At 40.6% G+C, this 280,563-nt stretch overlaps 5 protein-coding genes across 22 annotated transcripts; all 5 read left to right on the forward strand.

Annotated features, from left to right (window-relative positions):
* Positions 1-5,992: 5,992 nt before the first annotated feature.
* TRIM2 (tripartite motif containing 2) lies at positions 5,993-93,405 on the forward strand. 15 transcript variants are annotated; one of them, XM_036381500.2, is made up of 13 exons: positions 6,000-6,284; positions 54,520-54,577; positions 55,383-55,564; positions 57,447-57,684; positions 63,920-64,071; positions 64,752-64,932; positions 67,960-68,683; positions 75,388-75,491; positions 76,641-76,808; positions 83,516-83,696; positions 85,354-85,424; positions 87,836-87,976; positions 88,991-93,405. In XM_036381500.2, exons 3-13 carry the CDS (start codon positions 55,431-55,433, stop codon positions 89,141-89,143), a joined length of 2,247 nt encoding a protein of 748 aa, XP_036237393.1. In that variant the 5' UTR covers positions 6,000-6,284; positions 54,520-54,577; positions 55,383-55,430; the 3' UTR covers positions 89,144-93,405. The 15 variants fall into 15 exon arrangements, with proteins under 15 accessions (XP_054370494.1, XP_054370493.1, XP_036237393.1 ...); XM_036381502.2 differs by having other exon boundaries at positions 55,386-55,564; XM_036381503.2 differs by lacking the exon at positions 6,000-6,284 and adding an exon at positions 50,485-50,841.
* Positions 93,406-99,383: 5,978 nt separating this feature from the next.
* On the forward strand, positions 99,384-140,668 carry MND1 (meiotic nuclear divisions 1). The gene is made up of 8 exons (XM_036382468.1): positions 99,384-99,436; positions 101,544-101,609; positions 102,414-102,471; positions 104,082-104,230; positions 121,423-121,497; positions 123,323-123,437; positions 138,765-138,809; positions 140,424-140,668. The coding sequence occupies exons 1-8, from the start codon at positions 99,434-99,436 to the stop codon at positions 140,528-140,530; spliced, it is 618 nt and encodes a 205-aa protein (XP_036238361.1). The 5' UTR covers positions 99,384-99,433; the 3' UTR covers positions 140,531-140,668.
* Positions 140,669-161,750: 21,082 nt separating this feature from the next.
* Positions 161,751-242,467, forward strand: TMEM131L (transmembrane 131 like). 4 transcript variants are annotated; one of them, XM_036381860.2, is made up of 35 exons: positions 161,751-161,878; positions 162,189-162,259; positions 169,368-169,411; positions 197,121-197,192; positions 198,112-198,235; positions 199,280-199,396; positions 201,414-201,524; positions 207,321-207,398; positions 209,259-209,412; positions 211,252-211,310; positions 211,665-211,773; positions 212,731-212,836; positions 213,499-213,652; positions 214,271-214,441; positions 214,738-214,807; positions 216,746-216,863; positions 217,445-217,586; positions 218,588-218,697; positions 220,324-220,396; positions 222,443-222,585; positions 223,204-223,346; positions 223,672-223,858; positions 224,920-225,105; positions 226,010-226,159; positions 226,701-227,314; positions 229,454-229,608; positions 230,881-231,005; positions 232,549-232,706; positions 233,523-233,708; positions 234,762-234,840; positions 235,870-235,955; positions 237,300-237,420; positions 239,501-239,589; positions 240,412-240,554; positions 242,055-242,467. In XM_036381860.2, exons 1-35 carry the CDS (start codon positions 161,755-161,757, stop codon positions 242,331-242,333), a joined length of 4,851 nt encoding a protein of 1,616 aa, XP_036237753.1. In that variant the 5' UTR covers positions 161,751-161,754; the 3' UTR covers positions 242,334-242,467. The 4 variants fall into 4 exon arrangements, with proteins under 4 accessions (XP_036237753.1, XP_036237752.1, XP_036237751.1 ...); XM_036381859.1 differs by having other exon boundaries at positions 235,873-235,955; XM_036381858.1 differs by having other exon boundaries at positions 217,448-217,586.
* A 15,145-nt stretch (positions 242,468-257,612) lies between these two features.
* On the forward strand, positions 257,613-265,265 carry LOC118686661 (toll-like receptor 2 type-1). The gene is given in 4 exon segments (XM_054514771.1): positions 257,613-257,958; positions 260,650-260,719; positions 262,493-264,254; positions 264,256-265,265. Coding segments are annotated over 3 exon segments (2,400 nt in total). The 5' UTR covers positions 257,613-257,958; positions 260,650-260,705; the 3' UTR covers positions 264,880-265,265.
* A 4,868-nt stretch (positions 265,266-270,133) lies between these two features.
* LOC118686662 (toll-like receptor 2 type-2) lies at positions 270,134-272,485 on the forward strand. Its single transcript, XM_036382974.1, has one exon. It carries the CDS (start codon positions 270,134-270,136, stop codon positions 272,483-272,485), a length of 2,352 nt encoding a protein of 783 aa, XP_036238867.1.
* The last annotated feature ends 8,078 nt before the right edge of the window (positions 272,486-280,563 follow it).

Genomic DNA, 280,563 nt, shown 5'->3' on the forward strand with positions numbered 1-280,563 from the left:
AGCTGGGGGAGCTGAGGGTGTTTAGCCTGGAGAAAAGGAGACTTAAGGGGAAATATTATCAGTCTCTATAACTGCTTGAAAGGAGGCTGTAGAGAGGTGGGTGTTGGTCTCTCAGGCAACCAGTGACAGGAAAAGAGGAAATAGCCTCAAGTTTTGCCATGAGAGGTTTGGCTGGGTATTAGAAAAAATTTCTTCACTGAAAGGGTTTAAGCATTGGAACAGGCTCCCCAGGGAAGTGGTGGAGTCACTATCTCTAGAAATACTTAAAAAACAGGTAGACTTAGTGCTATTGGTGTAGTGGTCGTGGTGCTATTTGGTCAAAGGTTGGACTCGGGGCCTTGAAGATCTTTTCCAGCCTTTATGGTTCTATGATTTCTATACTGCTAGAATTCTAATTTCAGATGCTCAGTGACAAATTTGACTCTTCTGTATATCATTATCTTAATGCAGCCTCCTGTCCTGTGTATAGAACCAGTAAAGCTTATTTCTACTCTACCTACTCTGAACCTACAAAGAAAGATTGATGGATAACATGATTTTGATGTTAAGTGGTAACTTTTCTAGTAGGAACAATTTATTTGGTGATGCAAAAAAAAAAAAATCTGAAAGTGTTTGGAATATTATAGATTGAAAAGGGAAATGCAGTCATGCAATGTTTTCATTAGAAACTTCCAAACCCACCATCCTGGTAGAGCAAGAAAAATCATGACGTTAGTAGAAGACAGTAGAACTAGGAGACCATGTTAGATTCAAGACAACCTTGCCGTAACCACAGACAACTCAGAGACTTCTTGACATTCTGATATAATAATTTTTGATCCAGTAAATGAGGGATCATTCTCAAATATTTCTGGAAAAAATTAAAATCTTAAATTATGAGAGCTGTGGCCTTTGCATAGGAAAAAAGGCAAGATATCCTGACGGGGATAGACTGTTAAATTCCTGTGTTGGCCTTTTGCAGGTCTGTTGATTCTTTTTCTACATTACTTAGCCATCTTTGCAATAGACAGGCTTTTATTTAGCTAGTCACAAGGTTTACTTGAGGTGAAGCACCTTGTTCAGAGATGGTGCTTTGTATCTTACACTGTTGTACCATGTAATTTCACAGAGTAGTCTCTGTTCCTCTCTCCAGGCAGTTGAACATCATCTCTGCTTCTCACCCTAGGGAGTGACTAGTTCATTGGCCATGTCATGCAATCATATCACAAAAACCTTGGGGACTGTCAATGTTTAATCTGCCCTTAATGAAGCCTGCCAGATCAGCTTACACTATTTGTCACTATTTTCTGGCCTGGCTGCCAAAGCCTTGGCAATGATTTGTGCTCCTAAAACAAGGAAAGAAATAGGAAGGCTTGCAGTTGTAAGCGTTAACTAAAATTGAAATCCATGAGAAACCCAGGCAGAAATCCACCTTTGATGTGTTTCCTGAATGTTCTAGGCTAGATGAAATCAGTTTGGTTTTAATCCCCATAATGACTATTCCTTGGCTGAACTCAGGCAAGATTCATGCAGGGACTGAGGCCAGATGTAGGGACTGAGGCCAGATGTAGGGCCTGCTTACTCTCTGGGGTAGACTAGAGTTCAGGAACCCTCAATCTGGAACAGTTACAATGGAGTGCAGGCTTGTGCACAGCACAAAGGCTTGTTAGCGGCCATGCACAGAGCCAGATTGTGTGTTTGTGCACTGAGCTCCCTGGCATTTCTGTTTTATGAGTCACTATGCAGATCCCTGCCAGCTCAGGTGGCCCTGCACCCACATTTATAGACATGGCCTTAAATGCCTAATGGCCGCCTTAAATACTTCAGGCAGGAATGTCAGCCTTCAAAACCTGCCAGGTAACCCAGGTGTCTGGAGATGCTAAGCAGCAGCAAGGGCTGAGCAGCTGGGCATCTCCATCATACTTAGGCACAGAAGACACTGTGCCTGTCCTCTCTGAAGCATTTAATCTGACAGAGCTCAGAAAGCACCTGTTGAACCCCAGCAAAACAGCTGCTGCCGTCGGGGACAGAGAAACCTGATTCTACGCCTAATGAACAGCCAATTACCGAGGCAGAGATTGGACTTTCAAGGTTAGTGCCTTAAACAATAGCCTGACTACAGGCTACGAAGTGGTCTTGTTCCCTCCCGCATTCCCTTTGCTATTTGCTAATAGCAAGACAGCAGCTTCAGGAGGAATCCAAAGTTACAATAACCTAAAAAGATACAATTAAATAAGGGAATGTTGGTTATGCTTTTATCTGGCTGCTACGAGATTTGAGCCCAAATCTGTCATCTCCTGAGTACAGTAACTGGCTCTCATCACTTCCCCAGTCAGCTTTTTTAAGAAAGGAAACTTAAGAGAATGAGAATGAATGTATGAATCCCAGTTGGAGATGGGCATTTTCCTGCAGTCCAGATGAGGATACCAAGTTCATGGACAGATTTTAATATCTTACTATTCACAGTAGCTAAGTTAGACAGCTCTGTGCTAATGTGCTGGCTTTTGTGGGTGTCATTCCTGTGGATTGCTTAAGCACAGAAATCTTGGCAGAAGGATCTGCAGACTGCAAGGCACCTTGTGGTTAGGAGCTGACACCCCTGCCTGTGCCTCTTTGTGAATCTGTCTCTTCCTTTGTTTACTGCTAAGATTTCTTTTCTTCATCCAAAGCATGTCAATTTAAGTAGATGGGGAGTGGGACTTTTTCACTATAATAGGACCATGAGAGAGAAGAGACTGTAGCAATGCAGAAGAGACTGAAAAGCAATGCAAATTTGATGAGCAGTCAGTGCCCTAGAAATATAAGTAACCTGCCTGTGTAAAAGCCTGGGATGGAGTTAACTGAGGTGGTGTGACAACACGAGATTTCCTTTGGAATGAGTGATACAATGTTGTACAAAGGGTTTCTATTGACATTTCTATCTCTGACCAAAGTCATATATAATATTGTGTTGTTAATATATTTTTTCATAAACCTGATGTAATGGTGTGGGAAAAAGATATGAAAAACATAATAAATACTGATGGAATGGGTGAAAGACATTTAAAATAACATTTTAAATAACCACTGAAAGTCTGCCTTTCTCAGCTGTCTGTAGACTGTAGTGCTGCTATCATGTTCCATGAGATGTGCTAAACAATGTGCAGATCATAACAGCTCAATTTTTTTTTTTCTGAATCAATTTGCTGAGAGGCCATTTTTGCAGATCTTAGGCTGTCAAGAGAAGCTTGAACTCCTAGAGTTCCTTCCAACTCCCTGTTGGAAGGAAACTAACAGCAAGTTCACAGGTTACAGCTGCATCTTTGTGTGCCTGAGTCCTGCTATGAATGCAGATCTTTCTTTTTTTTAGTCTAACTGCCTTCTCAGCAGTATCTCAGCCAGATCCCTTACAACATGATTGGAGTTTGTGCTAACAAGTGTAAGTGCTGTATGTTAACTTACTGGAAGCGCAGTGGCACTAATAAAATGTCCACTTCTGAGCTGTGTGCCCTGTCCTTTGCCTGAGGAAGCCACAGGTGTCCACAAGTTGGATACTCACAGACTGTCTACATAGATAAAGGAGAGGATTCCAAGTTCATGTTGCTTCCACACTGTAAGCTGGGTAGATGTTATTTAGCTCAGTCCAGAAGTCATGTAACCATGTTGGCACTGTGCTGTATTTTTCTGTGTTGGAAGATTTGGCACAACTATAAAAAATAGTTGAGGCTTCTCATTCTATGTCAGATGTTTCCTGCTTTTTAAAAAATAAGCTATTAGGTTCATTTCTTTACCTTGTTGTAATATTCATTTCTCAATTTGTCCCTGTTGCTGTCTTTGTGCAATGTACTCTTTGAAGTTCAAGGTTTTACATAGCAAAATGTCATACCTACATGAGTTTAAGTGACAGCTTAGCTCTTTCTAATCTGCTTAGATCTTTCATTTTATTTCTGAATAGATTGACTTTCCTAGAGCCACTAAATATATGTTTCACTAGACATTGTCTAATTATTCTTTAATTTTGTATATAAGATTAATTCAGAAATTGATGCAGATGTTTTGTTGAAAATATTTTCCTTTTTTTATTGTTTTTAAAAAGGAAGAGATTGATTATAATGCTTTGTGGTTGTATGTCCTGTGGATAGGACATGAGAGCCCTGGGGTTTAAAAGTGAAATGCCAGAGAGGCCTGACTCCTGTGTAATGTTTGTCTAGGAATGTGATACTTGATAAATCATAAAATTTTCAGTCATGTAGGTTTTAGACTGTATCCTGCTGATGCTGAACTTCCTCAAACCCAATTGAACACAATGCATCAAATCTTCATTTTTCTGTGTAAAGGAGAGAGGATGTTTAATGCTTTCACATCTTCATACAACCCTTGAGTTTCACAGGCGGAAATCTGTGTTTGTGTGCACAGCCTCTGGTAAAATACTGCTCTGTGTGATTGTCAGAGTAAATCTCCTGTATAGGTCAGTTTGGGTGTTAAATGCAATTTTTGGAACAGTTTTCTTCTTTAATTTAAAAGTCCAGGGACTTTTGCCCATTGCAGTGAAACCTCTTTGAGGGATTTTGTATTACAATATGTCTGATCACTTGTGGCACCAGCAAGTTTTTTGTGAAACCCTGGCCTTGAACACCTGTTTGGAGAAGCCACATCCCAAACAACACTTCACCTTCAGGCAGTATGAGTCTCTTTTGTAAAAGTATGTCCACCACACAAGAAAGATAAAGGCTGTGGACTTTGAAGCAATGCTTCATGCCTGCTTTGTCCCACCTGGAGAGCCTCCGTTGCACTGCAGAATGTAGGAAGGAGGGCCTTGCATAATTTTTGGGAAAATGTTCTGTAGGCCAGGTGCTCTCTCTTGTTCATCTTCTGAATAGAAGGAGAGAAGAAAAATCAATCTTCTGTCTATATTAATGTGGTTCATGCTAATAACAGTTGCTAGGCTGACAGGTCAGGAGAGATACCAATCCACTGAGTCACTACACAGATATTGCCAAGGTAGTATTCTAGCAAAGTTTCCCCAACAGTGTTGTTCAAACTGAAATCACTAGTTTTATATCAAATTGAACTGGTAGCTTTGCCTTCTTAACCATTTGACTTTTGATTAGTATAACCAGGATAAGGTTATCTGCAGGGGTTGCTGCAGGTAGAGGAGGGATGGGAGACATCTACCTACCTGTTTCACCAGGATCACAAAACATTGATGTCCTCCCCAACTAGGCAGATCTTCACTTGCTGACTTAGAAGGCTCACCCTGCCCAGCCCCATTGCTGGGGCCCTAACATCCCCCTGTCCCTGATATCATCTGACAGACCTGCCCTGCCCTCCCCACCACGACTGTGCGTCTCTGAGCTGAGAAGAAAGTCATATAAACAGCAGTGTGCCTTCTCTTTTTCTGCTGTACTGCTCGCTACGCCTCACTGACTCACACAGTTCCTTTCAGGCACTTCCTCGAGTTTTGACGTAGTATGATTTCATAGTGTAGGGTAAGTGACTTTGAAGCTGATATTTCAGTTTTGAGTGGGGTGGATGTAAGCAGTATTTGGGCTTACATCATTAAATGAGGTCCTGGTTGCTGGAAGAATAAACATAGAGAGAAAATTTCGAGTCTGCAAGATGCAATATTGATTGCTGCAGTGAGCTGTGACGTCAAGTATATGCTTCCCTTCCTCCTTGCTTCCCACAAGTGCTAAATAATAGACTTGTTTACTGGCATTTGCAAATTATTTTGCCTTTGTGAAGGATGCAATGACATGCCCCCTATACTCTCATTTAATTTGTAACATCATTTGGATTTTTTATCCTACATTTCTAATGCAATTTTTAAATAACTGTATTTCCTGCCCCCCAGACAAATCAGCTCTAATTTTATAATGAGAATTTCAGGGTTAGAATATTTTTAAAAAGAATCTAGGCCATATACATTATGTAAGGTTACCATAGTAACAGTTTCTCCGAGGGGAAAACCGACTGTCCATAGTTTCCACAGAAACCACTCCCTGCTGAGAAGGTGCCTCCAAGGGAAGTGAAAGGAATATAAATGAGAGAGAGAAAAAGACACGCACAGATGTCATATGACCTCTGCGGCATCCCTGCACTGTTGCAGATCCAACCGAGCGTTTCTGGGTTTGTTTTCAGTTTGTTGTTTTTGACTGCATGAGTGGCACCTTCTCTTGTCATGTAAAGTCTGGCTGCCCTTCCCTGGCGTGGAACTGGTTTTACAGCTGGAGGTACGGCGATGCTCCACCTTGGCAGTGAACTGACCACAGCAGATACTAAAGTCCAGTGCTCTAGGAACCACTGTGCATGGGAGAATTTAAATGGTAAAAGAGAATTTCCCCTCTTTTTTATTAACTTTTTTTTTGCCTGAAAGAAGTCAGCAAAGACAAACAGGTATGGAAATGCTTCCTTCCAGAGAGAAACAGGAGAGAAGGGAAGCTCAACTAATTTGTCAGTTAATGGTTTTGTTCTTTTGGGGTACAAGCATACACTGCTAGGAAAAATGTATTCTGAAAGGAATAAAAAACCCTCAAGTCGTAGGATTTGTTAACCGATAGGGAAAAAATGGTGAAATGTCTTTAATGTACTTTAATATCACTGGGGCAAGTATGGATTAACATTTCTGAAATCCTTTTGTCTTATTTTTTTTCACGAACAGTGTTGATTTGTTTTGGTTTTTTTTCTTCAAAGGCAATAAAACTGTGACATTCATTCAAGGCTTAGTGCAGCCATAACTACAGATTAACGCTCTGGCTACTTCATCCTGTCATCTCTCTGCTGCTTTCTGGGGAAAGCAGGCTGACATGGTTATTAAATCTGGCAGCTGTGTTGTATGCACATGGGAAGCAAGTAGAGCACAGCATATAGAAAATGAGTAGCTTTCAGATAGCAGCCTTCATTTCACTGCTGCAAGACTTGAAAGGCAGCCTAAAAAGCTCTTTCTCTTCTTTGTAATCACCAGTCGCTGGATCAGTGCGCAAATATCACAAATACAGTTGCAAATGTAAGTATTCCTTGCCTGTGTGGTGCTTTCAGATTGCTAATTAAGGTTTCTACCTTAGTCTTCTGCTTGAAAAAGCAGAGAGATGAAAGCTGAAAACATCCTGACAGGGGAAGCGTCTCTGCAGTATTGTTCTGGCTTTCAGTGGAAGAGCTGCTGAGGGAAAGGGATGCTTGAAAGCTTTCCAGAACAAATAGTTTGCAGTTGCGTTTGTTGATTTTGGGGATGTCTGCTTGCTATTTTTCTCTGTGAGGGGAGAAGTCCAGCAAATGCTGGTACTTATAGAGAGATGTTTTTCTGCTTAGATTAGATATACAGCAAGAAAGATACTTCAGCAGGAATAGATAGTTTGTGAGTATATAGAAGAAAAATTTTCCATGGTATTTTTCACCTGGAATCTTTTTAAAAAAATCCATAAATGCAGACCTGGACTTCTCATTAAGGAACTCTACAGTACCTTATTTTCAGAAGCACAAACAAATAATCATCATAAGGGCACCAGTAAGTCTGCATCTGACCTGATAAGAACAATGAACATAGCACGGTGAGCAATGCATGTTTTTCACCCATCTCATTCTGTCTGCACATGAAACGATCTTTATCTGCCACAGTGGCATCAAGACAGGATAGTAAGGTGGTTGGGAAGCAGTGGAGCTGAAGGTTTGTCAGTGTTGTGGTGATATTGTAAGGAAGAAAATTGATACTTGTGAGTTTATTTTTGGTCTCATAGCACTGAAGAAGTAGTATGTTGGTTTTTATTCTCCTTTCTAATTCAAAGCTTCTGTATTGCCATTGTCCTATCGAGTTTATGGCTAATGAATTCTTACTGTGCTGTGCACGGAATCTGCTTCTTGAAAACAGCCTGTGATCATTACTAAGTATAAATAGTAGTCAGATAACTACACAAGAAATGCAGGCTGTAGCCAGTTTGTTTCAATTGCTATGTCATGTTTCTTGCTTTATTTACAGTTTTTGTTATTTCCTGGGGACCAGTGGTACTGTCAGTTTTTCATGAGCCATGTGAGAATGCCACTTGCACAGTTAACAGGTGACTGCCATTAAGTGAATAGGGAGAGAATATGTGTGTAGTTTGCTGCAATAGAGGACTAAACATATTCATGGTATAACCCATAATGATGCTGTAACACAGGTATTTGGTGACTGTTGTGTTTATAAGCTGCTTTTGAAATATTTCAGCCTCATCTTATAGATGTATATGTATAAATGCCTGTCTTCACTGTATCAAGTAAAAGCTGATTTTGAAGCTTCCTTTTCCTTCCTCTTGTCTCCTTTTTCCCCTCATAGACATAAATTCATAGCTTCCCTGAAACTTAGTTGTGAAGATGGTCATTTTTAATGACAGCTGCAGAGCTCAGCTTCCCAAGCCTCAGTGGCAGCCAGCCAGCTGCTGAGACAAGTGGTGACCTTTCAGGACAATGTCTCTCACAAAAATGTCAAAATATTAAAATGGCAGGCATCAAATGCCATGTGTGTGGAGAAGGGTAGTCATCTGGCAGGCTTTCAGCTGAAGACAGTTAATCCACTGCTTGTTTGGATTATACATTGAAAGCCCCTGCCTAAGTATCTCAAATACAGAGAAATTATTCATATGTGTCCTGAATAATTTCAGAAGTTCTTCTGGGAAGATTTGGGACATGGATGGAAAATTTCAGAGCTGTTTTATTTAAAATCTACTCAGACATCTTCCTGACAGATATCCTGAAAAGAAGGTTTTGGCCTTTAATTTTGCTCTTTATATCATATGCCAGTTTTGCTCCCAAATCTCTTATCCAGAATGTAAATGGATCCTGATGAAGCTTAAGCAAAGTTCATTGATGTGCACAGGATGCTGAAATTCTGATAGCATGTGCACTGACTTTTTAGGCATATGCTCACTGAATATTAAGCAATCCCCTGCAGTTTTTGGTGCTGCAGCCCTGAGCTGAAATCTCATTTGCTACTACATGCATCAATGCTTTGTAACTTTCTCTGAAGGCACTGAGGTGTGAGCGTTCTTGTGCTCGCTGGTGTGTCAGATTCTCAGATACCTTTACCCCTGGTAATAGATCAGTGACACTGATAGGGTACCTCATTGGTGTCAGCCCTGCTGCATAAATATTTCTGGGAGGTGTGAAACCTTGGCCTGTAGGAAAGGCAGGCAGAGTGCATGGCTGATCAGGGAACAAACCTGTTCACCTTGTGGTTGACCTATCTTGGAGAGTAGGAAGGGGAACACCAGTAAATGCACCAGACCAGTCTTGTCCAGCTGGTTTGCAACTGGCCACAGTTCAAGAGAATTTTCAATATTCTCCTCGCAAAGCACAGGGTGAGCTGCCAACATGGATAACCCCTGCAAAGCATTAAATATTTACATTTAATAGTGCCAAATCCATTGCTACTTACCAAGACACCGAAAAGGAAAATAGTTTTTTCCAGTATTTCTTTCCTTTTTTCCTCCTGTTTCAAGGTAGGAGTTCTATGTCACTCCAAGTTTTTTGTCTTACTACAAGCAAGCAGCTGTTTTAAATTTTGTTTTAGTGTTCTTCCCTTCTATTCATAGAGGAAGTGTTTCCTCCCCCCTCTGCTCTTGAAAACTGGGAACACTGCATTCCATGATCACCTTCTCTCTACTGTAGTATAGGAAAGGCTGTGTATCTGTGTTGGTCTTTTCTTTCCAGTCAGTATTCTGCGATCCCTTCTTTCTCCTAATTCCCTACAAGAAGAATTCTGAGGCAAATGAACTAGGTAAGGACAAATTCCCATAAACATACAGTAGTTAACCTCTCCTTCCCTTTCTTTCTCCTTTCCTTGTCTTCCAAATTTTACCTGCTTTCACACAAACATTTCTGTTATTTAAGAATTACTAAGATATAAAAATCTGTTAGGAAGAACAACATTATGCTCATTTAATTGAGGAATAAAAAGGTAGCTAAGGCGTCAGTTAATGTAACTTAACATAGCTCAAGTACCTAGGCTGAGTTTTGGATTTTGATTTTCAAATGAGAAGCCACATGTAAGCCCAATCTATTTAATCATCTCATAATGTTAAAGGAAAACATAAATAGGGATGCTGCTGTTTTCTGTGAGCTTTGCTTGAAGAAAGAAATCTGAGAAAAATAACTGCAGCAGTGGAAATTTCTTTAAAATCAAATTATACAGGACTTGGTTTTTTCCCAAGAACTGTGCAGTGTCAGATTGATTCAGTGCAGTTCATTAAACATCTGTCAGTATACCTCATATGAAATTCTGACTTTCATCAATGGTATTATCATTTTATTCTGCATTTATATTATTATTATTCTTTGCTATTTCTGCAGCATCTAGGGATACCAGTTTTTGTTACTGAGCTAGGTATTGTACAGAAACAGAAGGTAATCCTTGCCCTCAGACTGCTTACAAGCTCTATTACAAATAAATTAAAACCTTCTTTGCACTCACTACCTTTCTTGTTTGGCTCTTTATCTGCATTCAGAACACTGATGCTGGTACTGTGTTATCTGAACTGGTCTTTAGGATACCAGAATTTGTTTAGGCATAGGCTTGAAATTGCATGTAATTAAAATTAAGGAATGACATACACTTACTGTGACCTTTTATTAAAGCTGTCATACTGGTTCACTTAAAATATCTCCCTTAGGCCATTAGTATTTAGGTATTAAGTTAATGAATGATATTAATTGAAATTAACTCAACTGACCAAAACATGGCTATAATTACAAAATATTTCTGGACCACCAACGAAGATTTTCCTTAAAATTAAGACGCTATTGCCAATTACTAAGTTAATAAGATTAATGATAAACTTAATTACCAAGGTAATAATATTCATTATTATGTTTATTGAAGTATGTTTACTTTTGATTATTTACAGAATCTAAATTTCAATGTTGGTTATTCACATGAAATAGCAGCAGCATGACACATGACCATCACACACTAATTGACTCATGGATGATGTACTGTGATTTGAGGTGGACAGTGAGGTTCACAATAGGGGTGAGATGAGAATCTCACAGATGACAATCTTCATCTGCATTTTCTGTAAAACCAATTCTCCCCATCATTCTGCTCCTTATCCATCTTACAAGTAGATTTCAGGAGCAGGCGCACATCTGTTAACATCACCTGTTCTACTACCTTTTGTTTGAATGATATGGTGTAAGGTACACAGTAGTTTTTATACTCAAAAAATAGGACTAAACTGCCATCTGAAATCAGTCAGGACAACGCTGTAGTTCACAAAGCCCCATTAAAACACACTATTTCATGCTGAAGGTATTTTATGTGTTCAATTTGTACACTCTTCAGATCATCTTTCACAAAGCAAGGCTGTAGCATGTGAATACGAGCTGTAACTTAACTGAGTAATGTAATCAACATATCTGAGCCCAAAGGCAAATTTATTCTTTCTGGAAATGCGTATCACATAAACCACTATGATTTCTAAGAGACATTTTTATTTTGAGGTGATAAACCTAGTTGTATATGCAGGAATCAAAAATCTGAAGGATCCCAGAGGGCCAAATCGCAGGCCTCAGAAAAGATATTCTACTTTGAATTTCCTAGGATTTTTGTATTTCATTTTGAAGTTATAATTTGTGATATCTCTTTTTGCACTGACACCACACTTTAGTGACATATTAAAAATGAAATTTAAATTTATTCTGACAGTGTCACTGTTGTTCCTTCCATAAAGCAGTTGAAAGGATCTACACAAATGCAAGCTAACAAACATGAAGGGATATTTTACTCCTCAAGTTTGAAAGATTATTTGCAAGCATGCAATTAATCATAAATCCAGCTTGATCTGGATGGATAAAACAGTAGTATTTCAATCTGGTAGTATTTTAAAAGGATTTTGCAGAAATCATTAGCTAGGAATATTAAGATGGGTACCTCTTTTCTTATGAGACAATAATTTGATTCCCAAAGGGATAAACTAGAAGGTCAAAGACAAAACAGTTTATCCCCAGGAATGGTATGGATTGCTGTTAAGAGCATTCTGAAATCCTCTCCTGTCATTCATTTATTTCAAAGCATTCCTAAAAGTAATGACCTAATTTTAAAGATAGTAAATCAGAAATAACCAAATCACTAAAGCCTGTTTGTCTTTTTGAAACATGGATTGTCTTAATTTAAAGGCTTCAGTACTTTTGAGTCTCCTTTACCTATCTAGAGGAGCAATTGAAAAATTTTTTTTTCTGTTTTTTGCTATTCTATTTCCCCCCCACTCTTCAATTCAGTGGGAATTGAAAGGCCCTTTTTAGGAAAGCAGAGAGTTTGCAGACTGATCTTGAGCTACTTCTGTTGAATACTTTGTAATCAACCAGCTTCTGTTGTTATTTGGAAATAGGTTCACTGAAATAAGTGGTTTTAGCAGAATGCAGGGTAGATCCGGCTGGATGTCATGGCTAGGTTTCTGAAAGAGGAAGTTGACGTCAACTCCCTTGGCATTCTGAGTGTTGCCCTACTGACATACCTGAAATCCATAGGTTGCCATAGCTTTCTTACAGTATGTGTGGCCCTCAGATTTGTAATTAGTCAGTAGTAATTTGCTATGTAAAAGTCAGGGTAATTGCTATGTAAAAGTAAAGCAATGAGGCTGAAAATTGATTAAAGAATTAGATAACTAACAGCCAAATTATTTTAGTATGTTTGGAGTTCCCGGGACAATATACTTACTAACCTTGGGCCAAGATATAGCCATCCTAAAAGTGAATGCAACTCATACTGCATATTCCCATGGCAAAATTTTACCCCAAATGGGCTTCCAACCATCAGTGTCCCTACTAGGTGGATTGGCCAAAGTACTCTTTTTCTCTATGAAATTAATAGTGTATGCTTTAAAATGAGAAATTGAGAATTTGTTCAGCTTTTGTTTTCGAGAACATGTTGAGAGTAAACATAGTGAAACTTGTAACATGGATGCCATTGTATAATGCTTATAATGAATAACATGCTATGACATCAGAGGCCTTCTAGGAATCAATAATTATTGATGAGGAAATAAGTAATTATTTTCAGTGTAATTATCAGGAGACACGTGATGATTTGCTTTGGTTCTGACCTTGATTGTTCATGCACTGAAATCATATTTGCAGTTAATTACTTCTTTTCCAGAAATGTTCATAGCTTGTTCAGCATCAGAGAGTGTACGTAGGGGAGGACCACCATGTAAAACACTTCTGTTTTTTGGGAAGTGTGAGTTTGTCCTTTTGGGGAAACAAAAGGCCTCACCATTGGCTTACAGTAATGCTTTTTAAAATGGTTCTGTGCTTGAAATGGTTTCTGAAAGGTTTTTCTTTGCTTTATTCTTGAAGATGTGAGGGCAGATAGACACATCTGAGTACAAGTGCTATGGAGAGCGGAAAGCAAAAAACTCTTTTTGATGTTCCTTCATGCTCAGCCAGCTAACTCTAGGAGAAACCAGAGCTGATGTTATGATTTATGGAGCTGGGAAAAAATAGCTTAGATCCTTGAGCAGCAGAGACCCCACACTACTCTGATCCTATCATATAGAAAGCATTTTCCTGTAAAAATTCTTCCCCTCTGTCACTGAGGAAAGTTTGAGTGTTGTCAGAGCAACAAGTGGTACAACATCACTATGTCATCTGGGCTTCTGATGAACTATCTAAATAAAGGTGTTAATACAGTGTCTTTAAAAAGAGATCCCTTCAGCTGATTGCTTTTATCAGATATGGGGATTAAAAGTAGGTATAGGGCTGCCTGTCACTGTCAGGGCAATTCCCTAGGCCAGTGGGTCACTGTCTCTTCACAGGACTCTTTGTCAATGGATATGTGTACATACCATAGTCCATAGCACTTTGTTTATCTGAGTCAGAACAGATGCTCAAATCACACAACTTCCATGAAGGAGGAATTGACAAAGAGTGCAGCTGGGGTGAGGATGGTACAAGAAACTCCATCCATCATTCTCCAAGAGGCACAATGAATGGCTTAATTGTTACTGCTAACAATTGTTGGCCATTTTTATTTGCTATAGCCAAAGTATGATCCCACTAAGAGCCAGCTTGGGGAAATACAGTGACAGGGCAGTCTCTTTGTTCTGTTCACTTGGCATCATTCACTGAATAGATTCCACTGGCTTTATCTGGACCAAGACCTTCTACTATTGCTCACCTGCAAAGCATGCTGCCTGACCACAGTGAGGTCTTGAGCTGGCTACCATAGTTGAAATTAGGAAGGAACAGTGAGGAAATAGTACAGTATGCAATAAAACCAGCAGTATTTCATACTGGGGAGTTTCTGTAAGACAGTATGTCTTCTGAGAATGCTGCCCATGGGAATACTTCTCCTCCTACCAGAGTTCCCTTCAGTGCCTTGTGAATTTAGTCTTTCATTGAAGTGGATTGGATGTATGTGGTTTAATATCTTCCTCTATTGCAAGGTTTGTATTTAAGAGATGCTACACAAGCACTAGGAAAGGACAGAAAGCAGGCTGCCTGTATCACCAAAAAATTCATCTCCCAAGTGAGTATGCATTGGGTCACAGTGAGGTTAATGTGCATATTCATGTGATGTTAAAAAAATCATTGTCTGGGTTAAAGCCTCTCCCTATTGTTTAGTATCCTACTGAAAAGCTGAGGATTTTTGTAGTTCTCAAATAAAGACACCTGAATTTTTGTCACGCAAAGCGACCTGATTTTTCTTAATCTTGTTCTCAGAAACAATTATTTTGGCTGATTTTTTTTGTTTTTTAATGAGGCAAACATCTAGCAGGAAAAATTTCATGCTGGACAGTAAAGGCTGTCAGTCTCTTAAAAGCTGAAATAGGGTCACTTAATGGAGAAATATAAAATTACCATGTTTATAGATTATAGTATTAAAATGCACAATCAACAAAAAATTCTGCTCTGGGCAATCATCATGGTATTCAGTACCTCTGTGTATCAAGGAAGTTCCTAAGTATAGCTATAACAAGACTTCTTAGAAAAACACCCCAAATGGTAATTTATTCTGTTGAGGATGATATTTAATATCTCTGTGGGTTCTTCCCCTTCTCAAAAGTGACATTGGAACTTATTGTGGAGTCTGAAATTTCTGTAGAGGAGGAAAGAAGGGAAAGGAAAAAAGACTGGACCATCTTCAGTTGAAATGCTGCTGAGAAGGTTTAACTTTTTTCCTCATTCACAAGTTAAACAGATTTTTGAGACTGCAGAATATTTGCTTTTTAGAATGCATGTGACCTGTATTGTAGACACCAGTGTTCTTGAATCCTCTGGAATATCAAGGGGTTTTAGATGTCATCATATCTATGGATGCCAGTGGGATGAATTCAAGATAAGATTCTTTTCTGGCTGACTTGTATTTTTTTATGTCTTTGACCTGACCTTAAAAGGACCAAGAAATATAGCTTTAAAATAACTGCATGAATCTGAGCAATTACTGAATTTTAGCAATTACAATGCAATAATCATTGCCTCCTTCTGTGAGGTCTCTTTCAGCTTGAGCTTGAGTCGGAAAGCAACCAAGAGCAAACAAAATCCTTTCAATGCAAGAAGCCTCCTTTAAATGTGCCATGTTGCTGACCTTGACAAGCAGGCAGAAAAGCACGAGTGAATGCACACATAGTTTCAAGGCCTGCTGTTCATCCAGACCCTGGGTACTGTGCAGTATTACCTCACACAGATTTTGTTCCTTGCATGCAAAATAGAATCACAGTGTGTGAGCTATAATTTAATCCATGTTGTAGCCCGGGTCGGCACAAAGGCCCTGGTGGAGCACTGTGTTGAAGTTGGGCAGCTCTGGCTGTTTTAACCGAATCAGGGGATCCTTGCTCAAGGAACGAGGCAGAATAGAGCAATAAGAAGAATACATGCTGGAGGAAGTGGCACTTTTTTTTTTTTCCATAAAAAGCTCTGTTAAATAGGAAAAAAAACCCAGACTGACATGGAACTGATTTCATAATACTAAAAAAATACCATAGTGATGCTGGATGCAGGTTATAGAAATTATAAGTTAATTTCATGCTACATATCTTCAGGAAACCCTTACTAATTTGGGTAGCGTTGGCATTGCTTTTGCATATACACTTTTATTTATTTGCTTGAGCTAGAATATACAATATCTCCTAGCTTCTTTGCTGGCTAGGTAGTATTTCAAAAGACTTTCTTCTCCCCAGTTAACATTTGCAAGTAATGTATCTAGAATGTTTTGTTTTCAATTTAAAAATTATGTATTTTGGTTGATTTTATACTCATATTGTATACTCATAATAATAAATAATTAAATTATATGTCCTTTATACTTTCATATTAATTAAAAGCATGTTCTTATGTAGATTTCTCCCTGTAATTTACAGTTGCTATATAAACATACAATCTCATATAAATACTTTCTTATGGAAAATATGTTTTAAATACGTGTAGAACTCATACAAAAATACATATTTCTGAAGAGTTTTAGAATTCCATTAATTCCATTTCTTTTCAAATCAGTGACCAGATATTGACCAGAGCTCCATCCTTTCAGTATGCACTAGTTTTGTAGGTTTGCTTGAATTTTGTAGACCATACAGAAATTTTTTTGGTAGATGCTATCACTCTGAAGTGAGCCATTTGTCTATGGACTTTTTTGTTGTTGTTCTTACCTTTAATTAGAATCTTTGTATGCTCAGTCTGCTGATGTTGTCTGTTATCCATTCTTACCCAGGTTCTTATATATGTGTGACTGACTGAAGAATTATTCTAGGATTATTTGACCTCCAGTTCCATCTTAGGCTGCTGTAAAATGGCACGGCATAATTAAATCCAGACGTGGGTGTGGTTTGGTTCTGATTACATGACAGGTTTAGCCTTTTTGCTGCTTGGATCAAGGGGACTTTTATCTTTTAATTGAGTTCTCCTGCATGGCTGAGGTTTGTAGTATCTTTAATATTAAGGTTTTCTTTTCCTCTCCTGCTGCTCAGAATACCTTTATAACAGAGCTTTGCTTGAGAACTAGTATGTCCCTGTTTTTTGGGGGGATAGGTTGTCACAAGGAACTTGACTTGAGAGCACCTGGAATTCATTAAGATTTCTCTTACTCGCCTGTTATATGAGAGTACTGAAAACTTGGCCTGTTGTGTTTGTTTGCAGGCTTATATAGGACACACCACCTTCTCTTTGGATTTCTGTGTCCAAATGAATGATTCTGACCTTTGTTGTGCCTCTGCAGTTTCAAGCAGTTAAATTATTTCAGTGTTTCCACCTGCTTGGTAGCTGACACACTTTGTCTAGGCTTGCTGGGTAGAAAGGGGAAATAGAAGTAAGTTGGGTACAGCAGTTTTTTGGTACCCCACTCACTCTTATTCAGCAAGAAGGCATAAAATGCATCAGTAGTGTCATTCAAGGAGAGGTAAACTCCTGATCCACACTGGGAGAGGGGAGGGACAAGTCACATCTGCACCATTGGACACAGACCACTCTGGCCATTATTCAGGGGGTGTGTATGTGTGAAGGGAGTTAATTCCTTTTAGTTCCTGAATAAATCCGTGGCTGACCTCATTGATGTGACAGTGAAATCAGCAGGAGTTCTCATATGCTTGACAGAAAGGCATGTATTAAAGAGCTTTCTTTGAACCAAGGTCACTGCATCGCTAATCTGAACATTTTTCCTGTGATGGGCAAATCCCTCTTGGTCTCTGAGCATCCTTTGCTCTAGTTGATGCAGGAATTTGGTGCTGTGCCAAAGAAACAAGTGGAATATTTACTACTGAGTTCACAATGAATAGGGCTTCTTATGGGAGCAGGAACCATAGCTGTCCTGAAGGCAGTCTTCTAATTAATGCTGTCTGTTTGTTGTATAACAGCAAGGTCTTCACAAAAGAGTTCTTTTGGAAATTTCCCTTGGGTTCTTCTGTGTGAGCAAGAACACAGCCCACAGAGGGGTGAGAAACTGGAGAGGCGATATTTTTCTTGTGACAAAGGCCATACATAATAAGGAATTTGTCAGTTCCAAAAATACCACTGGAAATGTTTATACTGTTATATAGGAAAGCATTCCTTGGAGACGAGTTTTCTTTAATTTGAAATTAGGATGGATGTGTGTGCTGTTGGGCCTGTGGCTCTTTTTTGGCTCTTTTTCAGCATACCTGACACTGTGAACATAGATCTACTCCAAAGCCGAAGCATCTGTCCTTCTGAAATATTATTTTGGACTCTAAACCTAATCAAACATAAGGGATGTTTCAGCATGACTTGCAAAACCCTTCTACAAGTGCATGAATCACCCCATAACAACAGTGGAATTTAAATGTTGAGTCTAGATTAATTCACAGAATTTAACTGAGAAATGCCTGCAGTGTAGTGTAGCAAGGCTTAAGGTAGCTTATAGCCAGCTTGAATATATAAGCCAGTTATGGCAGCATGATGCCCAAGACAGGCTAATTTGCTTTGCTTCTTGACTGAGTTTTCTCCTGCTTTACCAGCATGTACATTAGACATATATTTCAGATGTAGCTTTGATACTTCTTGCTACCTTGCTGTCACAGGTCTATAAAAACCTTAAGGGTCAAAAACTCTGACTACCCAAATTCCAGGTGAGATGAGAACTGAGGCCATTGGTCTGCAAATAAGGTAGAGCACAACTGAATGGGAAATGAAGGGCATGTGCAAAGAGTAGTTTTCACTTGAAAGGCCTCCTCTGAACTCTGTGACAATTGAGGCCTGTGAAACATCTCTCACCAGGAAATGGGACACAAAGAAGCTAGGGAGAAAACTTGCTTAGATGGACTTTAAACTTGTAGGTTTACTGTGCTCTACAGTGTCAAAGTTAATCTTTACCCACAGTGCATGTATTTTTGGAGGTACATCTCCTTTTATTAGTGCATTTGTGTTGTGTTTTGAATGAGTGACCTTTGAGGTGGTAGGAAATTTTAAAAAACGCTTATCTTGCCAAAGTAGTTATCCTGTTTATTTGCTTTCAAAGGATATATTTCTTAAGTCAGTAGTGAAAATAACAAGTTTGTATGTCTGAAATGTCTTCAGTGAGAGCCTCAAAGAACTGTAAATGTATGCACACAGAACTTCTGTGAAATAGGTAAGACATGCTATTACCACATTACAAGGGGATATAAAAAAATGAAATCACTGGTGCAGATCTAACTAGAACACCAGTGATAATCATGACAGCTGTTGATGTACATCAGCTGTATAACCTTAGTTTCTTTCCACACAGCTCCTGATGCTAGAATTGTATTTTTAGTTACAGTTACTCTGCTGCTTTTCCACTCCTGTTAAGCAGAGAAGAGGTTTCTTGGTTCAGTGTGGTGTTATTTACACTATTAAGTTGCTGCAGGTATCTCTGTTTGATCTGATCCTTGGTGTGGCATTACTGATGAGGTTGAAGGAACTATTCTGTCTTGAAGACAGGCAGATTCTGGATGGAAAGCTGGCACATTAGGGGGAGATTCCAGCAGTCATTCAGCAGCACAGGAAGGAGTAGTTGTAAGCCTGACCTTTCTGTGTAGGGAGCCATGAAAAGAGACGCTGACAGCAGTTGTTTCACTTAGTCTATTTGGAGCATAGGGATAGATCCTGTAGTCTTTGTGGCTTCCAGGGGTTAGACACATCCCCAGAGTCTCTTCTGGCATTTGCTACACCTCAGGAGGCACTACCAAAGGGTTAAATCTTTCCACAGTGTGTCACTTGCTCTCTAATTAGGAAGTGGTCCAAGAGCTCAAAGTTCAAAATGCCATGGTCTGAACTGCGACTAAACCCAAGTTCCCACTGACTGCAGATTCATATGTTAGTGTGGTGCATCTGGGCATGATCTCTTCCCCTTCCCATTTCTGCCTTTTGCTTTCCTTTTTAACGGGAAAGAGACATTTCAGCTACACAGTTTCACTTCTTTTGTCACTATCTGAAGTCTTCCATTACTTGAGCTGGTGTGTTTTCTGGGAATAACTTGTAACCCCCTTTATAACTGAAAGCAGGCCAGTAAAACATGACAAAAACCTCACTCCATTCTGCAGCATCTGTGGCTTCAGCAGGAGAATCAGGGCAGGTCTCCTCCCAGCAGCAATGTAGACACAAACTGGACAGCCTGAGCCTCAGGGGGCCTGAGGTTCCTTGTTGGCCCCAAAGGGAGATGCAAAGAACAGACAAAATAGCATCCAGCTGAGCTTGTTTTGAGAAGAAAGGGCAGAGTGAGGGTGGGCTGAGGCCACAAAATAGTAAAAATACCCCAGTTTTGGAAAGCAAACAATAAATAATAGGAGCCAGATGCATGGATGGTAAAATGAAAGGGACAGAATCAAAATGTCACCCATGGAGGCTGCAGCTGAGGGAGTGGGAAAAGTTCTGCTGAATCATATCATAGAATCATAGAATATGCTGAGCTGGAAGGAACTCATCAGCTTTTGAGATCTTGTGTTTAAAAATGGTGTGGGTTTGGGGGTCATGGTTTTAAGTTTCATCCCAGGATAGATGGTAGCTTCTTGGGGATGACAGCCATCTTTTGCATATGAAAAAAAAGATGGTGATTCTGGTTTCCACTCTATCTAAAACATGTTTACTGTTTCCCTCCACTGGTGCTTCAGGTGCTTAACATGGCAGGGATATTGAGTCAGATCATTAACCTGTCTGAAAGACATATCCAGCAAGACAAATTTGGGCTGTGAGCTTTCACACTGTTCCTGCAACACGTGTGAGAGAGATACAGGCCTGTGCAACTGGGAATGGTAGTCAAGAGAGAGGGATAACCTTTTTGATAGAAGTAAATTATTAAATCGGCTTGGCCATCACTATTAGCTGGTGCTGGGTCAGTATTGTTGGCAGTGCTGGTAACACTTTTCCTGTGTCATGCCAGGCTTAAGGACAAAGAGGCAGCTTCATCCTTGCCATAACGCTATGAGTGAATTCACAGGAGTTGTACCCAGGGTGACTTTGTCTAAAGTGTGCCTTTTCAACAAAGTTCACTGAATCAGCTCATTCTTGCTCTTTCTGTTTCTTTATTTGTGGCTACACTGAATTAGCATCTTAAATAAATTTCCATGGGAATCAGAGATGCAATAGCTAGCTTGCTTTCTCTTGTGCATCTACAAACAGTCTTTTCATAGCAGCCTTTCACAATCTCATGTACAGTGTTTGGGCACTTGATCCATATCCATCAAGGGCTTTTCATGCCTATTGTGTTCCATAAAAAAATCTAACAGTGTAAGGTGCAGTAACATGCAGTATCTAGTTGATGGTAGGAGATTTGTAGCACATATATTTTATATACTCTGATGAAACATCTCTCTTTCTGGAGTGACTTTTCACCTACTCTCACTCTGATACATTATTTTTATATTTTGTGATATGTAGATTGTAGAAGAGAAAGAAAAGTAGGTAATTTGATTTGATGAAGCAAGGCATTCTCTGCATAGAAGAAAAGGTAAGAAAAGAGAGCTTTGTAAGGAAGAGAGAAAGCTGAAAAGCCAGGCTTTGTGATGAAGAGAGATGTGGGAGTGGATCAGTAAGAAAGAAGAAATACTGAAAAGGCCTTGAAGCTCAGAACATGAAAGCGTGTCTTTCATGGAGGTGCAGGCAATGTGGCTGTGGTATGAAACAAAAGATTACCTCAGTTGCTGAATTTTTTGTGGAAAGCAATGCAGGTGCATTGAGAATAAGGTCTAGGCTCCATAATCAAAATAATTAAAGTAATAATATACTGTGATCACATGGTGGACCTGGGCAGAGATTTACAGGTTAAAAATACTGGAAAAGAGCTCTGGTAGAATAATGGTATTGGTGTGGATAGGACAGACTGAGTAAGAAATCCGGGCAAAAGTAGAGGCAATGTATGTTATGTCCCTGGGTGGCAGCTGATGGAGCTGTGCAATTGTGTCAGAATCTGAGATGTCATTGAAGAACGTGTCTAGTATGTCTCACTGTGAAGAAAAACTTGCAAACGTGACCTGAGCACAATGTGATGCAGTGCTTTGTGCCAGAACTCTCGTGCAGCCTGTCAGCAGAAGCCAGAGAGCTTCGATAGGATACCTCGCCTGTCTGAACGAGGTGCTAACTCCAGCATCTGCTTCTGCAGCGAGTTCAGCTCCTTTAGCAAAGCAGAGAGGGAGAGAAATGACTTGTGCCAAGACTACACGGAATGTAGTGTGATTGCACTGCTTTAATTTGATCCCAGAAAAAGGATCTTAAAATTAAAAGCTGTCAGGGCATTTAGTATAATATGCCTAAAACACAGGGTGAAATACAGGACTGGAGAAAAGCATAAAGCTAAAAAATACAAATGGATGCTTGTACATCACCGACAAGAGTCAGTGGTACAGGAGCCTGCACAAGCAAATAGTAAAAGCTGGATAGAATATAAGAAGTAGGGTGCCTTTGGGAGTGTGAGAGAGGGAGGAGTAGATGCTGAGAGAAGAATTAATCAGAAAAGTCTGAGAAAAACCAGTGAAAGCCAAAAAGATGGCATGGTTTTTGAGGAGGATAGCAAAAAAGAGCTCAAAGAGCCTCAGGCTTGAAGCACAAAGCATGATATTTATGCAGGGAGTTATTATAGAACACTTAATGAGACAGATTTTGGTGGCAGACAGGCCTCACAGCCAAACTAGAGGCATAAGAAAGTAGGACAGAGCTGGGATGAAATGGGATCAGCAGCTGTAAGGAGGGTATTCAATTAACTAGGAACAATTCAATTCAAACAACAAAGGGAGAGAGGAACCTGGGCAGACAGGTGGGAACATAGATGACTCAGGCAAGATCAGAAGGAGCTTATATTTCAGGGAGTATTTACTCCATGCAATGCCTCTTTTGTCTCTGTGTTAAGATTAATAAACTGACTGAGAAGCATTTGCTTCTGTGCCACCTGCCTTTCTTGAATGATGGGGGGACAGACAAGAAGGGCTCAGTGTGGTGCTGAAGAGAAGGGAGACATAACACCTCCCCTTTTGACAGCAATAATTTGCTAGATCAATTTGGTTGTCTCACAGAACCTTACTGTAAGGTGCCTCTGTTTTGACTCTGCTCTTTCCGGGAGATCAGGACCCAAAGAACAAGCAGTTAAGATGGAGGTGAAGAGAAGCAATCATAGGAGGATCAATAAAGGTTGGGGGGTCAGGTCAAGAAGGTCAGGGTAAGACATTTGTGACAGAGAAGTGAGAAATGCCACTGTCAGCAAATAAAGCAGATAAAGCATGTTAGGAAGGATGAGAAAAAGAAAAAGGATGGAGAGAATTAAAATTAGAGACTTTGCAAGTGAAACTTCTATACAGTGAGTATGAACTAAATTTAATTTAGAGGTCTTTTGTTTGCTTGTATGTTTGATTGACCTGAAAGAAACTGTGCCTTGGAGATGCCTGTGGGCTCCCCAGAAGTGTTTGTATGAATACACAGCAAATACGTGCTTTTCCCGAAGTGATCTATTGATTTTTGTTTTTCCTTCTACCTTAAGCATTTTAATGCCTAGCAGTAAACCGTCAAGCCTTAGCCCTTCCCAGTCAGTCCCTCTTGTTCCCCTGCTTAAGAATGAAACTCAATATCTTGAACACCCAGAATGCGAAGAAGGAGCTAATCATTGGCTCGCATTGTGGCTGGCAGGGCAGGCCCGCCTCTTTGGCTTGTGCTGACAAGCTGTTTATGTTTGTGCACGGCCACCCTTTAACTCAGCCGCCCGATGGCCCTAATGGGACCAACTGTCTGAATGCTGCAGGGAGCTAAATCTTCTCATCTGAGGCACAGTGAATTTCAGCCTCCGATTCTCCCGCCTGGACTCTATGGAACATTAGTAAGTAGCCTTCTGTCTTGTTGTGGCTTTTCTCGTAAGACTAAGGGCATGCTTTAGCAAGGCAGGTAGGTGCTGTCATTCAGAGAGGCAGCTATTAAAGCATTTTCCTCTGTCTGAAGTAAAACAGCAGCTACTTTGTATGCAGTGTCGTGACTGCAAGGACCACACGATTTCAATGCCAAATGAGACCTTCCTGGAAGACAAAAGGGAAGAAGTTAATAAGGACATAATCCATTTAAACTTACTAAGTTGTTGAGGTTTTTTATATACACACACACACACACACACGCACGCACATATATGTATACACACACAACTTAAATTAATCTGCATCTGGTTCTTATTTTTAGATGCATTTACAGTATTTGATGATCCAGTCTCACTTTAAATGGCAGCAATTTTTGCAAGGTCATGAGTAGTGTGGTTTGGAAAAGTGTGAAATGGCTGGAAATGAGATACTATAAAATGAATGCTTCCCAAAATGCTGATAGGTGCTGTCATGTTTGAAGATATATACCTAGCAGTAGAAAAAGAAAGTCATGGTCAGAGATTTCAGTCCTCTTTGTTTACTGGGAATTGTTACTGGGAATTGTTCACAGCTCCACAGAGCAAAAGATTGTAGAGATGGAATGAGCATGACTTCTTGCATATTTAGCATACGCTTTCTAATTTTCAGAATTTGAACTCAAATATTGCCTTTTTGGGCAGTATTCTTCAACTTACACCTGCACTGCATATATTTATGGACTTTTTAGACTTTCTCTTTTACCATTTACACCAGCAAAGAAAGTCTTAATGTCTGTGTCAGAGCTGGCCACCATGCAGAATCTCAGAAGTAGTCTGCTGCTGAAGTTTAGGCAAGTCTGTGTGTAGGTTTCATGTGATAACTGGGGCTCAGGCTGTGAGTTCAAGATACCTGAGGGGGAGAAAGGTGTCAGTCATTGTAAATAAGCATGTTCATTATTCCTCTATTTAAAATCACAGGAAAGTAAGTTGCAATCAGATCTTCATTAGCTTTGACTCATGCAAAAAAAAAATTAAAAGCAAATCCAAAGCAAGGCCTGATGCCATGTTCCTTTCAGCTTGTTTAGCTTGCTCCCTGTCGATGTACTCAGTAGGGGAATACCCTGGGGGCTCTGCCTTTGTCTCTGCCGTGTTGCTTGTGTTTTGGGGCAGTGCACAGCTTCCACAGACAGCCCTGGTGCAGCCTGGAAACTTTTGGCTCAACAATCCTACTCACCTATAGGATCTTAGTGATTGCATCATTCAATGAGCTGTGGATTGCAGAGTGCCACTCAAGCAATATTATGTTTAGGAAACAGTGGCTAAGAGGTGGACAGAAACTTTCTAATAACACAGATCAAATTATAGGCAGCTGTTGTACTTAGTGCATTTAGGTGGGTCTTGATGCTGATGGTTGTTCAGCTCTGAGTCTGAGCCTTCTCTACAGCAGTACAGTGCATGTGTGGTAGTGTATGAATTAAAGCTAATTACTGCAATAAGCTGCTTCTGTGCCAGGCTGTGAATACAAGCCAGAGTGTTTCAGTCAGTTGCACTAAGCAGCAGATAGATACTAAGCCTTGGTTAGTAAAGATGGTTTTTGTCTAAGATTAAGAAAGCAGGATCTCAGGACTTAAATGAAAGCCATGAGATACATCACACACCTAGGAATTGTTGCTGTGCCCTCGCAGTACATGGTTAGGAGGAATCAATATGCTCACCACATTGTCTGTCTCTTGACTAGAGAAAGAAATCCCTTGTGCATCACAATCTCAGCACATGGCTGGCTCTGAAGGGGCAGACTGTGCCTGTTTGATTTGCATTGGGGTAAACAGGCAGAAAATTAAAATTGATTTTTTTTTCTTCCCAGAGAGATAATTTTGAAGATGTATTTACAGGGCTTGCTAAAAGGTGCTGAATCAACATCCTTCATAAAAGAACTGCTCTGAACTGAATAAGCTATAATTGCACTTTTTGATTCTGAGCTAGTAGGCAGTTTGTGAAAACAGAGTTATTTACTAATACTCATTAACAAAGCTTTCAGATGGCCTGGCAAGCAGAGAAGCATATCATGCTCAATCTACAAAAGGAGATAAAATCTGCAAGGAAGCTGGAAATAGAACTGCTTACTGTTGCTCATTTTCTTCCTCTGGTTCTGTAGGTGCATTTGCCAGCAATTTCCTGTGGCTGAGTATTTGGTCTGCAGGCACACTTGTAATATAGCTATTGTTCAATTGTTCAGAACTTAATGAAAGGTATTCATTTGGGGTTGACTGAAACCCTGACTTCTTACCAGTATTTCCCAAATATACTCATGGTAATCAGATTATTAGATCCACTGTATTTCCCCTACACTGCCCTTGGGAATGTCAGACCAGCTCCCAAAATGGATCAATATCTTGGGCAGGAACAATTCTCTAAATTACTAAGGATTTTGAGTAATTGGAACTCTAATTCATGACACTGGGCATTTGAATTTTTAGTGAAAACAGAAGGGTTTAAGGGTACTTTTTGCCTCAGGGTTTATTATTAGTAGGTGCTCTGCTAATATGTCTTATATGCTTGACGCACATCAATTAAGGTTATGATAAGGAACAGCCTCTGAGTGAAATATTGTATGTCTCCCTCCCATCAGCTCTTTGAGTCTGACCAGGAAACTGAACTGTCAGGTAACAGGAAAAAGTCTGAGGGTCTGAAAGAAGCAATGGCAGCCTTCTGTCAGGTTTGGATAGATTTCCTTGTAAAATCACTTGCTATCAGGACTCAGGTCTCCATGGGGATAAAGGCTGAAATTTGCCTCCTCAGCCTCCTTGCGTAAGTTGTCTTCTCTCTTAAATCTGAACCCTCTGACTAATATCCTCAGATTTTACCTACGCCTATAAAAGCTTTTGAAATCTTTCAGTGTGGCCTTTTTTTTTTTTCCTTAGATCCCTTTTGCTAGGTATTAGATGCTAGGTAAGGGATGTTGTTGCCACTAAAGTGGAACATACTGGTTGGTTCTGAAAAAATGAAAAACTCTAAGCATGTAGCCTTTTCTATTACAAAAGCAGCAGGGCTGTAGTACCCAGATCTCACTCATGCATTAGGAGCAGAGGATCTTCCTCTAATGTGTGCATTTTAATTTGGTGGTGTTACCTGGAGAAGTTACCTGCTCTTAGGAAAGAAAAGGATTGCTAGGCAAGTTATATGTTCAAAATTCACACCAGGAGAATAGAGGGAGTCTCTCAGCCAGGTATTTGCCACAGATCTCATTTTGTAGGGTGGCCTGCCTGAAATATAATGGAAAATTTGGGTCAAGACAGAAAAAAGGGATTAGTTCCTACCTTCTTTGCCTCTGACAGAGAGTGAATGGCAGTGAAAGGCTGTGCTGCCTTTAAATCATCAGTATCTACCAGTTTCCACTGGTTCCTTTGACTCATCTCCCTCCTGTCTGACATATCTGGCCTCTGTGCTAACCAGCAATGCTGAAAGAAACAACCTTCAGTGGCATTCCAGCACTTGCACTGGCTATGCTCTGCTCTCGTGCTGGGAAGATGTTTCCTTGGACTCCATTGGCAAGCCCTAAACTTTCTTCTTACTGGAATTACTGGCTTACAGAACAAGCTCTCTGCATTGCTGCTTTGCTTTGATAGTGTGTAAAAGGCACATTTGTGCAAAATACCTTCTTTTAGGGTACATACAGGACTGGTATATTAATTGTAGCCTCCAGATGGCTCATTTCTCTCTCTAGCTCACCTCTCTCTGGCCCAGAAAGCAAATTGTATCCCTGTATGTGCTCAAGTAGGCAGGAAATATAATAGATGCCATGGTTTCTTCTACCATGAAGAAGCTTTTAAGTATTTCAGTTTCCTTCTTTCAGCCTGTGGTTTGTAGCATAAAATGTTCCTAATTAAGAGGGTAGCTTGCTGTGTTCTTCTTCCTTGCTTCTGTCTAAAGAAATTATCACGGCTGTCATCAGCCTTTTCCTCTTATCACGGCTCGTTCACAGCATGTGAAACTGAGAAGCATTGTATCCGTTAAAATTCAAGGAGTGCACTGCAGTTTCTCTCACTAAATGAAATCATACTGTGGCTTGTTTTCTTCTTGACATCTTTCATCTTATGCAGCATCTTCAGTTGACACTTTACCTAATGCTCCCTAATGTAATCCCTTAATGTACAGTCAAAAGTTAATGTTTTTTGTACTGATATCCTGGCATGGAATTCTGCAAATCTTATTCTGGCAAAACTCTTGCTGAAGGTGATAGAGAGGCTGGTTACTTAAAGCCTGAAATGGGACTGTGAGAGTTACAATCTTTTCCCATATGTGTGATTTAATTTCTGTTTCTGACTGGGATGTTTAACTTTAGCATGATACCTTTGGCCTTCTTTTCAATTAGTTTTCGAATGTGTAAGAGCAAGCTGATAAGTATTTGATGAGGTTAATGTCAACTCCAGCACTGCAGTGACTGAACCTTCAGCACTTTTCAGACATTGCCTTCTTGAGACCATCTGTCTGAAGAAATGTCTCCTCCTCTCTATTTTCCCTGTAATTTTCTCCTGATTCTCATTCTTCTCTTTCACTTTGAAATCTATGCTTAACACTCATATACAGCTTGGGATTCAGAGCTACAGCAAAACATTTCCTTGGATCATACTGGTTATAGAAAATGTTACACTGTCACACTCCAATACATAGATGGAAAAATGTGAGCCAGGGCTGATGTGGCTCTGGCTGCAAAAGAGAGGATGCAGGAGTGGGAAGAGGTGTTCATGTGGATGGAGCAGGGACAGCATCTTTTATATGCATGCAGGTATGTAGATAAGGGTAGTTTCAGTAGAGAAAGTCTTGTTCCCTACCTGCCCCAAAGCTCTGCTCAGCTTCAAGCCTGTCAGCCTTTCACTCTGGCTTGTAGTGTCTTCTGGCCTCTCATCCTTAGTCCAAGTCTCCAGCTCATGCCTGTGTAGGGAGGGCATGTAGCTTTTCCCTGTCATCTGTGCCCCTTGCCTCACTCACAAAATTCACAGGCTCATCATATTTCTGCCACAACTCTTTTCCTATCCTAGAGGCACCTTTTTTCCTGGCCTCCCATGTCCCATCCTCCTGAACCTCTGTGTTCCATGCCATTTAAGATGCTTGCTCTCCCTGCCTCTCAGTCCTTAAGAGCTTCCCCAGAGCTCTTTGCTCCTGCTGTATTCTCTTCCTACTCTCTGTCTTTCTCACTACAGCCCAGTGTTTGCTGTCTGAGAGACAGGGGGCTCTTTGTTCTCCCCTGGAGTCTCAGGTTCTTCAGTGCAAAGGTCTCAACATGCTTTCTTTTTTCTCTTTATTGTACTTGAAGGCAGGAAAGTAGGACAGGTCCAGGGTGAACCAGACACATACTGGTTTTTGTGTGCTGTAAAGGGAGATAGCTCCAGGCAGGCAAGAGAAAGACTAAGCCAAGAAATATATAAGCATGGGGGGTTTTTAGAAAATATAGCCTTTCCTATTTTTCTTGGCAAACAAAGTGTCCAGTGTTCAGCAAATATCTTGTGAACCAACTTCAGGCCCAGAGCTGCTTTTGAGCTGTTTGCTGTGATTCTTCATGTGCTCATTCTTTGTGTTACCAGTCACATGGTAACATTTCTGATTCTTGGATGAATGATGTTTTCAAACAAAAAGAGGGATTTGGACACATTACTTTTGGTTCAGAACTTTTCATGAATGCAGACATATGAAAATGTTTTACATCAGTGTTTCCAGGATACTTGCTTTTGAAAAAAAGTTTATATGAATGGAAGTTTGTGAAAAACAGTAATACTGAGACAGTACAATTTTACAGGAGCCAGGGCTCATGGTTAATTTCTCAGAGTAGCAAACTATGATTCAGAGCAGTGCAGAGCAGAAGCGTGAGCTGGGCACAAAGTGAGTGTGTGCCCATATTTAAGGGATGTGATTGCCCCAAAAGTGTGACTGAAGACCATGAAGGAGGACTACAGTCAGGAGGAGCATGGGACTTACCTGCTCTTCACATGGTGTATTTTTATAAGAAGCTTGAGCATTTGGTTGCAGTTGTCTTTCTTCCCCTGCTCCACTCCATAATGTCTGCAGCACTCAGTGGACACCAAGGAGTTAATTCACCTCTCTCAGGCTGCAGAACATAGATGCATTTTTTCACAGGGCAGTTTTGTGTCAGGCAATGAACTGTATCTGTTCACTGGGAGTTCAGCAAGTGCCTCAGTGTGAGGTAAAAAGTGTGAGGGTGCACTCAGAGGCAAACAGGGGCCTTTGAAAACAGTCTAATGTTTGTCTTTTGAAATTATGTTCTTCTAATAATTGATTGAAACAACTGATGAAAACGACTGGGGCATATACACTGCATAGTTGTTCAAAGAATATGAAGTATCCAGCCATTAACTCCTGTTCTGTGGATTTCCAGGTGGGAAAAAGGAATCATCATTTCATCCCACTTAGAAAGGAATGGGCTGTGTATGTCTCCATAACCAATGTGCTCTGAAAAAGTTCATGTGTCCCAGGCAAGCCCAGATCCCTGCAGTCACAGATGTGAGACTTGATGGGAAAAGTGGCTTAGTTGTGCTTATTCTCCCTTTTTTTTTCCTGGGGACAGTCAGGGGCTACTGCAGGCAGTAGTGAAAACAGAAGCAGCCATGAGGCTTCTCCAATGATGACATCAAGGTTATAATGCATTGTGGTTTTGTCTGAGCTACATTTTTTCTTTCTGTGGAAGAGAAGTGATGCATTATAAAGCAAAACACATACATCATGAAAAAATACCAAAAGCACTGAAACAGCCCCATTCTCATCTAAGAGTTGGAGCAGGCAGCAAAGGATTATCACATGATATCTGTTTGGAAGACCAGCTAACAATTGTGTGTCTTTCTGGAGGGGGACAGGCTTTGCCAAACTCAAGTCACTGGGCACCAAGCTGAAGTGCTATGATAAAATACGTGAGGCCAGACCTACTGAATAGAAGTTTAGCATTTGAACCCAGACCCAAGGCAGCTGTTCCATGCTGGCTTTAAAATGCTGGTGATAAATGATTTATAATGTCACAGCTAATTTTTCTTTTAAAAATTAGTTACTGTCAGTGCCAAAATCTATGTTATTTTATTTCATTAAGTGAACTGAAACTTCACCTTGAACTCTTCCAGGGATAGTTTTGTTTCAGTTTATCAGACCTGTGGTTTTTCAGTCAGTACAATGCCTGCCAGCTTGTTTGCATCAGAAGACTCATCTAGAACTTCAGTTGTGACTGACTAGAAATCTGAATAAACATATTAGAAGTCCTACACCAAGTGGTCTAGTGTTAAAACCAGAGGTGAACATATACCTTTGGTGAGACCCAGGCTTGTTAATCTACCATTCTGAGCTTCTATCATTTAGATAATTTCACAGATTCAAATTAAATGGAAAGTGCATCCTCTACCAAACCAAGACCTTTCACTTGTCACTTTCTCAGTATTTAAGCTGGAAAAAACTAGTTGAAAACCAGATTGGCTTCAACTATACCTTTGCAATGCAGTGTTTCCAATACAACCACACTAGACTAGATGGGAGCAGAGTTCAGACCAAGAGAGATACATATTCTGCCATCTCCTGTGTGTCACAACCTGTCTGTCACTGACTTAGGAGGGACACTTTTCCCTTGCTTTAAGGAACATGTAATGGTGTTTGAAAAAACCTTTCAAGCATCTACATATAAAGATACATAATCTGTAATAAGTATCTAAGCTGCATCCTATTCCACTCTTGTCCTACTAATATTGCTAACATAGTTGATCTTGGTGAAAAATTAATATGGAAAATAACAGGGTAGTTTTGTATAGGCATTTGAAAATATCCTAAATGGAAGCTGCCATTTTTCTGAGAAGACAAATTGCTCCTAGAAAGTTGTTTTTCCTATCTGATCTGTTCTTTGTTGCAGTCTTTCCTAGATGAAGCTTTCTAGAATAAATTTTCTCACCATCAAAGTGATGAATATTTCCATCTCCATTTCTCCAGAAAGCCAAGATCCCTGTGCTCAATAGGAACATGGCGCTTGACTGCCCCAAAATTCACAGAGACAAAGTGTGAGAATGTGAGCATCAAACAATGCCTTAGATCCAGGCAATAGTTAGGGGACACACAGCTGGCCTGCCTGGAGACAGGAGCTGTGTATGGACAGTAGGATACTGGTACCTCATAATGATGAGATAAAAGACAAAATGAAAAATGCAAAAAAAAAAGGAGATAAAGTTAGTGAGTAAGGATGATCCTCAGAGCCTGAAAATGAAGGGTCATTTAAAATTGGTCTACTGTTTTTGAATCTTGAATTTTCTTGAGGTTTTCTTGAGGAATTGCTATTTGTGAAAGCTACCTTTGATGTAAATGGACTGTTTTTTTGAGAGAACAAATATTTTGAAGACCACCTGAGAGATCAGTGTGAATTAATACATTTGCTCCTTTGGGAGAAAAAACATTCAGTCAGCAAAAGCACCACAAACTGAAAGAGGTTATTTCCACTTACTCTTCTTTTTATTACCATGTCTCACCAGAAAAAATGTTCTTACTCCAAAGATAACAGTCATTCAGCTTGTCCTTGTACAGTGGGGAGAGACTTACGTGCTCAGAAAACCACACAAGGACTACTCTGCTGTGGCCCATGAAATAATTTCTGTCCCCAAACTTGTAAGTCTGCTCTACAAGGATCAGGTTCTTTGGTATCATGGAAAATATCAGTAAGAACATGAGGTAGTCAGTTCACCCCACTTGTTTATTATTAAATGGGAGAATAACTCAACTGTTACCAAACCCTGCTTATTGCTGTTTCAAAAAATACTATTTTTTGCTTCAGCTGACATCTGTGCATTTTGTGTGTTTTGCTGCTTTCTACCTTGACAAGAGAACAGAAGAGAGGAAAAATGCTAGAATATAGGCAAAGTTGTCCAACTTTGGTAGCAGCTGAGCCTTAGGGCACATGAAATCTATTCTCATAGGCTTCTTGTTTGTGTGGGGTGCCCTGGTGACTAATAATACAGCTAAGTTCATGTGTGGCCTCTTACATTGGATCACTGGATTGTATTTCACTCATCTGGACAGCTGCCTTTTTTTCACAAAAGCTGTAGGAATATAACACCTTTGGGATCTCTACCTGATGTGACTGAAATTATTCAATGAGTTACACAACTACTGGAAGGAATTGTGATGGCACAGGCAAAACTAAACACAAAAAGTTAATTCATAATTTCCTCCTTTGCTTCTACTGATTAGACAGCCTTGTTTTTTGGGTTTGGTGTTGTTTTGTTGTTGTTGTTTGGGGGATTTTTTTTTAATAATTCACCTGCTTTTGGCTTTAACAGTCTAGTTGTGTCAGTCCTGGACCCAGGTACAAATGAGTAGACAATCAGCACAATCCTGATTGTGCTAAGATGAAAAACTGAGCAAGTGACAAGGCTCAGGACTTTTAGTCAGAGTGTTTACAATGGTGTTTTTATTTTGTTAATGACTCACTGTACTGATTCACCGATGCTTGAAAGCTGCCTTGTTCAGAGTCTCATTGTTCAAGCAGAGTAAATTGTTCCCAGTAGAAAAGCTTGAAAAAATCCTCTGCTTAGACTAACAACTAAATAAAACTTGTTATTTTAAAGAACATACGGACAAAACTTTAATTTTAAGCAATAGCAAAACTTTTTTTATCCACCATTTTTTTTCTTGATTTTTTATTGGGAAAAGAATCTTATTCTGTCCTGACACAAAAGCCATGAAGTATCCAAAAATATAGGTGACTCCTCAAGCCTTTGGTACTTGAATGTAATCAGGGCACTAGACCTTTAAATAGATGAAAATAGGGGCTGAAGGTGACTTGGGGGCTTTGAGACATGGACTTTCATGGGGTGCATATCAAAACTTTGCTTCTGTGACTGTCTTTTGGTAAAATGTTCATTCTGGTAAGGAATGGCTTGAACCACCCTAGAAGGTCTCTGATCAGCAGCTGTCCATTGGCTCTGAGTTACCTCAGTAGGAAAAAAAAATACACAAAAAAACCCCTAAAACAAACAAACAAACAAAGAACCAAAACAAAACTTTGCAACACATTAGATTTGCTTCCCACCTGGAAGCATTTCGAGGATGTAAGGGGATCAGCCTTCGCGTATCTGCTATAAAAACCAGGTTGCTGTAAATGACTTGCTAAACTGTTGCCGGTTTCACCCAACGCACTGGATTTCCCTGCCCCTTTCCAGAGAGGCTGTTTGCGCTGGGAGCCAGGGAGGGCTGCAAGGTCGCTTTGTTTCCACAGCGGGGAGTGCGGGGACCCGGCTGCCGCTTCCCCGAGTGGTGGGTGGTGCTCCGGGCCGCTGGGCGCTGCCCGGGGGAGCCGTCAGGCATCTGCAGACGGGACACCATCCCGGCATGGGGCCAGCTGTTTATTTTCAAAGCCTTTGTACCTCAGGTTACTCGTAAGGCCGATGCTTGGGGAGTTCTGCTAAAGCTGGACCGTGTACGTTCCCTGGTTTGCCTGTAATTTGCAGTTTATGAAAACCAGATGGATGACTGAGCGCTCCGCGAATTAGGGTAGGAATGGGATCTTCTGACATAAGAGCAGCTTTTACAGAAAACATTGAGTTAAGAAGATTCAGGCTCAAGCTAGATTGCTTCTTCCCTCCCCCCCACTTTTGTCTATTTTTACTGCATCATTGGTATGTGTCCAAGGAAAGTCGGCCATATCATTCGGAAATACAAGGGGATAAACTTTTGACTGTCGGATCTCTTCAGGCTGAGGGACTCCAGAGTAAATGAACTGGGAGAGAGAGAATTAAAAGGAGGGATTTCTTTAGATGAACTTTTTCGGTTGTCGGCTCTGCCGAGAGCAGTGTAAAATAACGAAGAAACTGCAGCAGTCCTTTCCCACTGTCTTTCTAAATAATGTAAGTTACCCTTTCACACTCGTCTCTAAATGTTTGTGTGCTGTTTCTGCTTTCGAGTATTTTGTGAGAGCAGTGGTTTTATAGCCAGTGAGCTCTTGCCAGCAGCTCTGCTGTGTGAGTGAGTGAATTGTTTTGTCTTTCTTTTTCTTTCTTGAGTCAGGGTGGTAGCGGGGAAGCCGAGCAGTTTGACACCGCCTTTCTTTGACAGTCGTGTTAACTCGGCTTTAGCTTGGCTGTCGGAACCTTTAAACCTTTTCAGTGTTTGTGCAGAAATTTGTTTGTAGCTGGCAAAAGACAATAGCAAATGTTTTGATTGAACTGTGCATGTCAGGCTTGCCGTAAGAGCAGGAGCTTCAAAGGGCACTGTGTGATGCTATGTAAAGAAGACAGGATGTGACAAGGGAAAACAAATGTTTCCTGTTCTTTAATATTTAAAAGAAATAATTGAAACAGAGCCAAGGAGTTTGCCTAGGAAAGAAATAGTGATGTTTATTCAAAGCAAAATAATGACTCTGTAAATCTGAGAGGACAATGCCAAGGTCTAATTAGGAGAGACAGTTTACTTTTCCCAGTGGTTCATTTTTTGAAGCTGGAAGTTGGCATTAATGTTGCCATATTCTGTGGTGCTTTTGTGAAGTGTAACTTGAGCCATTACCTGATTCATACCTCTCCATAGGTTAGTGGTGTAGGTTGATTACTCTCCCCTTACTTCATTTTGCTATTTTCAAAATGCAGTCTAGGCAGACTGTCAGGCAGATTGATAGGTTTAAGTAAAAAAAAAAGGGGTATAATTATAGATAATATACCAGGTATTATACTAAGAATGAAGCAAGAAACAGACCAAGAAAATCATCCTGAACTCAAACATTTATCAGGCCAAAGCAATGACATAAATGTTAATTTATAGGGGGAAAATTGTTGTGAAAGTACAATGACTAAATAAATATTTCTTAGGTAAGGATGTAGCTTAAGAAAAGTTGCTTTCTGTTCCAGCCTTGGATTTTTTTTGTTTTTGTGGGTAAGGAATTTATTATCTAGATAATAGTCTATGGCCAACTATTGTGATCTAATAATCAGAAGTTTTTTTCTCAAAATTCCAAATCTGTATAAACGTGTTTATTTTCAAGTTAGTCCCATAATTTTATGGATGATATCTAAAGCATGGTTCTAGAGTGAAGGTATTGGAAAGCTGCTGTACCTGGTCTTGGGATTGTATCATCCTGCTCAAAAACACAGGCAGCAGAAAGAGGAGGTTGTTCCCTGTTTCCAGAGAGTTTGGGGGAGGAATCAGTCTGTTAGCTGCTAACAAAATGAAATAAGGCTTCTGTGCTTTGGCCCTCATCCAGAACTGCTTACCATAAACCAAAGGTTTCCTCAAACATCTCAGCAAAGCATTTTACAAACTTGAGTGGTGAAGACACTCCCATGTCTGACCTGGACCTGCAGTGCCCACAATTTAGTTATAAAGAACAGGTTTGTGTTTTCTTCATGGAGGGTTCATTTCAGTTCTTGAGATTCATCCTTTTTCATGAGAAATGGCTTTGATAGGCCTTTAATAATGACATCTTTCTTCAGGGAGAAGGCTAAACAGAACTTTGGTTCAAGGAGCATCTGTAACACTGCTTGAGGGCCAGAAGGAAACTTTAATTGGGTTTTATGACAGAACCAATTCTAGATTTGATTACAGGGTTTCTGGGAAGACGGAAGGATTAAAATCATGCAAACAATTATTTCAGTCAAGGTATTTCAGGGAAATATCTTTTGATTTCTTTATGTAATTTGCTAAGGGAGACAGGGAATGCATCCTTCTCGACACAGAATAAAAAATAGAAGTATGTATACATTTAAGACTTTGGAGAAGTGGTGGAGGTATGTGTTTCTTAAAAGTCCATCCTTTTCATGGCATTGATATTTGATGAAATATTGTGTTTGAGGCTAGATTTGAGACAAGCAGTGTCCATGGTCTGGTGGCACGTGCAAGTGCTGTCTGAATTCTGCTATGTCCAGCAGCATGCACAATGTTTGGAACATTAGACCTTACCTGGACAAAGATGGTAATTCTGCTGGGGGATTTCCCCAGCCCATGGTACTATTCTTTCTCTGACAGTCCTGGTTTTAGCTTGAAGCTCAAGTTGTTTGCTGGAAAATCCCAGATAATTGGTGCTTGAAGCAATCATGAAAGCATGCTGGGCCTGTCTTTGCCTGATAATGGAATTTCATTAATTCATAACAAAACTAGAATTTGGACAGCTTATGCAAACACAGTGATGCTCCTGATTCCTTTGAGGAAAACTGAGGAATTCAATTAACTGGAAAGGTACTGGATGTTCTAATCCAGAGAACAAAGTGTTGTACATTACTATACTGAAGCTGAAATTTAATCGTCTGCATAAAGTATTAAACATACACAGTTTTGCAGAAACATGAAGTACTGTGTCTAGACATATGAACTATTTTTATAAAAACAAAGGCACAATGTATAGTAGGTTAGGATAAATCCTTGATAGTAGGTTAGGATAAATCCTTGAGACACATGTAAAAGCATTTGATTTGATCTGGTGGCAAGCACATTGTCTCATCAGAATTAAATGTGTCTGAGGATACAAGTGTAGCTAGTTTGTACTATTTTTTTATACACAGCAGCAAGCATATATTACTTCAAATAATAAGTTCAGTTTATAAAGAATGTTCTTTAACACAATGGCATTATATAAGGGAATAACACTTTAGATTTAATCAGTTGTTTACAGACAATGCAGTATTCTCTATTATAAAATGCCACTAATTCCAAAGCCCTAAAAAATTTCTCCTGGAATTCTGCCCATCCATATTTTGCAGGGTAACATATATAAACGCATCTTTTTCAGTTATTAAAGAAATCTAGTGACTGCCAGATTGCAATCCACTGTAGCAAATGCTACACTTGGCTGACACCTTCAACCAAAATTATAATTCTCAGTAATTATATGCTATTTCCAGAGACTTGCAGGTTGTTCTTTTGTTTTCTGTAATGTTTCCTGGTAAAAATAACAAAGGTGGGGAGAGCTAACCATGTGAAATGCATGGCATGGGCTGTTAAAAAAACTAGACTGAAAACAAGAATCAATATTTGTTGGAAGAAATCAATATAGGAAAGAAAATAATGAATATTTAGAGGTTTTTAGAATACCGAAGGGACACGAGCAGGGCTTAGCAGTCACATAAATGCACTTCACCTCTCTATATCTCAATTTTTGATAAGTTACTTTTCAAGACATGATCCTTCTGTTAGAGTTGGACTTGCTCTTCTATTTGTTATGTGACATGAATGGATTGCAGGCAGTCCCTTGGTGTGCTGTAAGGTTTGTGTTAATATGTCTGTAAAGGAAAGAGCTGCTTGGTTGCAAACACTTAACAAATGAAATTTGGAAGAATTCCTGTTTTGTGCACTAGATTTTTTTCCTTCCTTTTTATTTTTGATCAACTGAAATAAAGAATGCCTTCCACTGAACAAAGCTCAGGCTGACCTTTGGAGAAATGAAAATGGCATTTCATGTCAAACTTTCTGAATGGTTTTATTTTTGTCAAGACCATGTTTTATTTCTGTGGTTTAAATAGATAAATATTTATTGTATGAATTGTAACGTTAAAGGTATTTGCCTTGGTTTTCTACCACAGGCTGTCTAAACATTTTCTGTCCATAATCTGTAGACATATTGCATGTCACTCCTTCTAATAATTGGGGTGCCTGGTTATATTTGGATTGGGCATCACTTATTTTGAAAGGTAATTTTAGCTGGAAGTCAGTAATTTAGCTTGATAACAGTTTATAACTGGAATACCATACTGTGAAACAAATTATGTAACGTGTCACTAATGTTCTATGTGGGGACAGCCAAGGATCTAGTCAGCTGAGAAGTCTACTGGCAACCAGGCAGCCTTCCTAGTTGCTAGCTGGACTTTAGGGCAAAAACTCAGAAGCAAATCTCATTCAAAAGGAAGAATTGAAATTGGAAATGCAAATGACATATAGTTCTTGAGGTACTGAACAGGTAGATGTAGCAGGTAGATGTTGGCTGGCTCTATCCATCTGTCTAGTTGCAGTAGGGTTAAAAGAGGCACAGCTAAATTAAGAAGAGACTAATCATAGACACGTGAAAAATGTTAGCAGCTTGTATTCTGGCACTTCTTACATTACATGGTGACCTTGCTAACACAAGCATCAAAAGAAACTCATGCTGAAATGGCTGTGATGGTTTATTGCTAAACAGTAAACCTAGGTGGTAATAACATAAGAATATGCCCTGCACCTAGGAGAAGAGAAATGACTTAAAAAATTTACTGTAATCACGTATATACTTAATATTCCCCTGGAAGAACTCCAAACAGCTCTGCTTTTTGTGGTCAGTACTTTTGCTCATGTGTAAAATTATTATTCATTCTGTCTCACTTTAAAACCATCTGAATATTATCCACTTTAGATACATTGTAGGAGTGGTTAATTACATGGATGGTGATTTTCAGTCCTTATGCCAAGGTGGATGCTCTTTGTGGAAGAGACATAAGGATTGAAGTAGATGCAATTACATTTGATCAGATTTTAAATGCTTGAAATGACTGTTCAGCAATTTGCTTGCTCCTAATCCAGTATGGATTTATTTGTCTAAGTGTTATTAGTCTGCCTAAACATGTGTATGATCAGTTTATTTATGGGTGACTTTCTGTTCTTTTGTCATGGAAAGCTATTTGTTTTGTGCTGCCATGAGCTTCTGCTCTTGATTTTTTTTCTTGTAGTTCTCGAAACAAAGAATGACAATCCCTCTTCTTTTTTTCTTTTTTTTTCTTTTTTTTTTTTTTTTTTCTTTTTTTCTTTTTTTCTTTTATATATAATGGGTTTGGAATGCTAGTTTTGAGGATACTTCTTCAGCAAATGTGTAATTTGGAAATTTGTCATGCCTGGACTGATGGCTTAAAAAGAGCATTAGTCCCTCTGATGATCTATACTGTGCTTGCCTCATTCTACATCAAAGTTCAGCAGAACCTGGTTATTTGTGAGCCTGAAGGTGTGTGATATCTACCAGTGTGTTTTGTGAAGTGCTCAGGAGTTGATTTAGCAAGGAAAGAACAGTGCCCATATTATTTTGAACTACATAACTCTGAATAGTATGAAAACATGAAAGTGCAAAATGCTCCTGCACCTTTTGCAGAACAAAAGCCCTCTGAAGTAGTGATGGAATCTTGAGAAAATACACTTGAAACAATACTTACAGAACAACAACAGATTGCACTTAAAAGATTGAGCTGAACTTGGAAATGTTCTTGAAAAGATCCCAACAATTACGGATTTTGTGTGCCTCTGAATGCGTTAATCTCTGTAGTGGTCCTTGGAGAGACAGTAAGTGGCCCATATTTAGCCCCAACCGTATTTGGCCCATGATCTGTACTATTTGAGAACTTGCATATTTTGTGAGAAATGGGACTTCCAAAAGAGCAGGTGTCAGCAGTTTCAATGATGTCTTCGGGGCTCTCTGGTTCTTCTGCGAACAGCTGTAAGTTGCAAATATTGTAAATCCCTCTACTTAAAAATTCTTCAGGAACTAAAATGACCCCCAGGAATGAAAATGCAGGACTGAGGAGCAAGCCATTTACAACATACATAAACTCATGAAAAGGAAAAGCTGCCATGTTTCTCTGCATTCACACAGGTTTTTTGATTTGGTTTTGCTTTTTCTGTTCCTTTTCCAGTAAGGAAACAGTATTAATGAAATTCCCTTCTACAACTTTCTCTCCTGTAATCCCTCTATTGGTGGAAGCGGTAATGTAAACCTTCAGGGACTAACTCCCACAATATAAATCTCTGCAGGTGCTGGTTTGTATTGTTTCTAGGTTATTTTGGTGGGGGGCTTTTTGTTTCTTTTTGTTGTTGTTGTTGTTTTTGTTGTTGTTGTTGTTTTGGTTTTTTTTATCATGAAAGCAGATTTAATTTGATATCTAGAACTCAAGTAATTGCACTGTGCTGAAGTTAGGAAACCCAGGGCCAACATGTCAAGTAGAGCCACAGATTATTTCATAGCATCTGATGGTGTTTTTTTCTCCTGAGTGTTACTCTGACACAGTACTACAATATGGGTTAATATGTGGTCTTTCTAAAGTGCTTCTAAGCTTTACTGGATCCTCTTCAAAGAACTGGTTCTTCTCTTATTACATAATTCTTAGTCAGCTCTGAGTAGTTTTGTGAGCAGCAGATCTTTGTGCATCTCAGCTCAGAAAATATAAGAAAGATAAAATTAAGTGTTGCACCATGAATATTTCATTCTCTTTATCCAATAAGCAGTGATAACTTTTTTGTCTTGCATCTAAAACAGTTGGAAATAAATTTTGATTGTAAAATACAGACATGTTCTGAGATACTTAGTTCCTGATTAAAGACAAATAACTCTTCATTAGTTTACAGAAATAATCGTTTACTTAAAATGCAACCCTTTATTACACAGAAAAGGAAGACATTAAGTATTGGAGGATCGTTCTATAAGAATTGCACTATATGTTCTGTGTAGGCAGAGAATCCCCTCCTCCCTTAGCTTCCTCATTTTAATTAGGTTTTACTATTCCATCCTATAAAACTTAGTAAAAACCAGATTAGAGCATGCAAAAACATTTGTATAGTAAGGTGGATTTGCGAAAAAAAAAAAAAAAAAAAGAGTAGTTCCATTTCCTCTGTTGGCACAATTTAAAATTTTTGTTTGTCTTATCAGAAGCTGACATATTACACAGTCTTGAATACAGTTAATTGTAAAAGCAGGAAGATTTCTTCCCATATTTAACTTTTGGGATGGGTTTTTATCTGTGCTCCTGAATGGTGGCCTTTATCTCTGAACAGCCTGCTCTGAAGATGGCACAGTCTGAAGGGACCTCTGATGATGAAGGTATGCAGCTTTTAAATAAGAAGAACCAGGACAGTGATCAAGGCATAATTTCCCCAAGCTCTATGACATTGCTTAATATATTAATAATACAGAGTACCTATGCAGAGAAACCAGAAAAAGGAAATATCACTGGAAGTCTCTTTTTTTTTTCTTAAGCATAAAGTAAATTTGTAAAGGTAAGAGGAAGAGGGAAAAGAAGTTCTAGGTTATTATTATATTCACTATAAAAGGTTCTCTGCTTGGGGTGATGCTTAGTCATTCACCATTATTGGGAGTCTTGTTTGTGTGACTTGTAATGGGTAAACTAAATGCTAAAGGCCCTGAGTGGCATTTCTCAAGCAACAGTGGTGTAATAAGGCAGATGTCTGAGGGATTCTTTTCACCTGACATCCCTAAATGGCCCAGCTTTGCAAAGTGGCCCTTTTTTTGCAAAGAAGCAGCCCTGTAAAGCCATTCATGGCAATTAACTATGCCAAAAGGGAGTGGCTACTATGAGGCTCCTGTGATGTCTGCTCTGAGTAATTTGAAGGTTTGTCTGGGTCAAATCAAAAGTAAATCTAGCCTAGCCTTATAATTTGGATGGTTGCTGACAGTAGATGCCTACAGAAGAGCACAAGAATGGATCAGAGATATTGTGGTACTCTTCAAAATGATCTTCTCTATTCAATAATTTGTGCTTCCAGTTCTGCTCCTGGTAGAGGTGGTGTCTTTAATAAATTTATTCACCAGGAATTTGTCCCACTCTCCTGGAATGCCTGTAAAATATTAACAACTGTAGCACCCTGGACAATGGCTTTTATAGCTCACAGGGTGAAGAATTATCCAGCACATTACTGGTATCTGCAAAAGAGGCTTCTCCTCTGTGGCCTGTAAAAAGGAATAGTAAGAAGCAATAGATACAAATAGTGAAAAAACAATACATTGTGAATAAAATTTAACTCAATTGGACTCCACCTGCCAAAAACCTAATGACTACTGTTTCATCAACCTTCCAAAAGCATTTAAGTTATTTGGAATAAGTCCTAAGAGCCGCACACTGTGGAATCTGAGTTAGAGAAGTTATGTACCTGAGGCAGGGCTGTCTCCATGTCCTGTTTGTAACTGGCTTTCCACTAGGATTTCTCAATTCCTTGTAATATCAGTGCTTACATCTGGTTACTCTGCATACACCTCTCATGGGTTTTATCACTTAGGTGTATAATCTGTTTCAGTAACAACATGGTGCATCTTGTCACAGTTATGACAAGGGCTATTCCTAAAATCTCAGGCAGGTCTTATATCCACTTACAGAGTTTGCAAAGGAAAGAGGATGCTAAGATCTGCCCCTATTCCTGACTGCAAGAGTTTCATACTATATGAGCCACTGTCTTGCACCTCTTTCTGTACAAAGACAGTCCTTATCTAAATTGATGGCTGGCTATGCAAACTTACTTCGTAGTGTAGAAAGTGCTTAGTGTCACAGATACAGTTACATAGCAACAGTCTGACTGTGTTTGGCCTTAAGATGCGGGTTACCTATGTTTGCAAGGGAGCTTGTATGCTGTGTAGCAGGTGCCTATCACAGCAGGATTCTGGTACTTGAAAGAGATCTCCAGGGGCTATCACAATCCAAGTGATAATGTGGTTGATTTAAGACAATATTGTTCTTATCTCTCCTGATGCCAGATTTTTTTTCCAAGTACCTTTTTTTTGTTCAACAGACAGATGCATTCACATGGTTATTATATTATAGTTTCTGATACTGTCTCCTAATTTGCTTTTCATGTACACAAAAATGTAGTTGGTTTCCTGTAACGTAAAATGGATGTGTTTTCGTGTAGAAATGAATGTCCTGTATATCCCAGTTCAGCTTGGGAGAGTCTTAAAATTGTGCATATGAGTGGCTCTGCTTTATTCCTCTTTCATTAGCTGTTGCTTCTTAAGTTGTGATGCCAGTTGAAAAGACTGACATTCATGCAGGAGTGTATGTACAAGGTCTCCTGAGAATGTAATTTTTGCAGAAATCTAACCTACATCAGAGCTGAGCATTTGCTCATGAGCAGCCTGGCAATACCCCATAAGGGCCTTTGGGCATCTGGCCTGAACCTGCAAGAGATGTCTAAGAGGAAGCTTAGGAGAGTTGTTTTTGGAGATGAAGGGTAAAGGTAGACAGCTTTGTGTCATGTATAAAACCCTGTACTTCAGGGAGGAGGCTTGGGGAAAGCCTGGGCTGAGCCAGAGTGGCCACTTGGTAGGACTGTCTGGGGATCCTGCCCACCCAGGGGTTTGATGGACTCTGCAGGCAGATAACACATGTTACTGTGGCTGTGGTAAAACTCTGCTGTGGAAGCACATGCTGGGAATGATGCATTCCTGCAGGCAAGGCACAAGGTGCAGGGAGCACTTAATCCCTGCTGTGGAAAGGTTTCAGCTATTTCCAATAACAACAGTTCTTTAAATAGGAGCGCTGGCGGGCAATCAGCAAATGAGTGTCCTTGTTGAAGACTGGAAGGACATGTTTACTGGGTGAAGTTCAGCCATTGGGTGTTTCCAGGTTTTGAACTGCTGGAACTGACTGCTGGAAAGTCAAATAGAGTGTCCCTGTGAGTGTGGAGGTGGAGGACACAGCGTCACAGCTGGCACGCTCGAGCCCTGAGCACTTTGAGCTCCCACCGAGAGCTGTAGATGGCTTTTTGCTACAGTTGTTTGAGCTGTTCGGCTCCTGTGCCCACAACCATTGTTAAAACCCACAGAGCTCCTTTTGCCAAGGTTGTCCTGACATTGTTTCTCACTACTGCTGGTGCTGCCAGACTACCTGCTGCACATAGCTATGTGTTTACCTACTTGCTGTGAAAGCTCAGCATTGCACTTTTGCCAACATAAAGAGCCTGCCTGGGTAAACTTCTGCCTGCCCCTTAACGCTTGAGCAAGGTTTTCTCTGAACCCAACAACCACATACATGTTTAGACTTATTGCTGTGTTTTTGAAAGATATTTTGGTTCAGAAGAAGACTTGGCAGATATAAAAGTTAACATCGTTGCTGGGCTGTGGACAAGAAAATGAGGTGGGTACTGCTCAACAGCTAAGGTAAATATGGAGGTGCAGCAACCAATATTTTGTGTTTAAACAATATAAATGTTTCAGAGGATGTGAACCTGATTTCAGGCTGCTCACATGCAGGAGCGGAGCTCTTTCTTCTCCCTCCTTCTTAGTCCTTATTCCAATATGTGTTTTTGTGCTAAGATGATAATTCCTTCCCTTTCTGCCTCCATTTTTGCTTTTTTTAATACTTAGAATCTATCTCCTGTTTCTTGCTGTGAGACACCTAAGGTGGTTTGGGTTTCTTTACCTCCTAGGTTGTGTTTCATGTGTTATATTTGATGGGAAGTGGGAGTTTTGAAGGCTGCAAAAAAACAATCTAAAGGGTTGGCACTCTCTTAAGTTAATTTTGTGAAGAGGTTACGTGGCTTGTAATGATTGCTGAGTGCAGCCTTCTCCCTTGCTGATTTGAACTTCATGCTAGTTCACCAAAATCCTACTGAATTAAATGGAAACAACAGAGTAATTTTTGGTGGTCATCAGAGAATATGTGACTAAACTCTAGCACCTGAAGTGTGTTATCTCCCCTAAAGTGAGAGCTGCAGTGGACATGCAGCGTGGGGCAGATCCAATCTCAGGAGGGAGTGGAGGGGATGGTCTCTACAATTTTCACCATACAGCTCAGTACCAAAAGCATTGAACATTTTCTGCTTGCATTTATTGTTTTTTTCCTGTTGCTCAGCAACTCTGAAGAAAATGCCTAGAGCATTTTTCAACATATCTTATATCTAATAGTACATAGAAAAGACCAAGGACTTCTTTCCGAATGGATTCCTGATCAGCTCCCTTCTTTTTGCTCTATTGCCTGTTTTCCTGCTCCTGTTAACAGTAATTAGTGTGGAGCCTTCATGGAGCACTTGTATGTCAAGTAACATTTCCCAGCAGATGTTTATGGAAGCAGCAGTGTTTTCATGTGCAGTTTTAATTATTTGTCTTGGTTTTATTTGTGCCTGTGTACCTATAAAGGCTGAACAGAGACCTGTCAGTGTTCACAAAATAGGTGGACCTAGAGAGTCAAAAATGTGTAAATGTAAAGGTGATGGTAATAGTAATGGTAGTCAGGGAAGGGTTTTTTTCAGTAGAGATGCTCTTACTGCTTTGGATGCCAAGTATAAAATTTAAAATTCTTTTACTTATGACTGCATAACATCTAGTTCCTGAAATAATTACTTTGACATACCTTACTGCAGATTTTTTTAGGAGCTCCCCTGAGAATATGACATTCTATTAAACATGGAAAGGGCCCTAAGTTACAATTCTGATGCTGTAATTTAATCTGATACTTTTATCCTTTTCTTTCCCTTGATGTGTCCTTCCTATTAATTTCCTACCCCTTCTCTTTGAAATCTCCTTTTTGAAAATTTGGGGTATTTGGTTTAGATTCATGGATGCCCATCCATGCATTGTTGTCTCATGTGCAGTAAATTTAGTGTGTTCCGGCTGTTTTGGAATTTATTGTGCAAGACCCTGAACTCAAAAAGAGGTACTGAACACCTCAGACAAATAACCTCTCAGTTGGTGATGACTGTGTGATCACACAAGCTCTAACCTGCCAAACTTGTCCCTTGGTGTGTGCTGGGCAGCCACCAGTAGGTCCCCTCTCCATCCAAAGACAGGACAGCTGGGAGATAGGGTCTCTGGGGATAGAAGCAGGACTATTCACCTCCAAAGCGGGGTGGAGAAGGCTACTGCAGAGGCACAAGTTGTGGGGATGAGGAGAGAATAAATGCGGGTATTAGATGCCAGCCCTAACCTTCCCTCCACAAACTGGAGTGTAAAGCATTAGTATGGTGATGTCTTAAGAGGTCCACCCACGTTTCAGGAGCTCACTCTTTTGTGAGCTTTGATTACAGGATGGGGAAAGGAGGAAGAAAAAAGAATAAAACATTAAACATGTAACACTATTAAGCAAGGCTTTAATTTGTAGCAGTGGCTTCTATTCCTGTTATTCCTTCGCCTTCAGCAGCTAAAAACTATTTTAAAAAAATCTAATTCATGACATCTGCATCTGACAGTGATACTGAAGGTCAGCCCATTGCTGTGCAGGAGGAATGCCAGAATACAGAGATTGTTTCTGGTGACTGCAGTGCCACTTCAATGGCAATAGGGGGAAAAGAAAGAATAACACGGAGGGGAGAAAAGCAGATTTTGTCTGGTGCTTCCTGACTTGCAACTTGAGTGGTGGAGAGAGGCAGGAAGTGCAGTCCTGCCAGAAAGGCTCAGGCTGGCTGAGCAGGGAGGCCAGGCTGTCCCAGCCGTGCTGCAGTTGTGCTGCAAAAGCCGCAACCTTGGCAAGCTAAACCAGGCATAAGCAGAAGGTAGAAGGAAATAAAAGAAGGTGGCAAAGTCATAGGAGGATGGGTGCTGGGCTGCTGGGAAAGTTTCCAGCCTTACATCCCAGGCAAACCTTTCAAGTTGTTTGCCTCCCAGGCTTTGACAAATCCCTTGTGTTGGATCACAAGCTTTGGGAAAAAGCATCTGCTCTGCTGGATCACAAGATGAGGGAATGACCATGGCTCATGGCTGTGGCTGGTGGGGGGGAACCAGGACCTAGCAGAGCTTCTTTTGGGGCAGACATGCTCTCTGGCTACAAATCCCCAGTGGGAGGAAGCTGTTGCTGTTCTCCGAGGGTGTGAGCTACAGCCTGGACTGCTGGAGGACGTGGAGTGAGGGCTGGAAGTTGCACTTGCTCTCTGGAAGCTGCTGGGTCTGCATGGGTTCACAACTGCAGCAGTGAAAGGTAGAGGCCGCCGGCTCATAAGGAAGACTTAGGCCCCTTGATTCCTGGTTGTGGGCATGGCTCCACAATGACAAAACTTTGCTGTTTCACCCCATTTGCTCTCCTGGCACCAGGGTCAAATTAGGGATGTGTGGAGCTGTGTGATGGCTGTAACAGCCCATCCTATGCTATTTGTGTTCCTAATCTAATCCTCATTTCCAGTATGTTGGCTTTGGGTAACTGATTTCTGGTCTCTCACATCTCTTACTTTTCAGTCAGCCTTAATTGCCAGGACTGTATTAGCTGGTCATTTAGTTTGAACTAACCCAATATTTTTTTTTCTGCTGACATTAAAATCTCTTGTACAGCAGGGTGAGCTAGACTACTCTCATTCAGTCAGTTTATAGTATAGGCTTCAGTGCAGACCATAGGTCTTAACTTGGAGTGTTTGGATGACTTATTTAATATTATCAATATCTACATATGACCCGTAAGTTAACTTTGAGTTTTTTTGGTAGCTTAATAATCATGACTTCCCTAAGAATATGAATTCAGGTTGTGTTTGTAACAGGGGAAACAATAAGTTATTCAAAACCCAGGACATTTACAAGGGATGACAAGAGAAGCTTGATCACTCTTCCATGGCACAACGAAGATGGCATGTACTATGTATTTTCTTCGCCAGAACTTTCTTCAGTAGTCAGCAGTGACACAGATAAGTCAACAGCAACAATGAAATGCAGCAATTTTCTGAGGAAAAGTAGCCTATTCTTTTTAAAATAAAACCAGAAAAACAACAAACAAAACAAAGCATATAATTACCACCCCCACCCCCATCTCCCAGCACAAAAGACATACACATACAATAAACCTATTTGAATAAGTCTGGTTGTAACTGCTATGGGGGTAAAGTGCAAGATTGAATCAATTTCCTCTTCACTAAGGAGAAGGAACCCACGTATCAACACATAACAAGAAAAATCTCAGAGAAATGCTTTGCCTTTTGTCTTGATTTCCTTGCCACAGTAGCACGTTTTTGTTCTGTTGAAGAAGCAGGATAATTTGTGGAGTATCAGCTCATTGTCAGCAGGCAACTTTTCAGAGTTAATTTTAAGAGAACAGCACTTTGAAGGAATCTCTCTTTTGGAGGTGTATTTCCCTGTCAGAGTGGCTGCAGCTGGGGCTCCAGCAGTGTCCTTTGGCCATGAGGTATGTTATGGGATCAGTTCAGAGGGGTATGTGGTCTTACCACTGACCATAAATGGAGATAATAATTTGAGTGATATTGGTCATTCTGTTTTAGTGTATGTAAATGCAGTGTTAGAAATGAGCAAGCAACTAAATTATACCTGCACGCTTCTGTCCGACAGTCTTCAGTTCTGGGGGTGCCGCTCCTGAACTTTATCACTTGATTTTTGTTATAAGTGTCTTGTTCCACTGGCAGAAATAAAAGGCCTTGGATCCTCTTGTTGTGGGAGTGAAACTTTTTGCTTGTTCTTTGCAATACGGATTCCTCAGACAGTTTAAAAAGAAAACCAAAAACCTCCTGAAACAAAGATAAAAAAACTATGTCTCCAAAAACATGCCTGAAATCTCTGGCCTTCTTTTAAACTGAATCCTGCTGTCCAGATGCCTGCTACTCTTAAATTTTGGAGCTAAAATGAAACATACCTTGTGCTCTCTCTTTGATTGAGTCCAGCACATGTTAAGGGAGTTAGAGGGGCAGTATTTTGGCACAGGCAGCCTCAAATCCTGATACATGCACACACACTGCCTGATGTTTCATTATAAACTGGATTACAACATGCCTTCACCCTGTGGGCATATTGTCCAGGGAAACCAGGCTGGATCTGCCTGATGCATAAAATGATCTGGCTAAATGATCATTAAGTGGAAAGTAAAGGATGTGTGCAGAATTTGTATTTTCAACAGGAATTTAGATTACATTTCAGTCACACTAAATGATTTTTAATACTACTTAACTCATCAATTCAAGAGTGGAATAAAATGGAAACCGTGCTTAAAGAGCTTGGGACAACATTTTAAACTTCTAAAATAGCTGTATCTGTCCTAATTAAGTCGGGGTGGCAAAGAGAGTATTTAAGCCCCACGTGTTTTCTTATTGATGCAAATGGTGCTTTGTGTTCTTTTATTTGTGGGAAGCTTTGTTAGTCTCAGTTAGCTGAAATACTTGCATATGATTTGGTTTTTTCAAAAGAAAAGATACACTGTATTTAGAGATGCAAATACTACCTTGTCTGCAAAACCCACCAGCTGTTATACTGGAAGACAAAGCTAATTCTATGTTGCTTTACTTCAGTAGTGTGTGCATATTCACAAGCAGCTTTCTAACAACCTTCTCTGCTTAGCTGAAAAATGGCAGGCACTAATTTTTTTTTGTTTTTATTTCTTTGGTAACAGCCGAGTAAAATCAGAGTTGATCTGTGAAATAAAAAAAAAAAGTAAGCAAGTAAATAGATTAACTATGATAATAATAATAATATACCTTTTCATTAATGTTTATAGAAAAGTTGAACAGTCTGTTAGCTTTGATTCTCAAATTCCTTGAATAATAGTTTACTACTTGCTGCCTTGAATATTTGACTTAAGACTGAGTCAGGTCAAATATATGGCTCTGTAGTAGAAGCTGCTGCTGGTTTGTGTGTCAGTCGCACAGTTTTCAGGAGAGGCTCTTTGCTTCTGTTTTAAACATCTGGAGAGTGAATAAGAGCATTTGTGGGGTCTTTTGTTGCTTCTTAAAGTTGGAGTAGGGAAGAATTACGTTCCAAGAAATACCCAGAATCCTGGAAAAATCCGAGTGGAATCATTAAGTGTTAAACTTTATCTTCTTTATAAACGAAAGTGCTTTCGTTTTATCTCTGGCAGCTGTCCTGGTAATGGGTGTTATGTAATACTTACTCTCTCCTTCGGAGTTAAATCCTTTTTCCGATTTGTGAGTAGTATTTGCATATGTATTTCTTAGCTGCATTGACATGCCAGATGCACAGTGGTAGCTGTCTCCGCCTGCTAATCCTGTAATAACATTCTGGTGACCAAATTCAATGGCCGTGCGTGGAGCCTCGGAACAGCTGATTGCTGAGTAGGGAGGAAAAAAAAAGAGCCCAGCGAATCTGGTTGCAGCTCTCTGCTGCATCCCCATCCCACAATCCCTTGCACCATTTGCTGCAGTCTTTCTACACAGGCTGAGTGAGAAAAAGATGTGCTAAATAAAGATTGATTGGTTTGAATCCTGAAGGGGTCTCCCACTTGTAAATGACCCAGGGAGAAAAAAAAAAATTCATGACGACTTCACTGGGCCTCCTCTTATTCTTCCATTTTTCTTTCCACCTGTCCTCTTCATGGAATGGAGCGTCATTCCTTAGAGCACAAAATCTCTTGTGCATCTGATAATGATTGTGCTGTGATAGGGATTCCTTAGCAGTCTTATGCGTGAGGCTTGAAATATGATGGTTTGTTCGTTTGGATTACTGCGGAACTGCAGCTCCGTCCCTGCAAGGATTTTATCCTCAGCACTGCACTGATTAAGCTATTTTTCTACAAAGATGGGTAGGTCTGAAATGCTCAAGTTTGCTCAGTGTTATTCCTGGTGGCTGCTGCTGGGTTGCTCCTGTTTTGGCCCCTGATTGTTCATTACATTTCTGCATGCTGTAAGAATGAAGAGGGTTGCTGTGTTTTAAACAAGGCACTAAGCTGATTGCAAGAGTGGGAGAGAAAGGAATGCAAATTTAGCTTATCAAGCCTTTTACACAAGTGGACTGTGTGGCGGTTCTAATTATTAATTTGCTCACTGTGTTCTGTAATGGCTAATCTGGGGGCTGCTGCTAGAAATGGCTTGAATCTGTTCTTTATTCCTACAGACTGTGGACAGGTGATCTATCTGTTTTAAGGACTTTAAAGCCTTCGCTCTCCCAGTCCTTGAAGCAACATTATTGAGGTTCCCCACCCTTTCTTATGGCTCTGGAGGCCTAACTGGTCCTTTGGAAACGTTGCCATTGGAAACCTATTCATTCATTGTACATGAATAGACCCTGTAGGTTGTGAATACCATTGATAAGAAGAGGATGAATAAGCTGTAAGCAATTTGTTCTCCTCAGGCTGTACTTTCAAGCTAGTTGCAGCTCTGACTGGGTGGATTTCAGAGGCAGCAGTGTATTGTAACACAGAATTCTGCTCTTTTAGGAATAAAATCCTGTGAAGTGAACAGTTACTTGATTCCCCAATATCTTTTCTCGGCTGGGAAACTAATAGAGAATTTTCAGGAGTTCCAGAGCTCATTTGAGGATACCTGTAGAAAGGGTGCATTTTTCTATTACATGTCTCTATTTACCTGAAACAACTCTTCTGGAACTGTTATTTGCTATACCGAACGTGATTTTTTTTTCTTTTCCTCCTTTTCCAGTGCTATAGGAAGTTCCTTTCATATGGGTGGGGCCACACCCTGGCTTTCCTGAAGGCATGTATGCATAGCGGGGCAAAGCTTTCCACTAGCTTAGAGAGCCATTGTTTCCTCCTTTTTTTGCTGTCCAGTATATTTTAAATGAAAATCGTATCTCCAAGCAGAAGGAAAAAGAGTAATGCTGTTTCTGGGGTGGCTGGGACGATAGCGATCCTTGAGCCTCAAAAGGGTGACAAAGGGAGTAAATTTCAGAACCCTTTACTGCACTTGGTTTAGCGAACCTGAATTTGGTTTTGAGTGTGTGTGTGTGTGTGACAGATAAATGAGTGGGGGCTTATGTCTTGTTTGGTGCAATGTTTCCTAATCCTTTAGCTTTGCATATTTAAATTACAAAGTGTAACTGCATGGAGAAGTGATAGCCCTGGTTTCGAAGCTCATGCTTTGGCTGCTCTATTTTGATTGTGAAACATAACGAACCTCTGAAAAGCACTCTGGCAGTTTTTGAGCTCACAAGATGCTACCAAAAGAAAAAAAAAGATTTTTCTTGTAAAAGTAGTGTTACTTTGCAAAATCTCCCACTGCTAATACACTTAAAACTTACACTGCTGCAAGCATAGCAGTAAATCAAAAAATACTGTCTGATGAAATTAAAAACGTTGTCTAAAATCTTCAGATTTTCTTCAAAGACTCTTTGATTGTACAGTTGCTTTCATTGAGTAAATGAGCAAAATCATCCTTCTCATAGCTACATCACATTCATCAAGATTACATCAAAGGTGGAATTAGAGAAGCTGCAGAATCCTGAAAATCCCATACTCAAAAGATTTTTTTAAAGGGACTATTTGTGTGAGAAGTTGTACCAGGTAGTGGCCAAAGCTTGAAATGTAGAGATGAAATTCTATTTCCAGGTGCATGTTTTAAATCTGGTTTATGTGTACACAGGGGATAAATGACAGTCATGGCATGCTGCATTTCAGACAAAATACAGAGTATTAATAGCACTTATTTCTGAACCATTAATGGTCTCTTTTGTTGACAAAGTTTAAAGGACGAGCATTTGAAAAATAAAGTAACTGGCATGAGATTTGTGTATGAAATGCTAAGAATTACTTGATTTTGTGGTGACACTGGAGGAATGTGAAAAACAACTATGAAAACCAGGTTAAATCAATATTATTTTTTTCAGCCAGCAGCAGATTTTCTTGTGTAAGCACTATTTGCTGTTATAGCTTTACTTGATAAGGGAAAGATGAAATACAGAAAATACCTGGTTGCTAGAGAACTTTCTTCTGTTAAACAACAGGCAGCATTCACTGGAGACCTATTCTTTCATATCTTAAGTACAGCTTTTTCCAGTAGCTTATGTTCAGTCTATAACAAAAAAATTATACTGTTGGTGTGTCCAATTTGGAAACCATGCTTTTGATAAGAAATCCTCCTGCTTCTGATTATCTTCCCTGTTTTATTTGAGTCCCTGCCTCTAACATTTGGGGAGGGAGAGTGGGAGGCAAACACAGCTGTGTAAGTGGTAAAATGAATTTTCCTTTTGAAACACATCACTGATGTTCTGCATGTTATGCTGCCAAATATATGAATACATTAATGGGTATTTGATTGTCTGGTCTTTCTACTCTGTTTTGTAAAAGCCAGATATTTTGGTTCCACTTCTTGTAAAGCCACCTTTAACTCAAGCTTTTCAAAAGTAATGTGGTTTGCTAATTGATCTCCTAAGGTTAATTCTGTGTGATTTCTGGCATTTACATAGGAAAAAATAATTTGTGTTTACATAATACATTTTATCTTACTATGGGGAAAGCATTTTTTTTAATATTAAGAAATATGAAAAAGACATGCAAATATTATCAATCCTGAAATCATGCATTTTTGGGTCATGAACAAACATGGTATTTTATGAGTACTAGAGCAATTTTTATAATTGCAGTTTCCCCTTCCTCGGTAAAAAAGGAAACAAAAGGAGCTGCCATAAGTGTTTTCCATTGAATGAAATGTCAGTTACTGCTGTTGGGTATTTGAACTGTGAATAACTTTCTGCTGCTGAATTTGCTAACACCGAGGCGATGCCCCAGGAACCTGTTATCAGGGAAGCCAGCAGAGCTGACTTATGATCCATAATCACTGTCATTATCCTAGAAATAGCCCCTTGCTCAGTTTAGTAAGTAAAACATACCAGTATGGCTAAGTACACAGCTCAGGAAGAGCAGCATGGGTTCAACTCAGGCAGTGTAGTGTGCCGTTCATTCAAGCACAGGAAGAAGACCTAATGTAACACTAACAGTAAAATGCTACACAGGTCATGCAAAGCAGAATGCTTTGCATGACCTTTGAGCATGATCAGCAGAAGGCTTGTTGTTTCTGTTTTGGAAAGCCTGAACTGCCCTCAAGCTAGATCTCAAATTGTCTGAAATGGGTGAGTAAAAAGGGGTAGGAATTGTTTAGGAAGAAGTTAGACCCCTCAGGAGTGTACCTGCAGAGAAGAAGGCCAGCTGGGCTTGCAGCTCAGAGAGAAGAGAAGCCAGTTCCGCTGTGGGTGCGGGAGGTCTGGCAGAACTCGGTGCTGCGGCAGTCGCGCCTGTGTCTCCTGGCACTTCAGCCTGCTAGAAATGCTGATGGACAGGAGTTCCTGCTGGGCCACCCTGCCAGGGACTCTGCTTGCCAGGTTTCCCTAAACTATTTTAGCAGGCAGTTTACTTTTTTTCTGTGGTTGCTTCCATCCTTTTCCTCCTGTCTTCTCTTTTCTATTATTGGCTATAATCTGTATCTTCAGCTGAAAAGAACATACGTTTTTCTCTCCCTGTGCCTTGTTCCAGGACAGGAGGCGTTCCAAGCCTGCTGCCATCTCTTTAACCTGCGATTTTAATTCTAACAGTTAGTAGACTTTTTTCTTAGCCTTTTATTTCATGCTTTGTGTGCCAGATTATGAAGAATCCTCAGTCCTAGAAACATGATTCTTACTACTAGTTCTGCCTAGAATGACATTTTTATTGCATTTTTTATTTGGATGTGCTTCACATATCCTTCACCCTGCCATTGCTGATTCTCAGTGGCTATCAGTTGCCTCTTCTTTGCTCTGTTTCTTTTATCATGAGGATTTTCATTGTGTCTACCTCATCCCTACTGGTGATGCAGAATTTGAGCATTCCTTCCCAGGGGCTGTCTGGTTTGGGGGATTCCTGAAGTCAAAATCTACAATATTTTTGGCAATACCAGCACCGACAAGGGAAAAAAATTGTTAGGTGAACAATTTTCAAACTCTGTCTGTGATGCAGCCATTTGACTGGCTGGTGCAGTTCCAGTTTGAGCATTTTGCCAGCAGTACTGTAGATGTAAGAAATCCGATGTTTGTTAGCACTGGCTGAACCTATTGGCACAAGAATGTTTTCATCATGGGTTTTCTTTAAAACCAGACAGCCCCGTAACTCTTTCAGTCCAGAGGCAGCATGCCTTTCCAGAATGCTGAGGCAGAGGTGTTGTAGATGTTGCTGACTGTTTCCCTGGCTGTCATCAGTGATAAACCATTTTAGAAGTTTAATTCTTTCTTGTTTTGGTTTTATATGGAAGTATGAATTCCTGCATAAGGATAAAACATGAGTGGAATTGTCAATGATTTTGTTATTTCATTGAGTTTATAAGCCATTTTTCTTCTTTTCTTCTTTTTCCCACCCTCCTCCAGCAGCGCGCAGGGTAGAAGGGAACAGGACCCATATGTCAGTGGTCTAGGATGGCCAGTGAAGGCTCCAACATCCCAAGTCCTGTGGTCCGTCAGATTGACAAGCAGTTTCTGATTTGCAGCATATGCCTGGACCGTTACAAGAACCCCAAAGTACTTCCCTGCCTGCACACTTTCTGTGAGAGGTAAGTCCTTTCCTCATGCTGGTAACTCAGGATTTGTGTCGTGCTGCAAGCACAGGACAAGGCATCCATTAGTGGAACAGGACTTTCCCCTTTACTTGTAAATGTCCTGTGAAGGCATGATAAAGTCTGAGAAGGCTGGAGAGGCAGAGATGTAGAAAAACATATTTGTGTCATGCAGGAAGAAGAGACAGCAGTGGCATATTTGGAATACATTCCCTTTATGCAAGAGTAAACAAAAAATAAATCCAATTAAACTAATGAATATGGTTACTACAGTGTGAAAGGTGATGATAGCCAGAATTTGGACCTCAAGTTAATGGTCTCAAATTTATTCTGATTATCGTGTAATTAGAAGCAAGAAAAAAAATATTTGTTGATTTACTAATTCAATAAGTAATTATCCCATCCTTTTAATGTCCAAGAGTTAGACATGATATATACATTATTAATAACCTGAGATTAAATGTCTTCATTATTCTGCAGTTTGGTTGACTGAAGTGGGAAAACTCTCTGGAAAGAGATGTGATAAACCAACCTGCCTTTTACTGTCTTTGGCTGAATGAACTGCATGTGCATAATGGCACTTTAGTGTTGCATTATCCATCAAATTGTGGAAAATATGGCACCTGCAGAAAAGTTAGGTGAAGAATTAGTGGTTAGTTCTTAATCTGATGATGAGATGCAACTCTGGATTGTATATTGAATGGCAGTAGGATGTTTATAAATGGTATATGGTGTGAACACATTTAATTTAGGAGATTTCCACCTTTTAGGAAGAATTGTGGTGTGTATCTTTAATTTTGCACAGGGTGAAAGAAAAATTGTGGATCTCTGCCTCTGCCAGTGTCAGATGAAATGGTCTTTTGCAGAACAATGGGAAATCCCAGCATTAAAAAAGGTAGCACTGAAACTCTTACTGAAGTCAGTGAGACAAGATTTTCACCATCATGTGTTAAGTTTCCTGACTTCTGTTCATGCGTAAAACCTAAGGTTAGCTTCTGGTTTTCACTGTAATCCTCTTACAGGACCATACTGAATATAGGATAGTGCATGCAACTGTATATTGCATGCCCAGGCAGGTGTTAACTTCATTTCCAAGGCCAAAAGTGGCCTTAAGTCTCACCTGGGCCAGCCTGGTGCATATTGTACATATTGTTGATTGCTGAACTTTTGTGTCAGGTTTATACTCTGTGAAATTTATTTTTTCTGAAAAACACCAACACTGCCCTCCCAATCAAACACAAACAAAAATTTCCTCCAAAACTCCCCTTAACATAAACTGTGATAACATAGCAGGTAGTTCCCCATGTCATAAAGAAAGCTCTGTTGATTTTGGGTAGCTGCCAAATAACTTTCCAAATTGAAATAGATGAAAAAATTTCCTTTGATTTTATTGGGACCATGTTTTACATCTGAAACACTAAACCCACAAACAAGTTATTAAAGGAGATTCTGTTGGAAAGACAAGGGTCAAGCACCAGTTAGTCAGTTAAAGGCACAAGCTCAAATACTTGATGCAACTTCATGTCTGTCAGACTTTATCAGATAAATTCAAAATTTTTACTGCCTAAAACATCCTGTGAGCAGCATGCAGTAGGCATCTTGAAAGCATGATCAACTGCATGAATATCCCAAAAAAGGCATGTAACTCTTTTAATGATGTCTGCTTATTGAACCTTTTTTTTTCATGTGGCAGAGTAAAAAAAGGTTTAAATGAAAAATTATTCCCCATAACCACTTTTGCTTCAGAAGCCTGTTTGATGTACTTATATAAGTAGGGGTAGCACTATTTCAAACTAGCTCTTTAACTGATGGAAGGGTTTTTTTCCCCTCTTTGATGATACTTTCCCTTTCTTTCTCCTTCCACCTTCCTTCCCCACAGGTGTTTACAGAATTACATTCCAGCCCATAGCTTAACCCTTTCTTGCCCTGTGTGCCGCCAGACCTCCATTCTGCCAGAGAAAGGGGTTTCTGCACTCCAGAACAACTTCTTTATCACCAACCTGATGGATGTCCTGCAGCGAACGCCAGACAGCAGCATTGAGGAGTCCTCCATCTTGGAGACTGTCACTGCTGTTGCTGCAGGCAAACCACTCTCCTGCCCCAATCATGATGGAAATGTAAGTGAGACAGCCTCCTGTGCTGTGTGCAGGTATTGATATGTGCTGACTTGTCTGGATTTCATGGATGTCTTTTTCTAAAGAGAAAGCAGGGGAAGTGGAATCATACTATTCCTTTGATTTTATAATATATCAACAAAACACAATTGATTCTTCAAATTAACTCAGATGCTTTTAGTGGAGCATCTTGAAGTAGTCAGGATGTTATTTTATCTTACCAGTCATCTGGGATGATGATGTCTTTTGGCACATTTGGTCAGAATTATTGTCCTGCAAGTACTGAACCTTGTGCCTTTACTTCTTTGGTTCCTTAGCCCTGTGTGTTCCTTAACCTGTGTGTTTGTCTGGCAATATGTGACAAGGAGCTTATGAGTTTTACTGACCTGCACACTAGGGCAGTACCAAAAGGTATGTGAACATATTAACATAGAACCAAATAAAAGTCAGTCCTAGCTTAGGATGCTTTGGATCAGCACAGGCTAGAAACAGAGCACTTCTGTTTATCTGCAGTGTTTTGTGGATCTCTCATATCAGTTCTTGGAGGCTGCTTTGTTTTTTCCCTTCACCTACTCTTTTTACCTAGCATATCCTCACACATATCCTCAAATCATATCAGTATATTCATTGGCAAGTACCCCCAACTGAGTTAATATTCACAGATTACTGCAAGGACAGCTCTAACTCTGCTTACTTCACAAATTTCAGTGTTAACCTGTGTAACTTCATGATAGGCATATGAGCTCCTGACTCATAGCTAAGCTTATGCAAATATGTAAATAGAGACTGCAAAACTCAGCAATGCTGTATTGTAAACTGAATGTTGTGCTTCTATGCAAGCCAAGAAACACATGTCAGTAGTTTAAAACAACTTGCTGGGGACTGTTTTATTTGATACTCAGTGTAGGTACATTGGTTGTGTAGGAGTAATTCAGCTGATAGGTAATGATTACTGTAAGAGAGGAATAGCTCAGTTCCTTCTCTCTCGGAATTAGGTGGACATGTAGAACTGATGTTGGACTCTCTGATTAATGAATAACTGGTGTAACTTTTTAAAATGTGTACTATACTAATGTGTGTGTAGTGGTTACTGATTAATGCATTCCTAGTTTTTGTTTGCATTTTATTTGCCCTCTTTAGAGTGAATCATAGCTGTTTTCTGACATAGCCGTTTTGATAGGAGCCATTTGATTGAGAAATGCAGAAAAAGGTAAAAAATAAGGTGTTATTTGTTTTGTATTTTAAATTATCAGCTGATTATTCTTTGGGTATGTTTAAAAAAAACCTGGCTTGTCTACAATCAAAAACATGCCACCTTATACCTCTCTGAGAACTCCTTTATAGGGAAAGGTGCATTTTTAAGTCCTCTAAACCAACTTGGCTTGCCTTGAAACACAGCAAGCCATTTAGGATGCTGAGTAGTGTGTGATGGGAACATCCTCTTGCTTCAGTAGATATCTGAGAGGGTTGGGGATAGCCTGAGGGTGACTCCAATTTAAAGCTTTGTGAAGCTAAGAAATGAAAAGCTAAGTGCACACATTAGTCCTTGTGATGGGAGGAGCTGAGGTAAGAACTGGGGAGAGCTGCTTGAGGCTGGACATGAGGGTCTGTGTGCAAGGGTGCACAGGGCAAGGTGCTGGGCACCTTAAGCTTCACTGAGGAGATGGGATTCTGCTGGCTTTACAGGTTCAGGACACAAGAGCACTGTGTGGCAAATAGGTTAGATATTAGGAAATACCTAAAACATCTTCATCCAGAATGTCTTCCCTGGAATGTGATTCCCAGGGCAGTGGTCACAGCACCAAGCCTGCCAGAGTTCAAGAAGCATTTGGACAATGCTTTTAGGCACATAGTGTGACTCTTGGGGTGGTCCTTGGCAGGGCCAGGAGCTTGATTTCGATGATCCTTGTAGGTCCCTTCCAGCTCAGGGTATTCTATGATTCTAAGTGCCTGGCTGCTAGTAACTTTACTGGGGGCTTCAGGAAATGAAAAAGGATTGAGCTAGCACCTGGAGGAGAATGCCTTTACAGAACCAGCAGTCATTCTGCACTAAATCCACCCACCATTAATTTTTACATATTGCTTTGGGTAGGGTCAGACCCATTGTATTTTTACTATTTGCATCAAATATATTTCTTTTAAATATTACCAGTTTTTCTTTATATTAGCTTGGAAATAAGTTTCTGATTAAACAAGTTTTTTTCAATCATTTCAGCCATCCTGGACTTAAACCTCTCTGATTAAGATAGAAACTGGTGCAGAGATACTTTCTCATTTGCTTGCCTGTCTGCTTGAACTTAGCCTTCCTCAGGCCGTGTAGATTAGATACTTTCCCTTCCCAGTTGGTCCCCTATTCTTATCACTCATATTTTCCATATGTGTGAATGTTTACTTTATTCCTTCTGTGCACATCTTCCCATCCTCTCTTGTGGCATCTTTGTTCTGTGTGTTCTTATGAAGAATGAAAGTTAGTTTGTTGTATCTTTATACAGAAGATGGTTACCTGTGCCTGAACTATAAAAAAATGCTTTCTCATTTTGACCCAACATGGAGCACAAGTGTATGTTCCTGTGAAATCAGGGTTATAGGGCACATATAGAACTTTTGAACCTACTAGAAGATTCTTATCTTCTGCCTACACATTAAAATAAGATTGGCTTTATTCTCAGGTGTGAAACACCTGCAGCTCTTGTGTATGAAAGCATTCTGGATTTGAAACATTGATCTACAATCATTTAGGGGCAGGTACAGAAGCCAGGGCAGGGGAGGCTATGAAATGCTAACTTCAGTGTATGTAATGAGTGGTGTAGCCTCTAAAATGTCTATATTTGAGTTTTGTTTGAATTTGAACTGAAAACCACCTCAGAGTAGAGGATACATGTTTTTACAATGTAGAAGGTGGGGCAATGTATTTTCTGCCTCTAGAGTGTAACAAGAGGGGAACAACAGTATTAAATTAAACACTTTTAACAAGAAAGAATGCCTTATCTCTGACTAGCTTTTTCTCATCAGATCATAGCACAGCTTGGCAACTTGACAGGCATAAGATCATGCTTACAAAAACACTTTCTGAACTTGTGGAGCTGTTGCCTACTGCCTGTATGCTTCTCTTAGAAAAATTTAAAAATCACCTATCCTTGATATTCTGATGATATTACTTCATATCTTACCTTTTAAACCCTTGCTTTTTCTCCTCACCTCTGTACTTCCCACCATGTCACTTACTCATGTATCCCATTAAAGTGTAATCTGTGGGTAGGGCAAAAGCTGTGACTAGGGAGGGAGAGAAACACACATTCTAAATTTTATCAGGTAGCTCAGAGGTGCCCTCAGGTAATTCAAACTTACATTCTTCAGAAAGCCAAAGCATACAAAGTTAAGGTGCACTCTAGCCCTGGGACAGAGGAATTAAGTGTGTGTGTGTGACATGAGGAAGGTGGGTGGCAAAGAGCTGACCTCATCCTTTTTCTGTTGACTGCTCTTTTAATTCAAACAAATAGAAAGCAGAGGATGAGCAATGTGATTTTTCAAATGTGATTTTAGAGAAGAGGGGCTTGTGATTGATGAGAGCTTTTTCCTCAAGACCTGAACTTTGAAGGGCTGGAATTAGTGTGTCTTGGCTTTGTGAAATCTAGTTCAGAAGTACTTGGATCCTTGATTATGCAATTTTAAAAGCTTCTGTAAATTCAGTTGAATTACAGTAGTGAAGATGCATATGGGTCTCTAGTTACATCACTGTGCTGAAATATGCTGGTCTGGTTTAAGGTAGGAATTACTGGATGGGATTTCAGAACCGGTGGGTATTAATTCACATTTCATTACAGCTGATGGGAATGTTCTCATTGAATTTGGTGGAAATAACAGCTGAAGCCAGTGCTGGGTGCTACAGTATGTCCTGCCCAAGAGCTCTCTTCTATTTGGAAAGTAGAGGCATATGTCCGTTTCTGAGATATTTTGTAAGGCAAACCTGTCATAATGAAAAATTTTCTGGGAGTATCACGAAATGTGATGCCCACATTGGGCATGGAGGGGAGAGATGAAAAGCCAGTGATACTTGTCTGTCTGTAGTTAGAAATCAGTCTTGCTTGATCAAGAGATGCTAGAAAAAAAAACTTAGGAAATCAGCCTATCTAGACAGTTGAAGTCTGAATTGTATTATTATTAGGTTTTCCTTCTCCTTCTCCTCCTATATATGCACAATACAAAAAATATATTGGGAAATGAAAGCTTCTTCTCACAAAACATTTTGAATTTGAGTCAAAGACAACTGTTTCTATATGGAGATACGCATTAGGTCTTTGTGATGTGTTTGCTGTTATCATTTGAACTTGTGTTTCCCTGATGCTTGAATAAAGAGGAAGAAAGTTGTTTAGGCTGAACAACCTTAATGCCAATGAGATGCTTCCTTTCTTATATTTGTGGCTGCAAATGATGTTTATTATGGGGTGGTTAATGGAAAACAACATAACTAAATTATTCTAATCACTGTATTCAAAGATAAAAATACCAAATAAATAAAGGCTTGTTGAAATATCTTGAACCTAAGCATTAAATTATTAAGAGGCAGAAAGATGAATTTTGGACACTCATGCAAAATAAATGAATTTTTTTTTTGGCCATATAAGAGTTTCCTATTAAAATATTCTTCCTTTTGGCTGCTTCTGATTGCAGACTTTTGAAGCCTTTGAAAAATACTGAAATCCTAAACTCAGTTTAACTGATTTCCTCTATGCACTGTAAGAATGCATCACATCACAGTGCCTACCAAAGTAACCATCAGGCCTCGGAGATCTACTACAATGAGACTGCTAAATTCACAGTGACTGGAGTAGTGTTCATGAGGGTTGACATTGTTTTGAAGGTCTACTTTTTTTTTCTGTTGCTGATCTAGTTGATGTTACACAGGTTATTTGGATCAACTTTTAAATTTTCTGAGCTTACATGAGTGGCTGACAAATGACTAAACCCTCACTGCATGTGAATCCCATATCTTGTGAATTGAGATAAGAGGGAAGAATTGGGAATAAGACAGAAAGGAGCTTATCAGAGGAAAATCCCTGTTAATGCTAACAGCCACGTGCAAAACATGGTCATTGCATACCCCTCCTTAATTCTCAAGATGCCTTGGAGCAGCCTGATATTTTGCACGGTGCTGCTACAAATCCCTCTGCTCACCTGAAAACAGCTGGTTCTACACAACCATCTCATCAACCAACAAATCCAGCACAACCATTTTTGTGCAAGATGTCTGAGTGCCAGAAGCATCAGCTGAATTATTCAAGATTCTGATGCTATGCTCTGAATGCAAAGGAGCTGCCAATGTTTTGCTTTGAAGCATATACTACAAACTTCCTTATATACTTTTTAATAAGCCTAAAAGGTTTTGTGCCCGAGGACTTACTAGCTGTGAAAGAAAGTCTCATGCCAAATTTGCATATATGTGCATTATTTTGACTAACATGTGATTTTGGGCACAGGACTTCTCTGTTTCTTTCCCTTCATGAATATATTCGGAATTTGGGTTATCTATTACATGTAAAGATCTATTTTTATCTCTAAAGAGCATCTTGCTGGGTGCTTAAGAGGTTGAAACAATCTCCTTCTCTTTCAAGTGTAGATCTGCATTCCAATTACAATCTCAGATATAAGGTTTTAATGATTTTAAGGGATTAGTAATGGCATATGGAGATTTTTCCTTGCAGCATGTAGATTCATTTAGGGTGCTTTCCTCCAGCAAATAAACTTGTTGTTTGGTGATTTCCACTGAGTTTGTGTTTCAAGAGTGACCCTGTTCCCTGTTATGAAAAACATAACAGGGTGTTCACTAAAGAAAGTTTACACTTTCCTTAGCAGACCCTATGGGAAGACTAAGGATTGAGTTAGTGAGGGTAGTTGAACGCCTGTTTTTTTTGAGTTGTTTCATGGAGTCCATAAGAGAAACCCCAAAACTTCCTATTACACAGTACAAAGATGATGTTAGGACCAGCAATGATGTCCAGTGTTGTTCACAGGCTGCTGTTCTGACACTTTATGATAGAATAAAATGCTTTTAAATGAGCATTTTCATACAAAATATGTAAGACTAACAGCCATCTTTTAGGCAGTAAATTATTTGTGCATAAGAAAACAGAAGCTTTGTCTCAGAGCTTGGCTAATAAACGACTTCAAGACTCAGTAAGATGTGCTTTGAGTTATGTTCCTGCTGCCATGTTTGAGTGCAGAGTTGTGCATTTTCCAGGTGATGGAGTTTTACTGCCAGTCCTGTGAGACAGCCATGTGCCGGGAGTGCACTGAGGGAGAACATGCAGAGCATCCCACAGTACCACTCAAGGATGTGGTGGAGCAACACAAGGCTTCCCTCCAAGTCCAATTGGATGCTGTCAACAAAAGGTATGGAGACTCCACTGACTGTTTTCCATTTTCAGTTTTATCACTGGCTTCCTGTGCTAACTGGGGTAGATGTTTTAATGTGCTGGTTCCATGGGTATTTACCTAGGAAATGGGGATAGTGAGGCTAGCATAAGGACAAAAATTCCATTGAGTGGGATGTACTGAGGGGTTAGCAAAAGGAGCAAAATATTCCTGTCTGTCTTTTACGAAACAGAGGCCATTAGAAATGCAAGTGTCGTGCAAAGAAGGAGCACAAAATTAAAATGCTAAGGAGGAAACTGCTGTCCAGTCATGAATTTGATGATAGCTAACTAAATAATGCTGGTTGTTAAAAAGACAGGTACAAACACTATGGTGGCAAAATGGCTTAAAAAAAAAAAAAAAAAAAGTGGGATAAATCTTCTCGAGTAGATATACAGCATAAAGGACAGGATCCAAGGCCTCATTGTTGGCAATGCTTAAAGTCTAATGGATTTGCACAGGGGAGGACTGTGGCTTAGCCTTATTTTATCAGACCAGACCCACTGTGTGGTTATAAAAGGAATGAACTTACTTCTGGGAAAGGACCAAATTTAAAGACAGCCTGCTGATGAGAGGGTTTAATCAAAAGATACCAGGGCAAGGGCCAATGTTTAATGACTTTTGAAACAGCAATCTTTGTAATTTAATTCCTCCCTCAGGCTTCCAGAGATTGACTCAGCACTTCATTTTATATCTGAAATCATACACCAGTTAACCAACCAAAAGGCTAGCATCGTAGATGACATTCATTCCACTTTTGATGAACTCCAGAAGACTTTAAATGTGCGAAAGAGTGTGCTGCTCATGGAGCTGGAAGTGAATTATGGCCTTAAACACAAAGTAAGAGGTATTTTTTGTTTCAGTGAAAAGCTGTTAATTTAATCAGCCAGTTTTTACAAATGATGCAGGACGCCAGCTTGACAAATCATGTCTGAGATCCAGAGAACTTTGTTTTCCTGAAATCAGGTGCTGCAGAGCCTTGCTTGTGGGTGCTCAGCCTTATAAGATGACCATGAAGATACAGGCCAAACAATTTATTCTGAAGAACTGAGTAAGGCTGCCTGTTTTGCTTCAAAGCACTGTTTTGCTTTCCAGTGCTTGGTAACCTATTTCATGTCAGATGTCACCTGTTGGAATACAAAAAGATTAGAGGGACATCTCACTTTCTTAGGGGAATGAGGAGAGTAACAGATTGCAGAGCTGTATTCATTCTTTTACTTCCTATCTGGATGATTGATTCTGGGGGTTTTCCCCCTATATTGTCAACCAAGCTTCAGAGGAAGAAAACAGAAAACTGTACTTTTACAAAGCAAAGCCTGTAACATGGTGGGTAGAGATTTTGTTGAGGATTATTAGGTCTGAATCAGGATAATTAAAGAATTTAGTCCTTATTTTCCTGTGCATCAGTTCTCTGCTTTATAAAGAAAGATTTCTCCCTGAAAATTACCGTTAAGAGAAAATATCATCAATAACTGGAATTTCAAGAGTGTCATTAATGAGCAGCTTGAGCATCTCCAGATGTCTGAAGTGGAGGAATGCTGTGTTTCTGGATGTAGAATAGGCTTGAAAACATCATTAGAAAGGTGCCAAACTGCTGAGCCTGTGGAAATGGAGGAATTCTAACATATGCACAAGATACATACTTTTAGGAACATAGGGAGCCCAAAACCATTGGGGCACAGACTCTAGTCATCTCCAGAGCTAAGTAGCAGCTTACAGAAGTTTGAGCATCAATAATGTCAACTTAGATCCCAGGTTCATCTAAATGTATTCAAGATGTCACACTTCCATAGCAAGCAAATATATTCTGTATGTGTACAGAATCTACACAAAATAGAATATGATCTTAAATTATCTTATTATTGTTCAGAGATTTAAAATAATTTAATAACTGTGAACATTAGATAATCAAATTTTTATGAAATTGTACATAAGCAGTAAAAGAGGCATCTACCCCGTTTGTATAAAAAAAACCCAACTGAAATTGGATTTTACTTTTGAATGACTAGTAGTCCTGCAAAATACAACCATTCTGATCATATACTTTTAAAAAATGAAAAAAATGAAATGGCTACATTTTACAAAGAAAAAGTTGGCAGTTCAGTTTGTTGTCCAATGGACTGAAAGAGTGTAAAATGTAAAATACTCTATGTGCATTTAAAATAGTATTTATGTAAGGATTTAATATTTTTCATTTTTGTAATGAAAGAAAACTGTCTTAAGAAAGTATTGATTTTAAAAAATAGCTGGAAATTGTCTTTCTTTTAGCTTGTGGCCTATTAGCTGAAGCATATGGGGTTTCGTCATCCTGGGACCTTGTTGGCTATGCTCTCTTCTAACTTCTTATGTCTTTGAATGAAGACCAAACAGATTAGAAATGCCTTGTATTGCATCCTGAGAAGTTTCTATGTGCCTAGAAAAGCAGATGACTTGAAATTTCAGAGTATTCTTGAAATTTGTTTATTTGAAAAGATTTTGTGTTGCTATGACTTTCCTATATCAGTAACACATGAGTCTGGATTTTCTCCAGTGGGTGAAAAGTTCAAAGCTTTGGAAAATTCAGAAAAAAATACCTTTAGAATTCAGTGTCATTACATAGAGTGTCTCAGCAAGGGAAGAATATTTTGTAGCAATAAATACATCCAGTCTTAAAGTTTACTTTACATCAATTGAACTGTTTCAAAAATATTTACTTTACAATGATGGTCAACAAAATAACTTCTCTAATCCACAGTCATATCTGTGCCATAGTTCTTCTATGTAGGAAAAACATAGCAACTGTGTGACTGGATACTTTCATTTAGGGATTTTATCAGTGGAGATTGTGAGGGGCAGCCGCAATGTTATCTTGACTATCATGAATGTCTCTGCTAGGTTGTCATAATTCAGGGATCTATTTCCAATTCATTGCAAAATTGTGTTTGTTTTTTTTTTTAATGTTAGCCCTATTCCCAGCCCACACCTAGCAATTTTGAGGCCAATACTGTTTTAAGGATTTTAGGCTGAGGGCCAGAACTGACCCTATAATAGAAGCTCTTTCATAGTCTTAAATATTGAGTGGCCACTTGCTGCCCACCAACATTTCTGGCTACTCAATCCAACTCTTTCCACTATCCGCAACCCATTCTGTATATTTTGCTTTCCTGCCTGCTGAAAGTGAGGAATCAATTTACCTTCTGCTAGGGAGATTTTTCCTTTCTTCACTTATTTAGTTCAGGAATCCCACTTTTCCTCAGGATGGATGTGCATCCAGGACTTGAGGCCTTCTTGTCCATCTCCATAGAGGATTAACCCCCAGATTCCCTTGGCTCTGAAGAAACAGTATCAAGAAGTTTCTTGCAGCCTCTCTTATTAATGGACCTCATGACTCCAAAATATCTCTGCTTCTGTGAACATAACTCAGTTCCAGTAATTATCTCATTAACTGTGACTGCTGAGAGTTAGATGGGGCAGGTTCAAATTTCTACATTTGTTGCTGGGTTTTTGCTCAAAAAATACCAAAACTGAACAACAACAACATCAAAAACCCAAAACAAAACAGAAAAAAAAACAAAACAAAACCAAAAAACCCAAAACCAAACAAGACAAGACAGGTAGGGCAATAATTCAATCTAGTGTGACAGTGGGTCTGTAAAGTCTTGAATCCCCAAACCAGGGTATTTTTTTGTGTTGCAGCATTGTGTTCCAAATACTGGTTGGCGATCAGTGTGCTACTTCTTCTAAAATGAATGTTTAAATTAAACTGTAAAATAAGACAACATAAATTTGGTGTCTACAAAGACCTTTAGATGCTACATCTTCCTGGGATAGCTCTTCCTGGGATAGCTAGTAACATGATGCTAATCTGGTGTTTGGTAATGCACACAGGTCCTCCAGACACAGCTGGATACCTTACTAGAAGGACAGGAAAGCATTAAAAGCTGCAGCAACTTTACAGCCCAAGCCCTCAACCATGGCACTGAAACCGAAGTGCTGCTGGTGAAGAAGCAGATGAGTGACAAGCTGAACGAACTGGCCGAGAGGGACTTCCCGCTGCAGCCCCGAGAAAACGATCAGTTGGACTTCATAGTGGAAACAGAAGGCCTGAAGAAGTCCATTCACAACCTGGGCACTATTTTAACCACCAACGCTGTTGCCTCTGAAACAGTTGCCACCGGTGAGGGACTGAGGCAGACGGTGATCGGACAGCCCATGTCCGTTACTATCACAACCAAGGATAAGGATGGGGAGCTCTGTAAATCTGGGAATGCTTACCTCACTGCTGAACTGAGCACGCCTGATGGGAGCGTAGCAGATGGAGAAATACTTGACAACAAAAATGGCACTTACGAATTTTTGTATACTGTTCAGAAAGAAGGGGACTTCACTTTGTCACTGAGACTTTATGATCAACATATCAAGGGCAGCCCGTTCAAACTTAAAGTGGTCAGGTCAGCAGATGTGTCTCCTACCACTGAAGGGGTTAAGAGACGTGTTAAATCTCCAGGCAGTGGTCATGTGAAGCAGAAAGCTGTGAAAAGACCTGCGAGCATGTACAGCACTGGCAAAAGAAAAGAGAATCCCATTGAAGATGATTTGATCTTCAGAATAGGTAGGTGACTCGGCTGCCTGTTGACATACTTAAAAATAGTTCAGGGAAACTGAATGAAAAAGTTTAGTTATTATAAAGCTAAAGCTGTGAGTAGAGCAACCTGATAATACTGCTAGGCCTCCTGACTTTTGTTTATATGTACAAATTCTGAAGTACACACTTCCAAAAATAGTTTGCAGCAAATATTTAATTGGGATATCAGTTGAGAAATGCATACATTTGATTTGGGATATTTTAAAAATTGTTAATATTCATATTGCAAAGCTTTTGGTATGGATTAAAGTAATTTCAGCTTGTAATTTCAGCTTCTGTATCCCTTGCTTCTTGTGAGCATTTCTGGCTTGACTACCAAATAGTGGTATAGTTTTTTTGGTAGTGGTGCTGTTTGTTAGGTGTTTTTTGGTTTTTGTTAAACTACTCTCTCTAACACACCATAAACTCTAGAAGTCTTAAATGTTTTCCCAGAAGTGCAGAGCCTTTTAGTTCTGTTGTGATGCAACCATGACCATGTGCTTTCTTTTTGAGTTCTACCTTCTCCCCTTCTTCACCACTCAAAACAGAAAGATGTATTTCATTAGAACAAGACCTATGCATGGCTCAGAGCTTTTTCTCCATGAAATGTCTTGGAATGTCCACATTTGGGATATATGGATCACTATAAAATAGAAAAAACAGAGCTGAGAGTAATATTTTGTGTTCAGTTTTCAGCCACTCATTTCACAGAATGACCCTACGTAGAGATATTCCTCTAGGCTTCTGTGGGCTTATGCATGCAGTGTCTAAAACGTCACAGGTGTAATGCTCTAGGGTTTTACATTCTTCCAAAATGTGCAAAATTATTGAGACAGGTAAAACTTCTGATGTTTTCACAAGGATTGCTTTCATGGAGTTCATTTACTTCCAGTTTCAGCTCACTTAAAAAAGTTAAGGTTTGGTTCATTTGTTGATGAGGTAATGTAAAGAGCTTATCACTGTTCTCCAACACTACTGTGTATCTCTGTTTTGAACCCATTGTTGAATTCTTCCAATGGCTCTTGCCAAATCTGGATCTGTGTTTCTAGCTAGCTAAGATAAATCTTCTGTTTGGCCTGCCAGAAGCTCGTACAGCTGTGTTGGAGAATCACACTGTAATATTCCTCTGGGCATCCAAGTCTGTGGAGTGTGCTGTTGTATGTATGCTGATGTATGGGCTTTTATGCACAAGTAAATTGATCAGCTGCTAGCAGGGGATTGTTCTCCTGCTAGTACTAACAAGAGATAGCATTAATGCAACATTAGTGCATTTTGTTCATGGGGATGTGTGCATTGTATCTTCTGCCAATGCTGTGTTATTTGTGGCTTATAAAATGGCATGTGGATCTCTTCAGACATTCCAAGGTCAAATTACTGACTACACATTCATACATTCATTCATGTAATTTATTATTTACAAGAGCAGAGTATTTTCTGCATTCTCTTTTTCTCTCTCAATAATTTATATCCTGAACTTATTATTCTTTTTAAACAGGTGTAATCTCTAAGAGTGTGTCCATGCAGATCTGCATAGGATGTCCTTAGTCTATACAAATGCAAACAAGAATGATGTTCTTATGATAATCTAGAAAATAATTGTTGCCCAATGGTTTTGCTACCTCTACAACTACAACTGGTAGGAAGCACTAAAGTGAGAGGGGAAGTCTTTCTTTCATTACCCTGCTTTTGTGCCTTAGACTCATGCTGAGCAGAGGTGAGGGATGTTCACAGTGCCATTCCCCCAGTGCCACTTCCACCTCCCCTGGTAAATCTCTTCCATGTCCTTCAAAGAAGGGTTGAGAGGCATGGTTGTCATCAGCTGGTCTGTCCAGGACCCCATCTTGTGTTCTAGCTCTGCCATGCTGTGCTGTGTGCCTTAGTATTTTTTCCCTTCTGGCACTTTTCATGACTGGGTTCTTTGACACCATTTAGCAGTAGTGGTGCTATTTCCCACTTTAACTGCTTTTTCCTCTTCATTTACTTATATTTGGAATTGGCATCAGATGCAGCCAGATGGAGAGTTGGCCGTCTGCTAGAAAGTTCAATTTTCCAATTTTCCTTTTCCTCAGACTGTTTAGTTGTCTGTTCAGTCATGTAACTGCGCATCTAAGTTTAGCTGGTATGTTAGCATGTAAAAAATTTCCTTTAACAGAACTTCTGTCAGCCTCCTTACTAGGTGTGAACGGCATCTTCTGGTCTGTTATAAATGCTGAAAGCAAATATAAGTCTTACTGTGAATTTATTCCACATTAAAAATAAACTCACAAACAAGGTCTGTGTAATCATAGCTTTAGTGCAGTTTAAAAGCAGGCTTAGAGGGAGCAAAGGGATTCTTGATTGGGCGTTTCACAGAATCACAAAAGAAATAAGGTTGGAAGGGCCCACATTTGGGTCACCTGGTCCAGCCTTCCTGCTGTAGAAATAGGAATGCCTAGTAATGGGAAAATAGACTTTACTTTTCCCATTTATTAGCTTCAATCCCTCTGATGCTCATTGTGAGCTCTATGGGGATGTGGTGGTCAGTGTGGAATTTTGCCAGGCCTCCATTGCATTGCATTGCAGTCATACCTGTACTGGACAGGGAGGGCAGAGCTCTCGATACCGCATTGCTGGCAAAGCTCCCAGTGTTGTTCTGATGTGCTAACAACAGACACCTGGCCTGGATTTGGCTCTTGTTATTTGAGGTTTGGCTGCTGTGGCAGCAAAGAATTTCTGATTTGTGCTTACCCCTAGGTTTGTGCACACCTGTCTGTGGTGACAGAGTCTCTGAGCAGGGCTTAGAGGTGGTCTTGGCCAAGCTTTTAGGGCAGATGCTGTGTAAAGCAAATTAACACAAACCAGTCCATCTTCACTACCAACAGTGTGTGGGCATATCTGACAGAGTTCCTACTGAATTACTCATTCCTCTTTAAAGGTTATAAACAATGTGCCTTCAACAACAGACTGATTTTAAAACTTAAGGTTATTTGGGAACTTGAATTAGAAAGACTGACATTCATTGTACAGCAAACACATAGGGTTAACAATTCAGTGCAGTTTTACTACAGAGACTTTTGTGCTTCAGCTGCATCTATTATGAGAAGAGACATCACAGCCTCATAATGTGTAAGATTTGACTAAATATCTTTCGGCACTCTGGGGAAAAAAAGAAAGGAAGCTGGGAAAAAAGAAAGCTCCTTGATGCCTATGTCTATGCAGTATGTATGTAGACCTTTCCATGCTGTTTATTTTTGCCCTTTTTTTTTTCTGTACCACATAGGAAGGAGTTCAAGAAGAATTACTTGAAGTGCTGTAGGCAGGAAAGAAATGGTACCTACATGACAGGTTATGGCCCCTCACAACCTCTTAAGTCTTCCCAATAATTTGTAATATTTCTGCAGTTTGATTTTGTCTCTCTGAATCTATTCCCTTCCTGCTGGAGGCACTGACGTGTTTTTCTTTGTGTTTTAGGAAGCTGGGGAATCTAGGTTAGCAAGCAGGGGGGTTGTTATTCATATTGGTAAAACTTGGAAAGCAAAAAACACTCCTTCTCTTAGTATGAGCACCAAAAATATACAATATACAAGTTTGTTCAGATTCCCAGGACTTAAAGAGCATATTCTTATTACAGTTATGTGATGTTATTTTAACATCTCCTGTCAGTGTTAATGGGCTTTTAGATTATTTTTTTTCTTCTTTTTGGTGAGACTCAGTGTAACATCTATTGCTCAAGAGTAAAAGATTGGAATTATGAAGCATTTTATGTGTGCTAGAATCATCTTGAGCAGAAAATGCACACTTTCTTTGTTGAAAGCTAAACTAATTCCTTTGTGCAGCCTATGCTCAGTAATTCCAGAAGGAATTAGATAGGGTTAAAACAAATCTGATCATTACCTGTATACAAAAATGGTATAAAAGGAGATATTCCACAGGCCACAGATCTGCTTCCCAATTACTGGGTTCAGTCTTCTCCTTTTGAAATCTCTCCTGTTTTTCCCAGTCCCCAGCAGCTTGCAGTAAAATCTCTGTCTTTTCGTCTTTTGTGCCCTGCAGTAGCTCAGAACAGCAGGGAGATAAAGCTGGGAAACGATGGGCACAAAAGATGCAGCCTCTCATCTATTAACCAGGCTGCTTGGGAAACTCTGGAATGAGGCTCCTACTGGTTCCAGCCTTGTGCAATTGAAATGTTGATGCCTCTCTAAGCTAAGGAGAGATGGGTGACTGCCCATGATGGAGAGAAGACAAAATATGAAATGCCTTGATACAGAAGGGTGGTATCTTGCAGTAAAAGATTTGCTGAAGACTCTCTCTAGGCAGGTATGTTCATAAGGAAGGAATTTCTGCTTACAGAGGGGAGCTATCATCCTTTGGTACTGCAGAGTCAGTAGCAAAAGCCTGCTATTCCAGAGGCTGACATGCTTTCCTACAGGCTTTCCTCTTATCATCTGAAATGCTTGTGCTTGGCTTCAGATCTCTGCTGGCATAGTGAATTATTCAAAATGGAAAGTTCAAAGTTATCTGATTTCCTCTTGAACATACATAAGGAAGTAAGCTTTCTTCTGCAGAGGAATTTCTGCCATTGCAGAGGGGACTGTCTAAGGGCCTGTATGCAGATAAGGAGCTAGGTAATAGGTTTAATAGCTGCAAAGTGCTAGTTACAAGGACATTGCATGGAGCTGAATTTCATCTACACACTGCGCTAATGTATTGCTATTTCTTATACTTACTGTGAAATGTGACTATGGCGTTCCTGGGTAATTTCTTCAGTTTTTCCTTTGATGTATATTTACAAGGTTCCACTGAAGAATGCTCTGAGTAACTTTTTATACAGGTGTCTCTTATCTTTAAAAACAAAATTCCTTGACTTTCAAGAACATTTTTCTAAGGCTAAAGAGCATACATTCTATAAAGTTTGTGTTAGTTAGTTCCAGATGCTCTAGCTTATGTCTCCTCTTTTCTAACAAATGTTTTCCCTTTACTCTCAGTAGTAAAAGGAATGTTTCTCTCTTTTCATCCATTCTCTTTGGCTAAGAAGCAAGAAGGAAATTTATCATTAGCATATGGTGGAAAAAAATTGCTGCATGCATCCCTCAGGCACTGCTTATTAAAAGAATAAACAGAAATGGCTCAAGTGTGGGTAATGTAATTGGTATGTAACTCACTATTCCCTGAATATGTACTTTTCCCTTGCAGTACAAAAACTAGAAGCATTTGCCTTGTTTAGAGGATGAAGCGGGTGGAGTTGACGAAAATAAGTCTTGAAACAAAGGAACATTCCTGCAGCACTGAGTGCAGAGAAATTAAATGTTACTTGTTAGCTAGTGACAGGAAATATGCATCCCACAGCCATCACCACAGAAGAAAGAAGGGTTGTTACAAGCGTTCACATCCCTGATGAAAGCTAAATACAAATTAGATAGAGCTGATATATATGTCTTAAATTAAGCATCACAGTCAGAACAGTTTAATCACTGCGCTCCACAATATTTTGGACTGACTAAAATGAAATACAAGTTTTTCAGTTAAAACCATATATTGGAACCAATTACTGGCAGATACACAGCCAGTGAATGCCTGTAAAAATATTTCACCAGGAAAAACAGCACTGTATCCATGTCTTGGAAAGGACAGCTTGTAGAGTTGGTGGTTGTTTGCTAAGCTTTTTTTGTGTTGCTTCATTTATTATGAATAACCTTGGAGTCCAAGATCATAGCTGGAGTATTTTCTAAGGACCCCTGAGCCTCCTTTACAAACAAATCAGGAATTTGGTTCCTGTTCCTGTGTTCCAGGTGTAATTTGGACCAGCCACTTTGGAGCTGATCTTTTAAGGATACCAGTTTGCTCTGTGATTCCCCTTGGAATGTCTCAGAACAAACATCTAATGAACCATCTAAACTTAATGAACTTTTGTGGAAAAATTGACATTTTACAACTCCTTATCACCTTAAGCCACTGGACAAAAGACTTACAGTTTTATGTAACACACAAGTGCATTTATGGGTTAAAATGAGACTTGTGTGTGTGGGAACACTGCTTTATTAAAACAATCCAAGGTCTCTCCAGAAGCATTCAGTCTCCAGGTGTTGGTCTTCATTAGCTCACAAGTCCAATCCATTCAAAGCTAGTTCTTCATCTGAATCTCCCTACCAAAGGAATCTTTGAAGCCTATGACTACAAACTGTATATAAGGGAATAGGAAACTTCCCTGTCTTGAAACAGCTCCATCCAAATTGATGTGTTCTATCCAACCTTTGTGATTTCACTGAGGAGACTTAGCTAAAACCGTGTCATCTGTCCAGGTTCTTATCTTAGCCCCTCTCTGTATGTTCCCATGTACTCACCCTTTCAGTAGAATAAAAATCTGCAGTTTAAAAAAGTCCATTACTTATGTTAAAACCTTTTACTGCTTCCCTCATGCAAGAGGCAATTTGTGAGCACTGATTTAGGAAGGCTGAAGAGGCAATTAATGTTGATGGGGGCTTGGGTGACACATGATGAAGAGTGAGAACAGTCCCTTAAACAAAATCCTGTCTTGTCAGTAGAATTGTCTATCTGTTACTGAGAGGGTTCTTTGAAGTTGTAGCAGTGAGAAGAACTCTTCAAAATAGAAATCCTTTGATCAGAAATGTAATAATTGCATGTGCTGGCATTTGGGTCCTAACTGATTAGTCCTGTCTAACCTGATTTCTTATGTGCTTTGTGTTCAATTTTAGGCACCAAAGGAAGAAATAAAGGGGAATTTACAAATCTTCAAGGTGTAGCTGCATCTACAAATGGAAAAATATTAATAGCAGACAGTAACAACCAGTGTGTGCAGGTATGAGAATATTTCAGTGTTTTTCTCCTTGCCCCCACACCTCTCCCTTTTTTGTAGACTCAGAAAGACACATTTTGTACAATTCAGTTGATGTAGAAAATACAAAGGAAAAGTAATTTATTATCCATTTACTTTCCATCTTCTTGACCTGCAGCTATCTTTTTCAGATCTATACTATATCTAGTATATCATCAGAGTTTAGTTCGCTTCCTTATGATGTTTGGCAATGAATGAAAAAAAAAGTTGTGCAATAATCTGGAAAAATGCCCTTCTGTAAATATAATTCTACATTGTAAATTTTATCACTCTCATGTTTTCAAATGTAAATCTAGAGCATGGTGCCACAAGTATAATTTTTTAGGAAGTACAAATAGAAAAAAAAGCATATAGATATCATTTTCAAGTGGCTTTTAGTCTATTTAACTGACTTCTCTTTCTGATATCATAATCAAATCTTTCCTGTGGTAGCACCCTGACACCCATAATTTCTTGGCTTCTGTAAAGAATTGTGAAAATCAAGTTATATTTTTTCTTTTGCTTGCCATCTATCCTTTTTACCATTACCAATTCGTCATCACTCTCCAGGCTGCTCATGTGGTAGCAATGAACACGGCACCAGCAGCGTGTCGCTTGTTCTTGTATGGGAGAACCAGCAAGCCACATGCCATGAGAACTCATTTCCAGGCTTTTGCAAAGAGACAGAATCAAATATTCATCAGCACCCTCATGCTTTGTAATATGCAGCCTCTTCAGAGGAACTTCAGTGTCTAGTTACCTGGCTTGGGGACACAAGGACATATTCTTATGTTTTCTACAGTCTTAGCACTCGGTGCCTCAGTTTCCTCATTTCTAGTAAGGAAATAATGCCATTCCTTCCCCACTGAGAGAGATATTGTGAAGCTAATTAATGTTTGTGAAGTACTTTGAGTTCACTGAAAAAACAGTGCAATGAGGTTTTCTTTTTTTTGAAATTAGGGTCTTCTAAAATTAGATATATTACTTTCAAATATGGACTGTGTAAAAGTGGTTCATGTTCCCAGCTCTCTTCCTGATTACAGTGTTGATTAGTGACTTGCTAAATCTAAGCTCCAAGAAATAGGTGATGGTCATATGTGGACATAATTTTAAAATCCCTGTTTTCTATTACAGATATTTTCCAATGATGGTCAGTTCAAAAGCCGTTTTGGCATACGAGGAAGGTCTCCTGGCCAGCTGCAGCGGCCAACAGGAGTGGCTGTGCATCCCAGTGGTGACATCATTATTGCAGACTATGATAACAAATGGGTTAGCATATTCTCATCAGATGGAAAATTTAAGGTACGAGTTACTATGTGAACTCTCCTGAGCTTTCTCTGTCTTACAAAGGAATGCAAAGTAACATTATTTTTCAAGAAACTACATCGTTTGGCTGTAGCTTAGTCTAAATTCCATTGTTGTGATGTGACCCGACCCAGCCACATGGTATAATTAATAGGAGGAGATCACAGCAGTAATGCTAATGTTACACCAAGCAGAGACAACATGTTCCATACTGCTTGCTTAGATGTCTTTCTGTTACTTATGGTCGAGCACAGCAAGTGCCAGCAAGGCTAGTTGGACTAGCTCAACAACCTTCATATCATTAGTACTCTGATTGTGCAGAAGGGTGTGTGCAGATACGCGTATGCACACAGACAAACACAAAATCTTACAAGGAGTACATGAAGCTCTTCAGTGACATATGGAGGAGAAAAAGAAGGTAGCAGACTGATGATGACTTCCTCTTTTATTCCATACTTCTCAGCAAATATAGTGTATAATTTCTGTATGATCCTGTTGGTAATATAAGCAAGGAAGAGTAACCCAGTTTCAGTGCTACAGCATAAACAGAAGTGTTCTACCTGGTGTGTTGTGCACTGAAAAAACTGAAAGACAATAATGATGTTGTAGGTTTCAGAAATCAAAAATTCTAAGGAAACAACTTCATATTTTCATAGCAACTCTGATCCCTTTAATGGGAATAAAATAAGACAGCAGCTACTACACTACATTGATGATTTCCAACCTGCAACATTTATTTCACTTGGGTTCAGGTGTGGTTCTAGAGAGAATTAAAGATTTCCCTGATTTGGTGCTCGTCTCTGAATGCATGATACCAAGTCTGGTGATGCACATTAGAGAGAGCCACCTCTGGCAGAGGTTAGCTGTACTCACTGGTGATACGGTTAATAGACCTGGAGGGAAATTTCTACCGTAGTTACTTAGTTCTGGAGTCCTGCATTGGGCAGATATGGCCTGTTTGGCTAATCTTCTGGCAGCCTAGTAGCCAAAAAGCTCAGGTTCTGAGCTGCTCATGTGTGCAGCAAGAAATGGCCTTTCTCCAAATAGTCTTTGCAAAGAGACAATTGCAAATAGGTAACTGTACTTGCGTAGTCCTCAGTGACCTCCATCTGAGAAACCAGTGTGTACGCTTCTAGAAATATCCAGATCATGTATAGACTTCAAGCTAAAGTAAAGCAATACTAAAATGTAATGCAAGTGTTAAAAAAAATACAAATTGTTTGCATTTGCAGAGAGGATGTGATTTTAGTTGTCAAGTAATTTTGAAAATGTATAGCTACACAGGAAAACCTTGGTTTTGGCTGAAGTTCTTAAATTAAATGAAAACACCAAAACAAACCCAAAGAAATATGTAATTTAGTTAAGAATCCAAATATTCTGATTATCCTAGGTATGTTTTAAATATTTATTAACATCCTTAATGTGAACTGGACACAGAACATGGAGGGCTTGTTTTCCTGCCTTCTTAAGATATGCTGTTAGTCCAGCATTTTGGATGGTGCCAGCTCTGGAGAAGCCAGAATGCTGTATGTGATATACTACCAGCAGGGAGACAGGTATTGGAAAAAAAAAAAATTATTAATGTAGTTCCTCTGATGCGAAGCCGAGATTTGTTTTCAGTCAATGTTTTCATTGGATTGCAAAAAATGCAAAAGCTGTGTGATGTTGGCATTGTTTGCGTGGTTAATACAAATTAATGCATCAGACTTCATAGCTCTTGGGACTAGAATGATTAAATGAGAGACGGAACATCAATTGTTTAAAATACTATTTTTAGATTGAATGCAATAAGCCATATTTATGAGAGGAAAAATAAATGTTTGTAGAAGTATTTTTTTATACAGAGGTTAGGCATAAGCACATAAGTGCAGGAGCTGGGTGGAGGGCAGGTGGCAGAGCATGTGCATGGGGACAGCAGGAGCGAGGCAGTGGGAACACTGGGATGGAGACACGGACAGGCACTGGGCACAGGGCCACACTGAGGAGCTCTAATGGGAGTAGGGGTCCTGTATTGGTGCAGCACTGGTTCAGGGGATCCTGTACTGCACAGTGTAGCTGGAGAGCTGGGCTGGGGAGGAGGGGTGCAGGTGGAGTGAGCATAGGGCCTGGGGGAACTGTGGGGGGACACACACAGGGTTGGGAGGTCATGCCCACCGAGGGTGAGGCTGTGATATGGGGACAGTCAGTGCCGTGAAGGGATGGGACTTGTATTGGGCATGATGGTGTAGGACTGGGAATTGGACTCGATGATCCTTGTGGGTCCCTTCCAACTCAGGATATTATTCTGTGATGGGATTAAATAAAATATAATGGAAGCACAGAACAAATAAAATATAATGGAAGCACAGAACATAGATGTAACAGATCTAGCCTGTGGGAATCTGGGCAAAGCCTTGTAATTTTTTGTGTGTTGGCAGTGGTAATTCTTACGGGGGCCTGGTCAGATTAAATTGGGCAGCACTTGCTAAAATAACAGAGAGAGAGAAAGGGATAATGGCATTTGCCTTCAAAGGACTGTGCCTGCAAGTCATTGTGTAATTCCTCTGATGCAGGTGGCCTGCTAATTGTTAACTCAGCAATATCAGGGGGCTGTTTTGAGCTTAATCTAACTATTTTTGATGTTGTCCCCTTCCTTCTGTATTTACTTACACTTACTCTCCCTTAGTGGAATTTTAATAGTCATGTGAGCCATAAGGCAAATTTCCCTGGAGCCAGGCCCAGGCATGTCCCTGATTACACCACTGGACTGACTCCCCTTGGCAACCTCCACTGCCAGGCAGAAACGTGTCACCTTCCTTAGTTCTGGCAGCAACAGAGTTCTGTTTTCTCAAGGCTGTAATTTACATAAATGCAGAGGTGGGCAAACTCTAATCTAAGGTTGCACCAAAACATGAGCTTCTTCACATGAACAGCTGTACTATCCTGGATATGATAAAGACTCAGACTGGGTCTTAGGATTTGGGGCTTCTATTTCTGGCTATGCCACAGATCTCATGGGTGACTAGTGATCTTCCATTTCACTTCCCAGTGCTTTATTTTCTTCATCTGTAACAGGCAGATAACAGTGCTGGCTTCCTCTGTCAAATATTCTGAAATTGCTAAGAAAGCTGTTGCAGTTGCTAGCTGTAGCTAGCAATTTCTTTGATACAGCACTAGGCTAAGGAGAGAAAGCATGGTGAAGCAGCTGTACCAGCTCCTCACCAAGTGGTGTTCAAACCTGATGAAGGAACTGGACAACAGAGCCAAGAGAATGATTTGTATTCCTCTGAGGATTGTTTTCTTTCTAGACTCAAAGAGCTGTATATAAGATGACAAGCTTGTTGTCAACCAAACAGGGCTCTGCAAGTCAAGATCAAATTTAGATAAGTGGGAAAAGAGGAAATATTTTATATGTCAGACTTCTTCCTTGTCTCACTAGTAGAATTAAGGAAAGAGCTGTCTGAAGCTGGTTCCATGTACTGATGGGAATGGGTAGTATGGTTACATGGTTACAGTTGAATTTTGACAGTCAGATGAATGATAAATCCACTTATTGTGTGATATTGCAAAGTGTGACAAAGTTGTATCTCCTTAATAGAGAAGTTCTCAAACAGGAAAAGATGGTTTGTTGAAAGTTTTTAATTAATCCCTGACAATCTTGAACATTTCAGACAGCAACAAGCATGGTAAAGTTAAACTTAGCCCTAACATGCTTTCTTCTACATTGGAAAAGTATTCATAAATTTTTATGTAGGCTAATTCGGATCTTTGGTTTTTTTTTTTTTTTTTTTTTTGGTTTTTTTACCTCTAGGAATATCCCCCAGTAGAATATTTTCCAGCCTGGTAGGGTGACTTTATAAACACATGTTTGAAAACCAGTATAAATTCCTAAGAGCCTATAAAATAAGGGACATAATGTCCCCGACTGAATTAAATTAAACACATTATTTGTATTAAGGGTTTACATGATTCATTATACTGAATTCATTTCTAATGGAAAAAAAGCCTGAAAATACTTCCATTCATACACTTAATGGGAGTGACTGAGTTTCATAATGTTCTGTTCTAAATAATCAAACCTATAATTCTAAGAAATATTCTGAAATAAAAATATACAAAGAATATGTTCAGCCAGATCCAGTAATGTGTCATCAGCATATTTTGATCTAAACTGGGAACAGATTTTTAGTAAAAAGCATTGCAAACTCTAGCTGGGCATACTTTATTGCTGCTTGCAAATTATATTTTAAACCTGGCCCAAGAGTAGTGATTTTTATTACTTTTCTCAGCACTGAGTGCCCATTAATGTATATGTGATTTATTTGTTATATTTTTCCATATGTGTTTATATGGGCATTAAGACACTGTACTCATGAGTCTGAGTCATTTTCTATAGGAATCCTGGAAAGATGGTAAGGAGGTAGTGCAATGCTCAAGCAGACAACCACATGGCCATCCCAAAGGAAGGAGGGGAATATGCCCAAAGCAAATACATCTACAGATTTGCATTTGATTTATGGTTTTGCTGCTTTGTTGTTATGCAAACTGAATACATTTTGTAGGTCTGCTGATATCTTTCCCCTGGTGAACACAAAATAAATTTTAATAGTTTTTCCTGGGGATATTTTAGCACGATTCAATTAGGTAGATTTTGCGTAAATATTTTGCAGTTTATAACAGCATATGTATATGAACATAAAACTGACACAAGATCATTGCATGTTGGCCAAGCATGGTCTTGCAGCTGCAAGATTTGCTCCCTGGAATTTTCTTCACTGGAGACTGAAAAAGGTTGTGTAGTGGCTTAGTAGCAGCCATCCTCAGGGTCCCCAGGTAGCTTTATTTTAGGATCATTCCTATTTTTTACCTGCAACCCCACCTACAAGAATGTACCATGCAATAGGAGCATGGGACTACTAAGGATAGGAGAGCTCCTTCTGTTTGCTTTGAAAACATCAGGGACATGAGAAAAATGAGTTAGGCAATGGATTTTCTCAATGCCTTGTAATCTGTCCCACTGCTACTCACCAATTGCAGGAGGGAGGGGAGAGGGGCAGAGAAGTCAGAAGTAGATGTGGTAATTGTGAACATGGTTTAATGGTAAATATGACAGTGTTAGGTTAATGCTTGGACTCAGGTCTAGAGGTCTTTTCCAACCAAAATGATTCTATGACTCCCAGCATTGCTTGCTCTAGGGGGTGATCTGTCTCACTCTGCAAAGGCAGTGAGGTGAAAGATGGCCTTGTTTCATAAATAAGATGAATATCTTAGTATATATTTCATCTAAATTCCAATGCAAACAGAAAAGTATCTTCTTCACCAAGATTTGAATTTCAGTTTGTAGGATGTGTCTGCCACAAATTACTATAGAATCTGAAAGTTCTGGGACTCATAATTTCAACAAAGCCTCGCTGGTAGACTGTCTGTCCAGTACAGACTTTTAAAACCAGCCTGAATAAGTGCTTTCAAATCTGTCCATCAATTAAAAGAAAGGTCTATAAGCAGGATGCAAGTTGCTCCATTCCAATGCAAACAATTGGGTATTTACAACCTTTTTAAACTGAAAGGTCAAAACCCAACGGATTTTATGTAGATTAAAACAGTTTCTAGAATCCCAGCCTAAAAAAAAGCTGAATGGTGAAGAATGCAGAATGGATTGTGAGGTAATCCTAAGTCTTCTTGTATATGCCCAGGTAGCTCATGGATTCTTTGAAGGCTTGGTCTCAATTTCTGCTTGCTCTGTTTCTTAGATCCTCTTTTAAGAATCCCTTCTTTTTAAACCTACTAAAGCATGCTTCTGGCATTTTTGGATTTGACAGCTCTCTAGCCTTTCCAAGTAATTTACTGTTATGAGATCCATCTCATCTCCACTGAACGTTTTTCCAGTGAAATATTGTATACAATTCCCCTCCTGTTGCTGATTATACCGGCAGATGGTTTTGGTAGTCACAAGGCCTATTTAAAATGATGGAAATAATTTTATTTACCTAAGACAGGAACAAGCTTTGATTTGTTTAGTGTTTCAAAGATTACTTTATTTGCTGTTTGGCAACATGATCCTCTCCCCTTTGCAGTTTTCAGCTGACACTTCATGTGTCTAAGCAGCAAGTGAAGCAATCTCATGTGGAATCTGGTGGAAGATAGGTTAGCCTGAGCTTTAGCTCTGCTCAAATTCTTTCTGAGAGCACTCAGAAGGTGCTGTTGTCTTACTAACCCAAGAAAGGCAACAGAGGACATCTTAGCCTACATCCCATGCAGCCCTGATGCTCCAAGAACTCTGACTTCTTTGATGCAGGCAGTGATAAAGATGTCTCCTCTCCATCAAGGGGGTTGTTGGACTCAGGAACAGCACACAATAGGAGACAAAAGTCCTTTCTGCTTGTCTGCCTATCCTGCTGCTACCCTAATGCTGGATATACAGACATTTCTGACAGGTTTATCAAGTCACACAAATCTGATGACTGTATTTCTTATGAGTTATATATTTGGACTCAGTTGCTGAGGTGGCAAATTTTTCAGTCTAGAAAAGACATACAGAAAGCACACTATTTTCAGCTGAAGAAAAAAAATATGAAGTACATGGTAAGAGCTGATAAAAACTATTGCTTCCAACTTCTGATGAAGAAAAGCGTCTCTGTTCTGCTCTGTGCCTGTAATACAATCTTTAAACAGTACTAATTTCTATCATGCCAACATATTTTCCTGTTTTGTGTTTTCCCATTTAGGCCAAAATTGGGTCTGGAAAGCTCATGGGCCCAAAAGGTGTTTCTGTGGATCGTAATGGACACATCATTGTAGTGGACAATAAAGCATGCTGTGTCTTCATCTTCCAGCCAAATGGGAAAATAGTCACCAGGTTCGGAAGTCGAGGAAATGGTGACAAGCAGTTTGCAGGTACACTTGATGGTAATATGTAAATCCCCTTTTCTTGCCTCTTCTGCTCACATTTGCATGATGTTTGAGCATGTTGAAGATGCGGTATCCTACCCCTTTATCCTCCAGGGGAGAGGTTCTGCTAGACATACATCTCCTATTTGCTTGATTGGTCAGACAGACTGCAACATCTGTTCTGCAAATGTAATTGTAACCAGATGGTTTCATCTACCTCCCTATGCCTGGAAACATTTCAGATCAGTGACCCAAGAAAGACTGATCTTAACTAGCATTTTATAAGTGCTTTGTAATTGCCACACTAAGCTGTTCGGCACAATCAACTCAGATGCTGTCCTTTGTGTTTCCAGTCATCAGACACACAAACCCCAATGCCCTAAGTGGTATCTCTTAGAAAATGAGTGTAATGGGGTAGTGTTGAGATTGAGATCAGGAAGGCAGAGTTATGGAACAGCCAGTGTAAGTTTGGGGAAATTGCCATTTATACTCAACTGACTGCTTGCACATGCTGTCTTTCAAGTAGAACATGCATTTAAGTTTAAAAAACAGAACAACCCCTATTTATATATTTTAAGTGAATAGCTGTTCTTTCAAAATTTGAAATGAAGGTGCCAAATTAGATATGCAGGTCGTTTTACAGGTGTTGGATCATTTTTAGTATGTAGTTTCATTGGTTCATTGGTCTGATGTTTTGACTGGTTCACAGTGAAAAGGAGGAATAGCATCAATGTGTTTTTATCCAAAGATCTCTTGCAATGTGTTATGGCATAATATATATAATTTATGAGAGCTTGGGCTCTAACACAGCTAAATTTTCTGGGTATCTCAATTTCTTTTTATTCAAAAATTTGCAAAAACATGTCCTGAAGATAAGTAGGCAAATACTTTCTAACAGTGCATTTGAGAAATATATCACCTCTTCTTGCTGATAGGCTACAGAAAACAGGGAAATTGTCAATACTTGAATGTTTTCATTGCAAAATTTTTCATTTTTGTTATAGTTTACCCTGATATACTGTGAAAACTGAAACTGAGTTTTGTTCTGTTTAATAACTCAAAATAGCGCCAAGTGTTTTAATTTGGGTACTTGCCTGTTTTCAAACTACCATTTGTTTTTTACTCAAATTTGCACGCATATTTCAATACACAATGTAAAGCAAAAAATGCCCTTTTTTCCCTGACAGTTGTCTTCTAAGTAACTTTTTTATTTATCCTAAAACTTGTTGGCTCAAATGCTTGTAAGATGTGAGCACACAGAGCATAAAATACTTCAATTAAGAATTTACAGGAACATTTATGATAACAATTTTCAGTGTATACATAACTTTATGCTTAAGCACTTCATGTTTTGTCTTGTTAATAAGCCCATAAATCTCTGCATAGTCATATGTGTACAAAAGAGGGAGAAATCAACAATGCTTATTGGGAACAATAACAACTGACAACTGGTTGAAAAAGAAATTATTTGTGTTTACAAAAAGCACGCTGAGCTTTTAAAGAAACCATGAAGTAAAATTACTCTCAATTTGAAATTGGTATTCCCACTTGGACTACTATTGCTCAGAAGCCAAACATAATATGCCAGCAGGCTGATTTTTTTTTTAATTTAACCATACTTTTTATTTTAATGGTATTACTATTTTTTTCTTCTTCTTCTTTTTCTGCATTGCAGGTCCTCATTTTGCAGCTGTAAACAGCAACAATGAAATTATCATTACAGATTTTCATAACCATTCTGTCAAGGTACTGTCAATGGCAACTTGGAAAGTTGCCACTTTAATTTTATTATGATATTTTTTGGGGGAAAGAACGTATTGTTAAAACCAAAGAGATCACACTCCATATAGGAGTGTGATATAGCTCTGCTATAGAGACAGCACTTTCAGAGAACTCTGCATGCAGTGCATCACTTAGTGAAGATATAGTCCATTGCCTTTGGTGTCACTATAATGGTGTCTAATACAATTGCTTAAACATAGGTTGTATCTGAAATAAATAATTTCAACTCTACTTAATTTTAGTAGCCCTCTGCCAAACCTGTTAATGACCCTGTGTTCTGTCTTTTAAAAGTCTGGCTTTTGAATTTCCCAGTAAAAGCTTTCCACGGTTCTAGTTGTAAAATTATAGCAAAGTAAAGATACATTACAGTCTTTAAATTCCATACCTATAAGCTTTAAGATTACTGGACCCATTTTACAACCTGATTCTCTTAAAACCCATGTTACTATTGATTTTCATTCAGTGCCTCCTGCACTGGGCAAAACTGGCCACTAGTCCTTACACCCATGGAAATTCCTGACTCTCAGCCTGTTCAAGTCATGGTATGATAGGAAGTTTGTTTGTCCCAGTAATAAACCAGACCAAGGAAACATGCTGAGATGTGTTGGCAAATGTCTATGAAGGAGACACAGGCCACTTCAGAAATGCCTCACCTGTGTGTGTTTGTTTTCAGGCATTCCCTTTCCTACACTTCCTGTGTGTGCTCTTGTGCCCTCCCTCTACAGGAGAGAGCAGCAGGAGGACAGAGGCAGGATGCTGTTCTACCTGGGTTCTCAGGACATGTGTGTCAGTCCCACACACCAACAAAATAAAGTCCCTGGCATTTCATCTAATGCCTGTTTTGACTGAACATAAAGTTGAACCCTCAGTCTAGTTCTTTACTATTTCTAATTGAAAAAAAAAATTTTATGTATTCACCTGAAATTGGAGGTTGCTGCCTGAGCATAGACACCTTTGTGTCCTGAGCAGTGCTGAATCACTGAGGTCTGGAATAGCAGCCTTGCTTGCGCATCCTTTTGGAATTGGTGAGGAAGTAGCAGCTTGTGGTTTGGATTACAACACAAAAGCCAAGACTGCTGCAGGAGCCCTAAAGCAGCAGGAAGCCTGTGACTCCATAAATTACCTCTCCACAAGCAAGGTTTGCCTGGTAACAAGAATGCCTGGAGAGGCTTAACAGCAAGGGGCAAACTGAAATGAAAAAAAGAAAGTGAAGAAATGTAAGAAGTGTGGCATCCTAGAGGATTTATAATTATTACATTTCTAATGAGAACAGAGTGTCCCATCTGTCTCTGGTGTGACTCAATGGGATACAAATGTTACTTGTTACAATTTGGTACTAACCAGAAAATATTCTTATTTCTGTAGTGTTCTCTAAATTGGTACATATAACTGTTGACTCTCTGGAGAGTTTATTCGCTGAGAGCAGAGAGTACATCTTCTTTTAAATAATAAATTATAAATAACTAAATAAATTAATTTCACTCTTATTAGTCCCAAAGCTGCTTCCTGCCACCAGTGTCTTGAATTAAACAAGCTCACTCAGCAACATTTTTCTCTTGTCCCCATTAACTTTCAAGGATGTTCCTTCCCTCAGGCATCTTTTATGGAAAATCCTGTGCAATGTAGGCTTCTCTCTCATTTGGTCACTTTAGCCCAGGGAGAGAGCAATATATCTTTGTCTATTTTTTCATTAGGTGGCTTTTTTTTATTATTATTTTCTTTAATCCTCTGAGGCACTAACTTGGTACTTCATTAATTTCCTCCCCCAAAATGTTTTTTTCTCTGTTCACTGGGGGTGTTTGAGAACACAGTAATTCCCTGACATCTTCCACCTTGTCAGCGCTTCAGTGTGCACTTGGCACTTGTTAGGTCTTTGCATTTTGTTGTGCAAGCCCCAGTCAGTCTCTAAGAACTCTGTTGGACCTTGTGCTATAGCTGGCCCTGGATCCAAAATGGATGAAAATATTTTAGAGATGGCTGTGGACTGTGTAAATGACACATTTTGTATCTTGTTTGGTCCCATTGGTGCATCCAGGTCACTGACAGAATAGTCATTGATCGGCTCCATCTTTCTGCTGTCTAAACCTGTTACCATCACAGAGAATTCAGTTGCTGACCTGTCTGCAGAGAGCAGCATGCCATGATTTGCAATGTGTGTTAGATTATGGAAGCAGAGAAGAGAGCATCTGCTCCATTGTGTTTTAGTTCCAAAGAAACAAAGCACCCAGTGCTGCATCTGCATTCAGCTCTTTGCAGTTCAAGATGCACAAGCTGCAGAAGAATTCTGGGGCGCTTTGCCTCCAAGTCTGAGATTAATCAGATCATATAGTTCTTGATACCATGCCATATTTAGGTTGTTGTTTTAACCCATACAGGTCTTTAACCAGGAGGGAGAGTTCATGCTGAAGTTTGGATCAAATGGAGAAGGAAATGGGCAATTTAATGCACCAACTGGAGTAGCAGTAGATTCTAATGGAAATATTATTGTAGCAGATTGGGGAAACAGCCGAATACAGGTAAAAATTTCTGTATTTCAAAGGTGCTTGATTAAAAAAAATAATGGGTTGCTAACTCTGGCCTTCAGACTGCCCAAGAAACACCATTAGAAGTGATGTGGTTTCTCACACCATCCTTTATATGCCTCATTGTCCACTTTCAGACCTGGTGGTGTTACATTGTGAGCTTTTCAGTGTGGCTGCTGGCAGCTCTGATGGCCATGGTGACCAAGGATTTTGCTGCCAAGTAGTTCCCCAAAAGCTTCTTGATGACTTATGAGATTTGCAAGCATTGCTGAGATTATAGTAATTTATAATCACCATAACAGAAGATCAGAGACATAGTGGAAAATGTGAAAAAGCAAATGACCTGAGCTGAATGCAGCAGATCTTTATCATCTTTTTTAAATGTTGAGAAATTATTCTGCTTTCAAGTTATGAGAGTTGCAGTCTTTTTATCTTTTAAGTGCTAATCACAAGGTCTTCCCGTTTGCCAAAGAATACCTAATAAATAAGTGTATGTATTATTTCCACTGAATATAAAACTGAGGAAGCTGCTTATGAGTTGTTCTCAGGAAGCACTCTCAACAGGGTAAACAAATTGCTAGTTTTCTCTGTGTGGGGACCTAAGAATCAGGCTAGCCACAACAGTGATATTTGTTAGGAAAACAAGGTGTTGGTTGAGTTCCCAATTAAGTTTGATTTATTGTAGTTGACTATTTTTAGAACAGGAACAACTGAGTTTCTTGTTTTTTATTATTATTATTTTATTGTGTGTTAATTCTTGCCAAATATCCTGGTGGCTATAATTAGTTCTTTTTAATAAGAACATACATTTGTATATAAACTTGCATATTATGAGATAACAGAACAGATTTTGCCCTTGTTTATTCTTTTATTCTATTGTATGCCCACTGTTTCAGAAATTAGAAGTATAACAGTATAAGAGAGACTTGTAAGAGAGCAGACTACTTTGTATCCGCTACTTTCCTTTTTTATTCATAACATTTATTCTGTGCTTTCTCACCCTCAAAGGTTTTTGATGGAAGTGGATCATTTTTATCCTACATTAACACCTCTGCTGACCCCCTTTATGGTCCCCAAGGTCTGGCTCTTACTTCAGATGGCCATGTTGTAGTCGCAGACTCTGGAAATCACTGCTTCAAGGTCTATCGATACTTACAGTAGCAATGAGCTCTGGAGCTGGATAATCACCCACTCTTAAGAAAAGACTCGTCCTAGAGATCCAGTGCCGGATATCTCCTACTTTGTGTTTATTTTTAATAACAAAGGAGTCTCTTATGGACTTCTTGTGATTATTTCCAAACTTACCTTGTTTACATAGGACTTGCACCTCTTATGTTTCTCACTGAACTTTTTGTTGTAAGTGTTAATAAAATAATCCTCTGTAACTGAATTCATAAAGACAATGTGAAATTAAACACAAACTGCATCCTATGAAACTGGAATTAACTAATAAGGCAAAAATGAGAAAAGTTTGGGAAAAGTCCCCAAAGCTTTTTGATGACTGCGAAGGATAGCTCCTGCTCAGAGCTTCCAAATTTAAAGAAGTATCATTCTTACATGTTATTTAACCCAGGGGTGACTCTGGGAATCTTCTAGATCTCATTATCATGGTAGGTATTACACTTCTAACATTCTTCAGTCTTACTGTGTATAACAAGTAGGTCCTTTTAGTATAAGGTTAAGTCTCACAAAATCCATCTAGCTCTAACCGTCAACACAGCTCAGTGTTTAGCACTATGAGAATCAATGCAAATTCCCTACTCATGTGGAATTAATGAAGGATTGTTTCGTGCGGCTGTTGTTCACTCTTCCTCTTGCTCAATGTGCAGGAAGGACTTTGCAGAGACCTGACATTTCTAAAGCTCTGGAAAACCTTAATTGTAGCGATACATTAGAGGGAGAGGAATTTTCTGTATAACCACAGACCTTCTGACACCAAACTAGTTCATTAGGATCAGGGTTATTACAATGTCAAGTCAATTAACCTAATGTGTGCCACTCCTTCGTACGTGTTCATTGCCATGTTTCCTTACGGCAACTCATTGTATTAACCTCTAAAATAAGATGCAGCTTCACACAGGACAGAAAGCCAGAGAAGTACCCTGTGGAGGACCTACATTATACAACCAAAGGAACTGTGGTAAACAGAGGTTGTATAGGAAAGCCAAGGGTTACCAAAGCTATTTGTTTTTATGTGAGAAAAAATATGTTACAAATAAAAATGAATTTGAACCAATTCCTGAAGTCCTTCATCAAAGGGAATTTTGTTAGAGGACAAAACAAGGACTGTGAGATTTGTTCCAATTTGTTTGTATGTATGTATGTATGTATGACTGATTGACATAAAAATAAAAAAAAAGTAAATGTGGGTTATTTCAGCGAACTGGAACGTATGTATGATATTTGACAATGGCAGTACTCCGAAAAATGACCTTTCTTCCTCTGCCAGATCTCTCTACTGTGTTCTTTGTTGAAGTATTAATTTAACTGGAAATGCTTACAGGCATGGTTCTGTTTTTAATGTTTGGTTTGTTGGGGGTTTTTAAAGTATGACCTTGTCCTTTCTAAAGTAGCATTGGCTTTATTCTTATTTCTATATCCAGTGGTCAAAGGTTGAATTGCTACTGTAGCCTGATATAGATAGAATGGTGCTCCCTTTTAAGTATTGCCTGAGGAGCTGTGAGCTTGCTGCCAATGCCTACAATAGGCTGGGAAGTGCTGTCTTTCCTTTCTCATTTTTAGCGCCTTGAAACAAAAGGGCATTGGGTCAGAAACAAGGGAGTACTTTAAGCATGTTTGCAAAATGGAAAGAAATCTTTGATAAAATTTCTTGTTATAAGTATTTGTCTTATTTCTAAAACGTAAGGTGGTTGTTTCGATAAATTTGAGAAAAACGAATGGTTTTTTTCTAGAGTTGCATTTGACTTGTAAAAATGCAGACCCCAAGGTTCTTAAATGGGGGGTTTGTCTGGTTTTTAATTACTGTTTCCTGAAGATATTTCCTCTTCTTTCCTTTGTTTATTTTTTGCACATAGAATCAATTTAAAATTTCTTGTGCAAATACAAGTTTCCTTATTTCATTGGAATAAATATTTTGTGCATGAAGCTTAAGGACTGTATAACGAAGCTAAGAAACTGGTGGTAACATTTATGAATATTAAAACTCACGTTTGTTATTCCTAAGAGAACAAAATATCCTCTGCTTGAACTGAGTTTGTCCTAAAATTCTGAAGATGGTATCTCGGTCATTACAAATAAACTGTCCTATCAAAATTTAACAAAGCTGTAGATCAAAATTTCATTCTAAGTGTCCTTATAACACTTTCTGACATTGGAAGACCCTTAAATAGCACATCAGTGAAGAAAAGGCATTTGAACTGTATTTAGTAATAAAGAGAAGGGGTTGTGATAAAGGGATTGAGATAAAAACTTTTAAAAATGTGCTGTGGCTGTCAGTTATCACATTTAGTTCTGAATATGGATTTTTAGAATACAATTTTACTAAGCTTACATGTTTACCCCTCAGAAAACATTGCCAAATCCTCTGTTGTCAGGTACTTCGAGAAGCATGAAAATCAGATCCTAACCCATAGAGCAAAATAGATACTTAAGACTGTGCTATTCCATGTATACACTTTTCTTCAAAAGCTTTTCAGTCCTTTGGTCCAGCATTGCTTAGCAGGATTTTAGATAATCCTTGTTAACCCAGTGCATCCTGATGAAATTAGTGAATTCTACACATAACCCTCCTCACAACTCAGCTCAAAGCTATTAGGAGTTTTGTGGATTTTTTCTTAAAATTGAGTAGTTTTTTTGATTTTCAGACATTATCGGCAGAGCAGCACCTAAAGAATGTCATGAATTTGAAGTTATTTCTGATAGCAAATGCTGTCAACTTCAAATTTAGTGGCATAGGACATTCCCTTCCATGGTCTGACCTTATCTGCCTGGCACCGGGAAACTGAGAAACACATTGCTTTTACGGTGCTTCTAAGCCAATTTCGCTAAAATGCTTGGCTTACAAACCTTGCAAAGACCAACCAAAGCAGAAATTCTGCACTTAAAAGCTGGCAGACTTTTTTTCTCATCCAATTAAGGGAAGGTCAGAATTGTACTACGTGATTTGCTGAGTTGTTAGCATTTATTAAAGTCTTTACAGGCATGCTGCTGCCAGATTTCAGGTATAACCAAATGTCCCCTTGACTTCTCTGGAATGCTAATTGAGTAGCAGCACAGCATGAATGGTGAAAGTATGTGCTTCATTTAACTAAGCTTCAACTCAAAAGTAATCTCAAAAGGTTATTAGATCTTGTGTCATATGGAACATTTTAGGACAAACTAGCCAACTGTATTTTCATTGTTCAGTAAATAGAATAAAAAGATCTGTTCAGATAAATCCAACATAAACAATAGGAGAGTTTTGCATAGGATAAACCAGCACCAATGTACTGAAAAAGAAAAGGAAAATGGTTTAGGCAAGCAATTGCCTCATGAAGATGGAGTGCTATTTACTAGTAAATGCTCATCTGTTCTGTAAAAGCTAGAGGGCTTTTGATTTTATGTCAATATTTTTTATAATAAGGATCTAGTGTTGCCATAATGAGAACTATAAGTGCCCAATAAGTTGTGTTTGTTATAAAGAAATGACCTTCAGTTGGGGGAGACAACTGTTTGAAAGCTTGTTATAAAATCATGATGTAAAGTCAAACTTTTCTTCAAGAATTCAAGCAGTGATTGTCTGACCTGTTTGTAGAAAGTGTACAAAAGGTATTTGTACTATGGAGTGGCAAGGTTCCTAACAGGTCATTTTATTTCTGACGAATGTACAGCACTTCAGTCGATGTTTGTGAGCAACACAGCCTTAACCCTGACACTTTTTCTTTGGCTTTATGACACAGGAATGTTCCCTAAGTTGTGTAGTGTATGGCAGCAACCCCTGATAGAAATCTCTACCAGCTGATATGCTGCAGCTTTCCAGTTCTAGGAGTGTTTCCAGTTCTTTTTTCCATGTTTTTTTAAAACGTTTTTGTACATTCCATCTTTGTAATATATGTTTTGTGTATATGTAAGCCTTGCACTCTCTTGACACTCATAATGAAATATTCTTCTCACATGTTTTTTTGTTGTCAATGATGATGTTTTTGTTTGTGTTTTTTTTTAATCCCTATGATGCTAAATACAGACTTTTTCTCCTCAAGGTCAAGGATGAAAGATGCACATCAAAGTGTTTGTGTGTGTGTGCGTGTGTGTGTGTGTGTGTGTGTGTGTAGTTTTAGCTTCCTGTGTGCCATGGTATTCATAATGCTTTAGCTGACAAAAAAAATTACTCTGTCTTGGAAATGTAGGAAAACCGGAGTCAAATGTGTACCTTTACCACGCACAAAAATTTCAAATAATAAAAATAAAGCTTGTTTCCTCTGGTATTTTCATGGTTGAGGATTTATTTTTCATATGTCTCATACTCACTTGTCCCTAGAAGTGACCCCATAATGCAGGAAGATGGTAATTTTTTTCTTTCCTGACACCACAGTTTTCTTTCCTGACACCACAGGTCACAAGCTAAGGAAACTCTGATTTTTTCATGGGTGTTAAATTTTTTATGTTGACACAGAGGAAAGACAGACTTGAGTTGTTCTTGGGAAGAAGGTGCAGAGTTGGAGCTTCCTTGTTCCTCTCTTCCTTCTTCAGTACAGGAATCAAAATTAAGATTTTCATTGGTGGCAGTAAGATTAAGAGCTGTAAGCTTTTCTGCTTGCATCACAGAAGTACACAGTACCTTGTAGCTGAGGTGTGATATAATCTTTCAAGAGTCTGTTGCAGAAAACCAAATTAAATTATTGTGGAGAACAAAAAATTTACCTTAGGAGTTCAGTCTGACTCTGTTCCTGTAAGAACAAATTTCCAGCTTGTATTAACTTCAATTTCACATAGTACCGATGTCTTCTTGGTCACTGGTGAACTCTCCAAACTGGAATAATTTGAGAACTCAGTGTGACTGGGAACTTGCTCACGAAGTAAGACAGAATCTTCAGAGGCATCATTCTGGCTTGGATACAGCCTCAATGAAGGGATCTAGCAGGGTCAGGGAAACCCCCAGTGATGAGTGTTTGCTCAGTGGCAGGACAGTCAGAAATGAGACAGCTGAAATATTGAGCAGCTGTCCATTTTTGTGGCTCTTTCCCCCAAACCCTCTAGAAGAATATGTGTTTTATTCTTTCTTGCAAGTCACAGGGAGTGTCAGCAGCCATATTTCGAGGCCTCATTTTTCTCCCAAAGACAAACTTAGTACAATGTAATGGATCAGTTTTGGTTTTCTGTCAGTTTCCAGATGAATACACGCTCATAGACTCTTGGTGCTGAATGTACTTGTCTATCTGCCCTGAAATTCAGATGATTACAAAAGGCTTTATTTGTCTGCCAGCTAAAAGAACACCACATCTTGAAGCCGAGCAGTGTTGAATTGACATTTAGACTTGCAGAGCACTTGTTCCTTCCCATGTAAAAAAGATCATAAAGAAGAGAAGCAATAGCACAGGATTTCCTGAAACCACTGGGCTTAGTAGGTAAGATGCTTGTTACATTCCAAATCTTTTCTTATTGATAGGCTAGAAATGTTTTCTGTTCCCTGGATTACTACAGCAGAGGCTCTTCAACCGCTGAACACTAATACCAGAGAACACTTTTGTTTACCAGAAAATATCTGCAGTAAATGACCAACTTCCTCTTTGACCCTCTTGTGGTACTTATTAAAATACCTAAAAGAGACAGGAGAATCTTTTAGGAGTTCTGTAAATAGGACTACAGAATCCAGTCTCACCAATGAGTAACAATGTCAGGGAGAATAGGGCCAAAGTAGCTAAAGGAGCAGGGACTTCGGGCAGCCACCCTTAGCCAGGCTTTCTCTCTTTAGAGTGGTACTCCTTAACATACCACTGCACATTCAAAAACATTTCCTTGTTCCTTAGCCTGACATTCTCTCACATCCAGCTGTGCTGCTCTGCAGTTAACTCTCCCCACAGTTTTACTGACAGTTCATGTGAATGCTCCCTAATTTGGACCAGACTGAACTATCTCAGTGGAGTGGAACAGTCAATGTCATTTCTGTGGACAGATGTTCTCCCTAGGCAGACCCCAGCTGTGCTGGTAGAGGAGATACCCAGCACTTGCTGCTCATTGCTACATGCAGTTTAAGGCTTCTGCCCTCAGGTTTGTTCTGAGCTAGGCACATGAATGCCTTGTTCCTTCAGAGAAATGCCTTGTGACCAAAATCCTATTGTTTGAGCTACTCACCTTGAGGATAACCGTAATGCTTACTTCTGTCTAGCAAAGCTGTGGGAGCAGTAACTTTTGGGGGAGGGCCAGCTAGCATTTCTCACCAAGGGTTTTTCACTCAAGGGTTAAATGTTTGTAGGGAGGACATCTGCTTACAGTCCAAAAGCTCATTCAAGGATGAAATGAGGCAGCAGATGCTGCAGACTGGCCTGTATGGGATACTCATGGATCATATTGCTTCCTGATGTGTGGCCACAGCCCATGACAGACTGCTTGGACCCCAGAGAAGTTGGTACCACCCCCCAGGGGTGAGCATCTCCTTGTCCTCCATGCTCTACTGCTGTCAGTCATACAGGTGCTGCGGGAGGCAGCCACAGGACTCAAAAGGCTTGGTCTTACCCTGCTAGAAATAAACGGATCTGCTGTTGGAAAGGAATGAGAAGAAGGTGTCTTGACAAACAAACTGTGGGCCTGATACATAGATAAGGCCAGATACAGCAAGGTGAAAGAACCAATGGGAGAAACCATAAATTCCATAGGAATTCCACTAATTGACACAGACTGTTACTCACTCAAGACTACGCTAAATCTCTGGATTTAGAGAAAAAAAAAACAGAGACAAAAAGAAAAAGAAAAATGGGAGGAGAGGTTATACATTAGAAGGGGTATTACGTATTAGGTGTTTCAGGGAGTCTGTACCTCTCAAGTAATTCAGCCAGAGGGGAAAGAGAGAGGGAAACATGTCTGGGAAATCAGGATAAAAAGAAGGCTGCATCCCCTAAAAATTTGAGAGAACCCATGAGAAATGCCCCATGGCCTCTCCCTTTATTTGAATTAAGTTGCAGGACTCCTCTGTCTCCTTTTTGGTCATAAACCTCTGGTGTTTGTGGATTAATTTTCCTGACATATTATACTTGAGCTCTTCCCTTCTGAAAAAATAGCTCATGTAATTAAGACTGTGCTATGGCACATATGTATGAAAGGAACAAAATTAAACCAAGACAATTTTCATTCTCTACTGGCTGAGCTTTCTGCCATCGTCGCTTTATTGTCCTTTCAAAACAGAATTTCTGATTGTAATTCAGCTACAATCAATTGTAAGAGCAAAATTAAGGAGAGTAGAAATTTTGTCTTATCCAAGCATAATTACAGTGACAAAGCACTGTATTTCTCTAACTCAGGAACAGGGGAAAACTGTTTTGACCAGTACTTAAAGATCGCAGTCAGACTCCTAGAATAGAAAATGTAGCCCAAATTGTTAAAGCTTAAGAAAATCACAGGAAAATGAGAACAATATTCTAGCAGAAAGACACAGTTATAAGCCTCCATTACACTGTATTTCCATCCATTGCCTTGTTTCTAGAATCATAACATAAGACTAGCAGTTAGTCTAGAAGCATAACATAAGACTAGTTTTGTGAAATACCACCTTTAGACATTCTGAAGCCCATTAAAAATGCCAGGCCTTTATGTATTTTAGGAGTCATTCATTCCACTTCTTGCAGTATAGGAAAACCACCCCTCAAATGACAAAGCATTGAGATACACCCTTTTGTTTGGGACCTCTTTCACCCAGTGCTCTTTCAACTAATTAGTTTTGACCAGGTGCTACAAAATGTGGGAGGTTTTAGGGAACCTCCTATTACAGAGCAAATTGAACCTCAATGTGGCCATTGAGAGGAAAGCTCATGTCTTTACAACAAATTTGCTGGGTGAAGGTATGGGGTTAAGGTGTTTGAAATGGGTCTTAATGTCTGTACTAACTTTGGGCAGCAGGTTTGTTGCAGAGCCCAGACAGTTTGGCTCCTGAAACAAACAAGTGGGTGTGTGCAAGCCAGAGTTTCTGAGCTTTGGGGTAAAACAGTAGGTACCAGGGGGGATATGTGGTAGGCAGTTCAGGAAGGCTGTACCTTCCAAGTACCTCAGCCAATGGGGAAAGGAAGAGGCAACATGAGGCCAGGAGTTTAGGATAAAGGGAGGCTGTGCCCTCTGAAACCTCCAGAGAGAAAACCCTGCAGGTGTATGCCCCAGTGGACTCTCTCCCTTTATTTGAATGAAGTTGCAGGATTTCCCTGTCTCCTTTTTGGACATAAACCTCTGGTGTTTGTGGATTTTCCTGACACTGTAAAAGGGCTTGAGGGCTGCCAAGGCACTTGGGGCAGCTGAGCCTGGCTGTCCACATGATGCCTAAAGAGGCTACCTAGAACAGAGGCTAGACAGTGTTAAAGGAATAAAGTAGGTATTTACTAAAAGGCTTTCAAAGGATACACCTTGGGCACTACAAGAGCCCGGCCATGGCTCCTCCCAAGATGGACACCAAGTCATGAGTTTTCACACTTTTATAATTTTTGGTCCATTCACATATTGGGTTTAATTGTCCAATTACAGCTTCAGGTTATGAAGTCCCATCCTCCCAGACTGCTCTCCTCAATTCGCTGCAGTTTATACCTTCTGGGCCCGAAGCTGCAGCAGTGTCCTTGGTTCTCAGGCCGGAAAAGGATTGTTCTGTCTAACTAACTTGTGAAGAGAACTTTCTAACACTTGATATGAAGTTCAGAATTATCTACTAATGCAGTACAGAATCTGGAAAATATGAAAGCTAAATCTTAAGGCATCACCCAGGGGCCATGGGCAGAGAAAACCTGCAGAGCCACTTGCCCCAATATCACTCAAGAGCATGTTTTGGAGGTGGATGGGCTCTCTGAGTCGCTGTGACCACATTCAACCTCTGAAACAAGGAATGCATTCCAGCTGTAGTTCCAGGTGTGTGCTCCAGCCGTGTGCTGGCTTGGTCTGGGGGTGACGCCTGGGTGTTTGCTGGCAGTCTACTTTCACAAGTAATGGGGAGATGGGAGCACTGCTGCCTTATGAGTATTGAACAGAAGACACGAGGTACTTGCTTCAGGCCCACATCAAGAGTGAATGCCTGTTAATTCCAATAAATGCCCCTCTGAAAACCCTTCCTTCCTCTACTGCAGGCAGCGTGTTCAGCTCTGACACCCACCCTGACACTCATATGTGTTGCTCAGAGAAAACCTACACTGCAATGGGGACTTTGCAAATGTTGCAGCAACCGTTTCCTTGGCAGCAGCAGAAAAAACAGCGGAGCTCGGTTTTGTTTCAAGCTGTGAAGGAGCAAGAAGGGGCCCAGACCCTCGGACTGCAGTGGTGAGGGTGACAGGAGGAAAAGAACTGTCACAGGGAGTGTGGGGATATAGTAACTTTAAGGGCTGGCCATAGGAAATGAAAGGCAGGGAGACAGAATACGAGCCCTCAATAGCAGATGAGGGAGTGTACCAACAGATTTCAGCCTGAGTTAGCAAGCTGAAAATGTGATGCACATGAGAAAGAACAAAAAGCTTTGTATCAAAAATGTCTTTTCTAATTTGCTTTTCATTTTTAGTAGTACACTGGTGCACACAATGAGGTATGGGATCATTGGAAAAGAATGTCAGGTTTCAGAGAAGGGGTCACCTTGCAAAAGGCACTGAAAATATTCACAGGAACTGCCTTAACATCTCAGCTTGCACATTTTCATTTGCTTGCATTTAAACTCTTGACTTAGTATGGCAGATATGAAGCCACTGCTGTTGCAAAGCAATTTCCCACAACTTGCTGCAGCTGAAGGAAAGTGATTTACAACACGAATAATAATTAAAGCAAGCCGTCAGTAATTAAAGTTGCTAAAACAGTCATCACAATGAACAACTGCTTCATGTGGCCGGGCCCTTCCTTTCCACGGGCAGTGAGGGCTTTATTTTTCCACATCCCGTGGCTCCTGTGACAGGCCTTTCGTACAGTGCAATACGCGTGGCGCTAGACCACGGTTATCATGTTTTTTTTGGGCCCTCAGTTTTATTCTACAATATAAAAAAACAAAACCAAAAAAAAACCAATCCACAAAAACCCAACAAATAAAAACCCAAACCAAACGAATAAATAATAAAAAAAAAAAAAAAAAAAAAAAGCCACGCACACAGTGGCCGAAACCACGGTACCGTGCCCTACCACCCCGTTCCCGCCGTGAGGGCGGTGAGGGCCGCGGGCCGGGCCGGGCGGGGCGGGCGGCAGGCGGCGCTGCGCACGCGGCCTCGCGGCCTCCCTCTCTCCCTCCTTTCCTCCCGCCGGCCTCTTCCCGCCCGGTGGCGCCGGAATCAAACCGCGCCGCCCGCCCGCGACATGGTAAGCGGGACCGCCCGCCCTCCGCCTCGCCCCGCTTTCCTTCCCGGGCGCCCGCAAAGGCTGCGGGGGGCGCCGCCACCGCGGTGATGGCAGGGTGACGGTGCCCGCGCCTCGCTGTCCCCCCGCCCCGGTGGCTCTGAGGGGAGCGGGGCTCCCGCTCCGGGGAGGCCCCACGGTGCCGGTTCTGGGGGTGCAGGTCAGCACGGCGTTTGCCGTGCCTTTGGGTTGTTGGAGAGCGATGTACACGAGCCGGCACCCGGAGGAGCGGCCATAGCCCCGTGGCCGTGGCTCGGGGTGGGCACGGTGCCCGCTGCTTCCCCCCGGGACACGGCAGCCCAGGTGTGGCCAGGCTGAGCCTCTGGCTGCGGGGAGGTGGGAGCGGGCAGAGCGGATCCCAGGTGCGCTCACAGCACCGCATTCCTCCGTCTGCCTGCGGGAGCGGCAGCGAAAGGGATGCTCGTGGTATGGTTAATATTTGTGGTGGGGAACGCATGCCAGTGAGGTAGGAATTAATGTGAAAGTCAATAACCTCCACGGAGAGCGCTCTTGGCTTCGTTGTTTTGCTCTGTTTGCCGGAGTGGCCGTGTGAAGCTTGACGCCCGAGGGGCGTAGCTACAAGCACATGGTTCCAGAAGCGCCGCTTCCATTCCACGTCGTGCACTTAACGCGTTTTGTTCCTGCTGCTGCTCCTGGCGTCTTCAGGGCTCTTGGAGAAGCAGGAGGTGGAAGTTAAATCCGTCTGCTTTCTCTTCATGCTCCTGCTTAAATGTTCACGGCAGCTCCAGGTTCTCATCCTGCAATATACTGACATCGCAGGAGGCAGCAGTGCTGACCTAGGGTATCAGTGGCTGAAAGAGGAGAGAGGTGACCTAAAAAAATGATAATGCTGCTCTTTGTGACATATAATAGTGAATTGCTTCTGCTCCTGTCTATGTATTACTGCAGCTGCATAAGCTAGCTTTTACGTTTGTTTTTTAAAAGTGAATCAATCTGGCCATTTTGCTTTTGGTGTATGTTTTTAAGTGTTATGTGCTGCCTGATCGTGTTCTTTTTAAAAAAGAAGCTGCTATTAAAAAGTAAAAATAGTGTTGACTCCTTTCTGTTGGAAACTTGGAAACATAACCATGTCTTTCTCACAGTATCTTGTTATTAGACTACTCACTTCCACTGATTTATAGGTGACAATATGCCTTTTGTTTGTTTGTTTGTTTTTTAAAATGAGACCTTTTTCTGCCAACATCCTATTTGGCCCTTTCCATCCTCCTTTCCCTTTTTTGTAGCTGCACACGGTGTGTGAATCAGAGTGGGGCAAGGGGAAACTTCAGATTCCAATTGTGGCTGCTGCTTTTGGGTTGTTGAGGATTATGGTAAATGCTATTAATAAAACTCCCAATTCTCTGAGAAATATTTTATATCCTAATTTTGTAAGAGGCATATCAAAATAGCACCTCTGAAAGTGACCAGAGGAGATTGTTTCTCAGTTTTGTGTTGTTGATAGCAGTTTGTGAATAGCTATTTCTGCCTTTTGCTTGTAGCTCAACCCAAGTTACTTAATGCTTGGTCACACAACCAGAGAGAAAAGAAATAAAAGCAGCATGGTTTCTAAAATGTGACCTTGAAGTTATGAAGTTGGTTTGGACCTTTGAAGAAGGGCATACCTTAAAATGTTCTTTAGCACCTTAAAAAAAAACCAAATGGCCTACAGCTCACACTACTGTCTGCATATCACAAGATAGAAAGCAATTAAAAAACCCTAAACCAAACAGAAGGTACTCTTTATCTTTGTAAGAGTTATTAAAATTTGTGTGAGTTTGGTATAAATACATCTTTTGGGATTGGTATGTGTCAAGGAGCATTGAGGCTGGAGTGGGGTTGGGTTATGTGAATGGCTGGCTCCAAACTTAAAGGTAGGTCCCTCCATTTAATAGATGAGCTTAGTGTAGAGATTATTTGCAAAGGAGTTTATCTGAAAGTCTGGGTTTGGTGGTCAGGTATTTTAAAGGATGTCAAATATAACTTACAGGTAAATAGATTTGAATTCTGAGCACATACTAATTCTGATGACTGAATGTCTTTGTTAGTTTTTTTCTTTTTTTCCCTGTTCTAGTCCAAGAAAAAAGGTCTGAGTTTTGAAGAGAAGAGGGCCCGTATGATGGAGATTTTTTTTGAAACAGTAAGTAACTTGCAATTGTCATGCATTTACATTGGTGGGAAAACAGGTCCTAAAAGGAGCTTAACTGTGGATGTAGCTGAACTCTCTATCCTGGCAGGCATTTCACTGATGCCCTGTGACATCAGGGTGAAAATTACAGGGGCAAAACTTCATTCGTTTAACTTCTGATGAGGTGGCCCATCCCCATGGGGAGACAAGGAATAAAGATGCACAGGTGATGTTAAATTCTTCATGTGCTGCTTATGGACGTCTTCTCATTTTGAGTCTGTTACCATAAGAAGGGACAGCAGGAAATTAGGAAGTATCTCACTGCATTTTATGGGAGGAGAAAGAAATCTGAGCTTTAGTAAGACTGAGAGCAGAGTTGGAAAGGGTCCCTGGAGAGAGGAAACCTGGAGATCCAAAAGCTGAGCTACAATTGTATTGGTGGCACATGTAATGCACCATGTTTTACTTTTTAGAAAAAATACTGTGACACTTGAGTACTGGAGCAATGTGGTGTCTCTGTGCTGACAGTCTAATCTGGGATTTAAGGGCTTTCTAGTCTAATTTGAAATGAAATATGATGGCTTCAGATCACCAAAGGAAAGAGAAGGGCTTGTTACAATAATAGGTTTTTTTTTATTATTTAATTCTCAGAATGTTCCAGTTCTATTGAGGGATATGCAGGCTATTTCCCAAGCAAAACCAAAACATACAATGTATTTCGTACTTGCTTTTGTTGGCATTGATTTACTGTAAAAAACACTCAGGCTTAGATGATGCTGTCATTTGGAACTGAAATGTCTTTTATATTTTGCACAGAAAGATGTCTTCCAGTTGAAGGATCTAGAGAAGATTGCTCCAAAAGAAAAAGGGATTAGTAAGTGTTTATAGAAGTTATTTCTCTTGAGCAAGAAATCATTTTTGAGACGGGTCCTGCAGTGTAAATTTTCCTGGCTACAATCTTAGGTTTGTGATTTTAATAATGGAAAATATAGCTAGAATGGGAGACTGGTCAGTGGCAGGACTGTAGTGTTAAAAATGACATGGGATGGGGGCTTGCTTAGGCTCTGGGCTGTCTGACTTGCAGTGACTTTCAGTGTATGCAATCATTGTTTGCACTCAGGTATTAAATATATCTGCCTGTAATATCACAAATGTTTAAAATGCTAGTCCAAATATACATGGGCAGTGTGCTCTTGAGCTTTTCTCCTCCAAAAATGGCTGGACAGCTATAGATGGAAGGGGCTTGTCTTTTCTAGAAAAGCCTTCCTGATGAGATCCATTGGTTTAGGATTAGGTCCAAGAGGATTTATCTATGCTCTTGGATTGTTTTGTATGTTCCTTATTAGTTTTCCTTCTATGCTCATTGACAAAAGGGAGGCAAAGCATAATGTTTGTGTAGTTACCACTGTCCTTCTCCAGCTTATCTTGGTGGCACTGCAAGAGTAAATGAACTTGCTGAGAGAACTGCAGATGTGAATATCACAAAGCAGAGTTTTTCAGTTGTGTCAGCAGCTAACAGAGGCATTCATGGGCTTCTGAAGAGATGTGGTGCTCTCCTGGTTGGTATGTCAATGCATGTGTTTAGTTGTAATTTGCAGTAAAATTGAGTTTAGAGTTTCTAAAGCCATTAACACCTTTGAGTAGTCCAAATTCATCCTGTCTCTGCATATGAAGGCATTTAGCCACACAATCCAAGCCCCAGTTACTCTGAAAAGAAAAATTACTAACCTGCTCCCATCCTGACATCCAGCCTATAGCTTCCAAAAGATGTGGGACCCCCTGTAATCTTGAAATTGAACATCAGGTACCAAAACCTGTAATTGAGCTCAAAAGTCTTTATATCTGCAACACCTGAGGAGAACATAACTACTTAGCTTTGTTGAACAGGTACCATTTTTTTAAAATGGTGATTTATACCACAGGTTTGAAAGGAAATGATCAGTTGTGTTCAGAAATGTTGATGCTTGTGAGTATAAATGATGTTTTATATTGGAAGTGACTATAATTAAAATCAGGATCTGTCCTTCCTGAGTCTGTAGACAGATAGCTTTAGTGCTTCTGCTGCTGTGACGTGTATGCTGCTACATACATTCCATTACAAAGTGAAACGTAATTACACTCCCAGTCAAGAAACTTAAATTAATCCAAGTTAGAATTAAGATTGCAGGACAACTTCTCAGGTGCCTCTCATGGGTTTATTATGTTATTGTAGTGTAACATGCATGTATTTTGTGCAATATTTCTGAGCAGTGTTTTGCAAACATCTGGTAGCAGGTGTGCAGAGTAGCAGCATTTAGGAGCAAACTGCTGGTTTCAGAGAGATTCATCCCTTCAAGTGAAGCTTTGAGCATGTTGTCCTTGAGAAATCTTCCAGCTAGCTGACACTGGAGGACAATGCAGACAATGCAGATGATTTGTGGTATTCATAATTCTCCATAGTCCAGCTGCTATGCAGTTCTGATTTTACATTTTTGCTTTTATTAGCCTCGATGTCAGTGAAAGAGATTCTGCAGAGCCTTGTTGATGATGGCATGGTGGACACTGATAGAATTGGAACTTCCAATTATTTCTGGGCTTTCCCAAGTAAAGCTCTTCATGCCAGGAAGCGTAAATTGGAGGAGTTAGAGTCTCAGGTAAATCTGTTTTATGAAAAATACTTGTTTATCTGAATAGGTTTGCTTTTTCTTATACCCCCTTGTAATTTTTGTTTATATCTCTCATGTGTACAAATGTACATGTCACACACACAGATTTTACTGTAGGAATTATCTGTCACTCATAGTAGGGCATTGTCATTATCTTACTGTTACCTCAGGAAAACTGGAGGTTCTTATTGGAGCTTGAGAAAACTTCTTGTCTACTTGCTGCTGAAAGCATGCTAGTCATGATGCAAAGCATCATTTAAGGACTCAAAGGTAGCATGCTTTTGTGTCTTTTATATAAGGTATTATCATGAGGTAATAAAAGTGATGACAGCTGGAATGCATAACCTGAGTAGATGAGGCAGTGGTTTCTACTTAGGCCATTGTGTTTTCATCTGCTTTTATTGGTGGCTTAATTTGTGAGCACTTCTGTAATCCCATACTGCACTTTTAGCAGGAGGAAAGAGCAAATTGGTGATGAATCACAGAATCAGGGAATGGTTGGGGTTAGAAGGGACCTCTGGAGATCTAGTCCAATTCCCTGCTAAAGCAGGTTCACCTGGAGCAGGTTGCACATGATAACGTGCAGGTGGATCTGGAGTATCTCCAGAGAAGGAAAGTCAATGACCTCCCTGGGCACTGTTGCAGTGCTCTGTCACCCTCAAAGGAAAGAAGTTTTTTCTCTTACTTATATAAAACTTGGTGTTTGTGCTGGTTACCCCTTGTCTTTTTGCTGGCCCTCACTGTAAAGAGTCTGGCTCCATCCTCTGGACACCTGCCCTTAAGGTATTTGTATTGATAAGGTCCCCTGTCTTCTGTGAAGTCGTCTCTTCAGGCTGCACTGGTCCAGCTCCCTCAGCCTTTCCTCATAAGAGAGATATTCCAGTCCCCTCCTTATCTCCACAGCCCTCTGCTGGACCCTCTCCAGTAGCTGCTTGTCTTTCTTCAGCTGAGGAGCCCAGAACAGGGCAGAGCACTCCTGAGGAGGCCTCTCCAGTGCAGAGGACAGGGGGAGGAGAGGCTCCTCTTCAGAAGAGCAGGGCATCTTTCATTGCAACATTGCTGTTCTGTGCATCTGGTTCCTTCCTACTTTTTGGGAACTGTCTTTCTTTCTGCTTCTAATGGGAGTGGGAAAGCATCTATTTATCAGTTTATTTGCAATGGGAGTACATGGTAACAAGATGAACAAATGAGCTTTTTGAGATTATGTGGTGTGATTGTACTGCAGCACTGCCAACTCTTCCCGTGATTATTCAGCATTATGTTCTTTCTTCAAAGAATCATTTGAATTAATGCAGATTTACTGGTAGCATCTGAACATTTTTACAGCCATTATTTTCTTCAGGCATAGCTCTGAATGAATCTCAGGCATTGCTGTCTTATGTACAATGTTGTCAGCTTCAGCTATTTCTTTGTATTTATACAGTTACATCAAAATAATCAAAAGAAAAATGCTTTTTTCCCCTGTCTTGAATTGAAAAGGGAGTTTGACTTAGCTGAATATGGTTTTACTGTTTTCAGGCATGGACTTAACCTGGCACAACTGGACTTAAATTAATTTTTATAGACTGGTAGTAACAATGCACTGGCTCTTATTCCAGTGGAGTTTCATTTGTCTGAAACAGATTAGTTTAACTCTGCACTGAGTTGGAACTGAACTTCCTTGTAAAATTACTCAACTTATTAGTACATTCACACAAGTTTTAGACAAGGCTGCTTACTCTGCCAGCACATAAATTGCCAACTGAAAAACTGAACAAATACATTCCAAAACTCCTGCTTTGTTCACCACACTCCCTGGTGCCACTGTTTTGTCAAATGCAAATGATTTGCTCTTGGATCCTTTTTGTTGTTGCTCATGCTCCATATTATAGCCAAGCAGCTGAAAGAAGGAATTGTATTTGTTGTCCTTGCCCTTGGGCCTAGTCCCATTGTGAATTTTGAACATAATTGGTCAAGCAGGTCTCTGGCATACCCTGATGAATATCTTCTTGGAATGTCTTGCAGAATACGCTCCATGGTAAATATCCAGGAATTGCCTACAATGGCTTAATGTGCTCCATGGTAAATATCCAGGAATTGCCTACAAAAATATGCTGAACTTCTTTAAATGTACTTTCACTTAAACAAACACATCTACACATCTATTTTTATGAAAGTGTAATAGGCATGTAGTTACTGATTTGTGATGCTATTTCTATGTAGAAATATACTATTCTGATATGAACAATTCTGCAATATAAAACTGTTCCAGAAACAGTTTTGTTACCAGAACCTTACTTGCAAACCAAGCCCTGCCCCTGTCATTTGGGCTTGTTGGTATGAGGGCTCTCTTTAGATGATGGTATGAGTCTACAAAAGTACTTCTCTTCATTACCTTGCTTTTCTGATGAGACTGGAAATGTCTCAGCATTTCAGGGAAAAGCATTTTCACTAGCTGAAAATAACTTCTCTGTTGACACAGTGGAAAGGTGACATTTTCAATGACAAGCTCTCTGAACGTATTTACAAGATGATAACAGGTTCTGTCTGTGAGTTCAAATTAGCTCTTTTGGTGTTTGTACTCTTCTTGATGTGCACACATACAGATTTTCTTAAGGACTTCTAAATCTAGTCACTGACTATCACAAAACCTCTTGTCAGAACATACAAAGCAGAGGAAAAGAGTCAGCTATTGTACCATTTCTGTTGCATGTTGCTTGTCTTTGATCATTCCCATATAGAGCTCATGGCATGCTGAGAGATGTGTTTTCTCTCTGTGTCTTGTCCACATTGATTGTTAACTACATGAGTGGGTCTCTGTGTAGCAGTTAAAAGCCAGAATCAGGCTGCCTTACTTAAAGCATGTTTAAAAATCCAGCAGTTCAGTTCATGCTGCAATTAAGGCTTTTTCCCAGGAGGCATTATCTTTGTTTCCTGAGGGCATGGGTAAATAGTCAAGGGAAAGAGGGATCCCAAGTGCTAAATTGTCAATTGGAAATAATGTGGAGGAACAGAACAGGCTTCTTCATGATGTAAATTCCTCTACTAATTCACAGCACTGAGGCTTATGTTTGACGAGTTGGGCGTGCTACAGGACCTTTTGCCTGCATATGTTGGTACTTCAGAATGTTACAGCCAGGTTGCTCATAGCATTCTGCATTTTACAGAACTTGAGATTGTGGTAGGCTGTTTAAGGAGCTGTTCTTGAAACTTTTTTTTTGTTTCAGATTTTTTAGTGATTATTAAGCCACATCCCATCTTGGAGATGCAGAAGCAAAGAAGTCTGGCTTGATATTCATAATGAAGATCAAGCCAGTTTTGTCTGGATGTTTTAAGCTGCACTTCACAGGGGTTCTGTATACACCAGACTTTTTCCAGGAAGGATTTATTACATGATCAGTGTGCAGAGATACCACAGTTAAAAACAATGCTAAAGTTTCTTTGGACAGCTTCCCTGCCTGACCCCATCTTTTGGCTCGCTTTTGTGGAGGCAGGTGTTTGGAGAGGGGCACTAATCCCTGAGGCAGATCTTGTGCAGATCTAATTAGTATCTTGGTGGTGCCCTCTAACCCCAAGTTAGAGGCCTGCTTGGGCCTCTTCCTGTTTTTCTGAAAAGCAAGGATAGCAAATGTCTTTAGTTTGTGTAGCATCTGCTAGAACTATTTCCTCCGATAGCTCCCACAGTGAGAATTGCTCAGTAGGTCCCTTTGGATTTTGTATTGATTTGTTTTGCAGTGGCATGGCTGCTCCTAAAGGTTTGTGCCTTCTGTCAGGTGCTTATTCTTCACCTCTTGGTTATGCTTATGCATCTGTGAAGAGGACCACTGGAAATATGTTGGAAGCTGCATTTTGTGGAGGTGGGTTTATACACACATTTGTTTTGTTAGCATGTGGAAGTTGCATTTGCTTAAGTTGGGTACAGGTGTGAGATGGTGAAAGAAGAGCAAGGGTGTGGACTGAGAAATAATGTTTTAACAATGTTTATAAATGGAGAAAATTTTAATGCAGCCTTGCTTGTAAAGAGAACTTTTGAAGCTTTACTGGGGGGTTTGTCTTCCTTCCCTAAGAAAAGGTGAAATAATGTGATCTTCTTCTAATATTTTTCTGTCTGTTGGATTTAGAAGCCTGGAGTTACCTAGGATCAGTTATAGTTTGACAAAACAAGATGTTTATTCTTGGTGTAACAGTTGTGAGTGAGGAAAAGAGAAATCTTTCTGATGTAGCCTTAGTATAAACAGATTCAGCTTAGATTTTCTTTCATTTTTTTCATCTGTGTCTTGGGCAAAACACTTGAATCTGTGCTGAGAGGGACCTGAAATATCAAGCACTTCAAAGATGTTGTAGTTGTTAGTGTAACTATTGACAGTACTATTGGCAGTGTAGTCCAGTAGCTTGGGAAAACAATTAGTTAGTTTCTTTCCTCAGTGTGGTGGTGTTCATTTCACTGTTCCATTTAAAACTGTTCATTTTACTGTGTTGTTATTTGTCTCATTTCTCATGGTGTTGCTCTCTTGCGGGTTAATCTTTTTGTATTCTGAGGGTTTTACAAGGGAAAGTTTAACAGCCAAAATTGTTAGAGCTGCTCTTCCAGCTAAGAGCAAAATGGTGTCACCTTGAACTGCAACGGAGATGTAACAGAATCTTTTTAGAGCAGGATACAGGATGGATATTTTGTGCTGTTCCCTGTGCTTGCTTCAACATACTCATGACCAAGAGACTTGAGAATTGCTGGCAATGTTTTTCTCCCACTAAGCGTTGCATTGGGCCACTGTTAGTTAAGGTAGAAAAGATTAGTTGATGTTTCATTCCTTAAATCCCTGCCCTAGGGCTGGTAAAAGGAGGGATTTTCGCTTCCCATGACTCATATATTGAACCAAGCAGAGAATTTGTACTGGGTACATCCTGACTCACATTTGCCAGCTAGTTTGGATAAAAAGAAAAAAAAAACAACAAACCCCACCCCCCAGGCAGGAATGAACTTGTTGAAATCAAGTGACTTCATGTGTATTAAATTGTTTGTACTAATGAGCATTGAAATATGAAAACTGAAAGAATTTATTTTAGTAAAAAAAAATGAAGGGAATGTTGTATTAGGAAATGCTTATGTTAGGAAAGCACATTGTTTGAAAATAGTTAATGGAAAAAAATATTGTGAGTAATCTGGCTTGAAGCCTCCTGAAGATATCTGACAACATAAGTAAAAGAACAGAACCTTGTTTATTTAGAATGCACACAAAAAAATTTTGAGTTTCAACCATCAGAAAGTTCTTTCAAGATGCAGCTTGGTTTATTTCTATCCTTTTACATATATTTTTCCTCCTTAAATACTGTGTCTGGAAAGTTGCTGAATAAGTCTGCTTGAGACCACTGACTGAAGCTCAGGAAACTTCTGCTGTCCTCATTGTTCCAGTGTGAGCAGCCTCCTCCTTCATCCCATTGACTCAATTGTTGGGGTATTTCCACGTGATTTGGAGGTTGATCCTGGACTGCAGTTAAATACAAGTGCTCAGCAGTGGCTGGCTAAAAGTAACCAATCCTGAACTGAGGTACAAATCCCTGGAGATGACAGATGTGCAGTGAGGAGTAGCAGGCCTGATGGTGCTTGAAGTCGGGTGATGCTGCTGTAGATACTGGACAAGTTTTGTGTCCCAGATGGAGCTTTGCATCAGCAGGGAGAGCCTGTGGGACCTAGTTCTGTGGAGCAAGCTTTTGGCATTGCTTTGTAGAAATGTCCTCAGCAGATGGTACGTGGCATCATCTCTTAGCAGAGCTCCTCACACACCTCGGGTCACTATTGCAGTTTTCAGCCTTTGATAGTTCTGAATGCAGGGTCTCACTGTTTTCGTGTTTCGGTTTTTTTGCCTCTCAGCAGTGATGAGCTATTCCTAGAGGTACATGGGCAACACCTTTGGAATCCATGGCTTAATGCTTTCAGTAGAACAGTTTATTTTTGCAGTGTAATATTTTTACATTATCCATTGAAAAGCTGTATTCAGTGTGTTTTTAAAAATTCTTTGTCTGTTTATTGAAAAACAAGGACTTGTGGGCATAAAATGTCTTAAGGTTTATCATGATCTGAAGCTTTGCTGTAATACATTCAGAAAGCTTAGCACTATCTTTTTCATATATATTTTATTAATTTTAGGTAGTAGATAGTATGGTTAAAGAATTGTCCTCTAAACCAGAGAAGTACATTTGCAGAACCAGAAGTCAGAACTAATGTGTGTGACTTATGCTAGGAATTACTTATTTAGACATTTTTCTCATTCAGTAATTTAGACATATGTGTGCTTACAATTTAATTTTATTAGGTGGCAGAAAATGCAATAAATTGTTCCTTTCCAGGAAAAGTAAAATTCTGATGGCTGAAGAGGTCTTTCTTTTAATGCCATTATAAGGCCTTGAGCAGTGTGGTCTAGTGGAATGTGTCCCTGCCCATGGCAGAGGTAGTTGGGACTGGATGGTCTTTATGATCCCTTCCAACCCTTACCATTCTATTATTCTGTAATATGTAGTCAGGATCCCAGTGTGCTGACTAAGCTGTTAGAGTAGTCTTCCCATATGCATGCTAGGCCTCCTTTTTTCCCCTCTTATTTGAGGATGTGTCATTTAGCTTTCTACTTACTTATTTAGTTAGTTAGTAAGTTATTCCTTGGATTTTCCTGACCATTTGGATAGTCTGCAGCCCCAGTGAGCTGGGTGATTCCATTCTGTGCTGGCTCACTTTTTTTATTTCTCTTGCATAGTAATTGCTCTCCCAACAGAGGCAATTTGTGACCCTTCCCATGTTCAGCCTTCTGTCTTTCACTGACCTGTACGTTTTATTTGAGCTGAAGGACTAGACTCATAAAGACATGACCTATTGCAGAGCTGGTATGGTGTGACTAACTCGCTTCAAACCATCCAGGGGGAGCTGTAGCAATGAGGGCAAGAGGCTGCGAATTTGCATGATTTAAACATTGTCAATATGTTGATTACATCTATGCCCATTTGTTCATTGATCCTGTAAGGCTTATTCCCTCTATTAGTACCCTGGAAAATGCTAATAAAATTTTATTAGAATAGTCCACAATTTTTGTTACTTCTGCATCTTGCACTTGAAAAATGGTGATATCTTAAAATGATTGTGCATTTACTATGTCCTAAAATGTCCATCAGAGAACTCTTCTAATGCTGTAGCTTATTAGAGCCTCCTGGAATTATGTTTTATGGCATTCTACAAGGCCCTGGAGGGTATGCTTACTTACTGCTGTCATGGCAGATTTCTAAAAATACAGTGCTCTGGAGGCTTCTGTTGGAATTAAGCAACTTCATAATTTGGTGTTCATTAGTTGAATTTCATGCTTTTCCTTTTACTGTTAATATATAACTAACTTGATGGCAACTGTGAAGTGTAGGTTTTCCTTTCCTTCCTTCTTGATGAGCATAAGGTAAAATTGGCATGATTTAAGAGCAATTTTTTTTAAAACTGTCTCTGTAATAACTCTAAAAATTTTTATGTAGGTTTGAAGGAAGATTCCTACTACATTAAAAAGGATATATAGATATTTATTCTGATGCAGGAAAACCACTAGGTTTTTCAAACAGGTTTGTGTGTGACACAGAATTTTTTAAGTAATATCATTACACAGTTTACCTTTTTGAAGAGGTTTGCACTGTGGCTGCTAGCTCCATTCCTGGCACTGCAGTGAAATGATTAATCTGAAATGAAAAGAAACTGGAAGTAAAAACAGGGCTCTCACTGTAGAAGCCCAGTCAGGTCTGGCAGAGACACAGCCCTGCACATCTCCATGTGCCCCATGGTCAGCATGGCAGGTGGGAATTACCATTCAGCAGATCAGCAGATAACCAGCATCCCAAGAAACTTTAAAGGCTTAAATGGTTTGTGCTGTCTGGAAATTTGCCTGTACTGTAAGGCCAGAAGCTTCCAGCCTAATGATAGGCAGCCAGTACTACTTTCAGAGCTGGATTTGATAGAGACACTGAATTGTAGTCCTATTTAATGTAAACTTCGACTTTCACCTTAAAATCTTTTAATTCAATTAATATAGCATATTTTATTTTAGAAAATTAACATGCATGCAGAAATGAGCTACCAGCAAGCAATTATAGAAGTCTCACTTCATAGAATTTTCCTCTTCTGAAAGGAATAAAATGAAAGAAAAACTAAACAAAAAACTCAGAGTATAAGACCAAAATGTGTTATTTTGATGCAGGGAGGCTTTAGAGGAAAAGGTCTTTCTTGTCACAGCCAAACAGCTCATTATTTTTGAACACATGGAAAGACTCTTCTTTGTATCAAGAATTGGCGATGACTGGGTGATCTGTCTAAGCATTATTTAAAAATGACAAAATTGGCATTAAGAGTTAGTATGTAGAACTGCTGTCAAAACTCTGAAGTTTGATAGATGTATTTTACTGAGGTTTATTATTTTACTGATAATATCTCAGTGTAGAATTTGGGCATTTCTAGAAGTTTGTGGAATAAAGTTTGATTTTGTTTCTAAAGTCTTTAAGCAGAATGAGAGCTCGGGGAATATTGCATGAATATGGTGTTTTAACTTGTGCCTGTCTCTACATAGTCCCTGAAGGCATTGTCAGTGTATGCTCCAGCTGCTTTGGATAGCAATCTTTAAAAACCCTTCAGGGAAAAATTGAAACTTCTCTTCATCCTCTCCCTTTCTTTCCAAGGGAAAAGATCTTTCTATGTTCTTCCTGTCTTGAACAGGCCTATTAACTACCACCTTGGACTTTGTAGGCTTATTAAATACCCTAATGTTCAGTAACAAGCATATCCTTCATGTCCAGGTATGAAAATTTTCTGTAGTTCTGTCAGTCATGTGAATGTCTTTTGAAGTTCTTTCAGCTTTCCTTATTAGATTGCTTGCATTTGTGAAACAGTGTTGAATGAGGTGTTTCAGCTGTTTTTTGTTGGTTTGGAGTTTTTTTAGGTTGATTGGGGTGTACTTGATATTTGTATCTGAGTAGACAGCCATCTGTCCCTCAGGTCGTGCCAATTACGCCAACTCTGAAAGCAGCCACAGAAATTCAGTTCTTTCATTGAGCCTGCACAACTGTTTCTTTCACCTTCTGTCTTTTAAGGAGGTTGGCCTCGAGCAGTTACTTTTTGTTGCATAACCACTACTTATCAAATGGTGTTGCAAATGAATGAAGCAAAACCAAAAGCTCTTGGCAAGACATTTTCTCTAAATTAACTTAATTATTATGGCAAATCTAAAAAGATGGAAAATAATTGCATTAAAATACGTTTAATGTAGAGGGATTTGCTGTATGGTAATACTTTTAAAATAATTGCAGGTAACAATATCAGGTTTGTACATTTGAACCTTCATGTGGATGGGTGAAGGTTCCTATGGAGGGGGAATTTCTCATTTGTTTCTTCTGAATACCCCACATTTTATTTTATTTGCCAGAAAAAAATCAAATACTCATATTCAACATGGCCTGAGAACAGAGCCATGACTAATTTACTGTATGATATTTCAGCTTACTCTCATCTGTTAGCATGTTAAGTAAATCAGGATTATAGGCCTAAATTTTATCTTGAAATGTAAAATGAATTGTGTTTGTGGGAGGGGCAAATAAATCAGTTTTTCCCACATGGATACTCTAGCAAAACATAGAAATATTTATGAGTGCAGAGATCTAACTTAAGAATTGCTAGTTTTTGAGAGTGTTTGTAGTGTTTTGTCAAACAGTTGTATGGAGAGTCAGGTATTTTTTCAGTTTAGTCCCCTGAAAAAAAACCTTCACTTACTTAGCATGACTGTCAGATACTTTTTTTTAATCACTGACATATTTATAGTGCTAAACTTAAAAATTCACACTTGTTATCTCTTCAGTCCCTCTTAAAAAAGACAGAACTTACACATTGGCAGGATTAATACTATGATGTTTTGGAGCAAGTGTTATTTACTTTAAATAATCACTGTACTATCCTTTAATTTAATGGCAAATATGATGTGTTATGGGGGAAAGTATTCAGCTCTGTCTTAATGAGCATGATGAGGGAGTCAAGAGCTTATGGGTCAGGATAAAAGAGCAGAGTGGAAAGAGTGACCCTGTTGTGGGTATGTGCTGCAGGCTGCCTGATCAAGAGGAGGAGGGGGATGAGGCCTTCTACAGGCAATTAGCAGCAAGTTTGAAAGTCACTGGCCTTGGTTCTTGTGGGGAACTTTTAAGCCCTCTGACATCTGGAGAAGCTGTACAGCAATACTCAGTCAGTCCAGGAGGTTCCTGGAAAGCATTGACAATAACTTCCTGCCACAGATCGTGGAGGATCTCACAAGGAATGATGTGCTGACTGACCTCATAGTAACCAACAAGGAAGTCTTGTTGGGATGTGAAGGTTGGGGGCAGCCTTGGCTGTAGTGACCACAAGATTGTAGAGTTCAGTGTTGGATGAAGAGGTAGCAGGACAGCAGGCAAGATGATGACCATGGAGTTTAGGTGAAATCACTTTAGCCTCTTTAGGGATATTCTTGGAAGAATCCCATGGGAACCAGGCTCTGCAGGGAAGAGCGGGCCAGGAGAGTTGGTGGATGATCAAGGCTCACTTCCTCCAGGCTTGAAAATGATGCATCCTTATGAGAAAGAAGTCAGGCCAAGGGCACAAGAAACAAACCACCATGGATAAATAAAGAACTGCTGTCATTACTCAAGCAAAAGCAAAAAGTTACCAGGAAACAGAAGCAAGGCCAGGCCACTTGGAGTGAATATTGAGAGGTGGTCAGGAGAAGTAGAAATGAAACTTGAAAGGCCAAGTCCATCTAAAATTACATCTGGCCACCTTCTGAAATTCAACAGGGACAAATGCAGGGTCCCACACTCAGGGAGAAAAAACAGCATGCATCAGGCTAGGGGCTGACCTGCTGGAAGGCAACTCAGCAGAGAAGGACCCAGAGAACTTGGTGGACAGCAAGCTGTCCCTGAGCCAGCTGTGTGCTGTGAGCCAGCCAGGGTGGCCAAGAAGGCCAGTGGTTTTCTGGGAGTGCATTAGAAAAAGCAGGTTAAGGGAAGTGATACTGTCCCTCTGCTCAGTCCTGGTGAGGCCACATTTGAAGGTCTGTGTCTGGTTCTGAGTTCCACAGTAGAAGAGAGACATGGAGCTCCTGGAGGGGTCCAGTGAAGAACTACTAAGTTGGTCGAGGGTCTGGAGAATCTCTCCTATGAGGAAAGGCTGCAGGAGCCAGGCTTGTTCAGCCTCAAGAAGAGGTGACTGACAGGGGACCTCCTTAATGTGTATAAATATCAAAAAGGTGGCCATCAAGAGGATGGATCGAGGCTCTTTTTGGTGGTGCAAAGCAACAGGACAAGAGGCAGTGGGCAGAAACTAATGCACAGGAAGTTCTACCTGAAATGAGGGATAAGGTCACTCACTGTACAGGTGACCGGGCACCCGCACAGGTTGCCCAGAGGGGTTGTGGAGTCTCTGCCACTGAAGATATTCAAGAACAATCTGGACACAATCCTGTGCAGTGTGCCCTGCTTGAACAGGCACATTGAACCAGATGATCCACTGTGGTCCCTTCCAACCTGACCAATTATGTGATTATTTTTCTCCAGAAAATCAAGTTTATTCCTATTCTCTCCCAAGTTTTTGAACTGACTCTTTCAAAGATTGCATTAAAACTCTTCTTATGGTAAAATTTATATCATGCATAAAGAGAAGAGAGTTCTTGAACATTTTTCCAATATACCTATATTTCAGTATTTAAAAACAAAATTTTTATGAATACAGAAATGTGGTGGGCCCTAACTCTTCCATTCTTTTTTTCGACAGTCTGTTTTCCTTTCATTTTATGATATCCTCTTGCTGAAAAAATCTTCTTTCTTCTTCAGTTTATGAGTTAAAAATTCTACTTGATCTTGCTTTATCTCTACTCTTGTTCTTCCTTCTATTTCCTGAACTGTTGCAGAGTCCTACTTGCTCTTTCTATGTTCCACCAAATACAGGTCCCTACTTCATATTGCTGAAATGACTTGGAGTGGCTCAGGGTAAGACCTTGCATGCTGCTTTCTCTTCCTTTCACAAATGTTAAAAGATAAGGAAAAAAATAGATCTTAGTTGTATTTATGTAGTGAGTGTATGTTTGCTGTTTGTGCCTCACTGAGAGTTTAATGGGATATTTATCACATCCCTGACTGAGGCCCCAGTGGACCTGGTGGCTGCTCCTGCTGTAGTTCAGTTCAGTGGGTGGGTTATATGGAGAAATGGCATTTCATGAGTCATACGGGACATCCTGGGATCAGAGCAGAGGCCACAGTACTGCAGGTCACAGGAGGGCTCTCCATGCTGCTGTGACCATGATTAGCTGGCTGCAAAGTTTGCTTACATGTATTTGGAAACTCTGGGAAGCATGGATTTGTGACTGTGTGTGTAAAAGGAGGAGCTGTATGCTTGCTTCGTGTAGTACTTAAGAAAGCAGTTCTGCCTTTCAGTGTGCTGCCCTTTGGGATTTTCCTTCCTCTAAGTTTTAGTCAACAGTAATTGTTAAGTGATTTCTTTTAGTAATGTTCTCTGCCTTTCTTTTAACACAAAGGTCTGTTTTCAATATGTTCAGATTGTTCTTTGGCTGTTGATCTTTGCATTTTTCCCCTCTATATATTATTAGTCTGTTTTTAGCTTCAATTTTTTCTATCTTTCTTTAAAATCTAGAGGAATGCTTTGAAGTACTTTCTTGCCATACCTTCTGTCAATTCTACTTAAGTTTTCAGTTGTGAGTTAGTTTTCCCATAGAAAAGAAATACCCTATCTACTGCTTAATGTTACCCTAAACCTCTTGAACTGCTTTCATTTAACCAAAAGACAACTAGCCTTGCCTTTAGCCTGAAACAAGGCACAGTGAGCTTCAAACCCAAAGCAAATAACTTTACAAGTTAGAAATTATTAAAAAATTGATGTCTTTAATTCTTCTGTAGTGCCACAGTGAATGGAGCTCACAAGAGCAGTAGTTTTGAATACCATTTTTGCTTGAGTGTTTGGCGGAAAGAAAACCCAAACAGATGATATTTCTTTTTCAGACCATAATGATAGTGAGTTAACAGCTGTGAGCACTCTTGGTGGTTAGCATGTGAGACCTTGGCTTGATTCTTGGCCAGTGAACATACTCAGGGGCTGGGTTTGCATGGCTTATGCTGGGTTTGCAGATATTTTAATATGCTGGTGAGACAAGCTACATGTTTGGTGGGATACTGGTGGTTAGAGTAGTTAAAAACAGGGAATCAGATGGCATAGGACCAACAAAAACTTGTGCTGGAGAAAAAAAAAGTAGTTTTTTATTCTAGAATATAAGTTTATCAGGCAGGTTTTGAGAAAGACTGGAACTGAAACCTACTGCCCTTGTTCATTGGGGTTAAACATTCCTCTTCCAAATGTACATCAGTGGCTTGCTGAAGTGGAGCCCTGGTATTAATGTGTTCATACTAGATTATAAATGATGTGAGTATGTCTAATCTGTGTTCTTTGATACAAACCAGACCCCAAGTTCCCTGATGGAACTGGTGGTTATCACCAGCACACAGCACTTTGCACACCCAAACTGCTGCACACACATGTCTAGCTAAACATTGTGATGCCTTTGCAGAGTAGGAAAAATCATCCCTTTGAATGATTTTTCCCTTTGGGGATTTTGAGGGGGACTTTGGATTGTATCAGTGTCTAAGGCTAGTGGCCATTTCATTGATCACACTGGTCTGTAAACTAAAGAAATTGTTCCCCAGCTCTCCTGTTTTATAGATGCTAGTTACTTTCTTCATTAAACTGTCTTCTTGCAGGCTCCCACTGTGTTTTGAAAACATGAAAATGCTCTTGTGGAGAACATTTTTAACTTCTTAATTTTGAATTATTTAGTCTCCTCTCCATTTTCGTTCCTCTAGATGATGTTTTTGCTGCTTTCTTGCATCTTGCTTAATTATGTGCTGATTCAGAGCAGTCAGATAGAAGAGACACGAAACTTTGTAGTGGAGTAGAGTCTCTCTGTACTTCTTCTCCACAGCTGGTCTGTTAACACTTGTGGCAGAAGGTTGTTCCTGTGTCAGCCCAGACATGTCTCTCAAGAAACATAGAGGGCACACAGTATCTTTATCTCTGGACTGGTCTCTCTGCTTTTGGCAGGAGTTAGATTTCTCAGAGTGGTTAATGTTCCTTGAGAAATTGTTTGCCAGTTCCCCTAAAAAGTTGCTCCAAGGATTGAAATATTCCATTTGCTACTGTGCTTCTTTGCAATCAGGCTTTTCTACAGCTGGTGAGTGGGAAAGTAAGTCACTGTATTTGTCCAGATATGGTCGTCTGCTATCATACATACACAATGTTTGCATATTCTGCTTTTTTTTTTCTTTTTAATGCCCTATAAACTGTCATTTGCCATTTGCACTGGCCTTTCAATTAAGTATTGTATCATGTGTATCCTTCCTTCCTCTGACTCCTTTATCCTTGCTGTCTTTCCTTCTTTCATTATAGTTATTTTCAGCTGTGTTCCCACCTCTCTATCCAAGCCTTTCTGCTTCTCTCATAGTCATAGATTCTTTGTACAAACCCTGGGCATCTGTTCCTCACCCTTTGAATCCTTGTCCTCTGTTAGGGTTTTTTCTATATCTTGTCTCCTTCTGCTCTTCCTTTCTGTATCCTCAGATTTATTTGTTATAGAGGATAACCACCATGACTTCAAAATAATGCATAAAGAGCTGAGGTGTCAATTTATTTCATAAATTTTTTTGTTATGTGTAATAATAATAAAAGAATAATTTAAAAATCAGAAAATACCCAAGCAATTAAAATCTGTGAGTTAAGAAGGCAATATCTTAAATAAGATTACGTAAAAATCATCTTTGCTTTTAGGCAAAGGAAGGTCTTCTAACCTCATGGCACAGTAAACTTGCATGTTGTGTACGACAGAATTTAAGAAATTCCTTTATCTCCCATAGTTTGTCATTAGTGTTTCTTGCATTAGTAAATGATGTGGCATACAGAGGATCAAGAAAATGATAAGATGCCTTATTGGGTGCTTCCATGCTGGAAACTGGCTTTTATGATTTGCACTCATTGAGAGCTCCTCCTGTACATCTATTTTAGAGAAAGCAGAAATATTCCTTAAGAACTTAATGAGTATGAAAAAAAACCCAGAGAAAGTGACATCTTTATGACCTCTCTTGCAGAGAGCATTGGCTTCTTTGCACTTGCAGTATAAGGGTCTAGCTAAGCTCCTTGGCTTCTCTATGTCCTCTGTGGGTTTTGCTCCAGAAAAATCCTTCATTCAGAGATGCCAAATGACTTGCTCTGGGGTTTGTGTTCCCTGGACTTAGTGAAGTGCAAACTGCATCACTGAAGAGGGTAAGTACTTAGCCCCTTCTGAACTGTATATCTCTGTTTGATAGGGCATGATGTGGGGACTAACACACCTACTCTTTTAAGAATTTTGTGGAAAGCCTGGAAGGAGTACTCTTTGACTATCCACCGAAATTAAGATGTTGGTGTACTTCAAGCCACATAGTGAAACCCATGCTGCCTCTGTGGTTTCTTGCATGAGAGCAGCAGGTAAACAGCTGGACATAGTTTTCCTCAAATTATGTTTTACCATTAGTAAAGTTCCTATATAAATTGAAGAAAACTAAAGCATTCTTTTAGAAAGGAGACTTTTTGTCTGTATGCATGCTCACACATGCATGAACACAGAGTAATTATTTTTTTAGATCAAGCTGTGAAAGGAACCACTAAACGCAGTGAGCTGCAGTTGGGCTGTATCGTAATCTTTATGGACCGCCAGTATGGAGTTTCTTTTTACTGTTATGACTGATCTTCAGGACTTGGCAGTTAGCTCTGCCTGATATTATCATACATTTACATTTAGTATTCTGAAAATACGGACCAAACATTAGTTTAAATTGAAATTGAGAAGTGATTGTACCTCCAAAGGAGTGCAGTTTGTATTGCATGAATGTATTTATATCAGCTGCACAATTTTAGTGATATGGTTAAATTATCAAGGCTGGAGATTGCAAGAAATATCTGGGAATGCTTTTGCACTCAGTGGGATCCTCAGTGAGAAGGGGAATGTAGAAGTGGAGGACTCCTGTGGGGGGATCTTGGGGTAGAGCAGAGTTAAAGCTGAGCTCTGACAGCTGTTCTTTTCACAGTTAGTGTGATATATTGGTATACTGATTAGTGCTTTAGTTTTAAAACTAAAACAAAGGGTACTCAAAAAGCATGCTATTGTTTCTTTTTTTCCTCTTTTGTGTTGGTTTCAATGCAGTAACTGTGTTTTTTTAGAAGTTTTTTTTTCATTCTCGTTCATCTCATTTAATATTTCAAGGTGCTTTGTCTGATGCTGAGTATGGTGTCCCTGAGGGTCCAGTCATAGTCCTGCTCAGCTTAAGAGTTTCCAAAGTATCTCTGGAAAACTGCCAACTGAACTGGAAAGGCCTGGTTCAAGATGGGTGGCAGGTTAATGGAGAGAGCTCTCTCTTGGCAAATTATTTCTCCTGATGTAACAGAAAAATGGAAGGATTATTCACACCAGCCCTGTGAGATTCCTCTGCCTTGGGCTTGAAGGAAGGGATCTCTGTGAGGTCTGGCAGTGCAAGGGCCACACAGTAAAAGGGGGCCACAGCTTTGCATGCCTTTGAACAGAGGCTTCTGTTCATCAGCATGTTAAAGGGTTTGGGGCTGTGCCAGTGGCACACCAGACTTTGGGAACACCGGTATCCACAGCTGAGCAGGTGGAGCTGCTGCAGCTTTTGTCACTGCTTCCGTTGAATAGGGACAGCTGGAAAAGGACCAAAGGAAATCATCAGATCCAAAGCCTCCATGTTAGGGGGTCCTTACATAGAGATGCCAGATTATGGGATGAAATAGGATTTTAGTCCCACGCTGAACATGCAGTATATAACAAGATTATGTGCCATGGGAATAAATACTTCTTAGACTTGAGGTTGTTTCCTGTAATTCTTCTCTGTGGGTCAGAGCCTCAGATTTATATTTGGGCACTTTTGTATTTATTTTGTCTTTATTTTTATTACATAAGTTACACATGTATTTTAAAATTTAATTATTTTTTAAACACATGTATTTTAAAAAGACATATTCACTTGTTTATTTAAATACATTAATATTTATGCAGATTTTATAGCTGTGTCTAATATTACTGGAAAAGTTTTATTTTGTACTTTGTTTTCTTTATTAGTTTGCTGAAAGCAGTCAGAAAAAAGAGGCTTTAGAAAAAAGCATCGAGAAGTCAAAAATTGGACGTGAAGATACTGTAAGTTGCTTGGGGGAGGATGTAATCCTACAAGGAAATAGTGCTACAAGTATGTAGTGCTACAAGTATGTACTTCTTGTAAATACTAATGTAGTACTTCCAGGTGTTTTCAGATATAAAAATATCTTAAAACTTGAACTACCCAGAGGCCTGTACCAGAGTTGCCAAAGGGTGCTGAACTGCCAGATCTGGTAACTACAAACTTAGATGTTGGTTTGGGTTTTTTTCAACTTCTTTGTAATATAGTTTCCTAAATTACTGTTCTGAGCAGTAATATAAGCCCAGTGCTCTTTGCTGCTGAAGCTGTTAACACTGCAAAAAATATATCTAGGCTTCCTGTTTGTCATAACCAACATATTAGTTAGAAATACTTTGTATGGTATTCGAAGTTGCTGACTTGCTCTGAGATGCTCAGTCTAAAGTGATTTAAACCTCCAATAAACACGCACAGCCAGAAGCTTTCAGGAGGAATTGAATTTTGTAGGAAAGTGCCAAATCTTCAAATCCAAACTGTTTTGTAGAAATACTCTAGGTTTTCCCCATGTATGTTTCATTTATCTAGTAAGGAATAGAGTGAACCTTGCCATCAAACTCTGTTAATGTTGCAGTTCCACAAATTCAATTAAAACCTGCTTTTTGGCAGTGTCTTTAATGGGGATTCTTTATTAATTCATTCACAATGGACTGTAATCAGGAATCACAGGCAGGTTTCTCACATAATTGTGCTTGTCATGTTTCCAAACAAACTGTTTCAGCCTTGGACTTCTCCAGCATGTGGCCTGCCCTACAGACAGCCATTGGTCTGGAAATCCTGTTCTGGCTGATGTTTCCAACATTTTCATTCCTGATTTTACATCAAGAAGAAGTCCTAAAAATCTAGATTGCAATGTAGGTCTCCAAGCATCTCACCTCCATACCTCAGCATCTGGAAACTTTTGATTTCTGTTCTGCATTTTCAGAACATGCTGAATCCAAACTGTTGGCAAAAGCACTGGGAATATGGAAGTTTGTGGGGGGAAAACCCAACAACTGTAAACAAAATCCCAAATCCACAAACACCTCAGACTGCTGGGTTACCATGGAGATTGCCATTGGTAAAATCTCGATGGCTTACAAACTCATGCAATCTGGCTCTTCTAGGCTACCCTAGCTTGAGTTATTTGAATATCAGCCAGTTCCAGTGTTTGTCTGTAGCTACAGACTGAATTAGAAGTATGTGCTGAGCTGGCTGTCGGAGAGCTCATGTTGAGTCAGTGTCTGCAGATTCTTATTGATCAATAGAATCTTTGAGGTCAATATTGGCTACAATCCTGGCAAAGACTACCATGTCATGAATGCATGAATTTATTTTTGAGACCATTGTTCTTAAAGGTGCAAAAGAAAAAAAGACAAATTCAGAGGGTGTTGATACACTGCATCTCAATTTGTGGAAGGGTGGATGGTAGGTTTTTCTGTAATGCTGTCTTTAATTATGAGACTAGCACTCTTAAATACTGCTTAACCTTTAAGCCAAATAATTAAGAGATCTCTTTGGAGTTTGTTAAACCATTGTTAAACCATGGTTTAAAGGTTGTAGAAAATTGTTCTTTTATTGATACATTTTGGCCTTTTTTCCTTCCAGCTGGTATTCAGTATCATTTAATATCTCTGCGAATTCTATGTAATAAAATAAAATGCTCAAGTAGTTCGTAGACAGAAAGCAGTAGTGAAAGCAGCTTTTAAATTTTAAGTGTGTATTTTTATTTTTAAAAAAACTTTGGGTGATAATTACTGTTTTTAATATTTGGGGGTTTTTTGTATCTCCCAACATCCTTTGAATCCTCAGGCGGATCGTGCAGCTCTGCTGAAGGAACTTGCCGCCCTTCGGCAGAAAAAAGAGCAGCTAAAGACAGAAATAGACAAATACAGAGAATGTGATCCAGACGTGGTTGAAGAGATGCGTAAGTTGTGCATTGTTTCAAGTGATCCTTTGCCTGAAAGGTTCTGCACTTCTTTAGCCTAAAATCTGGTATTCAGAAGTTAGTCAAAGAATAACTGCTTTTCTTTTTAAAGCTGAGCAATACAAAACAGGTACACTGACCATTTCTTTTTCGTGTTCTGTTCTGTTAAACATGAGGAAGTTTATTGATACTTACTCTGCCACCACCTGAGCAGTTGAGAAACAATCCTAGAATTAAAATACTCTGATGCTTTAGAATTAACATCAGGATCATCCTTTCTAGAACCATGTTAATTCTATAAGTTGTGCTGTACCCTAGAATGTGTGTGGGAGGAGGAGTCTCTAGCTCCCATTTGCCTTCAGTTCCATGCTGTTAAGATTGGTATCTTTCTACTTTGTCTTGCCTGTTTGAAACATAAGCATTTCATTAGAGATGCTTAATTGTCACTTAGATGAAAGTAGGTTATCACAATCTTGACTGACTGTACTGTCTCTGACATGCTGGGTTTTGGTTGGAGTTTCTAACTCTAATGGAATACAGAGAATCATGACTGACTTTAATACAGAATTTGGCACTGAAATGCACTTAATATTTTGATCCTTAGCATGAAAAATGAAAAGCATGCATGAAATTTTACTGAATTTTCTCTACTGCGGCTTTCATGTTTTATTTATTAGGCTCTTACATTGCTACCCAAGCACCATTGCATATTCAGGTTGCTGTAATGCCAAAATGCTTTTACGAAGTGACGAGAAACAGGCACAAAACTTTTTCTGAAAAGAGATGTGGCTAAATCTTTCTCCTTTCTTATTTTACTAACAAAGTCCACAGCTTTAGAGCTGTTTTGAGAGAAAGCCAGGAACATAAACAGAGTTGGCAGCACTCTCCAAATTTGGACAGATACTATTTATTTTGAGGAGCTGTGACATTTTTTGTCAGCTGTGTTATCTTTCCCCAAGGATGTAATGGTATGCCAGGGAATAAGCAAACTTGAGACCTGAGGTTAGTTACTGTGCTGTAAATCCCTTGCTGCCTGCTCTCCTGAGGAGAAGAGACATTCCAGCTGATTCCACCTGTAAAAATGAATGAGGTTAGGCAGATACCAACAGCAGAGGGATGTGTAACATCAGGTATTTTAACTGCTGAGGTACCCTTACAGTCAGCATCCCACAGAATGGTTTGAGAGCCTCTTTTGAAACAGTCACAGTGAGCACGTTTCTAAATATGGCACAAGGGAGCAAATCACAGCTGCAATGCTAGGGCAAGCTGCATTAGCTGGTAACATGCAGACTGGTATCTTGGAAAGAAATCAAAAAAGGGAAGGAAATGTAATACTTAGTGCTTCAGTCATGCCCTTGTCTTTTGTCTGTATGTTGTGCATTTGGGTTTTTTTGTCCAAATGTGTGGAAGCTCCATGTGAATTTCTGTGATGGAGGGATGAGCATTTAAGGCACTTGTGAGGTTGGCACTGTTGAGCTACCTGTAGGCTTCCCAGGGGAATATGCAGTAGTGTTTCAAAATTAATTTGTCCTTGAACTTAAAATTAAGTTTCTGCTTCATTATATGTTTTGTCAGGCATTGCTACACTGGCAGCATGCATTGTTGCTGGCAATGTATGAATGAGTAAATGGTGGTGTCAGTTTTGGGGAGTTAATGCCCTTGTCAGAGCTGAATGGAAAGTTGACAGGCTTTATGGAAGAGATGGAAAGAAAAAAAAAAAAGGTTGAGGGGGATTTCTTTTGCTTCCAGAGTGCAGAAAAGTGCAAAGGCAAAAGTAAGAAGGCAATAAAGAATCTCAGGCAATGAAATGCATTCAGCTGGACATAAAAGTTATTGCTGCTGTTTCACAGAAAAAAGCCATATTATAAAAGTTACTCATTCACAGATTTTCAAACTACACGTGGGTGATACGATTTTCTACGTCTGTACAATTTAGATAACATAACCCTTGGCATTATTTTCAGTTAAATCACCTGAGCAGATTTCTAACTACCTTATTTTAGAGTCAGAGATGGCTGTTGTGTTATGTAATCACACTCTTTTTAACAGTTGAATAAATATATTCAGTAAAATATATTCAATAAAATATATTTTGTAACAGGCAGTTGTCACTTTCTACCTTTGGGTTTTCTCTCTTCCTCCTTAATGACTTCAACCTGTAAGGAAATCTTCCTGATGCCCAGTGTAAAATTTCATCCTCTTAATTTCTTATCCTGTATGACAGAGAGCTGCCTTGATTCTTCTTGTGGTATTTTAGGGCTATATCAAGTTGTCATCTGTTTTCAGTGGCCTTCAAATTTGGTGAATGCTTTGCTGTGTCTTTTAAGTTGCCCCCTCCCTCAGCTGAGTTTTGCAGAAAGAAACCAGTTGCACAGCAGCAAGGCTCATTAAAACATGCATGCACACACGCACACATACATACATAATTTTCAGGGTCAAAACAAAAGTTTGAATGATTCATAGCAAATATCTGAAGACTCAGCTAAAAACTGAACATCTGTCTTTACTTCCTGAGTCTCATGGTGGGAAAGTCAAACTTGACCATGTAACTAAATATATTATAATGCATATTCACAAGGGTGCAAATGGGAAAACTAATAACTCTGGTTTTTGCTGACTTCACTGTTTAGCTAGTTCACTGTTTTAGTGTCAACTAACAAATGTTTTGCTCTAAGTTTTGGCTTAGTTTCCTCAGCTTTTGTATTAGAGGTACATTGCAGTATAAATTTTAATGCCTTCTCAAATTTACAGCATTTGAACACAGATTTGTGTGTAACTACAGTAAATAGCAGAAGCAACAAGATTTAGGGACTGACCACTAGAGGAAGCTACGTAATAGTCTGGTCTTGTGGATATATTCTGATAATTCCATTTTACAGGAACAGTATTGTAAAAATATATCTAGAACAGCAGAATCTGTGGATTTTTTTCTAATGACCTCTGCAGTTCAGAAGTTTGTCTTTGCCACTTGATAACGTTAAGACACCTTCTGTGAGTTAGCATTGATTAATAAATTATTTCTCAAAGGCAGTAAAACTGACGAGAATAATTTGAAGTAAAAAAAGCCAAACAAATAGTGGGATTTTATACTTTTCTAGTCAACTTGTGACCCTGCTTCAGATGGAGATTGTTTCTCACCTTTGAGACAGGTCTATGTAGGTGGGATATATTCTCATGGGAGAGCAGCCATTGTAGAGAGATTTATCTCCTTTTGTGACATGGTATGCGTGTATGCAGAGTTGGAGAGATGATGCTGCTAGATTCTCTAAAGGTTATGGTAGACAGCAAGGCCATGGAGAGTGCAAGCTTACAATAGTTCATAGTTGATGCAGATTTTCATGAAGCCAACAGAAAAAGCTCCACCTAATATCAAGATTACCTTTCTGCATATGTTTAATTCTTTCTGCCTGCCAGAGAGAGGTGTTTAGGAGCTAATAAAATTTTTCTCATAATTAATTTTATAGAAAAGTTTGTCTGGCAACATAAGTGTATAAATGGTAGGGACTTTCCTCTGAGTTGCTGGTCAGCTTGTAATTGGAAACAGCTAAACACTTTCAGTGTTCACTGTAAAATAAACATTTCTAGAATTTCAAACTTCTTGTTCTTTCACTGTAATAAGAGGAATTAAAATTATTAAAACATTGTTAGGCCTTTGCGTTTTTTTACACAATAGCCATGCTTTGTTACTGTGTGTCTTTGGATAGGGCAGCTCTCTCAGGAATAGTTACATACTGCCTGCAGTGACTTCTGTGTGGTATGATTGCTAATATTTATGGGGCCTGGGATCTTGCCTGTCAGCATTCCTTTTTGATTTAGCATGTTTTTAGAATGTCTGGTTACTGATAACTTTTATGTCTTAGGCTTTTACCTTTAAAACAGTGATCTGAACATGTCTAGGCAAACTTGTTTTCTCAAAAATTAGCAAACTACCAGATACAACACATATAGCAATTTTGGTGTCAGCCTTTTTACTTTAGCTCTCTCTGTTTATTTTTATCCTGTAACAAGAGAGACAAGGGGTTCAAATGGACACAATTTTAAACTACAGATATCCACATAGTTATTCTTTTGACTCTCTGAATGTGTGGTCTCAGAGGCATCACTGCCAGTCCAGTTCAAGTTATTTTCTAAAATTATTACTTACATAATTCTGTGAAAATAAATTTTGATAAAACATCCAGACTTTACTGAATACCATGAAAATGTCATGTTATATGTTATATGTATTTGAAAATGTCTTTTTTTCCTTTTAGGTCCTTCAGAAATTTCTAATTCTGATGTTTCTAAACAAAGAAAATATTAGCTTGACAAACAGAGGAATTGTCAGGGTATATAGACAGTATGAGAAAATAGTTCTGTATTGTTCAGTTTTTTCATTCATCTTAATATCTGAAAGGTTAATGCTGAAAAGTTAATGTTTATTTAGATTTTTTGAGTGCATAGTTTGGGGGTTGGTTTTTTTGTTGATACACCCAGCTATTCTCTAATGTTCAAATCAATTTGAAAATATGTTGTATATGCAGATGTACTTCGTGTTACAAAAACTTCAGTACTAAGAGTTAGATTCTTTGGGACATTCTTACTAATGCTAGGAATAGTTCCTGTTCTCAGAAGAGAAACAGTAGTGAAGAAATTAAATGAAGATTGGACTATCCTGGCTAATGGAGAGACTTTAAAATGAGTTGCATCAGTTTTACTCAAAATGTGTCAGAATGCCAGTAATTTACAAATGGTTTAATGGATTGTTGTTCAGAAATTGGATCAGAAAGGTGGTTTAAACTAAAAAGCCTTGTCAGCATTATCAGCTAATAAACAATTTTTAAAAATTGAATGTTTCCACTTGGAAAAGTGGAAATCTACAAATAATTTTGAGCTTGGTCTAGGTGCCACCAAGATAAATTGTGTACAGATGAAGCCTTTAGAGAAAATGTTTTTTTAATCACTTTTAGATGCAGTATGTTCAGTTTGCAATTAGGAGGATATTTCCTAGCTACTGACCATGAAATATGCACCTGGCATCTGAGAGACAAGCTGTGCTTTTTACAGTTTGTGCAGCAATGCCATTAACAGAGGTCTGCAGTTGGAAATTAGTCACTCTGCTGAAGTTAGACTTGTGTCTTCACTCACATTTAAGTTAGTCTTAGTGGGTTAAACTAAGCTTTCTTTGGACACTTGCTTAAAAGTACATAGAAAAATAATGGTTATAAAAGCAAGAACTCCTTTTTTAATGAGTCTCATCTTACAGAGTATTATATATTTAATATAGTCATGTCCAGAGAATCTGGGTGAGAATATGACAGGAAGTAGACAATGGATGTTCATATATGTAGCTTGCAGGCTATCTGCTACTAGTCAAAACAAAACTACACAGCTCACACACCCACGCCTTTTTTCCTCCTTCATCATGGAGTACCAGAGTATATATAGATGTGCACCAGTAATGAAAGGACATGTTTACTCTACTGTTCTCAACAAACTAAGAATTTTGTTTCGTTTCCCCTGCTCCCTGTTACTGTTCTTGGAATGGCTTGTCATTCATTTGGAAGGTTGACAAATCAAATTACTTGTTCAAAAACTACATTAAAATATAAATCAAACTTATGAAAACGAAACATAACTTAGTTTCTAGAAAGAATGAGGAATAATAAATGTACTTGAATGTGAACATAGTTTCATACAGTAATGCTAAAATTTTAGCTGTTAAGTAAAGTTGAGAAAAGGAACAGGGTACTTAATGAATGGAGGTACAAATGTGTACTTTGATTACTGATCCAAGCTCCTTTGGTAATCATAAGAAACTGGATGGAATTGCCAATTTGAGCAGAGTATCTGCTCCTTTATCTTCAGCCCTTCTATTTTTTTTTATCTTGAAAATCAAAGGAGGCTTGCTTGCATTTCAGATATTGAAAAGGTTGATCCTTTGACTAAGGAAACACTTACTAAGCAGAATCTGGCTGTGATTACCAGAGGCTGTAATGTAATGGCTTAAGGACCTTCCCTGACAAAAGCAAGTTAAAGAGTTCTCACCTTGGCCCTTCCTTCATTCCAGTGCTGAAGTTCACCAGCTGATAAGTTATCAGCTCAAGTTAGGAACTAATGGTGTAGATGCCCGTATCTTGTGATGGACTCTCCTGAGGTCTTTGAAATCTCTCTTTCCATCGAGAAAATCTGAAGAAGTCTTTTATTGCCTTCTTCACAAGACTTTCATCCACATGGTCATTTGTCCTGTACCTCACAGAATTGTCTGTCATGTGGTAATCTCTGAAGAGCACCCAGGGGTCTTCTGACCAACTAGGAACAGATGACGAATTTTCATAAGGGGATTTTCATGAACTCTGCAATGAATTGAACTGTTAGAAAATGGATTTGAAAAAACTTGAATGAGGGAGCAACAGGACTATGTAAATGAGTGAGCAGCTTTTGGCACTTAGAAAAGAAGGAAAATGTAACAGCCATGAAGAATAATGAGTGAAGGGCCACCAGGTCAAACTGGGCAAATTAGGAAGTATCTGTACATACATACCTAAGGCACAAAGCTTAAAGTGAAATGTGGGGCTTTTGGCTGAAGCTGGAAAGCTTAACTCCAGAAGGGTCATTTGGCTTTCAGCAAAAGGCCCTTATTCTCTGTGTTTCAGAGAATTTCTCTGTCTCTGTGTTTGATCTTTAGATAAGAGGTTACTCTGCAATGAGAATTGTCCTAAATATTAGACTTATGCATACTTGTGTTTTTATACCTCAAACACATTCTAGCCAGACTATTCTTAGGGAGTGTCAACTTAAGCCAACTTACTTTAAAACGAAGCTGCATTTTAGCTAGTTAAGCAAAAAGCTATTTTTTGTCAGTGGAGCTTTTCTTGGACACTCAGAAAGAAGGCAGTTGGAGGACCAAATCTTTAGATAATATATGTAGCAAACACCCTGCTTAAATGAATTTGCCACTCTGGAAGGTTGCTTTTTCTTTAAATCAAATGAGAACACTCACAAGATAGATTTTTGTTATTTTTCTTTATTTTGTTTCTTATTTGTTTATATTGGAATGACAGAAAAAATAGTTAAAGTGAGAGGCTCATAGGTGAAGTATATAGGAATAGCTTTGTTGTCTCTGCCAGTAAATCCTTATGGCAAAAGCTGTTGAACTGCTTGGGAATGGTAGACACTTGATAAAATTTGTGATGTGGAAAATGGCTACTTATGGCTACATTTATGACACTTTTATTTAGGAGTGAATTGGCTTATGGTTTCATTTATGACACTCTTCTATTTAGGAGTGCCCTGATGAAAGGATCTAATCTATAGATCCATTTATATATGAAACAAAAAGGCTTTTGTGGAGTAAGTATTTTGCTTCTGTCTTCCAGGGTTAGACCTGCTAGGTTTGTTGTGTATGGTAGCACTCATTCAGATAATTTTGATAAAGTTACAGTGATATTTGAAGGAATGTACTGGCCTTTATATTTTCATGACTTTGACATGCAAAATTAGATCAGGAAGGGTATTGTGGATTTTAGTTCATTGTCTTTACTGCTAACATGCAGGACTGTCAAATTGAGGTCTTCCCTGGCCTTGCTTAAAGAAATGTATTGCTAATCTTTTATGTTAAAATATTTCCTATATTTTATGGGATGGTATGTTATGTTTTCATTATGGGTTTTTCTGGATAATGACTGTATATTTCTAATATAGATTCCTTGTCCTGTGCCATTTAACAGAAGATTTTTCAGGGCAGGTTGTGTAAGTGCAAGACTAATGTTGGCACATTTGACAGTGTGGAAACAGTGTTTTTTCTTCCCTTCTCACTTTAATGTCATATGACTTAGTTTCACTGAAAAGAGAAGGATATCAGAGAAAAATTCAGAAACAGAAAACCAATTTGGAAACAGCTAGAACAACACAGAAGTTTTCTCTCTGCCACTGTATGAGATCTTTGTAGATTGGGGGAAGTTTGTCTTTGGTGTTTTGAGTCAGTTTTGCATGACACTGTTTTAAGGAAGGTAGGGAAATATAATCCTGATGAAACAGCAGTAGTGTGAAATCTCAAACTACTTTATAATGTATCAGTATCAGAAAGGGTGGTGGAGTTGATGAAGCTCTGTAATGTCATCTGTCATGTGTGTGCATCTGCTCAGTATTTATATTAATGAGCTGGATAATACAATAGAAGATGTTCTTTTGTTATATTTGCAGATCATGACAATAGGAGAGACTGTACGGACAAAGGACAGAATGTGATTTCAAAATGATCATGATAAACTGCAAAGATGGTCTAATAAACAATGGATAGCAGTTGGTAGTGGCAAGTGCAAGGCTGTTACCTGTATTCAAGGATATTGTGCTACACAAATGATCTGAGGCAGTTGGTTAAGTGGGGAGGATTTGAAAAAAGATGTCAGAGTTGAATATACGAATTCTTGTTGTGCCAAGAAAAACCCCTACACTAAGATACAAAAGCCATGATATAACCCACAATGAGATATATAAAATAATCTTTGTGCTCAAGGCAGAAAGTGTGGCACTAAAGGCTTGAGCATGGCTTCAGCTGTAGCACAGTGTCAGTGTTGGATATCCTACCTGGATATAGCCTAATTTATTTCAAAGCATTCATATATTCATGTAACTAAGTGCTCAGAGTGGAGGAAAAGGATATTGAGCAATCACATTCTAAGAGACAAAAAAGCTTTACAAAAATAGGGCTCAAAAGAAGATGGTTCTTAGTGGGTTGTGCATATCTGTATCTCCTTGAGAAAAGAAAAGCAACAGCCTGTTACTCAGGTTCATGGAGAAGAGGGCAAAAAGTAATAGCCTTAAATTGTAGGGCCAGAAAATTGGAAACCTTAAAAACAGGCCACAAATACCTCAGAAATGGTATAGGAAAAGTTGAACATACTTTGAGTTGTGGTGACAGAGACCAGAGAACCTCTTGCGATGCCTTCCAGACTCTTCTCTACAATGTCTGTGACACGTGAAGTCACAGCAGACTGCAATACACATCTGCCCAAAAACCATGGTGCCCTGGCATGGGCCTCCTTGTGAAATACAATTCAGCAGCTCAGAAGTGTGCAAGTTCCTTTAGCTGTGCTGAAGGTGTGGCATCTATTAGTGAATGAAGTGGGGAAGGAAGAGTTGTCCAGTGCAAGAAAAACAGAGTGGTGTCAGGGACACCTGAATCAGCCCTGAATCAAGTTGGTGTGCTTGTTTCTGTTTTGCAAGCTCTTTGCTTCCCTCTGCTCTTTGGATGAAAATTTAGTTATGCAACTAAGATTTTAGTGTGGATTTTCAGGTACAACACTTGAAAGGTAAATGGTCTTTTTCTGTAGGTACATGAATATAGTAAACTTAAGTGCCAGAGCATGTCTTGCATAGAGGAATTTTTTGGTAACAATTCTGATAAATTCTGTTGGACATTTTTCAAGGAGACCCTGTGTACATACTGATGAAATTTGACAGTGTGACCTTTTCATACAGGACAGAGGGAGTTTTTTGCTGATGAGACTTGACACTTTTTTCAAACACACTGACAGAGATCACAGACCCTTTAAAAGCATATTCTCAGCAATGTGAATCAACTTCTTAGTAGCTTTACTGTGCACTGCTACATCTCACCAGGTAGACAAGACTGGCACTGTGATATCTATTTGCTCAGGTTCATTTTCAAGCATATATACAGTGGTGTTGCAGCAGAAATGCTGATTTTGTTAATTCATATCACTATTCTTGAGTATTTTTCTATCTCAAATAGCTTATATTGTGTTCTATGCTTTTCAGAATAGTTGTAGACCAGTAGCTAGCATTCATAACTGTCAGTGCTTTTTCTTGTAGTGCTGAAACTTTATTCAGAGTCTAAAATAAGTCAGTATAAAAAGTTGAGTTGAGTTTGTGATGCCATTTAAATGAGAAATCATATTTACACATTGACTTGAATTTAGTAATGAATTCTGAAGCATTGTGACCTGTTGATTAACATCATGAGGAAAAGTGTTGTGTAGGATACTGGAGTATGGGGGAGGAGTGATGTGTTATTTTGGATTCAAAGGAGTTGACAGAATTCTGATGTGCTATCACTTTTCTACACGGCAGCTCTTTATTCTGTTTATAAGAGGAAGTGCCTCTTTGGGAAGCATGGGGGAGAATAAAGTTTTCCAATAGTATGGACATATCTGCCTGGTACAGGGTTACAAAACATTCTTGTAAAGCTCTTCTTGCCACATTGCAATTCAGCCTGTTGACAGTGTTGTAGATTACTTATTCTCAAGGATACTCAAATATGGACCTTAAGAAGCCACTTCATCACATCATTTCCATAAATAGTCTCCAATGGCAAGTCGTGGGCTCTTGATCAGAGTCTGTGGTGTATGTCAGTTTGTGAATGGACAGGTGGGTAGGAATTACTAGGCAATAACCTTTTGTACTTTCTGTGGATGACAGGTGTATAATTTCTCTGCTCACCTTCTACCCTGGCCTTTGGAGATGGGATCTTTATTTGCATGAGATGTTTTCAGTAGTGGAAAGAATTTTGGAAACTGTGTCACAGGATATTATAGTGATGCTGCCCCAGGAGAAGTAGGAAAACAAGTCTGTCACTGTCGTGATGGCAAGGTAATGTTTCTGGAAAGTAAGGGCAACCTATGTGCAGGAGAATGATTATCCACTGCCTTCTGCAGAGGGTTATCCAGAGTCATGAGAGGTTCAAGTTTACATGTTCCTACTGTAGTTGCCATTTTTCATCTTTGAATTTGGTCTAAGTGAATGCATATTTATTACAGGAATTCAAATCCACTTAATGCACGTAATTTACCCTGACCAGTTTCACGAGAGAGAGATTGGGAATCTTCGGGCTAATAATCCTCCCTGGTCCCTGAGAACAGTTGCAGCTGTTCCCTGTGTTTCATGCAGAGGAATTGTGATCCATGCTGTGAAATTACTCCCTTGCCCACATGCTGAAGATTGCAGTTGTATTTTGCATGTATCTGCTAACAACCTACAGGCTGATGGGTGACTCTCTCCTTGGGAAGGTGCTAATTCCCTCTGCAGTCACGTGCCTTTTAAGTGAGGAAGTCCATACCATTTTCTTGTGGCATTAGTTATGGTAGGTCAAAACTGGCACTCAAGTGTGTAAGCTTTATAAATAGAATTAGCTTTTGTTATTCTGGGGAAGTAGAGGTTCCTGGACCTAGAAGTCCTTAAAGTTATCCAGAAAATGCCAGAGTAGGATCTAGGAGATCAGAGAAAACGACAGCTCTTTGTTCATTTCTGCCGGCTCAGGTGGTTGTGAGCTGGTTCTGGCCATTGGTTTGTTTTGTTTTGTTTCTTTAACTATAGCTACCAGCACTGTAATACAGTGCCTTTACAATCTGAATTTGAGTACTGTTCCATGACTGTATCCTTAGTGTTCCTGTAATGATATGTGTGAGACTTAAAAATGTTTTTAGGAAGAACCTAAAGTACATTTGGAAAATGTTTCTGAGGAGATGGTGGTTGTTACTATCACAATTGATTTTTGCCCTGTGGAAATATTTGAGACTTCTACAGCTTTTGGCCATTCAATTTTGGAATGCAAATCGGATTTTTAATTCAAACTCTCTCCCCCTTCCAGTGAAAAAAGTGAGAGAATCTGGGGGAAGAAGGAAAGAGGAGGCTGTAGTTCTGCAGTATGCTGAGAATGACTGTAGGGGCTTCCTGAGTCAGATCAGAAACATTGTGGCCTTACAGTGATTTGAGTCAATATGTAATGCCTGTTGAGATTTGTTAGAAACACTGCTGTGCTGATGTTCTGTGCTGCTGGCCTTGACTCCTGACCAGGTGCTGTCCATTTGGCTTTAGAAGCTTTTTGGTGCACCTCTGACATCTGTCCATGTACCCTTTTGTCACCTCTGTCTCCTGGCCTGCTCCAAAATACCTGCAGGTCACTGGTAGAATGCCACTTACCTGCATTGAAAAGCATGTTTCCAGCCCACCCTTGTTTTCTTTTTAGACATTTACTGTGGCTGGACCTTCCTTTCCATACCTTTGCTTTCCTCTTGGGGGATAGAGTGGATTGTCCCTGTGAGAAGGACAATCACAATATGCTTGGGATAATGGTTCAGCTCCCAGAATCTGGGCTTTTTGAGTTCCCTGCAGTTCTCTAGAGATACTAGGAGCTGAGGGGAAAAAAAACTTTCATGAGGACTGGTCAAAATAACTCTGTCCTGTAGTCTTTCACTGTTTTGGGCATATTTCCAGGTGTGTTTTGCTGACGTAACAGACCAGCACTTCACGTCTTGCTGCTCCTGGGCCTTGCATTGCTGTACATACAGTGGTTGCTTTTGTTCAGTTTTGGAGACAAAAATGCAAGCTTCCATTTTCTTCCTTAGAAAATGCCAAATGTGCCTGAAATTAGTCAGCAGAGGATACAGGTATGTGCCTTAGCCAAATAAATTACTTGTATCCTGCAGACATGGGAGTGGGAAAGTCTATTGATTCATTGTCACACAAATAGGTGAAATAAATATGTAATGTCCAGAACAAATGGATTGTTTTGCAGCTTCCAGACAGCAATATATTGTCAGCCTATATGCAGATGTATAGATACAGACTGTAACTAGAGCCTAATGATAATGAGAACATCTGGAAGCATCTGGAAAATGTTGCCTCCTCTGTTGCTCACCTCTACTGCATATTTGGCCTTTCATTGTCTTGTGCAGATTCAGTACTGGAGTACTATTTAGTAGTTGCCAAAAATCAAGTTCAGTTAGAGCAGCTCTGGTGAGCAGGAGGATCAGAAGGACTCCAGCCAAGTTTGGGGCTCCATGGTTTTGATGGTTTTGGCAATTAGCCAGCTGCCCTTAGTGCTGTGTTTGAGTTTCTCCTTTTTACAGCTTCACACAGTTGGTGTCCTGATTCTGTTTTGGAGTGTATATTTTTGAGTTCCCATGCTATTGCTCTCTTCAGATCTTGAGCTTGTTTTTCAGTGCAGTCTAAGAACCAGCCTGGCTGTGTGATCCCCTGGAGCTAGAGAACAAGCAGTCAGAAGTAGCATGACTTGGAGTTAGCTACACCCATACATAAAGTAGGTGTGTCAGGGGGTGTCTGCTTTACTACTCCTGCTTTCCCTCATCCTCCGTGCATGTGTACACACAGATGGTGCAACCAATGAAAGTCCCAACAAGCAACTATAAAAGAGTTCCTGAAAGCAGTGAAAGTGCAGAGTTCTTCATTTCTGACAGTTCTTGTGAGGTCTGGAAGATGCTGGCAATGATGCAGATGTGGCTGGTGTCTGTGCCTGGAGATGCAGGTCCATAACTATTTTGTTCCTCTTCCAGGCATGGTGTTGGTTGCAGCAGACACACAAGATCATGCAGTGCAATCATAGGCAAGACTTAAGACTGATCCCAAGGGGCTTAAATCTTGTCTTCAGATAGCTAAATGTCCATCTGTAGCCATGAGACACTGGGGATTATATGTCTGTCTGTCTATCTATCTGTCTATCTATCTATCTGTCTGTCTATCTATCTATCTATCTGTCTGTCTGTCTGTCTGTCTGTATTTCCTCATTATAGCTTCCTGCTGTCACTACCATGTTTCATTTCTAGCCACAATTGGTTCTAGGCAGTGACTGCCATTCTCACTTGCTGTCCAGCCTATGTCTGCCATCACCTCAACCTTTTCTTTGGCAGAGGTGTGAAGTCACATTTTCAGAACACATGATCACATATGTATATTTTAGCACATATGAGCAGTGTTTGCAGGGTGAGGGCACCATGCTGCCACTGTTGTGCTGGTCTATTGCTTCCAGCAAAGCTGAGCTTTCTGCTGAGACCTCTCAAGTGCTGTGGAATAGGTTGGCTCACCCACCACCAGGATGCTGTCACCTCACAGCTCTGGATCCATGGAATTTAATGCCATCCCACTTTCCTCCACTTCATTTCAAACTTCATTACTTGGAGTCAAATACAGCTGTCAAGTTTTACAGTAGAATTTTGGAAAAATGTTGAGGTCACACATTTAAAGTCTTGATGAGTGGAAGCTCTTACTCTGCAGACTTGCATTAAGTAGGGTTAGGTACTGTTCCAAATGCCATTAGCTGCAAGTTTGTTGTCAGTGCTGCCAGTTATGGAACTGAACAAGTGGGGATGGCAGCAAGCACTCAGCAAAGGAAATAAATATACCTCTCTCAGGCTAAACTTGAATTTCTGATGCATGCAAGTAAGCAAAAATGGCATTTTCTTTCCCACTCAGTTTTTTGCTCATCTTTTTTGCTTTTCTTCGTGCTGTGCTCAAACTTTCTAATTGTAGGCCAGTTTTAGAAACTATATTGGTTTTGAAATAGTGTATTACTCTAATGTCAACATTTTTCATATCAGTTACTGTTAAGGTTGGAGTAATGAGTTCTTCCCTTCCTGTATGCTAGCAGATGATTTTTCAACATAATTTGATTTTGCTTTAAGTTTAACGTGTATAACAGTGGGTACCTGATCATGTATTCATATCTCAGTACCCTGGAGACAAGTTTCATGCTGACCATTCAAATGAGTATTATGCAAGTACTGACAAGACTGACTGGGAATAACTTAAGTTACATGTAGGCGTGAGAACCAGAATGATTCTGATAAATTCCCACGTTACTGCCTAACCTGCTTAATTCGATTCAGTACTTACTTTAATGGGAGCAAGGTGATCCAAGAGGAATTCTTCTTGGTTATTTTGTCTCATGGAAACTATACAAAACCTGCTTGTAGTAATGGTAATTTAATATTATGTGTTTAGTTCTGGAATGGTGTTAAGGGACATAAGCCAAGTTTAATTGCCAGAAACATTATTTTGTCTTAATTTCGTTGAGGGGTTCTCAAAGCCGTGGAGACATTCCAGAGCTATATGATAAACTTTTGGATTGATATGATAGACTGCTGCCTTGTCACTCTCATTATCTGTGTAGACTCATGCATACCCATGTGATGGTTTACTTATGTATAGAGAGGATTATGAAATATTTTCCATCTCTGTTGCCTCTGATATCTTCAGGCCATGTATCTAGTTCAAATCTTGGTGAAGACAATTAAGCCCCTAGGCAAGCCAAACTAGGGTTATTTTATTTTAAAATACGCTTTTAAAATTTATAGTAGTTCATATGTTATCTTCTATGCTCTTTACTCCTCTTTCTTTAACCTAGCTTTGTGCTTGCTGGAACCTTAGAAGTGTAAAACAAGTGTTTGCAAGCAGTAGAATAACTTCCTTACATTGTGTGGTTCCATAAAAATAACATCAGTAAAAATTTAGTTTCTGTGCCTTGAAACTATGTGATGATTTTACTGTGATGTATGCTTTTATTGTTGTTGGTGTTTTTCTCTGTTTCAGGCCAAACAAACCAAGTGGCCAAGGAGGCAGCCAACAGATGGACTGGTGTGTATTGCAGTGACACAGCTTCACACTAGAGCAATTTCAGTAAAAGACCTTTAAATTTGATTAGAATTTGACATAGGACAGTCCTTGCTTACAAAACAGAGAAATTTATTTTACTTATAAAACTATTATGATTCAACAAAAAGAATACATCTTCTCAGTTTTGTTACTGAATATACTTCATATGCCATAACAGATTTGTTCTTCTGATGCTGTCTTTACACTGTGTTAAATCCTGCAACTTGTTTCCTTGGATAAGTTAAAATCTCTTAAGATGAGGAAATCAATAGAGACTGGAAATGGTGATGCCCAGGTATTCAGATAGTTTAATTCTATTCTGAATGTTCGTTTCTTTCTAAAGAGTAGAATGTTTTGTGGAATCTTATTGCTGCCACCATGTGAAGGATGCTGATACAAAGTAGGTATTTCTCAAACTAATTGATCAGTTTTGACAGGTAAAATGCATAGTTTTAAGGAATGCTACTGTAATGATATTCATATGGAAGTTTAACTCAATTTTCTGTTGTTGCTTAGCTTTGCTGTATTCATTCCCATTTTTCAAAGCAAACAATTTATATGTCCTTATGGTTTTTTAAAATTATTTAGAATATTTTTTATCATTTTTTGTCTAGAATAGATCTCCTACTCATGGACTGCTTGCTATCATTGGTTGTGCCAAGTGCAGCAGGATATCATTGTCTTAGTCTTTGGACTATTTTATACCTGGGTTGTTTACTGCATATGGGGAAATAAAATCATGTATTCTGAGAGTTGTCAGGCCTTTCTGCTGTTGGTGACAAGGCTGTTCTCAAGGCTTCAAATTAGGTAAAGGAACTGTGCCTCAGCCTGTAGAAGTACTTTGCTATTTAATTAGACAATTTGGTTATATGCTGCAGCATATTTTTCTTTTGAAGAGACAGTTTTAAAACCAAATGTGTGATGGTTAAAGAAAAGAAAAAATATCTGTAAGCTGTGCAGAGACAGTGAACACTTCCTCTCTTAAGGAATGCTGCAATTTATGGGTGTTAAAAATGACGTAATAAGTTTCAGTAAATGCTGCAGTGAAAAATTATGTTAAATTGATGTATATGTTAAAGTAATGTGATGCTAAAAAGAGAAGTCCTGACTAAAATAAAGCTTCTTGAATGTCTTTTTTTTAACTTTGAAAAAATAGTGTCTGAACAAACAGGCAGGACTAGAAAGGACCTTATGGTAAATTTAAATCCAATTTTTATAGCTGTAGACAGTCACATAGTAGGTGTCTAGTTGAAGAAGGACCTATAAAATACTTACTATGCATACTCACACTTACCTCATCACTATAGCAGGCTTACTGTAATCGTAGCTTTCAGTCTCCTTGTAAAAGAGGAGCAAGAAAAGATAAAGATAACATATTTTTATTCGGTGCTAAGTAAATGATTTCCTCTCTTTTGGAGGTTATTAACAAAAGCCTCATGTTTTCTGTTCTAAATCTACTTGATAATGATGTTCCCCAATATGTACCTTTTTCATACAGACAAGAGATACTGCAAATGGAAGGATTTTGTTGTAGCCGAGACTAAAATTCATGCTTTCCTAAATACTCAAAATGAATGTTTTTCATTCTGTTTACAGATAACATCTTTTCAATAAAGTCCTGGGCCAAGCGTAAATTTGGATTTGAAGAGAGCAAAATAGATAAAGGTTTTGGAATCCCAGAAGATTTGGATTACATTGATTAGTGTTCAGTTGATGGCTGACATAGTTGTACATAGCTTGTTATATATTCATAGCTGCCATTAAAATGTGAATCCTCTCCAAAAAAGGTGGCCACCCTTTAATTTGCTGGTTTTGTTAAGGTTAATAAAATACTAAAAATATTTGTTGCCCTTTTTTTTCTTGTATTCTGTAGATAGTAAATCTCATGGCATCTTCTGTGAGACAGGCTTAGCATGGACAGAGGTTATAGGGAATAATTACTACAGAGTCTTGAGACTGGATTTAACTCTTCCTTTGCTTAACTGGAAGTGATAAGTCCTAAGAGCTAGAAGCTCCAAGGATTTATGTTTAAACATGTTGAAGGCTTTGGAGTGGGAATAAGTGGGAGCAATATGGAGTAGAATGAATTTTTCCCTCGTCTCACCAATGAAATAGAAAAGAGGCATAATCCATTAAGGGAAAACAGTGGGACAGTAGGGAGGTCAGTAGAAAGGCTGAGGACTGGTTTCTGGTAATTTTTTATTGTTTTGGTTGCTAGAACTGCTTGTAAGTTTAGTGACAACATTGTATTTGTTGTTGCAAAATACTAGTGCAACAGAGCTGAATCTGTTTGGATTTGACACTGAGAAAGCTGATCTGGTCAAGGGTGTATCTGCATAGAAGGGGGAGCAAAGAGCACCCATCCCTTCACACCACTGTGCACCAAGATATAGGATGTTTATCTGGGATGTGAGAGACTGAATTCAATTTACTGTTAAAAACTGAGCATTTTTGGGTTTATGCACATTTTTCAATTTCAGGTTAAAAGCGCAGCCAGCCAAAACAATAACAGATGACGAGCACCTCATTTTTTTTGGTGAAGTTTCTGAAGCACCTCACTTTGTATCAGCTTCTGGTTTCTAGTTCTGATCAGGTCATTGCTGCAGCAAGAGAGGTGGACAGTGGAGACTGGTGTTCCACAACTGTGGATTGCAAGATGGAATTTGTGCTGTACAGCTCTGGAGGATTTAAGCTTTACCTTCAGGAGGTAGGTGGGCCTGCTGCAAACTATCACTGAAAAGTGTCTGTCCACCTTTTATGTAACATCTGATGAGAGAGCATTGCTGAAATGTGGCATTTATCTGGAAATGTTCCCAGAAATCTGTCTCCTGTGACCTTTCCAATTAAAAAGTTTCCTAGCAGTTCAGCACATGTTAAAATGCAAGGATTTCAGGTATGCCCCTGGCTATTGTCATCTCATGTCTATGAGGACAGCAAAGTTACTGGGAAGATAACAGGTGGAAGATTTCCTCTCAGAGAGATAGCATAGCAAGCTGTCCATTGCCTAAGGAAAATGTATGGGATGCCTGGCACATAGGAAGATTTCATTAAGCTTAAAATTTCAATGGTTTTATGAGTTTGGAAGGACTTTATTCCTAATATTCCTTTTATGTGTTTGGAAGGACTTTATTTTTAATATGACCAATACTGAACCTTGAGTACAGCTGCTGACTGGTAAAGGTGTAAGGGAAGTAGGTGGTGCAGAGCTGAGTGTTGGAGAGTTCCTGAGCAGGCCTGGCTTTTGCCCCAGGAAGGGGGTGCTGTGCAGCAGAGCTCCCTGCGGTGCCAAACTGAACTACTGATGCACCTGTAGCTTGGGTGGTTGGGTTGCTCTTGGATTTTGTGCTGTGAAACAGTAAAGAGGCAGGCTTTTTTGGTTCTTTGTAGGAGAACTCTCTCAAGTAAATCTTTTTTTTGGTTATGCTAAACATTTGGAGTGACTATTCTGTACCACCTAACAGAGAAGCTCCTTCCGGTTTGAGAAGCTCCTTGGCACATCTGTGTTCAAGAGCACATAACTGCTATGCAGTAGAGATGATGATGTCTCAAAAGGCTTGTTTGTATGAAGGAGCATTGAGCACATTAACTTACTGTTGGTTTTTGCCTGTTAGAATCACTTTCATGTGGCTGACCTTCTACTTGTCAGGGAGCCTCAAGGTAATAATATATGGTCTGTAGCAGCTTGTGCACCAAAACTTCCTCTGGTACATGTGGGGATAAGGGTCTCTTACTGACTTCACTGTTTGGCTACTTTCCAAATTCAAGAGGGAAACGAAGATGACCAGCTATGTAAGTTTAGCTGCAATATTGTGGCTTCCTGTCTGCAGGGTAAGAGCATTGTGGATTGTAGAAAAACCTTTAAGTATAATAAATACCATCTAAATAACTATACTTGAGGTAGATTTGCCCAGAGATATTACAGTCAGCTGGAATGACCTGGCTTTAAAAATATCAAACCCAGCCATTATGCTTTGAACACAAAACTTAGGTAGTTCAATTGCAGGGATTTGAACAGCAATGTAATTTTCTCTAGAGTTTTGGGTTTGTTATATAGGTACAGAACAGACGTAGACATACCATTGCACTTTATTTTTTGTTCTGTCTTCTGGTGTTGGTTAGCAAACCTGGAGGGAGAATTTGTCTGCTTCTGTAAGGACACAATTTTAGAACAGTCAGAACAGAAATTTCTCAGCTAAAGAGAAGAATGGAAGATGTGATGCATTACAAGAAACTGATTCTTACTCCTCTAGTGGAATAGATTGATTTTGTGCTTCTGTTTTATGATTCTGGATTTTTAGCATAGGTGAATTTCAAGAGGAAAAGCAAAGACACATCCTTTCTGAGAGAAAAAGAGACAATTTTTGTATCTTGTATATTCCAAGATACTTTGAGCCTGCTGCATCTGCTCACTTTTGGAAGCTTTTCTTCTTAAAAAAATATGCAGCAGACTACTAAATCCCACAATATGAAACTATGTTGGATTGTGTGGTTTGAGGTGTGTGTTCACTTGTTTTTAGGAGAAGCTGGGACTTTGGTCTTCTGCTGAGTTAAAAGTCAGTAGCAGTTAAAATTATTTTCTTTCTGAGAAATTTTTTGCTATTAGCCTGTAGCAAAAATTAAAACACTTAGGCTGATTTTTTGTCCCAATTTGTATTTTCAGTTTTCTTGGGATAGAACCTGAAATATTTCTAAAGAATCTAACAAGAAAACAGTGAAGTTTTAAGTGCTTACTTCTACTGTTACTCTTGTGGTTATGTCACAGCTATTTTATGTATGTCTTCCTCTTTTCTCTTTATTTCTTGTGCCCTATAGGGTTTTTTGCCCATGTAAGGTAAATGTTTTCAACTGTTATAGCTAAGCCAGTAGGTGAGGCCCTTACTACAATTCAGGTTTATAATAAAAGCAGTTACTAGTGCAATGGGTGAAAATCAAACCTGTTTTTAGCAGAGTCTGTTGCTCTGAACACCACCAGGAACAGTATCAGGTCCAGCTTTTCAAAATCTCATGAGGAGATTATCTTTGCAGTACTAGGCTGAGGTGTTGGGTAGGCCTGCTCTTTGGGACTCATGTTGATTGGCCGCTGTGAAGTAAGAGAGATGCAGGAGAAAATATTTATGTCTACCTGATCTACTGAGAAACCTTAATTATTTAAAGAAGGTTGCTGATTGTTTCTGCCCTGAAACATTCCGTTCTTCCTTGTCTTTTATCTTGCCATCCACATGCTCCGTACAACACCAGACATCAGCTCTAGGACTCCCTTTATGGCACTTGCAGAGTGTTAAATGTTAACAGTCACAAAGGTTTAGGTTTTGACACGAGTCGGTTGCTAAGCCTTTCATTAATGCATCATGTAAAATGTCATTGCTGTTTGGGGGTGTACGAAAAGGGAAAATCCGGGCTCTGACACAAATGGCACAGTGATGCTGTAGTCACGTGACAGAGGTGGAACTGAAACTTCTTGGGACAATGAGGGGAAGAGAAACCCAGTTTGTAGTTTGTGATGGCGACTAAGAACTTCAATGCAAGAGCTCCTTAGAGAGTTCTTCTGTCACCCAGGCATATTTCCACCAGTCAGGTGATCTGGTTGGTGCTTATCTCCATGTTTCTTTTAGAGGTGAGGTTTGTATGATCATACTTTTCTGTCATACATCTTCTCCTTTCCCTCCTGTTGTTCTTAACTTACCCAGTGATTTCAGCTAAGTTTACTCTGAGGGGCCCTGGTACAAGCTCACAATTTATCTCTTCTGTTTGGCTGCCTGCCTGATAAATACAGGCTTTCCCTTTCCCACCTACCACTTTTGGAACTCTGAGAAGGGGTAGAGCATGCTGGAGGTGGGAGGAGGAAGGAAAGATGTCAAAGATGGTGATGGAATATTATATGAGGGTCTGGCATCATTGCTGGGGCTGAGATGAGATGGTGTGTGCATCCTTTCAGTGGGAAGGAACAGGTGACTTAAACAAATTATGTCCTTGGCTAATCCTTGGTGTCACATGTGTGACTGGGTTCTTCCATGATGGCAGCAGGTAACGCCAGCTAGACACAGTTCCTGTGTAAATATTCTTGTGCACAAGGAGTCTGCCTCCACAGCAAGGATAGCCTTTCTCTTCAGTTTCTTTTTCTCCTTGTCCCATTTGCATTTTCCACCCCTCCACTGTCATTTCCCTTTTAGATCTGCTTGTGGCAACCACGTAGGCTGAACAAGCGAAGTACTGCCGTCTGTACAGATGGCTGTCTGTCTTACTCCTCCTCCTGCTGACACTGCTGTCAGCACACACACCTTCCAGTGCACGGGCATACGGGAAGGGAAGCATCTATCTTTGCGTTAGACTTGTCTCTTTAAACTGTATGCACAGAAGGTTGCGTGTCAAGGAGACCAGGGAGCAGAAAGATCTGTGAACACCACTACAAGCACCACTGAACTTCTCAGTGTCACTTCAGACTCTTCTATAACACCTCACAAATGAATGAACAGTTTTTATGCTGTGTGATGGTCGTACCTAACCTAGTTAGAAAAATTTTCCTTACAAAAAAAAGTTCCTGCTGAAGTATTTATAAAGAACAGTTTTTAAGCAAAACCTGCTGGGCAATTTTCCGTTTCCAATATTTGATGAAATCCCAAGTTATTCAGAGAAAAGATGAGCCTTTCCATATGAAAAACTTAATTTTAAAATATACTCCATCCTTTTGTTTCAAAAAAACTTTACTGGTCTGGCAACCAGTGCTGAAGTAAATCCTGTAACCCATTCAAGGGGCACCTTTTTTCAAGTGAGATGATGAACTTCTGCTGCACTGCTGCTGAAGCTCAAAAGGAGAAGCTGTTTAAAATTATGACTTCTAGAGAAAGCCAGTGATGGAAGAGGTTATGTTTGAACTGAAAAAGGCCTGAGAAGGCTGCATACTGAAGCCATGTCTTACAGGGATTCCCACTCTACCTGGACACTTTTGATCATGTCGCCTTCCTTCAGACTGCACCTCAATGGCATTCTGGAGATGGGAATTTTATGTTGAGATGCAAAAAAAAAAAAAAAAAGTTGTCATTTTTGGTTATGTATTCTCTCCCTCCCTGCTAAGAAAAAAAGGGGAGTAAAAAAGTCAATCACATGCTTTCTTGCATTATCATTACTAGCCATGCAAAACAATGCTTCTGGCTGATCCTGTCATTCTGGAGGATTTTTGAAGGAAGATAAAAAGTCAAATTTTCATATTTTGTTTTCACTTTCTCAGAAAAATTAATTACCTATTTAATCAGATTTTTTTTTCGTTGTTATGGTGTACTTGGTCAAAGACATACTCCCAGTGGCAGAAATGCTTTTTGATTAATTTTTTTGCATGGACACTAATTAATCATCATAATAAGCTATATTCTTCTGTGGGCTTTTTTTTCTCCTGAAATATTACTAGGCAATATCCTCTTCCCTAGGTTTTAAAAAGTCAGTCAGCTCCTGAGATCAGTGATTAAAAAAACCAAAATCAAGGCTCTGCAGCAGACCTGTTTGTTACTTCTGTGGCCATTGATGCTGTACCTGTCTGAAAAGGATGTGTAAAAAATAACACTGAAGAAGGTTATACTCAGTGCTCCAGAACACCAGTCTCTGTATCATCTGGTGAAAGGCAAGAAGCCTGGATGATGGGTTCCATTTTTGGTGTAACTACCATCCAGAGGCTCAGCAAATGAGTAATTTTTTTTCAAACAAAGCATTGAACAAAGCAGCTTCAAATCCATCTTTGTAATCCATCATCTTTTTCTGGTATTTTCAAGGTGTTTATAGAAGTTACCTTAGATTGGGGCTAGTAAAAAGGAAAAGAGATTCACAATCAAAACTTCAGAATTTCCAATGTTAGGTTCAAAATTGGATATCACATTGTTGAAGCTTTGTGTTCTAAAAAAAAAAATCTAGGAGCCCTTTCTTTGTCATAAACTGTTTAAATCATTACAAGATTGTACAAACCTAAGAGAACCATTCATGTCTGCGTAGGAAATATGTCTTCACTCTTTCAAGTAGGCATGATTGAAAATCTGCATTTTGGGGTTGTGTGTTTTCATGCTTATTCTTTCTTCAATGCTTATACTGGAACTAAGAGAATTTTCTGTTAAATAGCCTTTACTGCTATGCAAATTTGACTGATAACTGGATAGGAACATGGGGAAATGAAAAAAAGGGAATTTAATGTCAAATTTTTTGGTTCTTTTTAGACTTTTCCCTCATCAGTCTTGAGCCAACAGAGTGGGCATTGTCTGACCTCTGGTTTGAACCAACTTCCCAAATCAGAAAACCATAAATGAAAAGCATTGATTCCTGACTTGATTTTCTATACCAACTCCCCAGCTTTTGATAGGGAGCAGATAGAAAAAACAATAGCAATGACTTTTTGCAAGGTTTTTTTTGCTTTTTATTGTTACTGTTATTGCCTAGTGTGTCCCCATGCTGAAGTAGGGCCAGAGGGAGGAGAGTTCACTGCTTAAAAAGCACAAGTAAGATCTATGCTTAGATCCACCTTTGATGGCAGTTCCCCTCTCTGCCCTTCTAGACAGCTTTATTTTTGACAAATTTACCCTAACAAATGCTTATCTTGGCAAGTGAGTGGAGAATAGTCATACTCTAATATAAGTGCTTTTGCATCATAAACTGGTATGCAATAGTGAGAGCAATAATTTACAGTTTAGTTTAAAAAAATTCAGAGAACCAGGCTTGCAGGTGTATTATGGAGTTACTGAAAGAAATCCTTTGATGTCAAGCTGTCTGCTTTATCATGTAATTTTTTTTCCAAGGTAACATATTTCAGAGGCTTTAGTTTCATACACCATGCCAATACTAATTGCACAGTTCTGTCACCTCTTGTATGAACAACAGCAGTGATAGTGGGACATGTGGCCTTAGCTTTTACCAAAATTAAAGAAGTTTTGCCAGGAAGGCAGCAGAGAATGGTTCTGCTCAGAAGGTTCTGTGTTCTTGAAAAAGAAACATTTCTGCATTGAAGTCCTTTCAGCTTGCTTGATTTCTGAGTACTTCAGAAAGCATCTAGATCTGATTAAGTGAATGTATTTTCTCATCAAGCCTGGGCTTTGCCTCTTGTCTTCGCTCCACCTGACAGGTGTCATCTTATCTTGGGCTTGAGCCGTTAGAGGCTGGCCCAGGAGTTGGGGCTGCGAGGTTGTTCTCCAGTGCTGTGGGTGGCTGTGAGCAGAGATACTGCTCCTTGGCTGCTTGGGTGCAGAGAACAGCCTCCTATCTGGGAAGCTGGAAAGCTCCTGATAGCCTTGCATGAAAAATATTTGTGGCAGTGCCAGTAGAACCTTATTCCCTTTATTTTAGAGCTCACGTTCATTTATTATCTTTTCAAGTCTGTGGCCAGCCTTCTATCCCTCAGCCTTCATAGTGCAAGGAGAAACAATAAAAGTAAAATATAAAGTAAATGCAAAGCAGACCAAAGACTGAAGATGAGTAGGAGGAAAAAGCCTCATGACTTTTACTCTGAAGTCAATTTTAACAAGAGAAAGAAACTAGAGGTCCTTCCTCCCTCCCCTACCTTGGATAGCATGCATTTCTCAGTTTGCCCTGTCTGTGTGACAGCCACAGGAATAAGCAAAATCTGTGACTGTAAAGGCATCAGGAGTGCTGCCCTCCTAGATTCAATCAGTCCCATGTGTCCCTTGAATTTGACAATTGAATTTTCAGCCTGTTCGTTCGTAGTAGAACTGAATGACAGAAGAAAATGACAGCCTGCATGAACTACCTTGAACAGAGGTGCTCACCTGTCTCTGGTTTTTGCATGCTGAGAGATGCAGTGCCACTCAGCCTGGCTAAAGCTGTGTCCTGGGAGAAGCTTTTGAGCCCCATATTCATAGCTTTGAAGGTCATAGCAGCACAACAATAGGGAGCTGTGACTGTTACATTTAGCATTGCCATTCCGTGCTACTTTAAAATGTGTTGTTTTAGTTCTGTGGGTCATCTGGTCAGGTTATCGGTTCAGTTAGGGGAATGGGATGCTGATGGTTCACCATCCTTTAAAATAAGCTCTGTACCATAAATGCTTTCTTGTTATTCTCAAAATTGGTTTCCATGGTAACTCTGTCGCTGGAACAATCTTTCTGTTGATGAAAAGGAGGAAAATCATTTCCTTTTTAGGCATCCTCTGCTCAGTAAAATTCCCTTTTTGCAGAGCCCTGTTTGCCTCTAGGGAATCGGGATTCTTATCTCTGTGCACCTCCACCAAGTGTGCTCATGGTTTCACCCCTACAATTTCCTTCTTCCGCTCCTTTCTGCCTTTTGAGTTTAAACCATTACTTCTGCTTCAGAGATAAAAATCTGTGACGTTTGTGCTCCAGAATTCCTTGGCATGTGGCTTCTATCTTAACCTTCTGGCCAAAGCTTCTTGAATTGCACCTGATTTTTATGAAAACAGAATAACTTTGCTGGAGTGCTCTCTGCAGCAGGTCTGAGAGGCTGTGTAATGCAGGATGCTGCTGGATATCGAGCTTCTCACCTTTCCCATTTTATTGCTGACTTGTTTTCTCAGCTCGGCCTCAGGATGCCTTTCAGCCAGAGCCCTGGATGCCAAGGCAGAGCCCAGTGATCTGTGCTAGTGTGGAGCTTCTCTTGAGGAAAACTAGTGATTGCTCAGAGATCAGTCATGCAGAGACTGCAAACAAGTCTTGAACTCTGCATGTGCTGTAATGTCTTGCTGCAGGAACAGCTGTTGGTGTCAAAATGAGACACAAGAGGCAGCTTTAGCGTTAGCTTTAGCTTGATGTGGGGAAAGGTAGCCTCTGCAGCATCAGGTGGCTTTGAGACTGAATAGCTTTTGTGGAAAATGTGCTTCAGTCAAATGCCACCCAAAGTACAGTTGCATTGCAGCCTGGCCTATGGAAGGGACCAGCCTGAATATATCTTTCTATGATCGCCATAAACAAGTCTTGCTATTTTTTTTTCTTGAAATTAATTACATTTTACTTATACCTCTGTCTTACCTGCAAACTTAGGGAAAGATCTTTACCCCACAGTGCAGTTTCTCAACTGAAGCTTTAAGCCAGTTTTCTCAACTGGCATGCTTTAAGCACAACACAGCATCTTTTGTTCCTGGCCCCCAGGCAGGTTATTGAGCATTTTTCAACATCTGCCTGGACATCCCTGGGGGTTCAGAGTATAGCTGTGCTAAATGCCACAGGAGGCATTTGGGCATCTGTGTCTCTTCAGAGCTTTTCAGGAGACCAAGTTCTACTGAAATCACTGGGCGCCTAAAAATCTTTTTAAGTTAGTCTCAGGTCTCTTCCCTACCAGATGGATTAAAATAAATAAGGGAGATTTTGTGAGGGGTTTTTTCCCATTTTTCTGTTGTTAAGGACAGCAGGATTGTAAATCATCCTTTTCTGCAGGAACAGTTGAACCTGGTTCTGAATACAGCAGAAATATGCAAACTAGATGAATGTCATTTTGCTTACTACTGTTTCTAGGACCCAGAATACATTGGACAGGATTTGAGGTCTCAACAGCAGCAGATTTTTTTTCAGAATAACTATTTTTGGAGTTGACAGTAGTGTTGTGTCCTTTTCCAGTTTGACAATCAGTCTCATCACATTTAATGCTTTTGAAAGATGAATGCATAACCTTCAATTACTAAAAGGAGAAATCAAAATAAACCAGATTTCAAATTTAATCCATTATGCTTTTCCCCATGTTTTCTTGATTGGAATGAGAGTGTTTCCTAGGAGACTTAGAGGTGAGTTTGCATTCTTTTCCTTGAGAAAGTTGCATGAAGCATCCTCTGTTTTCACATGCTTGTCATGCTAAGTATAATAAAGAAAATATTGTGAATTTTTCCCAGATGGGTAGAATTGGATGCTTAGATTTGGATAAAGCTAAGGAAGAGAGCCTAATTCACCAGCTGAAGACTGATGAGTTGTCATAAAAACTAGATGAGTCCTTTTGTGGGTTGAGCTAGAGTTTGTCCATGCAAACTCCTAACCTCTGGTTCTCAGGACTATGAATTGTGGGGAATATAAGATTCTAGCTTTTTACTTCATGTTTTTCTGGTTAATTGCACAAAAATTTGTCCTTTTAGAAATATCAGCCTGTCCTCCTTGCTATTGTATGTCATATTAGAATATAAATATGTAAATAATTTCAGAACACTTTCTTCTATGACTTTTTTTTTGTGGTTTTTTTTTTCTGTTGCTAAGGTGATTACTTAGTGAATGCATTTGATTGATTTTGATCATCCATAATTGTATGGCCACAGACAAATCCAAGCAGCGAGGCACCAAATCAAAAGTCTGCATTGAGTACCGATCTGTTTCTTGATATGCTTAATTAAGACCAAATAAAATATGGCTACAGACAGTGTAATTCCTAGCTTGAGTGGTAACATGCTTTTACATCCATATGATTTACTGTCCCACTCTGTCTGTGTAATCCTCTAGTTCATGCTCTTTACACATGGCAGTTACCAGACCACAAATGTATTTTCAGGCTGAACCTTTCACCCTTTTTTTGCTGTAGGAAAAACGGTTGCATCCCTCCTTTTGGTGTTTCAGTGAATCATGATAATGATTAAATTGCCTCTTGAGATTCCTATGCTACCAGTTTCTAGCATATCTGTAAAAGAATATTCTTAGCATCAGTTCTATTTAATTATTCAAGGTATTTAACCTAATTGTGAATGAGGAAAAAAAGTCAGTTGGTAAGGTTTTGGGGTCTTCATCATGCTGCTGAGTGCACACTCATATGTGCTCCTGGACATAAAGAGCTCAGAGACTGAGAACAAGGTACCAGGGTTACCCCATGTGTTTGCAGTACCTTGACCTGGGAATGGAGGTTTGATGACCACCCCTCCACAGCAGGAAGCACCAAAGGGAAAACGTGGGCAGATGCTGGCACTGTGGTGTTTGGGCTTCTCCTCATGTCAGATAAGGGGCTCTGTGTGGTGGTGCAGGCTGCTGGAGCAGTGCTGGATAATGCCTGTGGGGAGTTAAACCAGCCACAGGGATTCTCTCCTGGTTTCATTCTTCTGGCACTTAGATGAAGCTGCTAAACTGAGCAATATTAGTGGTGGGCAAGGGAATTCCCTGTCCCACAGGCTCTAGCACACAGCTCTAACAAGCCTGCTCTGTATTTCTGGCTGTATTTATTTTGAATTTGCTGCTCAATTTTAATGACTGAATAGATCTCAAAGTTGGAACAAATCTGCAAGTGACAGGACCCTCAAGGTGCCCCAGAGCTTCAGCAGCAGTGTTCATCCATGGCCTCTCACTTGCCAGGTGGTTCCCAGGTGGCCCAGGGGCAGGGTACGGGGCGGACATGGCACCCACCAGCAGGGACTGGAGACCCTCTGGGACCTGCAGTGGGAGCGTGTGCTGTGCATTGGCAGGGCAGGAGTGCACACAGCTGCAGGAGGCTGGCCCTTCACCAGGCAGCCTCCATATGTACATCTTTCTCCCACTTCTCCAAAAATTAATACACTCAAAAGTAGTTTAGCTGCAGGGATGCACTGTAGATTTCCTTAGTTTAAATGAACTGGATCAGGGACTATATCCCTAGGTGGGGTTAAACAGGTGGGGTTATTGTTGCCTGCCTTTTTACATCTAGGAATAAGCTAGTTGCTTGTTAACAGTACCTAGCAAATGACAGAAGAAAAGTGGCCTTAAACCTGACTCTGGCAAGGAGAAAAATCAAATGGAAAATAAGCATTTTTAATACGCCACTGGGTAAGTATATAATAGCAGAACAACATTTGTTGTAACCTGATATCCCTCAGGAATGAGGGAAAAGCTGACTGCTTGCTCCACTGAGCCAAAAAAATAAGAAAACATGTAAGTGCAAGTGTGCAGTCAGCAGCATAAGGAATAATGCTTCAGAAAGCTGAGAACAAAGCTGGAGTTCTGAATGTTAAAGGCCTAACAGTTTTACATAGAAACACAACTTATCATTGGTAACCTCTTTGTAGGGATGTCTTCAGTGACCTGAAGAAAGTCCATATCCTTGGGCATTTATCCAGCCACCAGATAGCTCTTGTGGCAGAATCTAAGGAAGTACTTCATGTTAGCCGTCTTCTGATTTCTTGCTGGAAACTAAACAGATTTTGGATGTAAACATATAATTCATTACAATAACCAAAATTTATTTCCTAGGGCAGATGTGGTGTTTTCAGAGGTCTGATGTTTTATCAAGGCCTGTAGAGGAGCAGCATAGTTGCATTTTATTTGAATATCACTCAGCATATACAACAGGCTTGGAAAAGCAACTCTGGCCTTCAGGCACCTGGCACAGTACATTTTTGGCACAGCAGGCAGAGAATGAGGCATCCAGCTCCTGTGGCTGATGATATGCATGGGTTCCCATCCAGAGTGTGCTGGAGCTGTACTGCTTCCTGTCCAGCTGTGAGTGCCATACCACTGGGAATAGCTGGTGAGCAAAGGGCCACAGCCCTTGGGATGTCAGTACAGCAGCTGAATGCTTGCACTTCCCTGGGGAAAGGGCAGAGCTGCTGTGAGGTGAATTAAAAATATGCTCCCCTAATGAACAGAAAGTTCCTGCAATTATTTGGAAGGAGGCTGTACAAGTGTCATTTTTGAAAGACAATGATAGAAATTACAGTTGCAGGGAATTGCAGATGTTCTGTGAAAAGAAACGAACAAGACTAAAATTGCTCCCTGGGAAATAAAGTAAGTCTTCAAAATTTTCATATCTCCTGATTTTCTGCAGCACTTTTCTAGGCAGCATTCAAAAGTGGATTAGAAAGTTGTAAATATCTAGGCTGATTCCTGGCTATAGGAATTGGACAGAAATATTACTCTTTCAGCTCTTCCCAGGACAGCCTGGGCCTCTCTTCTCCCCAAGGTGCTCTGGGGTCTGCACGTGACTAAGGCTTCTGCAGAGACTCCTTCAGCAACCAGACCATGTCAGGTGAGGGGAGTCATGTGGCTCCTGTCCCAGCATTGCCTCCCTACCCTTGGCTGAGCTGTCTGTGGGTACCACTCAGGGTTCATGTCTCTTTTGTGCCTTGGAGGAAAGCTTGTCTCTAACTGGGCACCCATGCCTGCCACCCTTGAAGAAGCATCCCACATTTATACATGATGTTTGACTTCAGTGGTGATGGAGCTGGGCCTCTGAAGAGCACTTCAGTACCCTGTATTGCAGAAGTGCCATGAGATGCTCTACTCCTGCCTAGATTTTACTGCTCTGCAGTGTAGGTATCCAGAAAGAACTGTTCATGCTGTGGGTTGAGTATGGGAACCATCAGCTTTCTTGTCCTCTTGTCATTTGAGTTGTACTGCTCTAAGTGCCCCATCACCCACACCACTGCTGCCCATGCAGCCTGGGTGCAAGGCAGCGCTTCTCCTCATCCTACATTAAAACCACCCTTGACATGAATACTGTTAAATGCCAATGCTTTGGGGTGATCAGGAAGGCTTTGTAATAGCACCCCTTGTCCTCAGGGAGGGATTTATTTTCTCCTTTGTTATACTGTGGCTTTTTTTTCCCTAAATGAGGAAGGAGCTAGGTGCTGGAGGAGAGCACTTGGTGACGAGCTGGTGGCTGCAGCCACACACGTTTTCAGCAGATAGGTGAGCCGAGAAGTCAGGCCATGCCCAGAGGAGATCCCTCCTCATGGCAACTCTCTCACAGCAAGCAGGGAACCTGGCTGCAGTTGGAGAGCCTGACCTGCATGTGCATCATGATGCCCTGGCACTGAGCTGGGCAGCAACCAGGTCCCTGGATTCTCTGGGCATGTTAAAAAAAAAGGTGGCCTTATGTCTGTGGCCTGAAAAATCCCTGGTACTTCACAGACTGTGCACATTACGTTGTTTTGGGTTACCTAAATTTCCCTCTCAGTTTTGGATGGAAATGAAACTCTTATGTGCTGTCAAAACTGGCAGGGGGGTGGTGGAGGGGGGAGGAGAATTTTGCACGGCAACATCTTTTTTTCAAACAGATTATTCAATCAAGTAACTGCAACTCACAGGTTTCCATTGCTCCCCTAACTGCCCTCTGGCCGGTACCATGAAAGAAATAAACACATTCAACTTCTTTTTGTGAAAAGAGAACATCTGTGACCCATTACCATTGGATGTGGAGGCAGTCTTGGAAGCACAGCTCTGGCAAATTTGCCATTCACTTCTCCAGGAGTTTGGCATTGCTGTTCTCTTATATTTCATCAGCATGTTTATTTTTGTTATAGTAACACTTCAGGACTTAAAAAAATAGCTACAGCAATATTTTACCGTGTTTTAGTAAGCTTCTAACAGTACTGTTTCCAATTTGGGTGTATTTTTAAATGTGTTTTACTTTTGTCCTATGTTTTTTCAATGTCATCAGTGCATCTTCCTCCCTTAAGAGCATCTGCACACATGTGGAAGTGCTGCATTCTTGACAGCTGTGCTTTTTTCTGACATGCTGTGGTACTAAACTGAGTCCGGTTGCTTTACACTTTGTCCAGGCTTCACCCCTTTGAGCTCAAATTTCCCATGCCCATTATCTGCCTCCAACTAGTTTATGTTCATTATTTTCAATTGCAGTGAAAAATGGCTCCACTGGGCTGAGGACTGAGGTTAAATAAGACTACATTTTACCCCCAGTAAAACCTTCTGCAGCTATCAAAATTGAAAATTAGGCACATGGTAACTCTGCCGTGGCTCACACCATGTCCTTTTCCAGCCCATCGAGCTTTGCCTGCAGCTGTGCCCCAATGAAGTACTGTGGTCTTAGGAATGAGATGCAGCCTGTGACACATGACATGGCTCTGAGTGCTGCTGAGATGTGCCCAGCCATTACTGAACAGCATTTGTCATGCTGTGAAATCCTATTTTACTGTTTTATTTCTAAACCTGCTCAGGCACCATGGCTTTTTTACAAAGCTGGTATTTATTACCCCTGTTTGCTACAGACTGTCCTTTCAACCTACTTATGGGCATCCTGTTTTTACATGGATCATTGCCATTTTTGTGGGGGTCTCCCTCTCCTCATCATTTTCCCTGGTGATCAAGAGCATTGGGGGTTTTGCCAGGGAAGCCTGACAAGGCAGGAATGGGGACTTCATGCCACTGCAGCCCAAGAATACCTGTAACCTTCACCACCTGAGTGAGGTGGCATGGGTAAGGTGGATGCTTATTTTTGGGATTCAGTAGGATCTTTTCCTCTCACCTTGAGATGTTACCAATGCAGTTTCTCACTGTGGTTACACAAATTGCCTGCTCTTGCCTAGAAATGGTGACAAGCAGGGTTGTACATTGAAAAATGAGTGCCTGTTTGGGAAACCACAGTTTTACTGATGCCTGTTTTATTGCTCTTTCCCTGGGCTTGTAGGTAGTGTAGTTCTGCATTAAATGCTGCCTTTTGAACAGTCCATGGATGTGCAAACCACCTAGACCAAAAGCTGGACATCTTGTGGAAGCATGGCTGCTGCATCCTGCCTTGTTTTTATTGTGTGCGCTCTGGCTGTTGTTTTCTTTTATTCATAACAGCTTAGAAACACACATATCAATGGCTTAGAAATCATTCCAGAACGAGAGAATAAATATGCGAAGGTACAAATCTCAAAGGCAGAAAAAAATTTAGAATGCTTTTCTTCCCTTTAGTCCAGGCGTGACTTTCAGTGGTAGAAACTCAATGGGTACCCCAGATTTTCTGTTCCCCCTCCTCTTTTGTGCCTAGGTACTGCCAGGCTCTCAGAGCAGCGTGTCATGTTTTCTACATGATGCCATCACTTCAAACCGTGCAGTGAACTCATGGGTTTAGGGAGTCCAGCGTCATTGTCTCTGAAGCTTTCAAAGCTTCGCTTTAGTTTTAAATGCCTCTTTAAGCACAGACAATGCTCCAGCAGGCTTGCTGAAACTAAATGAAGCTTATAAAGCTTTGAACGCTATTGTAACATGGTGGGTCCCGCAGGAGACTGCAAAATCCTGCTGTGTGCAAGGATCCACCACGCTTTCAAGTGGATGCAGTGTATGTGCTAAAAAATGTAGGCAGAGCAGGGCAAGGAAAGGACAGAGCACATCAGCATATTTTTTTAATTACCTAGCATTTGATTGATACCACAATGGTAACAGTGCTTTTAAAAATAAAAATATTTACTATCCTTTCTTCTTCAGTACACAGAGGAGTTTGGGAGATATACATATATATATATATATGTATGTATGTATACTTGAGATTCCAGAGCAAGTGGGTTTTTTTTTAATAGATCACTTAATCATTATGCTTTTCTTGTCAATACTTCAGAAGTTGCACCATTCAAATAACTTAATATTGTTCTATGTTCATCAAACCTTCTGTGTGATCATATAGATGCTTCCTTTACCATGCAGATTTTTTCAATCAAAAATGCATGAGAAAGGGGAAAATGAAAAAAAGTAGGCCAGGTAAGCACTCTATTTTTCTGTCTGTGTTTAATAACAACCTAGAAAGTCAAAGCGAGCTGGCAAATATTCTGCTTAGAAACAAGATGTTTGTTATCCGCAGTAATGCGTGCGGTGTCATTAACAGCTTATTGGGGCAGTGCCGCTGCCTGTTCGCTCTCCCGTCCTCAAAGAGGCGATGGATGGGCTGCTGACCCAGATCGGACGCGTAAGACGAGAGCGATTCCTCCCTGACAAGCCTCAGCAGAAACAACTGGTCATTAATTGTAAAAATTCTGCCAGCGTGTGGTTTTAGAAACAATTTGTACTTCTTTAATTACGCTGCCAGGGCAGGCTTTGTCCCAGACACTCTTATCTGGCTGAATTAGTCTTTAAAAGAATTAGGCTCAGCCCAGCTCGAGCTGCACTCATAATCTTCGCTAAGAATCTTTGCTAGGAATGGGGGGGCGAGGGGGAGCGTGCAGTGGTGGAGCGCATGACAGTAATTGTCACCAGAAGGAAGAGAGAAACTCTTGTTCCCGTACTGTTTTATTATTCTAATGATGCAGAGGGGCCCTGGCGGAGATCGCAGCCCCGCTCTGCTGGGAGTTACACAAACATTGAGCTGGAGGGAGAGTGCCTGCTCCCAGAACGCCGGCTGGCTAAGCAAGGCAGCGGGGCGAATGCCAGGGAGAAAAGGGAGGGCTGCTTATCTTCAGCTGTCCTGCGGGCAACCGAGCAGACTTTTATGGCTGTACCCTGCCAGATTCTCTCTCGCTAATTTTTTTTCCCCTTCCTGTGCATTCAGCCATGAGCTGGTCTTTGGGGTTCACATAGGTGTGTGCTCAGGTTTGAAGGACCTGGCTGTCCTTGTGTGGGACTGAGCCCTTGGTGGACGCTCTGGTCACCCAGCAGGGGTGTTTGGGTGTCCTTTGGGGAAGAATGAGCTAGCTGGGCGAGGAGATGACCCAAGGCAAGGCGCTATCACCTCTCGATCTCTCTTTGGGATTTGTAGCCTTATCAGGGGAACTGCCCAGTGCTGCACTTGCTGATAGGGCTGGCCCCGGGTGTGGGGATGTGTAGCCATGGAGCTGATAAGAGGAACTTGGCAAGGGAGGAAGGCCACTGGGGAGGAGGACAGGCCCTGAGCTCCACTGGAGCCTGATGCAGACCCCAGGATGGGCATATCAGCTCATGCCAGTGGGGCTTGTCACTGCTGGTTTCCTTGCTGGGGATGGCAAGGTGAAGGTAACACTGCAGAGTGAGCTGACCGCTTTCTTGGGGCTTTTAAAAGAAAAATATACCACCTTCAGTGCATACTGCCTCTCAAACTGCACCTAATTGAAATACCTAAATATGCTCAACTTATGTGAAGCATTGACTGAATGTGGTGCAATACATGGCTGCAAATGATATGATTGCATACTATAAAGTCTTCTGCTGGGCTCAGTTCCCCCAGAAATTAATTCTGCCTAGAGTTTCTGTAAAGTCTCACATTTTTTGAAAGGTAAGTAACTATTCCCATGTTGCAAGTAATGGGGATTTGTAATGGCATTTAGGGCTGGATTAATTTTTGTGTGCTTTATGATTTGCAGAAGTTTACAGCACTATTTCCAGACTGCTGTAGGTAAAACTTAGCTCCTATTCCTTGTAGTTCAAGGGCAAGGCAAACAGTAAAAATAAATATTTCAGCAGCATATCCTACTCCTGAAAAAAGCAAGTCAAAGATTTTAAAGTATGACAGCACAGGGATTTGTTTTGCATGAATACTAAGTATGTCTACAGCCTCAAGAAAATCTTCTCTAGCTGGAAAACAGCATCATCAATAGGTCTGTGAGCTTCGAAGAGCAGTGTCATGTTTGCAGAGAGCAGGAGGTGCTGCACCAGGTTCACAAGCTGGACCATGCCCCCCCAGTGCATCATCCAACAAGTTCTTCATCCAAATGTTTTAACGATTGTTTGCTTTGCCCGGTGAGTGGGGTGAATCCATTTGCTCCAGATTAGTCAGTATTTTCTGAGGAACAGAAAAGTACCATGGTAGCCCATCAAAGAGGGCCAGCAGGGACTTGCCAGGCAGCCTTTGTTTCCCCTTTCACATCAAGCTCCTTCTCACCTGTGGATCTGCAGTCAGACTAGAGGAGCGAGGTTGCTCTAAAATGGAGCATTTCCACATACATGGCATCAGGTACATCTCATCTCATCTCATCTCATCTCATCTCATCTCACACCTGAGGAACAGTCTCAGGTATATTTTGCTGGTAAAGGGATGCACAGGAGCAGCGATGTAATTCGGCTGCCTGCTCCCCTCTGATGCCTGTTACACAACAAGTATCTCCCCAAGCAATCACATTGTGGCCCTGATTTCCTCCCAGTCGTGCCCATTGCATCTGAAAAAGCCTCCAGAAAGCAAAGTGTTCTGCTGTTCAGTAAAAGTGGCTCTACTATGACTGTAGAAAGCCTTGGTTCCCCTGCTCCCCAGCCCTTTCCAAAGCTGCAAACATGTCCCTTGCTTTACACAGAGCAAGGGGGAAGCATTTCCAGGGTGAGTCTTGTCCCAGCCTGGACTGCAGCTCAGGCCAACTCTCTCACTTAACATTTTTAAACCTGCATAGCTAAACCAAGACTGTCTAGGAGTTCCCCTTTAAACCCCAAGCTGTGTCCTGCCAGACCCCTTCCTGCAGGCACTGAAAATGGAGTTGACTGTCAGACAGGCAAAAAATCATCAGTTCATGCTGGCACAACGTTTTAAAAACTCATCAAGAAAAGCTAGTAAGTTAAAATAATGTTACTCTACAGCTCTAACGACTACTCCAACTGGAACCAGTTGCAGAAGCAATGGGAACTGTTCCCTACTGAATGCACAGCACGTTCATGGTGCCATGCAGCCTCAGGGTGGGGTTGTCATATAGGAGGAGGTACTCTCTTTTTCTCTACAGCAGGTACTCAGGCACCTGTCCAAGCATAGACACGTGTTGGCCTGACACAGAAACATCCAACCATTCCTATTTTGAAAGGCTGTATTTCTCTGCAAGCCCTGGGGTGCTCTGGGGCACAGATGGAGGGGTGCCAGTGTTCCTCTGCCCATATGTGGGAAAGGCCAGGCAATGAGGTTAAAGACACAGGGGGACAGCGTGGAAAACAAAAGACCTGTCTAACCATTAGGGAGCAGGAAAAAGAGGGAAGACAAGACAGAAAGAGGAGGATATGGGCAGGAGACAAGGCTGCGTTGCCAGCTGTACTTTGGTGGTTGTGCAACATCAAATGCCAAAGTCTTCTCCTTTAAGAAGAGAGTGGGCACTTCTTTTGTGGAGACTCACCTGCATCTCCAGTCAAACCTGAATGGCCTCTGGGTGGGAAAAGCTTTTTCAAGCACTGAGCAGAAAGGGCACTGGGCAGGTGACCCACCACCGCTGGGGACCAAGGTCCCAAATGTCCTCATGTGTTGTCTCAGTTCAGGGCTAAAAATGGTTTTTGTAATTTCTTTAACTTTATTTATGAGCCTCTGCTGACTGAGTCCCATGCTGCCAGTGTTTGTGTGAGTTACTATGTGTGATGGGTAAGGGGAGAACCAGATGCAATCTGGGGCCTGTGCAAACCGTGTTAGCAGAGTATTTGCTTTACTTTTCTCCTTGAGGTTTGCAGAACTAGTTTAACAACTGTTTTTTCCCATAATTAAGGCATCTGAGGGGGCTTTTTTTTTTAGCAGAAAGGACTTTTAAAAAAGCACTTTAAAATGCAGTTAGAAGGGAATGTGAAATACATGTTAAAAGCTTGTGACCCTCACAACTATCTCTGGGCTCTGTTCTACACTTCTGTTTTGCGAACACTGTATAATTCCTTGAGAGATCCAACAGGCACCTGAAGAGTTGCTTAAGACCAAAACACTGTTGCGTCAGAACAGCAGCAGCGACCCTCAACATAGAGTGCTGCCAAGCAGTGAAGGAATACTGAGGCAGATTAACCGGACTGGTGGCACTGGAAGAGGCTGCCCTCCCTAGAGACCTTCAAAACCCATCTGGAGGAGTTCCTGTGTCACATGCTCCAGATGACCCTGCCTTGGCAGGGGGTCGACTCGATGATGTGCAGAGATTCCTTCCGGTCCTAACGATCCTGTGCAATAGGACCACCAGATCGGGGACTCTGATTGTCTTCCCCCCTACTAGCCCGCCCCCGCCTTCCTCGCTGCGCTCTCCCCTCCCCCTCCGCGCGGCATCCTGGTTTCTTCCCTTCGCACTCCTCGTGCTTTTTTGTTTCTAAAAATCACCGGGGAGCCCCGGACCCCGGCGCGGTGACATCCCACACAGGCCTGAGGGCGGGAGGGGTGTAGGGCAGCTCGCGGTCCGACCGCATGACCGAGCTACACAAAACCGATCCGTCTTTCCCACAACGCCTCTCCCGCCTCCCTCTTGCTTTGCGGGGGACTCGGCTGGGGCGCCTCCAGGAACGGGCGCGCTGCTGCCGGGCCATGTGCGCGGCTGGGGCGGGGCGGGGCGGGCGCAGCCGCGCTGCGGGCGGAGGCGGTGCCCGGTGCCGCGGAGCCGCCCCCGCCGCCGCCCGCCCCGCCCCAGCCGCAGCTCGGCGCGGCGCGGCTCGGCATGGCGGGGCTGCGCTTCCCGCAGCACGGCGGCTACTGCCGCGCGGCCGCGGCCATGAACCTCCTGCTCGGCGTCTTCCACGTCCTCCTGCCCTGCTTTCGGCCCGGGGAGGCGCAGGGACAAGGTGAGAGCACCGGCGGGGCAAAGCGGGGCGGGGATGCCGGCACTGCCCGCTCCGGGCTTGAGAGCGGAGCCGCCGTCGCCGTCCCTCGGGCGGCTGCCGCGGTGGCAGCCCGGGGACACAAAGGGGGCCGGGACGCGGCTCATCTCTGCCCCCGACTCCGGTTCCCTTCCTCGCGGCCCCGCGGCACCCGCCGGGCCACGCGTCTCTGCCGGCCCGCCCCGGCGCGGGGAGCCCCGGGCCGCCGCCTGCGGGCTCCGGCCGCCCGCCCGCCCCCTGCCCATCCGCGCTTTCTCTCTCTCTGCCCCCGCAGCCATCGAGCCCATCCCCGGCGTGGTGGAGCTGTGGCAAGCCGAGGAAGGGGAGCTCCTGCTGCCCGCCCAGGTGAGGGGGCGCGGGGGGTGGGGGCGGCGGAGGGGCCGGGGCCGTTGCGGGCTGTGCGGGGGTGTTGGGGCCCGGCGGGCGGGCGCGGGGCCGGCGGGGCGGGGGCGGCCTCGCCCGCTGCTGCTGTCACGGCGCAGCCCCGGCCCCGCGGCCCCCCAGCCTGCGCCAGCGGCGTGGTTGTTCGGCTTCATTTATTTTCTGTTTGGGGTTCCCTCCCCCCCCCCCCCCTTTCAATTATTTATTTATTTTAAACTAGTGCATTTGTGGTCGGAACGCACCAGACGGGCCGCTCGTGAATATGCATATATTTATATCTCAGGCCTGCTCAGGTGAAGCCATTTTTCCCCCCTCAAATGACACATCATTTATGGTGCCGTTCCTCTCATTCTAGCGCATTTTTTTTGGTCTTGTTTAGCCGCTTTCGTTGGGCAGTAACAAGATGTGATAAATTCTGTGCTGGCGAGAGGAGCCAATATGGTACAATGCCCGGCGGGGCTGGTGAGCGAGGAGGGGCGCTGGAAGCGGGGTCTGGAGTTTATGGCATTTGAGGCAGTCATTTAACTCGCACTGACGGACTCTGCCATATGTTGATCTCGGCCTTCTAGACTTTCAGGCACCAGGCTCATAAACGGGAAGAAGCAGTCCTTAGGGACATCATCTTATATGAGGGGCAAAAACGGGTAATTTATTTGTCTTAAGCCCATATATCATTCTCTGTTTAGTGCTCAGCCACTGACACCCATTAATGTAAAGAAAAATAGCAGAAGTGCTGTTTCTTAGCTAGCTAACAATTGATGCTGCTTCCCAGGACCCAGCATTTTGTACTGTTATGAAGTGTTATCTATTGTATGTCCAAATGATTTTATAAGATACATTTGTTGTGCTGTTGAGATTTTGCCTGTTGCAGATGTGGTAGTAGCTAAGGGGAGGTGTAGAGTCGCTGTGCAGAGATGTTTGAGGAGCACAGCCTTTTGCATCTGCGTTCTTTACAGTGAAGATATTAAGATGCATTAGATGTAGAACCGTGTAATGTAGTCATTTATAGTTGCTTCTCATAGCGAAGCTGCAATTGAGTGATGATGACGTGATGTTTACTTCCTGAGGAGATTAGGTCCTCTTGGAAAACACGTTGTTCTTGAGCATCCTTATAAAAATATGCTTTACCTTGGCTAAAGAAAAACCAGGCATAAATGACCCGTGAATGTGGCATAGTTGAGCATATGGTCTTGCTCAGTTCTTGCAGCAGTGAAGACAAAGCTGAGGCTGCTGTTCCTCCATCATTTCTCTTGAGGTTACAGGCAGGAAAGAAAGAAGTCTTCTGGCTTCAGTTGTGATGGAGTGAGAAGTAAATCACAATAGGCTTGCTGATTTAGGAGGTTTAAAGTCAGATGAGCTGGTCTCTGAGTACTAGTGGTGCATTGACTGGTTTGCATGGGTTTTCCCCTCTGAGCTTGAGGACTACAGCAGCATCTGATGCATGAGTGACTACTCAAGCTGAACAGAAGGACTGGTTTTTGTCTTAACCTTTTGTCAAACAGGTTTTAAGACAAAAATTTGGTTACAGGCCCTGATGCTTACTCTTTTGTTTCCATGTGGATTTGGGCTTTACCCAGCCCTTGTTGGGCTTTAGCCCTGTGACCTACATTTGAAACCACCTTTTCCCTTTGTTGTGGTGAGGAGGAAAAGAGGTTTCCCAAAGTCCCTGCGGATGTGGTGAGGGACCCTTTCAGCACCTCTTTTATGGAGTAGTGGCACTGGTGTGCAGTGGCTGGTCATGGCTTTTCCCTGGATGCCCAAAGAGTTGAGGACTGCCCATCCAGCCACGATCCTCTGGCTGGTGTTTGTGCAGTCCTAAAGACATATCAGCATCGTTGCCCTCCTGGGTGACTGCTGGGATGGTGAGGGGCATCAGTGGAGAAGCCAGCATCAGTTCCTGAGATATGGAAAGTCGCTACATCTGTTAACATCTGGCTGCCCTTTGTTAGAGAGATGCTTAAACTTGCAAGAGGTTTATTGCTTGTTGATCACGTTTCACTTTAAAAAATGGTCTGACCTACTACTGCTACAAGGAGGTTTTCCATGTTTTCTTTCTTGCAAGAACAGAATTTTTTGGTTAAACCCTTGATGAGGATTGTTGCCCAGTGTTCATGTATCACAGCAGTGGTGATGTGATAGTGAGGATGTAGTGACAGGGAGAACCTCCTTTCTTTTGAGTGGTTAATAAATGTTGTTTGATAGGGAATATCCAAGAGTTGTTTCATTCCCATGTTTGGAGATGGGTCTTGATGAAGACTTTGGGAAGAGGATTGTTCTGGCCCCTTGATTTTGTTTTTCCTGCTTGTTTTTGGAGGGAGTGTGGCACCAATGAGGATTTCACCTGCAGAAGTGAAAAATCCAGGCAAGGAGCTGTGCATATTGCTCTGCCAAAGCACCTCCCTCCAACTGCTCTCAGCAGGAAAATGGATTAGGTTGCCCTGTCTGCCAGCCCTTTAGCCTGTTTCTGGCGGGTTACCAATGCTGTCTGATGGATGTTTTTCTCTTTCTGTCATGGCTTTACACTATTATCTTATTTTCCATGCATCATCAACTGCATGCCTGTGACAGAGCAGTTTTGAGCATTCCTTGCTGCCTGCAGAATTTGAGGATGAAAGTTGGGTGGATTGGTAACCCATTCAGCCATCCGGTTGCCTGCGCATGCTTTTGTTCCAGGAGCATGTAGCGAATAAAGACATCACGTTAAGGGGTGAGGGAGGGGATACAAAGCGTTTTAATATTTGTAGTTGCTTTCTAGGCCTTTCACAGCATCGCTTTGTCTACGTGAACTGCATGAATTTGCATGCTGGAGCGCAGCCGCCCAGGGCCCCCGTGCCTCCACCCCGCTTGGTTGTTCTACCTTCTGTTTCCTCTTGCTTCCCTTTCATTGTTTGTGCTTCTCGTGTGCCCCCTCCCAGCTTCCCTCTTATACATATTTGTGCTTTTCCTTTTTTCTCCTCCCCTCGAGCTTGTGGGCTTTTGATTCAGGCTTCCTCTGAAGGCTGCAGAGCTGTTTGGGGATGGCTCACCTACTGCTCTTGCTCTGCAGCCGAGCCCGAGGGGTGCCCGGAGCGCTGCAGTTGGTGACGGTGTGCATGGGGCGTGGGCTCGTGTGCTGGGGCTGAGGGGGAGCTGGCTGTATCTAGCCTGCTGACTGTCTTCCACTGGTCTGCTGCTTCCTCCAGCATTTCAATGTTTCTTCCTGGATTCCCTTTTTAGCTCTGAGACCAGCTGGTTTTTCCCAGTCGGATGCGGTGGCTGTATTCCCTTGTGCCCATTTCTTCTTTCTTGTTGAAGGTGGTGTGAAGCGTGGAGTAACCATGGAGCACCCATTGCCCTTGCTCTCCTTCTCCTTGCTCTTAACCTCCCTTTCATAGCAAATGTCCCTGGGAGGGCAGCTGGATTTTTCTTTGAAAACCAGTGGGATTTTGACATGGAAAATCTTGAGTGTGAGAGACTTGATTAGAGCAGTTGTGGTTTTTATAGGTCCCTTATAATTTTGTGGTTTTGCATGTTTGTTTGCAACTTGTTAATACATACTCAAGTAAAATACTTGAGAGAAAAGCTCCTTTATGTGAGACTTGACACCCAAGCCATTCACCACTAAAGGCTGAAAAAGCTCCAGATATTTCCAGCCAGGTTGTAGCACTTCAGTGCAAAGCTGAAGGGCAGTTAGTTGTGTTTTAAACATACACATACGAGTGTAGGAAAGAAACACAAATGGCAATTGTTGTTCATGGCCTCCCCCACTTAAAAGAGGTATCAGAGAGTCATAGTTGTGTGTTTCTGTCTGTCAGAAACCATGTAGGTGGTTACTGGGAGCATCTGAAGACAGGGACAGGTGGGTTGGGTACCTGCAGAGCACTTCCCTTTGGCCCCTTCAGTTTGGAGGGAGGGACTACCTTAAAATGACGTAATGAAGGTTTGGTTTTAGTTCTTGTTATCACAGCTGAAAGCGACAGCAAGTCATCAAAGTCAGTGTGTACCAAACTGTATTTTGGTGTCAGTGCAGTGCTTGATGTGATGGGTTTTCTGCTGTTGCTGTGTGTCACATGTAGGAGATGAGCAAGATGTTTCCTTAGAGGAACACCTTGTGAATGTTTCAGTTTGGTTGCATATTCTAAGGAGATTACAATAACTTCTTGTTTCACTTTACTGTGACATTGTTTCAGGTGCTTGAAGTTTAGAGAAAGATACAACAGTGTTTACTGTATCATAGTTGTTATAGGCACTGGACAAATACAGAACTGCTGGCTGAGTTTTCATTAAAAGGCTCTGCTCAGGTCTGTAAGATGTTATTTTTTTCTTTTCCCAAGTAGTAGGGGCTTGTCTTCAGTTTCTGTTCTTCAGTGCAGCTCAGGGGCTAATAAGGTTAATTGTTCTGCTGTTTTTGAAAGCTGATGAAGACCTTGATCTTACATGTATTCATCAGAGATAGGCGGCACTGCAGTGTGTCATTAACGAGCCCATGGGCTGTGCGCAAATTAGATGTACAGAGTCACCTACTTCAAAGCAGGGTTTGTCTGAAGACACACACTTTGTGTGAAAGTCTGAGACAGGCTTGGAGTGGGAATTGTGTTCCTCTTTGGGCTTTTAAAAGGCTTCTCCAGACTGCCAGCTGAGCTTCTGGATGGTGCTGATAGCACTTGGGGCTGGATGGCCATGCAGATTATGCAGTAGCTGTCAGCTCAGGCTCTTGAGACTTGTGTGACACAAGAGAGGGGCTTTCCAACAAAGATAAGCACCTGCCCCATATTCAGGATAGCGTTAGGAGGAAGGGAATTTTTTTCTTCTCATAGGTAGACTGTTGGGAACTGCATTTTAACTTTCAGGAGGTCTTGCTGCCTTCCTTCCCCCTGTAGTCCTGTAGTTTGAGAATACTAGTTTTTCTTTTTTTTTTTTTTTTTTTTTTTTTTTTTTTTGTAAATCCTCAGTGTAAACCTTCGTGCGCATATAGCCTGGATCACACAGATGAGTGAAGACAGGAGAAAGCTGGACATTGAGGTCTGTGTGTGATCAGAGTTGAAGGTGGTTTTTAATTTTTTTTTTCTTGCACAGTTGAGATGTGCTGTGGCTGCACTGTAGACTGGGAAGTTTGCTTCATTGTTGCTTGGTGAAAAGTGAAGAGGAGAAATAGTAAGGTGGCTAGTGTTAAGGGTGAGCACAGTGTAATGACACAGACGCAGGTTTCTGATGCCTGGCAGATGCTAAGCCATTTAAAGGAGGAACTAAGCCATTTAAAATGAGGATAGCTTGCTATCTGGCCATGGCAGAGGAGCTGCTTCTGGAGGAGGTGGATAAGGAGTCCTCTAGTTCTGCTTGGTATTGTACTGAGGTCCTAAAAATACAAAAGGAGCTTGGAGAAGCTGGAAAATGTGATGGGTTTGTATCATGCCATCCTGGTGAAGTCTAGCAGACAGGCTTTGCAAGGTCTCTAGAGGAGGTGGCTGGGTCTTCATGGGGGCCAGGTGCTGGGACCTTTAGGTAGATCTGAGCTGAAGCGCTTTGTTGTGTCCTGCAGATCCTGGAAAATTAGCATGGTGTCTCCAACCTCTGGGCAGGCATACAGAAAGATTGTGGAGTCCTCAAATTAACTTGTACTTCCCTGTCAATCTTGTTCCAGATTTGGTTATGTTATGGTGGAGGCTGTGCTGCTTCTCTTGTATGAGCTGCTTGTGACAAAAGATGGAAGTTCAGATGTGTCTGGTAGCTTTTGGCAAGATCTGTATTAGTATTATCCATAAGGTCATTATTTTAGACACAATAATTATTAGCATTAATGTTAGCATTCAGCATATTTGCTGCCATAGTGTGGTTGTTGTTTTTCCTCACTTCATGAAGCTCAGGTCTTCAGAAATCCTGCTGTCTGTCCCATTCAGTAGGCAGGTAGACTGCCTGATGTGCTTAAGCATTTGAAGCCTGTAGAAAGATGTTTTGTGTTTACAGGTGTTTTTTTTTTTTTTCCAGTATGTAGTGAAAATAGGTAAAGTCAAAGCTGGTGGCTTGGGGCCTGTTCCGTGATATGCTTACGTGGGAAACATGTAGGAGGGGTGGTGGAAAGTACAGCCTTTTAATTTTAAAATATTTTTTCCCCTTACCTTTTCATTGCTAAGGTATCTAGTTCGTGTCTTGTAGAACCATCACCTGCAGAAGCAGAAGCTGGGAAAACTCACCAGCTGTTCCTGGCAGGATGACTGTGACCTCCTCCTGAAAAATGTTAATTGCCCTAAAGTTGTCCCTGGTTTCATCAGCAGGGGTTGAGTGGCTGTAACACACTTCATTTTGAGTTGTACCTAAAGCTTTCCTGGAGATCTTGGCCAGTTCAGAGTAGCTCCCTCCTTGTTTTAAATGGATTTCCTGCAAGGAGCTCATTGAACCAACACTTGAGTTCATTTCTGTAGACAGCTCAAAGTGGTTTGTGGTGAACTGCAAGCTGACACGATTCAGCTGCGTGTCTTGAAAATTACCTGAGTGCAGAAACTGAGCTAAGAGGATCTGTTCAGAGCTTCTGCTCTCTCTGCTTTCTGTACATTCTGCTAATCAGTGATAAGATCTGGGTTTGGGACCTCACTGTGCCAGTTGGAATGTGGTACTTTGCCTTTGCTTTTGGCATTGACAGGTGATCTGCATTTCAAGGCATTCTGCATCCTATTTCCCCGGGTACTGGCTATTGAAATTTACTGATGGGGCAGAAAATTTGAAAGTAGAGGAAATAGTCTTTCTGTAGTTTCAGGGTAATTGTTGGCTTTAGATTGGAATTCTGTCTGTGAGAGGATTTAGTACAGATGCATAAATGGAAAATGAGTCTGTTCAGGCAGCATTTGGGAAGAAACAGCAGAGTACCTAGGTTAAGTCACCATTTATCTTTTGCAAGATGAGCTGAAACCTGAAATGGGATGTCCATCAACCACCTTACCTGACTTGTAAAGGAGTTAAAGGAATTTTAAGTTTCTGAATTTGTTTTGCTAACAAGTCACATGAAAATCCATCTGTGGTGGAATTAAAGTGGTATATATGTCCAGTGTAGCATGTTGCAGTTCTGAGATTCTTACACAGTATTTTCTCTGTTTGTCAGGCTGATTCGGAGGAGGATGTGGAAGAGCATCCACAAGAGCAAAGGTAAGCTAAACTCAAATGGAAGCAAGAGCATTGAAGTTCATTTTGGTTTTTGCTTTAGGAAATGCCAAAGTGTAATTAGGGCAGACTACTAAAATATTACTTTTTTCTCCTGCGTGTTAAATAGTTCTTTATTATTTGTGTCTTACAATTTTCTCAATTTAATGTTAATATTGATTTATTAGCAAAACCAAAAAACCTGTGCTCAGCATATGCAAGTACAAAATACCTTCTTGCATCTCTTTCTCCTAATCCTGTCTCTAAGATGAATTTACTTCTCATTGCTTTCACACAAAAAATTAAATGTTTATTAATTGTTTTGTTGTGTATTTTGTAATTAATTTTTTAAGGCAAGGGACAGTGGTCCATTACAAAATTTGTAAATGTAAGCAGTCTTGGAGTGCTAATTTGCACCAAGGCAAGGAAAGAGGTGAGGGAGATTTAAAGCCAAAGGTTTATTAATGTGTTGCTATGGAACAATAAATATTCTACCCTTATGTCTTGAAATCAGATAAATAATGAAGCTCTTCAAAACTATAGCCACAGCTCTGCGGTTTCTGTTAATATCAGGCCTTCTGTTTTGAAGGGTTGGGTAAATACCATCACAGATTATTTTTTAAATATGCATTTTGTTTCCTCTGATCGTCTAAGTTAAAATGCTTGGACATCTACCAGTGAAACACTTCCTTCCTTTGGTATGTGTTAATGTGGTTACAGCTTTCAGTACCATGCCAGCCAGAAAGATCACAAGACTTTATATAAACATGTGGAACAGCACCGTTTTCTGATGGCAGCAGTCAGCCACAAATGCTTTTCTCATTTATCTCCAGTCTTTGCCCTTAGCTTAGTTCTGAGAGCAGCAAACAGATCTGATAACACACAAGCCTTGAGCTGGGCAGAAGGAGTAAGCCTGGGGAGCGGGAACGGGATGGTTATGATGGGTCTGTCCTGCACTGCAATGCTTCTTCTTCCCTTGCTGCCCCTTTGGGAGCCTTCTCATCTGAGCCCAGCATCACATTAAGCCTCCTGTGCCTCATCTCCGTGGGAATTACAAAGATGGTTTGGAAACAGGATGTGAGAATTACTGTGGCTGCTGACAGCTGGTGCTGATTACTTGTGCTTTCCTAAGTGCCCCAATTCCTACCTGCAGAGGGAATTTTTTTTTCTTACCTCCTCTTGTGAAAAGAAGGGTAAACTACTGAAAGCTGCATTTCCCTGCACAAATACAGAAGTTTCTGATTTTTTTTTTCATCTGGGAGCTATTATGTTTTGGATGCAGAATTTTTACTGTGTAACTTTATTACCTGCATGCTTTCTTTATTGAGAGGTAGTCAGAAGGAAGCAGTCTCTAGTGCTGTGCTTAAGTTTGTTTCTGATTGTTTCCTTAGTAGTCAGAGAGATGTAATTTAGGTAGAAAAAATTTCTCTACTTGCCTATTTTTCTCTGGAGGTGGATGGGGTAATTGGCTACTATGGCAATAATAAAAATATTGAAAATAATTAGTTCTTGAGACTCAGAGAGGGAAAAGTGATTTGACTGGAGTTTTTTTTACATCATTCAGGTGCTTAAATTTTTTCTACTAATTATTCATTTTCAAAACTGAATTTGTTTTTTGGGAGTGAAGTTTGTAGAGGTTCACTTGCATGGTGGAAACATCCTTCTATTGTCATACTGAAATGCTTCAGGAAACTTGCCTGAACAGATCCTGGCTTGTGTGCATCTTCTAAACTATTTTGGTTTGATGCTGTATGTAAACACATACATAGACCTGTGTGTGCTTTACAAACTGAAGGAATGTTACAGTGTGGACTTCATGAAGAAGAGGCAGCAAAGGTACATTGGAAAGGTTAGAATTTCTTAGTTTATTTCTGGATTAATTTTCATTCCTGTAGCTTACATTGCTATATGGTGAAATCATAGGGATTTCCTTTTCCTGTAGCAGCAAAACCTGAAGCTTGCAGCATCTTCATCTCATTGTCTGACTGCATGCCCTGGGGAAATCAGCTGAAGCTACTGTAATTTGCTGTGAAGCCCCAAGAAGCAAAGCACCTTAATGTACGGGATAAGCAGAAGTTAAAGGAGATAGAGAAATCAGAAATTTCCCCAGAGATGAGGGAAGTATAGGGAGTTCATAATCTTGGTGCATAAAGGAGAAAGTCTCTTTCCAAAACATTGTTTTATTCAGTTTTTAATCTAGGTTAGTGGGTTCCTTGGGAGCTTGTTAACCTACTTTGAAAAAACCAAACACAACAAGAGCAGTAAAGTATTAACAGTCTGTTAACGGACTTCCTGTGCATGTGCATTGTAAGATCTTCCTTTTGGGGTGGTCTTCTTTGTTTGCTGCTCTTGTGGCAAGTGCACAAGGGAGATGAATGTGGTCTTAAGTTTCTGCCTTAGGTTAGCTTAACAAATAGAGAAATTTGCATGGAGGTAAAAGACATTCTAAAAATAGTAATTTTTGTGAAGAGCCATTTCAGAGGTGAATGAGAAATGGTTGATTAGGTCCATAGGTTTGCAGCTGCCCTGAGTGAGGAGAAGATCATTGTCAACTCCTTAATTTCCACCCTACGATTCCTGCTATTCTGATTGCTTGGATGCTTCCACAGGTTGCTTCATGCTGTTTTGTGTGTCTCTGGATCAGATTCTGAAATAAGAAATGCAGCATAGTAGACACTTGAGTACTGCTTCAAGCCACAGACTTTAACAGAATTAAAGTCATGTGTATTTGTACTAGCCTGTCAAAAAGCTTCGAGTTTCCTTAAAAACCTTTTCTTACACTTGAAAGCTAGGAGTAAAAAGATGCCTTTCATAACAGTCAATGACAGGTGTTGACAAGAAAAGGTTTTGTTGTTGTGTTTGGAGGTTAGTTTTTTTTTGTTTGTTTTTGGTTTTTTGTTTGTTTGTTTTTGTTTTGCGTTTTTTTTTGTACTGCTGCTCCTTAATCCAGGTGATTTTGGTTGCCACAACTGGCAGTTATAAATTTTGAAGGTTTAGTTTCTTGCTAAAGCAGCATAATGAGTCAGGACCCAAGGGAATGGCCTGAAGTTGTGTAGGGAGGTTTAGGTTGGATATTAGACAAAAAGTTTTTCAGCTTTTCTTGTTGGCCACTGGAACAGGCTCCCCCGGGAAGTGGTCAGAGCTTCAAGCCTGACAGAGTTCAAGAAGTGTTTGGACAGTGCCCTCAGGCACCTGGTGTGGCTCTTGGGGATGGTTCTGTGCAGGGCCAGGAGCTGAACTTGATGATCCTTGTGGGCCCCTTCCAACTCAGGATATTCTGTGAAATGCAGAAGTCTGGCACAAATAAAGAGACAGTACTGTCAGGTGACGTGCACAAATGATACTATCAAAATTTTTAGCTTTCTCCTTCAAGGAAGTAGACTTGGACTACAAAAAAAAAAAGTGATTTCATGTGTATGTCATTATTAGTACTTGGGTTTTTAGGACTTCTGGAGAAAGGTCTTTGAGGATGCAGTTTTGCAGCTGGCACATTAAGGAACATTTGCACCAGAATAAACTGCTGTACTCAAGTGGAGCACGCATTCTTAATATGTGATGCACAGTGATTGTCTACGAGAAGGGAAATCCATAAAATACTAGTATGGAATGAAATTAGCCAGGAAGAGGACATTTTCCAGCCTTTTCCTATGGCAGGGCATACTTTGCTTAGAGTTGATGGGTATCAACTGCTAGGAAAATTCCAAGTGTGATGCATTTGGCTCAGTCAGGCATTTCTGTTGAACCTTTGCCTTTGACCTCTGGAGAGCATTTGACCCTGTGGGCTGGAGCTGCTTGGAGCAGTAGGTGGTATTGGCTCCCAGTGGGCTCCTGCTAGGGTGTCAGTGCAGCCTGGGAGTGACAGCTGATGCCCACCCAGCACTTTGACCTCTCCTGATTGCTTGGTGGAATTACTCCTAATCCTGTTGTTTTTGCTGTGCCTGTGAAATAGTGCTCCAGATGTGGAGGAGAAATTGAAGGTAGAGGTAGCAAGGGAGCAGCTTAGTAGCTGCCTGAGAGAGAGCAAAGGAGCGGAGGTGCACAGACTGCAGAATTGCTAGGGGTTTAGGGAATACTGTGGAGATGGAGTTACAACATTTGTTTCAGGAAGAATCCAGAGTGGCAGTGGGAGAACGAGCCTCCTGTGCATTTTGAGACTGTACATTGCAATTCCTCCCTGACCACAGCTTCGTCTCTAGCCAAGAGGCACAAATGAGCTCTGGAGCTGTGGATGGAGTATTAAGACACTTCAGAGGTGACTCATCCTTCCAAAAAGCCTGTGGTCTTAGTGCCATCATTTTTGACAGTCCCAATTAGAAAGTAGTGGGATGGGACTAGTGGTATGCCTGTGTGCCAGATAACTAGCTTGGGTGGTGTCTATGGCAGGAAAAAAAAAAGATTGAAAAATAGCTCAGGATCAACCAGATTTTCTTTTTCCTTCTGCTTTTTTTTACTGAAATGACTAAAAATTGATTTTGTGCCTGCAGAAATGTCTGAGTATTAAAAAAAAAGGTTTATGTTGTATTTATTTTTGAATATCTTCTATTAAAATCAAAATCAAAGTGAGTATGCATTGGGAAAGTATTTCAAAATGAAAAGTTGAAAAGTAGTTCTGAGAGTGTCAGTGAGTGCTTAAGCTGTCTGAGAGGAACCATCTAAAGATTTTTAACCTAAGCTTGTATGGAGTACCACTGAGCATTTAGATTGTCATTAAACTTACCCGAAAAGTAAATCTACATGAAAGACTTTTCCTAGAATACATGCTTGGTCTTAACTTGTAATAGTTTATATATATATATAAAATAAGCTGCTTTTATGAAGAGTTTAGTGTTTTTAAAAAAATTTCTTTTGCAAAACAAGCAAAAATCCGTGTGTGTATTAAAAAAGAAAAGAAAAAGTGGAGTTTCTTGGGAAAAAGCTTTTTAGTCCCATTAGTGTACTTGCATAATGTACAATTTCTGCAGTATGCACAGAATGTATGTTTCTAGTGGTTAGCACTAAAACCTTCTTCAGTATTGGCAAACTTTTGTTTTTAATTGATAATCATGGCTGTTGTGCCCCACTTCCACTGTGTCTAGATCATCAAGGGACTACGAATTTTAAGTTTTACTGGATGCCTAAAGAAATGAAATTTACCTAATCCTTAGAAGTAAGGGAGGAGAATTAAGATGGACACACCCACCTATAACACTTGGGTAAAAATCCCTAAGGAAACACCTCTAGGGAACACAGGGTATTGTGAAACTGGACTAAAAGCAGCTTACTGAGAAGAATTGCAAGAAGTCAGTGAAATTGGAGGTTCTCTTGTAGATGAAGAAACAGATAGTTCCTTCCATAATAATCAGTGTTACTCTTTCTCTCCTTATGCCTCTGCCAGGCACAGCTAGGGTGGCAGGCTGAACTCCTGCTGCTTTAATTGTTTATCTCTGTTTTATGTGGCAGTTGATTCAGGGATGAACTTTGCCTTGCTGAACTTTGTATTAGTTGCTGTTAGGAACAGCTCTTCATGTGTACATTGCTTCTTCCAAAATACCTGTCCTTTTACAAAATTATGTTGCTTGCCTGATGGTACAAGGGGTAAAAAATGTGTTTTGTTTTTTTCCCTGGGACATTGCATGGCAGTGCTGTGTGCTAACAAATGTTTCAGCTATTGTTTGTTTCTTTATTTCTAAATTGTTTTCAGACATTTCATAAATGAGACAAATTACCCAGGCCAGCTGTACAGTGTTTCATACCAAACTGAGGAGGTGACCCTGTGGCTTTCTATGATCATGAGATAATGGCAAATGACAGTCTTGCACTTGTTTGCCAAGGCCTGTCAAACTTCTGTCCTCAGTGTAGGTCCTACTTGACCTTGATGGAAATACTTTAAAGGTGATGTGTGGCCATATTTAATTGCTCTGAGACTTGCTGTTGCAGTCCCACTCATCATCAAAATCTTGTCTGTTTGCATTGAACAAACTGCTGGAATGTGTATATTTCTCTCACTTTTGTGCACTCTCTTGGGCTGGAGGATGTTCATGGCTGGACCAGAGACTCTTTGATCTATCTTAGCTTGTATGCCATCTAAAATAGACTTTCTCATCTGTGGGTGCCAACTTGGCTTTGAGAAATGAAGGCAATCTTGGTATGGCAGTTGCCAGTTGGCACTTCTGCGTTTGTTTGGGTCATGATGCCTTGAAAAGCCACACAGGCTTCTATGGAAACACCAGTTTCTATACTGGTAAAAATAGCAGGCTGGGGCTGTGAGGTCATTGTTTGCACAGGGATTAGTGTGTATGGAGAAATTGTGTTTGTATGGAGAAATTGTGTGGATATGTGCTACTGGAGGAAACTTTCTCATGTGTAATGATCTGTTTTAAAAGGACAAACTATACTTTACATTTTGGTGCCCTATATAGTTATTTCTTTGTCTTCGTCTGTTAATAATGTCTTCACTTTCTGTTCTCTGTATCTTCTGCAGATCTCTTGCATACTGTCTTACTGTCTTATGGCATCTCTACTTTTTTTTTTAACTTCTGTCTCAGCCATGCCTGAAATGGTTGTAGTGTCTGTACTGCCAGAGGAAGAGGATGTCTTGCACTCTGTGGCCTGGTGCTCTCCCTTGCCTTGTGCAGCCCTACAAGTTCTCTGGATTAGAAGAACTTGCTTTATTGCCAGGTTAACATTTACTTGTGATCATTCTCTGGTTGGTTTCCCTGTTGCTCCCTGGCAGCATCAGCTGAAAACGTGCATGGAAGTTCTCCCTCAGCGTTTACAGCCTGTTGTGTGGGACGGGTGCCCTGTGTCACCTGCAGGATATCATCTCTGTTCTGTTTGTCTCACACTGGTGTGGCACTGGTCCAGACCTTGTGGCATCTTTTTGCTCTTTCCTCAGTCCTTCAGACCTGCCTCTTCCTGCCCCTGCCTTTTGGGCAGACTGGGAGTGGGTGGTTGTGTGGTGGTACCTGTGCCAGGGCTGACCCTGCTCCCTTACCTGCAGTGCAGGAGGAGCTGGGGAGGAGCCCAGCCAGATCTGCACTTCTGCTCACTGTTGGTGAGATGGATGAGCAGGCCAGTCCTCAAAAGTGTGGGGCTGAGATGGACAGCCTCTTGTGTATTAGGAGTAACGCCTTCGAGTCAGTGGCTGTGGGGTAGGAGTGGGGTTAAGCACTTGCACTGGGATGATGGATAGCCTGGGGGACAGCTCCTGGGTTTTGGGTGGATGGTGTGGAGAATCACACAGTGGCAGCACTGTGTGAACCGTTGCTAGCTGGTGCACACACGTGTACATAATTTGTTATGCGTGTTTTTTTGGGGTTGGTTTTTTTTTTTTGGCACTTGGTAAGCTCCCCACAGCCTATGTTTTGGGATAGAGCCCACCCAGAATGCATGCCCTTTAGAGTTAGGACAAGCCTGGTCTGAGCAGGTGGGACAAGGGCATATGGTGTCTTATTTCCCATTGTGTTTGGTTCAGTACTGGCTGCAGAGCTGTGTGAGAGCAGAGGCAGATCTCGTGGCACAGCCTGTTGGTGCAGTCATTCAGCAAACACATGGGGAAGGTGAGCTTTTAATGCCAGGCCAGTCGCATGCTGCTACGGCTCTGCAAGTCTGCTTGGGAACATGGCATTTTCCTTGTTAAACTTAACCTGATTTGTTTTGAAAAAGGAGATGTTGGGACACATTTTGTGTGTTTAGAGAAGAGGGAAAGAAAAGCAAAAGTAAACAGCTGCTGTGGCGTGTTTGTTCATGTTCGTTTGTAAACTTTGTGTCCCCGTAGCCTGTATTTGCTGCTTCTGTAATATAAGTAGTTCAGAATAGGAACTTTCTTATTATGCTTCTACTTTTACATTTTAATACACTGGTAATGGATTTCAGATGTCTGTTAATCTCAGGCTAATCCTTCTGATTTGTGGGCAGTGGGCCACAAAGGATTTAGCTTTTGATCTGTGCGTTTATTATAAATAAATTATTTTCACCTCCATAATAGCTGTTTCTTAGTTGCCTATAAGAAGACTTAATTTGCAGTAATTTTACCATTTTGCAGTTAAGCAACAGACATCTGGAATTGTAGACCAGTGTCAGCAGTCTGAAAATTGACACAATGTAAGAATTTAGCTTCACCATTTTTCTACTCTTGCAGATTGGCAAATTGTGACAAAATAGAAGAAAACCTAAACAACAGTTTGCTCACTTGTAGGAATTTGTGTGCAGTGTGCTTCTGAATGACCAACCCCATTACTCTCATTTGATTATTATAAGCAGAGCATGAAGGGTCTTGAAATCTATCCAATGTAGTAATAAAGAGCTATAGGCACACCTGTTACCTGGCTTTCATCTTTGTGGATACTCAAAGGTGACACAAGCCTAGCTTTTAATGACTCACATATTTTTATTTGACAAGGAAAGGTTCTCTTGGAAAGCTGTGCTCATGCCCTAGCAGTGGCTCTGACTGCTGCATGACTTGTGGGCAAGTGGATGAAGGAGCCTTTTCAGTAGTCTAGGTGTTTGCCATAGTGTAGTGGTAGTTATAAATAGTTATAAGTTCAAACCATACGTTGTCTTAGACATCATTCTTTATCCGCTTTCTTCAGTATGTCCTTTGGGAAGAGACTTTTTCTTTTTGGTGGTTATTGCAAAATGCTCAACTCCCTTCTTCATCAGGACAGAAAGGGCCCATCCACTTCAGGGAGGGGAACAGTATATATCAAATATTATACTTGCATGTGACGATGGTGTGTATTAACTCTTTTGCAGAGTTCTGAGTACTCACCGCAAATATTTGCTTTGTATTTGTAGAAGTTTGCTTCCATCAAATAAGCTAGTCACCTGGGAGAAACATGTGATCATTGTGAATAATTTAGGTGTCTGCTTGTTGTCTCAGGGGTCCACCATTCTATGTTGTGTCCAGGCTGCCAACTGAGATAAGGAGGATAGAGGGCAAAGCTGGTGGTGTTAATTGTCACCTTATTTTCTTCTCCATCTCCTGGCCCCAAAGTGGTGTACAAATAAAGCTGAGGGGTTTTTGTGTTTTTTCGTTTGTTTGTTTGGTTTTTTGTTGTTGTTGTTGTTTGTTTGGGGTTTTTTTGTCTGTTTTAACTTTTAGAAATAGCAATGGAAATATAATTAGGCAAGGATAACTCAGGATATTTTGTGTGTATGTACAAAATAGCAAAATAGACCTTTCTGTAGAACAATTTGACTTTATATAAACATGGGAATTTCTTACACACAGAAGCAGCTTTTTTTGCTCAGAATTATGAGGAAAAGAAGGAAAAATAATTTCTTAGAGGAAGGTGAGAAATAGGCCTCTGTTCTTATTTTTACTGAAGTTCTTATCTTCCATGTTTGCTTCAAGATACTGTTGCAGAGCTCTAGCTAGTTGTTTACCATCTGACCCACCTGCATACCAGAACTCTGCAGATGGCAAAATCAAGAAATTTAAAGTTCAAAATAATGCTTCTAGTTACTGCCTGATAAAAACCAACTTCAGCTTTAAAACTTTGTGAGGACACATGAAGAAGCTGTAAAGACTTGGAAATAATAATAAGAAAGATGATGTGTCCTGTTCAGTGCTATCAAAAGTATGGGCTGTGTTGTTGTTTGTTGTTTCGGAGTTGGATTTTATGAGAAAGAAAAAGTTCTGTTTAAAATGTTTGTTTGTAACAGCATGTTCCATGAGGAAATATGAGAAATGCAGAAAACAACTCAATATTTATTAAGACTAAAACTTTTTTTGGCCAATGCGATGGTGCCAAAAAAAGTAACATAGTTGCACTTGCATTATGAAAGATCTCTCTCCCTTTGCAGTACTAAGATTTGAAGCTGGTCTGGCCTTTGGAGACACTTGTACATCAATAGCATGATAATTTGACACACATGAAAATGCTTGGGAAGACTTTCAGAAGCCTGAGTTTAAAAATATGTGTGTGTGTATGTGTGTGTGTATGAAAAAACAGTGACCTTAAGCCCAAATTGTTCTGGTATAGATTTTTGCTAACTCTTTTGAATGTATAAATCATTACATATTGCTTTTGAGTTTTTAAAATTGCTATTCATTATTTTAATGTTTCTCTCTGGATCCTGTTTATTTTCTCTGAGACAGTGAAGCATAATTCTGTTGTTGCATATGCACCTCTCAAAACGAAAAGTTAACTTTGAATTGAATAGGGAGTCTCAGCTTTACAAAGTAGATAGAGATAAATGATGACTATCTGCCCTGTTGGTAGCACATTTACATTTATCTCATGAGGAGAATTTCCCAGCTTTTTAAAATCATGTGAGTGTTGATATCTGATCTAGTAGAAATTTAATAATCTCACTTTTTTTACTCTTCTTTGTTGTACTCTGAGACCCCTGAATTCTGCCATGTTCCAACAGTTTCCCCTCCTGAATTAATGGGAGGCTTGATTGAAAAGCTTTTGAGAGTTCCAGGAGAGGATCCAAAAGGGAATTGTTGTGGAGACTCAGATTTCTCTCTATCCAGTCCCTAGAACTGGCTTTGAGTCACTGTGAGTGCTCCTGTTGACTCCTGCACACTTCTTTCAGAGCTGACAGTGGCTGTCAAGGAGTAAATCCAAACGTTGATACTTAACACTTTTTAAAGTTTGTTAGTGCACTGAGGTCTGACCTTTCTTGTGAAGCTGCTTCAATTATTTCTGTGATTTCTGGTTATTATCAAAAGCAAATTGAAAAGATAATCTGGTATCCTGCTTCCTGCTGGTATTCTTTTTCTGGTGAGTGTTTCCAAAAAGTTCCTCCGTGGGCAGCATGTGGGGTTGGTGACATGAGGCAACTCTTTGCAGTCCTTCAGCAAAGGACTCCTCCTTATCAGTGAGGACAGGAACAGGTTCAGCAGCCATGCGTGAGACAAAATTCGGTTCATACATGTTTGTGCACTTTAATGCCATCTCCTGGCATTTGTTGGAGCAATGTGTTGTGCTGCCAGTTGGGAATGCACTTGGAACAAAGTGGGACTTTGGAGACTTGTTTGACTCTGAGCCAGCAGTCTCAGTATGATGTGTTTAGCACTGGAGAGAGAAAAAACAGATGCATGCTTGTTTTTTTATTATTTGTGAGGAGGATCCTTTGAATGGCTTCCAAGGTCTTGAGGTTCCTGCATGTTGTGCTGCCTTTTAACTCCACGGCTGTAGCGCGCTTGGACGAGAGGTGCAGTTTACACAAGCAATTGAGATCGCACGTGCACTGGATTTTTTTAGGCTCTCAGACTCCTCCTGGCCTGTGTCAGCACGCCAAAGTGCACCGTGTTCTCAAGGCTTTTCTGGGTGGGAATATGTGGAAGCTGTCAATTACTCCTCTGTTCCAGGCTGGCGGCTTCATAAACAGGTGTGGTCTGTGGGGACATTTCCCTCATTTAAAACCCATCATTTTCACTTACACTTCAGTGTTAGCTGTTGTCATTGCACAACACAGCTGAATCCTGAGAGACTTGAATGATAAAAAGCTGAACTAGTTGAATTCTACTGAATTATCTGACAATACAGTTGATACATTTTCTTGGAGGATAAATCACAGTGATCCATTAATAAAACGGTTGGTTGTGTTTGGTATAAAATAAAAAGCGTAATTTTAAAGTTTAAAGTAATTACTTGACTACTTCTTGGAGTATGAAGATGTGCATTGCGTGAAATGTCACAGTTGTAGGTACGAGGTGTCATCCTGAAAGATTTGGTTGCCTTTGCAGTAGTTAATAATGCAGAAATTATTGTGTGAAGTTGTTTGCTCTCTGCTTGAAGAGTAGGGACAATCTAACAAGGATTATTAAAAGGGTTCAAAATTGAAATATAAAAGGTTTGCTTTTTTACCTTAGAATTCTACCAAAGTTATTGACAAGGGACTGTCATCATGCACAGAGCTGGACACTCATGGTTTTGGTGCAGTCTGGGCATCAAGCACTAGGTCCTGGCTGAAGCAATGCCATACAGGTCAGCTCCTGCACCACACAGTAGCCTCAAATGCTGAGGATTTTGGAGTAGTGATGCTGTCACTGTACCTGAGTGCTGCCCAGTGTGATGGTTACACTCGTGTCCTGATATTAAATCTCTGGATGGAGGGGCAGTGGGGTTTTGCTGTGGGATGTGGCAGGAGGAGAGAGGTGGTTTTGTTTCCCCTCATTAAGTTCCCACTGTCTGGCTAGGTGCCTGTCAGTGTTTGTCTTGCAGCAAACTACACTGTGAGGTTGCACTGAGTGCATTTTGTTCCCCTTTTCGTCCCCTCTGGGCTCATCAGTTTGTGTTCTTTGGGGGCAGAGGCTTTGGCTGCACCTTGGGTCCCACTGGACTTCCTGCTGCAGAAACAAAAGGCACTCTGCAACCACCAGACCTTTCTCTGGGAGTGCTGCTTACAGATCACATCTGCTTTGGTGCACAGGGCTCTCCTCTTTAGACTGATTCCTCTTACCAAAGCTCAGAGCAGTGTGTTGGGTAAGACAAAACTCAGCTGAAACAGGATGCCACCATCCATGCATGGTTGCCTGGCTCTGGGGAGAGAGGCTGGGCAGCCAACAAGTTGCACATGGCACTGGAAACTGCTTGGATGTGATGCTGAACATGACTGGGCCAGAATTTGGCAGCAGGGGAAGGACGGGGTGTAATTGCCGGAAAGGCAAAGGCAGGGGCAAAGCATGGTAACAAGTGAAAAAACGCTAGAGATTGTGAACAGAACAAAGCAAGGCAAAAAGCCAGTGCCCTGGTAAAAACACTAAGTGAACAAAGATACTGGCAGGTAGGGAGCAAATGAGAGCTTACTCATTTCAAGTGATTGGCAAAACTGATAAGGGACAACAGCAGATTTCAATCTTAACAATGAAGGGAAAGATACACAATAACAAAAGGGAAGTGAAATGAGAGAAAGGAGGGAGTGACTGATTCATAACTGCGTGCACCTTGGGTAACCACCACCTCCGTTCATGTCAAATGATTTTAAGGGTCTCTGCAAAACAGAAACAAGTCTCTTGACTGTGGCTGGCAGATGTGTGCAACAGTCCTGCTGCACTCTGACTTGGTGTCAGCTATTATGCAGTCAGTCAGGCCTCACTAGTGACATTGTAGGTCACCTCTCAGATTTTGCCTTCATAAATATAAGCTGCATAGTCCTATCGATTGCAGTTGTGGTTAGCATTTTAAAGTTAAGCTGTCTGCACGTCAATAAATGTACAACAGTAAAGACCTGAACACAGAGATGATAAGTACACTACCATGTATAAGAAAAAATTGTGTGATTCCTGGTTTGTTTTGTTGTTGGTTTTTGTTTGGTTTTTTTTTTTTTTTTTTTTAATGAAACTAGAAGAACAAGAAGCAATGTGCTGCCTTTGGCAAGCGAGCAGCCCTGTAATATATTGTAGAATAAGTTTTGCAGTTCCTTACTGTGTTGTGGATTTAACATGGCTGCTCAGTTTTTGTGCCTGCCTGCTGGTGCTGTGGGCCATGTACATCTCTGGTTTGTGTCTAAATCTTGATTCCTGGCAACTGAAGAAGGGCAGAGAGCTGAAGGGCCTGTACTTGACCGACTCCTTGACCCGTGCTTTACGTGCTTTGTTGCTATTAACTGCCTTTCTTCAATAGCTATTGTCTGATTTCTGTCCTGGTGTGTTCTGTCTTTCATTGGAGGCCTTTGCTGCAAGCCTGCTGCCTGCAGCTCGCGAGGTGCCTGCTGCCTGCTTAGGTATTTCTGTGGCCCATGGCTGACCCAGTTTCTGCAGCCTTTAAACTGCCCTTTTCAAAAGGGGACATTTCTGGCCTTTGTGAGCATTCTCAGTGTTGCTGGGATAATGTGGCTGATCCCGCAGATGCGGGTAGTCGCTTTAAAACAAACACACACCCCTGCCCTGGTCCCCATGCTTTCAGTCTTGCTTGGATTTTTTTTCTCTCCTTGTAAATAAAAACAATTATTCATGCTTTCTGGTCACTGAAGCGATGGGCTGTGTTTTGTTGTTTCTGAAGCAATCACTGAAATGTTTGCTGTGCAGGGAGGGCAGGGCAGTGCCCAGCCATACAGAGTGTATGCTTCCAGATTTTAAGATGAGGACCTTTGCCTTTGTACCCAAGCTGAAGAAGCTTGTTTGGGACTTGGAAAACTTCTGGTTGTCCCATGTCATCCGTGACTTTCCCATGCTGCCTGACTTGGAGGTTAAGCCGTTCTGGCTGCGCATACTGGTTTGGGGACAGTGACACTTGGCTTGAACAAGCAGATCTTCTTTATTTTCCCTTTACCCACTGAAAGCTTGCAAGCTGTGAAAGGGTTAGATCAAATGTTGAAAACGTGACTTTGTGGTAACTGCAAATCCACATTACCTACTGCTGGCCATGGTTTGGGGCAGCACCTTAAGTTTCCTCTGTATTTTTGCCATATCTGTGCCAAAAGCCACATCTTCCATTTTGACATGATTGACGATCTGCCTTACAAAGCCATGTTGCTCCTTTTTTAGTGTAAATTATTGCCATTGAGTGACAGAAGAAGCCTCTTCAGAGGCTGGACGCACTTTGTTGATCTTTGTCTTGCTCTGGTGTGTCCATCCATGTATCCAAATGCTCCAATAAGAAGGGGCAAAGTGCTGTGTGTGAGTCCTGATCCTCAGTCCACCTCAGCTGCTCCTCTGCTGATGAGAAGCCTCTCTGGCTTCAGTGGGACCTTCGTGTGGGTTCCCACGCGGGACCATGGCATTAATTTGCTTATCTTGAAGAGCAGGAAGTGTTGAGAGATGAATGGCCAAGACCAGTTAAATACACCTTTGCATTGCAGAGGGATCTTTTTCGTGTCTGGAGGAGCTTTTCCTCTTGTGGGCAGCTTGAGAAACCCCATGTTTCTTCTGCATGCAGAAGCAAAGTGCATCCTTTTACTGCAGTAGAGGCAGATGTCTGGTTAGAGGCTTGTCAAGAAACTAAAAATAGCTTTAGTAATGCTTTGCCTTTGGTTTCACAGGTGAACATTTCCAGTTGGTGAACTCTGATTAGCCTCCTAGCTTTGAAATAAAGGACGAAATGCAAGAGTCTAGGGGAGGTAGAGTTTTAATATTGTACTTGATTGCAAGTACATTTTTTAGAGGGTATAAAATAATCAAAAGCTGACTTCCTGCTGTTTTTTTCTGCTAATTTTCCTCCTTTTCCTTTCCTCAGAGCTATCCTGCTGAAGGAAACAAATGTTAACTTGTGGACTTTAAGTGCCCCTTGCTGGAATTCAGAGCCATAACATACCTGAGGTTTCTTTGGTGGTATACATTTTGTTAATAAACCTGTGAAGCAGGCTTGTTTCATATGGTTCTGTGTTGTATAATAGCAGAATGCTGCAGCATTTTGTACATCAGAAGAAATTGGCTGAGAGCATGTGCTGTGCATTGGCTTCAACAGATCCCAGATGTTTTGTAAGGACCCAATGGTTTCTGTGATAAGTGTTGCAACTACTAATCCTGGTAATGCCAATTTTTTTGTTGTTGTTTTTTTGCCAGTTTGAATTTTCTGGTATAAATTTTTTCATATCTGAGTGTTTCCTTTAACAGCGTAATCTAGTGAACCATAAATACACAGTAGTACTTAGGAGTGGGTCAAAAACACACTGTGAGCATGCTTGTTTTTATTAATAGCACTAAGTCATGGAGCTGTCTTTCCATTTTGCACACCCCAAACCAGAGTGATGAGTGACACAAGACAGGAGAGCTCAGCAAGCTGCACTTTTCAAAAGGGGCAGCCTGGGAAATTTTGCAGGCTGTCTGCAGTGGTGTCCTGTCACCTTGGGGGTTTACAGGCTTTAGGTGAAAAAGTAGCAATGATCTGACACTGTGCAGGATTCCCCTTTCTTTGTCTGACTGCAGGAGGGGATGTAGTTTGAAGTATAACCAGAGTTTTGTATGGGAGGCTAGAAGAGAAAAGCTCTTTGTTTGGGAGTAGGTTTATATGACTGTGCTGTTGAAGCATAGAGATGATGAAAATGCACAGTGCTATCAGTTAATAAATGCCAGTGAACAATAAAAATAGTCTGCATTTTTTATTGCTATTTTTAAGAGGTTCTTCATAAGGTTCTGTATTTTGTGTCCTATCTGAAAAAAATTCCACACATCACATATGGCATAGATTCAATGAATTAGTGCACCAGAACAGAAAGCTTTGCCAAAGGATGCTGAAACATTTGGAGGATGTAGCACTTCCCGACTGGGAGGGGTGGAAAACAAGAACAAGAGAGTGATGCTCTTGTGAGAGTGTTGGTGGTTTGGGGTTGAAGCTACTTTTTCACTGTTGGTATTTGGCTAGTGACTTTAACTTTTCATCCTGAAGATTGATAGTGGCCCCTGGAGTGTGCGGGAGCAGCTTAGTTTCCTTGGCGTGCATAGGATGTCTGTGTGACCACAGCTTCCCCCTGCAGCACCACACTTACAGTACCTTACAGAAAAGTGTAGCCTTGCTTCTTCTCCATATATTTTTATTTGCATCATATTTTCACATTCATATAGTACAGCTTGTGAAAATGCTTTTCAGTTACATGAGAAACTGTGTATTTTTTAGGAAACTTATGTAGTTTAAATTTGTGGCAACAAGTTTGAAGCATTTGGAGATGCTTCAGAAAGTCTTGTATGAAGTTCCATCTGCTAGAGGAGATAATTAAGTTTTTAATAAATTTGGCAATCAATAGTGGCAATAACTTCTGTCCTTATGAAACTGAAACATAGCCCTGAGAAAGCTCGTCTTGGTCTGTTACTCAAGCAAGTGGTTTGGTAAAAGGATTTTGCAAGTGGTGCATGGTTTTAAGGTTTTGAGGGACTTCCCCAGCATGTTATCAGTTTGTAAAATAAATTACTGCCAGTAGAGTGAAACTGTATATTGGAGTGTTTGCTTTTTTTGCATTTGTAGCATTTAAGGCTCCCTTTTAAAGTGCTTGGAGATAAGTTGTTTTCCAGTTTTCCATACTGAGCTCATTTTGGTTGTCTGTCTTCATATGCTGGTTTAAACAAGGCATGGTATTGAATGCTCATGGGTAAATTGCTATTCTTAAAGGTTGATGCTCAAAGATTATAGTTTGTTTTTAAAAATTTGGGCTGAAATTCACAAAAGAGGAAAAAAAGCAAAGTCCAGATTGATGCTTTCCACTATTGGGGTACTTTTGTAGCTTTGAGATGTGATCTTAGTGACTTTTCTCTAACTTCTTTTGAGGGAAAAGATGTGCACTGTCCAGATCAACGGGAATAAATTAAAAGCAGAAATTGCTACTTTTTAAAGTCCTAAGTCTGAATTTTCTTGTGTTTGCTTAGTTTCCTTTTTAGTTAGCATTCTTTTTTTCTTTTCCCAGGGAGGAGCAAGGCACAGGGAAGGATCGTGGGATTTTCAGCACTTAATGGGTTCAGTGTAAAGGTTTCCTATGGGCTGTTGAGATCCAGCAGGCAAACGCATGCTGTCCTACAGGCCTTTCCTTATAAAAAAGAAACTAAAAGGCTTAGATTAATGTAGAAACAGCAAAAGGCAGCTCCCGTAGGAAGATTATCACTCTTAATTACTGTAGGAAGATTATCACTTCTTAATTATTAAGCAGGTCAAGCTTATCAGTGACCACAGAGCTCTTTCATGCATTTTGCTGAACTGCTGTAACTTAAAATGGTTTCTGTAAAGATAGAAATTTTTGGCTGTGCTTGATGTAGAAAAAGGAAATGGTTGGGTGCAGTGAAATTTGACAAGAATGTGACTTCCTATTGCTGTGAGCTTTGCAGCCCCACAGTGCTTCCTGTCGATGCATCCTTCTTTTCTCAAAGCAAGGGCCAGATTCTCAGAGCTGGAGGAAAACTAGTTTCCCTGGCATGTGGAAATAAAACACTTGAAGGAAGAAGGGTTGCTACTTACTTGACAGAAACTGGCCCTTTGCTCTTCAGTGTGGGGAGAGTTTTTGAGTAAAACTGGGTGTGCTTGATGAAATGAATTTTTATTTTTACTGTTAAAAACAGAATTGCAGTTGGTATGTTTAAAAAGGTGAGGTCACTTGGTTCCCTTCCTTCTCTACTGGTAATTGTTCTGTAGGCATGCTGCAGGAAAAGCAAATAGGTTCATTGTTACTTTTGTGGGAATTAATTTAATTGAGGCAGGTGTGATAGAAATTGTTTCTTCTGAAATACCTGCCTCTTGTTTTGTTCAGTTTGTAGTTATGTTAATACCAGCCTGTGCTTGAAAACTGCCCATCCTACTAAAATTTTCTGCTGTCATTTTGCCACTGCAATGACCGAAATAAAGGCTTTGCTACCTAGTAAGTAAAAATAATTGTGTTCTTCTTAGGTAAAAGGCAGGTGGGTTTGTGGCATATCTCCTGACTTTTTAAAAGTTCTTTTATCCTGCCTCTTTCATGGGGCTGTGCTGTGAATTTTGACTGCTTTCAATAAAAGGCTTTGAAAACTGTGGGTAGGGAACAGTCATTTAAATTTCATGGTATTTCAGCTCAAGGCTTGCATTAGTGCTTTGGTTTTAGCCAGAGAAGGCAGCATGGTGACACCGTGGAAGCCTTTTCTCTAGGTACTTCCCCATGCACCCTTTCTCTTGGGTTCGTGGTTTCAAAGTGTCTGAAAAAGGCTCTGAGCAGCACATCTCACTTGAAAATGTTTTATTTTCAGTTCAGAGATGCTGGGCAGGAGTGTGGCTGGAGGACCTGATCTTTCAGAGATGTGGAGACTGATAGCTTCTCTTGGAGGGGTTTTGAGTTTTGTGAGAGTTGGGCAGTGCTCTTCAAAAAGCAGCCATTTCTGTACATGAATTAAATAGGCCAGGGTGCTTCAGCTTTGGCTGCCCTTATTCATTCTAGTTAATTGAGTAAGGTGGGCAAAAATTAACATCTCAGCAATTATTTGTGATCTTAGTGGCAGTTTTTGAAGAACAAACCTGTGTTACGTAGGCAGTCTAAATGTTCTGAGGATTTTTTTGAGGGTTTGGCAACTAGAGGGTAAGAAAATTACGCAAAGAAGTGAATTTGGCTAAAAAAATTTCGATGTTTAAAAAGGAAAAAAAATTAGCATGAGCTGCTTTTGTGATTTTTGGTTTTATTTTGCAAACTCGTGAGCTAGAAGCAGTCTTCAAAGAGACATGAAAATGCAGTAATTTCATAAAACCTCATAAATTCAGGACCTGGTAAATACAAAACATCAAGAATACCAAGGCTCCTGATGGAGCAAAACTGTGTGTTTGTGTTGGGCAAGTGGCTCTTTTAATTTGTCTTGGGAAGAACTTAAAAAAAGAAAAGAGTAAATTGTATTGTTTCTGCAGTTTTAATTTTAATGGAAGATCGCTGATTTCTTTGAAAAAGATAAATTGTAAAGAAGCTTATAAAAGAGAAAAGCAAGCTAAAGATTTTATTTGAGAGCAGTTATCAGAGTTTACGTCATGAAATATTGCAGAATGTAAATGCAGTTGTTGAATTATAAGAAGCCAAAAATAAAATGAGGGTGGATGTTCTGCCTGGCAGGATATTTGGGATTTGCTGGCAGCAGTAGAGGTGCTTCAGAGGAAGATGTGTTTGGTGTGCATTTTGAACTAGTGGGCCCTGGACAGTCATCCAAAACAAGTAGCTTAGTTGCTGTCTGTCCAAGATGCCTAAAATGTACATGGTCCCCCTGGAACATCTCTAGTGAGTGCTTGAAATTCGTGTGAGTAAAGGATTTCAAAGAAGCGGTTTCGGAAAATAATTTCAAATGAATTCAAGTAATTGTGAATTAACGTCTTAATTTAGTACAGATTTCAGTTATTTCAGAAGTTGGAGATTGATTTATGGTAGGGAGTAATTCCGTTTTGTTAAACACGCTTTATTGTGCTGCTCCTGCTCCTAAAATGCAAACCACAGGTGCAGCTGGGGAAGAAAGCCTTTTCTTTTCACCAAGATGTTCTCTGTAGCACTTTGTCCCTCACTGATCATCATCTCCCGTAGATTTCTTTACAAGTCTTAATATCAGTTTTATTGTGGTCTGCATTTAAATTCTTTGGAGCTGGTTGTGAGGGTAGAGAGAAAAGCCAAGTTTTTTTAATCTGTGTCCTTCCAATTACACCCCATGGAGAAATGTGGCTTTAAGGCCTATCAGACCCAGTCAGCATGGGTTTAGGAGGGGTAGGTCCCTGTTTGACCAACCTGGTCACCTTTTATGACCAGGTAACCCTGCCTAGTGGATGCAGGGAAGGCTGTAGATGTTGTTTATTTGGATTTCAGCAAGGCCTTTGGCACTGTCTCCCACAGCACACTCCTAAACAAGATGGCAGCCCATGGCTTGGACAGGAGCACTCTGTGCTGGGTTAGGAACTGGCTGGATGGCCTGGCCCAGAGAGTGCTGGTGAACAGTGCTGCATCCAGCTGGCTGCCAGTCACCAGGGGTGTCCCTCAGGGGTCTGTGCTGGGGCCAGTTCTGTTCAATATTTTTATTGATGACATGGATGAGGGTTTAGAGTCTTTCATTAGCAAATTTGCAGATGACACTAAGCTGGGAGCGATCTGTTAGAGGGACGGAGGGCTTTGCAGAGGGACTTGGAACAGTTGGATGGATGGGCAGAGTCCAGTGGGATGAAGTTCAATAAGTCCAAGTGCCGAGTCCTGCGCTTTGGCCACAATAACCCCCTGCAATGTTACAGGCTGGGGACGGTGTGGCTGGACAGTGCTCAGGAGGAAAGGGACCTGGGGGTGCTGGTTGGCAGCCAGCTGAACATGAGCCAGCAGTGTGCCCAGGTGGCCAAGGAGGCCAATGGCATCCTGGGCTGTGTCAGGGATGGTGTGGCCAGCAGGAGCAGGGAGGTCACTCTTCCCCTGTACTGGGCACTGGTGAGGCCACACCTTGAGTGCTGTGTCCAGTTCTGGCCCCTCAGTTTAGGAGGGATGTTGGGATGCTGGAGCGTGTCCAAAGGAGAGCGATGAGGCTGGAGAGGGGCTTGGAACACAAGCCGTATGAAGAACAACTGAGGGAGCTGGGGTTGTTCAGCCTGAGAAAAGGAGACTCAGAGGTGACCTTGTCACTCTCTTCAACTTCCTGAAGGGTGACTGTGGTGAGCTGGGGGTCGGTCTCTTTCTCGGGCAACAACAGACAGAACAAGAGGACAGTCTCAAGCTGCGCCAAGGGAGATACAGGGTAGAATTAAGGAGGAAGTTTTTCACAGAAAGAGTGGTCAAATACTGGAATCATCTACCCAGGGAGGTGGTGGAGTCACCATCCCTCGATGTGTTTACAAAAAGACTGGATGTGGCACTTGGTGCCATGATCTAGTTGAGGTGTTAGAACATGGGTTGGACTCGATGATCTTAAAGGTCTCTTCCAACGTAGAAATTCTGTGATTCTGTGGGTGAGATACTCTTTAGTTTGATCATTGCAGTTTTTGTTGTTTTGTACTGAATGAAATTGAAGCACTGCTGGCATAGGTAAATGCTGTGCAAATGGTTTGTGTAAATGTCTATTGCAGAACTTGGTAGAAAAGGGGAGGACCACAGGCAGTGAGAGGAGAGAAGGTTGCCCAGGAAGGTGACCTGTGGCTGTGGAAACACGAGGGCCAGAGTATGGAGCAGAGCAGGTGGCTGGAGCAGAGCAATGCATGAGGGACCAGGTGGAAAGGTGGAAGTATAGAAGTAGTAACAAAATGGTTTCTGCTTTACACAGGCTAGGCTTACCTACTGCTTTACTTCACTGCCTCTGTAAATAAGTCATCAGTTCATTGAAACTTTTGTGGGCAGGTCTTAGCTATATGTTGCTTTTCCAACTTCAGTAGTTTAAGAAATACAAAAGAAAAAATGTTTATAGACTTGCCTTCCTCCTTAAATTATGCCATAAATTATGGGATTTGTTTTTAGAGAGCTTGTCTCATCCATTTCACTGGTTTCTTCTGGTTTAGCTGTCCTTGCCTATTTTCCTGTAGCACAAACATGCAAAGCAGCAGGTATGCATGCACATGTTAGTTGCCCGGTAACACTGTTTTGGCCTTTCCTGCTTTCCACAGTCTGGGATTCAGTCCTTGATGTACGTAGTGTGCTTCAGAGGAAATAAAGGCAACCATCCTTCTTACAGAATTATAGAATGGACCAGAAGGGACCTCAGTCTAGTTCAAATACCCCTGCTGTGGCAGGGACACTTCCACTAGACTGGATTGCTCAGAGCCCCTGTCCAGCCTGGCTTTGAACACTTCCAGGGACTGGGCACCCACAACTTCCCCTGGGCAATGTGTTGCAGTGCCTCATTACCCTCGCAGTAAAAAAAAAAAATTTCTTCCAGAAGAAGCACAGCTCTCTGGTAAAGCATATAAGTGAATTCCTAATGATGGGTTACAAATCCCAAGCATTCAGAAGCAGTGAGTCAGGCCTCCCTCTCTTCCTAAAAAATGCAGTGCTAAAAATAAGGGAGCCTTTGGAACCTCTAGGCTTCCAGGGTTCAAAATTCTCATTTGTGTACTTCTACGTTTTGGTCATTCTTTTTCTTTAAAAAGTAGTAAAAAAAAAAAAAATCTAGAAAGACTGAATGATTCATGTATTGTCACAGGTTGGTACAGGGCTTCAGGAGAAGTCCCATAAGTCTCTGGAGGTGAGGGTGGCAAGTGTCACTGCTCTTCTCCAGGTGCCAAAGCCCACAGGGACACACCATGTATAGCTTGCACATGAGCAGTGCGGGGTTATTGCAAGCTGGACAATTTGCTGGTTTCTGTAGACTCTTTCTGTCTCTCGGAAGGAAGGTAAGGTTACAAAAAAGTCATAATTTAAAAACTGTTCCTGTTTCTGGTTTTGGCAGAGTTGCCTTGATAGTAAACTCAAGCTTTAATTTTGTATTTCCAAACAATTTCATGATCTCTTTCAAAGGCACTGTGTATCTTTCAGGAGCTGCACTTTAATGTTCCTAATACTAGTTGCTGCTTTTATTGCCTTTGGTGAAGGAGAAGTTGAGAGAAGAGAGGGACTAGGGATATGATGAACCAAAGCTTTGTATTAGCTCTGCATAAGACTTTGATTCAGCTGCTTTTTCTATTTCTATATCTATTACCCCTTAATTACCTCTTTTCGTTTGTCAGAATAATTTCTTTGCATCAGCTGCAATCAGCATGATTAAAAGTATCTGTGTTTGATTGTTTCCCTATGTGTTCCATTCTGTGTTTTCTTTATCAGGTGTAGTTTAGAGGAATGAATCTAAAATTAGTCAGTAAAGAGAGGTTTTATTTCATTTTCTCTATTTCAGCTTGCATAAAAAAGTACTTTCCTGTACAATATATACACGCTTTCACATCTCAAAACCTCATCTTGTGGGTTCATTAACATGACTGCACTGGTCATGCAAAGTGCTAAAATGCTCAGCATAAGTAAAATTTTACTTTTATCAATATGCTGAGAAATGAAACAGTACTGCCTAAACAAATACACTCAAAAAGGACCTGTTGTATGTTCAAGAATCCAGTCCTTTTTGCCTGCTGCTTCCAAGAAACCCCTGCAGCCATAAAGCGAAAGACCTGACAATAAAATGCCTTTCCCTGACTTGCTTTTTTCAGCATGTGCTGTGAACAAAGCATACAAAAAGGAAGGAAGAAGAAGAAAGGGAACCAAGTAGCATTTGTGATTATTTTCAACTACAGAGGTTGCTATCTGAATCATCGGTTATTATGCATGCTAAGATAGTATGAAGTAATCAATTCAAGTGAAGAATTAAAGATACAAGGAAGACATAAAAGAGCTAATAGAAGAAAAAGCAACATTGGGATAAATGTCCTTCCAGGAAATGTCTTTCACTTCTGGTCAAATGCAGCTTATTCTGCAGATTGAGTGTTTTATGTGTATAATCAGATGAATTAACTCAGTTTTAAAATGTCATTAAAAAAAAAAAATCCAATGCAATCTCCAGCAATTTATTCAGGATGGATATGCTCTTTTGTTTGGAGTTTTAGGGGAAATATTTCTCTTGTGATTTTGATCAGTGAAGTAGGAACAAATCTCCTGTGAAAAAAGATCTGTTTCTGTGGGAAAGCATAAGGCTTTTGCTTATTTCAAACAAATGTTTGCAATATACATTGCATAAAAATATTAGGGTTTGGTACTGTAAATACTGATCTGGTTGTTTACCTATATTTACTTTATACATCACAGCCTAACTGAAAGAAGCAAGGGCAAAACAATATCAATGCTGTATTTAACAGTGCTCTCAGCATCCCTGTATTAGCATCTCTTTTTGTTAGTCCAACACCAACAGGACACCAAAATGTTCTTTCCTGAAGCAGGAAACATTGCGAAAGGCTGGACCTTCTCCATGTTCAAGCACCTCTGGGGCTTCTTAGTGGAGGGAATATGGTAGCTTAACATTTTACAGCTCATGCACCATTTTAAAAACAACAAAAAAATTCCCCCAAAAGTGCTGCCCAAGAGTTACATGTTCCTCTGCTTGCACAAGCAATTAATGGTGCTTGCATTCCTCATCCTGCTCTTCTCCCCTGGTGTCACCCCTCTTCCTTACCCTACCTCCCCTCCAGCCCACTCTTTTCAGCTCCACATCCACCTTTCTCCCAACTTCGTGATGGTTCTGTGCACGTTTGGGATTTGTTTCTCTCTCCTGGGTGTTTTCTGCAAGCAAGGGTGATGAGCTGAAGTTTTCATGGGCTCACCCTCAACTTACCTGCCAGAACCTGTCTCCAGATCCTCCTGTTGCTCTGGGTGACCATGTGGTGCCCTCCCCAATTTTTCTTACTCTTTCTTCCTGGCAATGGATGGTTCAGGGTGTCAGGGGTTTTAAATATATTGTGTGGATGGGAAAGGAGGAAGGGCATTGAATTGTTGGGCTGGGAATTGATAACAGCACCATTTAAACTAGGATCTTGATGCATACTGAGTGTTCAAAGTAATTGCCAAGAATTTCCTTCCCCTCTTCTCTTTCTTTCTCCTCCAGTTCACTCGTGCTTAAAAGTATCCTCTGAAATTGAACTGCTCTATCAAAATCTGCCATTCAGAAGATGCTGTTCAACTGGTCTGCCAAAAAAAGAGATGCCATGGAGCATGGGGACCAGCTTTGTTAGATGGCATGCTGAATGGGATGCTAGCAGACATTAAAAGCACCTAAAGAGTAAAACCTGGAAACCAGGCCTTTTCTGTTGTGAAGAGGCCTGTTTCTCCACACTTCTTGTTGTTTCAAGATTTCCATTCTTAGGCAGATATTTCTGTCTTTCCCAAGCCTGTGACATTCTCATGAAAGGATCCATGTACTTTTTTTGGACATGTCATCTGTAACTAAAAGAGCAATTTAGGGCATAATTTGGGGTGAATCTATTGTTGAGATGATGTTTTTAGAGAAAAAAGTAGGTTTTTTTTTGTTAGAAGTGACTTCAAATTTTAAATGTCTAAGTAAATTGCCTTGGTGTTTATTTCAGTGTCAGATTCCCCACAGAGCTCTGAATTGTGTTTTGAGCATGGGGATGCAGAATGGTGTTCTGCCAGCTTACAGCTGCCTTTTAGAGACAGAAACTGGAGAAGTGCACTTCTAATGTAGATGGGCCTGTCTCTCTCTCTGTACAGTGGTGCACTTCAAAGCATGTCCTAGTTGTTCGATTGTCATGAGCAGAATGTTCTCTGCCTGTTCCCATTATTCCAGCCTGTCATCTTTTCCTGTGAGGGGAAAAAAACCCAACCCAAAGCAGTGGTAGTTCTCTTTCCACCAGTTCTGTTGTTGAAGAAACTCAGCTCTCAGGTTATGTTTTGGCACTGCTTTGGGGCCACTGATAAGTGGTGCAGCTGCCCTGGAGCTGGACGGTGGGCTGGGTGATGGGCATGGTGCCACAGGAATGTGGCTGTTCTGCTTTCTGGGCCAGGCTGGAGCTTGAAGTGGCTTGGCAGCTTTTGTAGGGTGCAAAGCAGAAGCTGGATGTCTTGTAATCACAGGACCATTCCTGGTCAAGCGGTGTGCAGGGATGCTCCAAAGTTATCTCCATGCTCAGGAGCTCGCTCAGAACCTGCACAGGTCATTAACTGAGTCTTGGCTTCAGCCATGCAAGGTCCAGGCTGCCATCTCCAGAAGGAATAAATGGCACCCCTGGGATCCTCCTGCTGCTACTCTTATAGGGCTTTTCCCATTTTTTGACTACTAGAGGGTTGGCTGAACAGCAATACAGAGCATTTTTAAGAGCCAGTGCTACAGCATGGCCATGTTCACCTAGACCAAATTAAGTGCAGTCTCCTACATCCACTGCTGCATTTGCACCCAGCTGGTGCATTTGGTACCTATTGAAAAGAGCAAGAATTGAGAGGAAAAGAGCTGATGCTGCTAGAATTTCTCAGAAGGAGGACAAGTCTTGGAGAGCTATTGCCAATTACATGAATAGGCAGAGAGAAGCACTCAACTTCTTGCTGTTGTCAGGAAAGATTTTTCTGGTGAGAAGAGGTATTTTAGCAGTACCTGTAAGATGTGGTGAGGTTCAAGGTCATATTGTAGTGCATTAACCAGTGGCTTAACTTTTACATGTGTATGCATACAATAAAAGGATTTGAGGGCCTTTAAGAAACATGTCTTCCTCAAATATATGTGGCTTTTACTACAGTAGTAATTTTAATTTGTATGTGTTACAGCAGTACTCAGACTGAACTTCTGGGTATGTACCTGAGGCTGAATTTTGGAAGGGGAAGAAGGTGCTGGTTGTTGCAGTGTTTCTAGGAATGGAGCAAGAGTGGGATGCTGCAGAGACAAGGTTGTTGGAAGGAGGCTGTCACTAGCAGCTCCTCAGGAATGCTACTTGGATATATTGCATTCTGCCTGCTACAGTAGTGAGAGAATTCTCTCCATCCTACGATTCTATGTTTTTATAAAAGTTGTGGGTTTTCATAATAATAAGTATTATTTTTCCTGACTAGTAATAAATTATGACGTCTGTTGCTTTGGAATATCAAAGCAGGATTTTGTACACAGTAAGAGATATTAAAGGTGTAATGTCACAGAACTACATTTTATAATTGGGAACCAATTGACTGTACTACCACAAATTATACAAAGCAGCTGGATACCTAATGAGACCACAGTCCATCTCTCCCTTTGACTCATCCTTGCTAGGATGCTTATTAGCATCATCCAGTAAAGATTAAACTGGTTCTGGCTATTCAACATGCAGACTACTTCTGGGGAAGCTTTTAACAGGGTGGCACTGGGTATGCAGATAAAATAAACAAAAAACAAGCCTAGCATTTATCACTGTGGTTTTTGGGACTTGTGGAAGACAAATTTTAATTGAGAAAATGGTGAAGATATCATGGAATTTCTATGTTACAGGATATAGTAATGTTGAATAAGCTAAAAATGACCTAGAACTGATAGGAACTTTACTGTGAGTTTTTGTAGGGCAATGGAAAGATGATGATATATGTGCTTCACAGTATTTTTTATTCTGTTCTGCATAGAAAAGAAGCAAGCTGCCTTTTACATTACAGTCACAGCTATATAAGCACTTCTTTTATCTCTGCTTTTGCCCAAGCTTCTATTTACTTCTCTACCTCTACATCTCTCAGGTGTGCTTGTGCCAGTGCTTCCATAGATATTTAACTGGCGAGTAATCTGCTCCATGCTGACGTAATTTTCATTCCTCAGGACTCTTCCCAGTTGTTTTCCCTCTGCAGTCCACTGCACAGCCCCATAAATAGGTATGCCAGCATGACTGTGGAGACCTGTGCAAGGAAGGAAGCTTCAGAATAGAAGGAGTTAAGAGCCTGCAATCTATCTTCCTTCCCTGCAGATTGTAGCCTCATGCCCACTAAATATTAATTGTGGCTTCTTTTCCCTTTTTTTCAGCTTCTCAGCAAAAATGCCTCCAAATGGGAAGGCCTTACATTTTCACCCATCAGTTCTGCATTTTGGAATGCAGTGAGTATCTTACATGACTGTTATTTTGGTTAATAATGAAGTGTGGAGGAACAGCTACACTGGGCTCCATTTGGGTAAAAAGCATTAGCTGGGATCATGCCACTATCTGAAAAACAGAGAAGTAGTAAGTAATTGCCACAGAGCTGGAAGTGCATTTCTTGCCTTGCAGTGTTTCGTGAGTTAAAATCAACATAGTTCTGAGAAGGAGGAAAAGATAATTGGGAATATAATACATTCTGGGTGTACATTTCAGGTGATTCTGCATGGATGTCAAATAATTGCTTCATGCTGGTTGTTCATTTTTCAAAGATTGCCTTTCTAGTGGAGGAAGGGCTTGTTGTTTCCTTCTTAATTCTGATAACAAAATCCAGAGTGCCAAGCAAAGCATACTGGTAGAATAAATGAGGTTTTTCTTAGTTCTTTTTTAAGAAAACTTTAAAAATTGTTCTTAAGTGATAATGAAACTTTGATCTCTCAGTAACTAAAAAGAAACACATTCTCCTTGTGAGTTAAAGGAATATTTCAGAGGATGCACTGGAGGAATGTCTAAGATGTTGGGGTTAAGGGTGTACTAGCTAAAGCAAAAGCCTCAAGAGAATCATTGCTTTAGCTGACAAAACAAGACTTCAGTTATTTAAATCTTTTTATCCAAAACTTTGTGCTTTTTAAGGTTTTTTTGGTTTTTTTTTTTAAACTCCTAGTTACTCCAGTGAGTTTTGGCCAAGTGTACCGCACATCCCAGTGTTACATATTTGCCTTTGTATACTAAAGGCAAAATTTGTTTGGTGTGTTTCCAAAGATAAATTACAAGTAGGTAACTGTTGCAGATGAACATGTTTTAGGGTAATTTGTGTTGTTTCTTTCATGTGCTTATAAAGTGAATAATTTATTTGTCTTTTTTTTTTTTCTCCTGCTTTAGGTTACTGGGGTTACCCAGAGCTAAAATGCTGCATGCCTACAACCCTAGTAGAGATAGAGATGTTGTAGTCAATTCAGTGTTTACAGCTACTAGACAGTTTCATGTGTCTCCCGCTCATAGCCGGGTGAGTGTTGATGTACTTTTGGAAAGTATGTAATGGCCAAGTGCCAAGCCTTCCTGCTTCCTCTGGCATGAGTTCTTCATTCTGTGTTTTTGTGCTTTTTTGTAGGACCTCCAACTCTTTTTCTGTTTTGTTAGTGGTTTTTTTGTTCACTTCTACTTAGACTTGTTTGGGAGAAGCCATCCAAAACCTACAGTAGGAAATGTGTTTGACAGTAACAGAGGAGGAGAAGAATTTTTCAGTGTTAGAGAGGCTGTTTAAATCACATTCTGCTTTAAGCAGCATTATGCAGTAATCCACAGGCATGTGGGTGTTCTACAGCCCTGAATTTTCAGTCTTTTGAATGGTCTTGCATATTCGTCAGAAAAACCTGCAGTGAAATGTTTTATGTATTTTGTATTGCAGTTATGGGCATAATTGCCTTTATGATCTAAGACCATTATTTCAACTCTGATTTTTTTAACAATATAATGCATGTTAAGATGAATTGCTGTGATCTCAGTTGGACGAAGCCCAGTTTTTATCCTCTGCTAATGTGCAAAGGGGTTTTATTATGTTTTCATCTGATTTTTGCTTTTACTATAGCTGAATGGGTATTACTGTGCAGACATAAATGTCATTGTTATTCCACAGTTACTGAGAGCGTTGCCTAAGTTCATCTTGGCTGATTTGCTTGTGTATCACAGGGGCACTGATTCACTTTGCAATAGCCATCTCTCTCTGTGTGGGGAAGGTCTCTGTGCACTCACAAGCTGTCCATGCTGCAGGATTAGTATCTTATCCAAAAAGAAGCCTTGGCTGGTGAGGACCCATGCTAGCTGAGAAACTCCAGCCATAACTTGGCAAGCTGCTGTGTGATCTCAGCTCTTTGTAGTGAGAGTTGAGAGTTGTGCACAGATGAAACTTCTCAGTGCTGAGGTTCTGCTTAGTGGGATTTACAGATGGGGATGTACATGTGGAAGTGTCCTCTGGGCCCTGTGACTGAGTGGGGAGTTGTGTGATCACTGGCACCAAGCAAGCAAGCAAGCTTCTTTGTGCTCTCTGCAGGTGATTCCAGCCATGGGAAAGATGTCTTTCAGAGTACTCTTCCTGCCCACAGAAGAAGGCAGTATTGAAAGCTCATTATTTATAAATACCTCATCTCATGGAGTTCTTTCATATCAGGTAACTGCTCTTATTTTTCATATCAGGGAACTGCTCTTATTTTTAGCTTGGGCTTTGGATTTTCTTGTGTTTTAAAAATTGGTTTTCATAATTTTAGGGACTTTGAAAGTTAATTGAATTCCTGATACAGATCAGGTGGGGTAATGTTCCCAATTCATCCCTTTTACCAGATTGTGCTAGTGTCATGATCACATACATGTATGTGGTTAAACTTACTGCTGTTAGTGGGGCTAGTTGTGGTGGTAAAACCAAGTGTATTTGTATGTGTGTACTTCAAAGATCATGGTCTAATGAGTTTCATATATTAGTGTAGTCTAGACTGCGCTGTGCTGGAATGCATTTGTTGGGAAAAACCCACTAGGAATTATTTAAGGTGGTTTTCAGCTACTCTGCAGGATTTTATGTAAACACATTGGGGATGTAGCACAGGGTTAGAGGTTTAGACCCATAAAACTTGAAAGTTGAAGTAATGTTTGTGCTTTAAAGCTGTCTGTTTTCTGAATAACTGGTGAATTTAAGCAGGTCTTTGGCTTTTAAAAATTTTTCTAAGGGACACTATATACTCCAAATTCTTGGATTTTAATATTTTGACGAAGAAAAATCTTAACTCGTGAATTTAGTGATTTAAAAAGAATGACAGTTTTAATCAATCATCAAACTATTTCATTCCTATACTTTGATCTTGTGCTGGAAAACAAAGCTCCTTAAATAAAAGCTTAGGTAAGTTCAGCTGAAATACTTGGGATTTTAATACAAATGTTGCAGTTATCTAGTATTTATTAGAGGTAATGCCACATTTTGCAGGAACATATCAAGGATGCGGAAAAAGTGCATTGTAGAGTGATTGACCTTTTCTTTTTGACATCTCACCCTTCCCTGTGCCCTTAATTTACTGCCCAGTCAGCTCAGGCTTTTATCAAGAAGTTGCAGGGAAGCAGTTGTCAGTGCTGCCTCAAAATCAGTTTGTTTCCTGTTGGACTGCCGCAAAAATCAGTAGCAGGCTGGTTTTCCTGGACATTTTCACCAGCCACCTGAGACACAGGAAGTAGCTGTCCATGTCTTCAGCTCACATTAGGTTTAAGAGTTTCAAAAGGAGGCATGACTTGAGTGTTTGATGCACAGTTACAGTGCTCTTGAGAGCCCCAAAGCCTTGAAATATCTGATGTTTCTAATGCATTTGTTCGAGAGTATGTTCAGAAGAATCACCCAAATGGAGACAAGGCACCACTGTATTATAAATACCTCAATTAAAAAGAAAAAAAGGCATATTCCCTTTGTTTTGGTATTTTCTATCTGTAGTCAGAGATCTTCAGTGAGCATAGAATGCATTTTGTTATCCTCTTAATTAAAAATACGTGGATTTTTCCTCTTAAAAACAACAAATATATGCATACAAGTGAAAAGCCCAAAGTAATTTTAGTTAGCCTCTGATGATCTCCTGCCTCCTTAATCTCTCTTGGCTCCACACCCCTCAGTTATCATGCATCTCCTTGTCAATAAACTGATCTTGGTGGAGCAAAATATAAATGCAGTAGAGCCATCCAAATTACAACTCTTGCAATGTTCTGAAAATGGTAGTCTTTAAAAACCAAAATAATGAGAAAATATTTTACTCAATTTTTAAGGCAGAGCCATTGAATTCAATATTCAGTGGGACTAGTAACAAAGTTTTCTCAGAAATTGCCTCTTTCCTAAATGGTGATAGGTGTATTGTATTGCCTGGAGAATAGTAGGAGAATGTAGATACTTTGTTTTTGAGATAACCTGATGTTCTGCTGGTGAGTACTTTGTTTGTCTTTGTAATAGTGCCTGAATGAGTGATGATTCTTAAGTGCAATTTATGTCTATGGTAATTTTTTACATTGGAACTTTATGTTTATTGTCCTTTAAAAGAATTTAATGTGAAAAACTGATCTGGTTTTGGGAAGATTGTTGTTATTAGCAATGTCGTTTTGGAAGCTGCTGTTAAAACTGAAATTCTAGATATTGATGTAATGACCTTTTTTTTTAATACCAGCTTTTTGGAACAGGAAGTCTGATGTCTCCTCCAGAAGAACCTAAAGTGCAGCTAGCAAATGCCTACTTACTGCTTCCACAGATTCAGAGCATCCAGGCATCACACACACTGGTACAGTATACATTTCAAGGGGAGAAACCTAAGTCTGTTTAACCACAAAAGATTTTTGACCTCAGGTTGTGAGGATGCAAGGAACATTAGCAAAAAATCCCAAGTACCAGTGACTGCAGGAGAGAGATTGCAAGATGCAGGGTTATGTGATCAGCTGCTTTTATGAGACAGTCTTTGGCATTTAAACTATTCACACTTGTTCTTCTTCGTGCCCCTGTGGTGGGGTACCCTCTAAACTGTGCTGGCAAAACTATTTGTGAGGCTCTGCTCTGACTGAACTGGAGAATTGGTCTGCCCTAAACAAAAAAAAAAAAACTTTATACCATAAAATTGAGAAGGGTGGGAAGCTGTATTGGTTTGTTCTGTTTTTTACTTCGGGCCAGTTCCCCATGTGAGTTTCCAGCAGGGTTGCACCAACAATTAGCCACAGTTAAAAAGCATGGTGTGCTGCATGGATGAGACTGGGAGCTGGGAGTCAGGCTGCAGCATCCCCTCCTGCCCCTGTCAGTGCTGAAGAAACCAGCTTTGCTTACTGGGAGCAAAGGAGCTCTGGAGAACACAGCCAGCTGAATATATGAGATGTAAATACTGGAGCTGAAAGAAGTTTAATGATTTCTGTCATTTGCTTGCAGTTGCAGATATTTTCATAGTCTTACAGTCCATACAGAACCTCTCAAGTGAATAACTATTCTGAAAAACTGATCTTCCAGATTTCCTGTTGTATTATACACAGACATTGTTTTTCCAAAAACATACTTAGAATACCTTAGCATGTAACAAAATGTAATACTTTATCTACATGTAAGCTGCGCTAATTGCCTTTGTGATGCCTTCTGTTCTGAGAAAAATTACCAGCATAGATTGTATTTTTCAATCTGCTATGTATATCTTAGGTCAATCTTACCTCTACCCAATGTTAGTGCACAGTTTCTTTCTCTCCCTTTCTTTTCCTTCATACCAGTCTCTTCCCTGTAATCACACAGTTGCACTTGCTTGTGGACAAACAAAGACAGACTCTTGGAAAGGAAGCAAAAATCTTCAGGTTTTATAATTTGGGGTGCTAGAGGTAGAACTGAGAAGGGGGTTTTTTGATGCTGTTAATGTCTGCATCTTCATATCGAGCTCAGTGGGTTGTTGTCAGGTAGAATCTGAAAGTTGCATACATGCTTTTTTACAGTTCATTCTGAATTTCTGAGTGGAGGAGCGTTGGGGTACATTTGACATTTTCCTCACTGTAGAATGACAAACATTATCCTATGTTTTATTTGTATGGAGTACAAGTTTGAGGTCATGTTTAGCAGTGCAGCATGGTACCACCTGGCACTAATCTTGTAGGACATGAGGTGGGAGAGAACATTGACTCAATTCTCCAAGCTCTGGGTGTAGTTTTTCTGTGCTGTGTTGTAATTAAGGTAACACTCTTCACTGCATGTTATCAATTTGAGCAGCAGTGGGATGGGCTCCTCAGCTGTTGAAGATTATAGATCTAAATATTGGGTAGGAGTTTATGGTTTGAGTTTGGGTTCCTCTCAGAGGAATGTTTCTCTACAGCTAGCTGTCCTCTCCAGGAGTGCCTTCTTCAATTCATCTCCCTTACATTCTGATCCAGATCTCATTTAAAAAAATAGTATCATTAAGTTTTGTCCAGTTTATATTTTAAGCTCAGAAGATATAAAAGGGAAGAGAGGTTGATGAGGTTTGAGTGAGTGACTACACAAGGGCAAGCTGAAGGATACGTAACTATTACACATAGAATGGAGTCTTGTAGTGAAAAAGCATTTAAAACAAACCAGGCATACTCACTTAGTCATATGCACATTTCTTTTCCCCTGTTTATTTTTAGCTGACATAAAATATCTATTTTAATAAATTCAGGATAGCATAAACCTCATTTGCACATCCCTTTTCACCTTGGGATGATGGAATTCTAACCTTGTGTGCCAGCTTTTAGTTTGAAACATGGAAGGTGTCCTTACCTCTGAAGTCCACCTATACTGCTTGGAAACCTCAGAGAGCTCCATGCTGTGTGTCTATTTTTTGCCTTCTATTTTAAGGTGATTGTGTTTAAATTGTTCAGTAATACTGACATCCTTGGTCATCAAGGCCAAAAAATCTTTGACATCATTTAGTCCCATTATGTGCTAGGTAAAGTGACTTACCAGAATTGCCGGAGGCCTTGTTACCCCAAATACTTACTTTGATGGTTGGAAACCTACACCTGACTTCCAATTTAAATTGCTTTGTGGCTATTTTATATATTGAGATGCACATTTAATTTATGTAACTTATCCTGCTTCTGACACTTAGAATTGTTTGTAGGTGGCATCAGAACTTTCACTTTGTCAAGCTGAAGTGTCCATGCTCTGTAGTACCTTTGGTAATGGGCTGTCCATTTCTTCACCAAATTGATCACCCCTTTTGTAGCTTCTTCAATTTGAAACAATTTTGAAGGTCAAGGCCAGAATTGTAAATAGGGGGTATGGGTAAAATTCTGCCACTGTAGGCTATTTGTGTTGGAAATATAACATATACCTGGGGATTATAGATGGAAATTTACGGTAATGTTTCCATTGGAAATACAATATGTGACAAGTTTGCGTTGAAATTTTTTGTTGAAAATGAACTCCCATGGATTTTGTGTGTTGTCTTTATCTTTTAATGGGCAAAGCACAAAGGCCTTTCTTTTTTCTTCTTTGTCCCCACGTGTTTTTTAGCAGAAACTTTTGTGCTTGATAAGAAAAGAAAAAAGCAAACTTGCCTTTCTTACTGTTGAATGTCTCCATCTTTCTGTTACCCTTTTCAACATTTCAGCTTTTGAAGGGTTGGGATTGGCATGCTCTGCCTGTGCTCCTGGATCCCAGGATTTCTGGGTTTGTGGCTCACTTGTTGGGAGGAAGAAGAGCAGTGTCCCACACTGTGAATCCGTTATACATCCACGTGGCCACTCAGCAGTGGCTAGTTACCGCTAAGCCGTAACAGATGGTGCAGCCCATATAGGTCATCTTTGTTTACCCAGCTTCTGGGTGTAGTCTTTGCTATAGTTGCCTGGTTTTTGGCATTGTTTAGTATTTGGACAGCACTAAGAGGGCAGCTACATCACTGCCTGGCTGTGTTCAGGATGGTGGAAATGTCAGAGGAGGAGAGGCATGCAGGGTGGAAGGTCTTACCGTAGGAGACACACGGATACCGCTTTGCTGACTGTCCAGAGGAGTTCAAAGTTCATGAACTGACAGCTTGGGAAATACTGCAAGTACTGGCAGAAATGTAACACTCCTTAAGCTATGTTTTGCTCTGGTGGGCAGAGGATCATAGAAGCAAACATGTCCAAGTGTGGTGCTTGGGTGTGGAGAGGGAAGGAAGGAACACTGTAGGGCTTTCTTGGTGTGCTATCCTGATAACTACCTGCAAAAAACTGATGAAACTCTGCTGAATCATTATTACAGGGACAGCTTATTAACACCATTCAGAGTAGAAATACCACTTTAGGGCCAGGGATTGTCCAGGACAGGAACTTTAAGGGATCAGCCTACAGGAAGAAGAGGAGGCTTGTTCAGTGAGTGTTGTTCTTTTTCAATGATACTGTAGGCAAACTCCAGGAAGTGATTTGAATTCTACAGTCCTGGTAATGATGCAAGAATATATCCAAAAATCTTTGAGACCATTTGTGTGGTTTCTATCAGTTGTCTTTGTTCATCTAGGATTTGTGGGTGCTGAGTGTGTGTGTACATTCAAGTACATATGCCCGAGTACCTAATACAAAATAGAGGCACCAGGTAATTAAGTGGCAGTGCTTTGCAGAGCTCTCTCTGAGATTTCCCTGCTGTGCCTCTCCTTTTTAATTTGCCTCTGGTACAAACACTGGCTGCGTAACTCAGCTCTCTGCTCTGATTCATTAGCAGTGATGTTTACAGTATAAATGGAGTGATTGCACTGCTGGGAGATGGTCCTGGATTTGTCTGTTTGGAAACTCTGCCTCTGACAGTGTTTCCTTCTCAGATGCATTATCTTCTCTTTAGGGTTAACTCAGAGCCATCCTGCTGGTGCTGTAAGATATTGGGCATATCAGTTATGCATTATTGTTTGCCTTAGAGAAATGCAAATCCATTTCCTGTTCTGAAGATAGCCTCACAGAGAAATAAAAATTTCCCCTAGAAAACAGATCAACAGCAAATACACCCCAGTAGCATTTTTTTCCCCCTCTGTACATTTGAAGCTTCAATTTTAAGGACAGCAGTTCCCATGTTAGATCTATGCCAGGTCAAGAAAAACAAAGACTGGAAAAATATGATGTAGCTGATTTTTTTAATACAGATATGGGGTCTTAAGTTACTTTAAATGACAGTGGCGTTGAATATGTGCTAACAAATCCTTATTTTAGGACCATGGAAGCAGTAGTGTTTTTCAAAGAAGCACTGAAAAGGGAACTCTAAGCATCAGGTTTTATCTGATCAGAAAATGACCTCCAAAGTTGTAATCTTACTGCCTTGTTAAAACTCCACTAGCAGCCATATGCTTGTGGTTTTTTTTGCCTGCTCTCACAATTTGATACAGACAAAAACATCTGTAAAAAAAGAAAAGACTTTGCAGGGGTTCGAGTCCCCCAGAAAGCTGTGCTGGGGACGGTGTTTGAGTTGCCACTAACCACCTTTACAGGGGCTACGTCGCCCTCTTGTGTGAAGCTTCAGTCATTTTGGTATGAAATCCTGTTGAATTGGGAATGCAAATATTGGCTTCCTTTTGGCAGTGCTTTTATAAAACTGGACCCCATGAAATGCCACACATGTGCTAAATCTCTCTACTCATGTACCCCTGCCTGTCCTATTTTTCCTGTACTAAAAAGGTATGAAATAGGCTGCTAGATACCTTCAAAAGTTTCTTCAGTTTTGCTTTTCAGCATCAAATTATTGAAATTGTTTAAAGTCAATTTCATCAACACCTTCAAAAACCTGAACCTGCAGATACCCTACTCAGATATATGAGTATCACAAGAGAAACAGAGGGTGGGGGTTCCACATTAGCCTCAAAATTAGCATGACGTTTGGCTGTAAGGCAGGCACTGACAGAGTGACAGGTCTGCCATTCTGATTCTGGCTTTCTTTGTTGTTTTGTTTTTTTAAAAATTTAATTCAGAATCGAGATATACTGGCTGTGCAGCTTGTGCCAGTAATTTGGCAGTGCAGATTTCCAGATAGCTTTCATGAACTATACTTGGCTTTGTTAGTGCTGTCACCCCATTAGATTTATGAGTGCTTTACAAACTGCCTCAGTCAATGTCATCTTTTATTTTCTTTTCTTTTCCTATTCTAGTGAATAAAAAGGCAAAACAAGTATTTTCTGTCTGTCCATTTTGGCATGAAGCCTATGTATCAGACCATGTCCAAGAAGCATTATGTCCTTGGCCTAGATACTGTATTTCAGTACCCAATCAGCAAAGAAAATACACAGAAAACAAGGAAACAAGCTTTTATATTGCACACAAAGGCCCTGTTGAATGCAGTTTTTTTGGCATAAGAAAATTTGTAAGAGTTCTCATGCAGATGCTGTATAAATATTTAATAATCATGTATAATAATAGTTTGATAAGTAGGTAGATATTGGTGGAGTCCTGAGATTCAGAGACTGATTACTGAACTACTGTACAGAGTAATTGTATTCATTAAAAAAATTCCTTACATTGCTATGTTTCATATGTGAGGAAGCAGTCCTATTATCTTTATAAATTATGGTATGTGAATTGGATTTGTATAACATTTGAAGCAATGTGTTTGATGTTTTCTTCACTTCTCTTTCTTACAGACAGAAACTATGAATGCTAGTCTATTACAGGTTCACCTTGAATGCAGTTTACCTAATGACGCATATCAGCAAGTTAAGGTATGTTTTATTATTGTTGTATATCTATGTAAGTCTTATTTTAAGCCTAGCTTAGAGGGACACTTTCCACAGCTGTAGAAGTTTTAGCAAAAATGCAGTTTTCAGTGTCTCAGTTTAAAGGGGAATTGTGCTTTTATAAAATTGTGTCCTCTGATACAAATTAAGTGTCACACATCACACTAAAATCCTTAAAAGAGAAGGAGATGAAAAATGATACCCACCACCCCATAAACCTCACATGAAAACAAACCAAAACCACTCCAACAGGCTAAGCATTCTGATGTGTAGGTGTTGTACTGCTGACATGGGGCACAAAAATTATTAGGTTTCTGTAATTTCTTTTCTCCAGAAACTTTTCACGAGTGTCTGGTTCACAGGGAGAAGTGATCAGTGAGCTGAGGCTGAAGCCTGGGCTGTTTCTCAGGGGGGCATGAGGGCAGCTGGGCAGAGCTGAGGAGGGGCTAGTGTGTTAGCAGAGTGTGTTAGCCTCTCCAAAAGCACTGAGCCCTCAGGAGAGGAGGTTATCTCCTTGTCCTGGGCGGTGCCGCCCGGGTTCTCCTCCCATCTCTGGGTGTCCTTACAGGATGGGTGGGTGCCGTGGGTGAGGAGCTGGCCCGCACTGTGGCCAGTGGCACCTCGTTCCCCAGGAGCAATGAGGAAATTTGTAAGAGTTTGAGCAATGAGGCCCAGGCTCCATGTCTGTATTCCTGTGTGGATCACGTTGCGCATGGCGGCCTTCCTGAGCCGCTTCGCTTCCCCGTTTGGTTCTTGCGGTGCGCTGTGCATTGAGGGGCTTGAGGTGCACCTGAGCATTGGAGGCTCTGTGGAGTGCAGCTTCCTGCCCTCTGGTCTGAGCTTCCCTAGGGCACACCATGCCTGTGCTCCAGTCTCCATGGCAGCCCTTCTTCTGCTCCTGGCAGCCATTTCAAGTGCTGGGGGTCTCTGATGCTGTGTGAGCTGTGATCCCATCCTCAGGCACTTCCCCACCCCTGCTGTACTTGCTTGTGCCACTTGAAATCTCAAGAGCTGGAAGTGTTCTGCTGCGCTTCTGAGAGCACTTCCCGTGCCAGTTTTCTCCTCCTAATCCTCCATCCTGAGAAAATTAGTCCTCCTTTAGCGACATTTGTCATTTGAATTTAGTGACCTTTGTGGTTTGATGCAGGACTAATTAATGTTGTTCACTGTTGGTTGTCTAGTTTTATTTTGCTTTGTTGGCTTTAATTATTTTTGCAAAATGGTGTCCGTGTCTTTGTAGTTGCTATGACTTAGCTGTGTTAACAGCAGCCACTACTTACAGACAGAAATAAAATCCTATTTGTATTTTTCTGAAGTATTCTAGCCAGACAACAGTGTTTTCTATTAAGGATTGTACATGTATGTTTGTTTTTTTAAAATTACTTCAGTGAGAAATGGAGACAAAAGCACAGGATTTGGAAAAATTAACTATAAACAGACCAGTGAACATGAACTGTCTTCCTACCATTAAGACACATGCATCAGTCTGTTTATGGCACATTTTATTGAAGGCAGAGGATTTAACAAAGGAAACTGTTTTACAGTCCCTGAGGTGAGACTGACTAAGACAGTTTATAAATTTGCATTCTCTCAAGGTTCAGTGTCTTTTTTAGTTGTTTTTGTCTTTGTTTTTGCTGTGCTCTCTGTACCTGGACTGTGTTTGGTTTCTGCTGAGATTTTAGCAAAGGTCCTAATTACTTTTGTTTTGCTAGCACTTTGGTGCTGGAAACCTTGTCTCTTAGATAATAGCTCTGATTAATTTCTCAAAGTTCATTAGTGTAATGATTTTTTTTCTATTCTGTCCCCCATTACACACACACACCATATCCCTTTGTCTCACTCCAGAGTTGCTGTTTTATGTCTGATGACCCAATGCTGCTAGAAATGAGCTTAACAGTAAGAGTGGAAAATGCCCAGCAAGATTTTGTGGAGCACAGACGATACTTACTGGAGAATCTTTTGATAGTTTATGTAGCAGTGGAAAGAACAAAGACCTCAGGTAAGTCCTAAATCTACCTGTTAAGTGTAATTCAACTTGGTTTTATACATAATTTGTAATTTGACATCCTAAATTGAATCAAATTCAGTGACAGCTTAATTTCACAAGTAAGGGAAACCAAGTAAGTTCAGTTAAACACAGCTAGCAGAGAATTTGTGTCAGGCAGAGTTATCATAAACAGTTTTCTTGTTACCAAGAATGTGCATCATTCTTCATGAAGGTAACAGTTGTAAAGTTGTAAACTAGATCTCTTTCATTCTTCAGTCCCCCATGCCTAAATAGTGTGGAAAGATAACATGGTCCTTTTAATTCTATAACTGCATTTCTGGTTTCCTATTAATTAAATTGACCATAATGGGATTGGGAAGGCAGAGTGGTTTATATGGTACTGGGGATAGTGGCCATTATGGAAGGTAGGGTAATGAGGTAATACAGATGTGCATCATTTGTTCTTGTAAGCTAGAATTCCACAGGCAAAACAATCAACTCCTTGCGGTTTCTTTATGCTGCAAATCCTCTAAATCCAGGGGATTTTAAATTATTTATAGAGCCTTGCAGTCTAGTAGAATAGCTTTTTTTAGACATTTCTGCCAGTTTTCCTTTCTGATTGGAGAAGAAGAAACTGCTTAAGAATCCAGATTAAAATTATATTTTTTAACATACTTGTTGACGTGGAACATGATCTTTTTGTCTTTTGAGAAATGCATTTCAAAATCTAGTCACAAAGCAATAGATACAATATACACAAAACAATATCTATGAAATGTTCTGTTTCCCTCATGCCTGTTCTGTGATGTGGAATTTCAAGAGCTGAAACTGAAATACCCACTGTAAACCTAGTTTCCCTGCCAGTGAGATGCCAGGGCTTTGTTATGTTGAGTTGTGGATGTACATTTATTCTGATGCTGGTAGAAAATTGTTCCCATCTGTTCTGTCAAGGGTGCTCACTGTTAACACTTTCAATGGTTAAAGTACTAGAAGTATCTTTTAGGGCTGTTTTCTGTTAAATATGGTGCAATTATAAGTCCTGTCTGTGCTAGAGGTTGGTCCTATAAGCCTTTTGGATTAGCTGTTGGTGGGACAGCAGGTAGGCAGGGTCTGCACAGGGGAACTAACCAGCTGGGAGGGCTGCAGAGGAGAAGCTGTGGGGTATGTGGAGCTCATAATCAATACCTTGAACCCTCTTTTGGAAGCTGACACTTGCAGTCTTGCTTTCAAGCAGCTGAGCAAAGCACACACATTATTAGAAATTGTGGTTGGTCAGGTAGGAGAACGTCGTTTCATGTCAGCCTGCATACACTGATTTAATGCAAGTATAAGCAAGGGCAAAAACTTAAAATTACCTTCCTTGTGGAAGGACTGTAGTAAGATGGTCACCTCTTACTCTGTCCTGCTGCCCTTCTTTTGGTCCTCTACATCTTCCTACTGTCCTGTGGATGGGACCATAGCTTTGCCAGTGACCAAAGGTGGTTCCCCAACATAGCTGTACCACCTTACCAGCAGCTGAAAGCTGTGTTACCCCTGTCTCCTGTTGCTTTAGGCAGTAGTTTGCTGCCTGCTGGGTGATAGGACCATTCCTGATTTGAGCCCAAAGTGCTGAATCCGACTTGCATTATTTCCTGGAAATGCTTGCATTTTAAAGCATACATTTTAAAGTGTTTTTATTTCTCTCTTGAACGTTTGCCAGCTCAGGATGTGAACAGTTCATCCTTTTTACAAAGGTATCTGTCACACAAAGATTTTAAAATTTAAATTGGGATTGCTTCTCCTGTGAGTGTCTGACAAAACAAGTGTTTCTGTCCTTGGTGATCTTACCATGGTGTTTATTCCTTTGGACAGGTCATTCATCAGTAGATGTGTATATCATGCATTCTGGAAACAGCCTGGTGCATATACAGGTAATCGTGGGCTTCAGGAAGTCATAATTTAGGGTGGTGAATTTGATTAGGGAATTAGCTTTCTCTAATAGCAGATTGATTTTGCTGGTGGCAAATGTCACACTTCTAAGTTTTAAAGTGTGCCCAAATGTCTAGTAGATCCTTGAGATGACATGTTGTAGTTCAGTGATGGACTATTTTTTTTTAATATGTAAGAGCTGTTAACTTGAATAAAAATTCATGTGTTGATTTAGAAGATAAGAGAAAATGGCAGATGTGGCATGCAAATTTGACAAGAAGATAGACTAATACAGGAGCTGCAGCACTAATAAGGGTAGCACTGCTACAAAAATAACTTGTCTTGTCTTCCTGCAGGAAATACGGCAGTTGTCACAAAAATACACATCAGCTGTGGAGTTTGAGCCAGTACTGCTATCCTCATCATCTACTAACTTCACAAAAGTTGCTTCTATTTCTTGTAAAGGTACAGGTTACCCATATTTGGAGATAATATGATTAAATAGGATTTAATTGCTGAAAAAAGGGTAGTTTTTTCAGCAGAGACCCTGAAAGATCTCAAAATCATCTTGTCTAGACTTTATTGAGAAAGAGGATGAATTCTTTTTGCTAATAGTTTCCACCCTTTTTGTGTATATGTGGTTCTTCTTATGCTGGTTGAAGGCTCTAAGCTATACATACTTGAAAACGGGGCAAAAAACAGTTGCTGAAATGTTAGCTGACTTTACAATAAGCATGATTATTGAATATGCTTTTTCAACATCCTTTTATGGTTTATGTGGGGTTTTTTTCTGTTTAAAATATGTTTTCTAAAAGGCTATTGTGCTTGGGTGGTCATTTTCTATGACATTGCTTGGCAGGACCATTGAAGAGGCTTGCCTGAAACCAGAAATGTTTGTGGAAGAGCAGAGATTGGCATTTAAGCATTCCTGACTCCAGCCTGCTTCCTGTTCTGGCCACTAGACTGCAGTGTACAGACTTTAAACATTAATGAAACAAGCTGCTTTCATAATGACATTGAGACATGCTTTTCCTAGGGAAAACATAGATGAACAAGAAGAAAGAAGGGACTGTATGTTAAGTGATTCTCTTTTTCAGAGGAATTTTTCATTTGTTGAAAGAAGGCAGTGTGCTCTGATTAGTAAGAATGCTATGCCAATGACAGGTGGTTAAAATTGCTCTTCACAGCTTTATTGTGTGTGTATTTTTGAAGGTGTTTGTCATTCATGAATACTTCTTAAGGCAAGGTTTGAAATCTCTGAAAAATTGAGTCTTAGGACTCAAACAATTAGATACTTTACTCACCTGTGTGAGGATTGCATCAGCAAAGGTTCCCCTTTTTAGTGTTCTTGTAAATCTTCCCATGAAAATAATTTTGGATATGCTTGTGGCTGATGTATTCCATGTGTCTGCTCTTTCCCAGCTGCATCCTGTGACAGTGAAAGTCTTTATTCTGACAACAGCAAGAACTATCTTTTGAAAGGCACTACAACACTCAAAGCCTGTCTTTTCTGTCCTGTGATGGAAGGGTAGGTTGGCAGTGGATTTTTGTTTGTTTGTTAATGTGCACTGATACTATAATGAAAATACTGTGCCTTACTTTTAAGAGATGAAGTTAACTTTCTTTGTCACTCTGATTCCAAGGTCAGTGAAGAGGCTTCTTCCTATTGTTGCTGTGTCATTTGCCAAATGTCACATTTAAAGCAATAATTCTGTATTTTATCCCAAGAAGAATTTTAGGAGCCTGTAAAAAGATGTGCTTTAGGAGCTTATATCATGTAAACGTTGCTTAGTCTATGATAAAATTTCCAGTACCCTTTTTAGTGCAATGCAGAAGCTGGATAGTCTTAGAAAAAATGTGAAGTCTTTTCCTGCTTCAGTCATCTTTTGCCAATTTCATCCAGCCTGCTGTATCATAAAGCAAGGGGCAAAGTTGTACTATAGCATGACAAGAGGGGTAGATACTTTGCCTGTCTCTTTTACATGGTTCCTGTGAATTTTTACTCTCACATGTCATTATTCCCAAATAAATAATTTTGTTCTTCTCTGGGAAAACTTAAAAGAGCCCCATCATACAAGAATGCTATGTTATCTTCTCTTGTATAGGCCACTTGTTGTGTACTCAAGGACAATAGCAGATGTGTTTATATTTTGTATTACTTATTTATGTAAGTACTGTATTTACTTATAGGTATTTTGATGTAGATCCTTCTGCAGCACTGTTTCATATAGAACCACATCATAATACTTCAGGATATTGGTCCATATGGTTTACAAACAATTTTTACTTCAGCATTGAATTGAATGAGGTCTTCATAGCCAGAGAAACAAAGAACCTAGTTAAGGTAAGCTTTATTTCTTCTTTGTACAATGTTTTGTATTTGATTTAAAGATATGGACCTTTGACATACAAAATGGGTTCTTTGAAATACTCTGTGTTCTTAGAACTGGTTGGAATCCATTAAAAATAAAGGTTTGTGTACATCTGTAACTATTAGGTTACTGTCTCAAGAGGCATTATTCACTGTCCAGCTTACTTTTGTATTGTTTTATTGACAACTGTTCCTTCATTTGAGTTGCAGCTACAGATGCATCAAATTACAGACCATTGCTCTGTTCTCAGAATTGTTGAATGTGTGTGTTTGTGCTCTCTAGGATTCAGCATTTCTTCATAGTGGAAGCCTTTAGTGCATAGATGACCTTTAAAGCCAATGATTTACTGGCACAACTGCAGGGAAATCTGGTTTAGGAATAAGCACATGATGTAGGCATCTAAATGGCTCTTCTTATGTTTTGATATTGGGATTTGTATAAGTGCACTGTTTGGATCAGGTATGAGCTCATATGGCCATGTAATAACAGCAAAAACACAAAAGACAAGAAAGTTTGCATTTTTCAAGGTACCACCTGTGTCAGAAAGTGCTGTACCAATTTTAATTCAGCTGTTGTTTGATTCTTTTCAGATTCTGAACTTTGCTGAACCTCTGACTCTACCTCCAGGCTGCTGGAATGTTTTTTCTTTGAAGCTCAATGTGAAAGACACTGTAACAAATGTGCTCTCTAGTATTTGTTTGTCCACAAACGTGGGAGTGATGTTCGAAATACCTCTGCAGATATATTCGACTGTGTCCAAGGTATGGTCTTCAGCTGTGTGTGTTGAATTATTATTATGCACTGCAAACCCAGCTGCAGCAGTGTCTCTCTCAGGCCAGAAATCTGTTCTTAGTCCTGAAGCAAAAGCTCAGTACCAGACCACGCTGTTAGACCATTCTGAAGATTGAGAGGTTAAGTCCGCAGAGTTGAACAGCAATGGAATTATAGTTCTCTTGGCACTTAATTCAAAATTCTCTTATTTGACTCTATGAAATTATGCACTGAGAAAGTGAAATTTGTTCTCTTGTTTTGTCATGTTTTTGTTTTGTTTTTTCAGCAGGGAGATCTAAATTTTGAAGCAATTGCCCACTGTGATATTCAGTGCTACTTGGGAAAGTCTGATTCAGGTAGGCTCATCTAAGGCTTTTTTTGGCATCTGACTAGTTTTATTGTAGAAAATTCATTTTATATAGCAGGACTTGTAATGACAATATTGTGATTGTTCATGCAAGTACTTAGTTTTACATTTGTTTAAAAACAGATGTTCTGGGAGTATATAAATGGCTGAGGGAACTGAGTACAAGGCACAGTATTTCAGACATCTAGTTCCACAGCATGTGCTGAGCTATTGTTCTGTCTTGAAACATTTTTTTTTTAATTTTAGTATTTAAGACTCTCCTATGAATTCTCACTGATGATGTATTGCCCTTTTCTTTCTTCATTCATGTTTTCTTGAGAGATGTTGAAGTAGAATGGTTAAACTGTCCACTAACTCAAAGTTATTAGAAAATGTGCATAACCTGGGCCCAGATCCTGGGAATTCTTTTATGAAAAACAAACAAAAAAAATTGACCAATATCTGCCTATATCTAGAGTTAAATTTGAATTCTTTATCTCTTTCCCACAGCAATAATTCCATAGATTTCAGCAAATGTGGTTTATCAGGCTTATAAAACAGCATCCTTAACACTGTATCATATGAAACAGAAGGAAGGGGTCTCTTTTTTTCTGGGACTGAAGAATCTATCTCCAGATACTGCAATGCTGGGAGCTGTTTCAAGTACCTGGCTAGCATTTACCAAAATACAGCAATAGGTTTAACATTGCATGATACTGCCTAAAGAATGTTAGACCTGTTGAAAGCTGGTTCAGAATAGTGGTTTTTACTCTCTGTGCAGTAAGGAGTTTCAGAAGGCAGCTGATAGCATAGACTTTAAATATTTGAGCACTCTCCTGGAAATGTTTTCAAGATGACGTTTCCTAAAATGTGTCTTTGTGTGAGGATATGAGGAAGGCAGTAGTAGTCAGTCAGATGTGAAAAGGAGAATTGAGGTGACATATAGAAACATGTGACTTGAACACTTACTGAGACACTTGCATGCTAAGGTCCATATCTTAGAAGAAAATGTTTGCTTTTTTGGGTTTTTTTAAATCTCAATGAGGAATATGGCTAATACAACTGAATACTTGTTGCTTACTTTATTTTCATTCTAATAATCCCCATAATGAGATCTGTACTTACAGGTATTCTGCCTTCTGCTTTAGGATACTACTATTTGTTAAACAGAAATGTGTCATGCATTAGCCTGAAAATACTGACCTAAAGAAATTGTCGTTGAATTATTCCAATAATCACCAATCTCAATTCATTACTTTAAACATTAAGGATTGTAAAATAAAGTACATGCACTTTCAAAATAAGTATTTTTTGTTTTCTTTCTAAAGAAGCTTGCTTTTTTAACTACTTTCTGCTGTGTGAAAATGCTTGAACCAATATGAGTGTAACTTTCTAAAATACACTAATCTTTAGACTGATGTAAAACTTTGCAATTCATCTTAAGAAGAATTTGAGAAAATTATCAGCATCTAGAAAAGAAGCGAAAATGAAAAGACTGTTTTTGCCAGACTGGGAATTGTTATGTTCCCTGCTGTGTCATGCTTCTATATTTTTGTACTACTGTGTAGCATATTATCTTGGTACTTTACTGCCATCAGTAGAGAGTACTGTGTAGACTAATGATGACATGGTTACTCTTCAGTGGCATCTATTAGGAATAGCAGCAATAAAAAGGTCTCACTAAAGCATACACAGCCTGTGCAATGCCCATTCTCTTTTTGCATGTACAGTTACTTTGGTTTTGCAGATGTATTTCTTTAAACAAATCTGATATGGAAGATAATATATATACCCTTGCATATTCTCACTTTGAAGGGGAAAAGTGGGTTGGCTTTTTTGTTTTGGGTCTGGATGCTTTGCAGATAGTGATTACTCATGTTCTCAAGTAGATTGACGGAAGGAGCAAATATTATCTCTGTAAAATCTGAAAAATCTACTATCCTTTCAGCAAATCTGCTTTGGCAGAAGAGTCTCTCTCTGGACCGTTCTGCCTGGGACGTGGATTCCGAGCTTGCAAGTGACCTTTATGAAAGATGGCAAAAAATAAGACGTGGAGAAGCATGCAGGTCTGTACAGAATCTGTTGACGTTCTTAATTCAAGCCAGTACAGTGTTGTAAGAAAGAATATTTCTGTTCTGAAGTATTCTTAATTAGAACAAAACATTCAGGACCATTTTCTACACTTAAGTTAGTTCTCTTGAAGCACATGGAGTTTCAGAGCACCCCAGACTCCCCCAGCTTTCATTTCAAGGCACTGCCAGCCATAAGTAAGCTTTTCAGCCTAAAATGTAAGTAATATTCTGACTCTAGTTATCTCACCAGGGCTACCTGGCATGAAGGCAGTCTAAGTATGTTTTACCAGCTCATTTATGGAGTTGCATGAGTCCTTCATCATCAGGTTGTATAGCAGTCTTAGCAGTCTTCTCAGGCTCTTTGAATGGCTTTCATGGTTTTTAGTCCCTGGCCTACACACACAAAAGTTAGCTGTTAAGCTACAGCTTTATGGACTTTGTTTTGTAGAGACCATTTCCAAGGAAAGATAAATTTATGCAGTTACGGGTCCTGGCAAATCATCTTGTTGTAGTTCTTTGTTTGAAAGAAGAAAAAAAAAGAAACTAATTAATTTTTCTGCTTTTGCCCAATAAAGCAGGAGAAGTATTTTAGGATCAGCTCGCTTTACACAGCAGAAGAACTCTGAAGAGGAATCCTTTGCCTTTTTCTTGCCACGGTTGACTACAGAGCCTGGCCTTACACTCAACTTTAATGCCACAGCTGTTAAAAGTAGTATGGTGAGGATGGTTGTTACTACACTTTTTTCTGAGTTGTGTGTTTAGCTTTTTTAAATAACAAAGTCTGTGATTAATATTTGGTGCTGCTTACATTTTCATACTGCTTATGAACTGGTGTTTTGATCTCAGTTAAAGACACTAAATTTGTATCCCTTTGATTCTTCGGTAAGTTTCCTAGCTTGCTAGTTGTAATACTTTAGTACAAGGAGAAGAGTAAAGCAGTGTAGGTTTTAACCATCAATTTTTTGTTGTTGTTAAACTTTCCTTGTGTTCATTGTATAAGTTACATGCTTGTGGTAAAATAATTGAACATGGGACTAGGGATAGGGTGTGTTGTCATTAGTGATGCATGCAAGGCTGTACAGGATGGCTTTCTTCATGCCACTGTCTTGTCTAACAGAAGTGTGTAAAACATTTACGAGAGATACAACACTTGCAGAGCAATGTATCTTCCAGCCACACTGACAGTTATTTCTTTCTTGTTTGTCAGATTTAGGTTTCTACTAACCTAGCCTAGGCCAGAACCAGTCATATGGAAATAGTTTTCATATGCACATATTGTGAATTATCTTAATATTCCATTTGTCCAATTTAATTGTTAGTCATTACAGAAATTTTTATAACCTGCTTGCATTCAGACTTCTCTAAGAAGGGGTGGCACCTCACTAACTTTACTTTCTTCTATGCTAGAGCTTTGTTCACATCTGTCTGCATAAATCAAAATCCAAATGAAAATGTTGTTTGGGGAGTGGGGGTGGTCTGTATTTTTGTATATGTGGTTCAAAATGCACTCTTAGCTGATTTTGCAAATTCTGACATTGTGGTGACATGTCCTGCTGTTACATGCAGTCATGTACATGTATGATTATACTGCATTGACACAAGAGCCAGATTGAAGTCCCTTGAAAATGCAGATTGTATTGCTAGTGTTGAATTATTTTACCAACCAGTTCTCAAATATGTAGTTTTTAACTCTTTCTTTTCCCCTCCAAACAATTTAGGTAAAATATTTCGTACTAAGAAACCCTTCATCCTTCCCAGTTACGTTGCAGCTTCTGCCTCTTTCTTACTACCCTGATCCCCAAGCTTCACTGAGTCTGCTGAACAAATGGTAATAACTATCTCAGGATACTGTTTTCCCTTTTAAAAGATCTTATTTGCTATGCCTTATGATTGTGACTTATTGGGTTTTATTTAGTCTTTCAAAGTGTTACTTAGATGGGGATTATGTTCTCACCCATTTTGGAAGACAGAGCCTTGTTTGGGGCAGCTCCCTGTATGGTGCATGCCTTTGTGATGTACCTCATCATTGATAAAACACATGTTTAACATGTTTTAAGCAAGATTGTGTCTGCCAGATATATATTACAGTTGTTCATCTTCTAGTATCTGAGGCTTAGTGCAAGCTGCCCAGGTGAGGTGAACAGCTTACAGAGTTGGGCTTGTGCATCTCCTCACAGTGCTGGTTGGTACCTATAGAGTCTGTAGACAGATCAGTGAAAAGAAGGTATCTGAACCATCCCAGAGAAGAGTTTTCTTCTTAGCCTTTTCTTAGGTAATAACCCTGGTCAAAGAGGAAACAGGAACTGGGAAGCAAAAGGCAGATTCAGGGGGAGCAACCTCAGCATAAATATTTAGGGTCAGCTAAGTAAATGTGTCTGCATTGTTTTAGCCTTTCTGTTTTAGATTTGAGATGATGATCTAATGAGAAATCTAGAGGAGAGTTAGATTAATAATAAAGGGACCTGGTGAGTGAGCTGAAGCTCACCAAAATAAGCCCTGTCACACTTATCTTTGAAAAAATGTTATAGCTGGTAGGTGTGTGTGGTTAGAGACAGTGGGATTACTCCTGTGCTTAGGTGTAACTTGCTTATTTGGGGTCCCAATCCTTGTGTAATTGCTTCCTTAACCTCATTCCTTTACATAGGTACATGCATGTGCATATATATGTCTGTGTATATATATGCACATTAATAACTCCATCTGTTTGCATACTAAATATGATTTCCACATAGACCCTTTCTAGTGGTTTGCAATTACATTTTCTCTGTATTTGCACACTTTTGTTTCTGCAGATCTTCTAAGTTCACCAGAAATCACATCCATTAACTGGTTCTTTTTAAGCTAATGTCATAGACAGTTATGACAAGTGAGTTTTCATTCAGTGGCTGGAGGTCCATTCGTCTATAATCTACATTTTATGTGTTGGTTTTCTTATGTCAGTTTTTAATACTTTATGTCAAATGCTTATAATTTGCATTTGGACAAACAAATCAATTGTTTTAAGTGAATTTGATTTGCACATTATGTGATGGAAAATAGGAATTTGTCCCAAACAAATCATGAGCAGAAAGAGAGATATTTGAATGAATTATAAGAGATTTAATAATGATTATTTCTTAACAGTTATGTGAGCAGAAAGAGCTTCAGGGAATTTGTGTTTGTGTGGCTTAGAAATTCTATTTCTTGACTGTTATCTTTTACAATATTCTACACTGACAGATCTAAAATGCCCAGCCATTTGTCTGTTTTCCAAATGTGTGTAGTCCACATAAAACTGATTTGCAGCGTATTCTTTTGAAATGCAGACCCACATTTCCACCATATTTCACACTGCCAAAAAGCAATTGTAAAAGTAGCCTCTATTTAAGAATAGATGCCAGCATGTAAAAATAAGTCAAAGCAGTTCTGACAGGTTGGGTTTCAAATGCTTAACTTTTTGTTTTGGTTTATTTAGGTTCGGCATAAATGTGCAAGCTATTAACTTCACAACCACCGAATTCAGGCTAATGGATGAATGTTCTCACAGGGTAAGATGGCTAATTTTGGTAGAAGTGGTCTGACACACTAGAGAAGGATTTTTCTAGCTATGCTACTTCTGGGTTCTTCCCAAGTGCAATTTAAAGTAGTTTCACAGTGTTTTCTTGATTCTTCATCAGGTTTGTATCTTTGTAGTTAATTATTTTCATGATTTGGGTCAGTTTTGAATACAGCTGTAGGGAGGAAGTGCATGCATGCCTGCAAGTGTGTCCATGTGCTGTTGGGGCTTCACCCTTGGCTCCAGGCTGACCATGAAGTATCAGGCTGTGGAGTCAGTGATGTCAGGAGCGGGCTGGTTCTCTTCTCAGAACAGGGAAGTAGTGTCAGGTAGTTCATGGGAGGAGGAGCTGGGATTTCTACATATCAGCTTCATGCCATTGCAACTTCTGGATTCAGGTTTGGAGTGTCATGGTTCTCTCTGGTTCCCATTGCCTCATTTTTGAATGAGTGTAGTAACACTTGACCATGGCACACCAGTGCTGAGCTATGCTTAAACCTTGAGATGTTGTGTCATGGATGACAGAGAAAATGCTGAATCAGGGATGCTGGCATATTCTGGTGAACAGAGTACTATCCAGAATACCCAGAGGATCTCTTCTTAAGACTTCTGGTTTGTACAAAATTAATGTATTTTCCTTGCTGTTTGGGCATACTGCAGCTTCGTCTTTAATGTCCTGTGTAGATACATGTTTCTGCACATATGCTTTAAGATCTTAATGAAATATTTGTACCTTGTAAAAAGAAAAGAGTATGTTTGCTGCACTAATCAAAGCTGACCTTTCCTTTCTGGCAACAGTTGTAAGAGTTGTTGTAAAAGAGAGGAGACAGCAGTTCATAAATCCTAGCCTGTAGGCACACTCTGAAAAAGGGAAGGTAGTGTAGGGGTAGGAGTGAGCTTCCACAGTCCCACACACCATACTCTTGGCCAAATGGAAAAAGAGCTGTGGATCTTCGCATCAGTGTGTGCAATACATGGTTTTCATTAGGTTTGAAGAGCTAGGGGGAACATGCATGGTTAGGTAGATTTTCAGCACATGTGAGACAGATCTTGCCTCGTTAACCAAATAAATAGTTGCTAGTATTTAAATTTTTGCATTTGACATAGTTTTCCTAGTCAGTTTATGTGCAGTGAATTGTTAGGCTCATCTTTGTAGGGAGTGACATGGGGAAGTTTGCAAATACCATACATGGCTTGCTTTTAATAAATACTGATTATTAAATGCAGGTTCTGATAGTTTTTGTGCATTATTTTTCATAAAATAGACTAAGAATAAAAACATTTTGAACTGAAAAAGATCAGAAAAGCTCTTAGTACAACATCCATAAACTGAGAAACAGCCAAGTGAGAACCCATTTTGGAATCTTTATGGTTTTTTTGACTGCTATAGGTATCTGGTCACCCCTTTCTAAGAGGGGACCCCAGTTCTGGAAGAGCAAGTTATAGGGCTATTTTCATTTTTCAAAGGCAGAAAGAATAAACAACAGTATTTAAAAAAATATTTACATTATTTCCAGACTAAGTGAACTTCTGGTATTTCTGGTTTTCAATTAATATAGTTGAGAATTCTCTTTGGCTTCCTTCCAGTGACTCAAATAGTCAGCATATTTACCAGCAGTCCCTTTCTCACTTCAATCAAGTTGTAAGTCATGCACTGAGGGTATAATGGTTGCCACATTTCCCTGTGCAATCAATACACTTCAGTTCTTGTGTTGTGAAGTGTTTCAGGATTTCTTGAATATGAAAGACACTATATAATTTCTTTTCCATCTGAGGAAATAAAAGCTGTTTTAAATAATGAAGTAATACATTCCTCATAATAAGTGCAGTAATATGAACTTTTGCTCAAATAAACAATCTTATCTGATGTTTTATGTTGTCAAAAGGAAAGACTTTGTTATAACGAGTTAGTTAGCAGTTTCTGCACCTTGCCAAAAATATTCTGTGTGGTGCTAAGTGGTGATACAGTACTTTCTTTATTGACATCTATAAACACACATGTTTTCTGTGAGTAAGAAGTGCATTTTTTGTTTAACAGAATGCACATCAAGAGGACCTCATCAGCAAGAAATGCAGTTCTGAGATGCTTTGTTTAACTTTACAGCCACTGGAAACCAGAAAAGTTGGTGTAATTTTTACACCTCTTGAGTACAAAAGAGTAGCTTCCCTTATTTTAATCAGGTAAGCCAAATTTTAGTTGTAAGTGAGAATCAAGCAGCTCAATGTAAAAATGAATTTGCAAAGTCCTGGCACATAGACAAATGCTCAAAATTTGAAAGTCAGAATACCTCTGGTTTAATAAAAATTAGAGTGTGTTTGTGCCTTATGTCTCAGTCATTAATTTTCTTGATATGTTGTCAAAGGGTTATAAAATGCATGTGACTGTTCTGAGGCAGTTTTGAGTTAAGAGAGAAACACATTGTATGGCTTTGCTGTTTTCAACCTGACTTAATAATGATAGGAGTTATGGATCCAGTGAGTCTTTTATGCAGCCAAACTTTGGTTACCTTTGTAGGAAAAGGGAGTTTATTGATTGAAGAAGCAACCATTTTCACTAGGTGACACAGTTGTTAACTGGTGGCACTGGTCACTAAACTTGCTCCTTCACTGTCTGAAATTCACTAGTGGCTGGTTCTGGAGTGATCCTGTCTCTGTTTAGGGGAAACCTGTCCAGGTTTTGCCCCCGATTCTGTTCCGACACACTGTTATCTTGGTTTGGCACCTAGAGAGCAAAGCCACGACTTCGCAAACTTAATTTGTGCTTTAGTGGCTGACTGCTTGCTTTTTGTTTTATGGCAGAAACAACTTAACTGTTCTGGATGTGGTCAATGTAGAAGGCTTTGGAGCCAAAGAATTGCTTAAAGTAGGAGGAAGACTCCCAGGTGCAGGAGGATCCCTTCGATTTAAGGTGCCAGAAGCGACACTAATGGACTGCAGACGACGTGAGTAAGGAGACACAGGTCTCTGGTTGTGCAGCTGCCTGCTTTGCTCTGCACTGGAACTCATACAGAGCATTAATGTTATGGAAACAGAATGGTCAAAGCTGAAGAGTTTGGCCATGAGAAGTGTAGATTCTGTTTTGTCAAAATTCTGACTAATAATAGTTAAAAGTTTTAGAAATACACTACTGCAGAATAGTCTGTATTAGATCTTGGTCACTTATGGATTTTTTTATTCAATTGTAAGTAAAAATAGCAATTTATTTATGAATGTAAGAAAATCATTTCATGCACTGTAAACTAATTGCTCTCTTTTTTTTCCTTTAAGAACTGAAGGACAGCAAGCAAATTCTATCCATTACGAAGAACTTCAAAGTAGAGAATATTGGGCCTCTTCCTATAACAATTTCATCAATGAAAATCAATGGTTACAGTTGCCAAGGATATGGATTTGAAGTGTTGGACTGTCGGGAATTTTTCCTAGCTCAAAACTCATCACGAGAAATCAGCATTGTGTAAGCACTGACAAATTTGTTGACAAAATAACTGAAGTGGAAATTTGAAATAATTAATTTCAGAAACAGACACTCCAATGGCATACCACACACAAAATTTTGAATAGAAATTTAGTAAGAATTTCCCTCAGGATAACACTAACGAATGGATTATATAATACTGGTTCTTTATATGACCCGTTATTTTTAAAAAGCAGCATACATGCTTTTATCAGTGCATTATGAAGTAATAAATTAAAACAAAACAGTTGCCACAATTTTTTATTTGCTTGTTATTCTCTAAGCTTGTTCCAAGTAGCCTGACCACAATCTAGTCATGTTTTCCCAACATTGCACATAGTCTAAAACTGATTCTTTTTAAACTATCCTTGAGTGAAAGATACTACTGTGACTTAAGCAAAAGTAAAGTTAATGTTACTGAGTAAAGTAATTGTGGTTTCCCATACAACAGATTTCACCTCTACTGATTAGAAAGGCAAGTTATACCTTCTAGCAATCAAGTAGAATACTGAAATGGGTCAGGGAAGTAGAAGACGAGACAAATCTGGTGTTTCTTCTGCTTTCTATATCTTTCCAGCTTTGCACCCTAGTACCCGGCCCTTTCTGAAATCATGCTGGCTGTATGCTGGGCAGCTGTGCTTTTGTTGATTAACCTGAGTTGATTATGTGTATTGCCTTGATAAAAGGAAAACATGTCACAGTAACGAGTACTGTGAAGAGTCACAATAAACCCACGTATTTTGCCAATTTAAGATGACCTAATGCCACCTGCACAGTTTAAGCAGATAGTGGACACTTTCTTTAAGTATGCTTTAAAAAATACTATTAAATCATATTATTTCATATAACTAAACTGTTATTACTGGATTGAGGCAATATTTTAGTAATTTTAAGAATGCTATTAAATTATTGGTAAATTTTATTAAATTAGTTTTCTTATTATTATTGTTGTTCCTGTTGTCATCATCATATTGTTTGTATTTTTGTTATCAGTGTGACTTCAGAAAGTAAAATTCAGCCAAACAATGAAAAAGTAACACCACCTCTGTTTTTCCTGACAGATTCACTCCTGACTTTACATCTTCATGGGTAATTCGTGAGCTCACACTGGTGACTGCTGCTGATCTGGAGTTCCACTTCACACTGAACGTGACTCTCCCTCACCATCTGCTACCGCTGTGTGCGGATGTGGTGCCAGGACCCAGCTGGGAAGAGTCTTTCTGGAGGCTCACTGTCCTCTTTGTAAGGTAAGGCTTTCCTCACAGTACCCCAGAGCTCCTACAAGATGCAGTGCATGTGAATGCCGTGGTGATAACACACATGGGCTGATGCATCCCTGACTGAGATCCCCCTGCACACTGTGCTGCTGCTTGTGTGGTTTGGACACTGGAAACAGTCAGAACACAAATGAAGTAACAGCAGTGACCACTTTGCCTTCTTCTAGATGCAACAGAAGAAGATTACAGGGATCTGAAAAAGCAGGAATTTTTCATTCTGTTTTCCTGCTAACAAAATTTACACTGCGTGATTGAGAAGGTGGTTTGATGAATTAGAAAGATTTTTGTTTTGATCCATATATGTTTGATGCAATTCGTACATCATGGAGAAAGAGGATATTTTGCATCTAAATTTTTAGTTCAGAAGTATGATGGCATTTGTAGCTCATTTTATGCCAGCATTTTCTCTAGGAAAAGAAAGAAACGGTATTGAATAAATACCTAAATAATGATGATGACTATCATAAATGAACAGTGGGCTGATAGGTCATATTATGATATGATGTCATGCATCATAATATGATATGATGTAAGACTACAACACAGTTACTTCTAAATTACTTTCAAGGATTATCTCTTTTAGAGTGAGCTTTTTCTTTGTTCTATTTTTTTTCTTTTAAAGTTCATGACAGAGTTATTTTATCAAGCTAATGACTAGTAAGGCCTATAAGGAAAAAAGGAAAAAAAGGAAAAGAAAATACTATTACTATTACAACTATCATTTTTAAGGCTGTATTTTGAGTTTGTCTGTCTTTTTATGTAGAATTTTGTAGAAAAAATACTTGAGAAGTGTATCTTGTTAGAAGTTTTTTAACTCTTTCACTGAATATTCCTGAAAGTTGTAGACACCAGTATCTATTGTTTTCTTTGGCAGTTTGTCCCTGCTTGGAGTGATTCTGATAGCCTTCCAGCAAGCCCAGTATATTCTAGCAGAGTTCATGAAATCAAGACAGAGGCCAAATCCTAGTGCTTCACCACAGCAGAACGGCAACTCTGTTGACGTAATCAGCTCTGATTCCTACAAGTAAAAATACTTTTTTTTTCTTCTTTTCTACCCTGTTTATTGTGGAGTGGTGCTTTCTGTCTGACTCTCACTGATATTGCTGTGTGCTGGTTTAAAGTGTTCCAAGCAGCCTTTTTTAGAGAACTTCCACCTCAAACCAGGAGGAATGGAGGAACTCAGGGGTTTATTTATCTTGAATATTGCCAGTAATACATAAGGTAAAAATTGTATGATGAAAGTAAAGGATACACCAGGTGTGACAGCCATGGAGAGAATGGAAAATGCATTGATGGTTCTCAATCTGACCCTCTTGGGTGGTGAGTCAGGCACTTATTCATTGAAGCATGTAAGTGTGTTGGAAGTCTGAGCAAATACTTAGAGTGTTGCTCAATTCTCACTGAAATCAGAATGTGCTTAGCTGGTATGGTAAATTAAAGACCTAAAGCAATTTCATGGCTTGTGAATATGCCCCCCTTTCTTTTCTTACAACAATATCTCATAAAACAATTCATGATGTCTTTGTAAAGAAAAACAAATCCCCCCTTTTTTTTTTTCCCTCCAGGGGAAGCTGCAAGACATTTATGGATTCCTATAGTTCCTCAGATAAAGGTAAAGGGAAGGGCTTCCTGTCTGTAGGCACTTCTTCCAGCCGAAGTCAGAGTGCGGCAAAGAGAAGTCCTGCGACCTACAGCCACTCTCAGAAGAAACACAAATGTTCAGTTTACTACAGTAAGCAGAAACCAAACACAGCAGCTGGCAGTGCCATTGCAGCTGCTGATGAGAAACAGAATCAGATTGCAGAGAACCAAACCTCAGCACCAAAAGAGGACATTTGCACTGATGTTGTCAGTGAGAACTGGGTAACTCTGAAATATGCAAATGGCATAAACGTTAACAAGAATTTAACTCTTCCAGAAGACTTTCTGGGTAAAGAAGAAAGTACACTGAAAAATACAGTTCTCGTTAAAAATACTTCTTCAGAGTGTGATCTGAAGGAAGATCTTCAAACATGTATGTTTCCTAAGGAAACTAACCTTAAAACTTCAGAAAATCTAGCTGAGCTCAAAGAACAGGAGTTCTGTTCTGTGAAGATGTCAAAGAAGCTACCTGAAAGTCACTTGTCCAGAAATTCACCTCAACAACAGCCAGAACTGCAAGAAATAAGGAAAATTAGTGGTAATTTTTTCTCAAATTCTATCAGTCTAAATTAGTAAGTGAAATCTTCTGATGAGTTCACTGTGGTCAGGATTTTGTCTTTTGTGTAGGACAAGGGAATTGTGGTGTTTCTTATGTGTTCACTGTGATTTGTCTGTTTACATTCCTGAGGAAGCAGCTTACATTTTAAGTTGTTTTATAAATCATAAATTTGCTTGGTTTACAAATTTCAAGTTTGTTGCCATAGCATTTTAACTGCTAAAATAATTGATGTCATAGATCTGCTTATAAGACACAAATTGCCCTTGTCAGATATTCAGAGGGATCCCAGTTTGCTATTTTCAGGTCCACTGAAAATATGGTGGCTGAATCACCAAGCAAGCACATTCAGAAGCAGATATTCAGAACTCCTCAGATAAAACCACCCAAAATAAGAAAAACCTGACATCAGGATAATGTGAACTTTTATTGTGTAGCAATCTGCAAATCAGTGTTTTCCATAATAATTGCATAACTGTATTTTTTTATCTTTTTTTTCTTTTTTTGAAATTTTTGGGGGGGCTAGGCTGCCTGAGAAGTCTTACCTCTTAGCTTCACAATTCAAAATTCTAAGAACAGCAGAAGAACACCTGGGAGAAATCAAAAGCAGGATAAGAGAATGTCCTCTGGAAGCTTGGCTTTACTGAGGCACTTGGCAAAGTAATTGAATGGTGAAAACTGGCATTTGCTGTAGCTGTGGCAGTTTATTTAGGGAGTGAGCCATCAGAGAGGGATTTCAGGCCCTGCTGTCTTGTGTAGTTGCTACCATGGGCTCATTGCTTCTTGTGTTGTTCCCTGTGAGCTATAACAGATAAAAGCATGCAAGCTCAGGTGAAGGCAAGATATTTTCACTCATTCTTACAAGGTATTTTGAGATATGTTTTGAATATTAATATTTTGAGGTATTCTTCATATGCTCCTAAAATGCATTGTTGCTTATTCTTTGCTTTGAATTAGGAGATCATTCAGTATATTCAGTAGTAAAGCACTAAAGGTAATCTCTCTTGTCTATTAGCAGTAGTGGCTTCCTGCACTATCAGGCATGTGATATTTCTGTGTTTCAAGACATTTAGTAGGATATGTTAAGTCTAAAAAGTACCATGTTGCAGTGTTTGTACCTTGATTATCATTACAGACCTGGTTTTGTGCAAACAGGGAGTTCAGGACCTCGGGTACTCACATCTTTGTATGCTGGAGAGCAGCAGAGCATTCTTTAGAGCTCTGGCACTCTCCCTCGCCTGGTGTTTCATTCACATGTGCTCCTTTTGCAGTCCTCATGGCTGCCTGCTCCCCTCCAGGGGGGATCTGGTATCTGACTCAGAGCTGGGATGTTGTAGTTGGTTGGCAGGAAACTGTAAAAACATTTGGGTGTGCTTTTCCCAGTTGAGAAGGCCAGTTCAGTTCAGTAAGTGATGACATTTCTCACACAGAGCAGCTGAGAGCCTTGGTAGCAGATCACTGTGGATGTAGTGCAGGTCTCTGAGATACCTGGAACCAATCAGAGGAAAAGTGAATTATGTCCTGTCCTGGCCCAGGCAGAGCAATGTGACTCATCTGAGCTAGTTGTTGAGGCAGGCTTCCTCTTGAATCTTTCATCTTTTGGATTCTTAGATCAAAATAATTCTTCTTCTTCATAAGCCTCTCAAGTAAAAGAACTTTTAGGGTGGAACCCATGCTAAAGAAAGGATGACTTCCCTTTGTCTTCACAGTGAATGCAGAGGACACTTCAGAGGTGTCAAGCACCAAGTAAAGGCTGTCCTTTCTCCCCACTCAGCTTGCAGGGGTTTTTTCCTCTTTGTTTTTTAACCCAGTGTTCTCTAGCTTCAAATTCTACCAAGTACTCAAAATCAGGTGAGATGAGCAGGACTTGTGTAATCTCTGTATGCGCTGGGAGTGGTGTGCTCATGACCATGAACCAGCACAAAGCTACTTTTTGCAACTGCTGTAAGAATTTTTACATTGTATTAGCTTTTGGTTTTAAAATTTTCCATTATCATCAGCCTAGACATTAGTCTCCTGTGTTTTGGAAAGCAACACAAGGCTGTTTCTAAAGAAAGGTATGTGGTTATGACTGAGAGCCCTTCTCTTCCCATGCAAACAGTTGTTATTGTTTAATTGTAGGGAATAGCCAGCAAGTGCCTCTCAGGAATGAAACAGAAAACTGCGAGACTTCAAAAAAGCAGATCAACCTAAAGCCTTCCACGGAGAAAAAGATTAGTAAGGGACCCAAGGAAGAGACTCCATGCTGTGCAAAAGAGGAGATTACTTCTTCTGAGGTTGGTATTGTGATCTTTCTCCTTTTCAAATTTGAAATTCTCTTTTTATTGTTTATGTACATATATATACACCTATAGGTATGTATGTGTATGTAGGGACTATTTTGTAGAGTCACAGACCTGAAATGCTGTAAATCAGATAAATGAGGAAGAGTGCAATGTGCTGTCCCATGTCCATTGTGTATTAATGCTGCTTTATGGAATGGTGAACAGTTTGGGTAAAAATCAAAACAGCCATATCACAGCCAGAGATTGTTGCTGTTAGAGCAGGCACAAGCATACTGGAATCTAATGCCAGCTGTCAGCCACACTAATGATGTGGGAACATTCTCTGCAGGGGAAGTGGGCATATTGGCCTTCACTTGCAGACCTGATCTCCAAACCCAAGGCTTTGCATCAGAAACTTGCGTTTGGGAGTACAGCAGGCAGAAGCCCTTTAGCAGATTATGCAGTTGCTGAGAAGGATCGTTCTTCACCCCTGGTTTCTGAGTATGATAAACACATCAGACTGTACCTTTGTTGCAGGCAGCACAAAACACTAAAAGAACTTCATCAGGCAATTAGTGAACCTGAGAATCTGGATTATGTTTATATTCTGTGTACTGGATATAAATCCCATGGCAAAATGGTGTAAGGAAGAATTGCTTACATTGCTTGGGGAATATGTGAGAAAAGACACGGTCTTGTCTTGCTTTGGGAATTGTTGTTACAAACTTCTTTGCCTGTGTGGCTGATGGTGCTCAGTTTGTTTCTTACATTTCTTGAAATTACTAGTATTTGCTGGTAACTTACTCCATAATTTCCTCAGCTGTAATTCAAATAAATGCCTTCCCCCACTGCCCCCAGTTGCTGAGGAAAGGGAGGATTTATTGCTGCTGAACTTGCACACCAGCTGATCATAAATCTGGCAGATGTTTTTCGTTTTTAGCACATTGGGAATTTTATTGACTGCTTTACTTTTTCTCCCTCCATTTTTTTATTTCCCTGAAAGTCAGAGCTAGATGCTGTGAAAGGGAAAATGCTAAGTTTGGGAATTCAGAAATTCCTCTCTCATCATCTCTTGGTGTCTTGATGGACAGAGTCTTGGAAAGGCTAGTTAAATTGATGGTGCTGGAAAGAGGATGTGCTGTGGAAAGCCACTAAATCATGAAGTAACTATGCATTTGGGTCAGGCCATTTTGTCCAGAGAAATTTAGCTAGAAAAATCCAGTGGAGTTCATTGACTAAGTTAAGTTCATTTTATAATGTCTCAGCTTGTATTTTTGCCTTTAGCAAGAAGATGCATATAGAAAGAAGAAGCCTCAGGATAAAAAGGAAGGAAATGTACCAAATATGAATTGGAATAGGAATAGAACATCTAGGAAAAATAAGAAGAAGAATGTAAATATATCCACAAGGTATGTATTGCCTCACCAAATCATGAAGAAACCCAGAATTGCTGTAATGTTTCTGCAGGTTTTGCATAATGCATTAGGCAGGATTACTTTATCTATTTAAGTAAACACACATTAATCCTGTCCTGAGCATTTACTTTTAGGAATGTGCACTACTAAATATCACCAGCAAAACAAAAAATTTTAAAACATTCCATGTGTAATCTACATGTAGATAGATGCAGCCCATTCTGCATAGCAGTGGTAGCTCTCTGTTAGAGTCTGGAATGTGCTGTCTCTGAAGTTTGGATGGTTAGCTTCCTTCCCCTTGTGTAGTGTTTGGAGAAGTTCTAGTCATGTGTTCTCTTCACTGAAAAAAGGAAAATAAAATTGTTGAAATGATTCCACCTTCAGGAGAGTCATCTGCTATATTGAGTAACTGGGGGGATGTTGTCCTCTACCAACTTTGGGAGAGAAATGTGTAGAAATGAGAGAGTGGCTTTCATTTTTGCTATTATGATTTAAACAACTAGAGCAGCACTAGATTGTAAAGAATGTTGAGTGAGCACTGTGGAAAGTTACTTTTTTTTCCCCTGAGAATTGTGTTAATGCATTTTAAAGTCAGTTGTAAATTACTTTTAATTATTTTTTTAATATATTTTAAATTTAAGTTGTATGGATTATTAAAAAATACTAGTTACAAACTCCTTTTAGAATAGAAACACTACTGAGGAGAAAATCCTATTCCTTCCCCTCCCCCAGCCCTTTGAATTAAAGTCACAATCCCACAAAGCCTTCACAGATTTAATTTTTATTGCGAGTGCTTCTATTGAGGTCAGTGGACTCTAAAAGGAGATTGTAAATCTGAAAGGGCTGTTATACACACATTTCTGTTCATTTTGTGGGAAGTCAGTACACGTGTAAATCTTTGCTGGATGCACACCTTTGTAGATGGGAAGGATAAAAAATGAGCAGTAAAATACTGAAGTTTAGTGTCTGTTCCCTGAACCAATTCAGCAGGTGCTGCTTTCTGAGTTAAGATGGAACTGTTCCATTTCTGCAGAAATTTGACAGCTGACTTTTAATCATTTTTCCTCAATACTCTCTGATTATGGTATTGGATGTAGACATTTCATTCCATCTTTACTAGCAAAGTTAAGATTGCTCCAGATTGGGATTTTACTCTAGTTATAGTTGTGCCAGTGAAATGAGCACAGGGCACATTTTTCCTTGCATCTAGATCTTTGTACACTGCTAAACTGTGCTTATCACTGCAACATCTGATTGCCTTCTGCCAGGTGCATTAGAGAATGGAATTAAATATGCACATGTCATTTTGCCTCTCCCCCTGAGAAGTAGTAGTCTGTGTAGTAGGATATTGCATTTTGTGAAAGGTTTTTTAGGTTTCTCTAAAGTTGGGGAATAAGACTCCCAAACCTACTGCTTCCTTGCACTTTGCCTTGATAGGTGTGTGAGTTGAAGTGTTTAATGCCTGGAAAGGAAAACTGCAGATGAAATGTAAAATGAAAACATGTTTTGTTTTTTTTTTGGGGTGTGGTTCTATTAGGGTCCCTGAGCAGAGTGAGTTGAAGCATATGTGCAGTGAATTTGAAAGGCCGGATCTGAGAACAAATATTGGAATAAGAGCCTGGTGTCCTCAGAACAACGGGGAAAATTGTAAAGCAGACCAAAAAGCTGGGAGCTTGTCCATACAGGGAGAAACAGGTATGCAGTCTTAATTGTCTTAAAATGGGGAAAGAAACACAATGTGAATTTTGTGGCAGTAGAGCATTCCTTACTTGAGAGACCTGTGCTTTTCTCCCTTTGAACCCTGACGTGAAGATGACAGGACTGGTATGACACAGTGCCCGAAATAATAGCTGCTCACTTCTGAGGGCTCTGCATGCTTCTCCATGGAGTTGGTTCGTGGTGCAAACCAGAAAATTAATCAGTCTGAAGCAATCATCCATCAGTTCTTGGTGAAGGACAGACAGACTGGTAGTCTGGTTTTGTGTTCCAATAAAGCTTGGATACCTGCTTCCTGCCTTTCCATCAGGATTTTAATCATCTGTTTTCCCTGACTTTAGGGAAGAGGAGATCTGAAGAAAGTTATCAATTTCTGCAGGATTGTCCTTTGCATCTCTGATGAGATAATAGGAGAATCTATCGCTTATGAATTCATTACTTGCACCATTTTATCATGTGCATGTTCCTACAGCCAGGATATGTTTCATGTTTGAAGTATTAAGTATTTATTTCAGAGGACAGTATGCACTTCCTCTTTGAACCTATAGCCTACAGCAGCACTGTGAAATCACTGCATTCATGTTACTGGGATATCATGTACATCAGAAGCTCCTTATGTTAGAGGCTGGTTTAGTTACTGAAGCTACCAGCAAATATTTCTTCTCTCATCAGTAAATTCAGAGAATCCATGTAAATTCATTATTCAGATTACTTTTCCCTGACAAGACTTTCTTAAATGTTGTGTTGTTTTTTTTTTTGATTGGTTTTTTGTTTTGTTTTTCCCAACTTCTTTAGAAAACTTTTATCAGCGGTCCAAAAAGAAGTGTTTGGAGAAGTTTTGTTCTGATTCAAGCTCAGATTGTGGAAGTTCGTCAGGAAGCGTTCGTGCAAGTCGTGGGAGCTGGGGTAGCTGGAGCAGTACCAGCAGTTCAGATGGAGATAAAAAGCCAATGATTACTACCAGGCATTTTCTTCCATCCAGTAAGTTTTGCAAACAGCTCTCTTCACAGTAGAGCACAGAGTTCTAGCCTTCCTGCTGATTGGAAAGGCCTACCACAGCATGGGGCACATGAACTTGTCTTTTGTAGAGCACCTCTTGGACACACAAGGAGGGATGTAAAGAACTTTGTACTTGACAAGAAGTACCACACATTTCATGGAGATGAAGATTACTGTCAGGCTCCTCAATAAGCAATATGCACAGTTAGTTGTCATGGAAGGATGGGAGAACTGAGAGTCACTCAGAATAGACAAAGCAATTTCTGCCTTTGAATTTGATTCATCACATTATATGGGGGTTTTTTAACATTAAAACTATTTAAGTAATGCACAAATGAGGAATGTGTGAAAGCAGTTCAGATTTGAGGAGCTGGGTTTGGATAGGTGTATTTGAGGTGTAAATAGCCAGAACATCTGAGCCACTTGACTAGTATGAGAAATGGGAGCTGTGCTTCATTACTGCAATTCTTGAATACCTGAATATCACGAAAGTAGTTGAAAGTCATTGCCAAAATTATTATAGAGTGATGTGGCACTAGAAGTAAATTTTAGAGTGCTAAGTGACACCAGCAAACCCAGCTTTGGGTACCTGCAAAAAGATGGTTTGAATTATTTAAAAATATCCAGAAACTTCATGTGTATTTGTGTATGTATAAAACTTTACGTTTCTTAATGATAGTGTGTGATCTGTCTGAACCTGTGATTTAATAGATAACAAATCTATTTGACTTTCCTGTTTGTTCAAATTATAATGCCTCTTAAGAAAAAAGAAAATAAGTAATTCTAAATTCAGACTTAATTTGATAGTAACAAGGAACCTCTCCTTCAAGACTGTGGTAATCACTTCTAAATCACAAAATACATGTTAAGACAATGGACCTAGGTAGCATGCCTTGAAATTGATGCAGTTAGTGATAATCCAGTGTGAGAGAAAACTTGATTAACACCATTGATAATTCTGTTTGTGTGGATGTATATTCTGTGCATACTTCTTTTTTAAGGATCTTTGATTTTCACAGTCATTCTTTTCTTTAGGAGAGAATATTTCACAAAATGATTTTCCATCTGAAACTCCTATCACTCTAAATCTGTCTCATAACATCTGCAATACCAGGTAAAAAAATTGAATATACACCTGTAAGGCATTAAAGAAACAACACCAACTTGAAGTCTTGTCTCAGTTTGATAAATAATACCTGTTGGCACCTGTTATCTTGTAATTTTTTATGATCATCTGATTGTACTTACTAGTTGGAAAAAGAATCTTCTTCAGTACATGAGAAGATGTAAGCAAAATTGATTATGCTGCATAAGTACAATAAAAGCTTCCAAATGGAAAAAAATGGAATTTGGTTTTCCACTTTGACTTCTTCCAGATCCTAGCAACTTATATTTCCATTACTGCTTAGTTGTGTTTCTTTAAAAAAGGTGGGAATAAGACTTTCAAGTTGATGCTATTTTTTTAATGGGAATAATGTTCTCCTAGGATATACAGCATGAAAATCGATGATTCCTCCCTCCCCCACATTCTTTTCTCCCTCTTTACTGCAGTAGAGATAGCATCTACAAGTTTTATTGCTGTGAATCCTCATTTCACTTCTCATTGACCACTCTCTGTTTTCACGAGGAGAAATACTCCAATCCTTTTCCTTTGGGATTCTGGTGCTTGAAAATGTTTCTTTATTTGTTTTGACTAGTTCCTTTGATGGGTTGGCTTTGATAAATACCAAATTCACACTCATGTGTCTCTGTGTGTCTTCATGGACATAAAAGTAAACTTACCTGAAAGTTGTTCAAAAATTATAAGAGGTTCTACTGATTTTCATGAACTGCAGCTTGTTTTCCAGTTTTAGAGAACAGCTGTTGAAATAATTTGCAATAGGTTGATACCTGGATAATAAAAATAGGGTGATTAAGGTGTAGTAATTTCATTCATTTTGCATGTGTGATAAGTAGCTGGCTTTTAATTGGAAAAAAACTTTTAAAAATTGCACCGTGGTAATTCTGAAATAGGAAGAATCAGGACAGTGGAAAAGCAATAGCAGTTATGATGGTCATTAGAATGTTTTCTACATCTCTGTATATTTCCTTTGAAATAGTTTGGATTATGAGACTTAAGAAATGAAATTTTCTTTTCATTCAGCAGAGACATGAACAGCATCCCCCAATATCCTGAGACCTTATGTCCCAATTTCACTGACATAGCTGCAGATCCTGACAAAAATAAAGGTCAGTATTAACAACTGAAGCTGTTTTTCTCACACTTTGCCAAGCAGTTTTAGTGATGTTGCTAATTACACATGCACCAACTTGATAGACACATTGTTACTAGAACTTACTTGCTTCTAAGCAAGTTGGGTGCAAAGTTAGCAAATGAAGGCTTAAAACCTTGACAGTTTTTGTTTATAACCTTGATATTTTTTGTTGCATCTTCTCTGCATCGAGACAGCATTTAGCTTTCAACTCATGTTCTAGGTTTCTTTCTTTTTTTCATCTTCTTGCTGTGCACAGATTAATGTCCAGAAGCAATGCAGCTGGGAGATCAAGAGCACTGCTTGCTGTGTTAAAGTGAAGCTTGGCACCAAGTCAAACATGACCATTTTTCTCTCTAAATATCCACATTTGGGACTTGCTCTCTTTGACAGCAATAATGAGTGGGGTTGTTTAGCACTGTTAAAATTCTTGAGTTTTCATTGTTTGTATCTCAGAGGGAAGTAATATTAGCTTTTTGAGTGGAATTCATAAAAGCATCATGCTACATGGTGAGGTGGAGTTTGAAAGCTGGTGAGGACATGTGGTTCTTTGGGCAGCAGCACTCCCTGCCCTTCTGCTGTAGGTTTAACCTGTCTGATAGGATACAATTACTGATTAACCTTCTTCCATGGTAGCAATATTGATATGTATTATGTGAAATAATGAAATAGAGCCAACTTTGCAAGCATTGTCTCATGGAAATTGCTAATTTGGATTTTTTCTTTTCTCCAGCTGCCAGTTCTCATAGAGTTGATAGGAACCAAATATCTGTGGGCAGTCAGGGCACGCAGTCCATGAAGAGCAGCACAATGAATATCTGTGCTAGAGGCTAAATGAAACATTTAATGAGTTCACAAATTGTCTGGTCAGGAATGGCTCCAGTCTGTTAGAAACCTGACCCTGTTCCTGCTGCATTTGTGTAGTTGGACTACAGAGGTGATTAGTGACTACTAGTGCCTAAGGGGTGGGCACAAGGAGGCCAGTGGGGATTGCATCCCTGCTGTTTCTCCTGCTCTGTGGAAGTGTGCCATCTAGCACTGGCAGCTGAACACTTAAGGACCCTCAGCAGGAACTTCTTGCCTTGTTTTATTGAATTCTGGTTTCTCAGTTCAGGTCTTAGATATATCTTTTTTAAAATACAGAAATGTTGAGATGCGTTTAAAGATGGGCCTTCATCACAAAAAAATTGCTTAGTAACTCTGGATTTTTTTCTCTAGCAGACAGTCCTTACTGGGGATCTGAGAGTAAGGTGTCAGTGTGACAGAATCTGCGGAGTCTCCTTCCTGTTACTCTGTATTTCATTCCCCTTTCCTTTTTTAGGTCTTTACCCAACAGGAGACTTGTGGCCTGCCCAGCCAGTCTGCATGACAAACAGTTTGAACTACAACCTTGAGAATAATATACCATGCATGATCCAAGAAACCCCCTCTGTCCACAACAGGCAAGTTATGTTTTGTGTAGAAAGTACAGATAATGCTTTGTTCAGTCTTCTGTAATGCAGAGGACTGTACTTTACTCATCATTTTTGTAAAGGCAGATGATAGTTAAAGTCGTTCTGCCACTTCAGTCTTAGTTCTAATTGTTAATGCTCTTCTATGAGTACATTGTGATTAATTTTACTAATACAAATTCACTGCTGTCCCTGTTTATGTATAGATAGTCTAGAACTTTTTTCAAGTTTAATTAAATACTTTTGGAAAGCTGTTAAATGCTTTCACTCATTTTGCAGGCAGAGGGCCTGGCTTTGAAATCTGTTGCACTCTTGCTAAATGCATAGCTTGTGTATGCCACATGGTGTGTTATGCAGTGTGTACTTGTGTTAAATGGCAGTAACAGACATTGTTATAAAGACAAATATTCCACTATAAAAGTGGTTTAGGGATACAAGTTGGTATGTTTCAGGCTCTGTCTATATTTGGGTTGATCTTCCTGTAGTAATGAACTTGATTAGCTCTTATTTTACACTGCTCACACAGCAAATTTTAGTAATGAAAGATGTGTCACAAACTAGAGAGCAGAAATACTCTGCTCTACACATAGCAGTGAAATACGGCCAGTTCTTCAAGTTGTATCCTGTCATCCAAAATGACAGGAGAAGTACCTGGGGGTCCTGGTGCACAACAAGCTGTCCCTGAGCAAGCAGTGTCCTCGTGGCCAGGAAGGTCAGTGGTACCCTGGGGTGCATCAGGAAGAGCATTGCCAACAGGGCAAGGGAGGTGATCCTGCCCCTCTGCTCAGCCCTGGTGAGGCCACGTCTGGAGTGGTGTCCAGTTCCGGACTCCACAGTCAGTGCAACAGAGATCAGGAACTCCTGGAGCGCATCCAGGAAAAAACTACAAAGTTGTTTAAGGGTCTGGAGTATCTCTCTTACAAGGAAAGGCTGAGGGAGCTGGGCCTATACATCATTGAGAAGAGAGGACTGAGAGGGGACCTCATCAATGTCTGCCAGTATCTGCAGGGAGGGTGCCAAGAGGATGGAGCCAGGCTCTGCTCAGTGGTGCCAAGCAACAGGACAAGAGGCACTGGGCAGAACCTGATGCACAGGAAGTTCCACCTGAACATGAGGAAGAACTTCTTTACTGCGCAGTGACCACACACCAGAATGGATGGTCCAGAGAGGTTGTGGAATCTCTCTCACTGGAGATATTCAACCCTCTGGACACAATCCTGTGCCATGTGCTCTGGGATGGCCCTGCTTGAGCAGGGAGGCTGGACCTTATGACCCACTGTGGTCCCTTCCAGCCTTGCCCATTCTGTGACTGCTTTCATACACCTATCTCAATTTGGACTTCATAAGCAAAAAATGCATGCACACCTATGCAATTATGTATTGATATTTAGTACTGATAACTTCAGATAGCTGCTTGGCTGAATAGTAAAATTGAAGTAGAGCAGCTTCTTATGAAATCCTTTTGCAGACTTGGATCCAGAGTTGAACTACTTCAGACTTGCTGCGTAGCAGGGCCTATTTTATTACTGACATGTCCTTAGGAATTACTTTCAAAAAAATCTTCTTGAAATTCTGAAATTATTTTAATTAAAGAAGTATGACCCCTAGAAATCTATCTTGGAAAATGCACTGTTTAACAGGACTTTACCACATTTGGTTGGGAAAATGGAAATCCCCATTTTAATTGTTATTCTTAAGCATTCAAATGTATTATGTCTTCTTCTGCCACCTCAAATCACATAATCCTTGATTGTAGGGAAGAAGTACAGTTATTTTCTTTTTACAGGGAAGAAAGTTGAACCCAGCTAGGCATTGCAGGATTCTGGTAGCGTCATTACAAGTTGTTCATTTTCCCAGAGGAAAAAGAGCTCTGTGAGAGAGATTGCTGTGATTGTGTAGTGGCGCAGAGTAGATACTGGCAAAATTGACAAGTGGAATGTGAAAAGCCTCATGATCGGTTACAGGCATTTTGCATCCAAGAGCTTTACAATAAATAAGTATTTCTAAATAATTTTCAGAAGTTTTGCAAATTGTTTCTGACTGCAGATTTTTTTTGTTTTTCTTGAGACAGCTTCATTGACTGGAATGCAGCTTGTGACAGCCAGTTTTCCAACGTGTATTGTCCACTAGAGATGAATGAATATGGTGCTTTCCCAGAAGGTAGGATGAAATAAAGCTTATTAATTATCACAGAGCATGGTTGTTTTCCTCTCACCTTTTATAAAACAAAAGGTTGAGCTGATCTATACACGGGTGTTCATTGCTTTCAACTTTACATTTTCCAGCAGAGTGTCCTGTGGTAATAAACAATGACTGCATGTGGTGGATGAGAATATTGGCCTTTGTATAGAGCCTGAAAAGGCAGTATGCAGGACTTCCAGAGGGAATTGAGAGAAATGCTTGTGCTTACAGTATTACACATATCTTTTTGTACAATCTTCTTTGTTTCCCCTCTGGCAGGCTTCAGCCTTCCAGTGTGTGAAATACAAGGCCTCTTGTGACCAATTATCTTTCCAGGCTAGAGTTTCTTGGCTTGGGAAGCACACTGGCAGCAATCTAGAATTCTTTAGCATTACCTACCTAAGTACTAATGAAAGGTCAGACTGCAGAATCCCAGGCAGCACGCTGATCCCTTGGGTACTTAGAGCTGAGACATGTTGGCGGTGAGGCCTGGGGAGGTTCTGCCATGCACGTTCTGTCTAATAAAGACTCTGTTCTCCAGTAGAGGGACTGCCAAGTCTTTATCCTGTCCTCCTGATAACAATTTGTTAGTGGGTCTCTAATAAAGAGTGGTAGTCCTGTTGACAGAAATTGATACACTTTGCTGCTGTGCTACCCTGACGCTGCATAGAGTCACTGAAGGATTAGGTCAGTCCCAGCCTGGCTTACTCTCAAGAAGATTCAGCATTCCTCCACAGAAATGTTAGTAGTGTTTTATATTGCAAAAGTCTTACTTTGTCTTCTTGATTTTATAAATTGCAGAGAACATGAACTACCCCAATGGCTTCCCAGGTACTGCAGCAATGCAGAACACAGCCTTCATTGACCAGAACTGTCCCTCCACCTGGAATGCTCCTCCCAACATGCCACCTGCCTGGGAGCCTGCCAGTTATGTCAACTCCACAGTGAGTATTGTCACTGTGAGGCGCTGCTTTTGCATGCTCCTTCACAGCCTTCCTCGTGTATTCCTGTCTTTCCCCTACCTGTTGCTTGCATGTTCTTCATGAATCTTCTAAGTATTCTGATGTTTGTGTTTAATGCTGGCATTGGTAGCCCAGGTTTTTCCCACCTGTTTGTCAAGGATGTTACTGACCTTGTCTGCAAAATTTTGAGATGATCCTTTTGCCTGAAAATTGACTAAAATCAGCTTACACATGGAAAAATATTTTGGGCTTATGTAGTCTACTGAGACTGTTTTCTGTGAAAATCAATGTGTCCACTTGAGGCTAAAACCCAGAAAGTGCAGACAAGAAAAACCCAGAGAGATTTGAAAATTGAAGAGCTGAATGGACAGCTGCTCTCAGGTACTTTACAGCGGTTTTTTTTTGGTAGGAAATTCAAGTGATTTAAGCTGGATTTATGCAGATTTCAGAATCCTGACTTTAACCTGTTATACTCCAGACTAGCCATGTTTCTCATCCCACAGTGCAGTGTAGTAACTTCAGTTCAACGTGGTCTTTAATTGTAACTATCTTCTCTTCTGCTCATATTTCAAAATCCTGTATTTTAGATTTTTTTTTTAAATTTACTATAGGTTTATTTTGAATGAAACTAACTAAAGCAAGAAATATTTTCAACTGTAAAAATGAAAATTTGTCTATGTTAAAAAGTGGCAAAACTGGTAGAAGACTTTTTCCTAAAATAAACATATATTTTATTTCATATTTTATTCAGGAATGCCAGGAAACACAGAAGGTAGAGATTGGAAAATGCATTAGATAATTCAGTTCATTTCCCTGGCGAGCTTTTCTCCACAATACATTTCAATGTTTCATTCAGTTTTAAAAGTCCCAAGACTTCCATGACCTTCGCTGAGAGACTTCCTTGCAGACTAATACATCTTGCCCTCCAGGAGGTTCTTTATAAGCTTTCAAAATTTTCTAACTAAATTCCCTAGCTCCCAATTACAGTCTCATTTTTCACACTGAATATCCCTTTCTGCTCCCAGCATGCACAGTCTTTCTGGACTGACGCATACTTCAACCCTTTTCTTGTCATTTCTAGGCGTCCTTCTCTTTTCATTTTAACTCTCAAGTATGCATGGGGATCTTTGTGTGTCTTCCATTTCTCCTCTATTTTCCCCAACAGTCTGACCAGAACTGAGTAGTATATTGTTGTTAGAGTAATATCTGTGCTGTGCAGGGAGGAGCTCATGTGACTTCATTAGGTGGAGGGCTTTTAAGAACACACACACACACACACACAGACTTACATTAATGCTGCTGTAATATTTTTGGCAGCCATATTTCTTTGTAAACTCCTCTGCAATTTTCTACTTGTGGATTTCTTAAATTTCTGCATAAATACTGCTTCCTCTCTCCCGTTTAGTACTTAGCATTTCCAGATTTTCTTTGGCAAATGGTCCGTGGTGCAGTTTCCCATGCTGGTTTTGTCTCGCTCTGCAGCCCTACCTCTCAAGCACCCGAAGCTTGTCTCCAATGTCTGGACTTTTTGGTTCCATCTGGGCACCCCAGAGTGATGTTTATGAAAGCTGCTGCCCCGTCAGTGCCACGACTCAACATTCAACCCACGTGGAGAACCAGGCAGTTATGTGTAAGCAGGAATACTATCCAAGGTTTAACCCTTTCCGTGCCTACATGAACTTGGACATATGGACTACAGCAGCCAATCGAAATGCAAATTTCCCACTTTCGAGGGACTCGGGTTATTGTGGAAACGTGTGAAAGGAATTTGATTTAAAAATGTGAATAAAGATGCTTGCAATTTTGATTACTAGAGTAAGCTGGTTGCTGAATAGATTACAATGTTGGTGAATATTTTGGCACTTTTATATTGAAAATAAATTTTTTTTACTGAAGTCTGAGCATTCAGTGCATTTTAAAAAGCACAGCATATTCAGGATGCTGTTATTGTCAGGTGAAGGCTATAAATTTGAAATTCAAATTTTTTATCATCATTAAGGACAGTATTAGTTCTTAAGTGCGTCCATGAATCTGTACTGCACATGTTTCTTCTGAAGTTTACATTCTGTGGTATAAACTAGGAGTGGTTTAGCAGTTGTAGGTACAAACTTACACTCATGAGTAATTGCATCTGTACCAAATAGTAGCTGGGGACCTACCTGTTGATGCAGATCAGAGAGTTTCCAAATGGTGTCAATTCTAGAGCTGATACAGTTGTTAGTGAGTGCAGACTTCTGGCAATAGGAAAAAGGCTGAATTGTGGCTTGTTTATCTGGCTTCAAATTGCAAGCTATCACTTGGACAATGTTAAGCTTGTGCAGTGTGGGTGAGTGGGCATTTCTTCCAGGAACTTTTCTTGTGAGTGACTCCTGGCATTTTGTGTTGTTATTTTTAGCCTTCATGTTGCAGTAGCATTTTCAGTGCATTTAATTGCACTTGTTTAAAATGCCAAAGCTTGAACTGAAAGAAATGTTTCTTTGAGAGCAGAGTTCACACCACTCTCCCAAACAGAATGATACTGTGCTGGCTTATGTTAGGAGACTAAAACTTAGTAGCTGAGCGAGTGCTGCCACCCGTGCCAGGACTCAGTCCACCATGCAAGATGTCTCTGCTTACCCCTCCTGTAGAGCCTTTTCTCTACATGGCAGAGTGTGTCTGGACATCAAAAGGAGGCGGAGGCATCCCTTGGGTTCAGAGATGTCCTTGGCACAAGGGCACTTGTCAGGCCCGAAGAGAGAGTGAAAGTGGATCCAGTAGCAGTTTTGTACAACTGCATAAAGAAAAGCCATAGAGATGGCAGAACCAAATTCATGTTGTGGTGGCCACAGGCATTATGGCAAGTGGCCGTGGTCATGGATTGCTGCATGGGAGGTTGAACATGAGGAAGAATGATGTCCCTTGGAGGGTGATGCTTCAGGAGAACAGGTACCTCAACAGGTGAAGAGATCTCTTCTTCATGTTCATGGCCTGGCTGAATGAAGCCACATGTGACCTGCTGTACTGGAGGTGGCAGTCCTTTTCCTCATGGGAGGTCACACTGGAGACCATCAGGGTCCAGACACTATTTTGAGGATTCTGCGAGCTTGAGCAAGTTCCTAACTTTTTGCTACCTAATTTCATCTTGCCTTTTATTCACAGTGCGACTGGAAGACAAGAGCTCTGTTTGACAGTAAGAAATCAAGGCTGTTTTATTTCTTTTTATTCAAAGACAGAGCAGAAAAGGCAGTGCAAAATAGTTCACAGCCTGCATGCAAGGCTACTCAGTAATCTGAGCTCTCAGACCTAAATTCTGGCCCTTGCTGAGCTATCAGACCAGCTCCTTTATCTTGCTGGTTTCATCCAGAAATGCCATCCCAGGGCTTGAAATATTTTAGCCAAAACAGCACATTTCCACAAAAGGTTTGTTTCAGTAAATCAGTAGTTCCTGCAAAGTAAGCTTTGTTGAAAGTTACTCTGCCAACTGTGCTTTCACAAGAGTTTGGGTTAGCTCAGAAAGGTGGTCAGGCAGTGGTTGGGAAACTCAAAAGCTCCTACATTTACCTGCTCTAATTGCTTGTGTGGAAGGTGCTCCAAAGCCTTCCTTTGGTTTCAATGTCAGAAAAATGGGATCGTCACTGAATGCTTCTCTGAACTGTGGTGTTTTAATTGCTTGGTCAGGAATTAGCACCTGGGTCTATGGCTGCTTTCCATGATGTGTTGTGCTGGGCAGGAATCTCTTGACTCGAGTTTAATCGTAACTGCTTGTGATTCTGAAGGGAAGTTCACGTGTTCCTATGAACTTTGATGCTCCTGAAAATGGTACTAAGCCATGAGAACTAGTCATAACCACTGACATGCTTTCTGTGCACCTCTTGCCTATGGTAAGAGACTTCAGGAGGAATAGAGTGGGAGTATAAACCCAATAAATACAGATTTAAAAAAAAAAGTGATCCTTTGGTTTGAAATGGAATGAACTTCTTTATTCCGTGGATAATATTACTTGTTGTATAGCATGCATGGATTTTGGACAAAAAGACACAGGAGAGAGGAGATGATGTGAAAAGATGTGCTTAGCTGCCTTAGTTTATTCTGTTAATTCCATTCAATGTTTCAAGGATATCCTTATTTTCTGTGCACTGAAGGGAGGCTTTTCCTCAAGTTCCAGCGTAAGGACATGGATTTCTTGTATCTGCAACAAAGTAACAACAACCTCAAACCCTGTGGAGTTCTGATAGGCACTGAGTCCCTGTTGTAAGTAAGTGTATGTTCTAAACAGAGTCAATCACTGGAAAAGAGAGGAAAAATTATGCAATAAACCAAGCAGAGGCACTGGAGAATTCAGGGAGAGCAAAACTGGATAGAAATGTTTGGAAAAGAAGACCTGTGTGAAAAATTCGATCAGACCTGTTAAAAGTGCCAACAAAAGACAAGGGGAATGAGCCACAAAGAGCTTGAGAAATATTGCTAAGAAAGGAAAGAATCATTCCCTTTAATCAAACCAGAACAGATCAAGAAGTTATTCCCCCAGGAGCTGTGTAGTATTAGGCATAGTTTTTCATATAACTTTTCATAACAATAACTAAGGAATGTAACAATCTCATTAAGGTTACTAGAAATAATTGCTGCCATCAGGAGACATCTGTAGCTTAATTAGCAATCCACTTGAATGCAAGTGGGATTGGGCTCAGTTAAAAATCTTTCCTCCTACAGTACAGGGAAAGATGAAATAAAATATCTGCTTGGTGCCAAAGTGATTATAGTTCTGCTGGAGTGAACTGGAGAGGTTGCTCTAAAGACATCTCATTGTCATGAGCAAAGTAATTTCTAACTTCTTGCCTTTTGCCTATAGCGGCACTGGGAGCCTCATTGATCTCTCTGAAACTGGTACTGTTTTAAGAGACTTCAGCAGAAGTTGTTCTTAGTTAACCAAAGAAATGCTTAAAATTGGAACGGGAATACCAAAAATACCAGTATAAAAGAGCAGTAGCTCACACAGTTCACTAGTAGGGCTGATGATGGAGTGGGGGGAAATGCCCATGGGTGCAGTTCCAGGCATTCAGTATTGACTTCTGTCACCATGTAAGCACTACATGGTCTCGGGGCATTCACTGGTTTCCCAAGAAAACTGAGAAGAAGTGGCAGCCACCCCTGCTTTCTGCTCCCAGCAGGTTTGTGGCTTCTTATATGTATATTGAGAATGAGGGATACCACATTACCACTGTCCTTGATTTTCACAGGCCATATTGGCCAAGCCTGCCTGGTTGGGCCAGTATTTCCATTATGGCACCAGAGAATATTTCTGGCATATTTCCTGGGGGTCTGTTGGTACTGAGAGGCAGCACCTGGACAAAGCCAGAATCTGTGGCAGGGTGTTTTCCTGGCCCAGCCTTGCTGGGCTGCAGCAGGCCCCTCACAGCGTTGTGCTGTAGAACTGCGGGAAGGGGAGCATCCAGTGTAGTTTCCCTGCAGGAGAGGGGGCGTGCTCTGCTGGGACCCTGCCAGGTGGGGCTGGTACAGGGCTGAGCTTGCTCCTGCAGGGAGGCATTTGGAGAGCCCAGCAGCGCGGCTGCCAGCACTCCAGCATGGGAGCCTGCTTTGAGCTCCATGGGAGCAGCAGGTGGGCAAAGCCGAGCTGCAAGTGCTGCCCGCGGGGCTCTGAGCTGCAGGGACTGGGCTGTCCCCAAGGCAGGCCCACCTGGGGAGCACTGTCGTTGTTTGCTCATCTGAGTTTGTCACAGGTACGGTGGCAATTGGCAGATCTGTCCTACAGCTCCTGCAGCTGGGCCTGGGCATGCAGGACTCTTCCAGCTGCTTGGAGGAGCCATGACCAGTGCTGGCAGAATGAGCCTGAGGGCTCTGAGGGCAGGTGAGAGATCTGACTGCTGGGAGGCAGATGAGCTCATTGGAGAGCTGTTAACTTAATCTTCTGGAAGGGGTGGAAGCAAGGGAGGTTTCCACCACCTACACTAGAGCTGGCTGTGCCTGCAGCTCCACCACCAACTTCTTTCTGTCTCTGGAGAAGCCTTTGTGACTCCTGGGAAGTCATGGCCTTCACAGCACCACGTGTTCCTGCAGAGCCATCTTACCAGGTGAGCTCCTGGCTGGTATTTATAGTGGTAGGTTGGGTGTTGCTTTATGGCATTTGTTTTCTTCCCTTTCATTCTTGTGAAACACCCATTGTTTATTTTTCTTAGTCACTGAGTCACCTCCTTCTGTTTTTGCCCTTTTCACATACTTGCTTTGCTTTCAGCAGTTACTGGAAAATGTGCACAGTGGCACTTCCCTGTCACCATGGGTGTGTTTAGCTTCTGCCTTTGATTGCCCTGTCCTGTTGTTCAGTCTCTCTGACCGCTTCTATGGAGAAAAAGGCTCAGGGCAGGGTTTATCACATCCTCTTCTGCAACACACTTGAGTGCAGTGAAGGCTCACTGTTTCCCCAAGACTGCTGTGCTGCCTGGCCCTACTCTGTCCCTATGCAATGCAACACTCACCCTGCCTTTCTGGCAGAGGTTGGTGTCCCAGCAGGAGAAGGAGGTCCCTGGTATTGCTTGGGGCAGTTGCCCAGTCCTGCATGGGAAGAGGCTTTGCTGGGCAAGTCCCGGCAGTGCTTCCTTTGCAAGCTGAGGGTGTGGAGGAGTGGAAGACAGTGGGTGAACACTGTGGAAGAACAGAGCATGGGAGAGGATTTGTTGTCCCAGCCCTACAAGGTGGTCTTGCAACTGAGGTCCTGAGGGCTTGCATGTACCTCTGCAGCTCACTACTAATGTGTGGCCACAGGCACTCCTGGCCTGCTGCTGACTGAATCTTGCTGTTCCTCCCTTCATCTCCCGAGTGGGTTTCTCTGCAAAATCTGTCTGCACCAGCTTGACTAAAACACCTCCTTTGGAACTGTGGGCCACACACTGTACAGCTCACTTTTTCTGCTCTGCTTCATTTCCTACTGAGTTCTTCAGCAACAACAGCAGCACAATCCCTCAGACCTCTTCTACCCCGGGGGTTGCTCTGAAGGTTTTTTCCCCTGGTTGTATGTGGACGTTACTCCCTGGGCTATTGGAGTTTTTAGCAGCCTTGTTTCGAGGTGGTGGAGGTCTGGGTGATTCCACATGGGCCCCTGCACCTCTCTGCAGATTTTATTGCTTGGAGGCTGTCAGCAACCTGCACACACAGGGACCATGCTGGCTTGGAATGCAGGACCTGCCCAGTGTACAAACTAGTGCCAGATGAGTTGTGGATTAGCTTCTCATCTAGCATGATTAGTCACTGTCAGCTAAATTGCCAGCAGCCAGGCTTGGCTTGCAACAGAGTGCAAGTGTTCGTGTCGCTTGGACGTCACCCTCATGAGTGACCAAAAAGGCCCCATCCTCTTAAGTAAATTCAGCTCTTGTGCAGGGATTTTTAGAAGGCAACAGATTTTACACATGACTGTCCCTGCCATGTTCTGGTAGACTGCTGTACCCATGGGCTGACAGGCTGGGCTAGACCTCTTCTCCAACCACTCTGGAAAAATGCTCCGTTTGCTAGGAGCCATTTGGTTTTGATTTTGACTGCATGTACAGTTTGTGAAGGAAGCTAATGCTTTCACATGTCTTTGTTAGCACAGATGTGTAGGGAGCCTATGCCTGGACCCTGCTCCAGCTCTCAGAGACAGCAACATGGAGGGTGTGCTGCCCTCCCTGAGCTGGGCATCAGCAGGTGCTATTTCAGTATTAGAAATAATATTCAGTAACAGTGCAGGGCTATTTCAAAATTGGAAATAACCTCCTTCTCACGCAGTGCTGGGGTGCTGCAGCAGTGCACAGTGCCTTACGAGAACCTGCTACCCTGGCTGGTTCTGATTTAGTGAGAAAAATATTTCACTCCATTCACTGAACACAGCCTTGTTAGATGAAAGGTGATTTGAAGTGTGGTGTAGGAAATGCTGAACAGTGCAATGCAGATGTTGAAGATGATAAGGAAAGCTTGCAGAAATGTCAGGAAATGCTGTACCATTCCCACCACTCTCCTCAGATCTGTGAGACAGTGGAGCTTATTGCTCTCTTATCAGCTGCATTCATATGAGAAAGGCATATGAAAGGCATCCAGCAGTGTTCCTCCAGCTGCTTGCAGGCAGGCTGGCTCATTCTGCCTCCAGCCCCTCTCACGATGGCACAGGTACGTCCTGGACAGGGGCGCTTGGCACTTGTGAAGGAACAGAAAATGACTTCATTGCTGCCCTGTTTCCAAAGCAGAGTGGGAAGCCCTTGCTCCTCCTCAACTTCCCCCACACTTCTCAGCCACACAAGCCACAGTCTGGTGGTGATGGCTTCTGGAGCTCAGTGGCAGTTTCGTATTGATCAGCTCTTTCCAGAGCTGCCTGCAGGTCGATCAGTCCCTCTGCAGACAAGCAAGCAGCTGTTAACCAGAGGAGATGCCAGCCCTACTTCTGTTGGTAAAAGCCTCTGCTTAATCCCAGATTGTCTTCCTCCTTTGGTTATTAGCCTTCAGTTAGGCACCTTCCAGTTCCTCCTGTTGGCTAAGGACATGGGGCATTCACTGTGTTTGATTTCAGGCTCTCCCTTGTCGCACTGTGTACAGTTCATGCATTTGCCAAATGACTTCGCATACCAAGTTTCAGTTTTTCCCATCTGTATGTCCTTGGTATGCACTGCACTCTCCAGGGCTGCTAGAAATCAGACCATAGGTGTCTTTTGCTTAATCAAAGTTCAGTTATCTAATTTTTGCTAATCAAGGTTCAGCTGTCTAATTTTCCCACACCAGCCCTCTGGTGAGCACAGATGTTGCTGAGCAATTTTCTCCTGACACTTTGCTATCACTTTCACCTCTCACACATCACACCAAGTGCAGCTGGTCCCCCTCTCCCAGCTTGCAGAGTTTACTTTTGCTTTTGATTGCAGTCTGGAACATCACAGCTTGGCGTGGCCTGGCCTGAGACATCTGTGGCTTGCAGGGTGGCATACTCCTGATGGTAAGCAGAAACCTGGGACGCAAAGACCTGATGGAAATGCCCAGGGGTGGACAGCCTGCTAAGCTCACGGTGACATACTTTCCTGTCTGTAAGTACTTCTGCCTTCTGAGTGAAGTTTGCAGGCAAGATTATGAGTTTCTCTTGTAGTAGCTGAACTTCATGACCCAGTTTGATATCCTACAGCAATGTGCAACTGGTGATTGCTCTCAATTCACAATAGCATTAAGGAGAGATAGCTTTGTGCCTTTTATAGATGAACTGCAGATGTGTGGTGGAGGGTTTATTTGGATTTGTTTTAAGAAAGTAATCTTTCTATTTACTTGAAAGGTTTTTAATAACAATTCTGTTTAAGTACTGATAAATTACAGTTAGTTGAGGACCAAGTAATGACTTATACAAATGCTTCACGATCCTTAAGTGAATATGAATTTTTTTTAAATTCATTTCCTTAGTAAAATGTAAGCCTGGATGCATCTTCCAGAATGGCTGACATGACTGATGCTCAGTAAGCTGCAGGTTTGATTTTGGTTGCAAGAACTTCATGTGCCATTTCATATAATAGAGAAACCTGAAATCTAACCAAGTATTTTTTTTTCTGATGATCTGATCTGAGGGATGAGTGAAAGGACATGGCCTTTGTTCTGTCCTTCTCCTTGCTTCCTCTTGTCTGAATAGTCATATATCAATTGAACAGCCCCATCAGTGAACCTGTCAAGCAGAAGTTCAGCTGTCTTGGGCAGGCCATCACTCATATTTGATATAGAGAGTTTGTAAGAGCAGTCCTCAAAAAACTAAGTATTGATTTCTATGAATAAAAATAGGAAACAGATGGCATCAATTCCAAGTGGTAAAGTGGTTTTTAACTAGTCCAATAACTAACATTCTCAAATGCCTACAAAATATTACAGTTTTATCTTAGCAAAGATCAAAACAACAACTTTAAAGCACTTGCCAGGCATACACACCCATGTGTTCCAACGGATGACAGACTGAATGTATCCTTACAGTAATGGGACTGAACTTGCCAAATTCCCCCCTGTACTCCTGCAGTGAAAAATGCCTAATGACTGCTCTGGTTGGGTTTTTTTATTATTATTTTTATTACTATTACTGTGGACCCAGTGTTGCTTCAAACATGCTGCAGGTATTAAGAGAAGTCTGCAAGTCTGGGATCTGAGAGAGAGCCTGGTAAGGAAGCATTTCCTGAGAGGAAGGAGTAGGAAGTTTCTGGAGCCTCCCAGATCTCCTAAGTGTCTGAGTATGTCAGCATCTACTGCTGTTTAGATCAGTCTGCTTATTCACAAGTATCTATATTAATTCCTAGAAAAATACAGGCAGAAGACAGACATGGCATGCCCAACACAGATTTGCACAAGCAGGCACAGTCTCTCAGACAGGTTGTGTGTATGATGAGTAAGATGACTGAACCCATGGGAACTGCAGCACTGCCTAGCAGCAGGTGGAAATACTGTGTGCCAGCTGCTGCAAGCTCCAAAAACTAGCCTCAGCTGTACAGTTTATTCTGCAAACTGTTTTCCAGTTGTACAATTTATTCTGATGGCAGAGGAGGCCATTTGTCACAAGCTGGACTAAACCTTTTGGACTCCACCCTGTGTGGAGTTACAGTTGAGCTAATGCTTGCCCTTGTGCAAGATGCTGCCTTTGATTAGTTGGTCTGCACAACAGCTGCTTCTGCTTTCTACAAACACTGCACACTGCTTTACAGTCTGTCTCTCTCTGGTGCCTTGCTGCTCTGCTCTGAGAGCCAAACCCTGTGCCAGAGGAGGAGAATGTTGCTGTGTGTGCCAGGACTCTTGGCCCCTTTTACCTTACTGAAACTTGCCTTCCCAGGACATAGGCTTCTCTTTTGTTTCCCTGGTTTGTGTGTTACATGAACGGTTGTTTTTAAAAAGTCTAACCTTTTACTTAGCTTGATTGAAAAGTGTAATTTTGGCAGTGGAGATGGAAATATAAGCACACTTGAGAAATCTCTGGATCTGGTAATGGTACCCTTCCCCTGCATTCCCCATCAAAACAGCCTGGAGTTGAGTTTCTAGAAGCTCTATATATGAAGCTGAATGTCAATGTCACCTCAAAAAATTATGCAAAAACCCTGTAGCAGGGATTTTTTTTCCTTGATTATCATCTTTCCCATTAGACTTTATGTATCTCCTGAAACAAAAAGAGAAGGAAAGAATGTCAGCTCTCTTTTGGTGGGTAGGCTTAGGTTGTAGAAAAATCAGCAAGTCACAGTTAGTGACATTTGTGTAGAGCTTTAAGAATTAGAAAACAGTCCTACCACAAGCAAGAGAGAGACTTGGTGAAAATTTGAGATCCTGCTGCCTCTTTAGACACAAAAGCATTTAGCATTTAGTTCTTGGATGTCCCATATTCAACTGACAGTGCTATCTGGACACCCTGGAGTTTGGATACCATAATTCCTGTTGGATTTCTGTGTCTGCTTCTGAGTATGCTCAGGATGTCTCAGCACAGCTGGTGCTCTGACAATGTCATCCATCTCTGAAAGTATCCTGTGGTTAAGTGCTCACTCATATCTTCTTTGCCCACATTTTTGCAAGGCTTAATCCAGTTCCTAATCACTTGGCTCCTTCACAAAGCTTGTCCAGAAGAAGCACCTCCTTTTGTTCTGTGTCCCAGCTATAGTAGCATTTACAGAGGTTTATGAAGCACATTAAAAAAATTCTCTCTCTCTGCTATGGAACTGGAGCAGTCATGGTTTATCTTCCCTGAATTTTCTTATTGTCTTGCTTTTTTTCTCAGGAAAAGGAGCAGTGGTGACAGCTTGTCTTGGTGATTTCCTCCTGCCATAGGCCTCTTGAACAGAAGGTTACAGCTTCCCAGAGCCAGGCAAAGCCAGTCCTTCTGTTGCAGGAGCAGTCTTGTCCTGCTACCTGCAAATGTATAGGGTAGATTGGATGTATGCTGTTGTAGGGACCCAACTCTCAGCTGCTTCTCCACTGGTGGGGACAGGGAAGTAGAGGATCTTGTTGCCCTTTTGACTTTCCACCCTGGAAGAGAGGGAACAAGCATGCCCTGCTCCCGGACAGGCAGCCCTGCAGTGCCTCAGTACATTCACTGTCTGATTTTCCCTTTAAAATGCATTAAGAGTTCATCTGATTGCAGAGTACCTGCACTGCTAAAGGTGTGGCTTTATCTACAAAGTTGTTTTCTTGCACACCAGAAATCATAGGAAAAGCAAAGGTTGGAGGGGAAGGAAAACCCCTGGCTGAACTGTGGAATGGGAAGTGCAAGCTTTTTAGGACAAACCAGTTCTGAGGCACCACGGTGAGCTTCCCACTGTCCTATGCCTCCAAGGCAACTGGGTGAGGCTCTTGTTCTGCATGTGATTTCCAAGGCTTGCTGAGCCATCCCTAGTGTGGCTGCACAAGAGCAGCAACTTCCCCATCCCTTCCTTCCCTGCTAGAGGTGTCCTTCACTCCTTATAGGCTCCCAGGGCAGTTTTACTCCTCTTTGGATGGCAAGAATTTGGCCTGAGCAAGGCAGATCCTTGGAAAGACAGACAAAGCAAGGTCTATTAATCATCGTCCATTTCTTTATTTATTTTGGGTATTTCCTGGTTTCAGTGTTGTACAATGTTTACCAAAGACGAGCAGCCAAAGTAAACCACACAAATGAAAAATTGCAAATGAAAGAGCCAGCCACACGGCACAGCTGGTCCCATGCCTCCGAGGGCTTCAGTCGTTTCAGATTAGGTGCACTCTTGGCATTCTCCTGCAAATATGCCTGCAAGGAATCATCCTGGAACAAACCTGCCTCCGTGCACAGCAACTGACAGAAAGCTGAGGCAGGTCTGGAAAGACTCTCTAGCAAGAGGGGGGATTAATGTGCCTGCTTGTTAACTCTGGCAGAGTGTGCAGTCGTCATTGTGCCAGCAGAGCTAGGGAGAGCAATTGGAGAGGGATTATTTTATGATTGGTGGCATTCCTGGGGGATGGGGCATTTATTTGGGGCCTTCCTGCAAGGAGTAAAAAGCAGAGGGGAGCACAAAGCAGCTCCTTTCACAGATGGCAGACTGTTTCGACATTAGGAGCCAAAACGGATGGAAACGTTCCCTTCTCCCTTAATCCAGTTGCAGACCTGACTCACCCTGACTGAGTTTCTGGTATCAATGTTGTCCTGTTACTCTGTGAGAAGTTATGAGCTCACAGATTTCTTGTCCAGCAAACCAGCTTGCCAGCTCCTTGCTGAGTTCCCCCTGAAAAGGAAAGGCTGCCCAGCCAGGAGGCAGGATTTTTCCACCTGCAGAAACAGGGAACAAGCCAAACTCATTCACAGGCTGTGCTTCATCATGAGAAGTATGAGAAATACTTTTTTTACAGAAAAATTTAGACCACTGAACAGCAGGGGAGAAGAGTCCAGCCAACCTTTACTTTATCCATCCCTTTTCCCATTACTTATTGCATTTTTGTTAGTGACTCTTGAAAAATTCTGTTCAGCTGGAAGGCCTTGCAAATATCAGGGAGGACACTGTCAGAGGCAAACATGGAGGCACCAGAGAGATCACCAAGAAAGATGCCTCTCAACAGAGGGTTGTACATCTCAGTTATATTCTGCCTGGCCTTTCAGTCCCAGATGTGAGCTGGGAACAAAGAGTTCAAGGAATGAACCCCAGAAAAATAAAGTACTCCAAAGAACAGAATTTAGAGAAATTTGTTGACACTATTAATCATGGAACATTCAGGAAATTAATTTTAAATGATGTCATAAAAATAGCACATGAAAGAAGTGTAAATGTAACATAATTTCTATAAATAGAAAAGAATATTTATGCTGACACTAGTGTAAGTTGCAAGCTGAAAACAAACCAGGTGGCCAGTCTGTTGGGCAGACATTGGATAATAAGACCCAAAGAAACAAAGATCTTCTTGTGCCCACAGGTGCAAACTTCACGGTGAGTTAAGTGTTGAAGGACTGTAATCAGAATTGATACAAGGTAGGAGAGTGCATCTAATTTGACGTTCTTTCCTATGGTAAGCAGATGTAAGGTAGAAAAATTCTATTACCTTATGGCTATCTCTCAACCAGCTTATTCTGGTCCTGCAGTTCAGAGCTATGGAGATCTAGCTGTGCAGCTATGTAGTTTCAGCTATGGAGATGGAATTTGGTTGTTACTTGCTGATTTTTTTACCTATATTTTATCTGATCCTTCTTCCTTTGACAACCCTTCTGTCCAAAAGCTGTGAAATGCAGAGAAATTTACTTGAAAGCATGAATTACCATGTTTTCCATACTTACTGAGAAATACACAAGTCTTTTTGGCATTGCTACAGCCCTCATTTTCATTGCTACAGCACTGCCATGCTCCTCCTGGCACATCCATGTAACTTACTCGGGATGTTAGAGAGACATTCAGCTCAAAGTTTGTAAATATAGGTATTTCAGAGCAGTAGAAAATGCCTTGGTTTTGAGGTTGATCATCTGGTATGGTGTGTGTTTCTTTCTGTAGATACTGTAATAGAGACAAAAAGGCATCTGGCAGCACAGGCACGAGTTACATGGTTTTTTCTGAATCTGTCATTACTAAGCTGGTACTGTTACAGTCAAGAAAACTTACAGAAGAGCAAGAAAAGCAATCTGAGGATAATTTAGAAGGAATGATTAAAATAGCTAAGTGTGTGCTTGAAAATCAGCTTGGACAGTCTGTTTTCAATCATGTTCAAATTCAGAAAGTCAGAGAATGGTCCAATATTGGAGCTAGCTTATTATTTGAAGATGGTCTGGTGGCCCTATCAGAAACCACACACACATTTAAAATACTTACTGACATCTTTTTATGATCAGGCTTTTCATTTTCAGTAAAAATTATGTTTTCATGCATGTTTACAACTCGGTTGAAGTCAAGCTTCTAAAAACTTTGTTTAAAAATTATACAATTGCAAAAGAAGGCAATAGAAACAATCCCTGCAAGAGACTCACAAAACATGTTTTTCCAGTGAGTGAAAAAAACCCTAGGAAGTAGTACCTGAGATATTTTTGTATTTTTAAGAAATGTGGCATACTGATAGGCTATAAATCCAGAAAAGTAGATGCACTGAAGAAAGAACTTCTGAAGTCTTGAATAGCTGAGAAAAAAAGATTTGGAATTGCCTAGTTTTCTCTCTCTGAAACCCACTGTCATGTCTAAAATATTTCATGGCATCAGATACAGGGAGAGTCAGCAGCTGAATGCAAAGCCTGAACTACCTGTGCGAAATACATCCTGGCATTATCTTTTTTGGAACAAATACAAAAATCTTGATATTTTTATGGTACATGATAATGATCTGCTTCATTTCCTGCTCAGATTCTTGCCCAACTGTTAAACACATTTTTTTTTTCTATTGTATAACAAGCAGTTAAATATGTATCTCTGCATCCCAGCAAAGTGCTTTCCATCTCATACAGGAAACAAACTCTAACTGGTTCTGCAATGACTTGGTCCCATTCCCAGGAATGTTTCCCTTCCATTAAAAAAAAACTCGAAGAAACAAAACCCCCAAAACAAAACAGGAAAAAGAAAACACTTTTTTCAGCCCATTAGCATTAGTTAGGCATAAGCACAAAATATGTCCATGCATTCCTCTGAATGAGGCAAGACTAGGTTTGCTGGACCTTCCCACACTGGAATGCACCAACATGCATGTCCCTTTGCCCAGCCTCTCTTGAAGGAGCTTTTGCTTGGAGCTGAGCAAAGCTTTTTTCCTCCTTATGGGAAATTCCGGTGCCAGGATGTTAAACCCCAACTTCCTCACACCAGCCTGTCAGTGATGACTTGCACCTGCTGGGCTGTGACAGGGTATTTTCTCTCCTGGTGAGATGAAATTAAGCAGAAGCTGTCCAAATAGTGAGCATAAGAGATCCCATTCCTCTCTGGTCCCAACCCTGCCCCCCTGGTATTGCAGCTTGTGCTGGGAGCCCATAGCCATAAGTGGCTCTGTCCAAAATCCTGCAAAATCTTTGTTTGGAAATAGGAATGGCGCCTCTTCTTTTAAAAACTGGAAATATGGCTTAGGTGTCCAAACATCATTCGGGACAGCCCATATTAGATGACCTCTAGGTAAAACAGCCTAGGATACAGCAAAGCAAACTGAACAACACAAAACAGTGAGATAGATGTAGAGCAAAGAAAAAAGTTAGTTCAAAACACTGTGTGAGTGGTACTTGAGAAAGCTACACAGAAGTATTTCCTGAAGACCTCTAAAAAAATTTAAGAACCAGCTTTGTACATTGATAATGTTGTACCAATCAACATTATGAAAATTGCAGAAAATATGATTTCCAGATTATGTCTGTTTTTAGGGGATGGATCCCCAGCAGCAGCAAGCTGGGAGCCTACCTGCCCAAGCACATTTGGGTTGAACTCTGAGCTCCCAGTACCATGTGAGTTGTCTCAGAGTTCTCATCTCAGAGTAACAAATCTGTGTGGTGATAACAGGATTTTGTGTGTTTGTCACAGTGGTCTTCAGAATAGGGTGTCAAAACTTGCATTTTTTCCCACTGCATTACTGGAAAAGATACATTTACTGTATATCCTAATATTCCTGTAAGAAACAAGTTTTTTCACTGTACCTAAAGGGCAAGGTAAGAAAGGAACTGTGTTGTCCAGCTTTGCCTTGCATTTGGGCTGTTTCCTGTTGAAGCAGTTTCCTTGGGAGTCAAGAACTCATCAGAAATATTTTGGCAGAGATTACATGTTTTCTCTTGTTGAGTCACGCTGTTACAACTACTCTAGAAAAAATGAAACTTTCCATATCATTAAGATAAGTTTTAGTGTCTTAGCGTGCAAACTTCCCTGCAAGATGCTCCTCAGTTAAGGTAGGAAATCAATGTTGTGTTTTTCTGACTGAAAGCTTTCAGGAAGGATATGACAAAAATAAATCCACAACTCTGCTTCCTTGGCAGAGGCAGTGCTGTAGGCTGGCTGCTGAATGACAAACCAGTTATATCATTAACATGCTCTGCTACAACTGCAGGATTGCCCAGAAGAAAAACAAGAGTAATTGGGTCCTTTGCATTTAAACTTCCGGGCTGAAGATCTAACCAGAGGATTGAGCAGCTGGCAGGGTGGGCCTGATACAGAACACAGCAAAATTATAAAATGGTTTACTTTTTGTTATCGTGGACCTTTTTGTTGTAGTTTGAAGATGAATATCTGAAGTTCTGCAAGACAGATTAAAGCACAGGCACCAGCAGTGCACGCAAAGAATCTATTCCCAGGACCATGAAAGGATGCCAAGCCATTCTGCTTTCAATTACGTGAGTATTATACCTCCTGCTCCAAAGACTGCAAGGACAGATTTGACTTTTGGCTTTTCCTTGCCATCGTTTTCTGGGGACACTTAGGGTAAGAGCATCCCAGGTTCAGCCTGCCTGACACTGCTGCAGCCAAGCTGACATCCTGACACATCCTGGTTTCCAGTGGTAAGTATGAGGAAGCAGTTTTGTGCTGTTTACAAAGATTGGGAAAGTGTGCTTTCATCTTGCATCACAGGCTGGTCAATAGTTTCATTCCTCCCTCCCTTTTCTACTGCTTCTGCTTTTTCTTTGAGGCAGGGATCTGGGACCTGGGTTATGTCCCTTCTGCACTGCTCACTTGTCCTTTCTCAGCAGAAAAGCAACAGGCAGCTCTCAGTGTGGACACTGACATAGAGGAGGAAAGAGAGGAAGAGAGCGGGGCGGGAGAATGCAGGATCCTTCCGTGTGAGACTGGGAACGGGAAGTGCTTAAAGAGTGCATCATGCCCAGTTTGGGAACTGCTTGTGCTGCTGTTGGATAAACGGGAACATTTAAAGCAAGAAAGCTTCAAACATAATTACCACTTCTCTATCTTATCCCCATCTACTGCTGGTAAAGGCTCATGCAGTGTCTCTGCTTGGAACATCTGCAGTTACAAAGGCACAGCTTTGTTGCAGAACCATGTGCTTCTCTTAGGAAAACGTAGCGTAGATGGAGGCATGTGACTTGTTTTAGACAGTATTAAAGAGAAGGTTAATTATAGCTTAAACTTGGAAGGGGAGAGAAAACACCTAAAAGGTGCATCTTTGTTCAATGCTAAACATGCAGTTACTCTGGAGGAAAAGCAGTTGAAGAGTATTCTCATCTTAAAAGACAGCAGCTTTCTCCTTCTTTAGAGTCTTTGATTTCAAAAGAAGTTTTGAGCCATGCTGCACCTCAATTTGAAAGCTAATGATCTGGGAGGCAGGTGGCTGGTACCTGGTCTGTGTGTGTGGAGCAGCTTGTGGAGAGCATTTTTGCACATCCTCAAACCTTCCTGAGTCTGGATAATGTGATAAATCGCCTGACAATCGCCCTGACATTTCTTGGCATTTTAAGCAGCTTGCTGAAATGGACTGCTTGGTTTGTGACCTGTGGCATAGTCACACCAGTGACTTCTTTTTCTGAGAGAAACCAGAAGCCCGGCCCAGTGTAGATCCATCTGTGATGAGAGGTGGCTGAGCCTGGATGTTAGGAAAAAGTGGCTTCTTCTGAAAAAACAGCTGGTATGTACCTCAATTCTCCACAAATGCGTGGTGATGAAGCTGTAACAGATAGAAGAGAGTGCCCATTTCACACTGAATCATGTACAGGCTCTTCTTCGCCAAAACTCTTCTCAAATTAATTAATTTTTTTTACTGTATAAGAGAGATGCAGTTTTGAAGACAAAAATATACAGTAACATGTCTCATTGAACCCAGAGTTAATATTTTGAAAACTGAAGTCTTCCCTATTGAAGAGCAAGAACCATTTCAGCTGCTAAAGGGAAGAGGTGGCTTTGGGGAAGTTGATGACATCCTTTCACTAAAAGACTATTTCCCTTCTCCTCTCTGCCCCACAGCTTTGCCTCTATTTTACAATGTTATGCTTATCGGCTATCCTCTGTAGTAGTCAGAAAATACAAGGGGATCTCAATCTTCCAATTTCTTTTTCTCTTAACCTAATGTGCAATGCTCATGTCAGTGCAGTGGGACTGAAGGTTGCTATGAGGTGCATTTGGGCTCTCTGTGGGCTTTGCCACCCTTGATCACACAGACGCTGCTGTGGGCCCTCTGACAAGTGGCAGGAATCAGTCCATCTGTCTGCTTTCAGGCAGGTACTTCTTGGTGCAAGAGGGCAGCAAAAGGTGACAATTTCTGAACACAGAAAAGAAATGGTAACTGCAATAGGAATATTAGTGTTTGAATTCAAAGGACTTGCCTTTCAGAGCTGGTAGGACGACTCCCTGCCCCTTTATGCAAACAGCATGCTTGTCTATTTGACCAACCATGTATTACTTCAGTCAGGTTAAAATGAATGCCATCAAACCTCCTCTCTCAAAATTGCCTTTGATGTTTACAGAGAGATACTTTGCTTCAGACTGTGTGTTGTGCTTCAGAGAGAATATCATTCCTGTTTTTCATTTTCTGTTGACAACATATGACTGTAGTGTCCTAGGAAATTAAAGGATGCTGAGTGTTTCTACAGTACTGTCCTTAACTAAACAATTTGACTCCAACACTTAATATAATACATGCATCACTCTATATATTGATAATATTTTACAGACTTCCATAAGTTGGTTGAGCTGAGATGTTCTGTTTCTCAGCACAGTGAACAACCCCCAGTGCCTACCAGACAAAAAGTATCGAAAGTAGAGATACAGGGAGATGAATGCAGTCTGCCTGGAAACTACTTCTGCACTTAATAGTGGAGGAAGTGATTCTGAAAGAATGACTTGCGCAAAATGGTTGCATCAGCCTTTCCAGCAATGGGAGTTGACTGACAAAAAGAAGAGACTGACACTAAATTTTATCTTTACAATCTCTTCTCATTTTTTGTGTCCCCAGTCAGCAGCAATGGTAGAATTGGTTGAAAGTGAGTTTGAAGGGTGAGCCATGCGTGCTGGACAATCCTGGACTCTTCAGAAGCCATGGTTTCCTCAGGGGAGCCACCACTAGAGAGAAGAGACGCAAACTGTTATGATTCACTGGCTGACTAGTTAAAGGACACTGGGAAACTGGGAACATGAAGTTTTGTTTGAAGAGAACAATATTTTGAGGCTGAAATATTTTCTCACTTCGGGACTATCACCTCATCAGACCTGCCAAAAATTTCCAGCTTTTGTTGTGCTTGCAGGTATGAAGTGACCATTCAGATGCCTTGACCAGCACACAAGGAGACTGAAACACAGCATGCAGTACACAAGGTAAGTACTTAACTTATTCAGTGTTTATGAGTAGTGTTCATCTGCAGTACTGGAACTGTTTGCAGTTCAAACTTGGTGTTCTTTGGCACCTGTGGCAGGAAACACAGCCCTTCTTTACATTAAAATCAGTATTGTTCTAATTACATCCACTGTTTATAGGGTGACAGTAACATCTATATCACATCTATTACTGGTGTTGTTTTACAGAAAAGTCTGATAGCCTTCATTTCATATCAGGTTGTTCTGCCTTTCCAGTAAAGAATGTGAATTGCTTACACAGTGTGCAAAAGGGTGTGGCAAGAGCTCTGCTTTTAGAAGCCCTGAGGCTGGTGAGACTCCATGCAGAGGACCCCCAGATCCCTTCCGAGAAAGTTTGTGCTGTTGGAAACCTCAGCCCACTGGAAGGGCTGAGAGGGAGAGCAGGCTCTGATTGGGCTTCTGCCTGCCATGTAACCATACAGAATGGGCAGGCTGATGCTGCACGGGCTGTGAGCATTTGTAATCATGGAATCACAGAATCATTTTGGTTTAAAAAGGCCCTTAAGACCATTGAGTCAAACCATTAACCAAATACTGCCAAGCCTACCACTAAACTATGTCCCTAAGCACCATGTCTTCATGTCTTTTAATTACCTCCAGGGATGGTGACTCCACCACTTCCCTGGGCAGTCTGCGCTAGTCCTTGACTGGCCTTTTTGTGATTTTTTTCCCCTAATATCCCGTCTAAACTTCCCGTGGTGCAACTTGAAGCTGTTTCCTCTTTTCCTATTGCTTGTTACCTGGGAGGAGAGACTGACCCCACTCACTACACTGACTCCCACTGACTACAGACTCATTTCAGGCAGTTGTAGAGAATGATAAAGTCCCCTCTGAGCCTCCATTTTCTCCAGGCTAAACAACTATAGCTCCCACAGCTGGTTCTCTTAAGACTTACAGTCTAGACTCTTCCCCAGCTCCATTGCTCTGCTCTGCACAGGCTCCAGTACCTCAATGTCCTTCTTGAAGTGAGAGGACCAGAACTGAACACAGGATTTGAGGTGTGACTTCACCAGTGCCGAGTACATGGAGACAATCACTGCTCTGGTCCAGTTAGTCACACTATTTCTGATTCAGGCCAGGATGCCATTGGCCTTCTTGGCCACCTGGACATATACTGGATATTCAGCTGCCTGTTGACCAGTGCCTCCAGATCCTTTTCTGCTAGGCAGCTTTCTAGCCACTCTGACCACAGCATTTAGTGTTGCTGGAGTTGTTGTGACCTAAGTGCAGCACATGGTACTTCATTCTGTTGAGTCTCATCCAACTGGCCTCAGGCCATGGATCCATCCAATCCAGATCCCTCTGTAGAGCCTCCTTACCCTACAGCAGATCAACACTCCCACCCAACTTGGTGTTGTCTGCAAACTGACTGTGCACTTGATCCCCTCATTCAGATCATTGATGATCTAACCATCTTCCCCTATTTGGAACTGAAACATCCAGCTGTAGCTTCTTTGCTGAGAGGAAGCATAATGTGAGAGATGAAAGAGGTGAGAGCAATAGCCAATGTGCCTATAGAATAGCAGGATACTAAGAATGGTCCAGGGATAAGAAACACACCGTGGTTGCAGGGCTGAGAAGGTCAAATAGGAGAGGAAGATTCACATCACAGGATAACATTTTAAAAAAATTAATCTGAGATTACTAAAAAAGTGGTGCAGGATTTCAAGAGTTTTCAGCTGCTGTTTGAAATTAAAATTTGACCCTACCATCTATTTTTTCTGTTTCCTAAAGCAAAATGTCCATCCAAGCAAAACACAAATCAAGAATTACAAACACCTGGCAAGTGTTGGCCATCTACATGGTCCTGGCTGCAAGTCTCTCCGAGCAACAAGCACTGAAGCAGGCCTGTCCTTCATGCGATGCCAGTCAGCTTTGCAATTGCTCCTCCATGGGCTTGGAATTCATTCCCCCTGGGCTCACGGCCAAAATCACAGGGTTAAACCTGGCTCACAACAGGATAAAGCACATCCAATCCCAGGACCTGCAGCAGGCTGTGAACCTGAAAACCCTGCTGCTGCAGTCCAATGAAATCAGCTCCATAGATGAGGACTCCTTTCAGTCCCTGGAAAAACTGGAGCTCTTGGACTTATCAAATAACAGCTTGGCTCACTTGTCCCCTGTGTGGTTTGGGCACCTTTTTTCACTCCAGCGCCTCTATCTTCAAGGCAATTCCTACAGAGACCTGGGGCAGAGCTCCCCCTTTTCTAGGCTGAGGAACCTGAGCTCTCTCCACCTGGGCAACCCACAGTTCAGCGTGATAAGGCAAGGGAACTTTGAGGGCATTGAGTTTCTGCACAAGCTGTGGATTGATGGTAGCAATCTCAGTCAGTATGAGCAGGGAAGTTTGAAATCAATTAAGGAGATAAATCACATGATCATAAACCTAAGAAATAGTAATATATTCTCAGAAATTGTTAGGGACCTTGTGCACTCTGTCGCTTGGCTGGAAGTGGCAGAAATCAAATTACCGGTTGATAGAAAAAGCTTGGTGCAGAGTTCTACACGTCCTTTTAGGATACAAAAACTTACCTTCAAAGAAGCTTTATTCACAGATCAAAGTATCAGCCCAAAAATAGTGTCACTGAAGGAAATCACCTCTTTAAAAGAGTTACAGGCAATCAATTGCGTGCTTGAGGGGACGGGAATATGGAACACTAAAGAAATTGAAAAGAGTGGGCAAAGTTTTGTTGAAACCATAACGATAACAAAGTTAGTGATTCAGAAATTTCATTTGTTTATTGACCTGGGAGGCATGGAGTCACAAATAAACAAACTAAAAAGACTCACCATCACAAGCTCTAATGTTTTCATGGTACCATGCAACCTTGCAAGAAATTTTTCATCACTTCTGTATCTGGACTTTCACGATAATTTGCTTGTAAATAAGCGTTTAGAGGAGACAATCTGTGAACGTTCTTGGCCTTCATTGCAAACTTTAAATTTAAGTCAGAACTCTCTAAAATCTCTGGAACTGACTGCAAAGTATATATCTCGTCTACCCAAATTGAATAATCTTGACATTAGCCTAAATAATTTTGGTGAGATTCCAGATGAGTGTAAATGGCCAGAACACCTGAAATATTTAAACCTATCCAGCACTCAAATTCCTGAAGTAACAAGCTGCATTCCTCAAACACTAGAAGTGTTGGACGTCAGTGGAAACAACCTGAAGGAGTTTGGACTGCAGCTCCCATCTCTGAAGGAGCTGTACCTCACAAGAAACCAGCTGAAGACGCTGCCAGGTGCCGCACCCATTCCAAACTTAGTGTCCTTGTCCGTCAGAAGAAACAAGCTGAACAGTTTCTCCAAGGAGGAGTTTGAGTCCTTCAGGAGAATGGAGCTGCTGGATGCCAGTGACAACAACTTCATCTGCTCCTGTGAGTTCCTCTCCTTCGTCCACCACGAGGCCGGGCTAGCCCAGGTGCTGGTGGGGTGGCCGGACAGGTACGTGTGTGACTCTCCGCTGGCGGTGAGAGGGGCGCAGGTTGGCGCCTGTGCACCTCTCCCTGATGGAGTGCCACAGGTCCCTGGTGGTGTCGTTGATCTGCGTCCTGGTGTTCCTGGTCATCCTGCTGCTGGTGGCCGTCGGCTACAAGTACCACGTGGTGTGGTACCTGCGGATGACGTGGGCGTGGCTGCAAGCCAAGCGGAAGCCCAAGCGCGCCCCGCCAAAGGACGTCTGCTACGACGCTTTTGTCTCCTACAGCGAGAACGACTCCGAGTGGGTGGAGAACACCATGGTGCAGGAGCTGGAGCAGGCCTGCCCTCCCTTCCGGCTCTGCCTGCACAAGCGGGACTTTGTGCCGGGGAAGTGGATCGTGGACAACATCATCGACTCCATTGAGAAGAGTCGCAAAACGCTCTTTGTGCTGTCAGAGCACTTTGTGCAGAGCGAGTGGTGCAAGTACGAGCTGGACTTCTCGCATTTCCGCCTCTTTGATGAGAACAACGACGCGGCGATTCTCATCCTCCTGGAGCCCATTCAGAGCAAAGCCATTCCCAAGAGGTTCTGCAAGCTGCGGAAGATCATGAACACAAAGACATACCTTGAGTGGCCTGCCAGTGAACAGCAGCAGCAGGTGTTTTGGGAAAACTTGAAAGGAGCCTTGAAGTCATAAAAGTCAGCAGTGCCCATTTCAACATATTTCCACAAAAGGCAGTATATTGCTATTTCTTGCTGCTAAAATTCCTTTCTTTCTTATTTTTCTTTCTAACTGCAGTTGGCTTTGTTTTATATAGAGATAATTGTCATTTTACCAACTGGAAAAGGCCCTTTTCAGGCTTTCCAGTGATGTGATGCTCTGGTCTTTAAAAGTCCCGGCCAATATTCCAAAAGTCCATGATATTTGGAAACCATGTTGGACTCCATATACTTTTCTAAGTCCATTTTGCAGAGTGCGGGGTATTTCTGTATGTTTTACTCCTGTTACCACTCTCCCCAACTGGTTTCTATCAATGCCATTGTAATTTTCAAATGAAATTAAACACCATGGGCTTCAATCAATATTTCCCTGTGTCCATTTCTTCCTGGGAATGCTTGTTTTTCTCTTCATGATCATCACCACTTTCCTTCCTACCTACTCGCGGAAATAACCGAAGCCTTCTATTTTTGGATGTCAGACTGTGTTTCTAATGTGTGGGCTAGATGGTGTTGCAGACTGGCTCAGTTTTAAATTTTGCTCTTCTACTTTGCAGAGCATATTTATGTAATCACTGGGCCATGCAAGTCTGACAGTTGTACTTAGCTTTCTTTGTAGTCAGTGAAGAAAATCACAGGGATAAGAGGCAGTTCACCTCTCTACTTCAGTGTGAGGTATCTCCTAGAATTACCATATTGCTCTCCACTGATTACAAAGGGAGTCTAGACAAGCAGGTGGATACAGATGTTTACATTAAGGTAGTCAGTCCCACACTGAGTGCTTGGATTTCCTGTGTTTTAGAATTTCTTATGGGAACATGAAATTGTCTCTGAGGGGATTAAGTTAGGTGTGGTTTCTCTAACTCAATTCATTTTCATGTTCCCCATTGCTTGTTTTGCTGGAGTTTAAGTACAGGAAATCTAGATCTTGATTAAATTTTAGACATGCAATTGTTTTGTGGTGAAATACTAAAGCCTTGGTGTATGGGCTGACTAAGTATTTAAAAAAATAGCAAAATATGTGTATATTTTCTGTTGCTATATTTATACATCTTCACGTATATATGTGTGTGTATGTGCTTTTATAAATGTGTATCTATTCACACTCCTGTGTGTACGTGTGCCTACACAAGATAATTTCTGTAGGTGCAGCCTGCAAACACCACTTTCAGTTCTGTTTTCCTGTTCAATGTTATCTCCAGGGCTACCAAGTCTGCTAGGAAGCAATCTTTCTGTTAACTCTCTTGGAGAAATATAGCTCATGGCTTAATCAAGGCTGAACTCCAGGTAGTTGATGAGTGAATCATCCAAGAGCAAATACTGAGCCCTGATAAAATAAATTAGGAGAAATGTGTGCCTAGAGTTAAGAAGGGAAATAAATCTTGCCAGTCATTACAAAGAGAGGGTCAAAGAGAGATGTGGAAGAAGCCTTAGTTTTCATACAGTACACTCTACGATAGACCCAGACTTTTGTGTGTTGGCACATTTAAAAGGACTGATAATGTAACTGCTGTTATGCCAATCAGATCACCCAGGTGGGAATTCCCCTGCTTATATTGTCAAGGTTGAGAGGTGAAGTGGAAACAGAACAGCAGCGTGAGAGGAAGCTGGGCAAAGAATGATCAGCAAGAGAGAGACAAAACACAACACAGGTTAACTGGCTTGCAGGCACTGGAGCTGCAGGTGGCATGTCTGGGAATCTTTTCAGCACACAGGTGAGTTTTCAGGTAGGTGAAGGATGGACATGCAGGGAAAGACGGTAGAGCTGCAATGCCAGAGCAAGAAGCAAACAGCAAGAAGCAAACAGGGAGCCCTGGAAGAGGCAACCTAATCTCTGCCACCAATCCTCCTCTGCAAGGGGGATGCAGGGTGCTCAGGGCTGCTGAGCAGAAGTGTGGGGTGGGAAGGGATTTCTGGCTGCCAGCAAAAGTAGAGCAGGAAGGTGCAATCCCAGGCATCTGGCAGGGATGGTTCTCCTGAGAGGTGTGACATGCTGATGAGACCAGTGTCCTCTGGGAAATGGGAGAGAGGAAAGCAGCAAATGAGGAAGAGACAAATTGGGTCAGACTGCCATTTCTGCACAGTTTCCTTGTGGGAGGTTGCCTTGTCCTATTTGTCCTATTTGTGTGCTGTCTCCCCTGGGTGAGGATACCAACTGCCCAGGGAAGGCTGGGAGTGAAGGTGGGGTGCCTTGGTTTCAGGAATTTGTCCAGGAAAGAGCTCACTGAACAATGGCCTCGGGACATCAGCTGCCTCCTCACCTAACTGTGACCTGCTGCGCACCTTCTGTGTTGGAAGCAAGCAGAGGCATGGCCGTGTGTGTGTGGATGTGTGGCTGTGCTTACGTGCTGTGAGGGCAGTGCTGGGGGCTGGGAACTGGGACATGCATAACCCACACACTGCCAGGTGGAGAGCAGCAGCCTTCCCCAGTCTGCTTGTGGTTTGGCCTCATTCACCAACCAGTGGCTTTCCCTCTGCAGGCTCCATAGCACTGCTCAAATTTACCTGCCCCCATGTAGCTGGGTAGTGCTCCCCAAGCTAGAATCAATTTGCACGCCACTGGTGCTTTATTTTAGGTCTTACATTAACCTTCCCATTTGTGAGTGTTTATAGAACCTCATTTTGTTATCAGTCATGGTTTTGTTTAAGAATACGTGTGTATTTCCTCAAATACTTCTACTCATGTGGGCCAGGGAAAATAAGCTTGAGCATGTCTGATGGCTTGGACCCTTTTTCCATAACTCAGAAACATTTTGAATGCCTGGTTTATCACAGCGCCTTATGGTATAAGGGCATCTGTGTAAGTTTATGTATTTTTAGTTGCATTTCAGTTTCATTTTGGCTTTTTAATTCCCAGCACAGCAGGGAGAAGTGATTTCTTCATAGGGCAATGATATCATGGACTGGGGCTGTATGGGGCTGTGCAGAGGCCTGAAATGACCTCGTAAATCAGGGTCTCAAGCAGAATCATTAGGCAGGAATCAGAAGGAGATGAGAATGGCTGAAAGTGAATGAGGGTGGGAGTGGGATTCCTCTGGGTGTGTGTTGAGATTACAGATAAGCAAAAAACCTGGAAAGTCAGCATCCTGAGTCACCAAATGCAGTTAAGTCCTGCAGTACCTGTATGGTTTCAGGCTGGTAAGGTGGAGAGCCATTAGGCTCTGCTGGTATTTCCTGTGCGGTACCTGCCCGGCTCCCTTGTGTGCTGCCAATTTTCCACCTATAAATAACCTGCCTATAGACAGCTTTGGACTGATCAGGTTGCCTTGTTGCTTCATTTTCTAAAAGTAAGTATTTGATGACAACTGTAAAAATACCACCTAAATCTGTTGCTAGTAAAACTCACACTACTCCTAGATGTACTCCTTTAGCCTACACCCTGCATTATTCCAGTTACTCTTGGGAGACCAAAAAGCCCTGCAAAAGAGCCTCATCTGGACAGCAGATGAGTCTAACTACAGACCACAATTTTTTGTTTGGCATTCATGGGACCAAATATCTAGGTATCTAAACTGTGATACCCCATTTTAAGGCAATTAGATAATTTCTCTTGGAGTCATCACATCTTAATCTGGATATCCAGGACACACTATATTATCCTCCACCACTTTGGAGGACATGGTGGATGACCAGTTCAGCTGTGGGCATCTAAAGACAGGGAAGAGAACTTTGTCCTTCAAGATCCAAAGCTCTACATCAGAGCCAGACAGAGATAAAAGGAAAGTAACACAAGGGGTCAAAATGTTTATAGTCCTGCAGGTGGGAAGAGATGGAATGACTGAAAAAATTATCCATAACTTTTCTTCCCCTCCCCATATGCCCAAGCCATCTCAGTCAATTTTACTGCTTTTGGATAATCTTAAGCAGTTACAGCTAAAAATAATGCAGCTGGAAGGGTGGGACTTCTCTGTATTGACTTGTATATGTGGGTCAACTACTGTAAAACAAATCAGAATATTAATTCAGAGTAGATCTTCTGCACAGAATCTCAGTGGGATGACTGAGGGAGAAAGCAGTTCTTAAGGAGCCAATCTAACCTGATTAACTTGATAGAGAGCCCACAATGATTTTGTGAACTCATTTAATGGCCTCTTTGGGGATTGTTCACTCTTTCCACCCTCAATAAGATACCTACTGAGGTAGTTGGGTTTTGTGGCAGGCTGGGGAAAATGACATTTTAAAAATGCTCTTTGATCCTTGTCATGAAAGGTTATATTTCAGTATGCAGTAAAGGTTTTAAAGGGAAAAGACCTCTCTTAGGCTTCAAAAATTATTTTTTCAGCTCCTCAGGAGGATAGAGGAGCTAAAGGCATCCTGTTGGGAGTAAAGACAAGCTGTATAGTGCAGGAAGCTCTGTAAAGAAAAAGAAAAGCTATGCCAAATCATCATTATGAAAACTGTGAGAGGAAGGTAGATTAACACAGGATCCTCATCTGTGTGGCTTCCCTTGAATCATTTCAGTCCAGAAGACCAGAAACAGGCAGTGGGGCTGGAAGAAGCTGTCTAGTCCAGTCAGCTGATGGGATCTGGGCCCCTGGTTCTTCCTTTTGGCTTGGCCTGATCTTCTCTCTGCCACAGGTTCCCAAAACAGCAAAAGGCATTGGCAGAGGAGAAGGATGTGGCAGTAAAAAGGAAGATCTGAGACAGTAGGCAGCAATGGTCAGTTTTACAAGCTTAAATTTCATTAGCAAGTATCAGACTGATGGTCACATAAGAGTCATCCAGGCAAGTGTTTGTTTCCCTGCTCACTGGACATTTACAATCAGAGTAGGAAAAGGCATATAAGATGAAAATTGGACTGAAACAAATGCATTTCTTTTCTTCCTATTGTCAGAATAGAGATTAGACATATGCTTGAAGTAAGTATCAAACCTGAATGCTACTATCTACTGTAAGATGCTGACTCTTCATGATGTAACCAGGATTTAAAACACATACAGGAGGCTCCCTGTGGTAAAAAAAATGGATAAACAAAATAATATTCACAGATTCAGGCGAAAAGACATGAGGTGAGATTGAAGTATGAAGGCTACTTACTAAACAGGAGGAGGATCAGAGTAGTAAATGAATCTGTTTCAACTCTGAACTGTGTTAAAACCAAATATTTTAACAGTGCCTTCAACAAGACAGAACAGTAAAACTTATATTTTAGATTTATCCAAAATGCAGCTTCTCCAAGACAAGCTATGCATCTTATATTTGCTCTGACTGTGTTTCATATTTTAGGCAATATAATGACTGCACACACCTGGCAAGTGTTGGCCATCTACATGGTCCTGGCTGCAAGCCTCTCCGAGCAACAAGCACTGAAGCAGGCCTGTCCTTCATGCGATGCCAGTCAGCTTTGCAATTGCTCCTCCATGGGCTTGGAATTCATTCCCCCTGGGCTCACGGCCAAAATCACAGGGTTAAACCTGGCTCACAACAGGATAAAGCACATCCAATCCCAGGACCTGCAGCAGGCTGTGAACCTGAAAACCCTGCTGCTGCAGTCCAATGAAATCAGCTCCATAGATGAGGACTCCTTTCAGTCCCTGGAAAAACTGGAGCTCTTGGATTTATCAAATAACAGCTTGGCTCACTTGTCCCCTGTGTGGTTTGGGCACCTTTTTTCACTCCAGCACCTCCATCTTCAAGGCAATTCCTACAGAGACCTGGGGCAGAGCTCCCCCTTTTCTAGGCTGAGGAACCTGAGCTCTCTCCACCTGGGCAACCCACAGTTCAGCGTGATAAGGCAAGGGAACTTTGAGGGCATTGAGTTTCTGCACAAGCTGTGGATTGATGGTAGCAATCTCAGTCAGTATGAGCAGGGAAGTTTGAAATCAATTAAGGAGATAAATCACATGATCATAAACCTAAGAAGTAGTAATACATTCTCAGAAATTGTTAGGGACCTTGTGCACTCTGTCGCTTGGCTGGAAGTGAGAAGAATAGCATTCAGTAGTGTTGCAGAAATGCAAGTATTGAGAGTCATGTCTTCATCTTTTGCAAAGAAAATTTCTTTTAGACAGACTTTACTAACAGACGCTACTGTGCCTGAGATTGTCAGCATTTTAGAAGACATGCCAAAATTAGTGGAGCTGGAGCTGGTAGACTGTAGACTCTTGGGAACTGGACAGTGGAAAATGGAATTTCAAGCAAAGAAATCACAGACACTTAGAGTTTTCACAATAAAGAATTTAGCTATAGAAGAATTTTATTTGTTTACAGATCTTCAGCCTGTGGAAGATCTACTATCTCTTTTTACGAGAGTCACAGTTCAAAACACCAAGGTTTTTTTGGTACCCTGTAAAATTTCCCAACACCTTCAGTCATTAATATATCTTGACCTTAGTGCAAATTTGCTTGGAGACCTAAGTTTAGAACATTCAGCCTGTCAGGGTGCTTGGCCATCACTTCAAACTCTAAATTTAAGTCAGAATTCATTGAGTGACTTAGAAATGACAAGTAAAAGTTTATCTCACCTAGGAAACCTAATTGTTTTAGACATTAGCCTAAATAACTTTGGTGAGATTCCAGATGAGTGTAAATGGCCAGAACACCTGAAATATTTAAACCTATCCAGCACTCAAATTCCTGAAGTAACAAGCTGCATTCCTCAAACACTAGAAGTGTTGGACGTCAGTGGAAACAACCTGAAGGAGTTTGGACTGCAGCTCCCATCTCTGAAGGAGCTGTATCTCACAAGAAACCAGCTGAAGACGCTGCCAGGTGCCGCACCCATTCCAAACTTAGTGTCCTTGTCCATCAGAAGAAACAAGCTGAACAGTTTCTCCAAGGAGGAGTTTGAGTCCTTCAGGAGAATGGAGCTGCTGGATGCCAGTGACAACAACTTCATCTGCTCCTGTGAGTTCCTCTCCTTCGTCCACCACGAGGCCGGGCTAGCCCAGGTGCTGGTGGGGTGGCCGGACAGGTACGTGTGTGACTCTCCGCTGGCGGTGAGAGGGGCGCAGGTTGGCGCTGTGCACCTCTCCCTGATGGAGTGCCACAGGTCCCTGGTGGTGTCGTTGATCTGCGTCCTGGTGTTCCTGGTCATCCTGCTGCTGGTGGCCGTCGGCTACAAGTACCACGTGGTGTGGTACCTGCGGATGACGTGGGCGTGGCTGCAAGCCAAGCGGAAGCCCAAGCGCGCCCCGCCAAAGGACGTCTGCTACGACGCTTTTGTCTCCTACAGCGAGAACGACTCCGAGTGGGTGGAGAACACCATGGTGCAGGAGCTGGAGCAGGCCTGCCCTCCCTTCCGGCTCTGCCTGCACAAGCGGGACTTTGTGCCGGGGAAGTGGATCGTGGACAACATCATCGACTCCATTGAGAAGAGTCGCAAAACGCTCTTTGTGCTGTCCGAGCACTTTGTGCAGAGCGAGTGGTGCAAGTACGAGCTGGACTTCTCGCATTTCCGCCTCTTTGATGAGAACAACGACGCGGCGATTCTCATCCTCCTGGAGCCCATTCAGAGCAAAGCCATTCCCAAGAGGTTCTGCAAGCTGCGGAAGATCATGAACACAAAGACATACCTCGAGTGGCCTCTCGAAGAAGAGCAGCAGCAGGTGTTTTGGTATAATTTGAAAATAGCTCTAAGGTCCTAGACAGGGACACTAAGAAATAAATATGTAGTGAATTTACTCTGGATTTGTTTCACTTGCCTGTTTGTTCCATCACTTATCTGCATCTCAACAACAGAAAGCTGGGCCACTGCAAATTCTAACACTTGCTATGTGATAAATATTTTTGAAGATATTGTTCTGAATAGTTGTTCAGGTTTGGGCTGGGAGAGAGTTAATGTTCTTCATAGCTCCTTCTGTGGTGCTGTGGTTTGTATTTGTGCCCAAAACAGTCTCCATAACACAGTGGCTTTTTAGTTATTGCTCAACAGTGCTTGCACAGCATCAAGGTATTTTCTGTTTCTCACGTTGTCCTGCCGCTAAGCAGGTAGGTGGTGCATCATAATTTGGGGGGGGCGGGGGGGGGGACGACACAGCAAGGACAGCTGATCCCAGCTGACCAAAAGGATGTCCCATACATAATGTCATGACCCATGACCACATAATCAGCACTAAAAGTTGTGGGAAAGAAAGAGTAAGGGAGGATGTTTGGGGCTACCATATTTGCCTTCCAAAGTAAAAGTCCTGCTTTCATGGCAATGGCTAAACATTTGCCTGTTGATGGAAAGTAATAAATTAATTCTTTCTTCTGCTTTGCTTGTGAGCACAGCTTTTACTTTACCTGTTGAACTGCCTTAATCTGAACTCCCAAGTTTTCTCACTTTTACCCTTCAGATTTTCTCCCCTGTTCCACTGGGGGGAGAGTGAGAGAGTGGATGTGTGGTGCTGAGCTGCCTTCTGTGGTTAAATAAGAGTAGTTATCTACACACGTTAAGCAGCAGTATGATCAAAAGCTGTTTCATTTAAATATTTAATGATGAAAAGTTGTTTAGATATACAGCTATGTAGTTTACATGTCTTCATCTTTGCAAAAGTTTCAGGAGAGGACCTGCCTAGCCAAGGGTTTTTCTGCATTCTTTGTACAAACCACTTCTCATCAAATGCTATAAAAGTCAGTTTTTGCAGCAAAGAATTTTATCCCAGCTCTCCTAGTCAGTGAATCTAAGGACTGATTCTCTGTATTTCATTGTCACAGAAAATTAAATGCCCAGATCTGAAAATCGTGGCTGCAAGGCATAATGTAGAAATGTGCTTTCTCACTGCAGTTCTGTCTGTTGTAGCTTTTAGTTTCTATAACTTCCTTTATGAAAGACATTTATGGAGGATGATTTCAGTCTAATTTCATTGTACTATATGTTGCAATAGATGCTTTGGAGTAGGGTTCAAATACTCTTCTGACTTGTACAAGTGGAGTTTAAGCTGCTCTCAGCTTAAACAGTGTGGGAAACACAAACATCGTCCTTGAATCCAACACCACGTTCCTCTCTATGTTCAGGAACCTTAACATAGGCATGAAAAGAATGTTTCCTACCTTTTGCTCTCTCTGTAGATGTAGTCCACAAAACTCGAGTGGGTGGAGAACATCCCACATAGGATATTGTGTTTGCTGTTAGGTGGGGTTGTGTTTTCTTGAGAGGGTTACTGGGACAAGGGTCCTAATTGAAAAATTGAACTGGCACCAGACCCATCCTTCAGAGCTGATGTAAAAATAAAGTAATTTTTTTGGATATTTTTCTTGCAGCCATAGAAAATTCTGAGTGAACCCTAATATCTTGATTCTGATAGGCCAGAAGGACTATGAATTTCTGGATCAGATTAGGACTTGGGCACAGCTTAGGACATTTCCAGGCACATATAGAAGCAGGTCTTAAAAGTTTTCAAATGGAAACACCTACAACATTTGGCTGTAACTGTAATAAGACCATGTCCAAGTTAGTGTTTTTAGTGCTGTTTTGATCTTGGGCATCTAATGTGGTACAGAAACCCTGTTCAAACACTTCACTGTAACTGAGTTGATCGCATTGGAAGTTTCCTCTCACAGCTGGTTACTTGTTGTGTTACTGCTTTTAGCAAGTCCTCTGCACAACCAAAGTGGCAGTGAGAGCAAGGTACCCCTGTTCTTTGCTAGCCATTGAGAAGGCTGAGTACACACCAGCTTCCACTACACCCAAAAGCAGGCAACTTTGACAGCACAATGAAAATTAACCTGCTTATTTACATGCATTTTTGCATTTATTAATGCAGGCATAACACAAAATAAGAATTACTGACTTGTTTCTATGTATTCAAGATTTGCTCTTTCTTTAATTTACTTTAGTTTTTTTTAAGCTCATAATTTCCTATTTTTAGCATCTAAACCTTTGCTCACCTAAGGATGACTTCATACAACATCTGCTTTATTCTTATATATATATGAAAGTGTAAGTTCAGTAAGTGTATCTCTGATTTCTACTAACAATGTAGAGGTTCTTAAAATACTAATGTTTAATCTGAATTCAGAAGCTACTTCTGCTATCTATTTCTTCATTCTGGGAAGTCTATTTTTTTTTCCTAGCACCAGCTTCCAAAACATGCTGTTTTCATAGAATGCTGCAGAGCCTCACTGTAATGCAAAAAGAGGCAAAAGTGTTTCTAGCACACCAGATTTCCACCAATTGCTATTTTCTCTAGTCTTTTAGGATTAAGTACAGAATATGCATATTATCATAGGCAGGTAAATGTCCAACACTTTTAATTCTCACCAAAAATCTGCATCCTATTCCAGAACCGGTGAGTAAGCAATGCCTTGGATGATGCCTGTAACAATCGACTGCCAAACCACCAGATAGCAGAGACAGTCCAGAGGCGTCCATAAAATATTTGGGTGTTCCCACACAATCTGTTTATAAACAAACTGTAAAGAAAATGCAACAATAAGTAAATCTTGGTGTTTTTCTTAGTCAGAATCAAAGATACAGTATTGGGTTAAATTTTTGAAATAACTTTTTTTAGTGTTCATAATTTACTTCCTTAACCCCCTGTAATTTACTCTTTTTTTTTTATAGAGGTAATGTTAAAATTAAGTATCCTATGGTTAAAATAGGCTCCAAGAAAATAAGCTAAACATTGCTTTCACTCAAGCAGTTTTCTACAGAAAACTACAGCAGCAGAGCTTCAACTATTTTTTTAATTGCTTAAGGGAAAATCTTGTTTGCTTACTACTAAAAGGGAAAAGTGTATTACATAATTTAAAAGTTCTGAAAGTGCATGACATAATTTTTTTAATGTTATTAAAGAACAAAATCCACTGCATGATCTTTATAAAATTGTGATTTATATTCTTTAAAGTGTTCTTCTCATTACAAAAATTAATTCTGGATGTCTTGAAATCAAGAAGGAAAATATATATGTACTTTTCTGTTCCTAGCTTACTTGGGGTCTTAGATAAGGTAAAGCCAAACAGACCTATCATCTTCCCTAAATATAATTTTTCCCTGATAATAACAACAGATTTTCCATTCATTTAATGTGGCCATCTCATCCCTCCACTGCAGATCAAAACAAGAATTAGTAAGTAATCAGGCTGTGGTTTAGAAAATCCAAATGAAAAGCACACATGTTACAGACAGGGTATGGGTTGCTGAACAACCCCTTCAAATCAGCTTTCTCAGGGCAGTCTGGGCGAGTTTGGCTCTTACCAACAATAAACCAGCTGTGGATGCAGGATTCATGAAACGCAGTATCAGGTGTATTGTTAAAGAATCTTTCAAATGCAAAAAAGACTCAGTGCTTACATTTGCAAATCTGGTCAAACCATCAGCAGATAATTTTAATGACTGAGTGTGGACATTGCCTGGTTTTATAACCAAACAGTTTCAAATTACTTAAACTATTTGGACTATTTGGAGTTATTGTAAAGCTGAATCCAACATCCTGAACATCCAGACTGGTATTCATATTTTCCAGCTCACAAGAAGCCAGGATACTTTTATGAAGTGCAGAAGTGAGTGATTAGTAACATTGTTCCAGCACATATTCAATACTTTTCATGTTGAGTTTCTGGAATGCAAGACGTGGAGTTGTTTGGTATCCCTGGGTCACCAGCTCTTCTGTCAGGCTCCAGGGTAGAGGACATTGGTTAGAAGGGTTCCACATCTGCCTTAAAACCACCTGGCAGTCAGCCCCAGGCACAGCTGGAGGAAATCTTCTGCAATACACAGGAGTGGAGGCTGAATTAGCAGACCTGGCTGGTGGGTCAGCATGCCTGGTCTAATGTCCTGCCAGGCACACCCACAAAGGCTGTGCACCAAGGACCTGGAAGGTGGATTTAAGCCTGGAACTATAGGATTATCACCACTCTTGCATCAGTTTGTCAGCCAGAAATCTGCATGGCCTCAACTTGTGTTACAGGACTGAAAAATAGTTTGTGTTCCTTTTTTTTTTTGCCTCTGCACAATGTAGTTTCTGAATATGGTTTTAGTTCCTTTTTTTCTTGGTATTTATTGTCATCATTATTTTTTAATGCAGCATAAAAGAGGAGAAAACAATAGTTTCATAATTAAATGTAAAGATGGAAAGGCTATCCATGATTACAGGACAGCTATTAGGTATTTTCAATGATCCCTTATTTTTTTATATCCCCAAAGATTTTCTGTCCACAGACTGCACAGATGTCATTGGACAAATTTCTTGTTGGTATGCCACTGATGTTGTAAAACTGTCAAGATCAAACTTACAGGAAATAAAGAAGCCAAAGAACAACAAAATATTTGCTTAGTGTCAAGGATGCATAAGCACATTTCAGCTGCTATCAAAGATAAGGACAGCATGAAAATGGCTAAGTTGCCAGGGTTTACTACTGCCAGGATGTACAGTTACCAAAGAATAATTAAAATCTTACTGCTGGTGCAAGAATTTTAGCAACCATCTGCTGGATGTTAAGTAACTGGACATAAGGTGATTATGTCAGCATAATTCTCCTTTTTGAAAGGGGAAGATAGGAGCTATAAAAAGGGAAGGACAAGAAGAGTCTTTCACAGACTTTGGAGAAGGAAGAAACTGTGTCGTTTCTCGCACATAGGGATTTGCCTGTTGGAAACCCCAAATCCCCAAAGGCCTGGCATATGTCAGTGGCTACTGCATTAAGAATGTTCTCCTAATCATAAGACTGATGAGGGACTTCAATCATTTGTCTGTGGCACAAGAACAGTTCTTCTCAAGGAAAAGAGAGGTTATTTTACTGCAGGAGTATCCACTAGACCTTATTCTCATGAACCTAGGGCAAAAGAGATTCAAGAGCTCACTTCTGGTCCTTGCCAGTGGTATTGGGGGTGATGTAGCTGGCAGGTACAGCAGTGGTAGAAGACATGTAGGCAGGACAAATCCCCACAAAGTCTCTTCCCATCACTCCCATAGTACACTACGTAAAAAAGCAGTGTCATGGCAAAATCCAGAGAGTCATCAGACTTTTCTGTCATGAGACCATGAAAGATTACTCATATTCTTCACCAAAATGCCAGAACTTAATGCACCTAGAAATTTTACCTGGATAGAACTTGAATTTTCTTTATGTTTGTCCAGGATTTCTGCATCCCACTCAGAGCTACTGTGCTAGACTCAGTTTGAGCTGTTGTCTGACCAGGAATTCCAGGGATTCCTCAAGAACAAGTAGATCAACCTCATAATGCATCTGATGTAAGTCGAACACCTCTTGAAGGGGTTGCAGATATTGCAGCCCCCCTGTTCCTTTAATCAGCTGTTCCTTTAAGTCTCAGAACTATTGCCCATAAATTGTATAGTTGATTAATCTAAAAGTATGTAGCTGTGGTGAAAAATTCTTGGCAGAAACTTAGCAGTCTTGTGTTACCAATACTGTTCGGCTTTATTCTGTTGAAGTATTTTCTTTAACTTTATCTAAATTCCCCCACCAGGGTATTTTTAAGATGCAGGTACAAAATTTGCCAGCTCTTATTTAATGGCTTTTACACTGTGTCCTGTAGCAGCAGAAATTACAATCCTTTTTAATGTTGAGAAGCTCCAGTTTAATGATATTTTGTAGCCAGGCTTCAGTCTCCCAAGACCTGTTACGCATAACACAGTCTCAGAGAGTTGACAGGAGACATTAACATTTTTGCAGGCTCTGTTGGGTTGGGATGTTTGGGAGTAGGGGATTAAATACCACTTGCTGTATTTTAGCAAAAATTTTGCTCTGGGGAATATACATTCAGTGGGCTCTTTCAGCTGCTTAACATTGCTTTGACTGGCATGTTTCACCTTATTGGGATTTGGCTGCTCTTGTTGCTTCTCCAAAACAATGAAATGAATCTAATTGTTCTGTATAATAAGACTTTAACTAAAGTCCCTTTCTATAAGAAAATGTGTCAGCTTGGCCTACCTGTAGCAAAGCTGAGTAGCTGTAACTCCAAAAGTAGTTTATAACCTGCTCTCAACATTGCTGGCTGTCAAGCATATTTATATTTTAAGTGTTAGGGTGTTGGCTGCTGCAAAACAAAATGAAAATTAGCCCACAGTTTGGAGGAAGCAATAACTCACTGGAGTAAAAATCTTTGGCAATAGTCAAAATGGAGAAGATCTCCAAGCAACATTTAAGTGTGGTAGGAAATCATGATCATCAGAAATAATTGTAATGTGGTTTTGATATGAATGCACATATTTATTTTTATCCATTATGTCAAGACTTTTGATGTCTCGTCACCTTCAGGTGCATAAATGGAGAACTGAGGATTAACTCAGAAGTTAGGGCATTAAATGAGTGAACACAGTAGCTGTACAAAGCTGAAGGGTTTTCCCCTTCTCTCTTCACACCACAAACATGAGTTGTAAAATGACTTAATATCAAACTCCAGGTCAGCTATGCAATAAAAAACCTCCAAGAAGTAAGAGGAGCTACAGATCCACTCTGCAAAAGGGTGGGTGGTGAAAGACCAGCCTAGAGCAATTTCACTGCATACAAAGCAAAATCTATCAAATAGAAAATCCTAATAGTTGCCAATCCCAATTTTATCTAACGTTACCTAAAGAACAAATTAAATCCAAACATGGTAAACATTATACCTAGATAACCCAAAATTCAGTTGCATTTATAGATCATGAGGAACAATTTGTACACTAACATATAGATAGAAAAAAAGAAAGAGTGCTCAAGATCTTGTGTATTTTGCAGAGTGGCACAGAATGCTGGATGTGTAGCTTCTACTGAGGTACTAATATAAATTCAACAAGTTTCATATTTCTGTATTTAGCTCTTAAAGGTGAATAAAAATATATAATACAGGAAAAAATAAAGGAATGGAATGAACCCCCATCAAACCAAATTTGTTTTGCTTCAGTCTTCACAAAAAATGGTAATTGTGAAAATATTGCTAATATAATTAAAACTAACAGTTTGGAATTGTGATGGAGGGAGACAAAGGACAGAACGGGACTAGAAGAAGTCAAAAAGAACTGAGGTTATTTTTAGTTAGATATAGCCAAGTCACCATACTATCTATGAAATTTATCTAAACAACTCAAAAAACAACAAAAATGGGACATCCTGTGATATTCTTCCCAAGAGAGGTTGGTCTGAAAGGTAAGGGTAATAACTGTGAGCATTCCTCACATGGACAGGGTTTTCCACCAGCAAAGGTTGATGGTGAAACAAAGAGAAACAAGCCACATAAGCAGCAGTGGGACTGTTAGCAAAACTGAGACAGTCATTTCAAAGTAATGACATCTCCTGTTTCCACTGTGTGTGGTCAGGTTTGATTGACAGACTGTCAAACTGCAAAACTTAGACATAAAATGTTACTTGTACAGCATCTGATCCAGGAGTGCCTTTGACTCTAGAATGTTAATCTGCCTGGCACCCTCTAAATAATTGGTAAATCAAATGTAGTAATTGGTTATAACAATGAGATACAACTCATCAGACCCCTCACATCATATGCTTGGAATCTAAATTGTCTCTTGATAGAATTATTTTTTACTGCAAGAAACACTAAAGTTTGGTTTAGAACTCAAGTATAGTGACATCAAGGCTAAGGCTTTGGGAGCCTTTGGACCACAAAGTTAAGGCTTTCTGAAATCAGTGGAGTCACTTTGCCCTTTAAGCCTTAGAGCTGCTCTTAGGAACTTTCAGAGAGGCACATTTGACTGCACTGCTCTGGGTGATTCTTGGGTCCATAACCAGACTAATTTAGAACTTTCTTAAAACATCTTTCTTCAGCACAAAATGCTGTGGC

The sequence above is a fragment of the Molothrus ater genome, chromosome 4 (assembly GCF_012460135.2).
Source record: "Molothrus ater isolate BHLD 08-10-18 breed brown headed cowbird chromosome 4, BPBGC_Mater_1.1, whole genome shotgun sequence".
In the NCBI taxonomy this organism is placed as follows: Eukaryota; Metazoa; Chordata; class Aves; order Passeriformes; family Icteridae; genus Molothrus; species Molothrus ater.

Excerpts from the sequence above, each read along its gene's own strand:
- LOC118686662 (XM_036382974.1), top strand. The coding sequence starts at position 270,134 with ATGACTGCACACACCTGGCAAGTGTTGGCCATCTACATGGTCCTGGCT.
- MND1 (XM_036382468.1), top strand. Across the intron at positions 102,472-104,081 it reads TCCAAAAGAAAAAGGGATTA|CCTCGATGTCAGTGAAAGAG; the intron begins GTAAGTGTTTAT and ends TGCTTTTATTAG. Across the intron at positions 138,810-140,423 it reads GGCAGCCAACAGATGGACTG|ATAACATCTTTTCAATAAAG; the intron begins GTGTGTATTGCA and ends TTCTGTTTACAG.
- TMEM131L (XM_036381860.2), top strand. The coding sequence starts at position 161,755 with ATGGCGGGGCTGCGCTTCCCGCAGCACGGCGGCTACTGCCGCGCGGCC. Across the intron at positions 197,193-198,111 it reads GTTCTGCATTTTGGAATGCA|GTTACTGGGGTTACCCAGAG; the intron begins GTGAGTATCTTA and ends CTCCTGCTTTAG. Across the intron at positions 233,709-234,761 it reads CAGGCATTTTCTTCCATCCA|GAGAGAATATTTCACAAAAT; the intron begins GTAAGTTTTGCA and ends TCTTTTCTTTAG.
- TRIM2 (XM_054514519.1), top strand. The coding sequence starts at position 55,431 with ATGGCCAGTGAAGGCTCCAACATCCCAAGTCCTGTGGTCCGTCAGATT. Across the intron at positions 76,809-83,515 it reads CATCAGATGGAAAATTTAAG|GCCAAAATTGGGTCTGGAAA; the intron begins GTACGAGTTACT and ends TTTCCCATTTAG. Across the intron at positions 87,977-88,990 it reads GGGGAAACAGCCGAATACAG|GTTTTTGATGGAAGTGGATC; the intron begins GTAAAAATTTCT and ends TCACCCTCAAAG.